Raw genomic sequence first — 224,080 nt, 5'->3', positions numbered from 1 at the left:
AAATTACATTCTAAAAGTGTGAGCATTATTCTTTGCTCCTACAACGAAAAAATTGTGTTCTTTGTTAAAGACATAATTTTTTGCGTGAGATGTGAAAGATATATTTGATTGCTAAAGTCCACCTTCTTCTGTACAATGCTAGAAAAGATTGAAACAAACTCCACCCTTTTAGTGTGGTTGAATTTTTGCCCTAAAATTAAATTACATTCTTAAAGAGTGAGAATTGTTCTTTGCTCCTGCAATGAAAAATATGTTATTTGTTAAAGATATAAATTTTTTGGTGAAATGTGAAAGATATATTTGATTTCAAAAGTTCACCTATGTTTTGTACGATGCTAGAAATTGACAGGCCCCGATCCCGATGTTCAGGGGACATCAGGATGGTCCCGTGCTGGCCGACACTCGAGGGTGACGCAAGCTATTTAATGAATGCATATGCCAAGAACATGTGAAACATGCATATTAATTTTGCGCGTAATACGCAATGTAATATTCAAATACCAACCTTACCAAAATAATATACTAATATTCAAACGTCAAATAAATGATAGTGATAATGCATGACATGTTCAGAGCATACATCTAATTCAGAATACAAGCAGAAGGTGCTATTACAATGATGTCAAAGCAAAGAGGATGGTACGATATCACTGGTAGGGGAATGCCTTGTAGCTCGGATCGTATGCCTCGTTTCTATGTCCTGAGGGGCGCAAAACAAACATGAGTGGACCAAGTTGATATATAAGTAGTACAAACATAGTTATTCAATAACGTACTAACCCCCAAAGTTTATGAAAACTAATAGCATAATATGTGATAGGTTTTCCGAAAACCCTAACATGCCATAAAACCTTTCATAAAACATATATCATATATAGTGTGCTAACTAGTGGTATCATAATCGCCCAAATGCTCTCTTCACGCGCCCGTAGGCAGAACAAATGCCACGTGCCCGTAGGTAGAACTAACGCTCGTAGGCAGGACATACTCTCGTAGGCAAAACAATCACCCGTAGGCAGAACATACACCCATAGGCAAGACAGTGACCACTAGATACGCACAAAAACATTGAATATAATCTTTCCAACATAAGTACATATATCTTAAAACATCTTCATAGTATATAGTCATCCATCATATATACTACAAATAGTGTAAAAACATGTTCATAAATAGTATATAATCATCCATCATATATACTACAAAGAACATAAATTCGATAAAGTATGGTATTCCAAAATATTCTCAGTAAAGCATGATAATCATAAAGTGTATATCTAATTTACTCATAAAATGTTTCATAAAATGTAACCATTAAATAATGCTTTTCATGTATGCATTTCTACTATTAAAACATGCATTTTAGAAGGGGTCCACTCACATATACTCTGTTGTCGAAGAGCCGTGCGAAATAGGAAGGACAGAAGCGCCGCTAATAATCGCACGTAAGTACATAAATGGTCCAATTAATAAAACTTTATCATAATGATTGAATTTCAGAAAACGGATGTCATAAACAAATTCAGGACTTGAAAAACATAAAGGGGGACCTTGGGTACCCTCACACGCCGTCGCAATGTGGCAGCTCCGACGGCTACGCACCGCCGTGGGTCGTGGAAAAGTTGCCAGCGCCGCCGTGGATGGCTGCGCGTGTGCTCCACACGTTGGCACCAGCAACCCTTCATGCTCGCCCACGCACGGCCTGGGTTCCTGGGATCCGACTGGGTTAAGCCGGATCTAGGTCTGGGCTTGGGCTTTTTGGGTTTGGGCCTAATTGTTTTAGGCTTGTAACCCGGCCCAAGGCTTGGGTTTGGGTCTCGACCTGGTTTTGCAAGGGAGAAGGCTGGAGATTTGGCCGGGAATCTTCTCGACTCCGTTTTGGGGTTAACCCTCAACCAAAATTCATCATTCAAAAGCCAAAATGAAGATAAAATAGTAGGGATCCGAGTCATACCAAGATAGGGTGGAGTTGGCATCAGAAACGATCGGAAAATGGTTAGCAAGCCGCGGGATCTCGCTGGAAAACTGGAAATATACTCTCTAAGCTTTATCTGCGTTCAAACCACTCCAAAATTGTCTCAAAATTCACCTAAACACCTTACTTAACCCTATCAAGCAATATTAAGAGGTAAGGTCGACTTACCTTGTTGGAAAAACTCATGCACCATAATTGTGCACAGTGCCAAGAAAGAGAGAGTGCGAGACCGGGAAGGTGAGAGAGAGATAGAAGGGGGTCCATGAGGTGATAATGGTGATGAAGATGATGAGATTGTTGTGGTTATTGTAGGTGTGAGAGTGTGTGTGTGTGTGTGTGTGTGTGTGTGTTGGGTTCACTAGAGAGGAAATAGCACAGAGAGAGAGAGATAGATCTACAAGAGGGAGAAATAGTGTGAGCTGAGAAAGAGCACGGGGGGAAGAGAAGAGAGAATGAGATAGGAGGTGGGGGTGGTGCCATGTGGCAAGCAAAGAGAGAGGGAGAGTTATTAAATAATAACAAAAAAAATCTATAAAGGGAAGGGGAATCCGGATAGGGTAAGGAGATATGGGGATAAAATGGTTATTTCATAACTCCGTTAATATGACAAAATACATAATTCGGTACGGGGTTTCACATAAACAATTGAAACAAACTCCATACCTTTAGTGTGGTTGAATTTCTACTTTAAATTAAATTACATTCTTAAAGAGTGAGAATCGTTCTTTGCTCCTGCAACGAAAAAATTATGTTCTTTGTTAAAGACTTTTTTTTTTTGTGCAAAATGTGAGATATATTAGATTTCAAAACTCCACCCTTCTTTTGTAGGGCCCTTTTAGTGTGGTTGAGTTTTTGCTCTAAAATTAAATTACATTCTTAAAGAATGAGAATTGTTCTTTGCTCATGAGGTGAAAAAATTATGGTCTTCATTAAAGACATAATTGTTTGGGTGAAATGTGAAAGATATATTTGATTTCAAAACTCCACCCTTCTTTTGTATGATGCCAGAAAAAATTGAAACAAACTCCACCATTTAGTGTGGTTGAATTTTTGTTTTAAAATTAAATTACATTCTAAAAGAGTGAGAATTGTTCTTTGCTTCAGCAACGAAAAAATTATGTTCTTTGTAAAGACATAATTTTTTGCACAAAATGTGAAAACATATTTTTGTTTCAAAACTCCACCTTCTTTTGTACAATTAAGAAAAGATTGAAACAAGGGTAAATCTCAGTTTACTACCCTGAAGTTTTTTTAATTTCAACATTTCATACATCAAGTTTTTTTCATCCTAGTCTGGTACCTAAAGTCATAATTCTGGACACTTCCATACATCCGTTAAGTTTTTCGTCAAAATTTCTGTTAATTGATGACGTGGCATCACGTGGACAATGATTAAATGCTACATATCAATATGGGCCCACGTGGATATTAAAATTTTCGTTTTCAATTCTTCATAAAACCCAGCAAATCTGATTTCATAAATTTTCAATATTTCTCAATATCCAGCAAACCCAACTCCACAAATTCGACATTTTTCCATAACCCTGCGAACCCAACTCGACAAAATTGCATATTGAAATTGGCATAAAAATTTGAACATGGATTGAAGGGTAAGAGATGACCTTTGACCCCTGCAATTCCCATGACCTTGCCATTCGACCCCTGCATTCCGAATTGGGAATCTGGGTCGTGCAGTTGACCGTGAACCACCTAGCATTATTCGAGATTGAGCTTTCCGTCGACCAGCCAACCAACTGGATTTTTCGGATTAGGCTGCAACGGCGATGGGTTGTCTTCGGATTTAGAGTTGGTGACGGCGGAGGACGCCGAATAGAAGACCCGGTGCCGTTGCTGCTGCTAATACACCTGCAACTTCTTGAGAAGCAGATGGACGAGATTCTTTCTCATTCCAGTTGGACGGAAGGTAAGAGAAAAGAGTTGGCTACAGATATGAGGAAAGGAAAAAGGGAGTGGATTCATTCTACCGCTGCCCTCATATGCAGTCGGATTTGAGAGCTATGGTTTGGTTTTTTTTTTTTTTTGAATTTTGAATTTCTACACAGATCCCTTAATGGCACGTGGCGCCTAATCATTATCCACATGAGCGTCACATCATCAATTAACGAGAAACTTAACAGCCAGACTAACAAATGTATGAGACTGTCCCAAAATTAACATTTTAGGTATGATTGTGGGACGAAAAAAACTTCATGTACTAAATGTTGAAAACCACGAAACTTGAGGGTAGTAAACTGAGATTTACCCTTGAAACAAACTTCACATCTGGTTGAATTTTTGCTTTAATATTAAATTGCTTTCTTAAAGAGTGAGAATTTTTCTTTGCTTCTGCAATGAAAAAAATTATGTTCTTTAACAAAGGACATAATTTTTGTGGCGAACTGTGAAAGATTTATTTGATTTTAAAGGTCCACCCTTCTTCTGTACAATGCCAAAAAAGATTGAAACGAACAACACCCTTTTAGTGTGGTTGAATTTCTGCTTTAAAATTAAATTACATTCTGAAAGAGAGAGAATTGTTCTTTACTCCTGCAACCAAAAAAATTTATGTTCTTTGTTAAAGACAATTTTTTTGCAAAATGTAAAGGATATATTTGATTTCAAACATCACCCTTTTTCTGTATGATGCCAGAAACGATTGAAACAAAATCCATCATTTTAGTGTAGTTGATTTTTTTCTTTAAAGTTAAATTACATTCTTAAAGAGTGAGAAGTGATTTTTGCTCCTGTAATGAAAAAATTATGTTCTTTGTTAAAGACTTTTTTTTTTTGGTGAAATGTGAAAGATATATTTGAATTCAAAACTCCACCCTTCTTCTATACGATGCTAGAAAAGATGAAACAAACTCCACTCTTTTAGTGTGGTTGAATTTTTGCCTTAAAATTAAATTACATTCTTAAAGAGTGAGAATTGTTCTTTGCTTGTGCAACGAAAAAATTATGTTCTTTGTTAAAAAATTTGGAGGTGTTAAAGGTGCGTATTAGGGCTTCCTTATGGGCAATATATATATGTACAAGGCTTAGGTCTCCATTCTCATACATAATATTCTAGCACAAAACCCTACCCCATATAGGAGTGCATAAGGCGTTTAGAGAGAGAAAGATCTTTGCTTATTTAATTGATGCTCGTGGTTGAATCTTGTTCATATCATGGGCTTCTCAAGGTTAGTATTTTTAGTGTGTGTATTATAAAAGACTTACACTTTGATCTGCTGAATCCTATTCTAATTAACGTCCTACATAATTGCATTTGTTAAATTTTCAAGTGCATGGTTCCTATCCCATTTTATTTCATCGTTCTGCACCCGTGTCAAACTGTGATTATCAGGAATATAAGGTTTGTCTATTTCAAAGTGAATGCGCTAAGTATTATCCTTTTCTGAAAATATGACTTTAGCCCTTGAAACTCAAGTTTCTTCACATAAAACCCGACATAGTATTTTTACTTGAATAAAACCCAATGACTAAGCTTCACATTAGCAAATTCATTAATTTTGTTTGACCTTACACATTTTGCATTTTCTGCCTAAAATACCCCTAATTACAATTTTAATTATACATTTAATTCTATGCAGATTTGAAGGGAGAGATTAATGAAAAAAACAAAATGCATTAATGTTTAAATTCATTGCATATTAATATATCAGAACAAATTGTATGTTAATGCTTCTGGCAAAAAATAAATAAATAAATAAACATTATGTTATACTTTCCTTAAGATTTCGTAATTGTTTTCCAAATTTGCATAAAATTAGACAATTTTAATTTAATCTTGTTATTTTCTTACCAATGGAAACTGAAAGGGAACTATGGAGTAATTTACATAAAAATATAGGTAAATTATTTGGACATATGTGTTAGTAATAAAATAATCTCAGTACATGTAATAATACATGCAAAATAATTTACCTACAAAATAAAAGAATGTTATTTGATTGAAAATTAATTTATCTACATTTTATATGTAATAATGCATGTAAAATAATTTACCTACAAAATAAAGGAATGTAAGTTGATTAAAAATTAATATATCTACTACTTTTTGTTTATGAATTTTAATTTACCTTTTTTTTGTACAAACATAATGTACCTACAATATATAATTCCGACTAAATCTAATATAAATGTGCCCAGTATATGTAATGATGCATTTAAAAAAATTTACCGACAAAATAAAGGAATGTAGTTTGATTGAAAAAATAATTTATCTACTACTTTTTGTTTATGAATTTCAATTTTCCTTTTTTTCTAGAAACATAACATACCTACAATATTGTTTAATTCTTATAAATAAATAATGTACTTATAATTTACCTATTGTTTAATTCTTATAAAAAAATTAATTTACTTATATTTTTCATATAAATATAGATAAATTATTTTTAACAAGCATATATAATAACAAATAAAAAATGGCTAATGTATGTAATAATCTGTGTAAAATAATTTACCTAAAAATAAAAGAATATTAATTGATTTTTTTTATCAAACAATATTATTTTATGCAAAATAACTAATCGTACAAATGATTCTTTTTTTTTCATACGAAAAATATGCCTATAATTGTTTATGAATATGGGTAAATTAATATAATATATATATGTTAATAATATTTATGAAACAAAAAAGGTAAAATTTCCATATGGGGTTAATTGCTAATCATAATTAGGGTGAGTAAGAATAGTTATTAACATAATTAGGGTTTTGTGGCATAAGTTGTAAATATGTTGTAATAATTGGTTATATATTTGTCTATATGGTAGTCTATTTGAAATTTGGGTTTTATTTGAATGTTTAACATTAGGTAGGTTTTTGTTTGGAAAATAGGAGTTTCAATGGTCTTTCTCTAAAGAACCCTATTATTTTTAAAAATTACTTCAGAATTTGTTTCGTTCCAATTTGATTCAGAATTTTTAAAAATATCTACAGTCATGCAAAGTGAGAGAGAAATTAGCGAAGTTGATGATCGTACTGCCATGAAGTCCGTTCCCATAGAGTGTATTGTAGAAGAATTGACAAACAAAATCAAACCAAACCTTCTCAATGACTCGCCAGTGACAGCATCCTGCAGCATCTTCAGAGTTCCCGACCAGATTCGGCGGAAAAAAGTACAAGCATACGAACCTGACGTCATCTCAATCGGACCCTTTCACCGTGGCCAAGGTGGCCGTCGATTCCGACTCATGGAAAATGTGAAGCGCTGGTACTTACAGCGCCTTCTCTTACACGCAAGCATGACTTTGCCAGACTTGATCGAAGGTGTCGTGGATTTGGACAAGCGCGTTCGCGATTGTTACGCAGAGCCATTGGATCTCAACAAGAAAGAATTTGTTGAGATGATGGTACTCGACGGATGCTTCCTAATCGAATTATTTCGAAAAGGACCTTCCGACGAACAACATGACGAGAACGACCCCGTTTACCGTATGTCCGGCATTCGGCTATATCTTTACCATGACCTTCTCCTGCTAGAAAATCAGCTACCATGGTTTGTTCTCGAGCGAATATACAGTTTTAACCGCCGTGAAGAATACTACTTGCGAAGGAAATGCCTCCTTCCTCCCTCACCAACCTTGTCCTCAACTTCTTCATAGAATACCTCGGGGACAATCACATTTTAAACCGGAGTGAGGAACTCCATCCCAAATTCCTGCACATACTTGATCTCATAAGAACCGTGATCGTTGCCCCGTTTGAAAACCAGAGCAAGGGGACACAGATGCCGAGGATTCCAAACGCAACAACTCTGTCCGAAGCTGGCATTAAATTCGAAAAAAGTTCCAAACCTTCGAGTTGCATATTGGACATAAAGTTCGATAAAGGGGTTATTACTATGCCACGACTAGTAATCGACGAGCGGACAGGGCCGCTCTTCAGGAACCTCATCGCCTTCGAGCAATGCTACTACAGCTGCCCTCACATGATAACAAGTTACGCCGTCCTGATGGATAATCTCATCAATTCAAGCAAGGACATCGACCTTCTTTCCGACAAGAAAATACTTGAAAACTGGTTGAGCTCGGAAGATGCTGCGCAGTTCTTCAACGATCTGTACAACGACACGACGGTCATGGGATCCTATTACGGGAATCTCTACCAGAAAGTGAGTGATCATTATAACCGAAGGTGGAACAAGTGGATGGAAAAGCTGAGGCGCGATCATTTTAATTCGCCGTGGGCGATTATTTCTTTGGTTGCGGCGCTTATTCTGCTGGTTCTCACAGTGTTGCAGACAGTGTATACAATTCATCAGTATTATTATCCTCCTAAGTAGTTATATTAATTTGGATGTAAGTTAACAGAAATATTCGGTTTGTTATTGTCATGATCTGTTTCGCTGCCAACGCTTAGGGCTTGGACATGAAATGGGTTTTTGTGTGCGTGTGTTAGAAACTTGAGCTACAAGTTTCGTCATTTGAAGATTTTTTGGACAACCATGTAGTTAGAACTTAGGTGTGACGGCTTGATCAGTTGTCTCGTCCGACCACCAAATAAGATATTGTCATATTGTTATATCTTGTATTAGTTGTTGAAGGTTTTGTTTATTATGATTGTTATCATGGTCAAGGTTAGGTTTTATATATCCCCCTTGACATATTGTATTTTCCTTCTCTTTTTAATAAAACTACATGATTGTCACTTTTCATGATAGCAATGCTGGAGTGGGATTGACTTTGTGGCTTTACCTGAAAAAATAAAATAAAATGCTGTCACATTTTCGTTTACCTTCTACCTAGACTTTTATAGACAAATCGATAACTATGTAATCAAAGTAGGGGAGGCTATATGACCTTCCTAATCAAACCTTCTCATTTTGGCTCTCTTTATCTTTCTTTAATGTTGCTCGATGATCGAAATGTCTAGTTTTCGATTCACCCTATAAAAATCAACCAAAACACAATTGTGCTACATTGTTGTTGAGAAGAAAAGTCGAGAATAACCAAATTAGAAGGTTGATAGCATACCTCATCGGAGTATCGATAATATCAATAATATGAATAACATGCAGATAGTTGATAACATATCGATATATTTGTTTTTTTTTTATTATAAAAATGGAACGTTGCACCCCCGTTGTTTATTTAAGTTTTTCTGGTTAAGCCTTTAAAGAAGGGAAAAAAACAAGCAGCTACTTGTATCAAATACTTAGGGCACTAGTGGATAAAGAAAACAGTTTTAGAAATCTGAATAGAATTGCTACTTCCGTTTATTTTTTGGAGGCAGATTGTTTGCCCTCCTTTTCCTATACTATTCTCATCTCATTCTATTTATGCGATCACGGTTAAGCTACGTCAACATTTTATATTAATTTTTTAATAGAAATAATAAAACAAAAAGTAATAAAAATATAAAATATTAACGTGACTTAACCGTGACCGCACAAATATGAATGAATGGGAAGAGTATGAAAAAGAAAGGGCAAACAATCTGCCTCCTCTTTTTTTCTGGTGGTTGAGGCGGTTTTCGACGGTTGGCCCATCCAAAAAATCTGTTGCTTCGAGAAAGCTTTAAATTAAAGTAAGTCGGTCACTAAATTCCATTTTGTGTAGAAAAACCCAACGACTCTCCTCTCTCATCTGTTTTATGAGATTCCTTTTATAAACAGAAAATTGTTGGAATAATAGGATTAATTTTAGCTGAAAAAGTGGAAATGCTTTCTTGTTATCAATTTATTTCATGATAAATATTTATTAGATGGGATGTGATTAAGAACAATGATATTTAAGATAAAATAAGAATGACCACAATTAAAAATAAGATGAGAAAAAAATAATTAAGATGGTTTGTACATATAAACTGAAAACCTACAAATGATGCGGGTAGAAAATGTGACTATGAGCCGAAGGCACATGACAAAAGAAGTAGAAGAAGACATAAAAAGACTTGGAATGTTGGAAAGAGACTCTAAAAAAAGACATGAGAAATTAGAGCTAATGGAGGACATAGCCTAAAACCGAGTGCAGTGGCGTTGTGGGATTTATACAATCGACCCCAGTAAGTGGAATAAGACTTTAAAGTTGTCCTTTGACACTACTGAGATTGAGCATTTTAGTCCAATAATAATTTACTCTACTGGTAAATCGAAAATATTAATTCAATTCACATAAATGTTGAATTCGATACCTAAATACTAAAGTCGTTATATCAAATAACTTACCTAAAATATTTTTCTTAAATAGAATATTGTTGTACAAAACATAGTCTTGCACACGTATTTACGAAAGTACCCAACACCCAGCATCCCGTCCAGCAAGTTGGTTGGTCAACCACGACACGCGGCATTGTCTCATATCAGTACCACATTAAACCCAGAACCCTACGCTTACCATATACAACAAGAGCAACTTTCGGAAAGAAAAAGAAAAAGGAAAGCTAATGAAAATGAATTGAAAATTTTGAGTTTTAACGATGAAGATAAAATAAAGGGTAAAGTGAATAGTACCAAGATTGATTTTTTAGTGTAAAAATGTGGTTTTTCGTTAAAATAAACAAAGAGTTTTTTGTTAAAGTGCCCAAAAAAAAAAAGGTTTCTAAATAATGGAAAAAGTAGCACAATACGAGCGCGTTTTCAAGCAATTTGATGGCAACGGAGACGGAAAGATATCACCTATGGAGCTGCAACAATGTGTCGGAGCGATAGGCAGCGAGCTCTCGCTAACAGAGGCGGAGGTGGCGGTGGAGTACCTAGACTCAGACGGCGAAGGGCTGCTGGGGTTGGATGATTTTGTCAAGTTTGTCGACGGAGGATGCGACGAAGAGAAGGTGAGTGTTTTGAGGGAGGCTTTTAAGATGCACGTGATGGACGGGAGTGGGTGCATTACGCCCAAGAGTCTTAAGAGGATGCTGAGTCGAATTGGCGAGTCCAAGAGCGTCGACGAGTGCAAGAACATGATTGCGAGGTTTGATCTCAACAGTGATGGGGTGCTCAATTTTGATGAGTTTAAGGTCATGATGTTTTGAATGATGGTGTATGAAGTGTGATTTTGGTTTGTTTTTGCTACTTTTGTAAATTGTTCATTCATTGTTAATTACTTGGCTTTATGGCTTGAGTGCTGGTTTTCAGCCAATCTAACTCGAGAGATAGAGATTGTTACGTTCATTCATTTGCTTCTCTACTGCATATTTGGATTAGGCTGGTTGTTTAGGACATTATTTCCAAGTACAAATCGCTACCTGTAAAGAGTAATTTAGAATATTACATCCCATAAAATAAAAATGCTTTTCAACTAAGTCTACTCCTTTTTCCCTCTTTACAAGGGTTGGTGTTGCTCCATGTTCATGCGGTTTAAGTTAATCACGCATTTTATGTACTTTTAACTTGTTTATGTTACATTTCCTCGTTGGTCTGGGATACGACGATCATGACATCTCATGTGCAAGAGTCTTCCCTCTTGTTCAATGTTCTGAAATATAAAGGCCCCGTTTGTAATAAAATAAATAAATTATAATAGATAATCCTCTACACCGAACGAGGTCTAAAGATAAAAGTCTTTCTTTGGTTTGAATTGACTGATGCTTGACTGAGATAGTCAATGCAGCACATGCTCCTATAAAACAAAGCAATAAGAAATCATGTTTATATAACCAACAACCATTCAAGCTAATCACCGTAGTTCAATAATTGGGGACGTATTTTAAGTCTGTATTATTTGAAGAAACAAAGATATTACATATATATACAAGCAGAAGAACCCTATGACAAGAACCTAAGACAACATTAAAAACATTTGTAACAGCGTCCAGAAGAACATGTCTTCTGTTTCAATGCTTTATTCACTTATTGTTTGCCGGTGCTGCTGCCTTCACCAGCGGCTTACAAGAGCTCTCACTGATAAAAATATTCTCTCCCTCCACGCTTTTCGACTGCTCCACCAATTGCGACAACTTCTCGACAACTTCCCCTGCACTAGGCCTCAAACTAGGGTCTTCGTCGACGCAGGCCCTCGCAAGATTCGCCAATGTGACAGCTGCATCAAACGAATAGTTATCCCCCAACGCGCTGTCCATCCACTCTCTTAGCTCCTCTGCATCGTCTGACTTCAACACAGATTTGATCTTCTCCGACAGGTAAAAGTTTCCTTCTTCCTTGGCGCCCGGCCTGCTTATTGGCGTTTGTCCACACAAGACCTCTAGCAACACCACACCGTATGCAAATATGTCAATGCTCGGAGAAATCACACCCTGTTGAAGATATTCGGGTGCCATGTACCCGAAGCTCTGATCCTCGGCTTCATTTTCAGCGCACTTTGCCATGCCGAAATTCCCAATCTTCGCATTGAATTCTTCATCTAGGAAAATGTTTCGGCTCTTGACATTTCGATGGACATAAGGGGGGTTCATAATGTGGTGCATGTACTGCAATGCCATGGCCACATCAAGACATATCCTCAGCCTTTGGCTCCACGTTAAGAAACAATAGCATGACGCAATGAACTGGTTTTTGATTGCCAATCCGCCGTGGAGCCAGTCCTTCAAAGATCCATTCTTCGCGTACTCGAAAACCAGAAACGATTCTTCCCCCTCCGGCCTCAAGCAAGTTCCCAACAGCCTCATTACGTTGGGGTGATGGTGAATTGCGTCATGAAAAAGGCCAAACTCTATCTTCGGAATGCTGTCCGGCTGCGTGCGCTTTACTGCCAAGTTCTTCCCGCTTAGGCGGCCGTGGTACACAGATCCCTCGATATGGTTGCTCGAACTGAAGTCCTCGGTTGCTCTCGTCAGCTCCTCAATTGTATACATCTCCACCAGCGCCTTTCGTGGTGTGGTGGTCTCGACGATTTGACTGACAAAAGTATCTTGAGATCCTTCAAACGAGACTTTCTTGTCGCTTGTTGTCCTCACACTTAGGCTGAGCTGTTGCAGCTCCACATCACATCCTTTTGGTGAAGTCTTTTTCTTTTTCTTCATCTTAAGTAGCAAGAATGCTGCCGCGATAGCAATGCTGGCTCCAACAGTGACTCCGCTAAGCACGACATACAACTCGATCTGGTCCATCTTCGCCTTCTTCTTGTGTGGACTAATTGCTGGGATGCTAGTTGCCGGAAAGCGCAAATTGGTTTCCCGGGGTTTTGCTAGGGGACCGAGTATAGGCTTTCTTTCAAGCGGAATCAGAAGAGATGTAATAGGTGTCAAACTTTCGGGTCTAAAGCTTTCGAATGATCTGTTATTTGCAGATACGATAGCTTCTTGTGTTGTATTGAACTTAACAGCCAATTCAAAAATTGTTTCGCCTTCACTCACCGGATATGAAATCAAGTCTTGATTGTTTCACACGTTGAGATGATGAAGGACAAGCACATCTCAAGGGGATCACCAACTGAAGCTTATCAGCAAGCCCACCACTGCCGCACTTACAATCAATCGGTATCAACAAAAGCTCGTCTTTAGGAAGAAACTCCGTGTTAGCTGAAAATCCGTTCGCGTCTGCTATCACCAACGGATTGAGGACCAAGTAAGCGCTCAGATTGGAGAGAGAGGAGTAGTACGCGTTAGTGCGAAAAATCGCGAAAGTTGCACACTTGTTCTCTACAGATGATGCGTTTGCAGCGTTGCAGTAGCAGCCGGAAGCGTCAGGAGCGGTAAGAAGTGAGAAGAAAAATAGGAAGGAAAAAGAAGAAGCAGCAGCTGCAGCCATGCCGATGAACCACTAGGCTGACTACTCAGTTCCACATGAGCCTACAAAAAATAAAAACAATTAAAAAACTTACTTTGTGAAAGTGAATATTTTGGATCTATACAAAATAATTTTGAAAATTGAATGGGAGAATTTTGTCAAAGTTGTTCATGAACAAGATTCTTGGGGATGGCGAAGGAGTTGTTTAATTAGTCCTTACCTTGGGCTAATCCATCCATCCTCCATTACCAAATGCTAGCTAATGGGCAGCTACTTATCCCCAAGTTCCAAATGTCGCTTACCATAAACACTTTTTCAATCGGATAGGATGTTTGTTATTTAACAAGACGGATAGTTAATATCGGATTGATAAGTCGTCAATAACATTGGTAGATAATATATCAAAAGAAAAAAATATCGACGTGTTATCGATACATAATTTGTCAGTTACTAGTTTGATATTGATCATAAGCCGTTATTCTCTAGACAAGATGTTATTTAGTCAATTTAAATGGTGTCGATAAATCATGAATACTATTGATAGGTAACATATCAATAACAAAAAATAATAACATGTAATTCAAACGTTATCCTCGTAAATGAAATGAAAAATGGAAGAAAGTTTAAATGGCAAGCAGGCAACATCAGTATGGATAAAAATGATGCAGGATTTGGAGAAATTTGAGGATAAAAATGAATGGAAATACAATCGAAGAGACAGTGATGTAGTTTAAAAGCGAGGCATGAAATAAAGGACTACGTTTTATTGATAGGTCAAGTTGGTTATGAAGATCGTAGGTTGGGAAGCTCCACCACTCACCAATCAATCAAATAGTCAAGTCCCCCCCCCGGCTGATCACATCAATTTTTTTATCTTACGGAATGGCAGAGAATCGAACATAAAACTTGTTTTGGATTTCAAAATGAAAAATAACGGTACAATGATCTCTATATTATATAAATTCTCTCGATAATACTCTTTGAAGAAATTTATATGGCTGACAATAGAACTAGATAAAAAGTTCGACCCACTCACAAAGCAGTCAACCTCTCTACATTTAGGTACCACTTAGATCATAAGTAGGTAAAAACCCTAATATTACAGTTCACTCATTTGTGAGTGGGTGGTCGAACAGTCCACCTAGTCTGACTAGTCTCGAACGCCAAAATTTATCCAATCTTTGACATCTGTACAATGGCTTAAGTCTAACTAAGTTCAGATTCTTTCCAAAAAAAAAAAAAACTAAGATTCAGATTAGTAAAAATATGGTTTTGGAAACTCCCATATTTCTCAAAATTTCAAGCACATCCCAATGAGAGATTTTTCAATACCATCTGGCCAGCGGTATGCCACGTGTCATTATATAAGTATAATAATGTTTTTTTTAAGTGTCTTTTCACTTATATTTCGCATGTGATGTACACCCATGTTTCAAACACACTGAAATTATCTACATCCTAAGATTAAAGTAAAAAAAGATGAATGCACATTCGTTCAAGGCAAAGATTTAAGTTAAGAAATCCGGAACCGGATCCCCTCCGGACCCAAATGAACTAAGCTCAAGGATCAAATGATCTGGACCATTGAAATTTGATCAAACGGCTACAATTATTATAACTTTAGAGATATTTTCTATTTGTAACAGTTGGATCAAATTTCAATTACCCAGATCATTTAATCCTTAGGCTCAGATTTTTTAAGTCCGGATGGGATCCGGTTCCAAGAAATCCAAGTCGCAATGGACGAACGAAAGAGGCCAACAGTGGATGGCACGTGATAACACATGCTGACCACTTCCCTTTTGGTCAACAATAATAACCAAAGTATCAACTTGGGACTTCGGAGCATGCCTAAAGATGTAACCTAATGCCTTTGCCGACATAACAAGTTGGGAGTCGCGATTTTCTCCTCTCCCGCCGCGCATCCACAACAAAGTTACGTTACTGTCCGGCCGCACGAGTACTATACGACAATGCTCAGGTGAGATTAAACTTGTTAATAAAAAAATAGAACTTGATTTCCTCCTTCCTAATAGGTAATAGGTATCGATCCGATCTCTCACTTTTCTGTTTCATTAAATATGTAATTAAGCGTTTCATTATGTTTTTTTTATAGGTCTTTCTAAAGTAATTTCTTCTCTCCCAAAAATGGATAACATAACTTGAGAAATGCTAATGACTCTCTTAAAAGTGAAACTCTTCATAAACTCTCTGCCGCATCATGTTTTTGACGTACTGTTTTATAATATTGGCATGAGAATTGACGTTACATTGTAAGATGACGGAGTCACTTTTACGAAAGTCTCTTAGCATTCCTCCACTTTTACATCTTCCTCGAATAAAAAAAATACTAGTTTTATGTAACAATTCAATAGTGGATGCCAAATGCAAACATTGTGTTCAGATCGCATATGATGTCTGGTACATGTGCTCTATACTCCACAGATCTGGAGAACAATATAATCTCGATATAAAATAAACATGTGCTAACGTCGAATACAGGATTGTCTGGAGAAAATTTGCTGAGAAACGATTTTAACCGAACATTCCCAACGTAAGCAACTGAAGATTTCCCTTGTAGGGAAGAACTTCCATGCACAAAAATGCTACCAAGTCAGTAAACCCAAACCATTCACGTATCGCCATGTGAAAAAAATAAAACGAATGACAGTGAGTGATTGATTTGAGATAATGACTCGGTGGCATCCTTGTTGCATGCAAGTCTCTCTTTACAAGGCGGCCATAGTGAGGCTAAATTCACCTTATAACCTCATTCGAAAACTGACTACTAAGATGAATGATTGAGACAAATCCCTAAAGATAATGAACATATCGTCAGTACGGTTGTATTTATACAGCCTCAAGCAATCCGATGAGCGATAACAAATAAAAAAGATCGACATAAATGTATGCAATGTATCAAGGAATTGCCAGCCGAGGGATGTCATGATATTCAAGTACGACATAAGAAATGTAAGATGTAAAAAGCATCCGCAGACTCATCACATTTTTAAAACTATGTCAATTCGATCATAGAGGTACACACTGTAAATGTATGTTGATAAAATAAAAACAAATTATGATGTCTGCTTGCCCATACCAGTATCAACTTTTCTGTTGAATTCCCTCAACGCTACTTCGCAAAAGGGATATTACTGTCGCAGGCTCAGGGGCTCCAAACACGGAACTGCCTGCAACTATGCAGTTGGCTCCGGCTGAAGCTGCCACGTCAATCGTTGAAGGTCCTAAGCCACCATCTACCTGTGACATGAGAATGAAAGGAACTTTAGTACCTGTCCCCGGAAGAAACAACCCTTAAAATGTGTGTTGAGAGGAAACATATGGGATTATTGACTTACCTCTATATCTAGCGAAGGGTACCTTTGTCTTAGTGTGCGCACCTTCTCCATCATTTCTGGCATGAATTTTTGTCCCCCGAACCCAGGTTCTACCGTCATAACAAGAACCATTTCAACATGATTTTCACCTTCTATCTGTAAATAACAAAACATCATTTGAATATCTTCCGTATTAAAATGTCTCTCCGGATTAGACAGTTACTGAATACCAAACAATGGATACGATGACAAAAGATCAGATTGTCTTTCCTAGGTCACTAAATGTCATGCAAGTAAGCCTGGTCAATCAATACATATACACCAAAACTATATGGGGTGGGGGGTTTAGATACAAAGAAAGAAGCAAGACCAGAGGATAAACTTCTTCAATTGGCGTTCCGGGCTTTAATGCCACACCTGGCGTCATGCCTTTGGACTTAATTCTTTGAACAAGTTCTTGCCAATTGTCTGCATAAACAAGGATAACGAAAGATAATGAAGGAAAAGTAGGGAGTCCCTTTTGTATCAAGAAAATACCACAAGAACAGGTAAAGGAAGTAAAATAGGAACATTCCAATTTCCGACCACAACCAACCTTTAGATACTTCAACATGAAATGTAAAACCTGAAGCACCGGCTTTTCCCATAGGTTCGACATAATCAAGAGGATTTGTGACCATAAGGTGACAATCAAGATACGCCCTGTAGGCGAAAAAAGGAACGAGACCATCATACCAACATCCATTTATACTTGATAAAAATGAACATAAAACAATGTCAAGGTAGTTACTTTGTGTGCTTTCTCAAACTCTGAATGACCGGAGCACCGAGTGTTAAATTCGGGACAAAGTGCCTGTTGGTAAGAAAGATAAATGAATACAAGACCACCCACTATTTACATTTGTGAGAAAAAGCAAACGTTGCGATTAACATAAAACATCAATTAATTACAATGTCTTCAGTAAGCACATACGAAATTTTTCAAAGAAAGCAACTTCATGGATAGATTATGCAAAGATGCCGACTTGAATACGAAAAATCACACATTAATCCAATTATTAACCAGTAGCTAACAGAATTATCATAACAATACCAACAACAACAACAACAAAGCCTTATCCCACTAAATCATGTCGGTCGGGCTGTATGAATCCTAGAATACACGCTCGGTTTTGCTCCAAGTCTTAACAGAATTTTCAAAATCTATCCAATCATTAACTACTCACTGTATCAAAGTTAACCAAGTAAATAAATTTGTTAAAAAAAAAAAGGAATTAGCAAACCCAATTCGTTGGCAGCCACTTGAGAGTCATGAGAAATTGGGAATTACTAAAACAGCAACAACAACAAAAGTCAAACTTACCCATCCTGCAAAACAAATACGAGGTTTTTGTCAAACACTAGACATGGTATTAATGAAAAAACATTGAAATTCATCGGACAACAGAACAGATGGATTGAGGGCGTACCATGATGTCCATGTGGAGCCAATCGGCACCGCATTTGAGCATGCGCTCGGCCTCCGATGCCAAATTGGCGAAGTCCGACGACAGCATCGACGGGGCTATTTTCGCCGTCACACCCATGTTTTCAGAAGCCGCCGGTTTAGTCAACTAACTTTTCAGTTTTTGGTGGGAGACAAAGACGCCACGACAAGTCCGAGAAGACAAAAGTTAGATGCGGGCGGAGGGTCGGTGGTACGAGTAGTTAACATAGCGCGGCTCAGCTTAGGCCCAATAAAAATGGATCAAGAAACCTCTGAGGCCCAATAAGTAAATGGACAAACTTACAATAACAAATAAAATGGATGGTTGACTTGTTGTCGGAGTTGTGCTCAAAAAGTCAGTTTGTGTGCCTCTTTTGGGAAAGAGATACCATCAAGTCTACTCATCTGGATCATTAAAATTTGATCCAACAAACAGATGTCCCTAAAAAGTTATAATAATTTTACTTGTTGAATCAAATTTTAAGAACCTAAATGAGTGGACTTGGTGGCTTTGGTGGGAGAGATCTGAAGAGGATCTCTTCCCCCTCTTTCGTTTATATTTTGTTTCAATTATCTACCCGTTTTGATGACTGCAAATTCAACCGTTCATTGTTCTAGTGCGTAATCAGTTTCAAAACATACAGCAATCCTACCCAAGATTCACCCTATGTAAAGCGGTTGCAAATGAATTGGGTTTGATAATGTATAGAAGAATCAGTTGCAACATTAGCACATGTTTTAATAGGAAAAGTAATAAAAATGATTTGAAAACTTTAAGTTTTAACGATAAAGATAAAATAAAAAGTAAAATGAATAGTATCATAATTAACCTTTTAGTATAAAAATATGATTTTTCGTTAAAATAAACAGCACAAGAAGATTTTCATTAAAATTCCTAATTTCATGAAAAATACCAGTAAAGAGAGTTCCTAATTCCATGGAAAATATCAGGAGAGAGAGAGAGAGAGAGAGAGAGAGAGAGAGGAGGAAAGCCACATGGACGGCGCGTCTCATATGAATTTGTTCTTATATTCAATAATTTGACTGATTGATTGATGATTATTCCAAGTGAAGATATGATCAAAGTATGGTGTGGTGGATACGTTCGAACCACACGATAGGGACAAGGCCAGCCCAAAACAACAATTATGCTTCAATCGCTAATCAATTTCAATCTCTTTTTTATTCGTGTTTTTGGAATTAAGCATTAACTTTATACAGAGTTTTTTGTTGCTCAAAGCTCACACTGAACGAGCAATTATTTGGTATACGAAACACAATCATGAAATGTTATTTATCAATCCGAACGTCTTTATAATGCATAAATAATACATAATGTTAAATTTTTTAGAAATCTCGTTCAATTAAATAAGATAATTTAAAAATAGGACAAAAAATATTACAGTAGGTTTGATAATGGTCAAGTGACATGACTGCTTATTATTTAAACGAGGTAGTCTGATAGATCCTTGTAAGGAAAGTGCAGCAAGTTCTTATTATTCCTTGTCTACAATTATCCAAATTTTGATGTCTAATATCCTGTAGATAGTTCAAAATGCATAGGAACAATAATCAATTTTAGCTCAAATAGTTTGTAGAGGGATTCTACCTTCTCAGATCCATTCAACATGTGCAATTTCTTTTCTGTCGATACACTTTGCAATTTGTACTTGAATCCCTTTTGTACATGCTTGTTCAATTAATTCAATAGTTTTTGTCATTGCTTTGCTAAAATGAAACTCTATTATTTAATTATCCTGCTATAAATTGAGGAGGAGTTGATAGAGCTTCGGATCGAATCTCATTTTTCTTTATATCATACAAAGTTTTAGTTAATTCACATCTTCTAAATGTGCTATGTCGACTTAAATTTAGGAAATGGGGGCCATCGACCCCACTCAACTATCATATATGCCCTAATATTATCGTATGTCATGATCATGTACGTGGCGCACTGCATGACCTGTCTGTGTGTTTTCCCCCTTTAAGTAAAACTTTTTTTTTGGTCGAATCCTTTATCCATCTTTTTGGACAGATTAATTCTTTATTTAGCAGTATTGGAAAGCGAGGAGGAGAGACAAAATCCCTTTGTTATCTTCTTTTGAAGCTCTTAAAACTATTTTATTTCTTTAATGGGGTTTTCTCTAAACATAGTAGTAAACTAATTAAGTATCCACCACCACTCGATGAAAGATTAAAAGTAAAAGTACGTTGTACTAGAGAGAGACAATTTACTTGTAAAACGTAATTTTTTATGATTATATTATTATTTAAATATTATTTAATATGTTATTTTTGTATTAATGACACATTACATAATTTACGAATATGATTGAAAGATTGATTTACCTAGCATTATTCTAAAACAAACAACAATTGTGAGGAACTTAATTTCATCTACCAATCACCATTGTATGAGCAGCGATCCTTGTTAGATATTTTCATTGTCATCATTCATGTCCCGCCCCTTCTCACGCCACACTCATAGCTCACTACATTCGGCGACCTCACACAAGAACCTCTTCTCATTCAAACTTCTCCCTTGCGTTCTGACTCCACTGCATTTTGGTCGAACAGCCATATGGTACCGGCAACAGTTTTTTTTAATCTTTCTGAAGAATACTGAATACCTAAACTGCACTTTTCACGCTTCTCTCTATTACTTTATGAAACCTAAACCTACCTAATACCTGTGCAAAGGATTCTTGGAACACAACTGTTACCATTTTTATGATTTTTTTTTCTCGTCCATGTTTGCACACATATAAATTAAAATCCAAGCGTTTTTCTTTTCTTTGAGTGATGAGGTGCGATTGATCTTGCTGGACTTGTACTACACATTCCCATGAGGAGGCAAATTCTGGAGCAAAGCAGATGAAACTTCAGGTTGAATGGAGTGTTGATTGCTTGCCCACTACAATTACTAACTATGCCTCTCGTGCATGAAAGGGACGTCCTCGACGTGAGACATAGAAAATAAAATAAAAATGTAAATAAGCACAAAAGAAGAAGAACAATCGAGATGGAAACAATACCAAACTCTTACACAAGGCAAACTAAAAGGCATTCATCGCTTTAAAAGGAAAGTATATATGAAGGTTTTTATTTCTGTTACAAGATGAAAGCCTTGTTGATTTGTGGCAGACGATACACACACATCTATATACTTACTTTTCTTAGGTGTAGGACCCTTAATCTTTATCTTCATTAATGCTCCTGCATTAACAAATGTTTAGTGTATGGGTGGACGTTTTAACAGGTTGTATTTATAATAGTTAAGCACGTTAGTGACATATGAATCACTAATTGTCCTGGATTAACTTGGAAAAATTATGAGCATCTGTTTAAGAAAATACTTTGTAAATTCATTAAAAAAGTACATAAAGTTATAAACTTCAATTATATTCATTTCACGTTCTCATCAATTCAATAAATCTGCTTCTTAGCCACGACCTATGCATCAGCAAGAAGCTTGAACACGTGTTTAGAAATATCATTGAAAAATGAAAAAAAAATTGCAACAAAAAAAAAAAACAACATGATACCAAATAGTTCCAGACGTAATATATATTTCATAAATCTTTTAAAATAAAATCTCACACATACAATATTAATATGTGATATATACAATACAAGTATGAGAAAATATTGTGCGGTTAATGATGGGCCACTCTTAGATCTTGAAAAAAATCTCCTTCACAAGTAAATTAGGTTATGGTCAATGTTGAAGCAGCCTTGGCGGGACAAGGATTGTCTGCCCTTCACTTAGTAGTGCTCGTTCAGTGTTCTTCTGTTTATGCGATCACGATTAAATCACATTAATATTTTATATTATTATTTATTTTTATCTTATTATATTTATAAAAAAATAACATAAAATATTGACGTAACTTAACCGTGACCACACAAAATAGAAAGACACGGAAAAGATATCGGAAGTAGAGGGCAGACAATTCTTGTCCGCCTTGGCGTAGGGTGAATTCCATCGTTTTCATCTTGGTCCTTTTTCCAACTGAAGTTCTTATCCACACACGTCTCTCAATTTGTCTCTTTTGATGTGATCATGCAAGATAAGAAAAAAAATTAGATTTAGATTGATTAGTGGGGAGATAATACAAAATTGAAAGGACAAGACGTCGGCCAATAAAAATATGAATTGAATTAATTAAAAAGCAAATTATAGTAATTTTCAAGTCTTCTGTCAATCAAACTCAAACCAAATATAGAGAGGAGGGGTGTCATGCTGATCTAACTAAACTACTAGTTTCAAACTAGGGTTAACTGGCTACGTTCCATCTTGTCAAAAGTATGCCACGCTCTGCAATCTGCATGATTTTATTAGGTTGGTGATATTTACAGGTACTTTTTTACTTTTTATACATTTTTTTAAGAAAATTTTAACGAAAAGCACCTGATACTGTTCACTTTAACGAAAAATCACATTTTTACACTAAAAAGTCAATCCTGGTACTATTCACTTTACCCTTTATTTTGTCCTTATCATTAAAACTCAAAGTTTTCAAGCCTTTTCATTAGTTTTCCTTTTTTTAAAAATTTGTTGTTTAATTATTTTTAATTTATTTGATTTGATAATTAAAAATTAAAAACGGTGTGTATAATGTAAAAAAGGTATGTGATATTGAAGGAATACTGTATCATAATCATTTACCAAAAATTTATTGCTTAAAAATTAAAATACAAGGCACCCCAAAATATACTATAAAATCTCAGTATTTTTGTATTCACTCATTCAAAATTTCATATAGTCTGGTGATATTATTCTTCACTCATTCAAAAAGTGAAAGGTTTTAAGTTCGTATTTCATGGATGAAAAATTCAATAACAAATTAGGTTGTTCATTATGTAATTTAAACCGACATCTCATTCTTCTTAATGTAAAATATATTGTTGTACTAAAAAAAATTAAATGGTATGAGTATTCAATAATAAAAAATAGATGTGGAAAAATCACTCACCCGGCCTGTTCGTTTTGTTCAGGTTTCCAATAGTTGATGGCATGGCAATAAATACCTTCAAAGCCTTGGATCGTCAGCTAATCCTGGTCAACTTTGTTAAATAGAAATTCTCTTCAGATTTTTGTGTTTGAAGCTGATAAATTTAGAGATTTAAATAACTCATTTTAAATTTTATAAATATCATATTAATTCATCTCATTAGCTCATTTCACACAAACTAAAACTCTAAATTTCTTTGTGTTGAACAGCTCAATTCTTTTGACTATCCTGGCCTTGAGATGAGTTTGGTGTGCATGTATATTTGTATGTATTGCATTGCACATAATAATTCATTTAAACGTGATTATTGTAGTAATGACATCTAATTGTGCATTTTTTCACGGACGTAGTTGAAGTCAACTTTTGACCAGTGGCCTTCATTTTTTTAGTATGGCAATTTAAAGTCCTTTTTAATCAACAATTTTTTAAGTATATTTGACTGTAATTAAAGGAAAGAAAAATTCAAGCATAATTCAAGCACTAAATAGTGATTTTATTCCCTCAAATTTTGTGTTGACGATCTTGATACAAAAACAATTTAATCACCTTAAATGTTTCATCTTCGTTTCTCATCAAAAGAATTTATACATAACAAAGATGTTTTTTTATTTATGAAAACTCGATATTTATTGAATTCAAATGCACTACACCAAATCATGACTAAGGAGGTTCTAAATGAGATCATAAGAGTCATCTAACGATACAAATTTATTGTTCATAGAAACGGCAAACTTAGCTAACGGTATTCTGAAGAAAAAAAAATAATAACACTATTACATATTATAACAAATCACCATCTCATATTAGTAAATTAATCAAATGACGATTTGTGATGAACTTTAAGTACAATTACGTTGACGTCCATGTTACAGATAAGTTTTTTCCGGAGTTGAAAAGTTTTTTTAACCCTAGAGCCAAAAATTCAGAGACTCACCGGTCAGCTTTGACTTTTGAGAGAAACAGCAGGCCCCACAAATTTCCACCAAAACAAAAAAGAGGAAAAGCTCAACGGCCCCCAGTGGGGCACCACAACCCTATTAACCCACGATTCCACACAAACAGTAGAATGCACCTCCTCATATGGCCTGAACTTACCTTTCAAGTTCCTGTCTCTTTCTCCTCGCGAGAAAGGCATTTGGGCACTCAGAAGTCCGTAAGCATAACGCCAAAATAACGCCTGCCCTTCCTCTTCCTCTTCCTCTTCCTCTTCCCTCTCTCTCCCTCTGCTTTACTCTCTCTCTGTCTAAAAGGCGTGGTGTTCGGAGTGGCGCTGAGAAAATTCTTGGGTTTCCAGAGTAATATATAGAAACAGATACATATATATATATATACAGAGGGAGAGAGAGAGATGGGTTCATGTGTTTCGGTTCATAAGGACGCAGATTCCGTCATGAAGCTCCGACTTTCAATCGGGTCCAAAACTGATAATAAGCTTGTCATCCCACCATTCCCAGTCAAGGATGATAAACTCACCGCCAATATTGACCGTCAGATCGCCGATCTTCCTCTTAAATCTCAATGGTCGCCCCCTCTCTCAGCCACCGCCGCCACCACCACCACCACCTTCCGGGACTACGGTAAAAAAAACCATCCTTTTTACAAAAAGACTCAGTTTTTTATCTTCTCTGGTCAAACCAATTAAATGTTGCCTTTTGGTTTTTTGGATATTTTCACACAAACTTAGGTAAATTATTTTGAAAGAATAAAACATGTGCTTATGCTTGGTTTTTGATCTTTTGGATTATAAGATGTTTGAAAGGTTTATGCTTTGCGTGCGAAATGATTTTCACATACTCTTTTACTGTATATCTACGAGAATCAAATAACGGAAATATACAGAGATGCGTGCAGAACGAGAAAAAAGATTTTTCGATAATCATCTTCCTTTTTGCTCATCATTTTCTGGTTAATTATTTTTTATTTAATTTTTTTTGGGTTTAGTCTTAGCTTAATTAGATTTCTCCTCCTTATTTGTAGAAGCTATAGAAATTGCTTCCACGTTTATGACACTATCTATCTGCTTGCCTTTTTAAGCATGATTCTATTGCCTTCAAGACAGTGAAGACAACAGCCCTCATTTCTTGTAGGTGGTTGTGGATTTAATTGGTGATGTGATATTTTTTTTAAATAATTTCTAAAAATGTTCACAAAATTGAGTTGTTCTCCAAGTGTTTTGGCCTAAGGAAAGTGATATCTCTCCCTCTTAATTCACTAAATTCGAGGATCCAGATGTTGAAATTTGATTAAACGGTTACAAACAGATCCACTTTAAAAGTTATAGTAACTTTAGCCGTTAAATCAAATTTTAACGGTCAGAATCCCCAAACTTGGTGGATTAGGACGAATGGATCCGGGATCACTTTCCTTGGCCTAAAACTGGGTTGATTTTTGTCGGGAGTGAAACCTTTTAATCCGTCAGGAATTCGGATGCCAGAATAAATGAGAAAGCATTTTAATCCGTCGCGTATTTTACAAATTCGACTAGAAATACGCCAAAACATTTCGATCATGCCCCTGTTTTTTGCAGGAAAAAAAAAAAAACCGAGCTTGAATTTTAATTGTGTGTCACTTGAAAAATGTGAACTTTAGTACTCTAAGTTTGCCCAGATTACAAGGAATCGGTGAAAGTCAATGTTCTCCGATGGAGCTTTCAGTAGGTATGCGGTGGTTGCTGCAAGTAGGATTAGGTTGTCTTTCATATAACTTATTGAGATTGTGGTCCCTCTGCTTTCCCTTCATTTGAAAGTGATGAATATCAATGAGATAATTGACTAGAGCCAGTTTTGGCTTAAAGCATAGTCTCTAAGCGTTGGATGGACCACGTTTGGGAATGTGTAGGGTTTAGAGACCAACTAGCGTTTGGTATAGTGGTAAGCAAAATTATTTCTGCACACTTCTCTTTTCTTACTCCTAGTCTCCGTGCTCATGTTTGTTTGCGTCCCTTGTCTCAAACGTGTAGTGTTTAGAGACCAACTAGCGTTTGGTATAGTGGTAAGCGAAATGACTTTTGCACACTTCTCTTTTCTTACTCCAAGTCTCCACGCTCATGTTTATTTGCGTCCCTTATTCTTTTTTCATTTGTTTAATAAAAGGGATACATAAACAATGTTGTGTCGAGATGTAAAGGGGTATGCGGAAATCACTTTCCTAATGGTAGTTTACTCTACTTGGTTGGAGTATATCTCAAGTCTGACTTGCACGGAAGTGAGAAAGATGTATATTTGTGATTAGTTTGATACCTAGATGTCACTATTGACATGGTGTAAATTCGCGTCTTTCGTACCTCATTGTGTCATCCACGGTTTCGAAACGACTCATGTTGTTACTAAAAGTGGTGTACCTAATTGCTTCGGTTCCAATCTAGTTATATCTAATTAACCTGTGTTTGATTTTCTATTCGTTTGCTGGTGTTAGTCAGATAGATGTTTAGGCAAGCAGTTGGAAGCTTTCTATTAAATTGCTACAGCATTTACCCTAATTCTGTTTCAGCCTAATTTACTTGGGACTGTTTCATGGATAGAATTTTGAAGCTCCTTTTGTTCTTGAGCAGGTAGTAAAGAGGATACCTTTTTTGATACCCGGCCGTGGTTGGACTCGGACTGTGAAGATGATTTTTACAGTGTGAATGGCGGTAAGAATCTAGTCGAATTCTTCGAGCCATTTTGTCCTGCAACATTGTGATTTTCTTTAAGTTTTTCCCTTCAGTGATCGAGATGTAAAAGTTCATGAGAAAATGGATTGTTGGTTTAGCTGTGCCACAATAAACATAAAATGCAGGATTGTTGTTCGCTTTCGTATTGAACTTTTTGTGACTTTGATGGCCTCCGGTGCAGATTTTACTCCATCTCGCGGCAACACTCCCGTCCATCACAACTTACCCGCTGGTTCCCCTCTAATCAACAAAACTCCTTTCGAGAACAGAACTCCTGTTTCCATTCCTGTTCCATCTCCAACACCAATAGAAAAGAAGAAGAAATTACTTGAACTTTTTCAGGAGAGCTCCAAAGATGATGAATATCCGAACAATGAAGTAAAGCCGCCAACTGCACATAACCTCCCTCCAAAGTCAGTCAATGGAACTAATTCCGTGGGTAGTAGCGAGAGGACAATAAATGGAGACGTTCAAACTGAGATTGAGATGGAGAAACCATTTAGGACCTCGCCGTGCTGCCTTCCAAGCTTAGTTTCTTGCCGCAGCTCGAGTCACAGGAAGAAGATGAGCCCTACCATTCCTGTAGGTGATAAAGCTTGATCATTTTTCCTGATATCGTAATACAGTGTAAATTTGAGAAGTTAAAAACTCGCTCGGGTTGCAAACTTCGACCTCAATGTCTTGTAAAGTGCTAGAGATCCTAGCTGCTGCTGTTGAAATTAAGAATTTTGGGGTGGAGAGGCAGCAGCACTGAAATCTATGGGAATCTATCAACGCAACTGAAATCTTAGTAGGGAGCTTGTTACTGCATATTTAATAAAAGAGAGAAAAATCCATGTTCAGTTTTGCCCGTTCATTTTATTTTGATTTATTCAATCTACAAGTCAAAAAATAATTATGGTTTTTGGAAATCACTTTCCTGAAGAAAATAAGCAAGAGAAGCATACATGAGGACGGTTTTTATTTTCGGGCCTTGGGGCCTTACTTGAAAATCAAGGGAGATGATTGAGAACCCATTTTGGACAACATTTTGGGTTGAAGTGTTTTCTCTTGGGGTGTGATATGCACACCCTTTTTTATTTCTCACACCCCTTTAATTTTCGACCGTTGGATCAGATGAATTAAAGAAGATCAACGAACAGAAATTAACAAAAGGTGTGTGAGAAGTAAAATGGGATGTGTGGATAGCACATCCCTTTCTCTTTTGTCCATTACAGCCGGGCACGAAATTTTGTGCCTATATTTGTTTTGGTTCATTTGACTCTCATATGAACGAGAAAAATTTGTACAGAGCAGTTTTATTACATGCAACCCTTTCGCTCATAGATGTCAAGTGGTGAGGAAATTTTGATAGACAAAGCTTTTTTAGATGCAATGAACGAGAAAAACTTACACAAAACAAAACGCCTATATTTTATGTAAGCCCTTTTCTCTCGTAAATATCACGGGATGATTGAGATCGAGAGCAAAATTACATGAATGCGTGGTAGACAAGTTTTTCTCTTAGTAGAGGAGATGGGAAGGAGTCCTTTGTTAAGCCATTGTGACCGGAGGCAGATTGTCTGCCCTCCTCTTTGGGTGCCCTTCCCATCCCCTCCTATTTGTGCGGTCACGGTTAAGCCACGTCAACACTTTATATTCTTATTATTTTTTGTCTTATTATATCTATAAAAAAATTAATATAAAATGCTGATGTGGCTTAACCGTGACTGTACAAAATAAAAGGGGATGAGAAGGACACCCAAAGAGGAGGGCAGACAATCTGCCTCCAAAGTTATAAACTGATTCCTTGGTAGGAGTCCTCAAGACATTTTTTTGTTGCCGCTCTGACAAATAGAAAGTGGAATCTGAAGAAAGTGGCTCAATTTCTGGCTTTGATTCTTATTCACTAAGAGCAATTCCACCCCAGTGGACATTGCCCAGCACCTAGTCCAAAAAACTGCCCAGCCCCTTGTCAATTTGCTCCAGTCCGCAAAAGAGCCTGGCACACAGCCCAAGCCGAGCCACAGGCCAGCCCATTTCGGACAGACCCAGAGGCCGGCCTGTTTAGCAGGCGCGTGTAGCACAAGCGCGCTTGTGCGCGAGTAGCAGACCGGGTTGCAGGGGGGGCCCGCTTGTTAGCCCACTTGTGTTCACCCGGAATAGGGCTATGTGGCCCTCCTCAGTGCCGTTGGATTTCCAAAGGCTATTTTTTGTATACCGTTGGATTTCCAACGGTAAAAAAAATTTAAATTTGACTTTTAAAATGGACCGTCCGATCATAGATCAATGGTCCACGTTTTTTTCACAAAAAGTAAATAAATAAATAAAAAACAGCCCAACGGTCATAAATATGACCGTTGGCCACGTGGCAAGTCCCTAGCTCTTGGATTTGAATATTTTTCAAATCCAACGGTCCAGATTAATTAACTATATTAAAATTCATTAAAATTCATTAAAAATTATTAAAAAATACAGAAAATTAAAAAAAAAATACAGAAAATTTTGAAAAATGTTAATTTGTTTCCTATAAATACCTAACCCTCATCTTCTACCTTTACACCACATTTCAATATTTTCTACACTTTCTATACTATCTACATTTCAATATTTTCTACACTTTAAGAGAAAAAAATGTCTTCGTGGAAGCTTATTGAAGATGTTACGTTGTGTGAATGTTGGGTTCACACTACTCATGACCCGATTACGGGTAATGAGATGGATAAGCGAGAAATGTGGAGTAAAATTACGAAAGCGTTTTGCGATGTACATGGAGAAAACGCCAGAACTAGTCAAGGTCTTCAAGGTCGTTGGAAAAAACTCAACGCATCATTTACTTGTTGGAAAAACGCCATCTCTCATGCTTCCGGTAACCTCCGTAGTGAGACAAGTTTAGCGGATCAGGTAACAATATTTTTATTTATTTATATGCATTCCACCCACATCAATATTTTGATTTATTTAATTTCGTATGTAATTTTTATGTTATTTCTTATGTAATTTTTATATGCATTCCACCCGCATCAAAATTTTAATTTCTTATGTAATTTTTATTTAATTTCTTATGTCATTTTTATGTAATTTATATGCATTCCACCCGTATCAATATTTTGAATTTATTTATTTGTGTTACACCCGCATTTTTTAACACTATGTTATCCCACTTTTTTATAGACACTACAAGCTCAAGCATTCTACAATTCAAAGAACGGGAACAAATCATTCACTAAATGGGAATGTTGGCAAATTGTCAAAGATTGCCCTAAATACAAAATTGTGGCAACTGGTCCAGAAGTTGTCATGCACGGTATGGGTCTACATAGTTCTCCAGAACCAGACATGGCAGAACAAGAAGCCGACACATTTCAAGACACGGAAGGGACGCCTGAACAAGTGCCCGAGACCCAACCGACTCGTCAGTCCCTAAGGCCTCTAGGTAAAAAGGCGTCAAAGAAAAAAGGTAGTTCTTCCAAAAATGACTACACTAAATATATGGAGGAACTTGCTCGCCAAGGTGAACTAAACTTGGCACGAGAAAAGGCTAGAGATGAGGAAAAAGTTGTTGCTATGGCAGCAATATTAGCAGGGTACTGAGGCCCGTGATGCGGCGGCTGAGAGACAAAGAGAAGTAGTTAATCGAGAGAACGAGTTGGCAAATATCACTCATGATTTTGTTGAACAAATTTCGTTGCATTCTAAAACGCCGTCTAAAAATATGATCAGGGAATATGCTATTGGGAATAAAATAATCTTCCAATAGATTTTTACCTCGTTTTTCCCTTTTTCTATCGAGGTTTGCAACACGTCTTGGTTTGGCTATCTGACCCACGGCTTCCATGACACGGCGGGAATGTGAGGCCTTCTGCCTTCTATGGTGATCATCCTCATCCTCCTCCATGAAGAAAGCCTCATCTCCACCTCCACTTCCACCTTCCTCGAGATTGGCCAATTCTGCCTGTTGTGCCAACAACCTTTGTTGTTGCTCCTGCAACTGTTTATACACCATTCTTGAAGAAGACATTGTAATAAAAACTCAAGATTTGAAAACGATGAACAAGGATTCTGAGCTAAAAAGAAGGATTGAGCTTGGTGTGAGGATGGATGTAGGGATGTAGGGTTTATATGGACAAAAAAAGAAAGGATGAGGTTCTGGACAATGTCACGTGGCACTACGTGATTGGTTGAAAATCTTATTGAAATCTTGGCTAAATTATTGTAAAACGGAAGTGACACGTGGCGTGTCAGGATTGGTTGAAAATCTTAACGGAAATCTATTCACAAAATAGTACGTTCAGATAATGACATGTGGCGTGACGAGATTGGTTAAAAATCCTATCTGAAATTAAAACTATTTTATTTTTTTATTCTTTTAGACAAAATTTAAAAATATTTTAAATGGGCTGGGTGTCAGCGCATTTTGTAGGAATGGAGATCGTTTGTGCCAGCGCATTTTTTCACTAGGTGCCAGCGCATTTTTTTAGAGGTGCCTTGGCCTATTACTGTTCATTGGAGTCTGTTACTGTTCATTTGAGTGGATAAATGCGCTGGGTGCTGTCACAAAGTCCTTAGGGGTGGAATTGCTCTAATGAAGGGAAGAACTGTGCGCCAAAAAAAGCCAAAACTCCGCAATGGAAGGCACGAGGTGGAGCAATAATTCAAGTCTTTTTTCAGATGATAAGTTTGTATGGTTGTTGGAGTTTTGTTGAGGCAATGAAGCATGGGCTCATTGGGTGACACGCCCCGATCCCGATATTTCCCCGAATACTAGGATAGGCACGTGCTGGCCGACACCCGAGGGTGACGAAAGCCATTTATTGAGTGTAATTGTTGAAAATAAAGGATAGATAAAACTTATAAATGTAAAAGAATAAGGAATATGCATTTAAGGAACGTGTTCAGAGCATACAACTAACTAGAACACTAAAGAAAATAATATGAAATTAGATGAACAAAGAAATGGGTCCTACATCGAGAGGACTCGAAGATACCGAAGCGGAAGTGCCTGGATGCCGGGATTGTACGCCTCGATTCTAAGTCCTGAAGGGGGCGCAAAACAAACATGACTGGACCAATTTGATATATATATATAATAAAACAGTTATCAACGTACTAACCCCCAGGTTTATGAAAACACATATATAATGATAAACATAGGTTTTCCGAAACCTAGCATGATGTGCAGTATCTCAAATCATAACTCATATATAATAATCACTAGTGAATTGTCCGATAACCCCCAGGCCCCATGCCGGCTCCCCGTCCCTGTGCTAAATAGCCAGAGGAAACACACTCCAGGCCCTATGCCAACACCAAACCGTCGCCCGGGACGGACCGGAATCTATCCCTACGTCCCGTAGCGGAAAGGACCACTAGGTAAGTACAAAACCATTGAACATATATATATTGAAAAACAATTTCATAGTATAAAGTCATCCATCATCTATACTATAAAGAGGTGTTCGAAACATGTTCTAAATATCATATCGTCATCCATCGGATATTCTATAAGAACACGGGTTATAGGAAAAATAGTAATAATTCAAAGTAGCCTCAGTAAGCATGTTATCTCAAAACGTTTCATAAAACGTAATCATTAAATCATGCCTTTCATGTATGCATTTCTACTATTAAAACATGCTTTTGAAGGGGTCCACTCACAGTACTTCGCCGTCGAAAAGTCACGCAGCTAGCGAAGACAGAAACGCCACTATAATTGCCCCTAAGCACATAAAGGGTCCAATTAATAAAACTCTATTTTAACAATTGAATTTGGGAAAACAGACGTTGGAAACGGATTCAGAACGTCGAATTACCCTAAGAAGGGTCCCGGACAAAAACCCGAAAAGTCAACCTTAAAGTCAACGTTGACCGGGGTCAACGGTCAAATTAGGTCTAACGGGTTTTAGGCTTGAAATCTGGATTAAGGTTTAGGTTTAGGTTAAATAGGATTAGGATCTATTGGGTTTTGGAATTCTAAGGTTTTGGGTTAAAAGGGTTTTGGGTGAAGAAATGTGGTTTGGGCCTAAGCCCAAACACATACACACCACAAACACACATACACATGCACGGCATGCACATGCATGCATGGCATGCATATACACACACTTAAACACACACACACAAACTCACACACTCACACAGCACACACACACTAAATATACATACACACACACACGGGTACACACTCACACACCCACACAATCTAAAACACACACACACACATGGCCCAAAGGCCTCACAACCAAAAGGGTTGGGCTCAGCAGAAAGGCCCAAAGGGCTTGGTTTTGGTGGGTCGCCGGACCCAATGGGAGAGAAAGCCGGAATTCGGCCGGAAAATGCACAATCTTTAAACGACCGTAACTTTGTCAAAACTCAACGAAATCAAGCGAGACAAAAACGAAAGTTGTAGCCCTTGAAGAGACGAAGAGAATGGTACCTCACACGACGTCTAAATCGCCGTGGTTTGACCGGAAATTGCCTCGAAAGCCTCGGAGGTCGCCGGAAACTGGGTAAGATTTCAAATGAGTATAACTTCTTCAATACTCAATGAAATTGAGTGAAACAAAAAGGAAAGTTATAGTACTCGACGAGACGAAGAGATTGATATCTTGCACGCCGGCCAACTCGTCGTGGTTTGGCCGGAAATTCTCTCGAAAGTCGTCGGAGATGGGTGTGCCTACACCCGGCTTCGATTTCGTCCTATAACCTCCAAAAATCACACAATAAACTCAATTCAAACTCAACCCACAAGATTCTTGGACGAAATAAGGGAGATTTGAGGCTTACCTCACCGGGAAAATAGGAACTCGCCGGAGTTCCTTTCCGGGTTTCCTGGGGTTGCAGCACGGGACAGAGAGGGAGAAGGACGAGATGGCGACGATGAGGGGTCTTCCTCGCGCAGGGGAGATGGGTGCGTGCGTGCGTTCGCGGTTGAGAAGAGAGATGAGGGAGCTGAGAGAGGTCCGAGAGAAGGGAGAGAAAGACATGACAGACAGAAAAAGAAGAAGAAGGAAGGGGGGGTTCACGGGGGGACAGAGAGAGAAGAAAGAGAAATTGTTTGAGGGGCTGCCACGTGGCAGATTTAGAAAGAAAAGGGATCTAATGCTTTGGATTCTGATTTGGTAGACAAAAAGGATGAAATTGATATATTTAAAACATTTAGGGGTAATTACAAACATAAATCTTTATAATTAGGGGGGCGGGTGTTACATTGGGAGTGGACATGACACGTCACACAAGTATGTTGTTATTAGGACTTGAATGTTACGGTGTGCTGCCGTGCTATGTAAATTACTTTTTTTAATTAAGAAGAGGATTCGAGTAAGGCTGACTCATGCGACGACTCACTTATAAAAATGTGAAATCTATGAGGCGGCTACTCATATCAAAATTTGTATTAATTTCTTGATGTGAGATTTTTATTCTTTAGCAACTACTATATCCCCGACAGTAGAAGTGAGTTCACATGAGATATAACTGTGAGTTGAACATGATAATATTTGATCACCATTATTGTGATGCAATATCAGACAATTATCATGGATTTGAAACAATAAAAAATTTCTTTCAAGAGAAGTCCATGCTCAATGGCGTAGCTAGAAATTATTCGGCAGGTGGGCTAAGTTAAAATTGTTACTACGAAATCAAATTTTTAATCCTATGTTGCCTACATAAAGTTATATAATAGTAAAAACTTGAATGTAGTAATTTGAAGCAAGAATTTTGTGCTATGTTTTCTAGGTTTTTTGCCTTCAAAGCTTTCAAGTGAATAAAATAAGGAACCATTTGTGGTATAGAGGTCTTAATTTATTACTATTAAATATAATATTAGTTAAAGTGATGAGTTTATTTAACATCTATTAGCTCTTATTATTCTTAAAAACAGCCTTACAAATAAAAAAAATTCATCTGTTAAGTGGAATATGACAATTAAAAATCACAAACTAACCCAAAAATTAATATTTTTAAGCTTGAAGAACCAAACTCTCCCTATGCTATAGCCTAGGGGAGCCTTGTACTTGGCTCCATCCTTGTCCATGCTAATAAGATATAGTATAGAGAATGTATAGCCAACATCGCCTAAGAAACGGGTCATGTTTGTCGTTTTTGTGTCATACTCGATTATTTTAATGGGTTATGTCGTGTCAAATCCATTATCTTAACGGGTTTTTAACAGGTGACCCGATAACGACTCAATTTGTTAATGATTCGTTGCGTTTCACGTTTGATTAATGGGTAATGCAATAAATTGGCATGCGTAATGTCTAGATTTGGCAAACGATATCCTTTTGGGTTCTTAACGGTAACCCGATAACGACTCAGCTCGTTAACGGGTTGACTCGAAACCTGTTAAATGCATGTCATTTTGTGTCGAATTAACAAATCGTGCAACAAATTGCCTGATCGAGCCTTATCCTACGGGTGTGCTGAAAACATATAAAATGTTACACAGCCTAGACAACCACAAACAGATTGGTGCTTCTGCGAATCTTCCATTTCTATGACTTATAATATCCTAATTAAGCTAAGTTGTTCGACTCCAATGTGAAATGTACTTGTTCTTGGATACTGCAGTTGATTGAATTATAAAGTTGCCCAAGCCACATGCATTCACATGAATTCCCAAGCCACATGCATTCACATGAATTCCACGACGAGAACTTTGGTTTCAGTTGCAGAACGCCAACTCAAACGTATAAATATAGCCAGTACTTTGTACTTATCATGTTTCTTGACGCACGATTTGATTGAACCTCCTTGAGATTACAGACAAATTAATCTTCCGAACTTGCATGCAGTGTCGATTTCGTCTCGGGAAAACTTTAGGAGGATGGCCTAACCACATAAGTGGTATGGCAACTCTCACAATCAAATGAGACCATTCACATTAGGCTCCATCTAGCTTTACGTTTGTCCTATACTTTTGAGAGTTATGATGTAGTTATTAGACTTCACTTGATCATAGCCAAAAGACCAAGAAAGATATATGTAGTCATTAGATTTCGCTAACATGATCAACTGATCTATAATGAAGTTGTGAATGCAACTTTATTCAGTGTTACGTTCTTTCATCTATTTGTGTTAGAGAAAATCTTCAATGGAGCAGCCTAACCATATTATTTGTATGTCAATTTTACTTGGCCCTACATTATCTCCGCACTCAAAAAAAAAATTGTGAGAACTGCCATTTAAATGTCACGTAACGAAGCTGTCATACTGAATATTTTCCTTGGTCTTAATATTTGCAGTTTTGGATGGGGTCCAATTAGGTACTCACATAATCGTGTAGTGGAGCCCACATTATTGTGTTTCCCAAAGATAAAATCGGAATTGGATCCTCTCCTGAGCTCTGGAGCCCACATTATTGTGTTTCCCAAAGATAAAATCGGAATTGGATCCTCTCCTGAGCTCAAGGGGCTAAGCCTCCTGAGCAAAACATGTGAACTGTTGGATTTTAATTTAACGGTTATGTTGATGCACAAAATCAGTGAGGACTTTGGTACAACAGAAAGTGTTAAGTTTGTGACCTTTGCTAGATTGCTCCGGTCATTAGTGTGGATAAGTATGTAAATTGATAGAGATAAGGAAGCAAACACAAGATGTACGTGGTTTACCCAGATTGGCTACGTCCACAGATTAGAGGAGTTATCATTAATTGTGAAAGGTTTACACAATTACATAGGTTCAAGCTCTCCTTTAGTGAGTACAAGTAAATGATTTAGTACAAATGATATTAGGAAATATTGTGGGAGAATGATTTCCTTTTATAGAAGAGAGTTTCTAGCTTTGTTCTGACATTGACACGTGTCGTGTTGTGATTGGCTTCAAATATTGACACGTGTCACACTATGATTGGCTTCTGATGTCGACATGTGTCGCGCTATGATTGGCCTTCTGGTTGGAGAGAAACTCTTCTGGATCCTTGACGGTATAACGTTGACCGGTACTCAGTAGTTTTGGGATTTGTCAAGTATGGTACAAACAAGTTACAAACAGAAGGCCCTTCTAAAAGTTATAATAATTATAGTTGTTGGATCAAAATCCAACGGCTCACGTGCTTTGTTCAGGAGGCTCAGCCCCTAAGCTCAAGAGAGGATCCAAATCTGATAAAATCCTCCATCCTAATGTCCAGTTCAGAGGTCTTTGTCCTTGAAATAACAACTGAAATAATTCTCTTTGGATCCTTTATACCAAATTCTACAAATCAACAAATCAGCGCCCTTAAAATTTAATCAAATGGTTAAAAACAAGGACCTCTTTAAAAGTTATAATAATTTTAGCTATTTGATCAAATTTCAAGAGTCCAAATTTGTTGATTGATAGGATTTGGTAGAAGGGATCCAGAGAGGATCCCTTTCCCAATATTCCAGCTAAAAATCTTTATTTACTTGGAGGGGTGGCCAATTTCAAGGGAGGCAAATTTTCTGCCCTCCCACTTCCTCTGCCCTCCTGTTTGTGTGGTCAATGTTAAGTTACATCAACATTTTATATTACTATTTATTTTTGTCTTATTATATCTATAAAAAAAATATAAAATGTTGATATGACTTAACCGTAAACACACAAAACAGGAGAGTACGGGAAGCGGAAGGGCATAGAATCCGCCTCCAATTTCATGTCCTATGCATTTTACATGAACAGTTTCTTGATGGTAAGAAATGGAAAGTCCAGATGGGACCTACAATGCCACATCATTGAAAAGGATGTAAACACAACCCGATAAATTCAGTGTAATAACAAAGGCAGTTGGAGATTTTTTTTTTTAAATTTAGTTAATTATATTATGATATTTAATGTACCAGTTATATGCTTTTGGTACATTAAAAATTTTCTCTGCTTCAAGCCAACATCATATCTCACTACTATTCAGTCAAGCTAGAAATTAGGAAAAAAGGAAAAATAATAAAAGGGGTTTGAAAATTTTGAATTTTAACGATAATGATAAAATAAAAAGTACAATAAATAGTATTAAGATTAATTTTTTAATATAAAAATATAATTTTTCGTTAAAATAAACAGTTTTGTGGAAGTTCCCAACAGAAAAAGGTACAACTCGTTTTCCCACTCTGTTATGCTTCCCTTTTTCTTCAGCTATATAATGCCCTGAAAGCAGGCAACTTTCCTTTTAACATTTTTGAGGCGAAGCGAAAGCGATTTTATTAGAATTAGACTCTCATTTTGTTATGGCAGCAGTCTGGGTGAGCTTCTGCCTCCTAGTATCGCTTGCAGCACTTTCACCTCATCGAGCGCACGTCTCCACTTGGGGTTCACTATACGGCAGCAAACACGGTGCTGCGGCCGCCCCGACAGTTGGTATATGCGCGTCGTCGGTGGTTGTGTACGGCTACCCATGCCAGGAGTTTGATGTAAGACTTGAACTAATTAATTAAGCCAATATTGCAGATAATATATATAGTTTAGTGGCTTAACTTTAGTTAATTAATGGTGGCTGCATTTTTGTTCAGGTGACAACCCAAGATGGTTATGTATTGAGTGTGCAAAGGATTCCGGAAGGTCGCGGCAAAGGCAGCAGTGGCGGCAGCGGCGGGGGGATTAAGAAGCCACCGGTCTTAATCCAGCATGGTGTCCTTGTGGTAAGTTTTCTCCATACATCCTCGTTAATTACACATGATTTTCTCCAGTTTACGGGAATTCTTATGTATGATTAAGGTACGATCTCTCGTTAGTATCTTTCTCATCTCGCAATTAGGACGCAAAATTTTGCTCCTGTTTACGTTTAACTATGCTCTGCGTCTTTGATGAAGAATCATTATGGCATATGTTGATTAAAGTTTGCCTTTTCGTTCCACCACCACAATTTCAAATTATGAGAAATGTACCGAAAGTTGCTTTAGGCCGATCGTTACGGGCAAAAGTCAAAAAGGTAAATTAAGGTACAATGTAAGAGTGATTAACGCGTCATGTTATATTGTTATGTATGTAGACATGAGTTAAGTCAGACAATTAGAAATTTTTGTTGGTAATTTTCACACATTTTTGATAAATTTTTTTTTGTCAAATATTATAAATAGATAAGGGAAATATTATTAGTATTTCAAAAATTTCATTCTACACTCCTCGTAAGTATATATATATATTTTTTCTAAATATAGAAAATTTGAAGTATAAAATGAGAAATTTAAAGTGTCGGTAACCATTTTCATAGATAAAGTCCTTTAGGGTGCGTTTGGTACGTGGGACGGGACGGGACGGAACGGGACGAGGCGTTCCGTCCCGCGTTTGGTGCGCCAAAAATGGGTGGAACAGTCTGTTCCACGGGACAGATTTTGGGTGTTTTTGCGTTCCACCTCCCCCCTGGAACGGGTTTGTTCCACGTCTGTGGAACACAATGTTTTACCATTTTAAGACAAATATACCCCATGTCTTTTTCAAAAATTACACCTTCGTTCCGTCCCGTTCCGTCTGCGTTAAACGCACCCTTAAAATATGAAACTTCCACGTAAGTTACAAGAGGACATGTCACGTAAACAAGTTTCAATGCTTGGCAGAACTCATCGTCATATTACAAAAAATCAAATTTAAAGTTTCAAGAAGTGGCTCTGAATCTGATTGGATTCTTATGAGGAGGCAAAAAGGACCATCAGAACAGAAGCTGTCCAAAAAATCATGCACCGCCTCACGCATAAATCCAATGGTGCATAGTTCAAGATTCCTACATTTGTTTCTCTCAATATGGACTCTGTTGAAGTTGGGGTGTAACGTTTGCAGACGTAAGTTAGACAGGTTTTAACTAATAAGTGCACTACTTGTTGTATTGTACTAAGATTTTTTTGCAATAAAACATCAATATTTTCCTAAGTAGGTGAGAAGATGCAAGTTGGGGAAACTTATCAATTTCAACATGATTAAGAATCGTCTATTTGAAGTTTTAGGACATTCGAGTTTGAATCTTTCAGCCCGTTTACAATAGAATATCGTCTTTATCAAATATATCTATATTGGTGGGTTTCTATATTGTGTATGTTAATGCAGGATGGAGTCACCTGGCTCTTGAATTCTCCGGACAGAAATCTGCCATTGATTCTGGCAGACAACGGATTTGATGTGTGGATTGCCAACACCAGAGGGACCAGGTTCAGCAGGCGACATACTTCCATGGATCCCCGCGATCCGGTCCGATCTTATATGCACTTTCTTTTTTAATTCAGGATTAAATATCTGTTTTTTTATTTTTTATTTATTTTTTTATAGCAATTAGCTTAATGAGTTGTGATTTGTGACAATGGCAGAAATTTTGGAATTGGTCTTGGGATGAACTGGTGGCTTTTGATCTACCAGCAGTGTTTGATTTCGTGTATGGCAAGGCTGGACAGAAGATCAATTATGTTGGCCATTCCCTGGTGAGAATCAATATATTTGTTCTGTAAATGCACTTTTGAGAAATATAAAAACTTTTATGGAGATTGCTGGCTTATTTAGAAGTGCTTTTAAAGTGACTAAAAGTGTTTTTAAGAGAACGTGATTTTGGATTCAAATATTACTTGAAGTGTTTTTTTTTTCAGGATTCACATTCATTTTTACTAAAGATTAGTTCTAAAAATATTTGCACCAAAAATGCTTCCAACCATTTAAAAACACTTTCAACCAAGTAAATAGTATTTTAAGTTAACCATTCATTGTCAGATATGTAGGTTAAAACTCATGATAATGCGTAGTTGATTAGTATGTTTGTCACGATGGCATCCCAATAGATTTGAATTGATTTTCGCATACACATTTTCTACCAGTGCACGCTCCTGCAGCCCTGCTTATTTTTAACATTTTTTTTAGAAGAAAAACATGTGTTGATTTATTTGCCAGGGAACTTTATTTGTATTGGCATCGTTATCAGAAGGGAAACTGGTGGACCAGATGAAATCAGCAGCCTTGCTAAGCCCCATTGCTTATTTGAGCCACATGAACACTGCACTTGGTGTGGCTGCTGCCAAAGCCTTTGTTGGTGAGGTACTTCAGTTGTCAATAATTGTGTCAATGATTCCCCATACTAATTTGTAATACAATGTTTATGTCTTAATACATGTCACTAATTTTACTGAAATGCTTGATTTCCTCAACAGATCACTACGCTTTTCGGACTTGCGGAGTTCAACCCGAAAGGGTAAGAAAGACAAATTAACCACCCGTTTGTGTGTTACATTACGGAAGTATTTATGATACTACGTAAAGTGTATGATCGCTGTTCATTTATATTATACTTGTTAACTGATTATATTACGCGAAGGTGTTTGGGTACTATCGACTTGGTATAATTTGAGGTTTGTCCTAATTGCAGGGACCCAGCGGCTCAATTTCTGCAAGCTCTATGTGCTTATCCAGGGGTTTACTGCTATGACTTATTACAAGCTGTTACTGGTATAATTAGTCAGTTCTTATTATCTCTAATTATTATCGTGCATCTATCATAATTATAACACAATTATGCTAATCACCTTCCTAAATTTATCTGATTTAAGGCAAAAACTGCTGTCTCAATTCTTCCACCATTGATCTCTTCTTGGAGAATGAGCCTCAGTCAACATCCACCAAGAACATGGTGCACTTGGCTCAAAGTAAGTTCTTTTACCAAACTTAAAAGAGAGATTCTCGAACAGTAAGAAGTTGTATACAACTACGTATTAATTAGTCACATGATGAAACATTGTATTCAATTGACAATAAGACAATTTAAGTAGTTATCCATTGTGACATAAATTAACTTGCAGTTGTACGAGATGGGAAGTTGGCAAAATACAACTACGGCAGACCAGACTTAAACTTGATGCATTATGGCAGATTTAACCCTCCAGTTTACAACCTCTCCAACATTCCCCATGACCTTCCTCTGTTCCTCAGCTATGGCGGCCAAGACGCGCTCTCCGATTTTCGCGACGTGGCACGCTTACTGGATAGTCTAAAACTTCACGATGTGGGCAAGCTCACTGTTCAGTACATAGAGAATTATGCACATGCAGATTTCATCATGGGGTTGAATGCTAAGGACATTGTGTATAATCAAGTGACTGCATTTTTCAAGCAGCAACACTGATGTTACTAAGACTCAGGCCCAAAGGTTAACTAATGGACATGGGTCATGAGCTCAAGTAAAATGTACCCAGAAATTTTGAATAATTTTAATGCATATTTAGCGGAATTCCGTCAACAACTGTTAATATTAGTAGGAAATACTTCTTCAATCAAACTAAAAAGCAAATCCTTGCCAATCGATTGTTAATGCCAAAGGCAACAATAATTACAGTAATAATTATGTGCAATAACAGTCGAGTACATGAGTTTTGGTTCGTCTAAAGTGATTTTGAATATTTGCCCGATTTTGCTTCTAGAAAGGCTAAAATTGTTTTACGATAGAAGCTTTTGGTGTCATAGAAACGTTTTATAGAGAAATTACGTCATGTGCTTTTCTTGAAGCACTTCCAAATGCTTTCTCAAGAAACAACTGAGTTTCTAATAAAAATTTCCATGTATTTCTAACAAAAGTGCTTTCTTCATTTTGTAGCTGTCAGTTTCTGACATTTGCGTGTAAAACTTTTAGCTCTCACGATCAGCCTTCTAGTGAATATGATGACCAACATATCTTTGTTTAAACTCCAAGCTTCCTTCCTTTGCGGACAAACCAATTAGTTTACCAAACTCTCTGAATTCTTAACCTAATCTCACTTCACAAACTCAGCCTGTTTTCTCTGCAGAATTACACAAAAGCCTTGTCTAGGTTGCAGACTTGCAGTATACTACCTCATGCTTCTTGGGGCAATTTGGTAAATTGGTCTGCCCTTGATCAAATGTTCATCTTGTGAAACTCATCAAACATTACCAAATACAGCATATATATATAGTTGTATATGCATTGGAAAGCTCAGACCGTGAAAAGGAGCTAAGAGCAAATTTAGACTAGAAAGAATTAGAAGAGAATGGGGCGTACGAACACAGTTTTGTTGGTGTTGGTTTTTGCAGCTTTGTTCACAAAGGAAACCTTGGCGGCACAACATGTTGTTGGGGGAAGCCAAGGCTGGGAGGAATCCACAGACTTGAACTCATGGGCGTCCGGCGAGAAATTTAAGGTTGGCGATCAACTTGGTAAGTTACTTTACTTGTCACTTCGTCTCTAGACAAGACATCCGCTTTTTGGTAAATAATGGCTTCTCAATAAAGTATGGTCATGTCATCGATACCATTAGTAGATTGATAATATTGTCAATAACAAAATGTATCGACGTGTTATTGATACAGAATCCGTTCTTTAACAAAACGACGAATGGGATGCACAAAAAATTTACATGTTTGCAATAGTACCTCTCCTTCTAAAACTGGTTTATTATAAATACTTTTACTCATAAAAAGCTATCAAAAGTGTTTCTCCAAATAACACTTATATTACCCAAAAGCACTTTTCTACTAAGCATACAAACACGCTTTTTTTGGTTGTTAGAAAATGCTTATTTCATCCTTCCAACATAAAATTCTAATTACGTTGTGCTTGGTGTTATATTATGATAACCAATATAATTGATCTTTCTTGGCAGTTTTTAAGTACACCTCGGGGCTGCATAGTGTGGTGGAGCTACCAAACGAGAGCGCCTACAAGAGCTGCAACACCGGCAGTGCCCTAGACTCCAAGTCTAGCGGCAATGATGTGGTGAAACTGACCAAGGCCGGCACACGATATTTTGCTTGTGGCACTTTAGGCCACTGCGGCCAAGGCATGAAGATGAAGATCACTACTGTCGCCGGAAACACACCTTCTTCACCGTCGTCGCCGTCGTCTTCTGCAGCAGCTTCTTCTTCTTCTTCTTCCCTGCGTTCTGTCACTTCATTGTTTGGGATTGCTGCATTATCTGTCCCCCTTCTGCTTTCCATGTTTTAAACTTAGTGTTTTGGAGTATTTTGGGCCTGCTTAATACTACGATGGATGTATGATTTTATCTTCGATTTTGGAGATAAATTATGGTCAGTGATGGATTTGTAATTAAGCTATATTTTTGGTTTTGTTTTGTTGTTGATTGGAATTTTAAAGAATAGCATAATAAAGTGGCTGTGATTGGTTTTGTTTTTGGTTTCAAATAACTCAGAATTATTATTTGTTTACGAGAATTGATATATATTTCTTAGTGTAAACATATCGCTCTATAAAATAAATAAAAATATTACAAATTAACGATAATAAAATTATTTTATAAAAACTTAGTAACATGTAAAATGCGAGTTAAGTGATTCAATACAATAAAAGTTGAGACTGAATATCGTTAGATCAAACAGTTATTTGATAATGGATCAATGTATATCATTTATAGTTTGTTAATTATGGATATTCAACTATTGTAGAAGTTGTATATTTGCACGGAGTTAAAAGATTCTATACTTTTCTTCGCCAGAATAGGATGAAATTTATGATCTATCCTTGTTTTGTATCTGGGCGGAGTTGCCATTTAATACTACGGTTTAGTGATATTTCTCTTCACTTGTAAGTGAGAGGTCTTAGGTTTGATTATCACCAAAAGCGAATTTGAACCACATTATTGTTGGCTCATTGTGAGGCTAAGCCCACACGTGTTACTTGAAGAAGTGAAAAGTTTCAAATGCAAAGGTTGCTTGCTACTAGTTATACTTATAAGTTTTAGACTTATAAATTTAGAATCTGACAGTTCTCTTGCCTCTGTTCACCGAAGTTTTAACACCAATGAACTTGAAAGACCAACGTCTAATAGGTCTTCACGGCTAATTTAAGAATTGCTTAGAGTGTAAGTAAGGTTAGAGTTCAGTTAATTGCTATTGCTTGGACCCTAAGTAAAACTAATATTTGGTTGCTTAGGGAACAAAGGCTCCTAATACTTTCCTCGTAGGTAAGAGATTTGGTGAATCAATATTCATACAAAGGCTCCTAATACTTTCCTTGTAGGTAAGAGATTTGGTGAATCAATATTCATGGCTGACGTACACTCTAATTATCTCATAATAGAAAGATTCACTAGGGCTAAGTCTATATAAATACAAGGCTAAAGTCACTGCTCACACCACGCAAAAAGTCAGATGAACGCCTCATTTATGTCGTCATTTACACGTAACACATGAGTACAACACATATTGGGTGATGTATGTATGCACACAAGAGCCGTAGAGCTTAACACGTAGATTAACTTTCTGATATCATTAAAAAGTTAAAAGTTTCACCGTTAAACTTTATAATCATATATAAAGTCTCTTAAACGTGAAATGAGATTCACCATCTAAAAATTTGCACTTTATACCAAAGTCAAGAGGACTTCAACTTACGTAGATTTTTCCCCCCTCTTAAAAAGGTGGACAACTAATCTCGTGACAAGCCACGGTTATCCATTCATTCTGGACCTGGAGGGACTTCAAGGAATTTGAACTCTTAAAAAGGTGGACAACTAATCTCGTGACAAGCCACGGTTATCCATTCATTCTGGACTTGGAGGGACTTCAAGGAATTTGAACTCCGTAATTCAGTTTGATGCTTATTCCATGATTTTCAACTAGTGGAGCACAAATTCAGAATGGAAAACGAATTTAATTTTAACTTTCTTTTTATTTTTATTATAAAAAATAAATAGTGAGAAATGAGAATATGATAATTAACATCTAAAAGAAAAAGACTATCGGCCAAAATACTTCCACCAAATTCACCCAATCAATCAATTTCGGTTCTTGAAATTTGATCCAACGGCTACAAATAAGGAACCCCTTTAAAAGTTATAATAACTTTAGCCGTTGGATCAAATTTCAAGGACCCGAATTAAGTGATTGGATGGATTTGGTGGAATGGAAGGAAGAGGATCTCTTTCCAAAATAAAGCTACCAGGTGCCAATCTAAGATCAGAAAAATAAAAAAAAATGATGCTAGTGAAATTATTTTCCTAAACTATATTTAGTAGAATGTATAATATAGCGGATGATAGTTGAAATTATTTTTTAACTTATTAAAAAAAAGTAGTTCAATCGTAAACGTCACAGCATTTGGATTTGGATCCTCACCGGATCCCCTCCTTGGGGATCCTAGAGACCAATGCACGTGGATCGTTGATAAAAAATTGTGCGGTCACAATTTTTTCCTTTTTTATATTTTTCAGGCAAAACGAGGCCACTTTACTTTTAAAAATATAAAAAACATTTAATTGTGGCCACACGATTTTTGATCAACGGTCCACGTGCATTGATCCCTAGTATCCCTAGGAAGGGGATCCGACGAGGATCCAAATCCACAGCATTTGACTTACAAATATAATTAAAAAATTACCGTAACATTTCCTAATAATAATTATCACAAAATCATAGAATATTTTCTTGGTTTTTTTTAATCAAAATGATCTCTGAGATTGTCATAATTCATCACTTTGATCACTGAGATTTAAATCGGAAAAAATGGATTATGAGATTGTTTAGCGTCAATCATTTTGGTTTTTTTTTTTTTCAAAAACTCTTTGTTAAATTGAAGAAGCTACCAGTTCAAGTAAAGGGAATAATTGTACAAAAATATTCCTAATTTAACATAAAATTTTCACGTAAAAACTAAAATAATTGGTAATGGACAATCAAGAATAGTGAGGAGATATAAATAATTGGCAATTGGGCAATCAAGTAAGAACCACTTGGTGTTTTTTGCTTTAATTTTGTTGTTTGCCTTCGTGTAGGCTTTCTCTGTATCTTTTTGGCATCTTTGCCCTGGTATTGAAGTATCCAGCTCACCAAAAATAAAAAAAATAAAAAAATAAAAAAAGAGAAAAGAAAGAAAGCGTGAATCTTGCGCGCCTGGACTGATGGTGACGAAACGGCAGTCTCTGTCAAGCTGAAACTCTTAACATAATTTTTCACTTAAATTGCAGCGTCGAGTCGTTCTTTACCACATTCACTCCGAAACGCAAAACCAGAGAGCGAGAGAGGGAGTGTGGAAAACCATGTCGGAGAACGCGATGGCGATTGACTACGTGATGGAGAAAGCTTCTGGCCCCCACTTCTCGGGGCTCCGGTTCGACGGCATCCTTTCCTCTCCGCCACCTTCTTCGTCTCCCGGCCCTTCTACCAACCTCGCAGCCGACCCCCACGCCGCCAAACAGCCATTCGTCATCGGTAATCTCACTCTTTCGCTCTTCGTTTTCATTTCAATTCGCATTTCGTTGGCCCGTTGCACCCGATTCGGTCTCAGCTGCAACCGCATTTCAAGTTTAATTCAATTTCGTCAATTTCAATTTCAATCTCGTTGTTGTTACGATGCTTGATTAGGTGTTTCGGGAGGTACGGCTTCCGGTAAGACGACAGTGTGCGACATGATCATCCAGCAGCTTCACGATCATCGTGTCGTACTTGTCAATCAGGTTAGGGCTTTGTGCAGCTCCTTCTCGTTGCTTACCTTGCCTATTTATTTCTCTGCACGTACGATTTTCCGTTGTTAGTTGCTTAAGCTATATAATTAGTATAATTCTTTGATTAGTTTCATTTGGACATTCTCTAGGATTCATTTTATCGGGGTTTGACACCCGAGGAATCGGAACGAGTGCATGAGTATAATTTTGATCATCCTGGTAATCATTTTACCAATAAAGTTCGAATTTTGTTTCGTGTTGTTGATTTTAGCTAAGGAATTAGGCTGTGTGCTGTGCTATAATGTGCATATCTGACAGTTATGTAGTGACAAATCATGTTTTGTTGGGGTTCTTTTGTATGTCCTATAGGAACATTATTCATATAGTTTACTGATTACCAATTGGTTGTGTTTTTTAGACGCTTTTGACACCGAACAACTCTTGGATTGCATTCAAAAGCTAAAGAACGGGCAATCTGTCCAAGTTCCAATTTATGATTTTAAGACACATAGACGAAAATCTGATAGTTTCCGGCAGGTACTCAAATTATTTAGGTGTTTTCCTCCTTTTTCTTCCTTACGAGTAATTAGCTGGTTTTGCATGTAATAGCTTACTGATTACGCTGTACTATTTATTGTTATTATTAATATTCTTCTTCTTATATTACTTCTATTATTGTCTTTATGTTACCTTTACTGCTCATCTCAAGGTCAATTTTGACTTGTAATTGTCGTTTCTCTTCCCTTTTTAGCATCTGGTTTACTGTTTTGTCAGGTGAATGCTTCTGATGTAATAATCTTGGAAGGAATTCTGGTGTTCCATGACCAACATGTCCGCAATCTAATGAACATAAAGATTTTTGTCGATACAGGTCTGATCTCTTTTGTGCAATTCTTGTCGTATCATCATATTTACTGTCCAGTTAGGGTCCTTTGTGGTCATCACATCTTTTAGATTTCCATGGCTTTGTTTTGCATGACATGTTAGTTTGAGCGTTACTTGCGGACTTGATGTGGAAATTTGAGCGTTGTCTTGATATGGAATTTTCCTCTTCTTGGCCAGTCTCTGTATGTGTGTGAAGAGGAGGCCTTAACCTTTTCTTTTGGTTATGCTCTTTCTCTCTCTCTGAATATTTATCTTACTTTTTAACATATGTTAATAGATGCTGATGTGAGGCTTGCTCGTAGAATAAGACGAGACACGGTTGAGAGGGGCAGGGACATTAACTCTGTTCTTGAAATGGTAAGACCCAATTTGAACTTGGCTTATTGTTCTTTTCACAGGAGATGGGTTAGCCGTTATTTTGTTTAGTAGCGTTGGGTAAGACTAGAATGGCTTTTTGTAGTTTGTTTAGTAACTCTGCTGAGATTATATCATTTCCATTCCTGAAATCACACTGAGGCATTATGTATTGTGCAGTATGCCAAGTTCGTCAAACCTGCTTTTGATGATTTTGTTCACCCATCAAAGAAGTATGCTGATGTGATCATTCCCCAGGGAGGTGAGAATCATGTTGCCATTGATTTGATCGTGCAACATATTCGCACAAAGCTTGGTCAGCATGACCTCTGCAAAATATATCCTAATGTGTACATTATTCAGTCCACATTTCAGGTATGCCATATGTGTTCGTGTGATTTGTTGTTATATAGACATACTGTTCACCATCTGTCTTTTGCCGGAATTAGGAATCTGGTATTTGGCGTATTTGGCTTTGATTGTTGATTCCACAACTCGAGTACAAAAGATTTATTGTATGCCAAATTCAGTTATGCGTCTTGACTCTTGTTTTTAGTTTAGTTGCGTATGGGTCTTGTTTTCATAATTGAGAAACTTTCTAAACCGCATTTTCTGAGCACGTTTTGTGTTCTTCTCAAGTATTTTAATTTTCAGCTCTGAAAAGCATTACGAATCAGATTTCTTGTTTGACTGACCCAAGTAATTTAAGCATATAACTTGCAATGTGATGGACTTATGGACTTGTAACCTTAAAGCTTTTCCCAACAGTCTGCAATCAGATGACTATTTGCTCATTTTTCAGATAAGAGGTATGCATACACTGATTCGGGACCGAGAAATATCGAAACATGATTTTATATTTTATTCAGATCGGCTTATACGTCTGGTAATTTATATTCCTTGCCTATTTAATTTTCATAAATCTACCGGAGTTTTGCTTCCATTTTCTGATACTCTGATGTGGCCTCCAGGTTGTGGAGCACGGCCTTGGCCATTTGCCATTCACAGAGAAGCAAATAATAACTCCAACAGGTGTGCTGATTACATGTCTACAATTTCTTCTTACCTCACCCATACTCATTTCATAACTTGATTGCGACCTGTTCTGTTCGGCTTGGGGATAGTTATGAATTTTCCTTTAGATGGAGGGGGTGGGGTGTATTTTGATATATGCTATTTTGAGTAAATGGATAAATCTCGCACAAACATCGATTCATATTTAATTTGCATCATCTGAACTATAGCCTGAAAATGAGGAATATTTTGCAAGTCTTTGAAAATTTTCTTTTCTTATATACCAGGATCAGTATATACTGGGGTGGATTTCTGCAAGAAACTGTGTGGGGTTTCAATCGTTCGAAGGTGAGCGTTAAGTCAGGTATTGAATTTTAGAAGTTTTATTTGTCCGGCAGTCCTTTGTCCATGCCAACAACCTTTCCTTGTTTATTATGTCAGTGGTGAGAGCATGGAAAATGCATTACGTGCATGCTGCAAAGGAATAAAGATTGGAAAGATTCTGATTCACCGCGTTGGAGACAATGGAAAGCAGGTACCGTGGTTTTAAAGGAGAAAATTGACCAATGGCTATCTCATCCCTCTCAAACCTTATAAAAGTTGTGTATAACCGAGCTATTCCAACTTAAACAGCTTATCTACGAGAAACTTCCAAAGGATATTTCAGAACGCCATGTCCTGCTTCTAGATCCAGTCCTTGCTACAGGTAATCCCTTTAATCTCTCATAAGCTTGTTAGTTGATGGTGTTGAAGGAAAATTTTCATCGCTAGTTTTTTCTTCTTCTCATTGTTATACACATCAGTGGTAGGAAGATATCATTTATTTATGTCTTATGCCATTCCCGTTGAAAGACCATGTCGTGAGGCATGGTGTACAGTCTGAAAATTCAGTTGGTGTGGCACGTTAGATTTTGCTACCTTAAAACTGCAGTCCAGTTTTTGTTTTATTTATTTTTTTTTGGGCATAGGAGTCTTTGTTATGTGGTATGGCGAAGAAGTGACGATCAACCTTAACGGCTTGTAGGTAACTCTGCTAACCAGGCGATTGAACTGCTCATACAGAAAGGAGTTCCTGAAGCGCATATTATTTTCCTAAACCTTATCTCTGTGAGTTTTTTCTTGATGCTGGTTGATTACGCGTATTTTGTATGCCAATAACAACACATTGACTTAAATGCCCTACTATTTTCATCTGCCTTAGGCCCCTGAAGGAATCCATTGTGTTTCCCAACGGTTCCCGTCTTTGAAGATTGTCACTTCAGAGATCGATGTTGCGCTGAATGAAGAGTTCCGTGTCATACCAGGAATGGGTGAATTTGGTGATCGGTACTTTGGCACCGATGATTGATCAGAGATAAGTGCATAATTGTAGATTGGGATCCTGTATAATGTAGGGCTACGGCCTTGGAAACCTTCTAGTGTGTATTGGCGTTTATGTCCAAACTCTATAAATGGTTCAGCTTCTTTTTCTTAAATTGTTTCAACTTTCAACCCATGAGCTAACTGATGGTGGAATTTATAAAAATTACTGTGTGATGTTAGTTTCTTGGTCCTCATGCAATTGTAAAATTTGGAAGTGTTTTAAGAAATATAGGAGCTTTTTTGTTGCATTTGATCGCGTCTACTAGTTTCTTTGAACGAAGGGACCTATAAATGAACAATGCTTGAGTGCCTACTCAAGGACGAGGAGGGATTTCTATTCAAAACTCTTCGTGTTTGAATTACAGAGTTTTTGGGTTTATAATCAGAACCGTTCATATTATAAATCACTTTGTAATGATCATCTCTGCAAAAAAAGAATTAAAAATAAGGTCGTTTTAACGACTAAACAACATTAGTTTTAATTGACTTTTCGTAGAGGCGATCTTTATATAGTAATGTGTAATATGAACAGTTCTAATTATAAACACAAGTTCTATAAATCGAGAACGAACAATTTGAGTAGGAACTTCTACTCATCCTTTGAGTAACCAAATATTATTCCTTATTAATTGGATAATTTGGATTTTGTCTGGCTTGAGTATTTTTTTAAGGACTATGAATGCAATTGTAATAGTATCTCAAATTAATCACACGTTAATACGTTTTTTTTTAACCTTTTCTGTATGAGTGCTTGATTGGCTTCGAGTACCATCACATTCTGACATTATTCTTATAGGGTTGCAGGTTGCCTTCATCAAAAGAATTTGTCTTGTTCCCGGTTATGTACAGTAATCTCTCCTTAGTATCCTATTGACTATAATTGCGAATTTCAACTTACAAAGTCATTGTCATTGATCCCACGAAACTTGGAATTCCACGGAATACAAGACTTCCAACGGATTGATACTGTGCCGTAATCATTGACTTGGAAGGGCTGTGTCAAGATTGACCCCATTTGACCCGTTCTCAATGGATTTCCAACGTATGCGATGATCTTCAAATAGTGGTTTTGCATTCTGTTTTGTGCCGATAACACAAAGTCATGTAGACAAAAATTTACACGTGCTTTTAGATATTTGTCACAGAATGAGATAATAATAGCATACTCATGCAATGCGAAGAAAGTTGGGTTTCAGATTCATTCTCAACACGCCCTCTCATGTGTAGCGAAGTTTTGAGCCCAACACGTGGACGTGGACAACACAACTTCGGTGATGTAAAGCACATGTGGCCATTTGGCTTTACACGTGGACAACCTGCTCTGATATCATAAAGAAAATTAGAGTTCTACCATAAAACCAATTGGTAATATGGGAAGTAGCCTAACCCCGTATAAGCTCATGCAAGATCTCTCCTCCCATTAGGACTCATTGTCCACATAATGGAAGTCACGCGACACTAAGAGTCAAGACACTGACTTGGAAGTTTAGCGACTGTGAAGGGCCACCCATACACCATGCGCCTCCCCATTTTCCTTGAAGACTTAGAGAGTTCTTCTTTAAAAAATGACAATGTTTATACTTTTTCGCACTTTAAATATTGCAGATATCTTGAGACCTGCAAATAGTATCTCATTGCTTGCTCACATAAGAAGTATGGTTCACAGAAGTGCTTCCGTCCAACATTCAGGATTTCTGTTCTTTGAAACCACTAAACTTGGTTTCTGCAGTGCTGATCTTAACGTGGGATGCAAGGAAACTGAGAGGAAAGCCCTTCTCGAGCTCAAAGCGGGTCTCACAGATCCTTCAGACGGGCTTTTGTCTTGGGTGGGAGAAGATTGCTGTCAATGGAGCGGCATAGGCTGCAACAACGTAACTGGACGTGTGACTAAGCTCAATCTCCGCAATGAATTTTCAGATGGTGAGGATGGAACAGTGCACGCATTTGGCGGTGAGATCAACCCTTCTTTGCTTGTTTTGAATGATTTGATTCACTTGGATTTGAGCATGAATAACTTCGAAAGTGTTCGAATTCCAAACTTCATCGGATCACTAGAGAAATTAGAATATCTCAATCTCTCTAGTGCATCTTTCGGTGGAGTCATTCCCCACAATCTCGGAAACCTTTCGAGATTGCTTTCTCTAGACCTCAGCTATTATACTTCTGAACCGGTTGTGAATGAAATCCGTTGGCTTGCTCCTCTTTCTTCCTTAAAGTACCTAAACCTCGGAGGAGTAGACCTAAGCAAGGCTAACTCATATTGGCTTCCCACTGTCAATATGCTCCCTTCACTCGTTGAATTGCATTTGCCCTCTTGTGGACTTTCCGTCCTTCCTCTCACTCTTCCTTCCATGAATTTTGCATCCCTTTCGGTTCTTGATCTCTCATACGATGATTTCAACTCCACGTTACCTCCCTGGTTGTTTAGTTTGACTAAACTAGTCACCCTGGAAATGCACTCGACCAATCTCCACGGAGCACTTCCAGGAACATTTGGCAGTTTGACATCTCTTGGGATGCTTGATTTGTCGGAAAACTCAAACATTGAAGGACAGTTTCCAAGATGCTTGGGAACGCTATGCAGTTTGCAGACGGTAAATCTTCATATCAACAAATTTACTGGCGAGATTACTGATTTCGTTGATAGTTTGTCTGCATACACAAACAGCCGCTTAGAGAGGCTGGATTTGGGATATAACAGCCTGAGAGGAAAACCGCCTGATTCTTTGGGAAATCTTAAAAGCTTAAGAATCCTCAAATTGTGGCATAACTCATTTCAGGGTTCGGTCCCAAAATCTATCGGAGACTTGAACTCTTTGGAGGAGTTGTACATTTCACACAATCAAATGAGTGGGATCATCTCCGAAAGTCTTGGGCAGCTGTCGTCGCTGACTACACTAGATATCTCGGAAAACACATGGGAAGGTTCGATTACAGAAGCTCATTTCATGAAACTTGGAAGCCTAAGAGAGGTTGAAATATATAACACTTCCCCAAACATTTCCTTAGTTTTCGACATTAGTTCTGATTGGATAGCTCCCTTTAGACTGAGATACTTGAACATTAGGTCATGCCAACTAGGTCCTAAATTTCCTACATGGCTCAGAAATCAGACTGAGCTGGTCACTCTGGTACTCAACAATGCTAGGATTTCAGATACCATACCGGAGTGGTTTTGGCAGTTGGATTTCCAATTAGATCAACTAGATGTCGCTTATAATCAGCTAAGCGGCAGGGTGCCTAACTCATTACGATTTATTGAACCGGCAATGTTGATTTGAGTTCAAACCGCTTCGAGGGCCCCCTCCCACTCTGGTCATCAAACATTACCATGTTGTATCTTAGAGATAATCTGTTTTCTGGGCCAATTCCTCGTGACATTAGTGAAGTAATGCCCTCTCTGTTGGATCTAGACATTTCTCGGAACTCTTTGAATGGAAGCATTCCCCTGTCCTTGGGTAATCTAAGCCAATTAACAACCATGGTCATCTCAAATAACCAGTTGTCTGGTGAGGTTCCTGACTTTTGGGACAATATGCCATCATTGTACATCGTAGATGTGTCGAATAACAGTCTTCCAGGTTCAATCCCAAGATCCTTAAATTCTCTTACTTCACTCAGATTCTTGATACTCTCTAGCAACAACCTTTCCGGCGAGCTTCCTTCCATGAAAAACTTCACTTACATGAGGAGTCTTGATCTTGGTGAGAACCATTTCTCTGGATCTATTCCGGCTTCCATAGGAGAAAGCATGCCCTCTTTGTTGATTTTCCGTTTGAGGCTCAACTCGTTTAGTGGAAGCATCCCTTCGCAGTTATGTGGCCCTTCAAGTCTCCACATATTGGACCTCTCACACAACTATATTTCCGGAAATGTTCCCTGCTGCATAGGTAACTTAACTGGCTTCGGACCCGAAGTCACAGATAAAGTTACAGAAGATTATCTTTCCCAGGGAAGATTGAAGGTAGTGGCGAAAGGAAGAGTGCTCGAATATGATTCCATCCTCTACCTCTTCAATAGTGTCGATCTTTCGGACAATAACTTGTCAGGAGAGATGCCATTAGGCCTAACAAGCCTTACAAGGCTGGGGACTTTGAACCTGTCCATGAATCAGTTGACAGGAAATATCCCGGAAAAGATCGGAAACTTGGAGTGGATAGAAACTCTCGACCTATCGAGCAACAAACTTACGGGATTATCATGTGGTTCACCATCATGCGCAATGAGCTTTTGTCCAGAAGGAACAGGTGTAGAAATTTGTTTGGCATCCACGAATTTTGTACGTCTGAGCAAATCCAATGCATATTTGGCCTGGTTCAAATGCATTGATTGCCAAAGTACGAACTTCCGAATCCACACCCAAGAGGTAACTGAGAGGACCCAAGTCCTTCATCGAAAACAAAGTCCGCAACTTCTTGATCAAACGAGACATTTGTTGAGGGTTGTTTTTCTAGTCACACCACCATTTAACTCTTGTCAGCCAGAAAATTAGTGAAAGTTTTAATTCTAATTATGTTCGCTTCTGAAAAGACAATAATTGTAAATTTTGCTTTCGAGAAAATGTTCAGACATACCAAGACCGGAAAGTTTGGTGAATTTTCGGCGACGATAAGCCGAAAACAACCGGGGATAAATTTTCATCTTCACAGCACTTAGGGGATATATCTCCGCAGACACAGGACTGGCTGTCATAAAACGAGGAAAATGTAGATGTTATTGGCCTCGGTTTTCAGCAGTGAGGTCTGCATCATTGACTTGCAATTCCTTTGTTTTTGTTTTCTTATCAGAGACTTGGGAACTTTTCGTAACAACAACATTATAGTTGACGACTCCATGTCCAAATCTTTCACCTCTTAATTTTTCCACGACGGCATATAATCTTTCACCTCTTAAGTGTTTTCGTCTCTGCAGCACTGACCATGACGTGGGATGCATGTATTTTGAGAGGAAAGCCTTTCTCGATCTCAAACAAGGCCTCGTGGATCCTTCCGACCGAGTTTCATCTCTGGCAGGAGAAGATTGATGCAAATGAAGTGATTTTCGTTACAAAAGTTGACTGAATAACAGATGATCATTTTTTAAAAGGAATTTCAAAAACTCATCTACTTGTTAAAAACGCCCTTAATATATTAGAATATGACCACTTTTGTCCAAGAATAGGCATTTATGCTAGAAAACGAACAAAATTAACCAAACCCAAATTGGTTGAGTCAATGTCACTACCATCTTCATTAACACGTTAAGGACTAATTTGGGACAAAAAAAGTTAGACGACCGAAATTGAACAACTGCTATAACTCTGGGGAAATTTTGTAATTAGCAGCTTTCTCGTTTTTAACCGTTGAGATATTTCCACCAAAGTCCATCAACATCTGTTTTGTCTATTATCCATTCCCGCCAGAGAGCAACGGCCGCCGGACAACATGCCTCTCTGCTTCCTCTCCGTCCGTCCTCCTCCGCCTCCACTCATCACCTGCCACGTGTCCCCAACCGCAGTGCGTCCCCCGCCGTCTGCTTCAGCACCACCACAAGTACCAGCAGCACTACCTTCTCTCTCACTGAGCCCTAGCTCAACCCCTCCTCCGCCGCCGCTAACCTGCGCCCTTCACTGCCCGCACTTCGAATCGTAACTCTCAGCTCAAATCCCTATTAGTTTATTTTCTCATAATTATTGTTCGTCTTGATTTAAATTTTGTTTTCTGTTCGGTGTATAATTCAGGTGCTCCGGGTGTACGCACGAGTTCAATCTCCACCGTCCGGTCATCGTCGATGAGGCAACGGAGTTCTTCAAGACAGTTGGAGTCTCAGATTTCACTTTTGACAGTTGCAAATTGGTGCTTTACTTAACTTCTTTTTCCCCTTAATTTCGTAAAGTTTAGGCCTTTTCTTAAAATTTAAATAAAATGAAATATCTTTCTGGTATTGGTTAGGGTTTTGATCTTGATACTATCTGGGTTTGGTGTTAGTGGGGATGGCGGTGTCGCGCAAAGTTAGCCGTTCGTGGCTCACCGGAAAACCCCCTGATTGGGCTTTATCAGGAGGGAACTCATAATGTAGTAGATATTCCTCAATGCAAAGGTCCCAATCCTAATGACTTTATATTTGATATTTAATCCTTGGATTAGTGTTAAATTCTATATTTTTAGTTTAATTTATGTTTTCTTTTCTGTTTTTGCAGCTCATCATCCAAGTATAAATGCTGCTGTGGAGCTGCTTAAACAAGGTCCCTTTTCGGTTATTAAAACTCAATGTTACCTGCTTTCATTTCCAGTTTTTGAGTCTTGAATCATTTATTACTTCTTTGTATAACATTCAGGTATTACTGAACTACGCATTGAGCCATATGATGAAGATGAGGGGACAGGTGATTTACGATATGTGCAGGTGACTGATGTGATTCAAAATAATGAAAATGCGCATAGAAAACATGTTAGTAAGTTGTAGTGTTTTGGAATTCAATTAATAGTGGTGCTGTGTGTAGATGGCTGTGACAACACACAATACTTCCCTTCCCGCTTCCGAAAGATATAAGAATGGTTAGCAGCTGAGGTCATCAGAGTTATTCTAGAAAGAGCTTTTATGTGATACACTGATATTGATCTGAAATCTGATTAACATATAAATTACATCTCTTTCTAGGTAAAGTGCAGGTAGCTTTAGTATGGAATTCAAGAAACGAAAATTCGCCGAGTTCGGAGAAACTGCAAGCCTTGGCCAATGTGAGCTAGCTACTTCATTTCATTGCTGTAAATATTTTCTTTTAAAGGATCTATGATCTGTATACTTGTTTCCAGTTTATGTGGAGAAATGGTGGGCCAAGGAGCAAGGTCAATCTGATTCACTCTGTATGGGCTAACTTTCAGACATCATCTAACAATGTGAGTCCAAAGGGTTAATTTTAGGAGATTTTACTAAGTTATTTTGAATTTACGTATGTTTACTCGGTGATGCAGATAATTTTTGGAAATAGATGGAGACATCTTTTAGGGGAAAGAGACTTTTGGGAACATGTTGGAGGAATTGATATTTCCTTGGCTCCGTCCAGTTTTGGCCAAGCAAACACAAGGGTATTTTAAACATATTAGTTATTAACTTATTACCCAACTATTCAAATTTGATTCAAATGCACAATTTCATTTCCAGCAACATCAACTTCCATTCAATTTATGAACGTAGAAATTAAAGCCTTGTCAACCACTTAAAATATTCTTAAAACAAGAAAAAAGAAAAAGAAAACCCTTCTTAGAATGCAGAGATATTACAGTAAGTGTATAGTTAAATCCCAAGGGCATAATAATTTGAAGGATGTAAACAGAATGAACCTTTGGGTTTTTTATCGGACCACCTATTGAACCTGTTTTCTGAAACTTGACTATGGAAATCCCTACATTTTTAGTCTTCCGTTTCTTGAAAAAGTTTCCACTCAATATCTCGTGGCCTAATGCTACTCCATCCCAGGCTTTTGATACCTTGCTTCGGAAGCTACAAAAATATGTCCCTCAGGGAGCATCTGTTGCTGATTTGTATGCAGGAGCTGGTGTAATTGGATTATCATTAGCTGTGACAAGAAAATGCAGGCAAGAATTGGGATAATTGTAAAAGCACTGGTATAAAAACTCAAAATTTCAATCTTTATGTTTAGATATGTTCTAAAATGGAGTCATAATTGTTGTCTAGGTCTGTTCGATGCATTGAGATTAACAAAGAATCAAAAGTATCCTTTGAGAAGACAGTTGACCGCCTGCCAAACTCGGTAGAGAGCAGCATCAGCTGGCATCTTGCAGACACTTCTAAAGTTAGTAACCTTTGGAAAGTTTATGATCATATATTTCTGAAGTGTTAACCCCAGAGTCTCATGCATGTGGAGATCTCAGTTTTTTTTTATCTATATTATAAGGTGTATAAAGCAATTTCTAAAACCGTTGTTATTCCGTTGTGATTGTGGTGGAATAGTTGAGAACTAACTTTATAAATTTCTCACAAATAACCTAGGAACCTCTTTCTTGGATCATGGGATCAGATGTACTTGTTGTCGATCCTCCTAGAAAGGGACTGGATGCATCTCTTGTTGATGCATTGCGGGGTATAGCTTCAGCAAAGCGTAAAGCTAAGTCGTCCTCGGAGAGGTTAGGCCATTTCTGTACTCAAAATATTGAAGTCAAGGACCTCACTGGTGGTCCCTGTGGATAATTAATTCAGCTCGTTTATATGTCAACTCAGTTCAAGCTCAAGGGGTAAGGATGAGAAGAGACCATGGATGCTGCGTGCAAAAGAAGCTTCAGTTCAGATCGGAAGCGAAATTATTTCAGAAGATAGTAAATCATGGCCTCAAACCCTTATTTATATAAGTTGTGGATGGGAAAGCTTCAAAGAGGTATAAAGTGTTGCTATGATATTTCACGAAATTAGATTATTCTCTGCTCTGATTATTCCATCCCGTCTTCATCTACTTTATTGTTACCTTTTCTTCCTCTACCTAATTAGGGATTAATGTTTCAACAGGATTGCAAGGATTTGTTGTCTAGCAAGGCATGGCACTTGGAAAAAGCTCATGGCTATAATTTTTTCCCTGGAACCCAGAGGTATCTATCAGTTTCTTCTCTTTTGGCTCCTTTCTCCTTTCCAATATATGATGCATCTCGTTACATTTCAATTGGATCGAAATTCCGGATAACTGATTTTTGTGATATATTATCAAGATTGCCAACATTTCCTTCAAACACTATTTTCTTTCTGGTTCTTATCAAGGTAGACTTCTCAGAAAATCCAAGCTGTTTGAATGACTAAATTGAATGTAGCATATATTATACTTTTAATTTGATACATATTCTCATTTCCAGATTCTTTTTTACCCAATTGTGCATGATAAATGTTCTTTTGCCATGATTGCAGCATCGAGGTTTTAGCTGTGTTCAAGAGGGGCCAAGGAAGCCCAAAGAAAAAGAGAACAGGAATAAAGCAGAAGAAACGCTTGTAAACAATTCTGAAAGTAGGATTTTGCAGTGAGTTTCAGTGATGACCGTTTGAAGATTTTCTGGGTTATTAACTTATTACAGGAAGACGAGTGGGAGTATCTAGTAGAGAGAATTTAACAAAACCAAATCTTCTATCTTTCTTTCCCTTTTGTAGAAAGGGATTTTGTTCACCATCGGCTGGAACATGTGTAAAATGAATAGTTACAAATGAATGAAATTGCACTATGTTGTATATCTACCTGTCTCCTTGTGAATTGGATGAAAAGAATAAATAATTTAGAAAATTTCAAAAGATGAAGAATGCATTTTCTTCCATCAGGAAAGCTGCTAGTTTCGTTGGCTGAGGAGAAGATGTTTTCAGTTCCCCTTCTCTCTGCCTGCAGATTTTGTGAGATGTGGAAAGGCATTCAAAATGTTGTAGGCTATTAAATCCTGCCTGGTTAAGATCCCAACAAGTGGAGGCACCTACAACAGACACACATCGAGGTTAGTGGTATTGCCATCTTTACCAACTGTGCTCAGTGGACGGAATGAATATGCTCATGGGTAAGTAAGTTTTTACTCTCATTAACAAGTGCATTGTGTTTAGTAAAACGAGAATGATTGCTATACTCACCCCGGATGCTTCATACTTTGGCACAATGAGCAAATGGCGAAGTCCCACTTGCCTGAAAAGAACCATAGCTTTTGCCACAGACATGCCTTCCATAACTGTGTAAGGTGTTCTATTGGTGAGTGGATGCAGATCTACATACATCTCCATTTCGTCCCTTGTCACAGCCACCTCCTCGATCTTTGCTTCCCTCTCGACCAACTCAACTGAGGTAAATTTCTCTCTTACTTCCCACTCCTCTGTTCTTCTTTTCTCTCTTAGGAACCATTTCTTTTTCAGCACCTGAACAAGGTGAGCTCGAAGAATTAGTCCATGTACTTCTGTTGCCCCAACAGCCAATCCCATTGGTGGCACCACTTCTTCTACAACAGGGAAACCATTGTGTGTGGTGTTTCGCAGGACCTCCACAATACGATCCACCTTTTCAATTCCACGGAGGGTGACTACTGGCGGCTTGGCATCAGCGAGCTCACCTACTGTCAGATTTCTCATCCATGGTTCTGGATGTGCCTCCAAGAAAGGCAAACCTTTTAAGTGCAGTATAATCTCATAGATGCTCGGGTTGAAACTGTCTCCAACTGTTTTGGAAATCAGGAGGACAATCATTGTTATGGGCAGCAAGAGGAGGTTGTTGGTGAGCTCAAGAAATATGACACATAGTGAAATGGTCATCCTCATTGACCCTGCCATTAGGGAAGCTGCGCCAAGAACAGCGAAAAGCCCCTGGTCAATGCTCGTATATGATTGCATGGCAATTCCAAGCAGACGGCCATAAGCTGAGCCCATAAGGATGATGGGAAGGAAAAGTCCAGACGGCACAGCAATTCCAAGGGTAAACAATCCTAAGATGCAATATAGTACGAAGAAGATTAGGAGGGATAAAGGACGATACTCAGCGGAAGTGTTTGTCGAAAAGATGTTTCGAACTGCATCATCATTGGTGGCAAGGAGAAGAGTAGCTAGGTCATTGTAGTGGCCATCTGGGCAGTTGAACTTTTTGTAGTTTCCAGATCCTTCATTGGTGGGACAGACGGACTCCGAGAGAGAGGAGTTACAGGGTGTACATTCGACAAGGAAAGGGAGACCATATAGGCATGCAGAAGTAAAGAGTGATACAGTGAGACTGAGGAGCAGCTTGTGAACTTTTCCCTTCCTGCCAGAAGAGTAAACCAAGAAGTAATTAGTATCGAATTGACATCGTGGTGTGTCAGTTTTCATATTTGGTTTAGGGTTGCTTACTGATTTATGAGACTGTATAGTCTGAGGATCTTGTCGAGAAGATAGTTGTACATGCTTCCCCAAACTCCACCAATAATGCCAATTACAGCTACGGGGATGATATCCCACGCATGGTATGTTACAGTAACAGTGCTTACGTCGAACATGATAAGCCCTCCTTTCCCGAAAAGCCCACATTCCCCAGAATTGCATATTTGGATAAAAGCTCTAAGCACCACAACCACAATGGCTGTGCTGAAGAAAGTTCTCCAGAGAAGGGCACTCCTCCACCAAGTTGCCACCTCTTCAAGGGCAAACAGTACACCACCTACAGGAGCTCGGAAAGCTGCACATACCCCAGAGGCAGCACCACAGGTAATGATATCTCGCTGGTCACAGTCATTGTTGAAGTAGCGGAGCCAACCCCATTTAATACGGTAATTGTCAGGTCCCCCTTGACCTAATAAGGAAGCAATGCAGCTTCCAATGTGCACAAGAGGTCCTTCTTTTCCAAGATCTAGGCCTGCAGAGACGGCCCCAATGCTTCCGAATATCTACAAGATGAAAGTTTTTGTGCCACTTAGCTTAATAAATTATGAAATTATATGAAACCAATGTTCAATTGAAAAATGAAAATCGACCTTGACAATCATTATTGTGGCACCAAACATATTCGGTGTGTCAACTCCGTTGAGATATGCTTTGATTTCAGGTATACCGGGTCCAGCTGCAGTCGGAGCAAAACACACACAGAGAACAGAAGCACTAGCGGTCAGTAGAAGATTGACTCCGGCTATAAAGATGAACCCCATCAGGTACCTACACGGTTACACCACACGATTCCCATATTGTTTATGCGATCATAGGCATTTCTACAGACTATAATACGATATCTGGATTGCAACAAACCTTTCTTTCTCAATGAAACTAACCGCGGCAAGAAGCTTGTAGCCGGCAATATTCTCAGTAGCGAGGTTAATGAGGGTGGCAATTATACCAGTTAGGAGTCCAACAAGGAAGGCAAGGATCCATTTCAAAAATACATACTGCAAGACTTGGACTTTGGTTCTGCTTCTCCAGTCATGCATAAACAGATCGTTCTCATTGATCCTGCATCAAACCAACTTCAATTCAATGTGAAGAAGATCAACATAATAAGGATTCAGGTTCTTCTTTTCGATAATGGAAAACTAGAAACGGGTTGTTCAAGTCGTTACTCGTAGTCCAAGCTCTCGATATGGGAGACTTTGGCTCCAACCATAGCCAGTGGAGTGGAAGAAAGTGTCCGGTTTCTCTTGAGGAGGAGTGGTTGGTGGAGAGCAATGCTCTCCGGATCTCTTTCTTCTGCACCAGTTTCTTGCATGGTTTGCGGAACTGCAGCTTCGGCGTATTGGTTCGAGTGTTCCTCCATCGGGCTCATGGAAGCTGCAGAGCGAGAGAAACAGAGAGCTCTCAAACTCTGAGTCTGAAGTGATCCAGCTACACGTATTGACTAGGATATTAGATTGCCTAGAAGCTAAGAACTGCTGGTATCACGCAATCCATATTTTCTGTATAATTAAAGAAACACGTATAGATAGACACTTGTTTGATTTTGTACATACAGGATACATGGCAACAGTGGCACTGCTCTTACATATAATTATATATGCCCATGCATATCACATGTATAGTTAATTATAAAAAATAGACGAAGTCTTTTTGACAAAAAGGGCGATACTAAGTGAAAAAGGCTTTTCGCTTTGCGAGAGTCCAGAAAAAACGTCTATAGTACACGGTTGTATCTTTGCTTTGCAAAAAAACTGTTTTCACGACTTGAACTCGCGATGTTTTGATCGTAAAGAAAAAAAAGAAACAAAAATGGTCTGAATCTTTTTTTTTTTTTTAAATACGATATTTCATTCATTAATAAAAAAAAAACATAAAATCACTTTAAACTTTAAAAGCGTAAAATGTAGTTAGCCCAAATACAGTTACTGGATTGATAATCTGCACAAGGGGCCTCCCTGCAAAAATGTGCACTGTCTGTGAGTTGTGTTTGGATATTCCATATTGACAAAGAAGAATTTACATAAAATGCCTTTAACGTGTGCTCCACTTTAATAATACGATTTTATATTTGAAATTTTTATTATAGCGTGCAATGATTGGATTAAGAGATTAATATAACGTCAAATTCATTTTATACAAGTCATGAAATTTTTATCATAGCGTGCAATAATTGAATTAAGAAACTAATATAACGTCAAATTCATTTTATACAAGTTACTCTCACTGACTTTGTTGATTTTAATCAAATAATAGATACACCTGACACATGATTTGTCCCACAGGCGAAGTGTGATATAATTGTTTTCATCTGTATCATTCATTTGTGATCTGAATCTTCTCTCAAAATTCTGCCGTATCTAGAAAGATAGATTGACCAAAAATGTGACCGCCAGTTAGACAGTGGAGCAGACACACGTGTCAACATCTGATCCTAGGATCATGCAGATCAACGGTGGGCATCAAAAGTGACCTTTGGGGTGATTGAAAAGGCAACTTATCAATTTCAATCATTAGAATCTGAAATTTGGATTTTGTATATTTGTTGTCGAAACTGGAAACCCATCCCCACTAAATGAAAGGATTGTACTATTCACACATCTTTTTAAACTCTTATATATTTTTGGTTATCGAATCGAATAAATTAAAAAAGATTTATAAATAAAAATTAACAAGGATGTTTAATTATCACTACCCTAAATTGTATTAGGACCTATAATTTTGAAATTTTTGTTTTCAAGTTTAAATTCGATCAAATTTGGACCGTCTCATATAAATTATTCATATTAGTACTCCAAAAACTTAATTGTACGTACAATTTATTTGCATTTAGAAAAAAAAATACTCTTATAAAAAGTGCATAATTAAACTTTTAGAGTGCCAATTATAACTCTCAAATTTTAAAACGATTAATCTTTAATTGGTCTAGACCCTAAACGGAGATTTTGACCTTAATTTAAATAAATAAATAAAACTCAAGCCTCTTATTTTCAAAGAAAAACTAATGAAAATAATTTGAAAATTTCGAGTTTTAATCAAAATGATAAAAAAGTGTTGAAGTGAATAGTAACAGGAGTGACTTTTTAGAGTAAAAATATCTTTTTCGTTAAAAGTGAACAGTACCGAAAGTATTTCGTTAAAACCTCATATTTTCAAAGGAAAACTAATGAAAAGGGCTTGAAAACTTTGAGTTTTAATGATAAGGACAAAATAAAAGGTAAAGTGAATAGTACCAGGATTGACTTTTTAGTGTAAAAATGTGGTTTTTCGTTAAAGTGAACAGTACCGGATGTTTTTTGTTAAAGTTCCCTATTTTCAAAGATATATCTATATCCATAAAGTATATTCTACGGTCTTGAAGATATAATATAGATGTGGTCAAATGACAACAACTTGTGGCTGTAGTTTAGTGGTAAGAATTCCACGTTGTGGCCGTGGAGACCTGGGCTCGAATCCCAGCAGCCACACTAACAAGTGGTTAATTTTTTTTCCTGTTCTTGTTTTTGTTTTGTAATCAGGCGAATGCTAGGGATGTTTAACGTATTCTTCTCTTTTACATATAAAACTTGTTTAACAACTTATCTAATTTTATTATTGACTCGACTTATGTCTCCACAAAAATGGAACAAAAATAGATAAATGAGGATATTGTACAAATTTGTAAAAATAATTAAAATCGTGACTTATAGCTTACCTCTTTTATGAAAAGATAAACTTTAAGGGTGCGTTTGTTGCGCCGGACTGTCTCGGACTGGACTAGCTGCAGGGACTAAGCTGGACTGGCTTAGACTAGACTAAGCTGGACTAACTTAGTGAAGCGTTTGGTGTAGTGTCGAACTAAGAAGCAGGATAATAAAAACAGTACTGTTCATCAGATTTGTGTTTGCTTAGAGTAGGACTACAAATTTTTGCCATTGTGTAATAGAGTAATGTTACAAATCTCATGATATGGGTTAATTGGAGCATATTTTTGCCATGTATATTATGAATCTTAAAAAAAGAGGACAATTGGTAGTCCAAAACGATGATTTTGCACTCTTTTTTTAGAAAAAATAAAAACACGAGACATAAAATACATGCCAACCAATAGTGCAAGACGATCTTTTCAGACCGCTAATAACAGTTTGCTCAGACAAACCTAGAACTGTCAAACACATGAACATTATTACTACAAAAACATCAAGCAAAATCACAACATACACAAAATCACAACATCAAGCAAAATCACAACATAAGCACGGGGTTCGTAACATGTATGAGGAGCCTGAAACTGCATTGAAAGACCTCAGATTGGGTTTTCTTTCTTAAGAAAAATAAGACAGCAAAGTAGCAAACGAGGGAGCCGAAGGTAACAAGGCTGAGAAGATGGGGCACCAAAAGATGAAGAACTTTGAGGAAATATGTAATCCACTACTTTCTTACCCTAATTTTACTCTTTCGTCTGAGTAGCAGCAGGGGGTTTTATAGCAAACTTCAAATGTGTACCAAAGTTCTTTCTCATATGTACCATACCAGGCCTTCCTAGTTAACCCAAGCGGTGAAAGGCGGGCCAAAAAATTGGTTTAGGATTAAATTAGTTCAAGAGTTCGTTTTTGTGGTTTCTATATTCCTAGAAAGTTGGAAACAGAATAAGAGACTGCTGACTTGCATCATGTCCAAGTACATAGAGAACCCGGACATTGGCAGCCGATAAGTCAATAAAACTGTTTCTTGGCTATCAAACATTAGTACTGAACTAGTGCATTTAAACTAAAACGAGCCATCGACCAAAAAACAAAAAATTCTAAAACGAGCCAAACATGAACACAATCCACCACGTATACCACGCCAAGATAAATCATCTGATCCCCAATTCCATTTTCTTATAAAAGTACAACACAGTGTTCATAGAAATTAAGAAAGCAAAGTGATGGGCCTCCATCCATGTGACAAAGTGACAAAGCGCCAAAGCATGCTAAAAAATCAGAGAAGAAAAAAAGTACGAGAGTATCCTAAATCACCTTAGAACCACCCGAGTGTATGTGAAACTAAAGGATTCCCGATTACTACAAATGCAAAGCTTCAAGTATAGTCCTAATACCAATTATTCATCTGTATTGAAACTCTACATCAACATGAACGTTCAAATCCTGCACCTGAAACACGATGTAAAGCTTCAGTCTCGCATAACGTCTAATTCGAGGAATAAGATAATCAAATTGTACAACTTAAGTTGGTTCAAACTTACATACAATTCCAAATCAACAATTGACTGGTTAAGAAAAAAATCTAAAAGCTTCAGACCCTAGAAAACCAGAATCAAAAGATATACAAACTTAAAAAGCATGTATCAGCCACCAATCGAAGCCTAGAGCAATAGCAAGCTCTGCCAAGAACTCAGCATACATTTCAGCAGACTCTTTCGTCGACAGCAAAAGACCATTAACTATAGGGTTTTCCGCCCTTACAGCAGCAATTTCATGATGATTATCATCATTTTGGTACTCAAAATGGCCTAAAATGTGAAAACCCCAAATTCTAATCTCAATTTGACCCTAAAAATCAAAACCCTAATTTGTTCAAGTGCAGAGGTCTATAATTCAAAATTTCTCAAACCCAAAACACCTAAATCAAATAAAGCCCAGTAATATCACGATTTGCAAAAAAAAAATTCGAAGAAATAATGTTGGATTCGAAGTTTACCAGATAAGGGCGAGCAGGATGGAGTTGAGGGCGAGCAGGACGCAGAGATGATGATGAGGAGGACGACAATGAGGGAGCAGGGCAAGGAGGGAGCACGTCGAGGATCGAGGTTGAGCGAGGTTCTCTCTCGCAGGAGCGCATGAGCGTAGGAGGTCTTACGAGTTCGGGGGTGATCGGGGTGCTTCGCTTAGAACTCCTAGTGAGGGGTTTAATCCTAGCGAGTCAGACCTAATCCCATTAAACCTAATCCTGGTGCAGACCAAACAAGGGACTGTAGTCTAGTCTAGTCCAGTCCTCCATAATCATGTCAAACAAACGGGGCCTAAGTTGTTACATATCTTTCACGTGTTAGAAATGTAGAAGTTAGAAACGTAGAAGTGATTTATGGAGCTTGCGATGTAATGACCATGTCACACAAATAGATGTTATTATGGTATTGTATAAATTTGCAAACTAATTAAAAATGGTGATTAGCTCCGTTTTCAATTTAGTCTTTGCAAACTTTTTGAAAAAAAAAAAAACATATGATAGCTTTCATTAAACATGAAACTCAAGTAGAATTCGAGTCTTGGATGTACATCAAAGGAGGCCTTCAAACCAAACTAAAGAAGTTTCAATTGATAAACGTGTAAGTTTTTGCGAGGTTTGGAGTGTAAATCGAGGGGCATGTGTATGAGTTCTTTAGCAGCATCCTTACAGTTTATTGAGAATCAATAGCACCATGTCCTGCCCCAAGTGGGCAGGTAGCAAATCACCATGTGTAATAAAAAAGAGAATCAATAGCACCGTTGTTTGATTCCAAAAATTAACAAACCTCTCTTTGTACCAATGAGGTTGATCAACAAAATCAAAATGAAGCAATTACGAGAGCAAATAGCAATTACCCAAAACTTATTAAGCAAAATTCAATATTACTTGGCTTAAAATACAGAAAGTCGATTACAGTTGAAGTCTAAACTCTTCAAATACAATTGACAAGTCCACTCAAACCCTGACTTCTGATACATATAATTATACATATATATATGTAAAATTCCATTCAAATTCAACATTCTCCTTTAATAATTGGAGAATGGCAAACCGAATCATCAAACCCTTAATCTCCCAAATATTGGAGAATAGGGGAAAACAAAATGTTTTAGCCCATTTATTTTATGAATTGGGCATCATATAATAATAATATATATATTAATATAGCTTTGAAATTAAAACACCAAACCTAAGTAGCATGGCATTTTAATTTCATTATATTAGCTGATCACATAATAGTGCACTGGGTGTCCGGATCATAAAATGGATGGACCTGCATTGGAGGAGGCGGCTGCGGAAACCTCAGCGCCGGCGGGGTTGCCCGTGTCTCATGGTAACTAGGGTAGTACTGAGAATGATGGTGATAAGGAATTGTTGTTCCATAGCTTCCATTGTGACCATAATATCCGTAATGATGATTGTTATTGTAATAGTTCCCATAGCCTTGTCCAGTTCTGTAATTAGCAACAGGTTTGGCTTCGTAGAACTGATGCTTGTATCCTGAATCAACTCTGAGCAGCTCTGCATGCTTCCCCGATTTTGCTAATAACTTGAGAAGCATGTCCGCTTCAATTGTTCCCGAAACATAAGCAATTCCGGCTTGTGTATCGATGGTGTAAGACACTCCTTAATTATAATCAAATCAAAATTTAATTAAATTAAACAATAGAGATTCAAGAACAATGAGATTAAGATATAATCTATCGTTTTCCAGTAAAAAAGCATAAACTCAGATCTTCAAAAACAAAAAGACTCATTTTTATATACGTAATTCAAGCAATGCAAGAGATGCAATTCATTTAAGGGGTAAACTGTCTTTTTTTCCTTGAAATTTTCTCCAAACGTCAATTGGGGGCCAAGGTTTTTTTCTCATCCAATTTAATTTATGAAATGATGATTCCATCCAAATTTCCATTGAAATTAAATTTCGGATGTCTTTAGGGCAATTTTTGCGGTTTGTGGAGATAATAATAATAAATCATAAGAACTATATGATATATCTTACCCTTGATTTTGCTCAAAACTTTGGTCATGGTCTTATGCCATCCGGGGGCACCCGTATCCAGTTTCAACTCACAACTCTGCGAAATCATAAAATATAAGCAACCCATCTAGGCAAAGTTAATAAAGAAAATGAAATCACATGGAAAATAAAAAAGAGGGAGATAACTAGGGTTTGCTAAACGTCACTAACCATGAAACCAGTATCGGTTGTTTCAGCCATGATCAGAAATGGAACAGTTGCTAGGTTTCTGCAGAAAACTTGAAAGATTGTGCTGTGTTCTGTCTCGGATCTGCTTCTCGGTCAAAAATGGATTATCCGTAAACTGTATGTTACTTGGTACTCAAGGAAGTTCTTGAAACACAAAAGCTATGGTACTGTCGGGTGGTTTATATAGAGGACGTGTAGGTAAGGTTGTCTAGCAATTAAGGGTTAAGATTTGTTTGGTATTTTTGAAAATAATAATATGGGTTACTAATAACCAATCAAACAGATTTCAACCTAGTAAGGTAAGTTTTTAGGGTATATTCTTTCACACCATTCAAGCAGAGTATCTCTCAGAATACAATTTTCTATTTGAGGACCATTTTTTTCATGAACGGTAAAATATATCTAGGAGATTTCATGGCCAAAATTCTGTGGACTGTGACAAATTCACCAATCCATTTTGCTCGTGATTAATGTAGTGTTCTTGCACCTTATTCATAATTTTGTAATTACTTAAAATTACAATGAAATAAATTTCTTTAGTTCTTTACCAAAAAAAAAAAAGTTATTGAAAATTATATTGAACTGTTACATAGCTTATTATTGTGTTTTTATAATCTTTTATTTCTGTTAAAAAAAAACTTTTATTAGATAGCTATAAAATGAATTTAAACATTGAGAGATTTTAGTAGGAAAATAAATTATTATTTGGTTAAATATAGCAATAAAAAATAATCAATAATATGTGGTTGAATGTTTTTTTCTTTTAAAGTATCGAAGAAATGCACAGCAAAAAAGAGGAACAAAAGTATTCTAAAAGAATTCAAGATTTTGATATGGAAATTGCTTTAAATGCTTTACTATATTTAATTTAAAATAATTCTAATCCAAACATTCGAAAACGCTTTCTAATTAATCCAAATATCCCTCCAAATTCAAATTTGAATCCCTATTCCTTGATCATTGAGAAATATGAAGGATTTGACGTTAATAAATTAATAATAACGCTTGTATGCCAAAAACTAAGTAAATTATGTAGACTTTACATAGCAATTTTTTTTCTTTCACTTATTTCCTATTATTTACTGTTTGTTGAGCACATGGCAATAGAGTGTGGAAGACCACATCTTGTATCACATACTTGACAAATTATGTGTACATGTTAGGACATGAATTTTTATGAAAAATGATTAATTATAAATTTGGAATGCAAATAAATTTCTTGACCACACATCACATTTCGGTGGAGGTTTCAGCCAAGACGAACAGTGGCGGATAAATTTTTTAATGTATCAATCTATGTCCTCATCAGACTAAAAAATTTCTCACAATAGTGAAGCTTTGCCATGCAATGCTAGCAAACTGCGGTGTTGTATAGAAGTAAGGTACATGCATGCATGAATCATATGATCTCAAACTTGTCGTAGATGATTGGAGCACATTAAACCGTTGAACAGTAGTTGATGAAAATAAATTGAAATTACTGATCAACCATAAAACTTCTATTATTTTGGTGAAAATATAAAAATAACTTGAAAATGAAACCTTTTTTTTATAAGATCGGCTAAATACATTTTAAATCACTTTAACTTATTGGTAATAAAATTCAAACTAGAATTTAAGGGCAGTAATCATACAATCTTGGATATTTTAAACCTATATCTGCAAAAGTGAGATCTTAATATTCATCAAAATTATAGCATTCAAATTTGAACGTACAATATATAAAAGATACAACTTTGAATTGATTTTGAACTAGGGTGGTGCTATCCAGTGTCCACACACCAAATCCTTACCTCTCAATACTCTCTCAATTTTTGACATTTGGATCAATGAATTGAAGAAAATAAAATACCAAAAATTAACAAAGAGTGCGTGCGAGGTACCCTTAAACTATTATAGTTCTATACATATCTTCCTCACTTGATGATTTATAATTGGTGAGTACTTGAGATAAAGTGATTAATATGAAATATGAATTTCCTAAACTAAAAAGAAAAAGAAATATGATTAGAAGAAAGAAAAGGTAGCCAAAAGGTAAAGACAGAAATCGAAATTCAAATATAAATTTCCAGTAAAGTCTGCAAGATTAAATATATATGTAGAACTCAACGAAATTCCATTCAAAATTCTACATACTCTCCTCTAATAATCGGAGAAATTGCAAACACAAACTCCCTGCTAACATCCTTTGTTTTTTTTTCTAGACAAAAGCTAACATCCCATTAAAAATTGGGAAGAAGGGAAAAGCAAATATCCCAAACTCAAATAATTGTAGCTACTAGGCACCATATATGTGTTAGGGATTAGGACATGATGTTTTTATTATTCAGTGTCATCAGCTACGTGTGATCACATAATGGAGCACTGGTCGGAGTCTCCTCCCACTGGTGGCGCCAATGGCGGCAGTCGGTGGTATTGATGTGTTTTTGTTACAAGGCTTCGATCCTGTTCGCATTGGTTAGACTTTGACACATAACCAGAACCAGAACTGCCGTCTACAAGTCTGTATTGGTTAGACTTAGTCCCATAACCATAACCGGAACCGCCATCGCCAAGTCTGTATTGATTGTCCTGTGGAGGTGGTTTCACACTCCTGTTCACATTACCAGTACTACTATTACCGACGGAGTTGGAGAAGTGAGAACGGTGGTGTCCCGAATCAGAATGCACCCTGAGCAGCTGTGCATGCTTCCCTGCTTTTGCGAAACTCGTCAGAAGGATGTTGGGATCCACACTGTCCCCGCCACATAGGCCATTCCGGCTTCTGCATCAATGCTGTATGATACTCCTTCATTCATTCATTCAAGTCATAAAAATATAAACAATAGTAGTAACTTAATTAGGTAATAAAAATGAGTCTGCATAAGGAGCAAAAGAGTGCAAAAAATATTTATAATATATTTGAAAATTATAAGCATTTACATACATACATACATACATACATACATATATATATATATATATACATATATATATATATATATATATATATATATATATACAGGTACCCCGGATGCTATTCAAAATTTTGATCATGGTCTTGTGCCATCCAGACGAACGAGTATCCAGTTTAATTCACAAGTCTACAAATGAACACATACATAATTCAAACAAGTTAATAAAGATGAAATATATATGATTGATTAAGCAACCATTACAGATAATCAATTTGGTTTAAGGAGACTAACCACGAACCCAGCATTATTATTATTGGTATTGGACTCCGCCATGATCCTAATACTTGAATGAATGATTGCTCCCTTTCTGCTTCTGCTTTTGCTTCTTTAGCCGAAAATCAAAGTGTGTTTAGTTTGTAATCACTTTTCTGGTTTATATAGAAAACGAGCAGGTCGGTCTTCTAACTATGAAATCATTCCTAACTGAATTTGAATCCTCTCCGGACTTTACTATCCGGAGCCTAAGGATCAGGAAATCGGGCTCTCGGTTTGAGTGAAAGAGAGATCAGAGCTCTTGATTTGTGTGAGATGAGTCAGTGAAATGAGTTAATGAGGATTGTCAGATTCAATCTGAGTGATGTGAATTGAATGATTTTTGGGTTTCGAACAGTGAAATCTGAAAAGAATCAGTATCCTTACTAATTAACCTGCTAATCCTTCACGTGATTCAAGAAAGGATCTCTGAGAATACAGTTCTGAAGTTTCCATTTGGAGGGCCATTTCATTTCTTCGTTAGTTATATAATCTCAAGGATTAAGAGATATCATCTCATTGTCATTTCAAGGATAGAAAGAAGGTAACATTGATTTATAAGAATTAAGGATCTCAAAATTTGAAATTGTTACATTTATTTATTTAGTTGATAAACCTTATCCATGATCCGCTATATAGAATTATATCTACCTTGAAATCAGCTGCAATCATATTTTTTTATTGAATTTTGTAAGAGCTTGTGGATCATGCGGTTAATCAGTTGTTATATCTTTGACAAAAGTCTTGTATTCGATCCTTCCATGTATAATATCGCCTGTATATTATATTAGAATATCATACTCTAATTGATTTGGCTAGAGTAATGTATTTTTTCTTTCTACACGCATATTTGAATCTCCCCATCATAATTTAAATTATATAAGAATATTGTTCAAATAAAAAATCAATTTGTATAGAAAAATAAAGATAGAAAGTCAAATTTTGTGTTGAACAGTGTACCTAAACCCTCTATTCTTAGACCAAGATTTGCAAGGGATTATATGTAATCTTCCACGTCACTAACATGATTTACCCTCCATCTAATTATTTTCCAATAATCCCATTACAAATTCGAAAACCGAGTCATTTCATCGAGAGAGATGAAAAAAATATATTCCTCTAATAGCTTCTTCACCGGTGCTCCTCCTATGCTTTTGAATTTGGATCTTCTCTAGATCTTATTGTCCGGAGCATAAAGGCTAAGAATTTGAGCTGTTGATTTGTGTTAAAGAAAGATTAGAACTTTTGGTTTGTGTGAAGCTAGTCAGCGGAGTGAGTTAATGAGAATTGTCGAATTCAATTTGAATGATCCAGATTGTCTGGTGCTTAGGCTTCGGACATCTGTCCTATGCGTTTGTCTACACAATAGTTTTAAGATTGCAATTGGTACATAAAGCAAAAATGCTACTCTTACTATATTTTCTATGCTACATTTGTATTATCGTTCTAATAGAGATGAGATCCACATGTGTTGACATACCCTATCTCTTTTAGAGACGTGACACAAATGTAGTATGAAAAATATGATAAGTGTATCATTATTGTACCTAACTGGGGTAAAGCAACACAATTATGTCGGTAAAAGCATTGGAATTCACATCAGGTATCCTCACACAGAAGCAAGAAAGAAAATTTTCAATTTAATTAAATTAAGATATAGGATCGGTTTTGCTTGGAGTCGATCAAAGAATAACTGAACTGAATGTAACTCTTTGACCAAAAAAAAACCTGAATGTAACTCTTATACAACTTACATGGACCAAAGCCTCTCTAAAGGGTAGATATTCCTACAAATCAAAGGCCGGGCAGAATGTGGTCAGTAGGGTATGTCTCCTTGAGGAAGATTCCAGTTATCTCCATCGTCATCGCTCTTCTTGGTTTCGGGGACTTCCGGCTTCTGCTGAAAGGGTCTTGAAAAGGGACGCCGGCTGATAAAGGACACGAGCACCATTTTCAAGGGGGGTAACTAACCAAAAGAAATGAAAAGCAGGACACAATGTCACAAGCAGAAATTGGAACACAGACCTTCTCTTGTTTCGCTTTGTGGCGTCGCGAGTCCGGCGCTTCTTCTCGTCCTGCTTGTTCTCAAAGTACCTCCTCCTCTTAACCTCCTGAATAACGCCGGCCCTCATGACCTCCCGCCGGAACCTGCCGAGCAGCCGCTCCTCGGGCTCGTTGTCGTCCACAATCACCTGAACATTGTACGCCGACTTGAAGAAGAGGACGCTGGCGTGAGCCAGAGAGGGGCATATCACAGACTCTATCGACGAAGCAGCAGCAGCAGAGTGGGCCCCTTGGGCAGGCAGTGGGACCAACTCAATCTCTGGGCTTCTGAGTCTGTAAAATAGAGAGCTGGGTTGGTGGGATTTTGGTTTGCGATGGCTTTGTGAGGCTGAGGAAGGAGAACAAGTTGCAGAGAGCGGATGAGGCAGCCATGGATGATGACTTTAGTGAGACTTGTCGACCTTCTTATTTTGCTGTTTATCTCTGTCTAACTTTTCCGGAGCGAAGATAGGACTGGACCCACTAAGATACAATCTGTGCGATGGACTTCAAAATTGGGCCGTTGGATCTAGACAGTCATGACCTGAGAGTGAGAGCCCTGGCTAGAAACAGTGGTTCCGCATCAACTGGATCGGACCATGTTTGGGGACTTACGTGGATATTAACCATTTATAACCCGTCATGAGTACGGGTTTTATGCAATTAGACAAATAGAGACAGATTCGTGACATTTTTTTTTTGTAGAGTTCATATTGTAATGTATTTCAACGATCCGTACGAATCATTTTAATATGATTCTTATTCAAATTTCTCATATTTCAAGTAAATAATATGCTTTAAACATCAAGTGTTCAATACTTGGGGCTCTCAGTGCACCAAAATATTAATGAGGTAGATAAAGTAGTAAAAGTATATGATATATTTCTTTAAATCTCACTCATTCATTCCGAGTTACAATAAATACAACATGATATTGTAATATTTTATAAAAGGTGATGCTAAAGATATCAAAATTTTAAATCATCTTTTGTAGATTATATGTTGTAACGGTTGATGGTTGGACACATTCTTTAGATCATTAAAAAAGAGCTAAACTATCAACTGCCACATCAAATTATTTACAAAAAAATATCTAATAATGTGCCTTTTCATTTTATAACATATCAATTACGTTATCCACTTTCTGCATAATGTGACTCAAACAATGCTTTATCATCATGTTTGAAGCCATTCATGCCACGTGCTGACGTGCATACCCAATTCTTGGTAAATCCAAATTCTCCTTTATTGTTTCCTTTGATTCATGCCTTGTGTACTGGAAGATACATTTGGTGCTAAATATATATAGTTATTAGTTAAACCAATTTTCGACCAAAATAAATAAGTAAATATAATTAAACCAATTAAAAGATGAATGAGTGTGTCTGTCGAAACTGGTTTGCTTTATAGTACTAAATTGAGGGGCGGAAAACTGATTAATTAACCTCCCTCTGCTGCAGCCAATGCCATACTTTGCTTTTCTCATATTTTATTTGGAACAAAAATGCTACACGACTCTGAAACCTGATTAGAATACTAATTAGAAAATATTTTAGTGACGAAAGTGCAAATCCATGATGCTAATCACTAATCAGTGGACAGGCAGCACAAATCCTTTGATTAAAGAATGGATTAGCAGTTTACTGATGGCCATTAAACTATTCAGATAGGAATTGTTAATTAGCTTTATCGATGCTCTTGATCAGTGCAATCCAACTTGGACCGTCGTAGTTGTCCTAGAAAAATAGGTATACTATATTAACCCAAAACAATATTTATCAAATCTTAAATATTATTTGGTTTGAGAAAATAGAGAAATTTTTCAATATGCCGATGTACTAGACCATGTTCCGGCACATTAAAAATTTTCTCTAGAAGATGTGGTTGTAGCTACATTGATTAGAACGTATATGTACTCCCTCTTATGTATAATACATGAGTTAAAATCCCAATTTTGATTACCCTAATTGTAATTACGTATTATAGATGCGCATGCTAGTTACATAAGTATATTTAAACATACATATCTTATCACTTGTTGCAATCGTGAAGAAATGTATCTTCTTTGTGTTAGTTGATCTAACCCGCACCATTTTCCCGGGGCAAGATAGCATTTTTAGTGTGATTGTCACAACACTTCACTCGATAATACTCATCTACTAATGTTATAACACGCGTAGTTTACATGAAACGACTCCGGCTGCCATTCATACTCACCCAGTATACAAAAGAACCATACAATACAGTAAATACTGATCTCTCTCTCTCTCTCTCTCTCTCTAAAAATGTTGGTGATGGTGTTGTGGTGGTGATGATAACTAAAATAATATTGTTGGTGTATTATAATCCCTGCACCAAGCAAATGGGGAGTCATATTCAACTCCAAGTTGAATTCTCTCCCTTGCTGCCATCACACTGCTTCTACTTCATTTCCTCTTCCACTCTTACCATCCATTTTTTTCTCTGTGCCTTGATGGCCTCCCTCCTTCCATCCTTTCTCTCTCCTCTGATCCTTCTCTCTCCTCCTTCGCTGCTGCTTCAATCACTTGGTTTTCTTCTCGCCCGCACAAAGTTTGATCCTTAGAGATTAATTGGGCTGAGAGACCACACACCACCACTTTTCATTTTTTTCATTTCTTTCATTTTCTTTGCTTTGACTTTGAAGGTTGATTCCCTGGTATTACTTCTCTTTCTTCCCTACTTTTTTTTTTTTTTTTAATTTTCATTGGTATCATCTCTCTGCAATATTTATCTTCTGTTTATCTGCAGTCTGCTCAATTTAAGGTACTTTTCTGTATATATATGTTGCTTTCTGTTTACTGATATTGATCAAAACTTCTATTTGGGTAAATTAAATATTTGTAATATTATTTGAGGCATCTCTAGTTGTCTTCTTATATTTGTGGGTAATTTTCATATTACTTCCATTCTCTATCATTTTTTTCCGAGTATCCATGGACAAAAACAAAGAAAGGAGTGCGGAAGAAGAAAATGAGTGGGAAAATCGCAACCTGTAATTTATATGTTTGAAAGGCAGCTTTGTTTCAAGTAAAATTTTCAGCTTTTTGCCCTCGGAGAATAAGATTCTTCTTAAGAAAATGAAATTACTGCCCAGACTATTGTTTCTTCTAATCATTAATTTGAGTCGTATTGCTTTCTTATTTATTTATTTGTTTAATTATGATATGATTAGTGCACATAGTGATCTAATTTATGATCATCATTTCTTGGATTTTGTTCTCCAGTTCTCTGAAATCGCCAAGAATTCAAAGGTTTGAGGGTTTGAGGGTTTGAGGGTTTGAGGGTTTGAAGGAGTCAATGTCCAGAGAAAAAGAAATGGAGGGTACTGCAGCAGAAGAAGGAGGAGGAGAAGAAAGCAGGGGGTTGTGTAGAGATGAATGCAATAATAATGTTCTCAGTTGTAAGAAATGGGTGTTTGCTAGTAATAATGCCGGAGAAAAGCTTGGAGATCAAAGCCTGAGCCACCGTGAATTTAAATATCCACGACAGCTTAGGCTCGAAGTTGTTGGTTCCGGTTCCTTAGGAACTGTGCCACGTAAACCGCAGGATGCAGATTATACAATTCCTCCCCTCATTGATGAGGTGGAGGCTTTGATCTTAGCCAGGGTGCCGAGATCAGAGTACCGGAAGTTTTGTACCATAAACAAGCGCTTTTTCGCGCTGTTGAAGAGCGGTGAGCTATACAAGATCAGGGCCGAACTTGGGATTAAGGAGCCCTCTGTGTTTGTGTCGCAACACGGGGAAAATACGTGGTGGGAATTTGACAGGCAGTTCAGGTTTTGCAGGAAGCTCCCAATCCTACCATCGGATTCGTGCTTCACGTCAAGCGACAGGGAGTCCCTTTGTGCAGGGACTCATCTCCTGGTGTCCGGCAGAGAGATAGAGGGTGTTGTTGTTTGGAGGTATGACATGGAAGCAAACCAATGGGGCAAGGGTCCTAGCATGATCAGTCCGAGGTGTATGTTTGCTTCTGCAACATGTGGTTCCTACGCATATGTGGCCGGCGGGATGGGATTGGCAAGTGATTGGAAAGCCATGGATTCTGCTGAGAGATACAATCCTGGGACTAAATCATGGGAGCCCCTTCCAAACATGGAGCGAGAGAGGAGGAGCTGCTCCGGCTGTTTCTTGGACAACAAGTTTTTTGTGATTGGAGGGAAAGATCGGCATGGAAGCGATCTATTCTGTGCAGAAGCCTTTGATATTGAGAAACACACATGGGAACTCATCCCGGACATGCTAGAAGCTGACTGGACAACTCTAAGCAACCCATCTCCACCACTTATTGCGGTGGTGGCCAACCAGCTCTACTCTCTGGAAACTTCCACAAATGAGCTCAAGGTGTATTTGAAGCAAAGCAAGGCATGGAAGAAGTTGGGAGTCGTTCCAGTAAGAGCTGACGCTACTTCCGGATGGGGTGTAGCCTTTAAGTCGCTCAGGGACGAGCTACTTGTCATCCAATCCTCATTAGATTCATATGCAGGAGGCCCTGCCCTCATATACACTTGCCGCCCTGATCCAACTGCTGATGAATTGCAGTGGCAAGCTCTTGAGCACGGCCACAGCCGCCCTACCCGCTTCATAGTTAATTGTTCCGTCATGGCTGCTTGAATGCGGTTAACTTAAACCCTAGAAGGTGTGATTTCTGCCTAGGTAGCCGTTTGACGTGGTGCATTTAAATTCCACCCTTCTTTGGTGTCATGGTAATAACTATAATAGTCATCAACTCCCCAGAAACGGTAAAGGAATAAGAACTATCATGTTAATGGACATACATAATGCAGTGCAGGCAGATGATCAATACGCTTCAACCGGGTTATTCTATTCCACCTCTTAGAAGGCTTTCCACGAGTACAAACTAGTGTTCAATTTTCCACATGTTTTTCGGTGTTTGTTGTATTATTATTAATGTGCGCGTCTCCCTCCCAAGTCCAAACCTTGTTATCTAATGGAGCTTTCTGAGTTTTTCTTTACTTCTATCTCCTGCATAACTTGTGCACGTGTGTGTTCAACCACAGAAAACAGAGGATGTAACCTTGAACTCGTCCGTCCTTAGTTTTTTTTTTTTTCCACAGAAAACACTGTTGTCAGTTTCGACAAAACGTTGACAAATCTAGCTTTACAGAGATGCACGACTACTCTGAAAACCGAGATGGGAAACAAAATTTCCAAATAAACGAAAACCAAATTTACTCGTGACTATTATGGAAAAAAAATGAAAAAGAACACATGATTTGAGAGGAAGAGAGCGAGATGAAGACGGACAAAAGTGGGGGACAAACCCAAACTAAAAGGTAAAACGAAGAAGACGAAATCGAAGCATAGAGATAAACGATGATCGACGGGTGGCGAGCATGGGCAAAACCGCCGTTTAACTGTACAAAGCAGGCAACCAAGAAGAAATGAAGGCCATTTCAGCCACATTACACTGTTAACGAACAGTGCCGGAAAACTGAGTTTTAGTATATGTTTTTATTTTATTTTTTTGTAGGTTGAAAGAGTTTTAGTATATGTATAATATACGTTTGGCTAAATTGGATTAATGGTTCCCGTGATGAGAGGGTAATTGGAAGATAACCCACGTGGTGAAAAAAATCGGATTCAAACTCTTGTGGTGAACTCCGTTAGGATTTAAGCTCAAAATTAACATCTTCCTCATATGTCTGTTAACCCATTCAACCTTTATAACCAAAAGAGAAAAAAACTCATTCATCCAAGGCTATGAATTCGTTGATCTATGCTTCGATTTCATTCAAAGATCTTTTGTCCATTAATCAATGAATTCCCTAAATATGCCCATTTGAGAAAGAAAAAAAGATTTCAAAGAAGATCCTTCAGCTGTCAGATTACAGAAGGATTGTGATTTTCTGCTCACTAAAAGCAAAACGAAAATGAATATTACAATTATAAACAATAGGAGGAGAAAATTGGTGATGAAAATCCAAAATACCTACTGGTATTCATTTACAAGAAACGGGTTTCTTCTGTTGGATGCGTCTATGGAGATTGAAGAAACATGAAAATGGGTTTCTCTTTTGGATGGGAGATGGATTTGGATTTTTTGGTGTCATTTATTTGATGGTAAGAATGTTGCTTCTTTGGCACTCTCTATCTCAACGCTCACACAATTTTTCTTTCTTCTTTTGCTCTTCTGATCAAAAGATTGAGGTTGCAGCTATTTAAATATGATGCAGGGAGAAAAATGCAGGACAAATTGAGATTAAACGCAGCAGACTTCGTGGTTTTAAAATCCAATGAAATCTTTGGGGGAATGGTGAGATTGTTAATTTTGGATTAACGGAGAGTTCACATACATGTTAATTTTGGGCTTAAATCCTAACGGAGTTCACCACGAGGGTTTAAATTCAAATTTTTTTCACCGCTGAGGCTATCTTGCAATTACCCTCTCACCACGGGAACCATTAATCCAATTTAGCCTATATGTTTTGAGAGATAGCTTTCGTTTTGACAGTCACCCTCCTACTATAGTCTTATCATTTCACCAGAGAGTTGTTTATCTCATGTATGAACAACTAGGTATCATTCTGATATGTTTCTCATTCAAACTTCTCATACTTCAAGTTAATAATATGCTTTAAACATCAAATGTACAATAAGTGCACCAAAATATTAATAAGGTCTATAAAAGTAATAAAAGTATATGATATATTTCTTTGAATTTCATTTGTTCATTTCAAGCTACAATAAATACAATGATATTATAATATTTTATAAAGGGTGATGCTAGAAAAATCAAATTTATAAAATCATCTTTTGTATATTACATGATGTGGCGGTTCATGGTTAAACTCATTTAAATCATTAAAAAGAAGCTCAACTATCAACTGCTATACGAGATGATTTACAAAAAATGGTCTAATAATTTAGCATGCGTCGCATTTTCTTTTTATAAGATATCAACCACGTCATTCACCTTTTGCATAACTCTCACAATGCTTTATCATCATATTTGAAGCCACGTGCTGACGTGCGTCCCCAATTCTTGGTAAATGTAGGAAGAGGATCCTCTATGGATCCACTTTCCGAGAAGAGATCCTCTCCGGATCTCTCCCACCAAATTCTAGGGATTCAAGCTCTTGAAATTTGATCCAATTGTTATAAACAGGGGGCCCCTCTAAAAGTTATAATAATTGTAGCCGTTAGATCAAATTTCAAGAGTCCGGATCTCCGGATCCCTAGGACTTGGTGGGAGAGATCCGGAGGGGATCTCTTCCCCCACTTTCCTAGCCGTTCATCGTACATCGTGCGCGGCTAGTTTTCGTCAGGTACTATTTGTGTTTAATTTTAAATTAAAAAAAAAGTCAAATGATTTCTGACTACACAATGCACGATGAATGACTAATATGTGAGGATCCCTAGGATCCCCACAATTTGAATCTGGATGGGATCCAAATCCGTAAATGCAAATCCTCTTTTACTGTTTCATTTGATTAATGTCATGTGTACTAAAGATACATTTGATGCTAAATATGATAAATATTAAGCAGACTCTCTTAAAAGTGTGATTCTTTACCGACTTTCTGTCCTCTTCTATTTTTCGCACAATATTTTAGAATATTAGCATATTAATTAATTTTAAATTGTGAGGTGACATAAAGATTATAGAAAGCTGCTCAGTATATAACTGTAAACCAATTTTGGACTAAAATAAATAAATATATATAATTAAACCAATTAAAAGATGAATGAGTGTGTCTGTCGAAATTTGTTTGCTTTTTAGTACTAAATCAAGGGCCGAAAGCTGATTAATTAAGCTCCCACTACTGCAGCCAACGCCATGCTTTGCTTTTCTCATAGTTTATTTGGAACAAAAATTATATATGACTCTGAAACGTGTTTAGAATACTAATTAGAAAATATTTTGGTGACGAAAGGCAAATCCATGATACTAATCAGTGGACAGGCAGCACAAACCCTTGATTAAAGAATGGATTAGCAGAAAAAAGAATACTTAAAAAAGAGAAAAACATTGATGGTTAATTACTGATGGCCATTAAACAACTCAGATGGGAAATTATTAACTAGCTTTATCGATACTCTAGATCAGTGCAATCCGAATAGGACCGATGTCGTGGTCCTAGAAGAATCTAGATCCTTGACGGATTCTCTTTGTGAGAATCTTGGAGATCCGTAAATCAATTCATTCATCGTACATTTTGAGGTCAAAAATTATTTTAAATACAAACAGTATCTGACAAAAACTGACTACGATAAACAAACACGATTTACGGATCCCCAAGATCCTCAGCAAAAGGATCCAGAGAGGATCTTGTTGGGTCCTAGAAATATAGCTATACTATATTAATCCAAAAAAATATTTATCAAATCTTAAATATTATTTGGTTTGAGAAGATTGAGAGATTTTTCAATGTGTTGGTAACACCACCCGATACATCAAATTTCATAATACAAATGATTGAATACTTGAAAAAAAAATTCCAACCATTTCTATTATTACGCTTGATGTATTGTGCCATATTCCCGGCACATTGAATATTTTTTTGAGAGATGTGATTGTAGCTACATTGATTAGAACGTTTATGTACTCTCTCCTATGTATGGGCTCGTTTGGAAGTACTTTTAAATTACTAAAAGCACTTTTATAGAAAATATTTTTGGATTTCATAAACACTTAAAGTACTTCTTGTAATAAGCATAAGTTGTAAGAAGTACTTCAAGTTTTTTATTTATTTATAGGATTCACTTGCGTTTTTTTTACTAAAGATTAGTTTCAAAGACATTTAAAAAAAAAAAAACGTTTTCAACTATTTCAAAAGCACTTCCAAACGAGTTCAAATCACAATTATGCTTACCTTAATTGTGATAATGTAACTTTGTTGTGGGTGCCTACATTGGCGAAGCCAGGATTTGCCGAGGGAATGGGCGAAATTCAAAAGAGTGTAATGTTCAATCGAAGCGGTTGCTTTCACATTGAAGAGTGCAAAGTTTTAAATCAATATTCATAACAGAAAATAGTCTCTTTACCAATGCGGTTGTAAGCGGTAATATCAAAGCCATGTAACAAGCTTAAATTGGTTAGGATTAGATTCTTAAAGACGTTAGGCGCTAGTTAGGCAGCGGACTGGAGCCTAGCAGCTAGGCGCCTAGGCAAGATTTAGGCAGAAGTCTAGATGGATTTAAATGAATTTCTTTTATCGTAAAATAAGCATTGAACAATATTTACATTATTTTAAAAAAATTAATACAATATTTATAATAATGTGAAAGTTTATAATAAATAAGCTAGGAGTCTTAAAAAGAGGGGAAAAAAATACATACAAGAATAATAAATAAATAAAAGAGAGAAATGGGTTAACAAACCACAAAAAAAGATGGGTCAGAAGAGAAAAAAAAATAGTGGGGAAAATATAATACTTGAGTAGTCACTGGGAAGTACTCAATTTAGGACAAGGATTGTCTGCCCTCCACTTCTGGTGCCCTTCCCGTGCCCTCCTATTTTGTGTGGTCACGGTTAAGCCACGTTAACATTTTATATTTTTTTTATAGATATAATAAGACAAAAATGAATTGTAATATAAAATATTGACGTGGCTTAACCGTGACCACACAAATAGAATGGCACGAGGAGGGTACCGGAAGTTGAGGGCAGACAATCTTTATCCCTCAATTTACTGACCAAATGATATGGGCCAATAAAGTCAGCACAGCTGTCCCTTTAATTCTTTGTTACACTTTCGCTATGTTAAGAACCAAACATATCGACCAGCCTTTATCCTGTTTTCCAAACATATGCTATCATGCTATCCAAACAGGTCTTCTCCCTCACTGAAATACTACTAGCCTTCATCCCATTATCCCAAGCCATTATCCTCTCCCACCAGGGCCACCACCCAGAAGGACGACGAGGTTGGTGACTGGTCTCTGTGCGAGGAAGTAGAAAATGGACAGCTGTGAAGTTCGTGAACAGAAAACCCAGAAAAACAGAGGGCGCCGTGAAGTTCGTGAACCATTATTTTCCGGCGAGGCGCGCGAGGGGAGTGGCGAAGACCTGGGGTTCAGTGGTGTTTCCCGGCGAGGGGAGTGGCGGCCGCCACTCCTCGCTCCCACGTGGCTTCGCCACTGGGTGCCTAGACTAGTTACAAAAGTACATTTATACATGCATATCGTATCACTTGTTGCAATCGTGTAGCTAAATGTGTTAGTTGACCTAATTCACACCATTTTGCTATGATAAAATTGGTTTTTTTAGTGTGATTGTCACAACACCTCACTTAATAATACTGATCTACTAATATTATAACACACATAGCTATTTATTAAGGAAGTTTTAACGAAAAACTTACGGTACTGTTCACTTTAATGAAAAACCATATTCAATCCTGATATTATTTACTTTACCCTTTATTTTGTCCTTATCGTTAAAACTCAAAATTTTCAAACATTTTTCATTAGTTTTCCTATTTATTAATCGGTACATCAAAGGACACCGGCTGCCACTCCTACTCACCCAGTATACAAAAGAACCATACAATACAGTAAATACTCTCTCTCTCTCTCTCTCTCTCTCTCTCTCTCTCTCTCTCTCTCTCTATCTAAAAATGTTGGTGGTGGTGATGATAACTAAAATAATATTGTTGGTGTATTATAATCCCTGCAACAGGCAAGTGTGGAGCCACATTCAACTCCAAGTTGAACTGTTTCTCCATTGCTGCCATCACACTGCTTGTACTATTTCATTTCCTCCATCCTTTCTCTCTCCTCTGATCCTTTTCTCTCCTCCTTCGCTGCTGCTGATACTGCTTCAATGTCTTGGTTTTCTTCTCCCCGCACAAAGTTTGATCTTTAGAGAATAACTGAGCTGAGAGACCACACCACCCACCACCACCTTTCATTTCTTTCGTTTTCGTAGCTTTGACTTGAAGGTTGATTCCCTGGTAGGCTGGTATTACTACTCTTTCTTCCCTACTATTTTATTTGTTTATTTTTAATTAATTTTCATTGGTTATCATCTCTCTGCAATATTTATCTTCCGTTTATATGCAACTGCCCATTTTAAGGTACTTTTCTGTGTATATATATATTGCTTTCTGTTTACTGGATATTGATCAAAACTTTTATCTGTGTAAATTATATTATTTGAGGCATCCTAGTTATCTTCTTATATATGTGGGTAATTTTCATTAACCTCTGCACAAGTGTTTGATATAATTTCCTCATGTGGGTAAATATATACCCCCATTTTCTCTTCTGCCCTCTGCCGGCTTTTTTTTTCCAGTTGTACGGTTGAATAATGAAAAGAGAATCAAGGGACAAACACACAGAAATGAGTGCGAAATGAGAAAATGAGAGTGAGAAAATTACAACCCATAATTTATATGTTTGTAAGGCAGCTTTGTTTCAAGTAATATTTTGAGCTTTTTGCCCTGCCGAAGGAGAAAATGAGAGTGGAAAAATCACAACCCGTAATCTATATGTTTGTAAGGCAGCTTTGTTTCAAGTAAAATTTTAGCTTTTTGCCCTCGCAGAATCCGATTCTTCTTAAGAAAATGAAATTACTGCCAAGCTATTGTTTCTTCTAATCATTAACTTGAGTCGTATTGCTTTCCTTTTATTTATTTATTCATGATATGATTAGTGCACATAGTGACCTAATTTCTAATGATCATTTTTTGGATTTTATTCTCCAGTCTCTGAAATCGCCAAGAATTCAAAGGTTTGAGGGTTTGAAGGAATCAATGTCCAGGGAAAAAGAAATGGAGGGTACTGCAGAAGAAGAAGGAGGACGAGGAGGAGGAGAAGAAAGCAGGGAGTTGTTTAGAGATGAATGCAATAATAATGTTCTCAGTTGTAAGAAATTGGTGTTTGCTAGTAATGCCGGAGAAAAGGCTGGAAATCAAGGCCTGAGCTGCCGTGGATTTCAATATTCGCGGCAGCTTAGGCTCGAAGTTGATGGTTCCGGTTCCTTAGGAACTATGCCACGTAAACCGCAGGATGCAGACTATACAATTCCTCCCCTCACTGATGAGGTGGAGGCTTTGATCTTAGCCAGGGTGCCGAGATCAGAGTACCCGAAGTTTTGTACCATAAACAAGCGATTTTATGCGCTGTTGAAGAGCGGTGAGCTATACAAGATCAGGGCCAAACTTGGGATAAAGGAGCCCTCTGTGTTTGTGTCGCAACATGGGGAGAATACATGGTGGGAATGCTACAGGCAGTCCAGGTTTTGCAGGAAGCTCCCAATCCTACCGTCGGATTTGTGCTTCGCGTCAAGCGACAGGGAGTCCCTTTGTGCAGGGACTCATCTCCTGGTGTCCGGCAGAGAGGTAGAGGGTGTTGTTGTTTGGAGGTATGACATGGAAGCAAACCAATGGGGCAAGGGTCCTAGCATGATCAGTCCGAGGTGTATGTTTGCTTCTGCAACATGTGGTTCCTACGCATATGTGGCCGGCGGGATGGGACTGGCAAGTGATTGGAAAGCCATGGATTCTGCTGAGAGATACGATCCTGGGACTAAATCATGGGAGCCCCTTCCGAATATGAAGCAAGAGAGGAGGGGCTGCTCCGGCTGTTTCTTGGACAACAAGTTTTATGTAATTGGAGGGCAAGATCGTCATGGAAGCGATCTATTCTGTGCTGAAGCCTTTGATATTGAGAAACACACATGGGAACTCATCCCGGACATGCTAGAAGCTGACTGGACAACTGTAAGCAACCCGTCTCCGCCTCTTATTGCCGTGGTGGCCAACCAGCTCTACTCTCTTAAAACTTCCACAAATGAGCTCAAGGTGTATTTGAAGCAAAGCAAGGCATGGAAGAAGTTGGGAGTCGTTCCGGTAAGAGCTGATGCTACTTCCGGATGGGGTATAGGGTTTAAGTCGCTCGGTGACGAGCTACTTGTCGGCCAATCTTCATCAGATGGAAATGCAGGAGGCCCTGCCCTCGAGTACACTTGCTGCCCTGATCCAACCGCTGATGATTTGCAGTGGCAAGCTATTGAGCAGGGCCACAGCCACACTACCCGCTTCATCATTAATTGTTCCGTCATGGCTGCTTGAATAAGGTTAACTTCAACCCTAAAAGGTGTATTTTCTGCCTGTCTAGCCGTTTGATGTGGAGCTTTGGGTCGAACTATTCTTTGGTGTCATGGTAATAGCTATGCATAATCGACTCCTGAAAAATGGTAAAATGGAATCATAGACATACAATGCATCACAGACGGATGATCAATACGCTTCAGCCGGTTATTTTCTATTCCACCTCTTATAAGGCTTGCCACGAGTACAGCCTAGTGTGTCTGATTTTCCACTTGTTTTTCCATTGTTTGTTGTATTACTATTAATTTGCGTGTTCCTCCCACGTCCAAACCTCGTGACATAGAACTTGGGAGTATCCAATGAAGCTTTCTGGGTTTTTCTTTTCTTCTCTCTCTTGCATAACATGTGCACGCGTGTCCAACCACAGAAAACAGAGGATGTAACCTTGAACTCGTCTGTCCTCAATTTTTCCACTAAGGACGAGTCCAGGATGACTATTTTGTAGTGTCGGTAACACTTTTTGTATGGGATGATGAACTATAAGCTTGGAATTTGCCCTTTATCAATTAACAGAGTTTAAAAAATGAACCAACTTTCCTACATTAATACCATTAAGGTTCTAAAAAAATACTAAGCGTTAGTCGGACAATAAGCAAGAATCTTGTGCCGAGATGTCCAGGCAAGGCCTAGGCTTTTTTTTTAACATTTTAATTAATTTATTATATAACATATAAATAACTATCTACTTATAAAAAAATACATAATTTGTATTAAAATACATAAATTGCAAAATCGAATAACATAACATATAAATTATAAGATATTAAAATATATTGAAAACATGAAGTATAAACATATAATAAATGTTCGTTCAAGTATTCAACAAACTCTAATAATTTATTAAAAATATAAAATGCAAATATTTTTTTTTTTTTTGCCGTAAGAGTTGCGACAAAAGCGGACACCTAGGCAGATCTAAATACTATTTCTTAATTTTTAAATCCTAGGTATTAAACGGGACAATGAGGTACGTAACAAAAAAGAATAGTAACATGGAATCACTACGTCATAAAGTATTAGTAGAGATGAACTGCTTTGGACTAGTACATGCTAATTAGCTTCAAAATATGGAATCACCACAAATTTCCACTTGCAATTAGTTCACTTAGAAAGCAAAAACGCTTAAAAACTCGTCCAGACATTGAAAAGTAAAATTGCCGAACAAACATTCAGCGACACAATTCTCAACTACAAATAACAGATACCGTAAACTGAGATATTCTGGGAAAGATAATGGAGTGGATAGTCTAGGAATACGAATGACGACCACAAACTCTTTGAAGTGCACATCTCAAGAAGAAGCACCGCTCTGCAGTGCTTGACCTTTCCTCGATTTCCTGGGAGCCAACTGAGTTTCGGCCTGCAAAATAAGCACAACGAGCTGAATTCGTATTTGAAAAACAATTCAGTAGCATAATCCAACAACTATGACAAAATAGCCTATTGGAACTCGTTTGGAAACAATAACAAACTGTGAGTAACAAGATGACTTCAGTCAACCAGCTCAAAGTTTGCAGCGTCGGCTGCATGCCTTGCTAGTTAATACCAGCACAGATGAAATGAAAAAAAGTTGGGCTCCAGTACATTTGTTCTATCGTTGACTAGCAGAGGGCTTTATTGTTGATGCACAACGGTAGAGATCCACACCAGCTTTGATATGTTTAAAATGTGAAAAGGTTTCAACCAATGACCTACTGTTTCTTTTCAGAGCTATGGTGTCCATATTTTGTGCCACCAATTTATGAGTTCAAATTCAGTATGCTAACAAACATGATAAGATCTCATTCACATAAGTATTATCGCAGCACATTAATGATATAAACCTCAGCTTAAATACTTGTTGAATAAAAACAGCTTTAAGAAACTGAATGCCATACAATGCATATGTTCGATTTATAGGCTGGATTGCACTAATCTCAAATTTGGTTTTCCTTTCAAAATTCACACTTAAGTAATTTGAGAATAAGGCTGTAGATTACCTCTTTCTTTACTGCCTCTTCTTTCTCAGACAAAATCAACTCGATATGGCAGGGAGATGACATATAAGCTGCAAAAAGATAAAACTATGTTCAACCACATGAAAAAAGTAATTCCTTCCCACCACTCAAAATGGAAGGAAAAAAAAGAGAGATATAAAAGCAAACTCACGATTTATTCTCCCATGAGCACGATATGTGCGGCGTCTCTGTTTCTGAGCCTGGTTGACCTGGATGTGAGAGACGTAGAGCGAATCCACATCAAGCCCTTTTACCTACATAATACGAAAACAGCTCAGTTTGCGTTCAATGCTAATAAAAAACATCAAGCATAGCGGCGAAAGCCAGGCCAACAAACGAGAAGCATTTACCTCAGCATTGCTCTCAGCATTCTTGAGCAAATCAAGAATGAAATTAGCAGACTTAACCGGCCAACGTCCCTGACCATTGGACTGGCGGTTCTTCGCCTGAGCAGTTCGACCAACACCGCGGCAAAAGCGGCGAAAGGGAATGGCTTGCTTGTGGGCTAAAACATCTTCCAAGTACCTTTTGGCCTTTACCAAATGCATCTTCCTGATGGCATGGGCAGTCTCTCTCGTGTTCTAAAACAGATTAACAAATCCAAATTATACCAATCGAATCCAACCAGTCCAAGCATAACACTAGCAATCCAAGATAAACAGATTTTCAACCATAAATTAAAACAAAAAAACATCAAATTTGTAAAAAAAAACAAAATTTAAAAAGTACCTTGAAATGAACTCTTAGACCCTCGCCCTGGGCCTTGCAGGCTGAGGTAAAATGCATAAATTAATTATTAATAAACAAAAAAACTATTACGAAGGAGATTCAATTCGAATTTAGAACATACAATTGAGTAAATTAAAGCAAAAAATTGCTTACACTTGGTGGGATTATCGGGCTCCCTCGAGTACTTCACCTAAGCAAATCAAGTTTGAAAATTGATCAGAATTAATTAACAAAGACGCATTTTTACAACAAAAACGAGTGTTTCTGAGAGAGATCTACCATCGCTGTTGATCGGCGGCGGAAGGAGGAGTCTGGGCGGTCAGAGGTGAATTGGGGCGAAAATGGAAGACACTTTAGGGTTTTAGCACTATAAAGCGCAAACTAGTTAAAACGCGTGGGCTGGGCTTTTGGGATGTTGGGCTAAGTCCCATCTATGTCCTTTTATATTTTTCGTTTTTTTTTTAACTTCGATGATACAAAATTTTTTTATTAACATAACTGATAAAAGTTACACCTAGAAAAGTGGGAATGGAGATCCCCGAGCAAATGGTGAGGATCCTTATGACCACACAACACGTTGTTGGATTTTGATCCAAAGGTTACAAATAGGAGGATCTTTCTAAAAGTTATAATAATTATAACCGTTGGATTTTGATCCAACGGTCGTGTTATGAGGATCCCACCATTTGCACAGGAGGGTATCCAATTCCAGTAAAGTGAAACGAAAACTTTAACCATCTATATCTATTTGCTCACCTTTATGGCGTGTTTACCAAACAGGAATGTAATGGAAAAAAACGAAATCGCATTCCTTCTGAAGCATTCCAGCATTTACTAACATATAAGGAATGAAAAGGTAAGTGGGGCCCACATAAAATCCATAATCGAATTCCCCAAAATGGAGGAATCGAACTCCTTAGATGTGTGTTGTATTTGAGTTTTGGAAGAGGGAGGGAATGTGAATGCATTTTTTCTACCTATTATGCCCTCTTAAGATTTTTAAAATTTCAACTTTGCACACAACAAACCCACTGCTTTACAATTTTGGAATAAGGGTAGTATAGTAAGCACACAACAAACCCACTATTTATATTTCGATTCCAGAACATTTAAGTAAACAGCTTCAACAAGAATCTAATCCTAACTTCTTTTTCCAACTCCTTCTCAATTTAATTCCTCATATTTTCATTACGGTTACGTAAACGCGCCATTAGTTTAACTTGAAAAGAAGAGTAAAACACAGTGATTGATTGTCTTCAATCCACTCCGTTCCAAATTTGGTTTTATTTTCAATTAATTTTGTTCTGAGTTTTAATTCTCTTTTTTTGCTAGTTTAGTTTAAAGTAGTAATATCGTTTGTAAATGAGTAGATTATGTAGTAAAGTGTAAGAACTCGTAACTGAATAGTAGTAAAGTGTAAAATACCAATCATAGAGTGGTGCAAAGTGCAATTACTCAAAAGAAGAAAAAACTATTTTTCGGTAACAGCGTGCCGAAGGGAAAATAGAAGGAAAAAGAGCGAAATCAATCAAAAGCGCATAGCGTCAGTGTTGCTGCAGCAGCTCACACTCGTCAGGTGTCATCGTTGTCAGGTGGAGGAAAGCAAACCAGCTTTTGCTCTACTATAAAAGCTCGGGACTGCTTCTGCTTCTGCTTCTCTGTAAGTGCTTCTCAATCCCTTCGTTTCCTTAGGTCTCTCTTGATCTCCTCCTGAATTTCACACTATTCTCAACTGGCAATTCTCTTTCAGAGTCTCCAAATTGCTGTCGTCTTGATCTGTTTATGTCAAATTCTGTATCTTTTATTTGATATTTGCTCCTTTGGTTGTGGATTTTGTACCATATGTCAACTTTTGGGTCTGATTGCCGTTTCTTGAATTAGGGTTTTGTGAAACCAAAAGTTTACCTCCTGCGAAATTTGTGCATTTCGTGGATTTGGGTCATCTGTCTTTTGGTGTGTTGCTCGGAAATGGTTCTAGAAGGTTCGAATTTGAGCGGGTTTCGGTTTCGGTTTCGCGCATTTTCTTTTGCTGGGTTTTAAGATCTTGGTGTAAATGCTTATGCATTCATCGTTTTCTTTGTGGGTTTTTTATGTTGGGATGGATTGTTAAGGTTAGGCGTCTGGAGAAGTAATATTTTTGCTGGTTTTTTTAATCTTTATCTGGTTAGAGTCAGCTATGTCTATGAACAATAATAACCCACCTAAGAGTCTTGGAGCCCCTTCGTCGCCCTTTGGCAATGTCGGTATGGTAGGGCAATCGATGTCTGCAAACCCTGCATTTCAACAATCGCAAGCCCAAACACAGATTGGGGCTGGTTACCAAGGTCAGTTTCAGCTCTCCCAAGCCCAGGCTATTGCCCAGGCTCAGTCAAAAGCTCATGCCCAATTCCAAGCTCAGTTGCAAGCTCAGGCGATGGCCCTTAACCAGAACCAATCAGTTGGCATGGCGAATTTGGGGTCATCTTCACCTTCCTTTTCCACACCTGGGAATGCAAGTGCCAAGCGCTACCCCCAAAAACCACCAATGCGCCCTTCTGGTGTTTCTCCTATGCACACGATGTCACCTCTGAGAACCATGGAACTCAACCCTGCTGCTCGTAAAAAGAAGCAGAAGCTTCCCGATAAACAGCTACAGGACAAAGTAGCCACCATTCTGCCTGAATCTGCTCTCTACACCCAGCTTCTCGAGTTTGAGGCTCGTGTTGATTCTGCCCTTGCAAGAAAGAAGGTTGACATCCAAGAGGCCCTTAAAAGCCCGCCTTGCATTCAGAAAACGCTGCGGATTTATGTTTTTAACACTTTTGCTAATCAGGTTCGCTCGATTCCACAGAAGCCAAATGCTGATCCCCCTTCTTGGACACTTAAAATAGTTGGGAGGATCTTGGAAGATGGGGTTGATCCTGACCAGCCTGGAATGGTCCAGAAATCAAATCCCTTTTATCCAAAGTTCTCATCTTTCTTCAAAAGAGTAACAATTTCTTTGGATCAGAGACTATATCCTGAGAATCATATCATTTTGTGGGAAAATGCTAGATCGCCGGCACCTCATGAGGGCTTCGAGGTGAAGAGAAAAGGGGACAAAGAATTTACTGTGAACATACGCTTGGAAATGAATTATGCGCCTGAGAAGTATAAGCTTTCTCAACCGTTGATGGAAGTTCTTGGTATTGAGGTTGAAACCCGCCCCAGGATCATAGCTTCAATCTGGCACTATGTGAAAGCTAGGAAATTGCAGAACCAGCATGACCCCTCTTTCTTTAACTGTGATCCACCACTTCAGAAAGTATTTGGGGAAGAAAAGATGAAATTCACCATGGTATCGCAGAAGATATCTCAGCATTTGTTCCCCCCGCAACCTATACATTTGGAGCATAAGATAAAGCTTTCAGGAAATAGTCCAGCTGGAACTGCATGTTATGATGTGTTGGTTGATGTTCCTTTCCCAATCCAAAGGGAACTGTCTGCTCTTTTGGCCAACTCCGAGAAGAACAAAGAGATTGATACCTGTGATGAAGCAATATGTGCAGCTATCAAAAAAATCCATGAGCATCGTCGCAGGCGAGCTTTTTTCCTTGGGTTTAGTCAATCTCCTGTAGAATTTATCAATGCACTGATTGAATCTCAAAACAAAGATTTAAAACTTGTAGCTGGAGTAGCAAGCCGTAGTGCTGAAAAACAGAGGCGATCAGATTTCTTCCACCAGCCATGGTAAGCACATCACTTAGCGTAATTGATTTTTCCACTTTTACCTGCACTTCACAGCTTTGTTGTCGCTATTTTTAGGTGCACACATTCATCCAGATGAATAATGTCTGCTGACCATTATTTACTTACTGTTTCAATATCCACTGCTTGATTGTTCCAGATGGAATTTCATTTTGGTTAAATGATGCATTAGTTGATTCGCGTCAACATTTAGTTACATATAGGGTTTAGGACGATGAAGAACTAGTTATTGAATCTTGTGGTTGGTGATTGCAACAGGGTTGAAGATGCTGTTATCCGGTATCTGAATCGTAAGCCAGGTGCAGGAAGTGATGCTGCTCCTGGAAGCATATGATATGAGGGGACTATTGAGCTCTTGCCGGCGGTGCCACTGCCAGCCACCTTTGTATTCTTAAGCAGATGTAGGAGAGGTTGTAGGAGGAGGATATAGGATTGCCTTTTCTAGTGTAGGACGAGGAGGGAGGACGGACACTGCTCGCAGATTGTTGAACCAAGGAAAAAAATATAGATCCTGTTCTGTTTGTAACCATTAAATTTTACCATGTACTTGCTGTGCTGCTGAAATTGCTGATTTATGGTTGATGTACAAACATGTAGACAGTTTTATTTATCATCTGTGCTGGAGTTTTGTGAATTATCTGTGTGATTCCATTTCAATGCGCTCGCTCAGACGGGCCTAGAAGACCGCCATCGCTATCACCACCGCCGCATTCGCCAACTCAGCCCCAATCCTTGGGTTCAAATCGACAAATTCCTGATCCACCACCTCTCCTCCGTTCATATCTTCGGAGTTTCATCTCGGATTTCTTGACTCCCACTTTCACTCTCCGGTTGACCATGCCGTCATCCATTCCATTTGCCGTGATACCACGAATCGAAACTTGAAGACCTTAGCACTTGGCGTTTCTTGTGTGCGTACGTTTCTAGTTTTTCATATTATTTCTTCGAGAATCGAAATTTGGTAGCTGTAGTCTAAATACATTTTCAATCCATAAACATTTTAAATTTTTTATACCAAACGTTTATCAAAAGCGTTTTTAGTTATTTTATACGTTCAAGAAATTGGCAAATACCTCAATCATAAAATCTGATCCGATTTGCAAACATCTTTCACATACGACGACAGCATAGCCAGGGAAAATTTTGCGAATTCGAAAAATATAAAAAGTCATTTCTACCCTCTCGATGGCATGATAAGTAAGGGCATCTTTGACCTTGCAGGCTCTATCGATTCCTGCGCTCTAAATCATCGTCACTCTGTCACAGTTGAGCAAAGTAAAAGGAAAAGGGAAAATGGCGGGAAAGGAGGAAGGGAAGGGGCGGCGAGGAGCGACCGGCGCCGGCGGCGAAGAGGTCTGCTGGAGAAAGCAAGTGGACGATAACCTAAACAGGCTCCATTCTCTTTCCTTCGGAGCCGAGCTCGCCCTCGAGAGGCACGACTTCTCCTCCGCTCAGATTCTCGGCCTTCGTCTCCTTGGCTTCCTCGACTCCCAATCTCAGTCTTCGCTCGACCACGCCTTCATCCGCCCCATTCGTCGAGAAACCGAAGCCAAACTCCACGCCGCCCGCCGTGAGCTCATTCCTCTTTCCGATCGGTACGCCTCTCTCTCTCTTTCGCTGTCTGAGCTTGATTTTTCATTGAATCGAAGCTTTGATAACCCTAGCACTTCGCATTTCTTGTGTGCGTTTTCAGTTTCCTATTATTGTACTTTTTATTGGTCGAGACCGTGTGAAATTGCTAGAAATTAAACATTAAGTGAATTTCTTGAAGATTTTTGGAGAAGTTAAATTTTGAATTGTGACTCAAATGAATGTGTAATTTTTGCTAGATACGAAGTACGGTTTGAATTGATGAACCCTAAATCTGAATTTGATCGATTTATTCGAGTGCTGGTAAACCGGCACTGAATTTGTTAGTGGTCTTAGTGTAGATTAACTCTAATTTTGTTTTCCACAACTAGATTCAGATTTTTTGTCGTATGCTGTACAGCAAAGTCTTTGAGCAAGCAAAGAAGGCGCCGGGCTGTGTTTTTGGCACAAATGGAGATATTGACATTGAGAAGATTAAGCAGTCAAAGTACTTTCAGGCTCTTCTTCAGCAATCTAGTAGCGGAAGGGCTGTGAATGATCTGGTATCGTTTGCCTCTGATCTCACTTGTTGAAATCATTTCCTTAACTTTAACTTTGTGATTTATTACGATTGGTTGTGCTTACCGAAAATTCTGTCTGCCCTAGGGAGATCGATTGGAGAGGCAGGACAAGTTGACTAGCAAGTTTTCGAAACCTATGACACAAACAAAGTTGACATCGTTGTATAAACAGAACTCGATGGTGGAAAGTAATGGAAAATCCAAGGGTTCTTTGGCCTCTAGAAGTAACAGCTCTGAGGACTGCGTTGTTGTAGAAAAGCTTCACACTCTCCACAACCATAATGGTGGTCATAGTGCCTCTTCTTTTCAAAAAGTTGAAGAGGAAGGAGCTTATGGGAATACCTTTAGGGCTAAACGTGCACACAAGGAATTTACTAGCCCCATCATTGATATAGCTAAGTCCCCATCAGCCAACGAAGATGCTAAAGCTGATGGTTCTGGAAATAGCTTTGTTACTGCCAAAGCCAAATTGGTATCTATCTTATTTCTGACAACACTTCCTCTTATTACTGCTTTTTACCATAAGGTTTTGTAACCTGTAGTAAATAATTTTGTACTTAACCTGCTCTTACTGGAGCTCATATCTTCATTCTTTTAAGTTCGTCCTCCTTTTGTTTACACTTTTTGCACATGTGGAAATGTTGATGGGTTTGTTCCTTTGTTGTCTAGGAAATGGATGTGAGGCAAAGAAGAGGGTTAGCGCCAGCAGGATCACCAAATTCTTGTGTCTCTCCTCAAAGTGATAACAATGCTACTAATAGGGGTTATGGTATGAGATCATATGGTTATTCACGTCGGGGAGCCCGTGGTAATTTTGTCCCCCCTATTAAATCTAATGAGGGAAACGTTGGGAATGTGACTTCACGAGTCGCTGGAAAGTCAGACGATGCATTAGGTGACTCAACTAAGAGATGGTGAGCAGTATAGCTTTTATAGATTGTGTGAAATATGTATGCATGTCCTAATGTCTTCAATGTTTTCATTCAAGTTTGGAACTGCTCTGCGGTCCTGATGGAGAGCTTCCAGAAAAACTAAGGAACTTGGAACCTCGTCTTCTTGAGCATGTTAGTAATGAGATTATGGACAAGGATCCTAATGTTCGATGGAATGATATAGGTAATATGTGATGCTTTAAACTCGCTACATGTACAGTTTTCTGCAATATATCTGAAGCTGTTCTGATTTTTTCTGTTGCATGTCAATGTTTTAGCTGGTTTGGAGCATGCTAAAAAATGTGTAACCGAGATGGTCATATGGCCTCTACTACGTCCTGACATTTTTAAGGGCTGTCGTTCTCCTGGGAAAGGCCTTCTTCTCTTTGGTCCACCAGTAAGTGTTGAATCCTTTTTAAGTAGAGGGAGTAAAAGCATTTCTGATCAATAAGCTATCTTAATCCTTTACCTGGTTTAGGGAACAGGAAAAACAATGATTGGGAAAGCCATAGCTGGAGAGGCAAAAGCAACCTTTTTCTACATATCTGCCAGTTCATTAACAAGCAAATGGGTATGCAATGCATTATTTCTGTTTGCTTAGGTTCTGTGATAGTTCACTGGCATATGTTTTCTGATGTCTTTTTTCTTCTGCCTTTTCTAAAATGTCAACTTACGTGGAAACTTTTAGGATATATGATAAAAGATAATTATAATCAGTATACTTAGTAATTTTGATTCCTGCATATTTTCCCATTCTTCAGAAAATCAGTGTTTAAATTCCTTGCCCTGATTTTTACCCCTTGTTCTCGTTATATATGCTTGAAACGTACTTATATTTGAACCATTTAACTGGTGACTGTAGATTGGCGAGGGTGAAAAGCTAGTGCGAGCACTGTTTGGAGTCGCAAGTTGTCGCCAGCCAGCTGTTATTTTTGTTGATGAAATTGATTCACTTCTCTCACAGGTAAGGTTTTCTCTAGTAACTAAACTTTGAAATGGTATGATAAGCTGTTTTTATGTATGCCATACATTTCTCTCAGGGTGTTGCACTTTGCTAATACTGAATGAGCAATTCTAGCTCTTATCGTATCAGTCACTGTACATTCTTTCTGGATGTACTCAGCTGATACTAATTTTTGTTTGACTGCAGCGTAAGTCAGAAGGTGAGCACGAATCAAGTAGACGACTCAAAACGCAGTTCCTTATTGAGATGGAAGGCTTTGACAGTGGGAGTGAGCAAATTCTTCTTATAGGTGATTGTTGAACCGCCTGAATCTCAATCATCTCTAACTAGAATGCTGTTAATGAGTTTTAACACGTTGAGTTTAGACTTGATCCTTAGTTTCACTAGTTAAATGGCGAAAATTTCACAAATTGGATACAATCTTCTAGGAGCAACGAACCGACCCCAAGAACTTGATGAAGCAGCACGGAGGCGACTTACCAAGAGGCTTTACATTCCCCTCCCTTCATTAGGTATCAACTTACAAGTCACAAGTTACAACATGTTTAATTTAACTAACATTCTTAATACTCGATTCATGGTTAACCAGCTATTATTGTTTTGAAGAAGCGAGAGCCTGGATCATACGGAATCTCTTAGAAAAGGATGGACTGTTCAAACTTTCAAGGGAGGACATTGATAGCATATGCAATTTAACCCAAGGTATCCACTCCATACATTCGAGACCCTTATCCATCGTCTTCTCTATCATACTTCCACTGTCTGAAGCTTCTCGTTTTCTTTCACAGGTTACTCAGGATCGGACATGAAAAACTTGGTGAAGGATGCCTCAATGGGTCCACTGAGGGAAGCTCTGAAACAAGGCATCGAAATAACAAAGCTCAAAAAAGAGGATATGCGTCCAGTAACTGTTCAGGTTAAAATTTCAAACTCCTCACACCTCAGTATATTTGTTGTATTACTTGACATTTTTTTACCTACATAGGGTAAAACTGCATACGATAGAAGTTTCCCCCGCCCCCGCCTGGACGTTGTTGGATTTGGGTTGCCATTTTATAGTAATTAAAAACTAGTTTTTGTTTATTTGACACAGGACTTTGAGAGTGCATTGCAAGAAGTGAGGCCTTCTGTTTCCTTGAACGAGCTCGGTACGTACGAGGAATGGAACAAGCAATTTGGAAGCTTGTCACAGTAAGAATCTGTCTGTATATTTTCTGAAACAAAACACAACGGAAAAAACAAAAGCATCAACATACTATTCTATCAATGACACGTGTACGGTGGTTGCTGATTGTTTTCATGCTATTTGCTCGATCGACTATTGTTTTTTAATGGGACAAGGATTGTCTGCCCTCCCATTTCCGGTATCTTTCCGTGCCCTCCTGTTTTGTGTGGTCATGGTTAAGCCACGTCAACATTTTATATTGTTTTTTTTTATAGAGATAATAAGATAAAAATGAATAGTAATATAAAATGTTGACGTTGTTTAACCGTGACCATACAAACAGGAGGGCATCAGAAGTAGGAGGGTAGACAATCCTTGTCCTTTTTAATGAGCTGCTCGATTGACATGTGAATTTCTATCCTGAGTTTTCTATATAAACTTAATCCTCTTTTTTTCTTTTTTTTTTTTAATTCTTATTTTCTATTTGAACAGCACATGATTTTTGCACTTAATAGTTTCCTTAGGTTATTCGCATTGTCGTTTTCGTGCTTGTAGATTTTTCTTGGTAGCTTTGGTTTGCACTTTTAGGTCAATTCGTCAACTGAGTTTCACCCACATTTGTGAGCATTTCTAAAATTCATCTTCTTAGGAGTTTTGCGTACTAAAAGAATCAAACAATGACGAAAATGCAAGAAACAGAGCCTATATGGACGAACGAGAGAGGATATGCATAAGAATGAGAATATCCACGGTAAAGTAGAAGCGACCGCAATTGAAGATAAGATGAGAGAAAATTGGTTAAGGTGGTTTGAACACGTGGACGAAGACCTACAAATACTCTGCTTAGAAAATACGACTAAGGGATGGAGGTTTACGGTAAAAAATGGTAGAGGAAGACTTGGGAGAGACTAAAGTAATATATGAAGTACATGGAGCTAATTGAAGAGTTTGTGCAAAACCGAGCGCAGCGGCAGTTTAGAATTCATACAGCTCCCCTACTTAGTGAAAGAATGTTTGCTGTTTGTTGTTGAATAGGGAAGATTAGTGAAAGGAAATTGCTATTAACGCTCAAAAAATCTTATTTTGCACTTCTCATAAATGTATTTTTTTATAAATATAGAAAGTTTGGTGTGTAAAATGAAAATTCTGGCTACCAATAACAATTCGCATGGTAAAATTATAGAGTTTATACATATGCTTTATGTACATAAATAATATCCTTGTGCTACATTTGAGGCATAATGGCATGTTACACTGTCCAACAAACCTTAAATATTAAAAACCATTGACTCCTACTAATTTAAATGAATATATTCTAGGTTTTATCTGGGTCATCACTTCTCTTGCGGATTAGAACTTTCAACCCGCCGGCCATGTGAGCCGTCAGCCGCGGCACGAAAACCGGCTCACCGGAATCAACCGGTCGGATCTCGAACCGCCTGAGAATCGAAGCCACCACATATTTCATCTGAATAAAAGCCATGCCCTTCCCCAAACAAACCCTTGGACCTGCCTGGAAAATAGGCAACCTGTAAGGGCATACCTTTTTCAGAGCTGTTCTCTCCTTGTCCGGTTCAAGAAACCACCGGTCCGGCTTGAATTCCAACCGGTCCTTCCCCCACAGTGCTTCCATTCTACCCATTCCATAGGGAAAATACGTCACTCTATCTCCGGCCCGAACTCGAGTCCCGTCAGGCAACAAGTCATCAACTACGGCATGCTTCGAGTCCCAAGCAACGGGCGGATAAAGCCTCATGGACTCGTAAAGGCATGCCTTCAACAAGCTCAACTCCAACAACTCGAAATCCGACATCTTTGCTCCGGCGGATCCAATCTCCTTCACCACATCTTCCTCCACACCTGGTTGGCGGGAAAGCAACCAGAAGAGCCATGTCATTGCCGCTGAAGTTGTGTCCCGCCCCGCCATGATAAAGCTTATCACCATGTCCCTCGTCACCTCCTCCTCGTGCCCTGCCGTTATTAGCCGCGTTAGGAGGTCTTCGCGAGCTCCACTATCCGTCTCAGCTTCTTCAAGCTCGCTCTTCCTCCTCTCGATTATATCCATCACATAGGCATGAACTTCTTCAATCGCAGCTCTAAGTTTTTGCTCCGAACCGACTCCAAGCCACCTCTTAATCTTCCAAATTATGAACATGGGAGCTGCTCCACGCCTTGCGCAAATCTCCGACGCCGTGTCAAAAGCCCTTGCAAGCGGCGGATGTGGCAGAGAGGGATCCAAGCAGCACCGCTCAACTCCCAAAAACACCTTACAAATCACATTGAAAGTGAATCTCCTTAGCAACTCCTGCAAGTCCACCACTTGCGCCGTCTCCGCCAGCGACTCCATCAGTGGCAATAGACTCTTTTCCACTTCTTCCTCCAATGTCTTCGTCATGCATTCACGCAGAAACTTGGTGCCGAACTCATGACTTGCTAACTTGCGCTGGGTGCGCCAAACCTCGCCATCCACATTGAATATACCACATCCCAAAAAGTCCCCAAGAATTTCGGTGAAGGGTTTGCCTTTTGGGAAGTTGTTGAAGTTGGTTTTGAGCATGTACTCGACATTTTCCGGGTTGGCCGTGACTACTGTCCGCCGTGCGCCGAAGCGGTCCACAACGATGGTGTTGGTGGTTGATTTTGCAAGGAGGTCAGTGTACCAGTCCAGGAGGCGGTTGCGGTTGTTGTAGAAGGAAATGAAGCACCCGATGACGGGATACCTCGGCGGGCCTTGGTAGGAAAACTCATAGACTCGCCGGAATCTCGAAAAAAGCACATGCAAAACATAGAGAATGATTGCTAAGAAAACAATGAATGTAGGATGTGTGAAGAGCGACATGGATATTTCCATCTCAGACATGAACGCAATGAACTCTGACTGAGCAAAAACCAGCTTTCAGCAACCGCAATGTTTTATAGGGGCCTGATTAGTTAATTATTTATTAATTATCATTGTTTAATTTTGTTTTCCTCCGTTACAGTGTGAAATGCACATATTTATATTCAATTTTTATGCATATTATTAATAATAAAGTGCACAGTCGTCGGTGCATGTGTGTAAGCGTGAGTAGAGAAATGCTTTGGGGAATTTGACAGGCTTCGAGTGACTTCATGTTTTTGACACATGTTTAATAACGTTAGCTTGAAAATTAACGTTAAATTTTTAAATGATAAACAGTTTATGAAGAGTTTCACTTTTAAAATAATATACTAAGCATTTCTTGCGTGAGTAACTCTTTATGCATTCTTGAAAAAAGACTTACATGCATTCTTGATGAGAGATATCATGAGATGCTGATGTGAAGTCCCAAACTAATAATAATGTGTTTATAAAAATAAAATATATAATATAGTCGTATTTGACAAAAGTGATACGAAAGGTGTATGTAAGTCAAGATATAAGGGTGTATTTTTGTTTACCACCCTCAAGTTGTGGTTTCACCACCATAATTACTATCACTTGATAAGGTTTTTTTTTTTTTTAACAAACGATAGTATATATACTAAGAGAGTGGAGGAGTCAGCTAAACCTTACAATGGACTTACCATTAATAATGTGGTTAAACTTCACCTTTGACGAGAATTGAACCTAAGACGTAAGAATACCACTAGAACGTAATACCAAGTAAAAAAGAATGTTATTGAATAAGTTTAAAATTTAAAATTAATGTCTATACACTACACAAATTAACTAACGGTAAACCATCACAATCACTTAAGGGCGTGTTTACGTGTCAGTAATCAGAATCAATTTAAGGAATTGTATTCCGATTATGAAGTACTCCTTCGTTTACTTAACTTTGGGGAATTAAATTGTATGTGGGGTCCACACTAATTTGGAAATCCTGCTCCTTATTTTGGAGGAATTGGACTCCCTACATGATGGAGGTATTTCAATTCCTGGACACTTGAGGAATCCAGAGTGGATTTCTTCCACCAATTTTGCCCTCACCTGTTTCTGATTATCCTAACATTGCCCTTCATTTGACACTCATCCAACGCAACTCATTCTCCATCTCTGTCAACACCACACCCTCCGCTGTGCAGGGCTTCATCACATACCTTGCCTAATCTCCATTCGTTTCACCGAATCGCTAGACTCTTACCTGAATCTGATGGTTGCACTCTTAACCGACGTAGTGGACCAGGATTGAGATGGCAACGAGACCGCTCCGCTGGACCATGAATGGCCTAGCTATGGGGCAGTGGCTATGGAGGCGTAAGGGGGTGGAAGATAGAGAAAGGCAGTGGTGGGTGGAGGGCAGTGCAACTAGACCTTCACGATGAAATAGAGGCGTGAGAAAGATGGAGATATGGGGGATGGATGGAAATAACCATCTTTTAATAAATAAATAAATAAAACCTACTTATATATTTTTATATGGATGAATTTATTTTATAAATTTAATTTAAAATTTTAATTTAATTAATTAGTATGAAAATAATTTATTTATGTAAGGGCAATTTAGTAATCAACTTAGTTTTAATTCTGATTGAAGTGAATTAGTAAACAACTTATATGGACTCAACATCATTCCTACTCTTATTCCAGATATTTTTAGTAAATAACTTCAACAGGAATATAATTTTGATTCCTTCTTATCTAATTACTCCTCAATTTAATCGGATTAGTAAACGCGTCATAAAAGTGATGAGAAAATATTCTCCTAATATAATCGCATCCGTTTCGTTTGTGTTCGACGGTTCACCAAATATGTGCACGTTTTTGTGCATTGAAAAATCTGATTAGCTACTTAATTAACGCTGTCGACAAAGTACAAATATATACAGCGAAACCAGCTGCATGTCTGCACCTCGCACTCAAATCTACACCTCCCTCCTCCCCGATAAGACGTGTGCTATTGTTGGGGGTGTATGTATGCAGATTCACACACGTGGATTCGGACATGGACGATTCGGATCATGTGCTCTCATCCTCTACACAGTAGGTACAGAAATCCATTTGTTTGTTTCTCTTGCAGCCGGCAAGACTTTTAAGAGCTCTGGCTGCCTATCCATGCTTACACAAACGTGATCAATTTCACGAATCCAGATTCTCTTTGTGAGAATCCGTGAATTATATTCGTTCATCGTATATTATACGATCATAAATTATTTCAATTATTTTTATTTAAAATTAAATACAAACAGTACCTGACAAAAATTGATCACACGATGCATGACAAGCAATACGATTTACAGATCCTCACTAAAAGGATCTAGAGAGGATCCTGTTGGCAATTTCACTTCGTATGCACATATGCATACTAGTTTTGGTAACCTATGGCCTATACGGTCTATGGATGGTGAGTCACTAATAAAAAATGGGTTGACGTCACATAGTTTTTTGATTCAATCTGTGGATACTTACACATGATAGTGCATTATTATTTATGGACATTACATCATGATGGTGGACATTTTTCACGTAAGTTTTTCGAGCAAAATCTGGAGTCACTATGACATATCCCGTCATTAGTGTTTCTTTCATCCCGACATGGCGACTAGTTAAGGCTTATGATCGAGTAAAATTTGGAGTGTAACTAGGATATACACTCTTATCACGTGACAAAACGAAATAGGAGAATACTAATGAGGAGGTACATCCAGTGGCGGATCCACAGTGGGGTCGTCGGGGTCGCACGACCCCTTGGAAACCATGGAAACAACCTTGAAGCTCCCATATGCGACCTCTTGGAGCTGGGGTTGTCGGGGTCGGACTCGCACGCCAACTGTTCGACAAAAAGCCTGAACGAAGACTCGGCAGGAAGAGGAAGATATCACTTCGGTATCTTTCTATTTGGCATTGTGGTAATCTAACCTCTTTGCCACGTGATATGAGTTATCTTGCTACATTACACACTCTATTGATATGGAATTGTGAGCAGATTGATTTGGAGAACGGAAACTATCAACTAATTCCATTGAGGCTCCGAAGATTTTCTATTGCGGCAGCACCAAGGATGGTGGCATTGCCCGAATGGTTGCAGGGAGCTGCTAACACCCTACGAGTCTTGTGTATTTGGGATTGTGAAAACTTGGATGCATTACCTTAGTGGTTGACAAGTTTCACATCCCTTAGAATACTTCACCTTAGTGAGTGTCCAAAATTGGTTTCTCTACCAGAAGGGATGCATCCACTCGAAGTTAAAATAGAGCATTGTCCTCAATTGAAGAGGGGAATCTAGTGCGAAATCGACGAAGATTGGCAAAAGATTTCTCATGTTCAAGGGGGCTGGGTCTGCTGTCTTTCCCCATCTATCTCCAAGTTTCTTTTTTGGCAGCACATATACTTGTCTTGGGACTGCCTTGTTTTGATTGTATCATGCTTTCATTCGTTTTATGTAGTTTCGACTGCTTGTATCTCTTAACCTTTGGGTTTGTTGTATTTACCAAAAATAATAAAAACCAAAAAAAAAAAAAAAAAAACACCCTTTTGGGTGTGTAAATACCAATGTGTAATTTATTTTTTCTTTAATTTACATTTTTCAATTATGAATCTATATCGGTCAAAACTCAAAAACTCTCATGCTCTAGCTAATGCTGCACAATCGAATTCTGAAGAATCAAATCATGGCTGTTTCTATTTGTAGTATATACCACCCAAAATTATAGTTTGCATTAACACGTTAATCAGCAGTTAATCTACTATTGAGTGTTCAGCACTGAAACTACTAGTTCTTACTATAATACCATATACACTCCACTTTTATATTGAGAGAGATAGTTTGCTTGTTTATATTGAGAGAGATATTTTTGCTTGTATTGAAAATGAAGCTATAATGCTTCGTTTTCAAAATATGAAACCTCGTCGTGGACAATTATAGTTTGTAATATTGTTTCCATTATGAATTATGAATGAAAGTACTATGATTTCATTTTCAATATGTTTTTCCATCCTAAATTTTTATTTGAACTTTTACACTGCGACCCCTTGGGGTAAGATTCCTGGATCCGCCACTGGGTACATCTCACGTTATATCCAAGAAAATATTCAAAATCTCGTTTTTGTTCACTCGTTTTAAAATAGAGTAAAGCAGACATGTCATTGTATTATTAAAACAAGTATTCACGATATAGCCAAACCATGTCCTTGAGACACCATCCATTAAAGTCCAAAATAGCTCAAGCATTTTATATATTAATTGGTTCATTTCAAAGCATGTGCAATTTTACTGGTTGTTAATATGGCAGACAGACCTCGTGGATCGTGCCACGGAAGAAAGTGAAGGAACAAAAGCAGAATGCTGACAAAGAGAGAATAGGACAGGCTACACAACTGAAAGTGCGCTGGGATTGGAACCTCTTGGAAAATTTAGAGTTTTGATGGTTCGATGGAGAAAGGAACCACTAGGGGCATTATTAATGATTAATGATTTGATTAATCAAAAGGGTTAGTTATAAACTCATGATAATCTCCCTTCATCTTCAATCATTAAGATAGATTCCACGCTTGTTCACACTCGTGGCTGCAGGGGCGGATAGAAGTAGGGACCAAAGTAGTTATAGGTCATCCGAGTTTGAAAAATATACATCTAAAGATTCTGCGGATCTTTCGAATATTTGGTATGAGTTCTTTTTGTGCCTTTTAATTGTCTGATGTAGTGCATGTTGGATATATTTCGACATGTTGCGTTAATAGCACTTGACAAGTTCTCTCTATGTCACTTATCAGATTGCTTCGTCATATAACGGTATCTGTTGACATGTGCATAACAAGCCTACAAAGTGAATAAACTGATTTTTTTTTTTTTTTACACATTTATCGCTCTGTTCCTATTTAAAAACTTGTGTGTAACACTAGAACTCTCACAATTAAAATCATGAATCCGCCATTGCGTAGCTGTTGCTGTGTCGTCTATCTTTCCCACTATCATGTGTACGTACATGTGATAATATAAGACCTTAAAATTGAGACTGTGTCAAAGATTATCTTCAAACTAAGTAACTTTACGATTAGTCGAACCAGATTCGAGGATCAATGCACCACAACGCATGGACGAAACTCAGAGACAACCAACATCTAAGTGTTGAAGGCAAACCCCGCAAAGTCTAAACATCAAAGGCACGCTACACGCATTTTATCACTTCACACGTTGAAAGCCCAGATGAAGGCAAACCCCGATTCATTCAGTTACTTTCTACAGTTTTTTGTGGCTGGTTTATATACTTGAGGGAGTGACCAACCTGTAAGGACTGACATACCTTTTCCAGAGCCGATCTCTTCTTGTCCGGTTCAAGAAACGACCGGTGCGGCTTGAATTCCAACCGGTCCTTCCCCCACAGTGCTTCCCTCAACGATGGCATGCTTCGAGTCCCAAGCAAATAAAGCCTCATGGACTCGTAAAGGCGTGCCTTCAACAACTCGAAATCGAACATATTTTCTTCGGCGGATTCAATCTCTTTCACCACATTTTCCTCCACACCTGGTTGGTGGGAAAGCAGCCAGAAGAGCCATGTCATTGCCGCTGAAGTTTGTGTCCCGCCCCGCCATGATAAAGCTTCCACCTCCTCGTTCCCAGCCGTTATTAGCCGAGATAGAAGGTCCTTGTGAGCTCCACTATCCGTCCTTCTCAAGCTCTTTCTTCCTCCTCTTGATTATATCCTTTACATAGGCATGAACTTCTATAGCAGCTCTAAGTTTTTGTTCCGAACCGACTCCAAGCCACCTCTTAATCTTCCAAATTATGAACATGGGAGCTGCTCCGCGCCTTGCGCAAATCTCCAATGTAGTGTCAAAAGCCCTTGCAAGCGGTCGATTTGGCAGAGAGGGATCCAAGCAGCACCACTCAACCCCCAAAAACACCTTACAAATCACATTGAAAGCGAATCTCCTTAGCTGCAGCTGCTTGGGACAACGAATCTCCTTAAAGAAATGCCGATGGATTCTCTCAAAAGTTTTACAAAGATGCACGAAAATTAACGTTAAACTATGAGGTGACAGTGAGTTTATTAAGAGTCTCATTTTTTAAAGAATCCTCTTTATATTTCTCGCGTGAGTAAACCTTTATAATTTTTGAAAATAAGCTTACATGCATTCTCAATGAGAGATATTATGAGATACTTTCGTGATATTTCAGACTAATAATATTAATATGTTTTGTAAGCATTAAAATCACTTGAGCGGCAAAATACTCCAAAATTTGAAATCGCATGAAAGATCTGATTAGCTACGCAATCAACGGTGGCGACAAGGTACAAATATATACAGCGAAACCAGCTGCATGTCTGCATCGTGCAATCAAATCTACCCCTGCCTTTCCCCAATAAGACGTGTGCTGTTGTTGGGGGTGTATAGAGATTCACACACATGGATTTGGATATGGACGATTAGGATTGTGTGCTCTCATCCTCGACACAGTAGGAACAGAAATCCTTTTGTTTGTTTCTCTTGTGGCCGGCAAGACTTTAACAGCTCTGGCTGGCCCTCCATGCTTGCACAAAAACGTGTTCAATTTCACTTCATCCGTACGCACACATGATGTATACTAGTTTTGGTACGCTATGGCCTATGGCCTATGGTCAATGGTCTTTGGTCTATGGATGGAGAGCTACTCGCATAAAATGGGTTCCATCACCGTAGTGTTCTGGTTCAATATGTGAATATTTACATTTAACAATGCATTATTATATCTGGACGTGTTCCATGTAAGTCTTTTTAGCAAAATTTGGGATGTCACAATGATATATCCCTTCATCACGACTGGTTATGGTATGGTATAGCTTATGGCTTATGTAACCAAGATATATACTTTCCCATTACGGGACAGAACGAGATGAAAGAAATACTAATGAGGAGGTACATCTCACGTTATATCCAAGAAGAGACTTCAAATCTCGTCTTTATCCACTTCTTTTAGAGGAGAGCAACTAATATGACACACATGTCATATTTAGAACAAGCCACTACGATAACAATGTACCCACAATCCTTATAAATTCAGACCCTAACCATTTTAAAGTCCAAGAGCTCAGGCATATTATATATCAATTGGATCGTTTGAGAGCATGCGGACTTTTAGTGGTTATTAATATGGCAGACAAACCGTCGTGTCATGGAAGAAAATAAAAGACCCAAAGCAGACTGCTGACGAGAGAGAATAGGACAGACTTGACGATTGAAAGTGTGGAATTTTATGGTTTGATGGAGAAGGGAACCACTTGGGGAGTGGGGAATGATTAATTATTAATGATTTGATTAATCAAAAGGGATTAGTGATAAACTCTTGATAATCTCCCTTCATCTTCAATCATTAACGTTGATTCCACACTTTGTTCACACTCGTGGCTGTCGCTGTTGTCGTCTCTCTTTCCCACTAAGCATGTGTGCGTAGACTTTTAAATTTAGACTTAGTCAATGTAATACTTTAAAAAAACACACACAGCGAGAGAGAGTTTCAAATCCGAAATGCGTGAGTAAAAAACAACATATTATCCACTAAGATGCTGGACCGCATTGCTTTGATTAATCAAGCAATTATCTTCAAAACAAAGTAAGTTTACGATTCGTATTTCTGTCTTATGTGCCCGGATTCAACAGATTAGTCGAACCAGATTTGAGGATCGATCCATGACAACGCATGGCCGAAACTCAGAGACGAACAACAACTAAGTGTTCAAGGCAAACCCCGTAAAAGTCTAAACAACAAGAGCACGCTACACACATTTTATTACTTCACACGTCGAAATCCCTGATCGAGGTAAAACCAGATTCAGTCAGCTACTTTCTTCAGTTTCTTGAACCTGGTTTATAAACTTGAGTGACCAACTCGAACCTGTACCCGATGCCATGAAGTGTTCAGTATCCCTCTCAAGTTCCAGATGTCTTCCACTTTTTCTGGTTGGACGTTCGCAGCTGAATCCACCTGCCAAACAACGGCACGGAAGATCATGACAAGTGAAAATTGTAGGCAAGGCAACGATACAAACATAATACAGTTCCCAGAAGAGTAACGCTCTATACACAATTTTTGTTCACAGAAAAATTAGAGAAGTAATCTATTTCGCTACATCATTCATTTGATTCGGTAAAAAAGCACTATTGAGTCCAGACATGTGAACAAATAATTCTATGTTCAAATGCGTGAACAGAACTTAAGTCATGAACTCCTGAAAGTCTACCAAAAGGTCATGTTCACAGAGTATTTTAGAAACGCAGCCAAGAAGAAAATAAGGGCATGTTTGGTATCCTATAGTATTTCTGTGAGTAATGGTAGGTAGACTAACTGTTTAGACCAATTTGCAAACTATGTGATGTGTCATCAATAAAAAATAAGCACATAAATCAACACTTAAAGTAATAATCCAATCATCAACAATCACGTCATATGGTTTACAAAATATGGTTTAAATAGATGGTCTCCCTAGTATTACCCTACCGGAGACCAATGCAAAGTCATATATACCAACTTTGAAACATGTGATTGATATATGTTTATAATAAGCTTTAGATCCATATAAATTATGTAGCTTTACCGCCCATGTGATTTCTAATGTTATTCTTGTTTATATAAACATCTAAGAAACTTGTCATAAAGGACAGCTTGCTGTTGGTCTTTATAAAAAAGATTATATATGATCCTGTAGCTAGCATTCTGCTAATTATTTAAAAGAGAGTTCATTGACCTCTGAGAATTTCTCCACCAGAAACTTTATGTTCATACGTTTTAGTTGGCAATAAGGGCGATGTGGATGGATGATTTTGGAGATGACTGTCCAACCAGTGATCAAACCCATTGGCAGATTATGGTTTCCAGAAATGGGCTAGTATAAACGTCGAGACCAAAACTTAGCCAGCCTTTTAATTCATTTATGTCATTTATGATATGGGCTATTTTAGATTGTATGCATCCTATTCACAGAAAATGATTTTCAGGACTAGATATCAATGATGCATATGAGCTTTCTAGTTGAGAAAATTTCATCACGGTAAATAAAGTAATCATACTGCTTTTGCAACAATCTCGGTGTTCTGTTGGACATCAGCCATGGCCTCGAAAAGCACCCATGCCCATTTATCACTGCTTGTGTGCTCTGAAATGTATGGGATGCCCGTTCTCTGATATCGAGAAGCTTCTATCCAGGTTTTGCCACCATCAACAGACACATCTACTCTCTCAATGCCACGGCCACCTCCTGATGCCGCATACCCAGTAATTTTTACCTGTACAATACATGTTTTAAAATGATTAAAAATGTGATAAACCATTAATGGATAAAGCCCCACGATGTCAGTTATTGTGGCAGCATCTCCATGGTCGAGCTTTAGAATATGATAAAAAATAAAGAGGGAGGAATCATATCTTAATAAAAATTCACATCATTTGACAAGGTCGGAGGAAAGGAGTGCAATGCCTTAAATGGTGGAAATGAACCACATAATCATTGTGGTCACTTCATGGTGAGACAGAACAACATCCAAATCAGAACATATTTTTAATGATTGAGTGCTAGTGAACTGATTTAAATGTGGCCAACACTACAATGATGGAGATGAACGCACATACCATAATCCAAGTAAAGGGTAAAAAAGACATATTCAAATGCATCGAAGAGAAAGAAAAAAAATGAAATTAGCATATGAACTAACCTTTCCAGGCTTTATCGCATTCACATCCTCTAGAGAACAAATTGCACACTGCCAATCAGCATAGTCATAAGTTAGTAAAATAGGAATACATAGAAAAACTGTAAGACAAACTGAGTATGAATGTTGCACCTATGATATTCTAAAGGGTTATGACAATTTGTATATACACAATATAGCACAATAAGCGCATACTCCAAGTACTCTAGCAGGAGTAGCAAATGTCCCTACCTGGACGGGAAAATCCATTTGCGGCCTTCTGGTTGACCAATCAATGTTATCCCAGTTCACCGAGGGAGGAAACATTTTGTAATCTTTTTGCATAAAGAAACCCTACAAGATTGTGATGCATTCGAATCATATAAAACTGTGTGAAAGGAAGAAAGAAAAAATGAATGATCGATAAGAATTAATTGAAGAATCTATTTCTAACCTGACACTCCTCGGCAATTACATTAATAGAGTCAAGCCATTTAACCGATCGGGCACCAATGACACCAGGGACAATCACACGCAATGGATAGCCATGATCCCTGTTAAGGGTCTTTGACATGATCAAAGAATATGAACCCAACATGAGCTTTTATGAATATCATGTGCCAAAACCTGAATAGCATAACGTTAGGAAAGACGAGCAAAACATCCACTTTGCTAAACTTACGTCTCCATTCATCTCATAAGCAAGTAAAACATCTGCTTCTGGGTTTGTGGCTTGAATTAGAGGGATTGAAGCCTTGTAGGGGCCTCCATTTTCCTCCTACAATTTAAGGTCATTACTACAGCAAACAGAATGAGCATACAACAGAAAAGTCTCAGATGAAAAGTAAATAACCATGTCCGCACCTTACACTTATCAACGCTTACAAATTCGACATGTTTTCCACCTGATTTTGTGGCACCTGTCAACTTAGGTATTCCAACGAGTTCAAGAACATCAGCCAGTTTTGCACCACCCCAGACAGCTGTAATAATTTGAAAGAGTTATACCAAAAGCATATACTTTAGCTTGGTTATCTCTGACACTATATCATAGAAAAATATATGAGTTGTTATCGCTGAAGTTTATGATACTTCGTACTCAACGAGAGAGATTGAAGCTGAAATTTATACACACAAAAAAGAGCAACAAACCATTTCCTATAGCAGAAACATCCCAACCTACTCCCTTGACGGTCCGGGTTTTGCTCATAGCTGTCCTTCTATTACCTGCACACTGCAGCCAATATATACACCAATCAAACCCCATCACACCATCACATTCGATTCGAATAACAGCATAATTGCTCCAAATCCAAATGCACAAGCACGCACAACGTACCTGTAACGTGGCAGTCACAAGATACTTGGGAAGCGCCCTGCAAAATTCAATTTCTTTGTAACAAGCAAATACTGATAGGAAAACACATGTACGGGATTATATGTATCATTCCAAAGTGCCATGAACTCACCTGATATCTTTCATAAAGAGCTGTTTGGGATTTTCTACTAATCCGGTGAAGGAAACTGAGTAACTGCTTGGCAAACAGGTTGCAGAATGAGTTAGAATCACTGTTCTAAAAATCCCCGCCCCTAAGCGGCTGGCCACCGTCCCGATTTGAGGGGTTGTTTGGTGGTTAGGATTGGATTGAATATGATAACTCATAAGGTGAATGAAGAAACTTATCCCTTCTAATCCTAACACGGGATTGGAAGGGATAAGTTTCCTAGGCGAGTAATCCGTTTCTTCCTTCAACATAGTTTAAGTACAGTACGTTATCCAATCCAATCCTAGGCACCAAACAAGGTCGAAAGATATGCGATTGTGAAGGACCTGTGGATGTCGTCGATGACGGGAATAGGACCGTGATTTCGCTTGTAGAAGAAATCGACGGGAGTGACGTACGACGAAGCCAGAGCGGAACGCGGCGGCTCCGCATTGAAAGGTTCCTGCAACTCATTTTTCCACTGATTTTTTTAGTTTTCCGATCAATTAATTTTCGTAAAAAATCAAGGAAATGAAATTAAACTGGCCTTGGAATTGATTTGGAGGCTGGGATGTCGAGGTGGCTCCAGCGAGTAATCCGACGGCCCTCGAACGCCAGGCATTCTTCTTCTTCTTCTACCTATTGCTTACAGAGGAGAGGGAGACGGACACAGAAAATTCTGAATATGATTCCACTGAGCTTCTTGGGAATGGTGACGTTGTTGCCGAGGGAATAGAATTCTCCCCTCTTTTTTTTCACGGGAGATTTTTAGTGTAGCCGTAGGTAATACATCACTTGTCACTATACATTATAGTATGTTAAAAAATTAATTAACTAAAAATATAAAAAATTTACAACTTACATAAAAACAACTGATGTACTACTTATATCCTCGTCACAATAAAAAAATTTCTTCATATTTACATCTCCTCGCTTTTTTGTATTATTGTCTCAATAAAAAAAATAATATAAAATATTAACATGCTTAAACCGTAACCGTTCAAATAGAATAAAAGAAAATGAAAGAGATATTAGGAGAGAAAATTATCCTTCTCCGTTGTTGAGAGTGAGTGAGTGAGAGAGAGAGAGCATTTGTTTGGACTTGGTGGCGTTTGCTGTGTTTGGGCCCGGAGGTCCAAAATTGGACTTGTAAAACAAGGTCCGAAACCGGTTTTTTATCATTCATTTGACGTGGACCCGCCTCTAAAACCGTTGGCGCCTTTTGTTTCCCAAAAGCAATATTTGTTGGGTGATAACTTAAATCTAAAACTACAGAGTTCTGATGGTGAACCAAAAAATTAAGAAAATTATTATTATACCCCTTCAAGCATAATAATTAAAAAATAATTAAAAAAGGGGTCATTAAAGTAATTTAACACAAATAAGTTTTTGTTATGTTTTTTTCTTCTAAACTTCACAGCCATATCACCCCATCAATACTAACTCACTCTCTCTCACAAATTTGCACCCCACGTCTACTTTTCTTTCCACTTTTTCAAACTTCTCCGATCCACTAATTTTTATTCCATAATTTGACATTAATTAAGCTTTATTCTTTACTTTAAATCACACAGTGTGTGTGTACTGCATCTGGTGTTAATAAAGAGAAGGAATTAATTTGATTAAAAGGGGTGATCCTACCATTTTTGTATGTGTAGGAAATGTTCGGAATATCCTAAATTAATTTTAGGAAACATGTGGTGCGACAAGAATGACTCGAGTTTTGGATTATAATGAATATTTCAAAACTTCTCAGGATCAATTTGAAATCGTGGATTATATATATAACCCATGTTTTCAAATTGATTTTGAGAATGTTTACAAGATTCATTATAAGTCAAAATTTGAGTCATTCTCGTCATACCACTTGTTTCCTAAAATTAAGTTAGGACATTTTGGCTTATAGTGAATCTAGTAAAAATTCTCAAAATAGATTTGAAAACGTGAGTTATAACTCATAGTTTTTGTGAAAAAAAAAAAGTTTTGGAAAATATCTTGCATGCAAGCAAAGAGTAATGTTAAAAATGGGTGATTAATGGGTTGACCCGTTAATCACCAGACTGGGTTGACCCGTTAATCACCAGACCCGTTTATCACCCACCCGAATACTAATTTTAACGAGTTGGGTGAAAAATGCCAGCTCTAATGTTGCAAGACATTTGGATGTACCCCTACCATGTTTTAGTTTCCAAAACTATTTTTTATTGATTTTTAAAGTTGGAAAAGTGGGAAAATTAATATAACTAATAGTGGGCCCCCAAAAATTTTATGTGGGTCAAAAATCTTTGAAATGTCCTAAATTAATTTTAGGAAACATGTTGTGGGACGAGAATGGTTCGAATTTAAGTTTATAATTAAATTTGAAAAAAAAAATCCTCAAATTGATTTGAAAACGTGAGTTATAAGTTATAACTCACAGTTTTAATGAAAAAAAATTAAAAGTTTTAATTTTAGAAAATATTTTGTGCATGAGCTTAGGAAAATGTTGCAAAACATTTAGATATGATCCTACCATTTATTAGGTCACAAATTTTTTTATAAAGTTAAAAAAAATAGAAAAAATAATACAAACTAAAACTAGGCCTCGAAATATTTTCTTTATGTGTCAAAAATCTTTGGAATGTCCATAATTAATTTTGGTAAACAAGTGGTGCAACATAAATGACTCGAATCTTGGCTTATAATTAATCTTTCAAAAATTCTACAACCTGGCTTGAAAACGCGAGTTATAAATCATAGTTTTTATGAAGAGAAAAAATGAAATCTTTAGTTTTAGGAAATATTTTTCTTGGGAGCTTAGGAAAATGTTGCAAGACCTTTGGATGTGATCCTACTATTTATTAGGTCCCAAAACTATTTTAAACTACTAAAACTAAAAATAGAAAAAAATCATATAAACTACAATTGGGCCCCCAATTTTTTTTTAATATGTTGAAAATATTCGGAAAGTCCTAAATTAATTTTAGTTAACATATGGTGCGACATGAATGACTTGAGTTTAGGTTTATTATTAATCTTGCAAAAATTCTACAAATCGATTATAAAACTTGGGTTATAACTCACAGTTTTTGTGAAATTTTTTTATATTTTAGTTTTAGGAAATTTTTTTCGTGAGAGCTTAGGAAAATGTCGCATGACCTTTTACATGTGATCCGACCATTTATTAGGTCCCAAAACTATTTTTTATTGATTTTTAAATTTTTTTTAAGTGTCGAAAATCTTCGGAATATCCCAAATTAATTTTAAGAAATATGTGGTGCGCCAAGAATGACTTGAAATTTTAGCTTATAATTAATCTTGCAAAAATTCCCAAAAACGATCCAAGTTCAATTTTATTGCCAAAACGCTTTGAAGAAACAACTTGGGCATGGAAATGTGTATGATTTCAAGTTTTCAGCATCCAACTGCTTATTAGCTATCGAAATACAAGTCGATCAAAGTCGATTATTTAGTCGGTATTATTATTCATAGTATTAAACGGCATAAGTTCATCATTCATCTTCCATGTTAAAGTTAAACCCCAAGCTTCCGAGACGTTGGCTGTTGTTGAATAGGTGCCTCCTCGTCGCACAGAACAGGAGTCGGCGGTGTTCCCGTCAGAGGAATTCTGGCATCCGGAGCCGAGGCAGAACGCGGTGGCGGCTTAGGAGGGACGACGTGCGATGGTTGATGAGCTGAAGCACAATCAAGAGGAATGAAGGCGTTCAGAAGGAGAAGGAGAACTAGAGCAGAGTAAAATGCTGGGAAGTGGGAAATGGTGGAAGCCATGCTTGCTAAGGAAACTAACGGGAAATTTGTGTGTGTGTTTTAGTTAACTGAAAGGGCAAGGTATTTATAGGGAAGAAGCTAACTTCATGCGAATCATGCTCCCGAAATTTCGGCTTGAAACAGTGCTAGCAAACAACAAACTTTTCAAACTCTCACTCTTTTCTTGTTTTCCCCTTTCTTCAACACAAAAGTTTCAGTACATAAAAATGTTAGGAGCACATAACGGTCAAAACTGCAGCAGGTTCGACAGAGCGTGCTGAAGAGGCATGTCAAGTAATTCTACAAGTAAAAATTTGTGATACAACAAAGAAAGGAGTAGACGATGTATATACAGTTTATTTATCCGAAACAAGAAGAATCAGCGAGCCTGACTCCGTCCAGTGATTACCAAATAAAATGTTTATGATTTATAAACAACCTAACTGTATGACTTGAGAACCTATATGTATATGACTTTTGCACAAGATGGACAGGCGAAAGTACTCAGCTTACGAGTTATCGTGCATCTTCAGTCTCTAGAATTTAGTTGCAGCAAGACTTTTAAAGCAGATGAAGTCTTAGCACATCCCTGAGTTCTTTGACATGAGAAGCACACAGAGGGCTACAAAAATGAAACGGAAAGGAGAAACTTAACATATATAACAAACAAAGACGTCTTACAAAACGAAAGTAGAACACAACGTGCATGCCAAAGTTGATTGGTCGTGTCCTAAATTCCATGGTTAATTTGTAATCTGAAACTAGAAACCTAAATTTTTTTTCCCCTTTTGGACGTGTCCTAAATTCTCCGTGAGACTATATATTCAAAAGACAAGTACAGCGGAAATGAAACAGAGAAAAGAAGCGACACCTTTTCATGGTACTATGGATTTTGACTTTATCTTTCCAGGTGTTGTTAACCCTTTCTTTGCACCAGCAACTCGTGTTGCCTGGTTCAGAAGGGTTTTGTAATCTTGACTTCTTGACCATTCATCAATTTCACGAGCACGTAGAACCGGCAGAGGATGTGAAAGTTGCCTCGTTTGAGCATTTCTGGACAGCATGAGAGCTTGAGTTAAAACAGGCAAATCTAACATGTACCTAACCTAACAAAGGGTGATAAACGTATGCTGTCACTGACCTTATATACCACCCCACAGGGTTTGAAGAAGCTTTGTCGTAGGAGCGAGCTTGTTCCAAAAATGCATCCACATTTAGTTGATCAGCCAGAGATGGGCAGCCCCCAGCTAATTTCATTAGAACAGAGACGACCACCTCTTGTGGGCACATCAAAATGGATATCAGGTATCAAGATAACCAATATGAAACAACTAGTTTATTCGAAAACATGTAGCTTCCAGAGGTTGTATACCTTTGGGTCTTGTGCAACAAGAAGAGCTGCACGATCACAAGTTAGCTCGGCTGCTCGAAGCCAACGAAATAACTGTTCTTCTAACCTCTGAGCAATCATCCCACCAAGCCCTATGAATAACACAAGTATTCAAACGTATCAAACACAATGAATGAATGAAACGTAACACAAGTAACCTAAAAACGTTAACTGAGGATATTAAGTATCAAACCAGGTATTGTATAAGCTCCGAGGGTAAGAATATTTGCAAACGTAAGCCACACACCATGGTCGCATTTCAAATGACCCAACTCATGAGCCAAAACAGCCTAATTTCAAGTTAAACAGCAGAAGTTAACTGAGAACCGAGAAATGATAAGGGTAACACTTTAAAACACAAAGTAAACAATTAAAATCCAAGAGATAACTAATCACCTGCAGCTCTTCTCGTGTCAAAAGCTCCACGAGGCTAGTATGAACAACAACAAACGGCTTTTTACCACTTATTGCTAAAGTATACGCATTTGGTACAGGACTTTGACGAACATATAAATCAGGAGCATCTATGTTGAGAATCTCCGCGGCCTCCACCATCAACTGATGTAGGCCAGAAAGCTGATAAAAAGAAAGGAAATTCATAAGCTGATGACATTAACTTTAATGCAGAACCTGGACTTGCAAAAGAAGAACAAGTTTTCCGCTTATATTTTCCGCAACTGGACAACCTGATCTTTCGAAACAAGAAGGGACGTTCCGATGTTCTCAAGAAGCATGACTTGCTCTGCAACAGATCCTGCAATGCTCATAAAATAATATATGCACAAATTAGTAAACAAACACCATTTTACACAAGTTTAATCCTACCCAAATTGGATGGATATTACCTAGCAGAATCTTTCCAAACTCATTCAATCCCGGAATCGCTCTCAAAATCAGCGTGTTCTGCAGAAAAAGTTGATAAATTTACACTCAGATGCTAATCATAATATAATTAACCACCAAAAACAATCTTTTGTGCATAGCTTGCGTCCTTTCTTTTAATCTGAAGATACAAATGCAAGTATAAAAATGAACATACAATATACATGCATGTTTTTGACATCTTCTGAAAGAGAGTGTTTTTGCACAACCAAAAGCACTTTTGACTACGATTGGATGATAACTTAAAAGAGCATTAGTTCGTAGAAGCACTTTCGAGAAAAGAACCTCCAACACAATACTGTTTGGAGAAGCACTTGCAACGTTATGCTTCTTCAAAAAGAACTCCCAAGTACTTTTCCAGAAAGCACTTAAATTTTGAATGAAATTTCTACATGTTCATAGTAAAAAAGCACTTTCCAGTAAAATCGCACCTGTTTATCCAGAGGGTGCCGAAAATCATCGGCATCGAGGTTGCTAAACACAACGGAGGCAGCTCTGCACACAGGACCTCTAATTCCAACTCTCCGGTACTTCTTGACGGCGGCGAATTCGACGGTGGGCGAACCGAACCGCAAATGATCCGAAGCCACGGAGCTAAAACTAAGAGAACTAGGGTTCTGCGTCAGGCAGAGGGAAGAGATCCAGGGCGCGGCGGCGGAAGCCATGGAAGCGCAGAGACGGAGCCTCAGGAAAGCAACTGCGGAGGAGAATATTAAAATCTAAACTCCATGTTTGCTGATTAGGGAGGTCTAATTGGAGGGATTGGGCATGCGTTGTACAGACCTCCACCGATTGTACGATTGTGTCCACAGCCGTTCTTATGGTGGTCCTTCGGCGCCATTTCGCTTTCGTTGACCGGTGTTCGTGATTTTTTATCCCGGGTAGGGTTAAAGACGGTAAAAAGTCACTAAAAAAGGGGTAGAAAACCAGGCCGAAAAAGAAGAAGAGGGATGATTAACCCACCCCACTGTTTTATATTTCTCCACCCATCTTTTAATAAAAAAATTTAATACCAAATTTACTCTTTTGTAAAATGACATCTAAGACCAAAGAAAAGAAAAATCCCTACCATGTAGGTTGATAGGTTCGTTCTTCTCCATCTTCTAGAACAACCCACCTCTCTAAATCTTTAAAAAAATCAAGTCCCCAATACCTTTGGCCATTTTAATTTGATATGTTTGTTTTTGTTGTCAGTACCAACAAACAGCCTTGAAAACTGGGATAAAGGCTTGTTTGTCCACAATCCACATATCGATCGTTGTGGTAGGCGCAAATGAAGTGGAACAAGGTGTTTTTGGGGTGGGTGGCATGCTGGAGGATGGAGAAGACGTCAAGAATTGTGTAAAATGTATTGTATAGATGCGATCCTCGTTGTGCATCTTGATCAATTGAATCGTGTATTTGTAGATTTTGTTTTACTCAATAAAAATCAAAATAAAAAGAATTTCAATATAAAGTTATTTTAGGAATAATCGTTGATGGGAATATAACACTTCAAGTTTTTAACTTTTTGTGATGAATGAGATTATAAAGTGGGTGAGGAAATAAGACACTAGAGTGGGTCTAGTAGTATTCAAGAAGAAATAAATTGTGATCAGAGCCCAGCCCAATATAATTCGATAAGAAAGGGCCCATGGGCCCAATATTAAACCTGCATCACAGTTTGACTGTAGGAGACGAAATCGTTAATTTGCAGTTTAACCAGTCTGAGATGTTCGTTCGTTAACCATCATCAATAATCCTGATCAATCAATCAATCTACTTTCCTCCTTCAAGTCGCAGAGTGTTCGACGGCCGAGATTTACTTGGTCTCCGATTCCTAAGACCATGTCAGTCCCCTACCCTGAGCTCAGCTAACTAGGGCTTTTAATGCTTTCGTGGAAAAAACTTTCCCGGGAAAAAAATTAATGAATTAAAATTTTAGCAAATTTTGTGGGTTTTATACGATTTTATTATTTGTGGGGTTTTTTTTTTAATTTGTATTTTGCAATTTTTGTGTGAAAAAGAACGGATTTTTAGTGTAATTTTCTTCATATTTTGTTGGAAAATTAAGGAGGAAATCTGTGAATCGTCCACCGACGCCGGATGTTGCAGAAAATCAAGAAAAAGAGCCCACTCGTCAAGAGCTTATCAACATCGAGGTGCGGTGTTTTATTTTAATTTAATTAATTGTTATAGTTATTTATTTCTTTTTTGGAACTGGGGGGTTGATTTTAGATTATTCCGGTTTCTGGTTCGAATTTACTGCCTGGTTTTTACAGTTGATTGAGAGCGGGGAAAAGGAGAGGTTAATGGAGCTTCTGAGGGAAAGGCTGATAGAGTGCGGGTGGAAGGATGAAATGAAAGCTCTTTGCAGGTATTTCTTTGATCCATTCATAAATTACTGTATGGAAATTCAGTAAACATCAATGTTTTGTTGTTTGATTAGTAATTTCGAGGTTGATGTGGGTTAGGCGAGTTGACCTGGATAGTGTTCCCGCCCTCCTGCACCCAAGTTCGAATCACCCTCCCCCCAAACCAGTGTAGTTTAGAATATATATCGTCTTGTCATATGAACCTGAAGGTGCTGGACAATTGGAAATCTTTTAAAATGCGCCCTCACTGGATTTGTGATGCATCAAAAGTATGACATTTGTTAGAAATTCAACAAACCCGGTTACAATGTTGGTCAATTTAGGCAACACTCGTAAATTTACCCAGGCTTCATTGCCATGCACTCAGACAAGATTGTTTTGAGGTCATGGTGGTATTTACTCTACAAGGCAACCGATTTTGACTGAGTTCCGCATTCTTCCCTTTGGAGGTTGCGGCATGGTCCTAGGGGCTCGATGGTTGTGTAAGCTGAATCTTGTCTTTGGGTTTACGGCAACCTCGATATTATAATTGTATGCAAAAGCCAACTGTTCTAGCCTTGATGTCTGCAAATGGAATCGGATGCTAAGATAGCTTCGGTCATGAACTATTTGATAACTCGTACATCGAATCATCCATTACTTTCTATGTTGCAAAATCGTTTCTGTATATATACCATAATGTTTTTCAGGCACTCAACCAAGTGTTCACATATCAAGGTTGCTAATTGAGCATCTTTTAATATCTTTTTATCGTTAGGGCGTTTATAAAGAAAAAGGGGAGGAACAATGTTACAGTTGATGATCTTGTACATGTAATGACCCCAAAGGGCAGAGGTAACCCTTTCTTTCATTCATCATATTCTTCTGATTGTCTCAGACTCACAATGATTTGCATAAAAGGCCTTGTTTGTCTACATAATTTGCTAAAAATATCATCTTCGTGGAAAACTTCCACGTCTTATTTTACCAATTCTCCTATGGCATACTGTGTTTGGTGTGCGTAATGCAAAGGTAGTATTGAGAGTATAATAGATGATGGTGTCTTCATGGGAGTAGGTAGCATGATGGATGGTGTGGGAGTAGTTGGACGTCTCTGTAAAAATGGGCTGGTGGTGTTCGTGAGGGAGTATGGATTGTCTAGATGATGGTGTTTTTGAGCATTTGTAATGAAGTCGGGTGGGTGGTGCAGGTCAGAGTGGTAGTCTCGTATTCTGTAGAATAGGTGGGTTAGGAAGCTACAAGCCCGCAGTTGTGGGTTTTGTCAGAGCCAGGGAAGGTGGTTTTCTGGACCTTGTGGTCATGGTGTGGCTGTTTTCTTGTGATGCTGATCATCAGGGTCATTAAAACCCCTTCACTGTAGCTCGAGCGAGGTTTCTGTTTAGGCATTACTAATACTACACTTATCCTCCGTAGTCAAAATTAATCGGTTCCTTCATAATGTTATCCTCTCTATAAGTGAGACTGAGCTTCATCTGGGAAAATGAAATGAAACAGACCGTACGTATATTGACAATCAAGGAAAGTAGTCTTGGAATTAAAAGAGATTCAAGTTACCTGGATCTCATTGGACCTTGACATACTTTCATCCAGCTTCATGTGAACCAGATGTTAATCCCCCGTTTGCCAATTAGTACTCACTTCTTTGTACCTTCGAATCGGTTGATCTCACTGTTTAAATTTGCCATATATTTCTTTTTCCATTGTGTTGCTCTAACAATTGTAAGTTTGTCTCGGCTCTTTTCCACACAGCCTCCGTCCCCGATTCCGTGAAGGCGGAGCTTTTGCAAAGAATTCGTACATTTCTCGTGTCAGCAGCTCTTTGATGCACCGTGTGGTTCCTGATTGTGACAATCGAGGGATATGGTGATGATGGTGGTGGTGATGGAGAAGCTTTTTCTGAATGAAACTCACTAGTGAATAGCTTGGAGGGCGGCGGGAGTCAACTTTTTTTTTTTTTTTTTTTTTCCTGGGAGAATTGTATAATTAATTGATGTTATGCAAAAGCAGCTTAAACTAACATTTATATTTTCTATTAAGTTTCTACATTTATCAAGTTTATCATGGAAAATCCATCCATGGAGATGCCTCAAACTTCTAATTTGTTTGATAAACACATAAACTCTAAATTGAGCGTTCAAAAACGAAATTTGGACGTACAAAAAACCTCTTTAAATTCACAAGAGTATTTTTGACCGTTATATGGTGATTGTAAATTGAGTGTTCAGAAACGAAATTTAGGTTTACAAAAAATCTCTTTACATATGTTCACAAGAATATTTTTGATGGTCGTATGGTGATTGTATTAGATAAATGTAATAAATATTGTAGTCAACTCCTTAATTAATGGTGGATGTTAGAATAAGAAAGAATGAAGATTTGGTATCTCGAAGAATTTTTTTTGGTGATTAATCAATGATTAATGTATCAGTAAAGAAAGTAAAACAATAAAAATCAATCAGAAAGATTTTGTTACCTTTTTTTGTGATAAAAGGAAATCTCAAATCTCTTATATAAACAACCATGACCTAAAGAACCCTAAAACTCCATTTTTCTGCATCGGTTCAAAAAATAACACTAACATGGGTCGAAGCAAATCAAAGTTACCTTTGGAGTTAATTCCGAACGAACGTTCGCGTAAGGTTACTTTTCGAAAGAGAAGGAACGGATTGTTGAAGAAGGCGGTTGAATTACACACACTTTGTGATGTGAAGGTGTGTACGATCGTTTACGAGAAGAAATCCAAGGGTAAAGTGAGCAGAGCAGCAACGTTCCCTGCGGAATTTAAAGATGTCAAGGAAATAATTGATATGTACAAATCAAATTCATCAAAGGTCAAGAAGGTCCAAAGTTTGGGTGACTTCTATGCCACGCGAACGGTTCAAGTGAAGGAGGAGTTTGGGAAGCTACGCAGCAAGAGCTGTGAAGAGAAGTATCCTGCATGGGAAGATCGTCTCGATGCGTTTTCAGTAGAACAAATGCTCGACCTTTTGAAAAATTTGGAGAACAAAATTGTAGATACTCATAAGATGCATGGCATGATGAAGGAATCAAAGCAAATTGTTGTGCAAGAGACAATACCACCAAAGGTGAGTGCCTTTAATTACCAAATCTTTGTCGAATTTTTGTTTTGTAGTTTTTAGGGCCTCCTTTGACATCTAGGATTATAATTGATCAGATAACTAACCAAATTTGATGTATGTTGAAGGAGGAAATTGTTGTTAACATTCAAATTTTGTTGAAGGTATGGTATATAATTAAGATGGATTAGCCATGAACGAAATTTTTCCGTCATAACAATTTCGTGAAGATTGGACTGGTTTTGGAAGTCGGCATCTGTTTTTTAATTTAGCATGCATGACTTTAGAGAGTTATCAAATCCAATCCAATGCTTAAGACCAAGGTCTAAGCGTTATTAATTAATCAAAGCTGGCAAAACTCGAAATTAACAATAATCTACTTTTTAAAATAATGTGCAGGCCACGTTTAAAAGCAACCGAGAGTATTCTCAGATGCAATCTGCAGGCACATCCTGGGCTAATAACAACAACATTCAGTACATTTGTTCTTCAGCTACTATTTCCAACTCCAACATCAGAACATCTACGTGGGACATTCCTGCGCCATATGGAAATATGGATGGGAACGCAACTTTCTGTAATCCCATGCAGCAGCAGCCATGCATGTACGACTCAATATTTTCAAGTGCTGCATCTCAACAACAAGAGGCAGCAGTCGTTCCAAGTGTTGAAAACCCTAACCCTATTGGCATTGTTCCGTTGAGCGTTTCGTACGATCAGCCAATGCTTTCGCTAACCATGCAGCCGAGTTATCTGGAGTGTCCGATTTCAGCAAGTGCTTTTGGTTTGTCATCCGAATACGATCAACAGTTTGGTGCATTTCAATCACAGCACATGTTTTACGACAACGTATTCTTCGACAACATGGCGCATTTCGAATAAAACAACATTTGGAGGGCTCAGGATTCTCGATCGATGCATGTTTGAGGGTTTTAAAAGTAGATTAAATATTTAAACACTACCATATATCGGCCGGATTTGGTGTTCTGGTTATCTCTTATATATGCAAGTGGTTTAATGGATACTAAAATTATGGGTATTATATATCTGTTAATATATTTTGCATCTTATATATGTTGTGCATATAGAAGGCTAACTTGGTAGCAATTTTTTAAGAGGCGTTTTGATATAAGCGCCTCGTTTTTCAATTTCGTTGAAGAAAATGTAGGAGATTCTAATTACTCTGTTTTTTAATTCCTTGTTAGTGAAAGGAACAAAACTTGGATGACATCTATCGAAGTAGTACAAAAGTTAGCATATACATGATTAACGAACGTTTGATTAGGGTTTAGGGTTCAGGCAATGCTACCGTTACAGTTATTATGTGCATCCGCTTCACAAATGATTGAGCCGAAAGAAAAACTAATGAAAAATCTAAAAAAAATTTAGTTTTAATGAAAAATGATAAATAAAAATGTAATGAATAGTACCAAAAAAAGGTAAAAGTAAGATTTTTCGTTAAACATGAACAATGCTGAAAGTATTTCGTTAAAACTCCCCTGAAAGGAATCACAAAGGCAAGCAAGCATTGAACTAGCAGAAGCTACATTAGTAAACAACATGGTAGATGCTCTTTATTTTTACCAAAAACCAACACTAGGAACAAGAGATGGGCATCCCAAACTCCAGTTTATGGGTACAAATTAGAGGCACACCATCGACTAAGGACTTGACCTTAAGGATGTTTTATCATTACATTACACAGCGACAGCGCAGTCGGTTCTCTTTTACATCTTCCGACTGTTTTTCATCGTTATCAAAGCTATCAAGTGTTGTACAACTTAAAACAAGCAACTTCACGAGACGAGATCACTTATTCAGCAGCGCTCACTCACAAGAACACTATATAACTCCAGACGATAAAGGAAAAAAAGAAAAAAACCACCAGACTTAACCCCCCAAGCTTGCGCTCCATGGAAAATCTGTTGAAAGCACACAGCTGACATTGACATATTGCTGCCAACATTTAGCTTATGCTGCAGAGCCCGCTTGTTCGCATAGGTCCAATAGCTCCAGGGTCTGCAAAATCATTAAACATCAAATGAGTTTATACGAGGTAATTACAATTAAACCAAAAAAGGCAATGCAGACATTGACTTAGCCGTCATACCTCAGGAACTGACAGCTCAAGACGGAACTTGGGACCATCATAGTGGTGCAAAACTGGCCTGAAGGCATCTTCTTCCAAAGCCTTGCAGATTTTTCTAACACAGATCCTTACCTAGTAATCAATTATAACAAAGGGAGACGGTGTCCATCGATAAATTGGATACGTGCAAAAAATCAAAAGAAACAGAACTTTCCACTTTACCATTTCAAATTTACCTGAGCAGGAAATCTAGATTCGCCTTTACACTTCTTGTCTTCCCAAGCAGTTGGATCAATGTTTGAACCACCAAAGCTTGCTGCCTGCACAAAACCAATTGAAAAAGGAGGAACAATAAGCTAATAATATCACAACTACCTTACTTGAATAAGCTAATATCATAGTCCAATCTGTATACTTTCTATACTGCAAAGAATATTGGAGACAAAAGTTTGACATAAGAATATTACTATATGGTAAGTTTGAGAACAAACCTCGAAAATGCCATGCAGCTGGTGTGTCGTATAATTGTAGAGAAACAGCGGCAGGCCTGGTGTTATTGCCCGAACAGAATCCCTATACCTTGGAGGTAAACCTACCATATACATATAATGATTAATACACATGAGAATTACTTGGGAGTGTCAAAGAAGGAATATAAAATATATAATTCAAAAGCATAATCTGCATTTATTGTTAACTCAGTAATTAAGTTGCATGGCTAGAGGAATACATACTAAAATCATAAATCATTTCGTCTGATATTTCATAATCCTACTTATAACTTTTAAGAATTCAGATCCCTATGGAAATCCCTAATAAGCACTGGCATAAACTCAAGGACCCTGTACATGAACTAGCATCTCAGTAAAGATTGCAAATGCATCATGCAGGGAATGCCAGCTAGATGTCAGTCATTTATACCTGGACCTTCAGTTGTAGACTGAAATTTAAGCTTATAAAAAAAGTTTAAAACGCGAAAACAGATTCTTAAGTGAGCTAAGAATTAGTCAAACTTACCAAATAGTTGTCGCTTCAAATCTTCCTGCATTGTGTCATTGTTACATACAAAGATGTAACCTCCAAGCACCTCATTTCTTGGGAGCGTCTCAGTTGCCGGCAAGGTCTTGAACCTTTTCTCAACTGTATTTGCAGATTCGTTGTTGTTATTGTTGCTGTTGTTGATTTCTTTGTTGCTGTACTTGTTTCCAGTCATGTTTCCCACAATGCTTGCATTGTTCTTCTGGTAAACTGCATTCATGTTATAAATACCATTCCTGAAGGAACTTTTGCTCACATTTTCATTTACTTTAGAATCCAAGCTCAGCATGTTAAAGTATTGGCCTTCAAATTTGTTATCTTCCTGGAACCCAAATTTATCCCTTGCCCTTTGTTCAGCTGGGCCCTTTGAAAGATCAAGGTTATTCATACGCTCGCCCTTTACCCTTGTCTGCTCAGCCAATTTTGAAGCAGCCATTAACCATTTGTGATCTTCTGCGACTTTTGACTGCCCTCGGAGCTCATCACCCAATTGCCAAAAGCTGTTCAAGCTCTCCATCTTGCAAACTCTACTCAGATCGACAGATCCTGTAAAACAGTGTTCAAAGAAAAAGAAATGAATAGATGAGTTAGAAAACTTAAAAATGGGGTTGAGAATAGGAAACCAGTTAAACTTAAAATGTTAAAACATATAGCAAATATGTATCATAGGACAAGCTTATCTAATAAAAAAATTGCACAAAGGCAGTAATAACTATACAAATGCCAAAAGGAACTTTTATTAACGAGCACTGATGGCAGATTCAACAAATTAAGCAAGACCAAAAGAGAACATTCACAATTGGATCGCAGGCATACCGAAACATGAAATCGATTACTTTTTCTTTTTCTTGAAAAGAAACAAGAATGCTGCATTCAATTAATGCACTTAAATTGAGAAAAGAATTCAACCCACCCCTCCCCAAAACCCTAAAAAGAAAGTAAAGAGGATAAGGGAATCAATAAAACAGCTAATCTATTCACACGAGAGAGTTGTGGCACCATCATATACATGAGCAAGAGAAACAAGCTTGAAAAACTTTGAGAAGTGGATGAAAATAAGATATACGCGATAAATTGGCAGATAAGATAATAATAACCTGCACGTTGGAATCAGCATGCTATATTACCATTTATAAATGCAGACTGTTAATCAATAGAAAAAAACAAATCTTTAAACAAATTTATTTCGGTGGCTGTTTATCGCAGACACTCAATATTCAAAGTCTAACAAGATAATTTTGAGATATTGCTATCAATATACCGAAAATAACCATATACAAATCTCTGAAGCTGAGTCTGCATAACCACAGAATTGGGAAAGACTGCACACGTTTAAATGAAAATAATTTTACGAAAGGACATTTATGCCTTTAAAATTAGGAAAACAACCCAGTAACTAAGTTTAGAATTTACCCAAATTTTTGCAAGGATAGTTTTAAAAATGGTAGGTTAAAATATTAAATCTTAAAATCACATAAATAAGTTTGAAACTCTAAAATTCATTTAACAATTTCGCTTCCTAAAATATTACCAATTGGGTTTGCAGAAACACACATCCACTACAAAATCTGGCATGGGAAGCTATTTCTCAGCGTTTTCCAATTTAAAAAAAAAAAATAAAAAAATAAAAAGGGTTCTTCTCAAAATTTGAAGTATTTGAAAATAAACAGAAGCTCAAAAAACGAAGCTTTCGAATTTTGCCTTACAGACTTCTCGTGATAGAAAATTAACCTAAAAGACCCAGAAACACCATTTTCCAGCCAACCAAACAAGCAGGGAACAACAATTGCAGCTACAAAGTCAACCAAAATACATAAATATAAATAAAATTATTCCAAATCGTGAAAAAAAAATAAGCTAATCAGTTAACAAAAACCTAAATCCATACAATCAACATATAAACTCCATAATCAAAGATCCAGAACGCGCATTTGATATTAAAACAAGAAAAAGAGCAGAGCAAGAGAAATTAAAGAGAACGAGATGCAATTAGCAAAATGTAGCAAATAATTACCAACTAAACTGCGATTAAGCAAATAAAGCTTCAATTTTTAGGTTTAAAGAGGAAGCGGAGGGCTCGAGGACTTTGATTTTGTGGAGTGATGGTGAATTTTCGACTGGTCAGAAGAACCCTAGATTTGGGGATCAGAGGGGAAGGCTTTACCTTTTTTATCTGCCGTGCGATGTGAAACCGGAAGATGCGACAGAAGACAGCGCAGCAGCTGGACTTTTAATGTTGCATATATGCTGCACTTTACCGATAATGCCCTCGAGTGTTTGCTGAATTACATTTGTTGCCAATTGGGGTTTTGAATCTTTTTTTGTGGTCATGAGTGTCACGACGCATGACTCATGAGTGTCACGATCCGTGGGATGTATCGGTTACATGGAAAGGTTCACATGATTTTTCATACGATTCATAGTTTATTTTAGAAGATTAACTAGTGATTTTGTTACGGTAGTTTATTATTTTGAAGTTCGGAAAGATTTATATAGATATTTTAACCTCATTCTAAACATCATCGTGTAACTCACCAACATGAGAAATTGAATAACATGAAGAAAAAAATGTTTGAATTAATTACTTAAATTATCGAAAACTTAAATTTATATATATTTTTTATGATAAAGTTATAAAATTTCAACTATAAGTCGAATGAGGATCCTCTCCGTATCCTTTTTGTGAGGATCTTGGAAATCCTCAAATCATATCCGTTCATTGTATATTGTGCGGCCAGAAATTTTTTAAAATACTTTTATTAAAAATTAAATATTAACAGTATCTGACGAAAACTGACCATATAATATACGATAAACGGACAAAATTCTCAAGATCCTTGCAAAGAGGATCCTCGTTCGTATAAGTCAACGTGGGTTGCATGATATTTTCTTGTTTGTCTGACATAAGCAATGAACGTGTTTGGAAATAATTTTTTGAGACAAAACGATAGCAGAATTAGCATACATACATAGTGAAAGATACGGAAACAGTGAATTAGGACTGTAATACGAGGGTTTAACTCAATCTAAATGTACCAAGAAAGAAACTAGATGGGTAGACTATAAGGTATCGTTTAATATGCAAACGAGATGGGACGGAACGGAATGGAACGGGACGGGACAGAACAAGATGGGACGGAACGGAGAGGGAGCAAAGATGCCCTCGGATGGAAATAAGGAGGAAGAAGGAGACGGAGATGGAGATGTTATAATTTTATGTTTCACAGATGTGGAACGAGTCGTTTCAAGAGGTGAGGCGGAACGACAATTCACCCAAAATTCATCCCGTGAAACAACGTGTTCCACCCGTTTTAGGCGCACCAAACGTGGGACAGAACGTCTCGTCCCATTCCGTTTCGTCCCGTCCCACGTACCAAACGGTACCTAAACGATAGTGTAACGGAATGGTTTGACAATTATACCTAATCACACGTATTTGATGGATTAAAATTCAATGGGTAGACTATAAAACATGGTGTAACGAAATAGGTAAACTATAAACAAGGGTTATAATAACTTTAGCTGTTGGATTAAATTTCAATGGTTCGGATGAATGAATTTGATGGATTTGGTTCCTTTCCAACAAACAAGTCGGTGTGCTTGACAAATGGCACGGGATGAGTCCAATGGGGAAAAAGGTGACAAAAGCAGGCGGGGCCTGTGCCGGGCCGGAGTCCTTTGTCAGCAACTCCCCTGCTTCCACCTTTCATGTCTTTTACCCAACATGCTCATCCAATTGACATGACTTCTAATTTTTATTTATTTATTTATTTATTGTTTTATTTCTGGGTCAGATGAGTTCGAAATTAGATTCCACCGGTTGTTGGAATGTTCTGGCTTTTGTATCGGCAAAGACTTTCGTCATACTTGATGACAAGTATTATGAATTTGTCAAGTATTATGAATTTGTCGTCTAAGTGATTAAGTTTGTTTGTCATTATATGTGAGGTTTTGCGTTTGAATCTTCAACTTCTAAGAACGTTTGTATCAAAGAAGAATCATGTGCTATGTAATCGTTGGCGTATGGTTTGTAAATTGTAATCCAGATAATATATGTCTTTCTAGCAAATAGAATTACAATAATATTGATTTGAAATTATGAACAAGAAATCCCCCTGTTATGTCTGTTGAGCTGCAGACCAAGCCGGCTTAAATATCATCAACTTGTTACGATACTTTATATGAACAATATTCTATGTTTCAGTGTCTATTTTATAACATGGTTTGTGGGGTTGGCTGCCACGTAACGTGTGAGGTCTCGCAAATATTAAAAGAGTTTTATTTTAAAAAAATACATTGCTTTTTGCCAAAAATTAAATAAATACATTGTTCCTCAGGAAAACTAATTTTGTTAAAAAATGAGGGAATGTTTCATTAAAATTCCCTTGTTCCTAAGTGTCATATTAAAAAAAAAAAATCCTTCAAGTTTTGGGCCTTTTCAAGGTTCACGAGCATTGTAATGGACCAGCCCTTCAAATAGTTGATTTTGGGCCGAGCTTCAAAATTGGCTTGGGCTCTGGTGCCTCATTTGCACGGATGTGCCACGGTCATATTTTTCTTTGAGAAATATCAAGGAGACACTTTCAGAAGAACTATATAAGACTATTTGACATCTCATGTTTTTTCATATTATTTTATAATATTGGACGAAAATTAATGTTAAACTGTAAATTGCCAAAGAGTCCCCTTAACATTTCTCTCTTTCTTTTGAAATCGGCAATAAATATTACAAGGAGAGTGACAAACAATACGATGCTTTTGTAGCAAACTTAGCACTAACGTTTATATTTGGATTTTTTTTTACTTTCTCAAACGTTACACAAAACATAAGACATTTAATGCCTTTGAAATTTTATTTTATACTTTTCATCTTTAATCTCTAGCTAAAAGAATTAAAAGTTCTTGCCTTTTGTGTACAAAATGACCTGTGGTATTTGATAAGTGAAAATGTCTAAATGCAAAGGTTGTTGGCACTGCCCTTTTACTTTATATTTAGTAAACAATTATCAATGTCACAAATTTATAATATTATAAGTTTATTTTTAAAAGCCCCTTAGTCTATTAAAACGAGTCAAATGTAACCCTTTATTTTTTTTTTCTACTGGAGTGTGTATGATACAAAAGGGTCAAATTTATCACGTTTTTCATTAATTTTTCTTACTTAAGAACATCTACTCAAGTACACTAAAATAATCCTTAATGCAACGACATAACTATCAAATTGAAGGTAATAGACTAATGAACGCGTTTCAAATGCTTATGGAGCTTCATAACCAAATTCAAATTCGAGATAGGCGAGTGGAGAGAAGATATTAAGTTCAAGAGAAAAATTGGATATAACTTGAGTCACGTGATTAGCTAGATGATCTAACAGTTTTACAAAAGTACAAGCACAACTCTAGTTGTTTTTATTTTTAAGAAAAAGCATATTGTAATCATAATTTGTTAACACGTAGAGCTAAAAAGCTAGAAAAATATGAAGAAAAAAAAAAGAGTAAAAAGAGAAGATATGGCTTAAACCTTTTTAATCAAGCTGTAATAGGCAGTCCAATCCAATCCTATTCTCATATTGCGACTTGGTTTTATGATCGAGGTCAAAACCTTAATTTCATCATCCTTCGCTTAAAAAACGAGTGACCTCATTTCGTTTAAAAGAAAGAAAAAAAAAGAAAAAAAAAAGAGAGAAATGGCGTCACTCTCACTCTAAGCATCTCCTAAAACCCTACCATCCGTATAGAGCACGCAAAACCCCTGGCAAAATTCCAGTGCCATGGATTTGCAGCACAACGACTTCGATCGCATTCTTTTCTTCGAACACGCCCGCAAGATCTCCGAAGCCACCTACATTAAGAACCCTCTCGATGCCGATGTTCGTATATATCTCTATCTTCCTAATTTGTCACTCCCCTTTTTCTTTTTTTTCAATCTTTTCTAAGCTAATAAATTTGCTATCTTTCGAGTTTTATTTTTATTTTTAAAGAAGTTGAATTTTGATCTGGGTTTTTTGTATTTTGTAATTTGCAGAACTTGACGAGGTGGGCTGGAGCTCTGCTGGAGCTTTCCCAGTTTCAGAATGTTTTGGAATCAAAGAAGATGACTCAAGGTGCTATCTTTAAATTTCCCCAATATATCTGTGTTTATTTTGGGTTTAATTATTTTAGATGTTGGAATTCTCCATGTATTTATCTGGTAGCCTTGAAAATTTGAAATTTGGGACTTTTTCATATGGTTATTTGAGAGTTTGGAATTTGCAAATGCGGGTTTGTGTTTGTTTGCCCAGATGCTATTTCGAAGCTGGAGGAGGCACTGAAGATTAATCCTAGGAAACATGATGCTCTGTGGTGCCTGGGAAATGCTCAAACTGCTCGCGGATTTTTTACTCCGGACCAGAAAGAGGCAAGGGTTTATTTCCAAAAGGCGTCTCAGTGTTTCCAGAAGGCTCTCGATGAGGTACTTCCCCTGAAAAATCTCAAAACATACCGCATTGTTTTCAACTTTCGATGTGCAGTAAGTATCTTTTCTTCTTTTTACAGGAGCCGGGAAATGATCTGTATCGGAAGTCTTTGGAAGTGGCTGCTAAGGTGCACTGCTTTCTAACCTGATCTCTTGACAATGCTTGGTTTTGTTGTTGAAATCGTGTGTTGGCATCCATTTTGCGGTAGCAAGACGTGCATAGAAATTTCAAATTGTATCGTGTTTAATGTAGCGTCGGTTGGTTTTGTTGAGATGTCAGTTGTTCTTGATTACAATATTTCTAGAACTGTATTCTCTTATACTCTTTTATGTGCTCTACTAGTTTATGTTATGCATGTTAGACCTAAATTGCAAAGTTACTAATTACTGTGTTTATAGGCCCCGCAACTGCACTTGGATCTACACAAGCATGGTTTGGGTCAACTGGGGATGGAGGCTGCTGCTGGAGCAGGAACTGGACCTTCTACTTCAATTGGTGGAAAGGTACTTTTTTCGTCTCACAGTTCCTTTTTCCGATACCTTTGTTCTTTTATGTTCGTGTTTTCCTTGCCAAAAGTTATTACGTTTTGCCAGTTTAATTTCTTATGCATGCTTCTGTTGAGTTATCGAATTTGAACTTATGGTCCAAAACGAATGTTATTACGAAAAATAGGTCCCGGACTCTTAAATTTTGAACATTAGGCAATGAGACAGATGATGCAGTACTATTTCATCAGTGCAAGTAAAACAAGTTTCACTTGAAACAACATCACTTGGTATCCAACATTTGGGATTTATTTTCATCCATCTAGTATCTTGATATTTTTACATGTTCAATGATTTACAGCGGAGTCCTAGTATCTTTTATGATGGTTGCTTTTTATTTCTACTTGATCTGTCGACGGTTTGTTACTTTGTCTTCCTCCCCTTGCTCTGCAGACTACAAAGAAAAACAAGAACAGCGATCTCAAGTATGACATATTTGGTTGGATAATCCTTGGTGTCGGAATTTTTGCTTGGCTCAGATATGCGAAGTCCCATATGCCTCCTCCTCCGCTTCCGCAGTGAGCATAGCAGTAACTGGTCATAACTTTTGGTACTCCGGAAGGCAGTTTGGAGATCAAGTAAACTTTTACAGTAGCGATGACAACGTGACTGATATAATAGATTAACGATGTTGAATATTTTATCGAGTGAGATATAAATGATGATTTTGCAGCTAGTTTTTGTGGATGTTGGTTTGTGTTTGCAGATTCAATTCCTTGGTTTCAAATGCCGATCATGACTAAGTTTTTATGTCTTATTGTGATCGTGTATTCTCCTGAGCTCTGAATGTCAATTGGTTGTGTATGTGATGTTGTTGTTTTGGCTCTTAATACGAATTTTTTATTCCTAGCGGCCGGGATAACGCGATTAATTAAGCTAAAGTACTACATTAAGCTCATCTTAATCTGAAAATTAGTTAATTAAGCCCAAAGTCTGGGGTTGGATGTATACTTTGGGAGGTTAAACTCATAAGTTTTCCTTTTTCTAAGCTATGGAGTAATTTTCCAATATGGCAGTCACGCCTAGATTACGATCATTAATGACTACTAGAAGAGATAAAAGTCCGTTCGGACAAACAAAATAGCTTATAACTCGTTTGATAGATAAATTTTAAAAGTGTTTTTGAATCATATTAGCTCATTCAACAAGCATTTTAATTTTTCACAGAGAATGGCAAATCAAACGAATCCAATAATATGTGAATTAGTAACACCACATTAGAGGCTTGCATAAACGGATAAAGAGACTAAAGTGAAGACTTCAAAAAAAAACTAAGAATAAAGGAAAACTAATAAAAATGGCTTAAAAACTTTGAGTTTTAACGAAAGTGAAAAAATAAAAAATAAAGTAAATAGTATCATGATTGACTTTTTAGTATAAAAATATGATTTTTCGTTAAAGTAAGCCGTTCTTGAAGCTTTTAGTTAAAGTTTCTGAGAAAAACTCAGCAGAGCAGCCCACTAGCCCACTACGCATTGAGGCGAGTCGTCATCAGGTTGTCCACGTGCTATGCCACTGAGACGACGGCGTTTTCCTCTTGTGAACCTGGAAGTTTCTATACGGCGGCTGATTGTACGTAACCATTGGCGGACGTTTTCCGACCGTCGTTTCGGTGCGAGAGAAGCTCCAAAATTTGAGATAATGGCCGCGTACTGTTACGGTTGCCAGACGAAAGTGTATAACGGCGGCCACCTAGCTTCCTCCTCCAGCTTCCCGCGGTCTTCGGCGGCGCCTGCAACTTTCGGCCGCGTATACTTCGACTCTCCGAAACCCCGCCGTTTCCAAGTCTTAGCTCTCTCCGTTAAGCGCAGCCCCAAGCGCCTCAAATACGCCGCTCCTCGCTTCACCAAGGTCCTCTCTCTCTCTCTCTCTGTTGAAATGTAAATTAAACAAAACTTTGGGGTGAATTTGCGAAGATTATGAAATTGATTGAGTGATGATATGATCAGGAGGATGAGATGCTTTACGTTGAAGTTGATCCGTCGCAATCGGGAGCTGACAGCTGGAAATTGGAACCAGTTGTTGATCTTCTGAAACAAGGAGCTGTTGGTGTTGTTCCTACTGATACTGTGTAAGTTTGTAAATTTAGCATAGTTCGAATGCCCGCGGTTTAAATTAGATTAGAATATCGCTCGAATTGAAAGAAAAGTTAGTAACTTTTAACAGCAATTGCATTGTAGGTATGCATTAGTCTGTGATTTGAGAAACAACTCGGCAATTGAACGTCTTCGCCGGTAAAACCCTCTCATTTTTTTAGCTCCATTGTTCGAATTCGTTCAAAAGTATCAATTTGTTGTTAAAGATGCAGTCTTTGTTTCGTTGCAGAATCAAGAACATCGACCCTCTAAAGGTTAAGCATCATGGGTTTTATTTTGTTTTTGTTCTTTCGGATTTCGATATTTAGTTTTTAACTAGTGTGTCTTCGTGACTGAGTTGCTGGCGCAGCCCCTTGGCATCTTATGCCACTCCTTCCACGACATTGATACATATACGACAGGGTTTCCCCGCGGTGATGGCCAAGGTCACGCAAATTTGTTCCGATATGTTAAGCAATGCATACCCGGCCCTGTAAGTTTCTTCTTTGCTTCTCTTACAATCATTGTTGCCTGTAACTGTAGGAACTAGGAACAAATTTTGGACAATGTTACATTGTAAAGCATATGATATTTGTGGTCCAGTATTTTCCTCAAATTTGCCCTATGACAGAGCTTTTCATGTAACAGTATACTTTCATCTTAACTGCAACCAAACAACTACCTAAAAATTGTATAAGGTATGGGATGGCAGATGCCAAATACAAATCAAGGAAAGATGTGGGTGTTCGTATGCCTGATGATCCCATATGTCAAGCGATTCTGGAGAAGATGGGCTCACCATTGATATCCACAAGGTAACTCTAACTTGATTTGAATACGTTTGCATACTTATTCCGTTGTTAGTGAGGGTGATGGTTCGAAATAGATATGATTTATACCTACTTTTCATTAATGATTTGAATACACTGTAAGAAGATGAGAAGCTCTTTGCATACTTGCATTACAAGCGGCAACAAGAGCTTCTTCTAGAGGTTCTTCTGTTCTACTCCAAATGATGTTATACTGAATTTTTTTCCATGTTGTCAGTGTCAAGTGCCCGAAAGAGAATGAGTGGTTGTTAGATCCAGTCATTATAGCTGATACATATGGACCAGAGGTATGCTTTTGTCACTCTCATGAAGGTTGTTTAGTTTGTATTAATTCTTTCTTATTATAGCCCGTAAATTGCTTGTTCAAATTCATTACAGGGCCTTGATTTTATCGTTGATGGCGGGGTAAGAGTGGCTGAACCATCAACTGTAGTTGACATGAAAGTGATCCCTCCCAAAATCATACGACAAGGAAAGGTATTGGGCCGTCCATTAATTAAGGTTTCAGTATGCATGACTCCTTTCTCCTAATAATATGAACCTAGCACTCCTCGAATGTGATGATGTTGGGTTTTTTCCATGTTACCATCGGTTAACCTTATGTTGTAATGTTGATGCGACTAGAGAGAGCTGTTCATTTGCAATTTTGTAGCCTCTGAAATATTGTTGACTTCTAAAGTAGTGAGACTCAGCATATCTTTGTATGTATGTATGTATGTATGTATTCAGGGACCTAAATTACACTGGATGGTGACAGAAGATGACAATGAATCTGCTCAGTCGTAGGAAAGCTCCTCTCCTCTATCAGTCCGAAGATAATCATTCATCTCGATAAGTCCTTTGGAGAACCTGGATGTGGACATGTCGAATGTTGCACCGGTTTTGCCCACTTTTTCTGCTCAGTCGAGGATTTGGGCTATAAATTTACCTCCATGTGCAAGAGGAAACAAAAGAAATTTGTATGTTCTATATAGTTTTAAGAAGTGCTTCAGTAGAAAGTTTAACAGTGTGAAAGTGAAACCCAAAAGGAGAGCTAAGAGTGCATCCTATGGTCAGCACTAGCTTTCCTTTAGCAATGTGGTTTGTAAGTAGACTGCAGAACCTTTTTCACAGCAACTGCAATGAAAACAATTTGGTTCAAGCTCGATTAGGGCCAGTTTGGAAATGTTTATTTTCTAAAAGTGCTTTTATCAGAAGCATGTGAAATTTTATAACTCATACTTGGTCCTTGGTAGTGCTTTTATAATTCATGAGCATTTTTAAAGTTTCTGCCAAACACTCGAACTTGTTTGGAAGTGCTTTTCTAATGGCTAAAAGCGCTTTTGGTGAAAATATTTTTGAAACCAATATTTAGTAAAAAAAATACAAGTAAATCCTGGAAAAACATTTAAAGTGCTTTCTGGAAGAAGCACATAACTGATATTTCTTGCATAAAGCACTTGAAGTGTTTTTGCGTCTAAAATATTTTCTCAAAACCGCTTTCAGTTATTTTAAAAGCACTTTCAAACTAGTCAATTGTTTTGGTTATCTAAAAGCACTTTTAAATACTTCCAAACAAATGCCTAGTTAGTAGATTTTGACATGTTTCGAATGAAATAACTTCTAGTAAAAAATGGGTGTGAAGAAATCATTGTGTTTCGAAAATGGTTAGACTTGGGACTTTTGAAAAAAATCCACCAAAGTGGAGGCCTCTTACCTCAAAAGCAAAGGGTTGGTTGAGAGTTAGTTAATGTGAACAACATTAAAGGAGCAGTTATGAGACTGTCAAGATGGACACTGGTGTGGTTGCCCTGCCCTTTTCTGCACGTTCCCCTTCAATTTAAAGCTGTGAAATAATCAACACAATTACTCTCTCAACATTTACTTTCCCCTGCAATTAGTACCACACCCTTCTCTTAATTTTTTTCTTTTCCTCCTTCAAGATTTGAGAGCTTTAATGCGATTTACATGGCCGTCCTTGGAGGTGGTTTCCTCATGTTTCCTCAGTATGCCTTTATTGTGCTTAGTTTGCTGTATCTACAAGATGCAGCCGAGTCCACGGTCCCCGTTCGTTTCGACAGAGCTCCGCCGGCACGGTCGAGGTATTCTTCCGCTGTTTTCCGCTACTCTGTCGTCACGCCGGACGGTTCCAATGCATGCAAGCACAATGTGTGTTCCATTTTCTGTCAGGTATGTAGTTCTACGATGTTGCGTTTTCAGTTCGCTTAATTAGTTGGCTAGTTGGCTAGAACATCGTGCGCCTCTGCATTCAAGTTACAATCTCGCTTCCTGTAATTTAGATTAGATTTTATTCGAATACTGCTCAAATAAAATAAAAAAATTAGTCCATTTGTGGTGATTAAATCTGTTTAAGAACAGCTTGATGGCCAAATTTTGAGTCCATGTCCAGCTCGTGCCATTGTATTAAAAAACTTGACCGTTAACTGCCATCACGAATTTCGTCTCAACGTCACAACTCGGGATGGACGGAGAAACTCATCGGCTTATTCTTGGTTCATTGGTGAGTATCTTCCGGCAATGCCAGCCCTGAAATTTGTTTCCTTTTTCTAAATTTTTGAGCAGGAGGACTCTAAGCTGTTTTCGTCGTTTTTATGACAGATACAATACCACCAACTGCAACAATTTTCAGTGAACGGAATTACACAAGTGCTGCAAAAATAGCCATTGATGTCACATTTAGTGAAGCTTGCACCGGAAGGGGCGGCTTCACGTGTTTGAACTCATCAAGCTGTGATGTAAGTGGATTTGTTACTTCTTTTTATCATCCTTGTATGATGTTGTTCAAGAATATTCATAGTATTACCATGGAAAGTGATCGAGAAGGTAAATTTCGTGCTTCAACGATTGTCAAGGGTTAAAATTCGAAAACTTAATTGCGTTTTGTGCTTTTGTAGGTCATAGTAAATGGTCCTGGCCATGTACAAGCATCTTCGTTACGCATGATTAAACCTAGTATCAGTTACAGCCTTGATGTAATTCTCTCCAAGAAAAGTTTATACGGGCGTGTTGCCATCAGAATGGCAGATTGTTTTTGTACAGATCAGGCAGGAAACGGATTTACAAGGACAAATGGTTCCACAATCATCGTTCGCTTTGGTAATACATAAACCAAAAATTTACTTCAATTAGCCGCTTGCTGCATAAGCTTGGGGAGAATGTACTGATCACATTTGTAATGCATGTCTTAGATAGAAGGCCAGTTCTCGCAGATTTGTGGACCTCCGTTCCAGCCTATGAGTTGGCGATTAATGGGGTTCCACGAACTGTCCGTGCTACTAACAAAATGGAGGACATGGAAATATTTTTGGACTTCAGCATTCCCGTTATGAACACAACAGAGCAGGTCCAGAATGCATTGGTTGTAAATTCAGGTATCTTAGTACCTAGTCATGGTAGAAATCAAGGAAACCGCGGGTTTAAATTCCAAGTAAGCAACTATGTCTTTCACATAACTATTTTGGTGAGTATGGTGTGTTAGCATAGCGCATTTATGTTTAAACCTTTCATGTTGTAGCTCAGAAATACATCTACAACTGAAATCATCATGGTTAAATTACGAGCTGGATTTATACTCGGGAGGACAGGCACTCCTGTCACATCGGTTCCCTCGGTTACTTTTCTTTATGGTAATATATTCCACAGCTCAATACGTTCCAAAGATAGTTATGGGAGTACTTTAGTAGCCTTGTGGAGCTAACTATTTACTTTCTTTCAGATTCTGTGGAGACTGGTGTAGGGTTGAGTACTGGTTCTCAAAATTTTACAGAGGACCGCGTCATCAGTGTGGTAGTTGAGTTTACAAAGCCGGTCTTTGGCTTTCAGGCCTCCATGGTAAATGTGTTCGGGGGTAGAATAACAAGGCAGGTGCATATGGTGACTCTAAAACTTCTGATATCATAATACTATTTGTCCAATTAGTAGCTTGCTGCATACACGTATGTTTGATTAAATGTTTCTTTTAATTTTAGGTTTAGGGAACTCTCGAGAGCTCTGTACTCGTTGAAAGTTTTGGCAGCCACGGAGAATGTAGTGTCAGTTGCGATTCCAGCAGGGAAAGTATATGATATATCAGGCAATCCAAACATGGCATCCAACCAACTCGAAGTGAAATACTGTATGTATCATTCTTCGCACATCTTTTTTCCTAGATTTATCCGTGATGGTTCATATATTTTACTCTGTAGCCAGAGACTTGGAGAAAAAACTATATTAAAACAAAAAAACAGACACCTTTTCACATGGCTACTTCCCTGCTTGACCCTCTAAATCTGTGCAGACTCAACCCCTGCAATATCAATCGCATTGCACTCTTTTGTTACTGTGGGTATATTAGCGACATCATTAGCAGCTGCTATTTTCTCCGTTTCTTCTGCAAATCTTGGAGCAGTGGGAACTCTTGCTTCTGAGAGTTCCAACGCCGTTGCTTCTGACTCAATGAACCTTCATGTAAGTAAAGATTTAAACTGTCCAGCAGGTACAATATCCAAGTGGACAGATTTTGATATCTGTAATTTTGCATTTCTTCAGTTATAATATCTGTTTGTTTTTAACATAGGGTATGGTCGGACACCTTCAAGTTTTTGTTCTCTCAGACTGGCTCCCAGTCAATCAGCCAATTGAATATTTGGAGACAACGAAAGGCCTTAGGTGGCTCATACCTCGCCAAAAGCTTCCATGGAAAAGGGACAACTCTTCAGATTGGCCACACCAAGAGAAGCTTGAGACAACGACTTCAACTGAAATTGACATATGTTTTACCAACTCATCTTATATGTGGTATGATATACCAGTGCCAATTGAGGTGTACCCCAAGTCGGGTTGGCTTCATGGACAGTATAGTATGCGTATGCCACCTTATGGACAACCTCTTAATTCGAATGAATACTTCACATATTTCTTGGTGAGTACATATTTCAGCATTCAACATTTATGTTCCTCACTGATGAAAACCACTCGACTGCTAATCATTTATGTTACAGAGAGGAGAGCCGTTGTCTGCTAGCAATGTCATCAAGGGAATGGAGAATTACAGAGGGTAAGCTCCGCGTTTTACCTTTATTTTGGTGCTTTTACACTAAAATCTGAAGACTGGTTGAAAGATTATACAAAACGCGATATCTAACTAAATTGTAACAGGTGGGAAGACTTGCAGATGAACCTTTTTTGGCTTGGCATTGGAGGAGGTAGTTTAGTCGTAATCCACGTGTTGGTATTACTTTTCCTAAGGTGGAGACTAGGGACACCAGTTCACGGAATACTCTTGGTGCCCAGATTCGAGCTCTTTCTTTTGATTCTCATGCTGCCTTGTATCTCTCAGTCCTCTGCGTTTGTTATTAAAGGTAAGCAGCCAATTTTGTTCTCTCAAAACCCAATTGTTTCGATTGCCACTCAAGCGTGTTTTGAACTCAAGACTACTCTAATTTACAGGTGGTACGACAGGGGGAATAATTATTGGGGCTTTATTGCTAGCTATCCCCGCAGCCCTTATCTTATCGGTGTGTCTTTTTCAAATCATTGCAATCTTCTCCAGCAATTTTGTTCAGTACAAGGAAGTCAAGCATGTAGCTGGAAAAGATCCGTGGTATGCAAGGCTCTGGTATTTATTCACAGGGAGACCCAGAGCCGGAAAATGGTTTCATAAGGAAGGGCTTCCTTCATCTTTCCTTCCACGATTTGGGATTCTCTTCATAAGTTTGCAGGGTCCTCCATTGATCATCTCTGCTGATCAAAATGAACCAAACAGCGTATCCAAATGCACTGGAGGTGGCCATAGTGGTAATGGGAGAATGCGAACGGTCAGCTTGGATGAAAGCACAGCAGAAACAACAATTCCTATATCCAAAAGGCTCTTGGGTTGTGCTAGATCCTCCTACATTATTCTCGATCTTTTAAGACGGGTCTGTTTGGGCATCATATCCGGAGCTTACTCATCAACGAAATCAAGCCAAAGCATATTAGCATTGGCCATTACCCTGGTACAGTTCATCTATCTGTTTACCCTGAAACCCTACATCAAGAGGGCAGTCCATCTGGTGGAAAGTGTTTCTCTACTGTGTGAGGTGGGCATATTTTCGCTATTTATCGTTATTAATGGCTCAAATCCTGTTAAATCAAGAAGCTTCGGATTTATAATGCTAGCTCTCCTATTCGTTACCTTCGTTGCCCACATGATAAACGAATGGTATACTTTGGTAAAATCCACACTCAGACTCTCACAGCCTCAAAAAAATTCATTCAAGCTCGGATTGAAGTTTGTCGCTAAGGGTCTTATCCTCCCGTTCCTTCCAAGGAAACAATGGTCAAGACTCATGGCTGCATCCTCTCAGCCTAAAACAGGCCTAGCTCCACTCCTTACAAGAGCACCGCATGCTGACCCTATTAGCGCTATGACTGCAACCGTAGTCCCTGTGCTCAGTCCGGGATCACCTGGCCCTAATGTTGTTCAAATCACAGGTTCCACTAATGTGGAGACGGCCCTCAGCACGCAGACAGCAGCAGAAGCAAAACGGCAAAAGGGTCTTAAACTAGAGCCGAAAAGTGATCTGAAGAAACTGAGGGAGTTGGCAATGGCAAGCTTTTCGGGAGATTCAAATCTTGAGGAAGCCAGTACTCGCTACGGTACTAGGATGCAAACTGCTCGAGCCTCTACTTCTAGAACAAAACAGTAGTATAAAAAGTTACTAGCATCAAATTTTCTGATCTATTAATGTAGCTCCTGTGGTTTACATTCTGATAGACATTTTTATGTTGAATTAGTAGACAATTAACAGAAATAATTAACATATTCGAAACCCGAAAATTTTACTGAAGATTCAACAGAAAATAGTTTCTTCATTACAACAAAACAAGTTCATCAACCTAAGGATTACACCAAAACAAGTTCATCAACGTAACAATTACATCAAAACTTTCGAAATTTTAAGACGAAAACATACAATCAGAGAAGGAAATTAACAGTGGTTTCTTCACTGAGGTGAAAACTATTTACCCAATTCTTGATGTGAAAGGGAAACAGCACAGTAAAACAGTAAAAGGAACTGCAAAGAGCCTCCAAGAAATCTTGCTTCAGTGGTAGTCACCATAATCATGAGGCATACCCTGAGCAACATTGGCAACATACCCATCAGTGAAAACATCTTCAACCGGTTCTTGCTTCACGGCAGGTGCCGTCAGCAGCCTGTTCAGGCCGTGCACGGCCAGCCACCGGTTCAGAAACAAATCTTGAGCCTCCACCGGAACTTCATTAAGCGCGGGAACATCTCCAAACTTGACCACATTGATCATAAACCCTTCTTCAAAAGTGGGCAGCATTGTTCCATCTTCAAGCGCCACCAAATCTTGCCACATAAGCAATCTCGGAAGAGCATGCTGCCGAAATATCAGCGAGTAGTCGGTGCTGTTCCTCTGGTAATCATCAATCGCATCGTCGATGGGAGCGAAAACTGTGAGCCGGGTCTTCCGATTGAACCCCACCAGCTGCGCATCAAGAAATGCGGCGAAGATTGAGTACCCTTTGGACCTCAGCAAATCAGCTACGAAACCGAAAGATTCGGGACCAGGCCGGCGAGGTTCAGCCTCCATCACAGTCGCACTCGGAGCAGGGCTCGGCGGTTGAACACCGGAAACAGAGATCATCAATGGAGGATCTGCCGCCAGTTCTTGAGGGGCGTCGGCGGCCAAGACAGACGAATTGAAAAACTCGTCGATTGCGTAAACGATCACCGACCCATCATCCAGAACGGCGTTAGGATTAATACCCAGATCGTTGATCGACAAATAGCCCTGGAAATTTGGGGAGGCAGTGACGGTGAGGGAGTAATTGGTAAGCAAAGTCGGGATCTTTGTATTGGGGCGGAGGTACTTGAGGGTGTTGACGGAGATTCTTCTCGGGGAGATGTGGTAGAGGAGGAGGGGGAGTGAGGGTTGGCCCAGGCGCATGAAGGCGGCGTCCGGCGGAGCGAAGATGGTGGCAGTGGGGGATTCGAATTCGATGGAGTTGGAGACGAGTTGGAGGGTGAGGGACATGGAGAGGAAGCCGGAGTTCGAGAGAACCTTGGCGGCGTTCAAGAGGGTCACGGAGGTTGCGAGGGCGGAGGAAACGGAGAGCGAAAGGATGGTGAGGAAGATCAGGGGAGTAGCTGCGGAGGTCGCCATTGCAGAGTCGCAAAAACCTTTCGGTTTCGGAATCTTGAGTTTTCACAGAGAGAGAGAGAGAGAGAGAGAGAGAGAGAGTCTGGTTGTTGGAGATTTGAGCAGAGAGGAGATGAAGTGAGTGCTGAAGTATTCAGTTAAAAAGGGGCGGGAAATTTAGAACGGAGGTGGTTAGTTTGTTCAGGTGGTTAGAACTTTGACCGAACAAGAGGAATGGTTTGACTCTTCCTTCTCGAGGCTTCAACCGTCGATGATATAATCGAGTGACTAAACGCACCGTCTTGGAGTTTGTAGTAAATCCGAATTAAAGCCCACCAGCATCTTTGTCCCATGGGGCAAAAGCCCAAAATCAAAACTTGAAAGGAATACGTCAGTTAGGAAACCAAAACGGTAAACCAATTGCAAAATATCAAACAAATACTGGGAAGAATCCAGTACGGGCGATTTATAAGAGCTTGGATTGCGCCAAGATGCTTTCAATTTGGGATTGAGGTGATTAAAAAAAAAGCTTGTATGAAAAAAAACTGGGAGTTTTTTTGTGTTTGGTAAACATTCAGCTTCAGCTTTTTATCACAGTTTTTGGTGAAAAAAAGCCAAAAACAAGAAGCTGCAAAATCCAGCTTTGAAAAATTGATTTTTTTTCACATCTGTTTTACATAAAAGTTTACCAAACACTATAATACTGTTTTTTTTTTCAAAAGCATTTTTACATAAAAGTTTACCAAACATAAAAGTTTACCAAACACTATAATACTGTTTTTTTTTTTCAAAAGCATTTTTACAAAAAAATTTACCAAACACTCTACAGCTTTATTTTACAGCCGCTTATTCTCACAGCACAGCAAAAACAGTTTTATTTCAAATCACAGCAATGCCAAACCAGCTTAGGAAGATAGAAGCGGCGATCGGGTGTGTGAGTAACTAGGTAAGCCGCCAGCCATTCACTGCGGGAAATGTGGTGAGAAGTGATGGAATAAGGTGCAATTCGTTGAAGCCGGTTCTACGTGAGCTCGTCTTTCAAAGATTTTTCTGGAAAGATGACTGTTCGGATCTCCTCCTCCCGAATTGTGGGTTTGGGCAGCGGACATAGAAATTTGATCAAACGGCTACAAACAGGAATCCAGTATAAAAGTTATAATAATTAAAATCGTTGAATCAAATTTCAATGGTCAGGATTCATTAATCCCTAAGATTAGGACAATTGGATCCAGAGATGATCCATGTCCTTTTCCACATAACATTGACAATGACTAACTAGTTCCACGTGGACAACCCTAATATGTTTCTTTCCACGTGGACAACTCAAAATCTCTCTCTACTTCGAGCTAGGTACAAAGGCGGTTAGGTCATCTTCAACCGAAGGCTGGCCAGAGGACTTGTTTTAGCCTTCTGACCCTCCAAGATATTAATATTTTAATGAACAATACATGGCCATATTTGCCTCCATCTCCAATCAAGGGCCATAAGCCTCGTTTTAGCTCAGTCACAAAAAATCGTCTCTAACCGAGAGCCAAAGGATCAAACATAATTTATTATTTAAATTTAAAAACTATAACAACTTAAATTTAAAAATAACAACTTAAATTTAAAAACTACAACTTATATTTAAAAACTACAACTTAAATTTAAAAACTACAAATTAAATTTAAAATCTACATTAACTTAAAATTTTTAAATTCATAAAAACAAAATTTGGCCCAAAATAAAAAAATAAAAAGAATCCAACGGTAACTAGCCGTTGCATTTGAAAATTTGGCCTAGCATTTCTGACGAATATAACCGACAGGAATATATTAAATATAAATATATTCCTGTTGGCTATATCCCACCTAAATACTCAAATTTCTGGCCTAGTCCGGGGTTGGCTGGCTGAATTGGGCCAGCCGGTTAGCCTTTTCAGATTCCGTGGGGCCCACGAGCCCTCTGACCTTCCACTAAAAATGTCGGATTTCATTAGTTTTTCCAGTAAGAAAAACCCAGTAAAAAAATGAGTTTCGAATTCTTGAAATCCGATTCAACTAAACAAACACGCCTGTGTTTACATTACTATCAAATACAACGCCGGAAGAATTATTTTAGACGTCCCCGACGTGACCAACTTACGCATAACTTCGAAACAGATACTAGAATACAGAGTTGCAACAAGTAGAACAGTGTCAGTGGCAATACCGGAAACATTTTAGTTTTCGTTAAACACCGACTGAGGGCTTTAGTTCAATAAGTGATTTCTTAGTTCTCTCCACAGCTGCCTGTAGGGTGGGAAGGGATGCTGCATAGGAGATTCGTATGCACGTATCATCTCCAAACGCATCTCCTGGTACTAGTGCAACCTGAGGTGAACTATATGCCATATTACACTGGGATTAGCTGTGTGTCAAACTGCAAAAACAAAAACATATATGCATATGTGCATATATATTGACCTCTAAAAGCTTATTCAAGTAATTAGGGATGTCCAAATATAAACCTCCAATGTAGGTGAAATCATATTATCCCTGATTTCTTTCAACGACCTCTTTCCTACAACAATGATAACAATTATTCGTCCATCACCTTAACTTGGGTTGGAACTTGGAAACAAGAACCCTGTCCCACGAGTAATAAACTGTAAAGACTTTGGACATTTTTCAGCACAATGTCCATAATGATCAGTGGTTTTTTCAGATAAAAGAACTTTTATTGACTATACCACCCCTGAAACAGAGAAAAAGAAATTGTTGGGCTGGAAGTTGAAAAGAAAGTCCCGATGACAAGAATTATTACCATAGCAGCGATGAGCACCCACAATGTCAACCACATCAAACATGAAATCAGTTCGAAAAATTATCATTACCCTCAATATTTTTTCTGAATGTATAGCTCAGATATTATCAATTTTTCTGTGTGTGGAAAGGATCATAGATTTTTCCCCCCTTTCAGTGTGTATTCAAAGTGTTTTACGATTTATCCAACCCCATGACTGATAATGAATGCGAAATGAGGTGTCTCGTACGTTTTTTAAAATTAAAAATTGGGCCCCAAATTTTGGCTATGGTTTGAATTTTCCGCCTGGAAAAATGTGAAATTTTAGTATTTATAATTTTCATGCACATTTTATGCATGTCCCATGCACAATACATATGAGTTTTCCATGCATGTACCATGCACATAAAATGCACGTCCTAGGCACATAATATGTACATGGTATGCACATTACATGTAGATTGTCCGCGTAGAATTTCGTATATTTTCTTAAGTTCCTTAGTTTTTGTCAAAAATTTCTTAACTTTTTTAAGGATAGCTAAAAGCATGGTACACTAAATGAAGAAAAACAGAAGTGGAAGTAGTCATTAATCACATTTCACTACAACCAAGGAAGAAAATATCGGTAATATCAGAAATATCGGTAGTTTGAAAACACGGAAATATCGATGGAAATATCGGGATAATATCGATATCGATAAAAATTACATAGAAACCACGGAAATTGTAAGAAAAACTTGGAAATTTTTAATGAAACTTTGCAGGATGTTTATTTAGTCAATTATCTATTAGTTTATCACAAAAAATTGGAAGGAAATGCATTGCATGATGGATTTAACTGATTTAAGTTGATTATATAGCGAGCTGGCAAACATTGTGAGTGTAGAAAATATGTAGTAATTAATGAAAGAAGTTTAAACACACCATAATCATTTATATATAATTAATTAGTACAATATTGGGAGGTTTTATTTAGGATATTAAAAAAAAAAAAAAGGGAAGTGAATAAAGTGATGAAGAATAATGTGCCGAATTTGACACTTTAAATTTCTTACACATAAGCATGCGTCTAGGCGTTGAAGTTCCAAATTATAGTATATCAATTAACGATTGAAAATCAATACATTGAATAAGACTAAACTTTAATTTGGATGCTGATTATGTTTTTTCAAGTTTATATAAAGTAAAAGAATTGAATTTTGTAAGCCATGAGTGTGTCAATTGTTTTATAATTCGTCCGAATACATATATCAGGTTGCTACTCAACATAATTTGAAAGTATATCTAGTGCAAGCACTTGTCTTTTTTTGTTGATAAGCAAAGGGTTTGTAGTTTTTTTTGCTAATCAGTAGAACATATTATGTTTGTTTAATCTTTAGCATTTGATGGTTGTCCACAAATATAGGATAGAAGGCCCCAAATTAATTGTGGCTCTTACCTAGTTGGAGTCACAAGTTCACATGTACCAGCCATTGAGGCAAAACGTTTTGGTTTTCCGGCCAAACTACGTCGAGTTGGCCGGCGTGCAAGGTATCAATCTCTTCGTCTCGTCGAGTAGTACAACTTTCCTTTTTGTTTCACTCAATTTCGTTGAGTATTGAAAAAGTTATACTCATTTGAATCTTACCCAGTTTCCGGCGACCTCAGTGGCTTTCGAGGAAATGTCCGGCCAAACCACGACGAGTCAGATGTCGTGTGAGGTACCATTCTCTTCGCCTCTTCGAGGGCTACAACTTTCCTTTTTATTTCACTCAATTTCGTTGCGTATTGAAAACGTTATACTCATTTGAATCTTACCCAGTTTCCGGCGACCTCAGTATCTTTCGAGGCAATTTCCGGCCAAACCACGACGATTCAGACATCTTGTGAGGTACCATTCTCTTCTTCTCTTCGAGGGCTACAACGTTCCATTTTGTTTCACTCAATTTTGTTGCGTATTGAAAAAGTTATACTCATTTGAATCTTACCCAGTTTCCGGCGACCTCAGTGGCTTTCGAGGAAATTTCCGGCCACACCACGACGTTTCAGATGTCGTGTGAGGTACCATTCTCTTCGTCTCTTCGAGGGCTACAACTTTTGTTTTTTTCTTGCTTGATTTTGTTGAGTTTTGACAAAGTTATGGCCGTTTAAAGTGGGTGTGAATTTCCGGCCGAAATTCTGATTTTCTCTCCCATTGAGTCCCACATCGCCCACGCGAGGGCAGTGAGCAAGCAAGAAGCCTATAAAACCCACATTCCCCAGCTGCAGACAGCATGACTTGCTTGGCCTTTGGGCTATGATCAAGTGTAGTATGTGTCGAGATTTCTCAGCATTTTTAAGTATTTTTTGGTATTATATTGTGATATTATTGATAATTTTGAAAATATTGCGATATTATCGATAATATTACGATATATTGATGAAAACTATTTGAATAGTTAAAAAAATATCGCACCTCCAATAAAACAATAATATAGGCGAAATATTGCCTATATTATCGATTTTTTCTTCCTTGACTACAACAAGCCTTGGTTGGGGTTTGAGATTTACGTGTTCTTGATTTCTCCATCTCTCTCAATTCTCAACAGACAAGAGGAACCCAGTGATTGAGGAGGAGAAGAAAAGTTTCTTTCATTTTTTTTTTCTAGTACATTGTACAACTGCACTCCTTAATTTTTAGTTGGGTATGTGATTTCTGGAGAGGAGAGTGCTAATTTTTCTTTCGATTGCCTTTTTTCTTTCTTTATTTTCTTCTTTGATATGGAAGGCGGTGAGAAGGAATTTGACCCTCAATCCGAAGAAACGCTTCCTAAAGTTGAAGAAATGGTGAGGCCCCGTGTCTGGTAGGACTTCCTCACTTGCTTATTTACTATTATATGTGTATAAATTCAGGTTCTTGATTTCGAGAAATAACTTGACATATTTATGGGATTTTAAACCCTTTAAATTTAATTTTGCTCGCTACAACTCCATCTGTTTCCCAATCGAAGCATTATTTTGTGTGGTTTCTCAGATGCTTGATTCTGGGCTCTTGACCAAAAACTATGGCAGGAACAGTCAAAGATTTCAAAATCAATTCATGTGAAAACATTGGGTAGTACTACAATCAGAATTACAAAATAATAATAATAATAATAACAATTAAAAACAAGTAGTCGTGATTTAGTAACCCGAATGTTCCTGCCATAGTTTTTGATCAGGAGCCCAGAACCAAACATCAGAGCAACCACACAAAATAATGCTTCGATTGGGAAACAGATGAAGTTATAGCCTGCCAAATTAAAATTTAAAGGGTTTAAAATCCCATAAATATGTTGAGAAGAACCTGAATTTATACACATATAATAGTAAATAAGCAAGTGAGGGAGTCCTACCAGACACGGGGCCTTGCCATTTCTTCATCATTAGGAATTTCTTCCGATTGAGCGTCAAATTGCTTCAGCTCATTGCCTTCCATATCAAAGAAGAAAAGAAAGAAAGAAAAAAGGCATTTGAAAGAAAAATTAGCACTCTCCTCTCTATAAAAGGCAATCGAAAGAAAAATTAGCACTCTCCTCTCCAAAAATCACATACCCAACTAAAAATTTAGGAGTGCAATTGTACAATGTACTAGAAAAGAAAATGAAAGAAACCTTTCTTCTTCTCCTCAGTTGCTGGGTTCCTCTTGTCTGTTGAGAATTTAGAGAGATAGAGAAGTCAAGAACACGTAAATCTCAAACCCCAACCCTCTGAATTCTAAAAATTGTTGAGGCAAATTTGGAAAACAATATAACGGCTGGCTTCGTAGTCATCATCTTTTTTTACCACTTTTTGTTTTTCTTGTTCTGTTTTTGAAAAGATTTTTCAGTGTGACCAGTATATGAGGTGGTACACCACGTGTTATTATACAAATGATGAGATATGTGTGCTAAAAAGTTAATAAATTAAAAAATAAAAATTTCCACCACTTCTATTAAAACACGTGGTATATCACTTGTGTTCCCGTCACAATTAAAATTTTATCCTGTTTTTGTCCTTTTCAGTCTTGTTATTGATCTCAGTTGTTTTCGTTTGAATTTGAATCGGTTTTTTTTTTTTTTTTCTAGTCTGTAAACAATTATGTGGAATCGCAAAACCTGTTGCTTTAATAGTAGAGCACTTTTTTATCCTCACACGCACAGGGAGAGTTTCGCTGGATCTTCGACAATTGAAGGCATCCGAATGGAAATAATTTATAACAACAGACTAAAATCTTGAATGTAGCAACTATTTGGCAAATTTTGGAGTGGACCTTATTGGTGGGACTCTTTTCCTTCTTATGCTATTGCCGCGTATGATCAAAATCTTTTTCTTTGCCCCAATTTTTGTATGAGAATGTAGAGCATAGTAAAGTTGGATCTGTTATTATCCATTTAGTATTATAATTAACGTGGCAATATATAACGACATAAGATATTTCTTACCAATTCCAATAGCAAGCAGTTCCACAGAGAGAGAGAGGAGACTTATGCCATCTCCAACTGATCCCGCCAAAGGGTCATAGGGCTAAAAATAGCTCGCAATGTCACGAAAACCATCTCCAACCGAGGGTTACGCCAAATGGCTCGTGGGCCCCACAAGGCCAAAAATATGAAATCGGGCCAACCAACTGGCCTTCCCCAACCAGCCCTGGGCCGCCCCAAAATTTCAAACCCAATGGCTACTGGTGTCAGCCAGCTAGTAACAGCTAGCTGACACCAGGTAGCCGTTGGATTTGAATTTATTATTTTTTTTTTTTGGACAATTTTTTTTTATTTTTAAATTTCTAATTTTTTTTCCTATAAATACCTAAACTATTCTCACATCATCTTCACCATTCCATAAAGAGTACAACGTCAATGTCCGAAAACTTTATTTTAATATGGTAGCTTAATTAAGTAACCATATTAATTCAAGGGACACTTTAAATGTGGTCCCTAAATATTAATATTCTTTGACTGAAATCTTGTTGGTTTTTAATTTTTAATCGAAATCCTTGAAATTAATGTGATAATATGTTTCTATGTGGGTTACTATATTTTTTAAATTAAAAATTGAAATTTGTAGTTGTTTGTATTATTGAGATTTTAAATAAAAAAAACCCATAATTTGTGGATTAAAATTATTAAAATATAAATTATACTCTCCAATATATTGTGTGTGTATATATATATGTATATAAACATGGATACATTCATCAAAATTAACAAAAAAAAATTATTGTACCAAAATATGGGTACATTCTTCAAAACCACACAAAAAATAATAGATATTAGGCTTAATAACATTAGTACATTTCTTTGATTAAAATTGACATGAATACATTCTTAAATCAAGAAAAAGAACATACATGTATAAGTTTAAAAATGGATTAGAAAAAAAATTGAATAGATATTATAAAAAAAAGGGGGTACATTTTACATACAACAAATTGATACATTTTATGATTAAAAATTTGAAAAATTACATGAATGGGTACATATAAGATTAAAAAAAATGGAAACCTTTTTATAAAAAATTAAGGGATACAAACTTATTCTATTATTTTTTAAATGTGAAAATTAATAAGATTTCAGTTAATGAACATTAGTAACTAGGGACTGGATACTAATTTTTCCATAATTCTATTAAAATAATAAATTATGTTTGGTCTATGACCCTTTGACCCCCTTTGTTGGAAATGATATGAAACATGACATGACACAGTTCATTAAAATATAATTTCTTAAAGCTAAAAGGAGCCCTCTGTCCGTTCCGTTGGAGATGGCTTTACTTCCTCCTTGAAAAAGCATATACAACTTTTACTCATGATGAAGCCCGGGATGCTTGGTCTTTCACCTAGATTGTACAAACACGAGCATGGATAAAGCAACACACGATATATGTTTATACTGTATTTGGGTAGTGTCCAAATCGTCTTGACCATATTCAAAACGTTGACCATGTCCAAACCGTATTCAGGATGGATATGAGCAATGACTAAAATATCCATAATATTGGCAATATTTCGCCGATATTATCGTTTTTGTGAGAGTCCGATATTTCCACACATATCCACTTGATTATCGTCAATATATCGAGATAATATCGATAATATCGATATTATCTCGATATATTGGGTTGGGAGCCGGAGACTCCTCGGAGGCGCCACCCTGAGCGCAGATCCGAAGGCCAGAGCGACGACGGCGGCGGCGACGAGGGTGGATACGAACGAAGGGGAGATGGATGCGGCGAGGGAGGTTGGGATGGGAGCCGGAGACTCCTAGGAGGCGCTGATGGCGGAGAGGACGGCGAAGAGGATCGCCATGAGAGCGACGACGGAGGATGCCTTTGAGACTGCCATTGTTGATAGGGTTTGGACCTCTCTGTTCGGGAATCTAAAAGGGCAAGGAAAGTTGTTCGTTCAGGAATCTAGGGTTCTTGAAGACTCAGAGAGACTGAAAGCACAAAGTGGCGCAAGTTGGATTTGAGATCCAATTTTGAGGTTCTGAAAGTGAAAGGGCGAAGAAGAACGAAGATGAGGGAAGAGAGAGAGAGAGAGAGAGAGAGAGAGAGAGAGAGAGAGAGAGTAAAAGATTCAATTTTGAGTTTCTAAAAGGGCAATGAAAGAAAAAGAAACGAAGTTTTCTTCTTGGGTTTCTGAAAGGTCAAAAGTTGGTGATGGGGGTAAGGTGGACATCTATTTTCATCAGATGGGTTATTATGAAAACCACCCACTTGCATGGGCGTGGGTTTTTTATATTTTAAAAGTTTGGGAGGTATATTATATTATTATATGTATATAAATGTTATATAAATTATAAATTATTAGATATTTTTTTTCTTAGGCAAGCATATTAGATATGTACATAAAACATTCACATATGTATGTTCTTTTATAAGAAATAACATATTATTCAATAATTATTTACATATGATATAGTAAATTTAATTCATTCATATAATATATAAGAAATTTACCTAAATCCGCCTAGACCGCCTAGGCGCTAGCCCACCGCTCAACTAGCGCCTAACGTTTTTTAGAATCTTGGTATTTATAGCTGGGGTTATTTGTGGGGAGTGGCGAGCAGGTCGGGCAACTGCCCGTTAGAAAATAGGTTGGCCAATTGTTATTGGTTCGGCTCAACAGCTCATATTGCTTAATCCCTTGCTTAAATGAGTGTAAAATATTGTACTAATTCATTATATATAAATGATTATGGTGTGTTTAAACTTATTTCATTAATTACTACATATTTTCTACACTCACAATGTTTGCCAGCTCGCTATATAATCAACTTAAATCAGTTAAATCCATCATGCAATGCATTTCCTTCCAATTTTTTATGATAAACTAATAGATAATTGACTAAATAAACATCCTGCAAAGTTTCAATAAAAATTTCCAAGTTTTTCTTACAATTTCCGTAGTTTCCATATTATTTTTATCGATATCGATAATATCTCGATATTTCCATTGATATTTCCTTGTTTTTGGACTACCGATATTTCCGATATCATCTATATTTTATACCTTGGATATGAGACATGTCGAACCCTCCGATATTTCGAGATTTTGGAATGTCCTTTCAACCTAAGTCTTCACAGGCTTTGGAATTTGGAAAATAAACTAGCTTGTCAAATGCATACCAGCTTAACTGCCACCTCCTCCCCAGTTTGTACTTTACACCTAACACCAGAGGAGGTAGATTCTCTGTCCTCCTACTTTCCGTGCCCTCCTCGTTTATGTGGTCACGGTTAAGCCACGTTAATATTTTATATTATTTTTTTTAGAAATAATAAGACAAAAAGGAATAGTAATATAAAATGTTGACGTGGATTAACCGTGACCATATAAACAGAAATGCACGAGAAGTGGGAGGGCAGAGAATCTGCCTCCAACACGAGAATACCAATTTCATTACACCTGAACAATAGTTGCTCCCCAGCTTAAACTTCCTAGCAATCACATGCTCCATGATGCAGCAATGTCAAATACGATTCGACCCACAATATTATACTCTATAATAATCCTAATCTAATATATGAAGAAGGTATACAAATCTAATAAATTAAGAAGTTATGCTAATCTAATATGTGAAGAAGGTACTCGTCTTATATGAAGGCGAGCGTTGACGTAACGGAAATGTTGTTTTTTTGTGACAAAAAAATCACAGAGTTCAAGTCGTGAAAACAACATTTTTACAAAGCATGAGTAAGACTGCGTACGATAGACGTTCAAATCTACTACAATCATAAAATATGTATTAGTGTTGCATAGTGTTTGACCAAAAACAAAATTGCGTTGCATTGTGTGCTCTCCACACACAATTGCATGCAAGGCCATATTGGAGCGTGTGTGCAGATTATATGTGCCAGTCTTCAAGCGTGTGTTTGCACAATTGGTCACGTGTTTCTCTGTAACATCCCACATCGCGCAGGGAAGTGATCCTTAAATGTATATTCTCATCCCTACCTAGCATGAGGCCTTTTGGGAGCTCACTAGCTTCGGGTTCCGTAGGAACTCCGAAGTTAAGCGAGAATGGGGCCAGAGCACTCCCAGGATGGGTGACCCATTGGGAATAGGGCTGGGTTCGGTTCTTATCGGTTCGGTTTTTTGCCAAAACCGAAACTGAACTGAAATTTCGGTTCGGTTCGGTTCGGCCCAAATTTTTTTCGGTTTTTTTCGGTTCGGTTATTTTTTCGGTTCGGTTTCGGTTTTTTTCGGTTTTTTTTTTTCCTCCAAAAAATGCAAAACAACCAACCACAACATAAGATAGAAATAGAAAATATGATATGTTTCCATCTCTCCAGGACGGTTTTTCCATATTTGTTCCTCCGGATTTCTTTGACCATGAAAAACAAAAATCGAGTACAAACGTGGAGAGGGGTTTAAATTTAATAAATTTTGGGTATCACCCACCCCACTCATTCAACTTATTTTTTATATTATTTTAAAAAAAATGGTGACAAATTCTCTGACCTCCCTCCGCGTTATATAAAAATGGAGAAGAACTTACCAAAAACTGAAACGGACAAAGGGGTTGATGAGAACAGCAGCAGTGAATCAATCAACGAAAAAACAAAACAAAAATCAAAACTTTTTGCATCCGAGCATCGATGCAAAGACCAACTTACTACTCCTACTAGATCCCAAAGCAGAGAAGACGAACAGAATTTAGAAACCATGCAACCAATGGAAGCAAATTTGAAGGAAAGGAAGAGAGGAATGAGAGTTGGCAGGTTGGAGAAAGGAAGAGAGGAAGGAGAGTTGAAGGGAGGAAGAGAGGAAGGAGGGAGAGATCGACTGAGGAAGCAGAGAGGAAAAGCAGCGGATGGGAGAGAGAGAGAGAGTGTGTTTGAGAATGAAAAGGTGAAGGAGTGACGGCTGCTAGGGTTTGTAAGCTTTATAAATTTTATAAAACATTAAAGATTAAAATACCTATAAATATTATGCTGGTACAATTATAGCAATACAAAGCCCACTGTCAAGTTGGCTTGAAAGAGCTATCCTCAACCTGGACGGAAGGGGTTCGAATCTTCATTCCAGCAGGTTTTGAGTATTTTTATTTGATTTTCATATTTCGGTTCGGTTCGGTCCGGTCCGGTTTTCATACCTCAAAAACCGAAACCGAACCAATTAAATTCGGTTCGGTTCGGTTCATCAGATTCGGTTCGGTTTTTTTTTCGGTTCGGTTTTTTTCGGTCTCGGTTCGGTTCGGTTGTCGGTTTTTTTCGGTTTTCGATTTTTCCAACCCACCCCTAATTGGGAAGTTGCTCGTGAGTTCCCAGAAACAAAACCGTGAGGGCGTGGTCGATGCCCAAAGCGGACAATATCGTGCTACGGTGGTGGAGCGGGGCCGGGAAGTGATCCGCCCCGGGCCGAGATATGACGAATGGTATCAGAGCCAATCCTTGGCCGGAAGTGTGCCGACGAGGACGTCGGGCTCCTAAGGGGGGTGGATTGTAACATTCCACATCGCCTAGGGAAGTGATCCTTAAATGTATATTCTCATCCCTACCTAGCACGAGGCCTTTTGGGAGCTCACTGGCTTCGGGTTCCGTAAGAACTCTGAAGTTAAGCGAGAAGGGGGCCAGAGCACTCCCATGATGGGTGACTCATTGGGAAGTTGCTCGTGAGTTCCCAGAAACAAAACCGTGAGGGCGTGGTCGAGGCCCAAGGCGGACAATATTGTGCTACGGTGGTGGAACGGGTCCGGGAAGTGATCCGCCCTAGGCCGGGATGTGACATTCTCACTCTGACTTTAATTGACTCAATTACCATCCGAAAATTGTTAGTTAATATAAAATATAAATACAAGGTTAAGAAAAGTTAATTGGTAATCAATTATTGGCGCCGGTGGCCAAAATTTCTCACTCTCAGGCCTAGCATATTTTGGGTTTGTTTTTGGCACTGGTGACCAAAGAAATGTTGAAATGTTTCTATGGATCTTCCCGACTTCTAGAATGATTGTTGTGGCAAATCCACCTATCTGTTCTTTGGTCTTAAAAAAAAAAAAAAAAAAAAGTATGAATTTACTTTTTGTTTTATTCGTGGGGACCATGTTACTTGATAAGGACTACACATGGTATAAAAGTTTGGAAGCAATATATAGATTTAGGAGCCAAATGTTTATTGAAGCTTTTCACTTCCAAATTCCAAAACTGGCGCCAAAAAGGATTCCCGCTACAATATTAAAACTTTGAAAAATGTCCAGCCAAGGCTTCCCTCGCAACCTTCTTTCCCTTAAAACCTTCTTTCCATAAACGTCCTTCTTCATTTACCATAAAGCCCTTCACCAAACCCAAACTTCGAACCACCACTGGTCCAACACTCACCAAAAGGGTATTTTACCAACAGATATTTTCAAATGACCGTTACGCCCCTCTTCACAGTCCACACCATCCTCATCCCAAACGCAGAAATCGGATCCCCTCATGAGCATAAGATCTGGACCATTGAAATTTGATCCAACGGTTGTAATTATTATAATTTTAGAGAGGTTGCTTGTTTATAGGCGTTGTATCAAATTTTAACGGCCTAGATCCTTTACTTAGGAGGGAATTAGGTTTCCGCAAACGCAAACCACAGAAATCGGATTGCGCGCCTATTCACCCTCCTGAATTTCCCAAAGTACCCTCGTATTCGGTTCATTCTCCCGCAAGCTTCTAATAAATTTGAAATCACCCGCTCCCGAAACCCCAATTCAAAAAATTCAAAAAACCTCCGCCCTCTCTATATATATTCAGTCCAATCCCACCGTAAATAATCAACCCCAAAATACAAAATTCGATAGATCTCAAAATTCCCCATTTGATTTCGTTTCTGAAAAATCCCGAATCGAGTTTCATCACAAAAATGCCTGCCTTCCCAGAAGAGCCGCTGCTAGCTCCGAACCCGGACCGCTTCTGCATGTTCCCGATCCAGTACCCTGAAATCTGGGAAATGTACAAGAAGGCGGAAGCCTCCTTCTGGACCGCCGAGGAGGTCGACCTTTGCCAGGACGTCCGCCACTGGGAAGCTCTATCCGACGGCGAGAGGCACTTCGTCTCGCACATCCTCGCCTTCTTCGCCGCTTCCGATGGAATTGTCCTGGAGAATCTCGCCGGAAGGTTCATGAAGGAGGTCCAGGTCGCCGAGGCCCGCGCCTTCTACGGGTTCCAGATCGCAATCGAGAACATCCACTCCGAGATGTACAGCCTCCTTCTCGAGACGTACATCAAGGATTCTGACGAGAAGCACCGCCTCTTCCACGCGATCGACACCATCCCCTGCGTCGCGAAGAAGGCCCAGTGGGCCCTGAGATGGATCGACGGCTCTGAGTCTTTCGCGGAGCGAATCGTGGCCTTTGCCTGCGTGGAAGGGATTTTCTTCTCTGGGAGTTTTTGCGCGATATTTTGGCTAAAAAAGCGCGGTTTAATGCCGGGACTGACTTTCTCGAACGAGCTGATCTCACGAGACGAGGGCTTGCACTGCGACTTCGCGTGTTTGCTGTACTCGCTACTGAGGCAGAAGCTGAGCGAGGATCGGATAAAGTCGATAGTTCGGAACGCGGTGGAGATCGAGAAGGAGTTCGTGTGCGACGCGCTGCCTTGCGCCCTGGTGGGGATGAACGGTGATCTGATGAGCACCTACATCGAGTTCGTCGCAGATCGGCTGCTGGGCGCGTTGGGATACGGGAAAATGTACAACGTCCAGAACCCTTTCGATTGGATGGAGCTGATCAGCCTCCAGGGGAAGACCAACTTCTTCGAGAAACGCGTCGGCGAGTACCAGAAGGCGTCGGTGATGAACAGCATCAACGGAAACGGTGGGTCCCATGAGTTTAAGATGGACGAGGATTTCTGAGTCTGATTGAGTGATGGAAATCGCTTTTGTAATATCTTTGTTTCTTTATATAATTTTAAAATTAGGTTGTTTTTTTTGTTTGTTAAAAAAAAAAAAAGGTTTGTTTTTTTGTTGATTTCTTAGTGTCATGTTCGAAATTATAAATGGAAGATGCTTTATTCCCATAATCTTAGTTTATTTTTTCCCTAATTTAATTTTTGAATTGTGTATTTGTGTGAATAGAAAATTATTATTATTATTTTTCTTTTGTCAAAGGTAAACTTTATTAGATTTTAATTGAAATGTTTATATCTTAAGTAAAAATATTAAATAAAAACTTTGGATCAATCGCATTTTCACGGAAAATATCTTCATATGAGTTACATATGAAGCAAGACATGCGTAACGGTATTTTCACTTAGCTTAACAAATTCAAACCTCACTCTTTTTAATTGAGCACATATTCTGATTCAAAATAAAGCATTTCAAAATAGCATCGATCACATATTCCGATTCAAGCTCCACATCCGCACAACCCAACTCGATACAAACCCTCATATCTCATCCTTTTTTTTTTTATTTGTTACTTTTTGAGTGGGAAAATAATTAAGAACAAAAAAGAAATGGCTTAGGAAAAGCCAGGGTGTCTTTTTATCGACCTCATCCTTTGCGGCCATAGCCAATGCTTGACAACTGAGTTCGAAGTTGCAGAGCTCCTCCGAAATGCTGTCGAGGGAACAGCTGCTTCATCTTTTCGATCGATTCTCCTTCCTCACATCTCAGCCTGGTACATTTTTCCCCTATTGTTCTCGCGCGCACTTTCCCTTTTTTTTGGGTGAATTTTTTTCTTCCATTTCTTTATTTCGATTTTCAGAGGTGAAGAAAAGAATCGCAGATGGTGTTGAGGACAAGCAGGTGAGTGTGCCACCATTGTGTTATGAATTAGTGAACCGGGTTCTGTAATTTTGGTATAAATTTTATACATTTGTGGTTGTTTGAAATTCTTTGTGGTGCAATTGTTTTTGGTCCCAGTAACCAGTTCTTCTGGGGACCAAATCGAGGGGAATGCCGGGTTTCTTCCCCTCGCCGCGGAAACCCAACCAGCATATTGTTCCGGCAGAGCTTTTGTCAAATGGTGTTTTTGTCTTAGTTGTTGAATGTGATTATTAAGTACTGTGCAGGAAGCTGTAGCTGTAACTACTGCGATCCAGGAGGAGATATTTTTGGAGATGGGGATTGGTAAGTTTTATCTTCAAATGCCAAGCATATCTTTCATCCAAATGATGAACTGCAAGTACTCGTTTTCGTTAACTTACTTTGGTAGTAGTTTGTGATCTAAAATTGCTGCGATATTGGTATCTCTAAGCCCTATGCTGAATTTACTTACCCGTCTCTTGATACTGATACCGGTTAATTTTTAGGATATCTCTAAACCAAGAGGATCCTTCACTTGGATCTCTCTTCCTCAGTTCATCGTTGCTACGTTCAATAGTAAAAGCCTTATACCATAGTGATTCTTTAAGCGATTACTCAATACTCACTTTGGTTCACTAGTGGATTGTGTTGATGTATGTTTGGTTAAATTTCTTCTTTATGTCGATTTGAGATCCAGATCCTGTTGTACATGTGCCTGCTACTTACCGGAAAACATCGATCCAGCAATGGGGGTTTTTAAATGGATTTATGCCACTTATAAGCTTCAGACCACAATCAAGGTGCAATCTTACTGAACTTTGAAGTAAATGTTTTCTCTACCGCAGATCCAAGATTTGGCCTATCGTGCTTGGGAAAGGTGAATGTTGAATACGAGAATGATCAGGATGTGATGATTCAGTTTTATAAATTCATTGCAAGGTAACCTCTTCTGCCCATTTATGAATTTAAACTTGTAAATGGAAATAGCATTCAAATTGCCTGCTCGGATAAGTAGTTGTTTCCTTTTTAAAGTTTATATGAGGATTCAACCAAGTGATGAAGTTGTACAAGGCCAAAGTTTTTATGGCAACCTAAACCTTGTGCTTGTGTTTTTGTTTCTTGCATTTCGTTCATCGCGACTACATTTTGTTCTTAAGCAAGTAAATCTCTGTGCCATTTTTAGTATATATATAAGGTGCTGTTTTTTTTTACTCTGTAACTTCTGTTATCGATTTGAAAGTTGTCTGAGTTTAGCCGGTGAAGGATTCTAGAGTCTAGTGAGTTGTAATTTAGTAAACCTTGTGGTAGTATGCGTTACCTTAGATATTGGGTTGAAAGAGGAAATCTTGCCTTTAAAATGTGGGGAAGGACAAAAACAAGGGTTCTGATATTTATATAGTATGTTGCTGTAAGTACTCGTCTACAAAATGGCAGGGAGGAGATGGCCTGCGACGAAGCTGAGCTTGGAGCAGAGGAATTTGCTGAAAAGATGCATAGTCAAGAACAATTACAGGAACAGGTAATATCTGTCCAAATATGACAATTGTAACGTTAAAGGTTTATGTTTCTAAAGCACCAGAAGTAAATTTTCTTTTTTCAGCAACTGGAGATGCTAAAGCACATGCGTAAATTTCCCATGGATGATCAATCTGCAATCCTCGAGAAGGTATGTTGGCTGTATATAATCTCTTAGCTTCCGCTGGATAAAAAATTTGGAACGTAAATGACCGAAAGATTGGTTTCATCTGACTAAATTAGAGATTAGGAAGGCGAATGCAAACGTCTTGTCGAAATTCTAATAGCTATTTGGCATGTGATTTACAAAGAACAAAGCCAATGTATGTTGTTTTGTTATCACAGTTGCATCAGCAGATGGAAAACGCCAACTTTGATGGTGCTGCATCTGTTTTGTCGCCGGAGCAGATTCAGGAGATTGTTCGAAGGAGGGTGTCTCCTTTGTTTAACCCGAGATAGATTGGGATGTGTATCGGTGATGCAATGTAGTTTGTACTTTGTATTTCAGACTCCAGTTTAATTATCAATGCATTTTGGTTATTGAGTAACTTGGAAACCAAATTCGAGTTACGAGCTGCGGCCTTAGAGAAAGTATCTAATTCCTTTGGGATCGAAATTGAGGATGTGGTGCGTTGGATTTATGAAAAGCCTGAAAAAAGTTACCAGAGGTGTTTCTGGACAACTGCGTTTGAATACAAATGTAAAAGACCTTCCCGAGTGAAAAATAATGGGAAGAAAAAGGGAAAATGAACCCAAAAAAAGGTCCCACCGAGATTTGAACTCGGGTTACTGGATTCAGAGTCCAATGTCCTGACCACTAGACCATGGGACCAATTTGGTGAAAACTGGACTTCTTATTTATATAAACGCAGAAGTGGTAAAATAAAAGTATAAATTTTGGTAAAGTTATTGTTGAATATTTTTCTCCTGGTGTTAATCTGATCCATTTCATCATCAAACACATATACAGAGTGACTAAGTTGCATGTCGCGGATTATCTTATTTTATTTTTATTTTTTTAACAAATAATAAGATAATTTATACTAAATCATCTAGAAGAAAATTCGAACACAGAAACTCAGATGCATGAGCGAATTCTCTTGACTAATTGAGTTACAAGGCATTTACGATTATGTTGCTTATTTGAGTCATGCGAAAGAGATGTGCCTTCACATCTTGAATGAATCTCCTTCAAAATATTCCGAGTTAGTTAAGAGAGGGATATGCATGGCCTTGTTATAGGCTCCTTTCATACTCATACTATGATGAATTGCATGTGAAATAAGTGACGAAGCTATAATTTTAGCGGACGACAATCACATGATTTATGTACTAATTAATTTGTACTAGGAAAGGGAAGGAGTAAACTAAGGAGAAATTGGTGTGGAGAAAAGTTTAATTAGTTGGCCTAAGTGCAAAATGATCAATCAATCTTCACACTAATGATTTAAAAATGAAAAATGATCAATCAAATCTTTATCGTACTAACATTTTAGAATTCGTAAAAGAAAAAAATTTAGAATTCATGGAAGAAAACAACTTAGAATTCAATCAATCTTATCATACTAACAATTTAAGAAAACAAAAGACTATATAAATAATAAGTTTATTTCAACTTTGCGCATATATTACGCTTTTTGCTTGTTAATTAAGTTGAATTACATAAGCAACCAATAAGTGTTGGCACTACTAATTTACTATACTTGTGGTTACGAAGAAAGAAGGAAGCATCTGGTGGTAGAGATATGAATATGTGGCACGGTATCTGGGCTCTTACGGTGCCAAATAAGTCAAGTTCTTGACGTGGAGAGCTATTAATTAGTAACCTTTTTATTTTTTTGAGAAGGAAAATAAAATTAAGAGAGGGAAAAATCCCGGGAACATCTAAGCCCTCTAGAGTCAAACAAGGCATTGGTAGCAGCCGGAGGCGCAAAACCAACCCAAACATGAAGGCTATTTAAATCATGCCCATATGAGGTGACGACATCAGCTACAAAATTTGCTTCCCTAAAAACAGGGGTGTGCTATCCACACACCCATTTTTACTTCTCCCACACCCCTTGTTAATTTATGTCCTTTAATCTTCTTCAATTCATTCGATTCGACGATCGAAAATTAAAAGGGTATGTGAGAAGTAAAAAGGAGTGTGGATATCACATCCCCTAAAAATATGCTTCCAACTAATAGAATCAAAAGAAGAGGCCATCCATTTGATATCTTCAACAATAGCATAGATACGCCAAGGAGTGCTCATGCTTATGTATTAATTAGTAACTTTGTTCCTTGCAACATGGTTTTTTTTTTTTTTTTAAATTGAAAAAATAAAAATAAAAAATCTCAGCACCGGTGTGTTATCAGTGTTGTATGGCAATGGAGACAATGTTGCATGCCATATGGGAATGCGAGGACCTTGTTATATTTCAGGTGGCGAACCAACACGTACAATGCATCAAGGAGCAGACGTCCTGTGGAGGAGTTGATATGGAAGCATCCCCCAGAGGGGATATTCAAACTCAATGTTGATGAAGCAACCTCCTTGAAAGGTTTGTAGAGGCGTTAGGATTGTTGTTCGAGATGAAAATGGAGTGCTCATGGTAGGGTGTTCGAAACAGTTTCATGGTCGTTTCGATGCTTTAACAACAGAATTGCTGGCAGCAAAGGAGGGATAAGTTTTCACATATGATGCTGGGTTTCATGCCATCATTTGCAACTTGACGCTATAGGGACTGTGGATTTGATCAATGCAGCTGGTGTTCGTTTTGATAGGGATGACAGTGTTTTAGAAGAGATTGTCGATTTGAAAAGTCAGTTCAGTCTTTTTTCTTGTCAGTGGCAGGGAAGCGATGGCAAAATAGTGGCTCAAGAATTGGCAAAATATGGACTTAGCAATAGAGGATTAACATGGATGGAAGATGAACCACTTTGACAAAAAAAAAAAAAAAAAAATCAATTGTTAAACGGTGCGGTTTGATTTAGCTAAAAGGAGGCACTTTAGCTATTTATATCGCCGCTTGTGCAATAGGAAACTTTGTACCTTAAGTTCTTAAATCTTAATTTGATACAGAGAAAAACTTGAGTAGGGCAGCCTAATCAGTTGTATAATAAATTTTTTTTACAATTGAACAGACTTATATGTGAGTATTATCCGGCCGAAAGTAGCTACAACTTCCAACTCACACGGACCCAACCCTTATGAGTTGGCAAAGACATCTCTACTCAAATTTATCTACTTTATCAGAATGGCTAATTATAATCACTTGAACAATTATAAAAGAGAAAGCCAAAAAGGTCTTCAAATCAAATTATTCAAAGCCCAACTATAGCACACCGAAAACCTTCTCGTGGTTGAAGGCTTGTAGTTCAAGCCCAGTGGACTAGTATAAGCGGCCCAAATAAAAATTAGAACCTCCTGAGAAAAATTTTTTAGTTGGGACAGGAATACGAGTGGTACACCACTTGTTTTTACGTAAGTATTGAGAAATTTTATTTTTTAAGTTATTAACTTTTTAACACATTTATCCCACCATTTATATAACGATACATAATGTACTACTATGTGTAATGATTGAAAAATCTCTCCGGCGGGGATACCCAATCAGCAGCCTCCAGATAAGGCTGTCAAGTGTCAACAAATTCACATTCTTCTGTTTATGAAAGCTTAATAATTTCTCAGAAATGGCGGTTGCGTCCATGGCTTTCAACGTCGTCGGAGCTTTCAGAGGGCTGTCTCTCCGCCCAACCTCCACCTCCGCCTCCTGCTCGTCCTCCTCGTCCTTCCTCAGAGGCGACTTGGGTTCTCTGCAAGTGGGTCCCAAGCTATCGTTAGTGTCGTCGGGCCCTCAGCGACTGCCATTGACGATTCAAAACGCGCACAAGAAAGGAGCCGGGAGTACAAAGAACGGCCGCGATTCCAAAGGGCAGAGGCTCGGCGTCAAGATTTACGGCGACCAGGTCGCCAAGGCTGGCTCCATCATTGTCCGCCAGCGCGGCACCAAGGTAACTTCAAAACAACTTGACAAGGAAATGAACTGTGTCGAACTCGAATTTGGGTACTTGTGGCAAATGGTCGTGTTCGGATTTACTAATTTATGTGCGTGTTCATTTCGTTTAGACGCATGTTTATTTTCGGCATTTGAATTTCATAAGGCAATTTTTTCATTAAGTAGGATCGGTTATATAAATCTTAGAATGTTATTGCGTTCGGTTCTATATCGATAAATTAAAAGAGAATCAATAAACAAAAATAAAAGCGAAATCATTTTAAATGTGGTATTGTAGCTTTGTCACATGTAGAAATAGAAATATAGAATGATGTTGTGACTTGTATGTTTTCTTTGGCATCAAAATTATCAGTTCCATGCAGGGAAGAATGTGGGGCTTGGCAAGGACCACACCATCTTCTCTTTGATCGACGGCATGGTGAAGTTCGAGAAGTTTGGACCCGACAAGAAGAAGGTACGATCCGGAGTTCCGAAACCCGTCGTAGCTGGTGGTTTGATAGGCTGCGTGCTGCATACTAACACGAATCGTTGATTTGTACTATCTGCAGATTAGTGTTTACCCGCGAGAAGTACAGCCGGAGAACCCCAACAGCTACCGGGTTAAAAAGAGGGAGAACTTCAGGCTGCAGCGCGAACGTAAGAAAGCAAGGAAGGAAGGCTACATCCTTCAGAACAAACCCGAGCTAATACTTGCGTCTGCCGATGCTGCAGATGCTGATCCAGTCTGTTGATTCATGCTCATCTTTTGGTAAAAGAACTTAGAAGCGTTTCTGCATCATATAAGCACTTTCAAAAGAAGCATGTGTCAAAGAAGCGCTTTGACAACTTTTCTACCAAGTGCTTGGATTTCAGTGTACTTCAAATAAAAGCACTTATGAACACGAATGTTTCTACGTACGCAATCTCAAACGATGAAAATGAAAAGAAAAGAAAATTTTAGCGATAGCTGCTGAGTTTCAACAACACTTTCAAAAGAAGAATGTTTCTACGTAAGCTGTTTGACTCCTAACTGGTCAACTTTGGATGGATACACGGAAAATTTCTAGAGAACGATTAATAATCATCACCTACAACATTCAAAATCTTCCAAACATCCTTCCCTGAGTTCCAACTTATGTGGAGTCCGGTTTTTTCTCACGTTGAACAGCTCTTGGGACGAATGTCATGCCACGAGTGGGTCTACGACCAAAGCTGATGGCTGAAGGGGTCGAGTCTGATGTGCTTAATTTGGAGACGCCAGAAACAAGGCCATCCATGGTTTCGTTATCTACTTGCATACTAGATGACTCTGCCTTCTTCGAAGTAGCTTGTCTGCGTTGGTTCTTCTGCCTCTGTTTTTTAGAAGGAAGAGCCTTCTTGAAAAACTCAAATGAAGTGGGGAATTTATGCTTGTCCACCAGATGTTGCTGCCGACTTTTGTAGTTCTTGAACTTCAAACCACAGCCTTCCACAAGGCATTCATACTGTTAAACACAGACATCCAAACAAAATTAAAACAGCTAAACCAGTGTGTGCTCAAACACAAGATAGAGAAATCTTTCATCTTTGAACTAAGATGATCACTTCAGGATGCAAATAACAAAGCATGGGTAATTAGGTATAGACAACCATATCATCTAGCAAAAACCACGAGCATTAGTCACGGTGTAATACGAGGAATTCAAGGGAAAAAGAAAAGTATAAATTGTATTCTATGACAATGCCTGTATTTTGTGTTTGCTTCACACAGAACTCGAATATTTTAAAAAATAAAAAACATTCATAGAAACGTAAAAGCAAAACATTCTTTCAGTAATAAACCTGGAAGCGTCCCTATAGACAAGATTGTATGTTAACAAAGATATTATCTAGAAAAATCCATGAGCTTTGACAAATAGCGGATCAATTCTTCATCCTTAAGTACAATCCAAACCTGAACTTAAAGAGTTCTTTGAAACTTTGAAGGATAATGATATGCAGTTTAGGGTAAGGATTCAAGTTATTAGCCAATTCACTATCAGTAAAAATAAAACCATGAAATGACTTCTACCGTCATGTTTGTCTTCTGTTTTTGGTTCTCAGTAGTTAAAAATCAACGACATTTTGGTAAAAATGAGAGAGGAACTGTCAATATGCCATTACTTCCTCAAATTCAAAAGACAAGACAGATGTCATACAATCGTACTCAATCAGACAGTTCCAACACGGATCAAGGAGGAAGATAAAGAGTAACTACCATGAGATAGCCGCGTGCCACTTTCGCCTGAAAGAAAGAATCGTGTGCTTCAGATACATGTATGCTGAGCAACCGCGACGTTGGGTAGGCTCTATAGCACACAGAACACGACGCAGTGTGCCGTGCATTGTAGTGATCTTCAAAGTCCTCCAAGGAACTCAAGCGAGCACCGCAACCAACAATCGGACAGAAACACCCCCTGCAAAATCAAACCACACACTTCACGTTCAGGAAAAAAGCAACAGAAAACAATAGTGTCTTACAGTAGTACACAAATTTCTTATAACCAGGAAACATGAAATACCTGCCTTCCTCATCTACCATTTCTCGAAGCTGATGCTTTTCGTCTTCGGTTAAATCCAACGCAATCTACGCAATATTACAGTAAATCATTAAGCAAAAAGCAACCAAATTTAAAAATTCAAATTCATTTCAGCCGAATGTGCAAGTAAAATTTTGAAATGCTAATTCCTAATTGCGTTCGATGATTAAAAACCCCAGTTCAAATTCGGACCGAGCGACGCAAATCAAAATTCATAAAATTTACACCAAATTACAGAGAAATGTAAACCTGTTTGGCGAGCAGTTCCCTCTCGATGTTTCCAGATGCGAAGAAAGGAGATTCGGGAGCGAACTTCCGACGGAGGGGTTTCCAGTGCGGAAACCCTAATTTTGCTTCTTCTACATCCATCGACGCCATGGCCGTTGTGCTAGACCGACTGTTGGTCTTCTACTGTGAGCCCTGAGCGAAGAGACTGGTTTGAATTTTGATCGCGTATCGCCAGATTGCAATGCTTCAACCGAACGGAACGTTGAGCGGCTTCTAAGTTCTAACTGCGTACTCCTTTCGGGCTTCGTCCTCGTCAGTCCACGTCATGAGATATTTGGGCTCGATGGTTGACTATATGAACCAAAAGATAAGCCCATATATTTATGGGCCTATTTGGTTGCGTCGTCTTTGATTTTCGGCCCTCTAAATCAGGCATATTTTTAATAATTTCACTCAAAATTCACATAGAGTTCATGAAAGGCCATTAAATTTTATGGATTTATATTTATTTAAAAAAAAAAACAATGCTTGAGAGATTAAAATTTTAAATTACATGATGTGTTATGATTTTTAATTTTTTTTTTACGAAATGAGATGCTACAGAGTTAGTACCGTGTTTTAAAATATATTTTATTTTTCATATGACATTGTACGATTGATTTGGGATAAAGTCACACTTCACGTCTCAGTTACATGTAATTATTCTCCATAAAACAATTGTACTATAATTACTAGTTGGTCAGGATGTAATTCAAATTTTTTATCATACCTACTCGCTGAATGAAAAAATGCTAAGCAAACTCTCTCTAAAATAAGAATCATGATAGACTCTCTGTCACCGATTTCCACTCGTTAACTTAGTCAAAGATCCAAAATACTTAATCTTAGTTGATACAATACGCTAGCAAACAGAAACATGCCGACTTTGTTGCTAAATACTTAAGAATGACTAGCAATAATCGACTATAATTTAACCCATGCACTAACAATCTTCCTTTTCCTTTTCTTTTTTCTTTTTTTTTTGGAAACCTAACAATCTTCCTTAGAATTATAGCTCGACGATTAGTTTTTATATTAAAGGTCGGCTGCAAATCCCACTCTCCACATTTACAATGTTTTAATTTATTATTATTATTATTATTGGGTTTGTTTTGTAAAGATTCCATCATTGAAAATTACAGTTTGAATTTTGATAAAATTATTGTTGAATCTGATTTTTCTCCTGGTGTTAATGTGATCCATTTCATATACAAAGTGATTAAAGTTGCATCTTACGGATAATTAACACTAAATTATGTGGGGAAGAGAATTCGGACACGAACCTCAAGTGTACGGACGAATATTGTTTTTAATAACTAAGCTACAAGACACTTGCGATTATCTAGCTTATTTGAGTCATGAGAAAGAGATATGCCTATACATCTTGAATGAATCTCCTCCAAAATATTCCGAGTTTGTTAGAAAGGGATAGGCATTGCCTTGTTATAGGCTCTATTCATACTTATTTTATGATGAATTGCATGCATGTGGAAATAGCGACGAAGCCATAATTCTAGCATACGACAATCACATGACTTATACACTAATTAATTTGTACTAGGAAAGGGAAGGAAACAAAGGAGAAATAGGTTGAGTTGGCATGGCCTAGGTAGAAGATGATCAATCAATCTTATCTACTAACAATTTAAAATTAGAAAATGATCAATCAATCTTACATACTAACAATTAAAATATGAAAATGGTTAATCAATCTTATCATACTAACAATTTAAAATTCATAGAAGAAAAAGAAAGACTACATAAGTAATAAGTTCATTTCAACTTGCATATATATTACACCTTTTGCTTGTTAAGTTGAATTACATAAGCAACCAATAAGTGTTGGGACTACTAATTAACAAATTGGGGGTTATGGAGAAAGATGGGGCATTGAGGCCGAAAGGATACCGGTATCATATAAATTACACTCTTAACTCATAATTTTTTTTTCATGCAATTAAGATGCTATGGAGACAGTATATTAAGCATGTCTTGCATTTCAAAATATTTTTAATTTTTTTACATGACTTCTCGTGATTAATTTAGGATAACGCCACACTTCACGTCTAAGTTACATGTAATAATTCACCATGCTATGGCTACTCCTACTCATTGAATAATCCAAAGATCCTTAGCATCAAACTATCAGTTCCATGCAGGGAAGAATGTGGGGCTTGGCAAGGACCACACCATATTCTCTTTAGTTGACCGCATGGTTAATTAAGTTTGAGAAGTTTGGACCCGACAAGAAGAAGGTATGATCCGGAGTTCCACAACTCGTCATGGTTGGTGGTTTGATAGGCTGTGTGTTGTAGGCTAACACGAATTGTTAGTGTTTACCCTCAAGAAGTGCAGCCAGAGAACCCTAACAGGGGTTAAAATGAGGGGAGAACTTCGGGCTACAGCGTAAACGTAAGAAAGCCAAAAAGGAAGGCTACATCCTTCAAAACAAACCCGAGCTACTACTTGCGTCTGCCGATGCTGCAGATGCCAATCCAGTTTGTTGATTCTTTGCTGATCTTTAGAGAATGAGGTTGTCCTCGATGCTAATTTACTCAACATTGTGAGCAACCTTTGCAGATGATTCGCCTTTGCTTTTTGTTTAGCAGGCATGAGTAAAAGAACTAACAAGCGTTATCTGCATCATATAAGTACTTTCAAAAGAAACATGTGTCAAAGAAGCGCTTTGACAACTCTTTTACGAATGCTTGGATTTCAGTATACTTCAAATAAACGCACTTATGAAAATATGAAAAAAAATAATTTCAACCAATTGTATTATTACACTTAGTGTAATAGGTCGTGTTCACGGTACATAATTGAGGATCCAGTACAAAATGCAAGTTGATAGCTTGTGAGTGCTATCACAAGAGAAATTTGGGTCAAATTGCTTGACTAGCTGACTAGATTAGCCACCTAGTAAATAATGTCACGTCATTAGTTACTGCCACAAAAAATTCCACTAACAAATATATTATCATTTATGACATGTTTGTCGATAGAGTGTCAGTATACTTGTCGATTTTAAATGATCGAATTAACTAGTTGATCAGGTGACCATGGCGCCACATAATTTGGCTCCATCTAAAACATTCTCAACCTCTGCTTACATTTCAATTTGATGGGTGCAAATAATCCACAAAAGCATTAGGGTTCCTATCATTTCTTTGATTTTAAGTCATTAATCACTTTTGGAAATAATTAAAATTAGGGTAAATAAGAGTTGGTAGAGAGATAATGTCATTTACAAAAAACTCCACATAGTATTGCATAAGACTTATTTAACACATTTGCTAAGAAAATACACTTGTTTAATATGGATGAATTTGATTTCTACACGACTTTTAAAATTTGAAAATAAGAACTTAATTAATATGAAAGTCACCTTCCTATTGTCATTTTCATTTCAAGCTAGCAAGTAATGACTAAGGGAGCAAGTAGCGATTAAGAGGAGTTGTTGCCTTCCAAAATAACTATTGCCAACGAGACCCAATTCAACCAAATGGTCAAAGACATACACATGACGTTAAATAAATAAATAAATAAATAAATAAATATATATATATATATAGAGGAAACTTTTAAGGGAAGAGATTTCTATTTTTTTTTATTTTATAAAAATGGGGATTAGTTGTGGAGTTCACACCACATCGAACTTTAACGATCCGAATCGTCTATTTTTCAAGTTGTACCTCATAGATTATCCTTACAAAATATTAGCCAAATCGGAAATATTTAAGACATCTAATTGGGTTTAAAGAAATGAACGAATACTTTGTTATATAAGAAACAATGAAATTTGATTTTGATAATTAACTAGGCAAATAACTTCAGATTGAATTAAATTTTTGCAAGGAAGATCTATGAATCAAGACTAACAAAATAGACGTTTGGATCATTGAAATTCGATGGGGAGTGGGCCCCACACCTAATCCCTTTTTTTTCTTCAAAAAATGGGGATCCCATTGCATAAAGGGCATGTGTGTGTGTGTGTGTATTTATATTTATGACTTACATGGTTCAACAAAAAGGGAGAAAGCCTTTAGTACTGAAAGTCGCATGGTCACGTTATGTTACTAATTCACGTATTATGATCCACAAAAGACAACATGATTTCAATTTTATGGATATGCAACTTAAATAGTTAAACAACGTTTTATCCATACACATGAGAGCACGTGTCCAAATTCGTGTAACCATGCAAGAGTCATAGTAATTGAAATATTCACAACCAAAAAGTTTGACATCCAATGTTACTTGGATGCATAGATGGCTCTACAAGACAATGACCAATAACCAAACACTAGAAACATTAATCAAAGTGGTGGAATTTGGAGGCTTTAGAATTTTCTGACAAAATAGGTTTGAAGGGCTGTCATTGTCTCTCTCAACTCCCCTCCATCTTTTGTAACTATAAAATAAGAATCCTAAATCAATGGAGATTACACGCAGAGAGAGAGAGAGAGAGAGAGAGAGAGAGAGAGAGAGAGAGAAGAAAATGAAGTTATGGAGGAGAGGCTTGCTTTTGGTGTTGGTTATGATGTTTTCGCAGGGGAAGGAATCAGAGGGACAGTTAGTAGAAAACTTCTACAGCGCTAGATGTCCAAATGTTGAATCCATAGTGAACCAGGCAGTCTCTCGGAAAAGAGATCAAACGATTATCACACTCGCAGCGACTCTGCGATTATTTCTCCATGACTGCTTTGTTGAGGTAATGTTGCAAACTTGCATCCCAAGCATTGTGTTTAAAATGTTCCAGACAGTGATTTAAGTTCCCAACATCGTTTGATCAATTTAGGGATGCGATGCGTCGATCATTATTGCTTCGCCAAACGGGGACGCAGAGAAGAATTTTGCCGATAATCTTTCATTAGCAGGAGACGGGTTTGACACCGTGATCAAGGCAAAGCAAGCAGTGGAAGCACAATGCCCTGGCGTCGTGTCTTGCGCTGACATTCTGGCTGTCGCCGCCCGTGACTGTGTAGTCCTTGTAAGTCTTGTCATTAGACTCAATGACTAATGTTCCACAACACAGTGTACTACTTATCTCTTGTTCTGCATTCAAATTCTCTGCAGGCAGGAGGCCCTTCATTCCCCGTGGAATTGGGACGCCGCGATGGACTCATCTCGAAAGCTTCTCGTGTGGCTGGGAACTTGCCAGAACCGACCTTTAATCTCAACCAACTAACCACCATGTTTGCCAAACACAATCTTTCCCTAACCGATGTCATTGCGTTGTCCGGAGCACATACTCTTGGCTTTTCACACTGCAATCGCTTCTCAGACCGCCTCTACAACTTCTCGCCATCCTCTACTGTCGACCCTTCCCTGAATCCTGACTACGCCAAGCAGTTGATGGCAACCTGCCCCATAGCGGTAGACCCCAACATTGTCATGACCTTGGACCCTGACACTCCCTTCACATTTGACAACGCTTATTACAGAAACTTGGTTGCCGGGAAAGGGTTGTTGAGTTCAGACCAGGTTCTATTCTCTGACTCTGCATCTCGGTCTACTGTCCTCAATTTCGCTAACAACGCAGATAACTTCAACGGAGCGTTTGTCACCGCCATGAGGAAGCTCGGAAGGGTCGGCGTCAAGACTGGTAATCAAGGGGAGATCAGGAGAGACTGCACCACCTTCAATTCATGAGATAGCAGGATTCCATGTTGTACGTAGAGCTGTCAATAGATCAGATTTTGGTTCAATCCAATACGAACCCAATAATCCGATTAATAACAAGCTACATCGGTTCAATCTAAATCTAATTGTTAATGTTTATGGATTGAGAAGTTGAATTTGATAATCCGAAAACGATAGCAACCCAATAATACAATTAATAATAAATTAGATATGAGACGATACAAATTTGATTCTGTTACGTGTCTAATTGTACGCTCCAGAACGAAAAATAAAATGTTACGCTTACGCATGTAAAAAGGGTCTACCCTGAAAGGGCCGCCACGGGTTCTACCTTATTTCTGTGGGATGTTCCGAATTCAGATTCAGGCTTTATTGGACCCGTTTTGACAAGGTTTGGTTCTTGCAAAACTGCAATTTACGCTCTGAACCGGCTCAAGACTCGGTCCAAACCCAAAACCTAGCCCTTATTAAGGCCAGCCAACTCCGATCCTTTTATGTTATCTGTTGTAAGGAACCTTTAGTTCAAGTGGTTAAATAGAATTTACCCATGCATGCATTTGTAATCCTAGCTTCGATTCACCCTCCACGGTCCACACTATCTTAAAAAAACAAAAACAAAAAAAAAGAAAAAGAAAGAAGAGTATCACTTTTGAAATGATTAAAAATTAAAATTAGGGTAAATAATTAAGAGTTGTTAGAAAAATTATGGTCTTTTACAGAGCATGCTTATACACTATGCCAGACAGGGCACGACAGTAACATGCTATTGCTAATATTTAAATTAACACATTTACTAAAAAAAAAAAAAATACTTTTTTAAAACGGCAGAGTGTCCATTCCACACGACATTTAAATTTTCAAAACATGAATTATAAATGATTTATGTACTAAAAATGAATATCACCTAATTCAATCAAATCATCAAATAAATGTATAAACATATGACTTCAAGTGTGAAACACAAAGTTCGAACTTCTTAGCGTGAAAGTCATATTAAGAGTGTGCTGAATTAACATGTTATGATATAACAATAATAATAATTAAGTCTTATCTTATTAAGTGGAGTCAGCTGGATGAATCGTAGGACGCGCTTGGTTTTGTTACATATTTTTTTTCTTTCTTAAAGTTTCTGTCCAAGTCTTCCTCTACTCATTTTGTCTTGAGCATTCGTTCCATAGTCACATCTTCTAATGGACCATCAGTAGGTTATTTGCATCTTCAAATAATTATGTTATCAAGTCTTCTTTGATCTTCCTCTACCCATTTTTCCAAGATGCGTCGTGATAGGGATAGATAAATGTCATTGTCTTTCCTTGTCATCTCCCTTAAATCTTCTGTCACTATAAAATGATTCACAAGTGAATGGAGATTAGGCAGAGAGAGACAGAGACAGAAAAATAAGAACTAGAGAGAGAAAATGGAGGTATCGAGAGGGTTGCTTTTAGGCCTGACATTTTGGACCCAATTCGTTAACTTGACTCGACCCAACCCGTTAATATTTGTATTTGAGTGGATGCTTAACGGGTCGAGTCGCTAACGGATGAATCCGTTAAATAACGGGTCATTTTGGATCAACCCGTTAGCACCCGTTAGTTGAGAATATTTTAGTAATTTTAGTAACGTCTTAATAACAAAAAATAAACTTTATGCAAAAAAAATAATAATAATAATTGTTAACATGTGATCAGTTAGCTTAACGGGTCGGGTTCGGATGATCCGTTAGCTTAACGGATTGGGTTCGGATGATCCGTTAACTTAACGGGTCGGGTTCAATCCGACCCAAACCCAATAAACCTACCCGTTTACAGGTCTAGTTGCTTTTGGTCCTTGTTTTGATGATTCTGCAGGGGAGGGAATCAGAGGGACAACTAGCAGAGAACTTCTACAGCTCTAGTTGTCCAAATGTTGAATCCATCGTGAAGCAGGCAGTCGATATAAAGAGACGCCAAGCGCCTCCCACAATCGCGGGCACTCTGCGATTATTTTTCCATGACTGCAGTGGAAGCACAATGCCTTGGTATCGTCTCTTGTGCTGACATCTTGGCTATGGCTGCCCGGGATTGTGTATTCTTTGTAAGTGTTGTCTTGAGACTCCTGAGTTGTCACATCCACTGGACAATGTACTACTTCTCTGATGTTCCACATTCAAATTTTCTGCAGGCAGGAGGCCCTTCGTTCCCAGTAGAATTGGGACGCCATGAGGGACTCATCTCGAAAGCATCACGGGTTGCTGGGAACTTGCCAGAACCGTTCTTTGATCTGTTGCAACTCAATACCATGTTTGCCAAACATAATCTTTCCCTAACTGATGTCATTGCGTTGTCCGGAGCTCATACTCTAGGCGTTTCACACTGCAATCGCTTCTCAGACCGCCTCTACAACTTCTCATCGTCCTCTCCTGTCGACCCTTCTCTGAATCCCGACTATGCCAAGCGGTTGATGGTAACCTGCTCCAAAGAGGCAGACCCCGGCGCAATCAGCAACTTGGACCCTGACACCCCATTCACATTTGACAATGTTTATTACAAAAACTTGGTTGGCGGGAAAGGGTTGTTGAGCTCAGATCAGGTTCTTTTATCCGACTCTGCATCACAGCCCACTGTCCTTGATTTTGCTAAGAACCCAGGTAACTTCGATGGAGCCTTCGTCGCTGCCATGAGGAAGCTTGGAAGAGTCGGTGTTAAGACTGGTATTCAAGGGGAGGTCAGGAGAGACTGCACCACCTTCAATTCATGATCATCGAAAGCCAAGAAATATTCATCATGGTATAACCTACTGGTTCTAATTAGTAGGATTAATAAGCACCCGATAATCTCTGGAGAAGAATTTATTTCTCAGGAATTTAAGTTTTTCATTGTTAATTGTAATTGTTCCTTATTTCGACGAAAATCTGCTATCTTTTTCAATCTCTGGAAATACATATGATCCTTGCAAAACAAGTAAGTATTTGAAGCTAACGAAATAAGAAAGAGCTAGGTAGTTCCTGGGATTGATAGGAATGATATGGCTGAATATTTTGTCTATTTAGAACAGAGGGTAAGGAGCCCATATATACAAATACAAAATGAAAAAGACAAAAAAACTGATTCTAATCCTATAAAGTGTGATCCATAATTCATGGAATAGCCTTTCCTAGGTTAGACAAGAGATCCACAATTCATGGAATAGCCTTTCCTAGATTAGACAAATACAATATTATACATTAATTATAATATATTCTTAATACTCCCCCTCAAGTTGGAGAGTGAAGATTACGAACGCCCAACTTGTCTCGCAGCTTCACAAATTGATCCTTCCCTAAAGCCTTCGTAAAAATATCAGCTAACTGGAGGAATGTAGGCACATACATAGGACGAATTATACCAGCTTGTAATTTTTCTCGAACAATATGGCAATCTATCTCAATATGCTTGGTACGTTCGTGAAAAACAGGATTTGCTGCGATGTACAAAGCTGCCTGATTATCACAAAATAATGAAGCGGGAGTTTTCTGGAGAACTCGTAAATCTTGTAATATGTATCGCAACCAAGTTATTTCTAGGCAAGTATTTGCCATAGCACGGTATTCTGCCTCAGCTGATGACCTGGACACATTATCTTGCTTCTTAGACTTCCAAGAAATAAGTGAATTGCCAAGAAAAATACAATATCCCGTAACTGATCTTCTCGTGGCACGACATCTTCCCCAATCAGAATCACAAAAAGCTTTCAAGTCTAGATTATTGTTGGCTGAAAATAGTAGACCTTGACCTGGAGTGCCTTTGATATATCTAAGGATTCGCATAGCTGCATCCCAATGCGGTTTTCGTGGCTCGTGCATAAATTGGCTCAAAGTACGAACGGGATAAACGATGTCCGGTCTAGTAACAGTGAGATATATCAATCTCCCAACTAACCTTCTGTATTTAGTTGGATCATTTAACAATGCTCCATCTGTGGGTGTAAGTGCTAAGTTTTGTTCCATTGGAAAAGGATCTGGTCGTACACCAAGTAACCCTGAGTCTTGAAGAATGTCGAGTGCATATTTTCGCTGTGACATAAAAATTCCCTTTTCTGAGCGTGCGAACTCAATACCCAGAAAATACTTTAGATCGCCAAGGTCTTTGATGCGGAAGCGTTTGAGAAGAAAGGCTTTGAGTTGTTCCATCTCTTGGATATTATTTCCTGTGATAAGTATGTCATCAACATAAATAAGAACAACAGTGATTGAAGTACCTCGAACCTTGGTGAACAAGGAATAATCCGCTTTTGATTGATGATATCCGGCGTTTTGAATAGCGTCTGAGAAGGTGGTGAACCAAGTTCGAGATGCCTGTTTGAGTCCGTAAAGGGACTTTTTGAGCCGACATACAAGATTCTCCCCCTGTCGGCGAAGACCTGGAGGGGGTTCCATGTAGACCTCTTCATGAAGAGTGCCATGAAGAAAGGCATTTTGAACATCTAACTGGTGAATGAACCAAGTACGGGCAGCAGCAACGGTAATGAGACAACGCAGAGTAGTAAGTTTGGCAGTGGGTGAGAAAGTTTCCTGGTAATCAACTCCCTCAACCTGTGTGTATCCTTTTGCAACAACACGAGCCTTGTAACGATCAAGAGAACCGTCAGACTTGTACTTCCTTTTGAAAACCCATTTGGAGCCGATAGGCTTATGACCAGCAGGAAGGGGAACCAAGTCCCAAGTTTGATTACGTTGTAACGCATCTAATTCGGTATGCATAGCTTGTTGCCAGTGTGGATCAAGGATAGCTTCAGCATATGTGGTGGGCTCAGATGGACCTGTAATGTTAGCTAAAAAAGAGCAATGGGCAGAAGAGAAACGAGAGTTGGAAAGAAAATGAGAAATGGGATAACGGGTACCTGGTGCAGGACGTAGTGCCAGAGAAGAATGATTGACTTGGTGAGACATGTGGTAGTCTTTAGTCCATGTCGGTGGCTGTTTAGGACGAGTGGAATGTCGGAGAGAAGGGAGAAGAGGTGGGGAAGAGATGGGAATATCAAGGTCGGGAGGGGAGGCATGAGAGGGGGCAGAAGAAGGGGGTACGTGTAGTAATGGAGGAGAGGTGGTCACGGGTTGGGGAGGGATGTCGGTGGAGGAGGGACCATGTGAGATATGGGGAGTGGGAGTGTCGGCAAGGGATGAGTCATCGCCAGGTGTGGTTAAGGGAGGAGGTTGATCAAAGGTGGTAGGTGCATGAAGCGGTGGAGGGAAATGGGAAAGGGGAGAAAAAGAGGTGGGGTCCTGAGGGATAGGATTAAGGGCAGTGGTATGAGAATCAGGAGGGGAAAGATTAGAAAATGGGAATGAAGTCTCATGAAATATTACATCACGGCTGATCAAAAATTTTTTTAGTGTCCAAGTTGTAAAGTTTATACCCTTTGTGACCTGTGGGATAGCCAACGAAAACACACCGGTGTGCTCTAGGTTCAAATTTGTGGGTAGGGTGTACAACGGTAGCATAACTGAGACAACCAAACACGCGTAGATGCTCAAGGGATGGTGGACGTTTGTATAATAGTTCAAAGGGTGATTTGTGGGAAAGTAACGGAGAAGGTAAACGATTGATGAGGTAGACGGCAGTGAGTACGCAATCACTCCAAAATATGAGGGGGATGTTGGATTGAATGCGTAAAGCACGGGCCACTGTAAGAATATGGCGATGTTTGCGTTCAACAACCCCATTTTGTTGGGGTGTGTAAACGCAAGTGCGTTGAAGTTCGATCCCATTAGATTGAAAATAATCCTTCATAGATAAGAATTCAGACCCATTGTCTACTCTGATGGTTTTAACTGTGGCATGGAATTGAGTGTGAGCAAAGGTGAGAAAGGACTTTAAAAGATGTTGGGTCTCAGATTTGTGAGACATGAAAAACACCCAAGTGCATCGACTAAAATCGTCCACAATTGTAAGAAAGAAACGAGCCCCAGAGTGAGTGGGAATTTTGTAAGGACCCCATATGTCACAATGTAATAAAACAAATGGTGCATGAGTCGATATTGAACTTAAAGAAAACGGAAGTCGTGTTTGTTTGGCCAAAGGACAGACACTACAAGTATTGTCAATGGAAATAGCATGAGAAAGTAATAAAGACGAAGCTAATTTGAGACGAGAAGGGGATGGATGCCCAAGTCGTTGGTGCCATAAATAGGAAGGATGGGAAACTTGATGAGAGGCAGGTGTTCGGTGTATAGGTGACATGTAGTAAAGACCATCACGCATCTTACCCGAACCAATCATCTTCCCTGAAGCCAAGTCCTGCAAAACACAAAAGGTGGGAAACAAAATGGCACAACAATTGAGAGAGTTAGTGACTTTGCTAGCGGACATGAGATTGAGATTAAAAGACGGAACACACAAGACATCGGCTAAAGTGATATCAGAATTAAATGGTACTGTGCCAGTACAAGTGATTGGGATTGAAGAACCAGTGGGCAAATTAACAACGGGTATAGATGAAGGTTTGGTGGTAGTAAATAAGGTGGAATCAGAAACGATATGGTCTGTAGCTCCACTATCCAAGATCCATGGCTTACTAAACACAGAATTAATGGAAGTAACAGAAAGAGAATTCGGACCTGCGGCATTTGCATAAGCGTTCCCATTACCAGAAGAAAGCAAGGAGAGAGCATGAGTCAACTGTTGAATTTGATCCGCAGAGAGTGCACTCAACGGATTGGTACTGGTGGATGCAGAAGGATATGTTGGTTGCGGCATGAATGGCCCTTGAAGACTTGACGTGGTTTCCGTTGCATGGGCGGCATGCAAAGGACGTGAAGAAGAATTGCCTCTTTGCTTGCGACCTTTTGTATTGCCATTTCCTCCAGTGGGATGAGGCACCCACGTGCCATTCTTGATTTTGCACCTGTCCTCTGTATGTCCTCTTTTGTCACAAAAATTGCAATGGTATTTTAGAGTGCGGCAATTATCGATGGTGTGTCCCTCTCGGTTGCAATGATCACAGCGTTGATCAGAACGGGTTTGTGCTGCGGCAGCAAGGGAAAAATTATCTGATGGCAATGGTTGGCGTTGTTCCGACGTCAACTGGCGTTGTTGCTCGTGATTGCTGACAAAGGAATAAGCTTGATGAATATTAGGCAATGGCGTCATCATGAGAATGCTGGTGCGAACGGTGTCATGAACATCGTTAAGGCCCATAAGAAATTGCATAAGTCGGTATTTTTCTCGTTGCTCATGATGCTTATCCATCAGGTTGCAGATGATGGGGTCTTCATATGCATCGAGTTGAGTCCAGAGATGCTTAAGTTCTGTAAAGTACGTTGAGACGGTGAGGGAGCCTTGTGATAGAGAAGCAATCTGTTTCTGGATTTGGTAAATGGTTGGTGTGTTTTGCTGGGAAAATTGATGCTTGAAATCCTCCCAAATCGTGTATGCAGATTCGGCATGGACAACTCCGGTCGAGAGATGAGACTCTACCGAATTCGAAATCCATGATAGGATCATGCTGTTGCAGCGTGCCCATAGGGCATAATCACCTGGTTTGTCATCTTCGGGAGGGGGTGTAATGGATCCATCAATGAATCCAATTTTATTTTTGGCTCGTAAGGCATGAAGCATAGACTTGCTCCAGGAGGAATAATTGGTGCCATTCAATTTTTCAGAAACAAGTACATGGCCAGGGTGATCTGAAGGATGAACATAGTATGGATGTGATAAATCCATACTAGGGTTGTTGGCGTTGGGTGTTGGATTGTCTGTCATGGTGTTTGTAATTTTGTTAGGGTTTGATGAAGTGGATCGAAGAGCCTGTGGTGATACCAAAATAAGAAAGAGCTAGGTAGTTCCTGGGATTGATAGGAATGATATGGCTGAATATTTTGTCTATTTAGAACAGAGGGTAAGGAGCCCATATATACAAATACAAAATGAAAAAGACAAAAAAACTGATTCTAATCCTATAAAGTGTGATCCATAATTCATGGAATAGCCTTTCCTAGGTTAGACAAGAGATCCACAATTCATGGAATAGCCTTTCCTAGATTAGACAAATACAATATTATACATTAATTATAATATATTCTTAATATAACGAAACAAAACACCGGCAACGACGAAATAAGAGACAATCTTACTATCAATTAATGGGAAACTTGTGGACACAACTGATCATGAAACAAAATTTTTCAATGTCAATTGACAGGCAAAATTCAACACAACGTTCTGATACTCGAAAAGACAATCTTACACGACCAAACATAACATAACACTGAATTGGGACACTGATCCTCGAGAGTTCTGAAAAGCCGTGCACTTGCCTCCATCATCCTTGAAATGTGGTTACAGAAACACACGAAGAATCTACACAACCTCAGACAAAGTATAGAAACATCAAACAATTTGGAAGAAAAAAAATGTCGTTCGAAAAGGGCAAATCAGAAAAAAATACAGGATGTATTGAACGGAAGCCTCAGCTCATGAAATCCCAGCTGGACGTGATTTTCCATACAGGTGGGCGTATACAATCTTAGTCCGATGTACCAGAATCATGCTTAAAACAAAGGCAACAATGCATAATCCGGACATGATTAACGAAGTTAAGAAGAAGCATATAGAACCGTCACACTTTGGTGCGTCCATTCGAAGCATGCCTTGGAAAACTGATGTTCCTGGACTCATATGCGGGTGATGGTGCTGATGAGCTTGCTTCTCAGCTTCAAAGTCGTATATACTGCTAGCAATCAGGCCAGAAAAGAGCAACGAACCAGCAGGGTTTGCAATTGTGAGGAAATTGTATAAAGCCCCGAACTTTTTCAAGCCAAACAATTCAGAAGCAGCAGCTGGCACGATAGCCCAATGAGCCCCATAGCCTAGCCCAACCAAGATGGTGGCAATGTGCATTGCCCCAGGCCATCCGAAAGCAATGAAGATATGCCCAACTGCCATAAGGAGTTGTGCCACAGCCATTGCTACCGGTCTTGGATAAGCAAAGTCCCTATCGAATGCAAAGCGATGTATGAGAATTGAGAAGTCACAAAGCCAAGTTTAAATAATTTCTACAGAAACTCTAGATGAGAATGTAATCAGTTCATACCTCACGATGATCTCAGAGAAGTAACCGCCACCAACCCGACCCAGAAAGTTCCAGATGCTGATCATGGACACAAATATATGCGTATTGTCATACCCGAGAGACTGGCTCATCTGACCGAGGTTATCAATCACCGTTAAACCAGATCCAGAACCCAAGAGAAGTGAGAAAAAAATAAGCCAAAAGTCGGCTTTGATCAAAGCTTGTGTCAATGTGAAGTCCTCCCCTCTATGCGGACCTCTCCTCCTCTTAATCCTAACTGCTCCTTCGGCAGCTGCTTGGAATAGTTTCGACTGCAATTGCGCAATTCGTTTTTGCCTTTCGGATGCTGGAAGTAAGTCCATTTCCTTAGGCTTCTCGTCTTCCACCTCACTAAATATTACCTCATTTGCATCGTGCCCAGATTTCCCACGGTCTTGTGTCTGTGGCTCGGGTAGGAGTACCTCTTCTTCTAGAGATCTTGCCTCGGAGGAAATGCTCAACGAAATGGGAATCACAATGGGAATCAACAGGAGCACAAACAAAACCGATGTAAATATAACCATCACGGTGTGGCTCAAATCAATTAGATCTTCAACTAGCATGACCCCCATCAAATAAGCAGCTAATAGGAGGCACAGGCTATAAATAAACGTGAAGCTCATGGCATCGGTTGGCCGGACTTGTCTGTGACCTCCAACCGGTCTGACTATAAACATTAATGCAATAACCACCATTGCTGGACCAACCGCAACCATGAAAATCAAAGATGCATGATCTGGGGAATGGATCATCACATATATCTGTGTCAGAATTGCGCCGCTCAACCCAGCAAAGCCCTTGAGTATTCCAACCACGGGACCCCGACTTTTTGGGAAGTTTTGCACACAAGAGACCAGAGCAACTGTGTTGAAGAAGGTCTCGCCGTTTGTTCCCACAAATATAAGAATGCACATCTGCAAAATTGAAAAATGTAATTGTTAAAGATTAAACCAAGGCAAGATGATAGAAAGTAACAGGTTTAAGGCAAAAGATTACTCCTTTTTTTATGGAAAAATTAACGTTAAACTCCGTCTTATCAACTCAACGTCTCAAACCATTTATACCAAAAAACACTATCCATTTCCAGAGTTTCAATCAGTATATCCGCAAAGTGAACGAAAAGAAGTGATTTCCGCACTCCCCTCTTCTCCACCCACCCTCCTCCCTCTCTTTTAGCCTTTGGATTGGATTACCAAGGGAAATAAAGAGACATAAATAAGGTGAAGAGTGCCGAACAAGAAAACGGGAGTGCGAAAATCACCAAAAACCATCCACAATGGCAAAGCACACGATCAAGAAATAGAAAAAGTTGCTAAAGTAAAAGAAATACAAGAAAAGCAAAGTAACTTTGGTTAGATATGATACTCACAGCCCACAAGTTCAACGAAGGAGCTCGACCAGTAACAACAAGCCACACCCAACCGTACCCAACAAAATTCATCAGAGCGCCAACGAGCAGCGCCGCCCACAGAGGCAGCACCTCGCACAAACTCCCCGCCAAAAACCCAACGCTGTCCCCGAGATCTTTAGCCACGCCCAACCGCGCAATCTCCCGCTGATTGTAGTCCATGGAGCTCTTGATCACCGGTGATATGCTCCCGAACAAGTAGCCGATTCCCGCACAGGACTGCACCCACATTGCCGCCACGAAAACCAGCCATCGGTTGCTGAAGAAGGACCGCAGCTTCTCCTGCACCCGACCCATCACAGAAAAGTGATATTTTCGACGATTTTCAGTTAAAGAGATGATTTTTTTTGTTGGGTTTTTATTTATTCATAATTTATGAGAAGATTAGGAGGAAGATGAAGAAGAAGATACGTATTCGAGTGAGGAGTGCAGGTTTGGGACACCCAGTGGCAGGTTTTTATATTCTTTTTTTTTTCAATTTTAATTTAAATTCGTCCATGTGACTGAAAATTTGTCCATTTTTCATTGGTCCGTGGATATCCGTACCAGCGAATTTTGAGAAAATTAAGAAGAACGATATACAAAAAAGCCGCCTTTTGTGATGAAGTAAGTTGTCGTTTGAGCATTTATTGCATAAAGAAGTGGTGCGTAACATGCGGTCGGTGGACTAGCTTATATAAAACTGGAAAAGGAAAACGACATGGACCATGTGGTCTGCTCTTTGTTCTTCCACTTGATGAATCATGTCGTTTACTCAATAATTATGTAAGGGATGTGGGTCCTCTCCGTACCAAATTTATGTATTCGGACCATTGAAATTTGATTCAACCGTTAAAGTTATTATAACTTTTAAAGTGAGCCTCTGCTTGTAGCCGTTTAATCAAATTTCAATGAACCAGATACATGAATTCAGTGAATTAGGATACATGGATCCGAAGAGGACCCATGTCCTTATGTAAGGACCCCAGTTAATTTTGATTGATCATGACTGGTAATATACCAATATACCAATCCTGAAATAATTAGAAAATAATTTTTTCGATATCTTCTTATTAAGGAGTTGTCTTTCTCCTTGGCATCAATCCAAAATGAACGAGGAGAGTCGCATCTTCGAATAATGATCACATGACTATGTGTCTCATTACATTCAACCATCATGAACTCCTTTGTTCAAGCTTAGCTTGATGGTTTGCTTTAAAGTTTATGCGGAGTTCCGATGTATATGGGTGTAAGGAATCACTTAGATACAATGTTATAGTGGCTGAAAGGTAGTTCTCTTTTATGACAGTATTTCATATGAGCAAATAACGTTAGAAGTAAGAGAGTGAACAAGATTCTAAAATCTTCATTGATAATATTAATTTTGGGTATGAGAATCATTTTTTTTTTTTTTTTGAATTGGAAGCGATGTATTCATTAATCAAACTCATAAAGAGTTACACATGTCTTGGAATAGAAGCTTTTGAATAAGAAAGAGTTACACATGTCTTGGAATAGAAGCTCCTGAACAAGAATAGGAGGCTCCTCAAACCAAACTAAATTGTTGCTACTGGACAAAGCAAACTTCGCAAGCAGGTGTGCAACACCATTACATAAGCGAGAGACATGAATAAACCTCACCATAGGGAAAGTGGATGCCAGTTGCAGTACATCGTCCGCTATCGTACCAATCGCCGATGAGTCTGAATGAGTCCAATTAAGAGTTGCAATGGCCTTCAAGCAGTCACTCTCTACCACGACCTGTTGGAAACCTTGTTGCTGAGCCATCTGCAAGCCATACCTCGCTGAATATAGCTCCAAAATTGGTACCGATATAACGCCTGGGAATTGTTGTACCCCTTGCCACCAAGTGACCTCCCCTCCAGTCCCGTATCACCACCCCCACACCACTCAGCTTGTCTTGAACATTCAGCGCCCCATCGATATTAATTTTAACCCATCTGTGAGTGGGGGAGACCACCATGGGGTAGGGAGACCCACCATGGGTATGAGATTCTCTTAATCAATGATATTCAACGTGTGAATTTTTATTTTGAACATTTATGTTTTCATTATATTTTTTGTGAAACTAACTTTATAGCGGATATTATAAAAGTAAAAAATAATCTAAATTAATTCAAAATTTAATTGTGGCTTGTGCGTGCTCATGGATTTTTTTACTTTGTAATTTTTATAAACAAATAAAACTATCAAAAAACCAAAAAAGATGTTTAATACAAGATAAAGGAATTAAAAATACATCTATGCACTTCATAACAGGAAAGTCGATATGTCCGAGTGGTTAAGGAGACAGACTTGAAATCTGTTGGGCTTCGCCCGCGCAGGTTCGAACCCTGCTGTCGACGATTTCTTTTTCATTAATGCATATTTTAGTATTTGGGCTCGGCCCACATCCATTTGTTCAGTTGGGTTTGGATCTTTGGGCTCGGTTGAGCTAATAGTCTATTTTTTCAGTTTATTAATAGGAAATAAAAGAGAGCTAATAATCTCAGACAACGGAGTACATGGTATTTACATGTAAATATTTTGGTCTTTGTTGGGTAATATTTGGATGCAAGCGATATAGTCACGAAAATCAAACTCAAGATCTCGGGGGTGGGAAGGGAATTGGAACTTAGATTCACTTGATAAACTAGAGGTGGTCATTTTAACTCCTCCAGTTGATCTATGTCACCGAAAATTTGAACTCAGGTTACTTCGGTTGAAGCATATTGATCTTTGCCGGTATTCCGATTGTATATCCGTATGTGACCGGCCGGTAAAACCCGGCCACAAGGCAACAAAGGTCTTTTTGTTAAATACCAAAATGATTTCTTAAGCAATTGAAAAGTTTCTTTAAAATCCAAATGCTCCACCAGAATCAATATTAATTTGATTGAAAGAAAGGGAGCTAATACTTAATAGGATTTCAGAAAAGGAATAGGAAAACAACTACTTATATACATAATGCCTCAGTGACAAGAAAGCTCCCTACCATCAATCTTAGTATCTCAATTTCTAATGGTTCCTAAAAAACACTGATATTAGAAGTCAGGTTAAACTAATGAGAGATTCTTAGATGTTATTGACTGTATAATTAAGAATCTATCATTCTAATCGGGTGACACAAGAGGTATAAATACATAATAGTAAGATATGTATTTTCTGTAAATTGTTCTCGTAGGGTTTTGTTGTCATGCGGGAAGCTTCCTTTAATTAGGATGCATGTGATGTGAGGTGTAAACTACCAAAGTACTAGAAAATGTGAATGTGCAATTTTTTTTTTTTGAGGCCGGAAAATCAAACCCAGAACGTATCGCGTAAAATTCGGTTCAGGAATTCATTTCCAACCACTAAGCCACCGATGGTTGTTGTGAATGTGGAAATTGGAATAGCTTGATACTCTAACCTTACACTTAACTTTTTTTTTCTTTCTCCATAGTCATCTTAACTTTTTTTTTCTTTCTCCATAGTCATCAATCCCTTGTCTCTTCCTCCCAAATGCTCAACTTTATAATCATGCACACCTTTCATCTTTCTTTCCCTCATACCATTACCAAACAATCCTTATCCCACTCATTATACTAGCAAATCACAATCAGATCACAGCTAACACACATTTCTTAAGTTTTGGGAGAGGTCAAGAGATCAAGCGCGTAACATACCGAAGGAAGAAGATGTCGGATTGGGGCCCGGTTTTCATAGCAGTGCTTTTGTTTGTACTGCTGACACCAGGACTGCTGATTCAGATGCCGGGAAAGAGCCGGTTCGTGGAGTTCGGAAACTTTCAGACGAGTGGAGTGTCCATACTGGTTCATTCCATAATCTACTTTGCTCTCATTTGCATCTTCTTATTAGCTATTGGTGTCCACATGTATGTTGGCTCTTAATTATCACTCGGTTAAAATACCACCAGCGTATGATCCCTTAATTAGCTTGTTTGTCTCTGCATCTGGATTTGATCTTGTACTAATGTTTGGATTTTCCCTCCTTTGTTTCGGAGATTTAAATTGCTCGTTAGGATCGTTGTTCATTGTTAAATGATAGTCAAGTTGTGAAGGTTGCCGTTGATTTTTAGCTTTGCTGGGTGCTGGATCTTGACAAGAAACATCAGTACAGATGGTCAAATAATTCGTATAATTTTCAGTTTTACAACCATTTAACCACATGTGATTCAGAATCTGTGGATAGGTAATCAAAACACGCAAGCTTAATCAGTAGCTGAGCCGAGAATTATGCGAATATTTAGCGTAGAATTAACCTAAGTGGCTAAGAATTAAAGCACACAAGCTTAGTTAATTAGCCTCCATGTTCCTACTAGGTGAGTTTCTAGCTAAAGCTTTAACTGGGGAACTTCTAAATTGATTAACCAACTAAACAAAATTAATTAAACGGAAAAAATGTGAAATAATCTGCTGATCTCTCCGTTACATGTCAAGATCGTGTGTTACTGCTGCTGAGCGAGATCCTTGTTAGCGATATTTCGTCGTGAAAGAATTACATTTATGCAGATTATGGAAGGTAAATGAAAGCATAAAGATCCTTGCAAAGTAGAAAGATTGCTGTAAGTTCATTTGCTATGAGTTCTTCATTTCACATAGCAGAATTCAGGAAGGTAAAAAGGTAAATAGCAAATAGTAAATAAAAGCAAGTAAAACTACAGAATTAACTCCACCTTTCAGCTGGTGTGCCAAAACCACAGCATTTCTTGGATCCTAAGCATAGACGTGAATGTCAAGAATAACAAGAAACAGAATGATGAGCAAACCATAGATCACGGCGTGCAACAATATCGATGCGATGCTCGTTTTCATGTTCATGAGTTCGAAGGGACGTTCCCTGCCGGGCATCTGAAACACCAATCCTGGCGACAGAAACGCAAATAGCGCGGATGCTATCAGCGGAGCTGCCCAATTTTTCATTGTCAAAACAAGATGTCACAGCAGAAGAATAAGGGAGAGGAGGGGAAGAATGTAGCAAAAGTATATATAAAAAAAGGAGCTTTAGATGCTTTATAATTTGGATTTATGCCCTTGAAAGAGGGGAATAAGAATCCCTTAAAGCTAGAAAGAGCATATTTATTCCACTTTAATTAGCCTTTTTCTAATGCTTTGGCGTTGCAGTTGTTAAATTGTTTGAGTAGGAATGAGATGTTTGATTAGAGGAAATTTTAGAATGGAACGGATCATCTTATCTTTATGATTATTATTAACACAAAAATATTTCATCGAAACCATCTCCCTACATTCCAATCTCATCCACCATCCTCTCGATCCCACTTCTTAAGTTTTTAGTGAACAATTACGTAGTCTAAACTGTGTTCTCGACGCACTAAAATTTTTATCGTCCAAAAAGCTTAAAGTTTTACAACCACATTTCAATGTCCGCTAAGGATTAGTCAAAGATGTAAAGAATAATTAAAAAAAAATAAAAGCTTTGAACTAGTGGATGGTGGGTCCAGATTGCACAAATCTACTCTGTAACCCAAAGCAGAGAATCGAACCTTCATCAGTAGCCAGTGGGCTAGTAGCTTCCTTATCTCCTCCACCGCTCGCCGTGGTTGCTTAAAAATTACAATCACAAAATTACAAAATCGTTTCCCGAATTCCGAATCCCAAGTGTCACTCTCACTCACTCAAAAACCCTAATAAAATACGCAAAGCAATTCATCCCCAATTCCTCCATTTCGTCACAGCAACCGAAAGCTCGCAACTTTAACCCCCAGCTCAAAAACCCAAATCCGAAAATCCATCATTTGATCTGAAAACTGATTTTTTTTAGGACGCAACAATGGCGGACTGGGGCCCAATATTGATAGGGGTGGTGCTGTTCATCCTGCTGCAACCGGGGCTGCTCTTCGCCTTACCGGGAAACAGCAAGCAGATGGAGTTTGGGCACATGAAGACCAACGGCAAGGCCATAGCTGTCCACACTCTCATCTTCTTCGGTCTGTACGCCATTCTCATCCTGGCCGTCCACGTCCACATCTATACCGGTTGATCCGGTACCGCTACCCTCCACCGCTCTGGATCTCATATGTATGTTGATCTGTCTCTCTTCCGGGCTGGCTTGTTGTAACTTAGTACTTGTTCTGTTTGCTTTTGAGCTCCATATAAATATAAAGCACGAATCTTTTTTCTGACTCGAAGAAGAAGATGCAGCTGCTTGCTTATGAATTATGCTCTGGTTTGAGATATGAGAAACCCCATTTTTTTTAATTAAATTCTGTTTACCAACTAATTAAGGTGCAATTTAATTACTGTTCCTTTATTTGTTAAATGTTGTAGAATAGTAGTCTGAACTTGTTTACTTGATTGTTGCCAAGTTGGATTAGAATCTTTCTGCCAGTGGATTAGGTTAATTAGATTAGATTAGAATATCGCGCGAACTTTGAATGAGACATCTAAAGTGGTGTTCGGAATTTTGAATAGCTACTCGTTTAGAAGGCTATGAATGTCTAGGCTTATTGGTGTCAAAAATCCGTTTGCTAGTTGTTGATATGCAAAATTCCAGCGTCGGATCTGTTGACTCTTAGGGGATTCATTTTGTTAAGCTTCACATTGCGCGGATAGAAACGGTAGGTTTTTATCTAGAACTTTCCCCCTTAGGACGTTTAAGCGTGCTTGGATGACAATGATACTCATTAAAATTGTAAGTCAATTCCATAAAACTAGGCTTATTACAATGTTCGTGATCCTATAAAACTTAAACATAATGGACCGAAAACTTAGCATCACTACGAGCAAATTCATTGAGATGCTCCTCCTTTACAATGTCAGTGTCAAGTGTGAATGTGAACCAAACCAATCATGTAGCACTACACCGTTAAACTAGGAACACAGTATAAGCCATAAGGGAAGAAGAAAAGCCGAATAAGGAGTTCGTTTACAAAAAGATGAAAATATATCGCAATATAAGAAGAAAAGAAGGAACTACTCCAATTGTGCGTGGTGGCTGAAAACAATATGGATTAGTTGAAATGTATGTGAATACCAATTGCAATGATCAAGATGGTGATTATGCAGAAGTATATGATGGCATGAACAAGAATAGCAATCCCGCTTGTGGACATGTTTCCGAACTCCATCACCCTATGTCTTGCCGGTAATTGGAATAGCAGCCCGGGCGACAGGAGGATGAACAAAACAACTGCAACAACAACCGGCCCCCAATCAGCACTCATCTTTCTATCTCTCCTCTCTCTCTCTAGGTAAGTTGGAATGAAGAGGTATGAAAACTTTGAGGCTTCTTTCTATCGAAATAGATAAACAGAGCGTTGTGCTGTTTCCGAATATGTAGAAGGACGGAGCCTAATGTCTTAGCGAAGAAGGAGAGATGGATGCTAAACTTAGTGAGAAAGAGAGGGGGATTAAAAGAGGAGAAAGGTATTAGGAGAAGGTGATGGATTGCTTTATGGACAGCAAAACAAAGATGTTTGCTTTCATAAGCTTCCAATAATTGTTCGAATCGTGGAAGCGGGCGTTTGATTTCCTTTGGACCACGTAAGAATTCTTCGTCCGATTGAACCTATGTTTGGAATGCTTTTCTTGTTTGGTCTAACTTTCTACACGAAAAGAAAAGACATTGATTTTAGCCGGTTTCTACAGGAAAAAGCTAGAATGCATACATCAAGGAATTATCGTGCAGAAGCATGTCCGCTACTTGAGTTGACTGCGGTCAATAAAGAAAATAGACGGAATTGCATAAATTGTCCCCGTGTTGTCTCATGTTGACCCATATGTGGTAAAAATAGTGTTATCTCACGTGGATCAACCTCAATCAAAATCGATATTTTCATCCCAAAGTGCACACGTGTTTCACAATGGTAAAAAATTTCATTTCTTAATTTTGACCGAGATTGGTAACCGGCTCTACTGTATGGGTTTGATTTAACGGTTTTTGTTACCACATGGGGCTCACTTCTATGAGCATGTATTCATTAGAGTTGTCTGAATAGGGCAACTCTCAAACAAATTAAGGATTGTGAGTCGTCATGTTTTGTAAGAGGGCCACAAATTACGCGATTGAAGCATCCTTACACGAAATTTTCTTCACATCTGTAAGAGTAATGCTATTCATACAATATTTTTGTACCACATTTTCACACCACTTTAGGTGGCATTTGATGTGGACAGCTACATCATTTGAATTAATCAGATTTTTAAATTTAGTTCATTATTTAATAAATTAATAATTAAGAAAAATTAGTTAATTAAATGATGATTGTGGTATACAAAGAGTCTTTCTCCTTCATTTCCTTGGGTTTTGCAAATTTTTCAAATAATGTGGTTGTCCACATCAAATGCCACCTAAGGTGGTATAGAAATATGATATAAAAATATGGTATGAATAACATTACTCCATTTGTAATTTAGCCAAGGCAGAAGTTTTTTGGCTACAGATTAATACGATGATGTTCGAGTACTTGGTTATGTTGGCAACAAATTGGACCCACAAAGGTTAACTTATTGGGCCTACGTTTGGGCCCAAGAATAAGTGGATTTGGGCCAGAAACAAGAGCCCAAAATCAAATCACCGTAGCCCATATTTTCCAAAAGTCCAAACAAAAGTGCCACGTAATGCCATCCAATGAGTAAAACGAGGAAGCCGTCTTCGTCCGGAAGCCGTCTTTGTCCGAAGGAAAGATACCATCGGCTGTTTTCTAACTCTTTGCTTCGTCGTGGAGGCCGGAGTATTCTACCTCTTTTTGTCTCGTTGAATTCCCGTTTTGTCCCTTTCCCGCCCGGACTCACCCTTTTTATGCTCCTTCCTTCTCGTTGCCCTTTCATTTCCACTTCCACCGTACCAGTCATCGTGTTCTTTATTATTCTATCCATCGACGTTGCTCCGAGCCTCGACCTTACTGCGAAACTAGTTTGTTGAAAGCATGGCGGATTGGGGGCCAGTTGTGATAGCGGTGGTGCTGTTTGTGTTGTTGACGCCGGGGCTGCTGTTTCAGCTGCCCGGGAACAGCCGGGTGGCGGAGTTCAACAACATGCAGACCAGCGGGGTTTCCATCTTGGTTCACACCATCATTTACTTTGGCCTCGTCACCATTTTCCTCATCGCCATCGGCGTTCACATCTCCACTGGCTAGCTTATATGCACGCTATCCATCTGCAACATTTACATTTTTCCGATCCGCGCGCATGCATGCAGGGGGATGCATGAATGAATTGTTTTGTGATCTTAGTAAGAGTTGAGTGTGTTCGATTAAATTTATCAGCACCTGTTGTCTATGAATGTTATATGTTTGATCAAGCTACTTGGATCAGTCTCACTAATTAAGTGCGTGTTTGGTTCACTCGCGGAACTGGTTCTTCAAAAATGAATTAATATTAGCCAAAGCAAGATGAATAAAACGCTAACACATATTTTGTGCACCAAATGAAAAATTCAACATGATATAACCTTTTGCTGCTTGTAATATTCTCTGCAATTGTTGACTCGATTAGAGTGATGCGGTCAATTGACCAAAAAAACGAGTGATGTGGTCTCGTCAATCAACGATGGCTTTGTCATAGTCTCGATTTTTGATAATAACATTGTACGCATCTTTGTACACTTGTTGATTAATAAAATATCGTTATTCCTCTTGTCATAAAAAATCAATTCAATATGGGGAGGGCTCGGCTAGATCTTGATCTGGGCCCACATGTAGAAGATTCCATGTCTGAATTATGTTGGGCCATACAAGTCTCATCAATTTTGCCTTTAATTGTTAGCAATCCAACAGCCCAACACGGGAGAGGGGTGTATTTTGTTCCCCTTTTTTTATTGGACCGACAGTGAAGAGGTTTTATTTTCCAAGGACCAGGATCCTCTCCTGAGCAGATGGAGAGGATCCTCCTGACCAGACACATCGGACCATTCATTTTTTATCCAACGGCTACAAACAGGGAGCCCCTCTAAAAGTTATAATAATTATAGCCGTTAGATAAAAAATGAACGGTCCGATGGGCCTGGTCAGGAGGATCCTCTCCATCTACCGAGGAGAGGATCTCTTGTTGGGTTGATTTCGTATGTTTTGAACAAATGTGTAGGGTCTGATATTGTGGTCACGTTTGTTTTTGAGTGGCAAAGCAACTCCACCAACATGATGTGATCGATTTCTTAGTGGTTCATTTTCAGTCCTTATTGGTTCATTTTCAGACCATACAATGTGATGATTGATGATTAAATTCTTTCTTTAAAATCAGTAAATAAGATTTAATTACCAACCATCACATAATATAGTTACAAAATACATACCCTTTAAGGGAAGTGATCCTCATTTTATTCAAAAAATGAGAATTATGTGTGGGACACATTCTGCAACGAACTTCAACGATCTGAACTCTCTATTTTGTAAGTCTCAATTCATAGATCATACTTGCACAAGACATACTTGCTAAGATCGACATATTTCGTCCATATTTCTGACATATCAGTTAAATAGAAAAAATTGTTATATTTCATCTAAATCAGTGTTTGACATTTCCTAAATTTTCATTTTAAATTCATATCATTTACATCAAAAGCAACCGATATCAATATATCCGTCAATATTTCACAAATTTACAGATATCTTCACAGCCATCAATATTTTAAACACTACGTGTACACACGTACCCAAATACATAAATATTAAAATATAATAATAATAATAATAATAATAATAATAATAAAACATAGTGTCCTTACATTACAAAGTCAAGTGGAGCTAATACAAGTCATACACGATATCACACGACACATAATCTCAAACACAGAGCGGCGGGGTCCACTCGGCGGGACGTCTCAGTCTCGACAGATGTCACCGCAGTTGGTGGACAGGGCAACCTGAGTTATTGCCACATGTACAATATAGTACATAAGTTGCCTACACCCCTGGAAAAGTAGTTAAAACAACTGTAGTATGGTGGCCGGAACATAGTCTTCGCTGCTGCGGCTGTTGTTGGTGGTGGTGGTGGTGTTATTAGCGGCGGAAGTGCTCTGCCGATCCGCTTCCTCATCGGCAGCTCGGTCCTTGCTCTGCTGCTCCTTCAGCTTCAGTGCTGCAATCTGAAAAATTAAAGCCATCAAGTGACTGAGTACTAGGTATATATTTAACTTGCTTTTCTGTCACAATTTCTACCTTAATTTCTTCAACAACTCCACAAATATATAATTATATTTATATACCTCATTTTCCAAGCGAACCTTCTCTTCTTTCATCTGTTTTTCCTGTTCAGATTTAGAGCCATGCATAAATATTTACACCAACATATCAATTGCACCAATTACAATTCAGTGACGTAGAAAATATGGATATAAATATGGCACCAGCAGAAATTCAGTGATCAAACAACTGAGAATATAAGAAAAATATTAAGTGAACCAACATAGTCGATCTTAATGTACACACAACAAAAAAATGAAGCAACAAAAATGAGGCAGGGGAGAAAGATTAGAACCCCTTTCCCCGTTACACATAAAAGTACAGTGCCATGGATAAAACTGGCTGTGTTGGGGCCGGAAAAGTGAACTGGGGCAGGGGAGAAAGATGAGGAAGAATTGTACGTTAGCCATAAGATTGAACAGGGAGGATCGACTAGGGTGTCTGATGAGAGAGAGCCTAAATCTAAGCTGATACTGTGAAGAAAAAGGACTTTTATTTTTCATTCATTCACAAATTTACAACATACAGTGAACCTAATCTAGAAGATTACGGAGAGATTTTGGAGAGAGACAATCTCGCTAATATGGATGAATCATATATTTTGTAGTTCAAACTTTACTCAAAACCTGAAGAAACACCTGGATATCATGGAAACAACAGAACTTACTACCATCACAATTGTCCAGAAATTAATACTCTTCACAGGATTTACCACTTCCAAAACTCAAGGACAATAGCATATAACAAAAGAGAAGAGACATTTCAAACATTATTGATCATCGACGAAATCCCAGCAAGAAAAAGAAACTATATATGCAGGTTTGTATTCGAAAATAGGTACTTGAGCCATTGAAACCAGTCTGAGTGAAACCATAATGCTATTTTTAGGTTCTTTTTCCATGTTCTGTCTCAGTAAACCAGAATACGAACTAGTTAACAAACCTTTATTGATCTTGTTTGTCGTAGAACTGCATCCAATTCCTTCTCAAGCTGGGTGAGCTCTGGAACATCTAGATTATCAATGTCTTGTGTTTCCATATCGCTGCAAGAACATAATCAGATATAAGTCATCAGATATAAGTCACGTGGGTGCAATGTAATGAAGCTTCTGTACATGATACTTACCGTTTAAATATTTTCAGAGATCGGTTAGCGCCTGTGCGGAGACCACTGCTTTCTGAATTATGGTTCTGCAGCCGAGATTAGCAGGATGTGAGAAGAGACGATGTGGTAAATGATAAACCTCCATTCTTATCCAGAGAACATAGGCTGAAAGTATTGCTACTGGCTTTTGTAATTATTTTGACAGTGATACAAAACTTTAAGTCCTAACAAATACAGTAAATTGGTTGTCCGGATCTGATACAAATGTTAAGAGTGACTTCTGTTAAAAAGAATGGAAAATGATATTTTTCATATTTATTGAGGTGCAAAGTATCGCATTTAGAGTGACAAGACATACTAGAAATTAAATCAAGGAAAAAATCATGCATGATGTAGGTTAAGAAGACTAGTAGAGTTGGTTGAGACTTGACAGAGTTTACCACATTGGCTTGGCAGAGTTTAACACATTGGTGGAGTGAAATTAGGCATGATTGGGAAGCAATTGGTACTCCCCATCTAACACAAGGGCAAGGGCTTGAGAGCATCTGGAGACTAAGAAGCGACCGCAATGACGGGCCTTGAGATTCTATCAGGAAACCTAATGGCAGGGGGTAAGTAGGCCAACCTCTTATAAGCTTATGCAAGGTTTCTTAACTCTACAAAGTTTCACATCTTCACATCTTCACATGCTCCTCACCTGTAGCAAGGTTCGCACAACACATAAGAACAGTATCTGATTTGGAGCACATGTGGCCATATGGCTTCAAATGTTGGATAACTTATTCTATACTATGATGGAAGTTGAGATTACGGGAGAAGTAGTCTAACTCATTATAAGGATGTTTAGGATTTCTAAACTTTTCAATATGAGACACCTTTCTATATCTTCACATGTGCTTCACGTGTGACGACGATCAAGTAAAACATAGGAGCATCACATATTGAAATCGAAGGACTCGCTTGAGCACGTGTGGCTGGGTAAGGTCAAAAGTGGGCTAAGTTGCACTTATATCATGGAAGAAGTTGAGCTTCACCCTTAACTTTCTAAGAAATAGCTTTCGCATATCCTCACATGCCTCCAATGTCTAGAGGCAGTCAAGCTAATCATGTGGACAACACATATGAAGTAACTTGGAGCACATGTGATCATAGAGTTTTACATGTGAGCCAAGTTGGACTCCCGAAATAAGGCTACAACGACAAAGACTTTGTCTATTCCTAAATAGGTTGTGACTAGAAGGAACTCGTCTCATCCTCACACACCTTCTAACATTGATGAAACTTAAAGCACAACGCATGGACAAATTAACCGGGTGACCTAGAACAGGTATGGCCTTTGGGCTTCACATATAGACTAACCAACTCCGATACCATGAAGGAAGTGGAAGTTTAATCCTGAGATCAATTGGAAATAAGGGCAGAGGCCCCAACTTCTAATAAGCTCTGGGGAACAAATCTTCCGATTCTCACAGTTATGGAGTGAAACTACACATAATTGGGAAGCAATGGACAAGCTTACTTTTTCACCTGCACCTTACAAACAAACAGTGAAGTTGGGGAGGGGAGCTAATACAGGACACTTGCAAGGTGGGCTGTGTTACCATGTAGACAGTGACCACAAAAGCTTAAATGGATAAAAATTTGACCAACAACGTACATCAAACTTAGTTTTTCACCGAGCTCGATAACTTGGTAGATTAACATATAGGTGAATCCAATTTATGATTTCAAATTCACACACTGTTGATAAGTATGCTTATTAATCCAATCTTGCTCAGATGGTGATTGCGTGTTTGATTCCTGGCAGGTTTCTCATATACTAAGGTTTCAAAGAAGATTACATCTTACAAGTGAAAATAACAAGAATTGTTAACTACAAGGATATAATCCTGTTCATTTTACGCAGGGTTAAACGTTTGACTAACCTTGTCAGTACCATCAGCAGTCTTGGCAGCAGCAATCTCCTCATCATTATGTACCTGGTAACGCTCCAGAAGCTTTTCAAAACTGTAGATAAGGGTCACAAGAAAAAATATATATATCAGAAGCAAGATTATTTTATGCACTGATTAACATGACAGAAACAAATAATCCATGATATACTTACACGACAAAAGATGCCATTTGAACGAATATAATTCATCTAAAAGGTAGGATTAAATTGAAATAAAACATCTAGGGCTAGTGATTAACAGTGAATTAAGAAATGTGGAATTTCGTAAATAAGTCTAATTGTCAAGAAGCATGCACAAACAGACACGCCCCAACTCCAAAACCCTAGAAGAAGTTGAGGTTTCACTATAAATCCAATTAGTGATATGATGGGTAGACCAATTACTTATTAACACATGCAAGGTTTCAACTTTTTTCGATGTGGGATTGTTACTCTCAACACGCTCCATCGGGTGTTGCGGGTTTTTCAAATAGGGTGACATCAAGAGCGTGTGGCCGCTGAGCTTCACACATGAGACAACCTACTTTGATACCATGAAGAAGTTGAGGTTACACCACAAACCAATTGGTAATATGAGAGTAGGTCAATTACTTATAAGCACATGCAAAACATCTCATTTTCTGGATTTAAAATTGTTACTCTCAACACACACCCGTATAGAAAAGGAGGCCTAGGGCTGGCTATGTAATGCAAATATATGAAGCCTCAAAAGGGGTCCACTCCTTACTCATGTCAAACATTTCAATGATCTTTTAATAAATAAAAAAAAACGAAATCGGCTTACTATTCCTAATAGTGGAGTCCATGCATGTGAGATATCAAGGGATTTAGAACAAAAAAAAGAAAAAAATGTACTACGTACTATTAGTATGAGGAATTTGAAATACAGTATATGATCATTATAACGATAAACAAAGTATTAAGAAATGACTCATATGAAGTAACCATTTGTACATCTCTTTTAGTCATTACAAAAGCATGTATCGTATGCTAATGATCATTCCAAAAGTGATTTGAAAATCCTTCTCACATATATTTGTAATACCAATGAATTATATTTCTAAACCCCTACCTCTCCCATTTTGTAGTCTTTCTCTTACAATTCGGCCTCAATCCCTTAGAACTTGCAAGTTCCTCACACAAACATAACCTTAACGCATTGTATCTAACTCATTCAAAATCCTTCGTCTACTATGTTGTAGAGCATTTCTAACTTATATAACCTAAATTGCTTGACACTTGCAAATTCCTAATCCAAGCATAGCCTAAGTCACAATCTTCACATGGCGAGCTTGGAGCTATCCCAATTCAAAATGTCATTATTCGCAATTTAAATGCTAGCTCCTTCGTGGTCCAAAAGCATTAAACTCCAAAATCTAATTGCCCTCAAGTGAGTCCGGATCTCAAGCGTTGTCTTTTTGCTACGATTCCATTTGTTGCGAGCAAGCTAGTGAATGAGTTCGACCACCAATATTCACAAACTTGTGGAAAACCGAATGGACACAAGAGGTAGGTCAAAGCTTCCTTTTCTATTGTATAAAATTTCAAAACACGGACCCTTTCATGTGGGAATTAAGAATAGCAACACGGACCCTTTCAAAACACCGAATGGAAAAATGTAATGAGTGATGATTGGACTTAAGAATAGCAACTTTGATACTATATTAGATTGTGAGTATCCAACCTAAATCAATTGTCAAGAGCAAAAAGGTACAAGATAAATAAGCAATGAAGATAAAGCTTCTTTTTTTCACGGTGGGTCAACTCTCCAACACATGTCCATATTCCCTTCTAGTTTAGCCATGTTCCAAATAGATATGAAATTCTAACCTATGAACCTCGACTTTTGTGTGTGTCCTTGAGAGTATCTCACATTAGAGATGAAAGTTTGGCATTAGATATTAAAAGGTCCTTTGGACCTCGTCGCGATTGCCAATTGTATTTTAGATACTTACACTATAATATATATAGTAGGTTAAGCACATCTTAGGACAAACAAAAACACTTGCTCCTAGGTAAGTGAGAGTTGTGGCATGCTGGGAGTATCTTTTGCATTAAGTACTTAAAAGAACTTGACGTTTCCACGTATTTCCAATTGATTGTGCATTGAGCGTTTATAATCTAACTTGGTATCAGAGCTAAAATTAATAGATATCCTTGAATTGAAACATGATAGGAAACAATAGGGACCAAAACAGAATAAAATTGAAACAATAGGGATAGAAGTAGAATTTTGTTCTACAAAGAATGACATTTGGTGGATGTTAACCCATATGAGTTGGAAGAATCTCTAAAGATCGATTCTCTTTGGAAAAAGAGGAAATGAGTTTCATGACAATGTGTTTTTGTCTTTTTCATTACTTTCTCAATCCCTTATTAACTAACTAGTCTTTTCATCCATTTTCTTTATTTTTTATGGGAGCTCTTTCTTGTATCCTTGTTGTAGGTTTAAAGTTGTCCGACTAATTTATGCGACTAGTGTTTTCATAAAACCTCATGTACCCACTTAGTATTACAAGTCTAGTAATATTCCTCTTCCCTTGTAAGTGTTTTCATATTATTACTAGCCCATTGTGAGGCTAAGCACACTCCCTCTCTCTAGTATAGATAATATCATTTATTAAAAGAAAAAAGATATTAAAAACTCATGAGGGCTGCTCTCTCTCTCTCTCTCTCTCCATTATGAGACCTATATATTAGACATTTCCCTTAGTAGTATCGAAGTAAGACGGTGCCTACAAAGCCTATACATGTAACTATTAGAAGAATACGAATTTTAGGTGTTCACCATTGCATGCATTATGAGACAGATGCTCAAGGTAAAAGGGATAGAGAAAGATCTAGGAAGATTTAGAAAGAGACTTTAAGAAAAGACATGAAGTATTTGGAGCTAACCGACGACTTGGTGTAAAACCGAGCCCACTGACGTTGTAGAATTCATACAACCATCCCCGCTTAGTAGAATAAGACTTTGTTGTTGGTATTTCACCATTCCATGCATATGGTAAATCCCCCAAGAAGGTTATAAACATTACGGCAGTATAGGAATAAGACTTTGTTGTTGGTATTTCACCATTCAATGTAATGTGAATGCCATGACCATTACGGCAACACTTCAAGATAAACGGGCCAAGGATGAAAACTTGATTCAAGGGAGAACTGATGGATCAAATAGTTGGGCCTTATCCCTATACTGCTCCACTGGAGATAAACATTAAATCTAAACTTCACATTGCAGTTTAATGCATATCTTGAAAGTGTTTTAGGAATATCTAAAATCGCTTTCAGATGATAAGTGAAGTTTTAATAATGTGTGACATGAAAAGCTAATGCTTTTACATTTTAAAAGCACTTATGAAAGCCTTTATGAAAAAAACACCTACCAAGTGCTTCTTCAAGAGTTCCAACTGCATTTTTAAGAAGCACTTGAATTTGTTTGAACTTTTTAATTGCTTCTAATAAAAGTGTTTATGAGCAAAAGTATTTTCTGAAGGAATATTTTTAAACGGGCTCTAAGTTTGGGGCAAAAATAATGTAAATAGTAGACCAAGGGACGTTCACGACGTGGTATGCAATCGAGTACTTGGTTTGGAGAATATTGTCTCACATCATAAAGTTAATAAACCTTGTAAGGGCTTTAGAAGGAGTTGGACTATTCTTCAAATTTTCTTAATTGTATCGTAATACTTTGGCTCACGTGTGAAAACGGTCACACATACTATATATTACCTAATATGTGTTGTCAACAGTCACATGTGCTCATTCATTTGATGTGTTCCCACGTATTTGGTTTGAGTGTAGTCACATGTTACGGTATGTGTGACTTTGTGAACAATTATACCACATAAGGATATGTAAAAACCTTCTTGTCATGCAAAGGTTTATAAGGAGCTAAGTTGATCCCTCTAATCAGTTGTTTTAAGGTGGAACGTCAAACTTCTTTCGTAGTATTAAAGCAAGTTGACCATGTGTGAATCCTCACTATCCTCTATGCTCTATGTCATTAATTACATTGTCTATGTTTTAAGCTTGAAAATTTACGAACACATCAATAAGTGTGTGAGGAGTTGAATTATTCCTCAATTACTATTTGGTTTGGCTTTACTCTACGCCAGATGGCAGACTATGAGGTATGAGGTCAAGCTAGGACGCTAACTATGTCAGTGGATTATCATCATACACATTATTTAGATGCATGCATAACTTATCTACATATATATTGTATTTTATGAAGTATACGCTTAAAGTTCTTTCCTATAAATACTAGTTAATTTCACATTTATAGTCAGATCATATGTAATAGACGATTTTTTTTTTTTTTAAAAGGATTGGTTTTCAAAAAAAAAAAAATTAAAAGGATTTATAAAAGCATATTTTTTTATAGAAAATTAATTAGATTGTCATCTTTATAGTAGATTTTATTTTCTTGTTTTTTTTAATGATGATGCCATATCCAACATAAAAAACAAAGAAAAGAGATCCTCTCCGGATCTCTTCTACCAAGGTTACCAAATCAAGTGATCTGAACCTTTCAAATTTCATCCTACGGCCCACCTGTTTTGACCACTTAAAAGCTACAATAATTTTTTACCGTTTGATGAAGTTTGAAAGGTCCGGATCACTTGATCCGGTGGCCTTGGTGAAAGAGATTCGGAGATAATCTCTTCTCAAAAACAATGATGCCATAGATTTTGATCCTTTCTTTTAGGTATGTTGTTAATGCAAAAAATCAAATTGATTTTGGAACAACGTATAATCAATGTATATGATCTTCGAAAGGTTACTTCGGTCGCCAAGTGTTAAGTATTTTGTAAATAGAGATAGGAAAACAAACACCAAATATATGTAGTTAATCCTAAGTTGGGCTATATGTCCATGAGGGTAGAGGAGTTGTCATTAATATTCAAGCACAATCACCATTAGTGAGTTCTAATAATGAATTAAGTAGAATAATAGCATTAGGGATTAATTTATTGGACAATATTCTCCTTTCATAGCTGAGGAGAGTCACGTGTCCGCTGTTGATGTGACTCTTAAGATTTTTATTCTGATGTTGACACGTGTTGCGTTGTGGTTAGCCTTTTGGTTAGAGAGAACCTCTTGTGCTTCGGCAACAATGCTCAACACGAATCCTTCAGTGGGTCTCTGAAGGTATATAGTTGATGGATGCCGGTAATTTCGAGAGTATTGTTTGTATCATACTTCACCAATCTCGAAACTACCGAGCACCGGTCAACTTTATACATTCAGAGATCCACTGAAGGATTCATGTTGAGGGGGTGTCACCGAAGTACAAGAGTTTTTCTCCAACCAGGAGACTAATTACAATGCTTAACGTGTTAACATCAGAATAAAACTCCTAGAGTCCACACTGACCGCGGACGGAAGCATGCAACTCTCCTCAACTATAAAAGGAGATCATTATCTTACAATTAATTATAATGCTATTATTGTACTTAATTCATTATTAGAACTCACGAATGATGATTGTACTTGAACCTTGGTATCATGTAAATTCTATATTACTAGTGAAAACTGCTCTACCCTCATGGATGTAGCCCAACTTAGGGTGCACCACGTATATCTTGTGTTTGCTTCCCTATCTATCTCTTTACACACTTGGTGACCGAAGCAACCTTGCAAATATCATACCCTGATACTTTACACTGTTCCAAAGTCAACTCGATTTTGTGCATCAACATATATTATAAGAATATACAAGTAGATTTTGATCTTCGTCCTTTGTCTTAGGTATATTAGTTAGTTATATTAGTACGATATATAGAAGTAGATTTTGATCTTGGTCCTTTCTTTCCTAGGTATATATTTATAACACTACGTAAGATTTTATTGAACTTTATAAACTTATGTACCTTCGCCCTTCATAGAATTGACTACATCTTTCTTCTTTCTGCAGAAAGAGTTGATGTTTAAATTCTCGTAGTTAACATCATTATACAAATATACTTACTACAGGGCAACTTTAATATTTTTTTAAATTTTTTTATTTTTAAGTTCAAGATGGTTAACAAACCCGAGCAAGCTAATTAATTACTTCTTAGACGCAAAAGTCACCAATAATCGTGCAAATCGAACGAATAGACGGAGACCTTCACCTCCTATTAACCCTATAATACGATATCAGATATGCTTAAAAGTAGACATTGACTGCTCTGATGATCCATTCTACTACGTGCTTCGCCAACTCACGTCATGCCGCGAAACAAACTTCAACTCAGACATGCCCACGACGTGCATGCATGGCAATTTACTCTAACTTTACCATAGCACTCCTTATGCATGGAAACTTATCCTTATCATCTCAACATATCGTCCTACACTATTTCAGTGAATTATCGAATGAATTCTTTCATGCAATGAAAATACCACTTGACATGTTGACGTGGTATTATAAATTCACTCACAAACTAATTTGACTTACAGTACATACAACAATTAATACATGAGTGCGTACTATAATCTCAACATACAAAAAAATTATCACACACAACGTCCTATCGGATCAAATGTTGATTATATTGAATATTCGCTATTTTAGATACCTATGAGAGCTAGTATTACTTCCCCTTCCACACTTTGGATTCCATATCACATCGTGTTCACAAATTAGATGTGATTAGACAATCTATGAAAGGTTGAGGTACGTGATAAGTAGTCGATGATAAGATGAGGTATGTGATTGTTTTTCAAGTCAGAGAGCAATGTTCTATTGTCCTACTGGAGTCAATAATCAAAGTGTAAATTTGAATCACACATTATTTAGGTAAGAACTAGATACAAAGAAAAGGATAATATTAGCTAGATATGTATAGTACGAGTCTTCACTATCTTATTAACTATATCTATAGTACTCATATAACAGCAACTCGGGTCCTCCACAGGACAGGCCCCTTGAAGAGAGTGAAGCTATGCCCTACTCTAAGGACACCACTGTCGGTAGTATAGTGACATGCAAACATATTATAGAGAAGTGGCGGTTCTGCTAACCCATATTTTAATACTTACTTTAATTACTTTAATGATGACCATCTTTCGATCGCTTCAATCTTAATATATATATTACGTAGCTATAAAGATGTTCACGTTATCAACGGTTGACGATGGATGCTCCAGTTATTCTGTTGTATACTACATACACCATAGTGTTGTACATGCATGCATGGGATGAGGTAAGAAGATGATGATGATGATGATAATAATAATAATAATAATACAGAAAGCTAAGTCAGTGGGATATTTGGTCCAATGGCGACCATGGGAAGCGTAGGATAGGAGAAGGCTGGAAATTCAGAATCCGAAACTCTCACTTGTAACCAAAGGACAAAGCATATCTGTAAGCAAGGACAAAGAATATCGAAAGCTAAAGATATACGGGAACGATATTTGTTCTTTCAAATTTCCATCCATATCCCCAAAGGGACGAGGATATACACAAACTAAAATTATACAGAAGTTGTGAAAAGATGACACACACAACAACAGAAAATAAAAAATAAAATTAATAAATAAAAAATAAAAATAAAAAACTAAAATAAATGGATCCATTGATTGGTAAATTTTTTAATTACATAGCAGCCTAGCACTACAGAGGGATACATACAGAAGAAGGAAGAAAAGATCATTCGAGAGCCAGCTGGCCCGTTCCTATTTGCTAAAGAATTATTCGCGGTGGAAACTTGGAAGGAAGAAGAAATTAAAGGGGGCGTACCTCTCGGCGCTACAGAACTCGTAGAGCCTCCCCTTGGCGGAGAAGATGACGAGGCCGACCTCCACGCTGCAGAGCACGGACAGCTCACGTGCCTTCTTGATAAGTCCGCTCCTCCGCTTGGAAAACGTCACTTGCCGCCTGATCTTGTCGGCGATTGGCTTCAGCTGCACCTTCCCTCGCCCCATTAATTACTTGCTCTTCGCTTGATCTCAATTTCTGTCTGTCTGTCTGTCTGTCTCTCTCTTGTTTCTCTCTATGTAAAACCCTAACCCTAGAAGTAGCAGCGGATTCGAAAGAAAAGAAAAGGAAAGAGGGGTTTCTTCTAATTACACAGAAATTAGAATCCCCACCGGCTTGCTCTATCTCTGATAGTTTAGTCAGTCAGTCGGTAACTCCTCCCAGCCGTTGCTTGTTGCTTCTTTGTTGTACTTGTGTTGTTGGATACCATTTCCATTCAAGGAATTTACCGTTTTAACATGAAAACTGACCGACCCTGTCTCTCTTCTCCTTTCTGTAGCTTATTCAACTCGGGTGTGTCGACTCGGTTCGACTCGGTGAAGATATTTTGAATGGAGGATAGTACTCAAAAGAAAGAAAGAGAGAGAGTGAGAGAGTGAGAGAGTGAGAGAGATATTATATATATAGAGGGAGAAGCAGAGGATAGATACTCTTGGAGATATTGGAAGTCGTACTATATAACGTGTTTTTATTTGAAACACCAACTACAGCTGAATTAATGTAAATATTACTATTTTGGTTTCTAGGACAAAATTGGAAATGTACCCGAGCAAAATAGGAAAGTGATGTTTTTGGTGTTTGAGCGGATATTTAAAGTTGGACTTGGTGAGAGTGAAGGCCCAAGAATACAAAATCCAAAGGGAGAATTGGGCTCGGATAAGGTAACAGCCCAAGAAGAATTAAAAATTATTTTTGCCAAGAAATAGGCAACAAGCCTATGTTAGAAGTGATGTGCGACAGAGGGCAGCTCACCCCAGCAAAAAGTACTTTTCAAGGGTGTGGATGGGTAAATAAAAATGGTGACTCACCACGTTCCGGAGGACATCACTAAAAGGCAAAGCTTGGACAGTTGGGCTAAAATGTCTATAAAAGCAGCAAGAGACCTCAGAGACAAAAACACTAAACCAATCAATCAAAAGACATCGCACTTTACCCTCAGACAAGCAAGAAAACAGAAAGCTTTAGTTTGTCCAAACTTTGTTCTTTTAGTCATAGAAAGCCATCTTTTGTCAAGTTTTAGAAGCTCAGCTACTTTTCCTAACATTGTAGTATCGAATCCCTTTTTTGTAAACTCGCTTTACCTTTTATTCCCCAAATATTACAACCCTTGTAAAACACAATGAGAAGTGGCTGCAAGAGGATGAACCTTGCCTGACAATGTTATAATCATGGCCGAGTCTCTTTTGTTTGTACTTACGTAAAGTAGATCTGTTGTTTAATGCATTTGTCTTTGTGTTGTAAACCATTTTCAACTGCTTTTCCAAACTCATTTGTGATTAATCTAGCTAAACTAATTAACCTTACGTCTTTAGTGTTAACTGTAATCAAATAAATAGTTGGAAGGGCCTTAAACTCCTTTTATCTGGACATATAATATCATGAGTAAAAGTCTTTGTTTACAAGGCAAGAAAAAGAATTTTATACAGACTTAACTCATATGTAACAACCTTGTAAGATCAAGAAGTTTAAGTAACTTGTGGCACAAGTAATCAACCCAGTTAAAAAACAAAAAAGAACAATTTGTTATACAAAAGATAATAGTGGCACGCTCATATTTATATTAGTTTTGATTGTGAGTCTCAAGGCCTAACAAATGCCCCACAAGGGCACCATTCAAACTAATAGCAAACTCATATTGCATCACATCAAATAGTAAACCTTGCCCGACAGGCAAGGCCCTAGGGAGTTGTGCAAAGGACAGATCTAGCCCGAACATCACCAAGGGAACTGGCAGGTGCGAGTTGAGGAAGCCATTTTTCGGCAATTTTTAGAACAAACTAAAGTTATTTTAGGATGAGGACCCTCTCTGGATCCTCTTTATGGGGATTCTATGAATCCTCACATCCTAGACATTTATCGTATATACTATATCGTACGGTCAGTTTTCGTTAGGTACTATTTGTGTTTAATTTTAAATAATAAAATTCAAATGATTTTTACTGCTCGATGTATGATGAATGACTCAGATATAAAGATCCTTAGGATCCCTATAAATTTGGATCCGGATGGGATCCAAATCCGTTATTTTATTAAAAGGTAAACTTTCTATTTGGTTTCAGCATTGTGCAATAGAAATAAAGGTAGTTTGATCACGTGATTAGTTAAGTAGTTTTTTTTTTTTTTTTTTGAATTAAGTAGTATTTGATAATGTACAATTCTTTATGTACAATGTGGATGCAAGCCGGGCGCCTTCTTCCACCTCGAGGTTTGTTGGAGCGGTTGTAAGGGATTCTGATGGTATGTTTGTGACAACAGGAAGGTATAGTCTCCATGCTTCTTTTGTGGCAGTTGCAAAGGCAATGGCTATTCTAAAGGGGTGCGAGGCTATGAGTTAGGCGTTCCCTTGGGCTTAAATTCGGTGATTATTGAGTCTGACTCACTAGAATCTATCTCTTGCCTAAGGAATGTTCTGACAAATGGTAGTTGGGAGGCCTTTCATGCTTTGATCAAGAGCAAGAAGCTTGGAGAGTCCTTTCAAGACTGTCGCTGGTCTTGGATCCCAAGATCAGCTAATATGGCGTCAAACCATCTGGCGTCGCGACAATGTTGGGAGATGTGTGATTACACCTGGGTCGATTGGCCCCCATCTTCCCTTGTTCATGTACTTAACAACGATAGGCTTCCATGCCCTCCTTAAACTTTTGTATTAGCATAGGTTGTAGCGTACTTTCAATCTGCATCCCCTTGCGTTGCCCGACTTTATTTTTCAGCTAGTAGTTGCTTGCCTCTATGTACGCCTCGTTTGTAAATTTTTGGCATCTTTACCTTGGTAATGTGATTTCCAGTTCACCAAAAAAATTTCAATCTTATGTGACTGTTGATCAATTACATGTTTAATCGGTTCTAAAAATTTATAAATATACTACTAGGATTACACCGAAGTATAAAATGTATATGCGTTTGAATAGTTAGATTATAGAATTCACAAACATCATTTGTGCATATCTAGCCGTCTAGTAAACCTTTTATATTGTGCCTTGATAAGCTCACATGACATAAAGAAATGTGTAATTTTAGTTTATTCAGGTGTTTTTTAACTCTATGTTTGATATTGGTTAAAATTAATATTTTTATAGAATGAGATGATTATGTTAAACCGGTGAGAAAATAGATTATTTGTGAACTCATTATTCTCGAAATTCATTCTAAAATCTTATACTAAATCCGATAAGTTAATATACTACATATTGCAAATTTTTATAATTTTAATCTAAAGTAACTGATATAAATATATTCATAAATTTACATATTTGTATTTTCATTTATTCGATATTTTAAACAAGCTTTTGTCGCATCAACCACGTCCTCATCCTTTTCCATATTTACGTACATCAAATTTTATCCTGTTTTGGTATTGGCCGTCGGTTTTCGTGGTGGGGGATGGGGAGTCCAGATCTGCTGTGCCCAAAGAGCCTCTGCCCACCTTGGTGTGCTCTTTCCACGACATCTTCTCTCCTTACTCTCTCTCAACTCGATCTGCACAGTGCACACCAAATTTGTTTTGCTGCTGTCCTAGTCCATCCTTAACAGAGTGGAACCCCACTTAAAATTGGCCTTGAATTCCTGAGCTTAGATTTTTTTCTATTTAGGTGGTCAAACGAGATATATTCTCACTTTCTTTAACTATTTGTAACGGATATAATATGGTGTTCGATTGACAAAATTGAGAGTATAAAATCTAATTATTTAAAATTTATCGTCTAATACAGATGTGTAAAAGTTTCAATTATAAAATTTACTTATGTAAAATTTATCGTCTGATACAGATGTGTAAAACTTTCAAAGCCTAAAATCCAATTATGTTATGGTTGTCACAGTTCATAAGTTATTTGTAAAAATATTCTTTCGCACGTCAATCGTATTACTGCGTTACTTATTTGCATAAAATACAGATAAAAATCCCCTGTACATGAGTTTTTCCATGGTGTTTCAGATAGCCAAAATATATACCGATATATAGAATATAATCCAGTTTGTGGTACGTACACTTGGCATTCGACTGGGGGTATATGTGGCATGCGTTCTTGGAATGAATCGATAAGGAAGAAAGAGAAAGGGGAAACGTATTCCTGAAGTTATCTCAAGAGAGAAGGCGGTAGGACAAAATTCCATGACGGCGGTTTTTGTTGAATTGGACTGACACCAGTGATGTCAACAGTTGCTGGTATAGTCGGCGTACGTTAGGGTTAGCCCAACATTTCGCACCGGCATACACCAAGGCATGATTGTTTTTTGGACCCCATGGCCATTTTGGGCCTATTGCCGCCGTCCATCTCAGTGGCCGGATTCACAACCCAATAGGTCATACGGGAAAAAATGTTAGGTTTAATAGAAGTTGTATCATTTTTTGCATGCAGTCTAATTGGCTGTGTGATGATTCGGATGTTATTGTGAACTTTGAGACTCTTACATGGGATATTATGTTAGTTACGTGTTGCATTGTATTGATAGAAAAACTCATCAATTTGATGATGATTAAACGTTTAAAGAGAGCAAATGTATAAATCGTATAATTTTAAAATCTTACGGTATATTTTGTGAAAATTGAAATCTCTATCACCCATTTTAAAAGCTACTTCAAACCATGTCGGAAAAGAAGTAGGTCGGACTAGGAGCCCATCCAACTCCAAGGTTGTTGCACTACTGACTCTAAGAATGTAGGGGCTTCAATTTGCTTTATCGTGCTCATATGTGTGTAATTTGTGAGGATATGAAGAGTTATCTTTCACCAAAGATTAAGGAATTTTGCAAAACTTTACACAAGAATATTGCGTTCCTTTCCATTGCTAATTAGTTTTGATGATTGTGGCTTTATTCCCTTTTAAATTAAAGGAAAACTAATGAAAAGAGCTTGAAAATTTTAAATTTTAACGATAAAGACAAAATAAAGGGTAAAGTGAATAGTATCATTAACTTTTTAGTGTAAAAATATGATTTTTGTTAAAATGAACAGTACCGAGAGCTTTTTGATAAAATTTCCTTTAATTAATCCATCCTTGGGCTAGTATAGTATGTTTGACACGAATATATGCTTTCACAGAAACGGTAAGAGAGGTAGCGCCTAGTATTTGGAAAGTGAACCAATAAGGCAATAATTTAACATCAACTTTGAGTATCAACATAGCTGCAAATTACAATAGCTTGAATCTTAATAAGTTGCATTTGACTGATAAGTATATGTTGCATGTTCTAGCAGCTTATTCGCCCACCGCGATTTTTGTGGTTCGATCGAATTTTTAACTTGAAAAATTGTCAATTTAATCCTTATGTTTTAGTGTACATATTTATGTTTTGATCGTTTGTTCAAATTCAGTAATATTAATGTGCTCATGAGCCGCACATAAATGAGCACACATTGGAATAAATAAGGTCAACTTAGGGAAAAACAATCATTATTACCAATGGAAGGTACACAATGACCAAATTAATATAAAAAATTAACCTGAAGAACAAACTGAAAACCATGTAGTACCGAAATGATTTTTTACCTAAAATTGTAAGGTAGGACCGTAAGATCCACAGCCTAAAGAGTAAAAGGAGAGGACAAAGTAGGATTCTTAATTCCACTTTAGAAAGAAAAAGCAACAGTAAACAAAATAAATCATTACGATGTTTCATTTTCACCTATTAAGTTTTCAACTAAGAATTTAAAAACTTTAATAGAAATTCTTTTGTCGAGCTCCAGATTATCACGAAATTGAATTCAAAGTTGTCCTAAATTCCAAATGGACTTGGATTGTCTGCCCTCCTCATCTCATGCCCCTCTCATCCCCTCATATTTTTTGTGGTCACGGTTAAACCACGTCAACATTTTATATTGATTTTTTTTATAAAAATAATAAGACAAAAAGTAATGGAAATATAAAATGTTGACGTGGTTTAACCGTGATCACAAAAATAAGAGGGGATGGAAAAAGCATGGGATGGGGAGAACAGACAATCCAAGTCCATTCCAAATAAGCTTTTTTTTTTTTTTTTTTTTGGTTTGAAAAAGGGGGCTAACTCCGCCTATGTCTTACATGGCCGGTCCCAAGCCCGGATAAAGGAGGAGGGGGAGGGCGTCAGGTAGTCGACAGCCGGCACTCCATGATCACGTCGAATCCTTATGAAAATGAATCCAGAACAAAATCGCGCTAAAGCTAGGGCGTCACCCGTAAGTGGCGCGCTGTGTGGCCCGAGCACAGTGATAAGTGAGCAAGGGTCGCTGTATCTCCATCGGCACCCGGATGCAGTGTTAAATGAGCAAGGGGGCCATAGAAACTTCTTTTCGAACGACTCCACTCAAAGTTGTTTGGGAGCATATGCTCCTATCAACTTTACTCGGGACACACAAAAGAAGTACTTTGATCCTATTAGACGGGGGAGGGTGAAGAAGCTAGGACAAAAGGGTAGAGTTCAAGAGAGCAAAATGCGTTTAGGAACGTGGAATATAGGAACCTTAACGGGAAAATCTATGGAAGTAGTGGAAGTTATGGTGAGGAGAAGGATAAATATTATGTGCCTACAAGAAACTAAGTGGGTTGGTAGTAAGGCAAAGGATCTAGAAAACTCAGGGTTTAAACTTTGGTATTCGGGCACAAATAGAACGAGAAACGGTGTTGGCATCATCGTGGACAAGACCTTGGTACAAGATGTTGTAGATGTCAAGAGGGTAGGAGATAGAATCATGGCAATCAAGATTGTAATAGGACAAGAACTTATCAATGTGATTAGTGCGTACGCACCTCAAGTAGGGTTGGATACGAGTTCGAAGGAGAAATTTTGGGAAGATCTTGGAGACTTGGTGCAAGGAATTGCTCAGACGGAGAAGTTATTTATAGGAGGAGATTTAAATGGACACGTGGGCAGGGAGACAGGCAACTATGGAGGTTTTCATGGTGGCCATGGTTTTGGGGAGAGAAACGAGGATGGGGAAGCTATCTTGGATTTTGCAATGGCATATGATCTCTTCTTAGCCAACACCTTCTTTAAGAAGAGAGAAGAACATGTGATCACCTACAAGAGTGGGTCGTCAAAAACACAAATAGATTTTCTTCTAATGAGGAAAGGGGATCGTATAACTTGTAAGGATTGCAAAGTTATACCAGGAGAGAGCGTGGCTAATCAACATCGCTTGTTGGTGATGGATGTACATATCAAAAGAGTAAGACAAAAGAACAAGACTTGGAAGTGCCCAAGGACTAGATGGTGGAATCTAAAAGAAGAAAAACAAGTCATTTTCAAAGAGAAGGTAATCACCCAATGTGTGTGGGATAGAGAGGGGGAAGCTAGCCAAATGTGGGATTCCATGGCTAGTTGTATCTGAAAAGTAGCAAAAGAGGTATTAGGAGAGTCCAAGGGCTTTGCCCCACACCAAAAGGAATCTTGGTGGTGGAATGAGGAGGTACAAACAAAGGTGAAGGCTAAGAAGGAATGTTGTAAAGCCTTATATAAGGAGAGGACCGATGAAAATGGTGAAAGGTATAGAAAAGCGAAGCAAGAGGCGAAGAAAGCTGTCAGAGAAGCTAAGTTAGCGGCTTACGACGATATGTATAAACGACTAGATACCAAAGAAGGAGAGTTGGATATCTATAAACTATCTAGAGCAAGGGAAAAGAAGACAAGAGACCTAAACCAAGTGAGGTGCATCAAGGATGAGGATGGAAAGGTTCTTGCTACAGAGAACGCGGTTAAAGACAGATGGAGAGGTTATTTTCATAATCTTTTCAATGAAGGACATGAAATGAGTGCTTCTTTAGGGGAGTTGAGTAACTCAGAAGAGTGTAGAAACTACTCCTTTTATCGTCGAATCCGGAAGGAAGAAGTGGTTGTAGCTTTGAAGAAGATGAAGCATAAAAAAGCAATAGGCCCAGACAATATACCAATCGAAGTGTGGAAACTTTTGGGAGAGACAGGTATAACATGGCTCACTGACCTTTTCAACAGGATTTTGAAAACGAAGAAGATGCCAAATGAGTGGCGAACGAGCACTTTGGTGCCTATCTACAAGAATAAGGGTGACGTACAAAATTGCATGAACTATAGGGGTATTAAGCTAATGAGTCATACAATGAAGCTCTGGGAGAGAGTCATTAAGCATAGATTGAGGCAAGAGACACGGGTTTCAGACAACCAATTCGGGTTCATGCCAGGGCGCTCAACCATGGAGGCAATCTATCTCTTACGAAGATTGATGGAAAGATATAGAGATGGGAAAAAGGATTTACACATGGTCTTTATAGATTTGGAAAAAGCGTATGATAGGGTCCCAAGAGACATTCTTTGGAGGATTTTAGAGAAGAAAGGAGTACGAGTAGCATATATCCAAGCTATAAAGGATATGTATGAAGGAGCAAAGACTGCCGTAAGAACTCATGAAGGACAAACCGAAAGCTTTCCCATAACTGTAGGATTACATCAAGGCTCATCCTTAAGTCCTTACCTTTTTGCGTTGGTAATGGATGAGTTAACAGGACATATTCAAGATGATATTCCTTGGTGTATGCTTTTCGCAGACGATATAGTGTTGATAGATGAAACTCAGAAAGGGGTAAATGCAAAGCTTAACCTTTGGAGAGAAGTGTTGGAATCTAAAGGTCTTCGCCTAAGCCGATCAAAGACAGAATATATGGAGTGCAAGTTCAGTGCAAATGGAGGCCAAAACGAGTTAGGGGTGAGGATCGGAGATCAAGAAATACCAAAGAGCGACCGTTTTCGTTACCTAGGATCTATCTTGCAAAAGAACGGAGAATTAGATGGAGATCTCAACCATAGAATACAAGCTGGATGGATGAAGTGGAAGAGTGCATCCGGCGTGTTGTGTGACCGTCGTATGCCACTGAAGCTCAAGGGAAAATTTTATAGGACGGCAATAAGGCCGGCGATGCTGTATGGCACAGAATGTTGGGCGGTGAAACATCAACACGTACACAAAATGGGGGTAGCGGAGATGAGGATGCTTCGTTGGATGTGTGGGCACACGAGAAAGGATAAGATTAGGAATGAGGATATCCGGGGTAAAGTAGGAGTAGCCGAAATTGAAGGAAATATGAGAGAAAATCGGTTACGGTGGTTTGGACATGTGCAAAGAAGGCCTACTGACGCTCCGATTAGAAGATGCGACTATGGGACAGAGGTTCAGGGCCGAAGGGGTAGAGGAAGACCTAGGAAAACTTTGGAAGAGACTCTAAGAAAAGACTTAGAGTACTTGGATCTAACGAAGGACATGACACAGGATCGAGCACAATGGCGTTCTAAGATTCATATAGCCGATCCTACTCAGTGACTTGGATTTTCCAAGTCTCCAACCGAGAAGTTTTCCTCACTCGGGAAATTAAGGGAACACTACCCCAACCTACATGCTCCACTCAGAAAGCTTCAACATACAAGCTTCAACAAAAGAAAATTCAAAGAACTTAGCGAAGAAGGCTTTGGTGTATTTAACACAATACGTTGAAATGAAGGAAAGCTTATTTATTGATATCCCCGATAAGCTACAAATATGTACATATACATGAGTCAAAATAAACACACAAGAGGGAGCCTTCACAAAGGTTGCTTAGGAGAAGTCTCAGCAGTCGGTAGAGCCCCAGAAAGAGAAGGCACCGGAGGGGGATCATTTGGAGCCTCAGTACTGGACAGAACCCTAGAAGGAGGAGGCATCAGAGGTTGATCATTCGGAGCTTCATTACGCGGTACAGCCCCAGAAGACGAAGGCAATAAATGCCTTTGGAACAAACCCACAAATCTCTGATGATCAAGTAAAACCTGACCATCAGTTTCCTTCATCTGGTCAAGCTTCCTCTTCATGTTTGTAGCATAGTCATGTGCGAGCCGGTGCAACTGTTTATTCTCATGCTTGAGTCCTCTAATCTCCTGTTTGAGACTCATCACTTCAGCCGCCAATGATTCAACTTAGCGGGTTAAAGCAAATAGGCGTTGGGCCATATTAGACACAGAACCTGCACACTGAACACTGAGAGCCAGCGAATCCTTAACAGCTAACTCATCAGACCGTTTGGAAAGTAGTCTGTTATCTTTGGGAGTGAGAAGGTTCCTGGCCACCACCGCAGCGGTCATATCATTCTTCATCACGGAATCCCCAACGGTAAGAGGACCAGTAGGGGAGACGAAGGATGGGCGCCATATGTTGTCTGGAGAAGGCGGGGCTGCCTCTTCAACAAGGTTCAAGTCAAAACGACGGTCGGAGGGGCCAGACATTTTCAAAGGTGTTGAAGAGAGAAGAGGTCGGACAAATCAAGATCTTAGAAGTGCAAGAATGAAGCTTCTACTGGTGGAGATTCAAGTGTGCTTTGGAACTTAATGCCAGCCCCTATAAAAATCTGCACTCGACGGAGCTTCAGAAATCGAAGAGGCGCCTGCTCAGAAATCGAAGAGGCGTTTGCTTTCTCAAAAGTTGGGCTGCTCAAAGACCACGAAGGCCGATCTCAGAAATCGAAGAGGCGCTCGCTTTCTCAAAAGCTGGGCTCCCCAGAGACCACGAGGGCCGATCTCAGAAATCGAAGAGGCACCTACTTTTCCAGCCTTGTCAGCACCTGTCACACGCACACTCAGCTTTGCGGAAATTATGGGCATTCTGTCGAAGACTTCTGGGGAAGTAGAAAACACATGAATCTTACTGTTCAATCACCCACTTCCCACACGCAACAATAGCTCATGGGTACCACAGATAACTTTGCCAAAGTTCTCTGCCAAAGTTGAGCACGTGAAGCTTGCAGCTCCCACTACATCACTCTGACCAAGAAGGGTAAAAGAATAGCAAAGAAACAGCACTAACAAAGTTCAGACCCATAAATTTTGAAGGTCTAGCTACCATATTATTACCCACAAGGGTAAAGAAACAGTACCACTGCTGGATAATTGGAAAGTCCCTGTGTGTCAACCTCTGTGCTTCGTGGCAAGGTAGACTAGCAAACATGCCCAACCTTTACTCACATTCGAGAAAACACTCCCAATAAGATTGCTTGCTCCAAAATCGAAGAGGCACCGTCCTCCGAATCTCGAGAGCCAGACTCCTAACATGACTACTTTCTTAAAAATCAAAGAGAGGGTAAAGGAACAGTACCATTGCTGGATAATTGGAAAGTCCCTGTGTATCAACCTCTGTGCTTTGTGGCAAGGTAGACTAGCAAACATGCCCAACCTTTACTCACATTCGAGAAAACACTCCCAACAAGATTGTTTGCTCCAAAATCGAAGAGGCACCGCCCTCCGAATCTCGAGAGCCAGACTCCCAACATGATTACTTTCCCAAAAATCGAAGAGACACTGCTCCCCGAATCTTCGAGAGCCAGACCCCCAGCATGATTGCTTTCTCAAAAATCGATGAGGCATCGTTCTCCGAATCAATCGAAGAGGCGCTCGCTTTCTCAAAAGCTGGGCTGCTCAGAGACCACGAGGGCCGATCTCAGAAATCGAAGAGGCACCTACTTTTCTAGCCTTGTCAGCACCTGTCACACGCACACTCAGCTTTGCAGAAATTATGGGCATTCTGTCGAAGACTTCTGGTGAAGTAGAAAGCACATGAATCTTACTGTTCAATCACCCACTTCCCACACGCAACAATAGCTCATGGGTACCACAGATAACTTTGCCAAAGTTCTCTGCCAAAGTTGAGCACGTGAAGCTTGCAGCTCCCACTACATCGCTCTGACCAAGAAAGGTAAAAGAATAGCAAAGAAACAGCACTAACAAAGTTTAGACACATAAATTTTGAAGGTCTAGCTACCATATTATTACCCACAAGGGTAAAGGAACAGTACCACTGCTGGATAATTGGAAAGTCCCTGTGTGTCAACCTCTGTGCTTCGTGGCAAGGTAGACTAGCAAACATGCCCAACCTTTACTCACATTCGAGAAAACACTCCCAACAAGATTGCTTGCTCCAAAATCGAAGAGGCACCGTCCTCCGAATCTCGAGAGCCAGACTCCCAACATGACTACTTTCTCAAAAGCGAAGAGAGGGTAAAGGAACAGTACCATTGCTGGATAATTGGAAAGTCCCTGTGTGTCAACCTTTGTGCTTCGTGGCAAGGTAGACTAGCAAACATGCCCAACCTTTACTCACATTCGAGACAACACTCCCAACAGGATTGCTTGCTCCAAAATCGAAGAGGCACCGCCCTCCGTATCTCGAGAGCCAGACTCCCAACATGATTACTTCCTCAAAAATCGAAGATACACTGCTCTCCGAATCTCGAGAGCCAGACCCCCAGCATGATTGCTTTCTCAAAAATCGAAGAGGCATCGTTCTCCGAATCTCGAGAGCCAGATACCACAGACCACTTTTTCAAAGTGCTCTGACAGAGTTAAAACATGTGAAACTGGCAGTTCCCACTACCGTGCTATGACCAAGCAGGGTAAAGGAATAGCATTACTACTTGTTGTTAGGGAGACTCCTATATATGTCGACCTCCATCCCCAACGGACAGGCAGACCTGAAAAAATGCTCAACCCTTCATCATATCTGAGAGGGCACTCCCAACGAATCCTTTCGAAATATTCAGCTTTCTTTCCCCCCGATAATACCTCTGCAAACAAGCTATACTAGAGCAAGAATATCTCATATCATCAGGGTTAAAAGCAAGAGTATCCCATATCATGCTTTTTCCCTGTCTTTTCCTTTGGCCTTGTTTTTACCTGCAAGACAAGGAGAAAGAGAGCAATCAGTCAGCACTTGGAATCAAGCTTTCAGCCAGGAACTGACTGCCTGGAACCCCTTACCTGATTACTTACCTGGCATTGCTCTCGAGTACTCATCTTCAACATCTTATGTTTCCAGGGAAGATTCCGCATCTGCTTGAGGAACAGATAGGGCAAGTGCGAAGGATACAAGGAAGCATGTGGAGACAAGCGTAACAGCACACGTGCCGATACATCCATTACTCTGTCAAAAGCAAAAGTATCCCATATCAGCAGGGTGGAACGTACTCTAGATTTGATGGACTTGTTTTGACCCTCAAATTCTTCAGTCGGCCTTATACTCTGGAGGAAACCAGAAAACCCTCCAGCTCAGTTCAAGAATAAGCCTGTGGAAAGTTACTTCTTCAAAAGCAAAAGTATCTCATATCATCTCTTCTCATTTTTCTTCTCTTTATCCTTCATGCTGCTGCAAGATGGGGAGAAGGTGAACAATCAATCGGAGCTCTGATTGCTTACCTTGTCTGTCACCTCTTTCAGCAGACCCCTTAGCTCGGCGACTTGGGGGACTCCTACTACATGGTTTGTATCGCGCTTGACCAAGCCTGAAACTACAAGTAAGCTTCAAGTGAAATTGATACATTACCTTGTGCATCTCCACCAGTTAAAGATATCACCCCTGGATGGAGGAAGAGTACTTCCAGAGAAGATGCCACATCTACCTATGAGACAGATAAGGCAAGTCAAGACGACACCACACTCCGATACTTAGAAGTTTCGTGATTACGAGATCATTCTCCCACAATATTTCCTAATGTCATTTGTACTAAATCATTCACTTGTACTCACTAAAGGAGAGCTTGAACCTATGTACTTGTGTAAACCCTTCACAATTAATGAGAACTCTTCTATTCCGTGGACGTAGCCAATCTGGGTGAACCACGTACATCTTGTGTTTGCTTTCCTATCTCTATCCATTTATATACTTATCCACACTAATGACCGGAGCAATCTAGCGAAGATTACAAAAAGCGACCGTTTTCGCTACCTAGGATCTATCTTGCAAGAGAACGGAGAATTAGATGGAGATCTCAACCATAGAATACGAGCTGGATGGATGAAGTGTAAGAGTGCATCCGACGTGTTGTGTGACCGTCGTAGGCCACTGAAGCTCAAGGGAAAATTTTATAGGATGGCAATAAGGCCAGCGATGTTGTATGGCACAAAATGTTGGGCGGTGAAGCATCAACACATACACAAAATGGGTGTAGCGAAGATGAGGATGCTTCGTGGGATGTGTGGGCACACGAGAAAGGATAAGATTGGGAATGAGGATATCCGAGGTAAAGTAGGAGTAGCCGAAATTGTAGGAAAGATGAGAGAAATTCAGCTCCGGTGATTTGGACATGTGCAAAGAAGGCCGACTGACGCTCCGGTTCGAAGATGTGACTACGGGACAGAGGTTCAGGGCCGAAGGGGTAGAGGAAGACCTAGGAAAACTTTGGAAGAGACTCTAAGAAAAGACTTAGAGTACTTGGATCTAACGGAGGACATGACACAAAACCGAGCGCAATGGCGTTCTAGGATTCATATAGCCGACCCCACTTAGTGGGAAAAGGCTTTGTTGTTGTTGTTGTTGTTGGTTTGAAAAAAGGGGCTAAATGATAATAGCTCAAACAAAGCTATTTAATAGTTAACAAAATCCCTCTCTCTTCGAGTGAGTCTTTCTCTCAGTGGTAAGAGTTCTTCTCATTTTAGTGTGAGGTTTTTAATCTGCAGAAATTCACGGTGGCGCAGACCCTAGCTTCGGCTCAGATTGGTCGCCTTACCCCCGTTTCTTTCTTTCTATTCTTTTTCTTGGTTTCTACTGTGTTGTTCCTCCTATTGCTTTACTAATATCTTCCGTTCCTCTACCTTTGTGGGCATCCCTTTTCCTAAATCATTCATATTCTGAACTTTTGCCATGCATAATGTTGAGTTCGTGTGTAGAGTTCCAATATTTACACCGGCTCGGGTGTTTCCAACACCACCACTTTCTCTATGTTGTCTGCTTTTACCGGCAGTGTCATTCGTGAGTTTCCACGGATTTATGGCAGTGCTCGAGGAGCGTATAGGAGTTGGAAGGTGCATCCAATGAGGCAATGCTTGGTGGTGGGAAAGGTATTGGATGGATCTTGTAGAGCAAGGGAGGCGGGGAATATAATAGAAGTTTCCAGACTCTGTTGTGTAGCTTTGGTTTGGGCCTATCTGTTGATTGGCTCCTGTTGTGTTTTATTTTGTTTCTGGCCCATCTTTTGTTGTTTATACGTGTACTTGGGGCTGCCTTTGTTTCTGCCTTTTGTTGTTTATATGTGTACTTTGTTTCGGTTGGTTGGTACTTGGTAATAAAGTGAAACTTTTACAAAAAAGAAAAGAATAAAAGAAT

At 38.3% G+C, this 224,080-nt stretch overlaps 38 protein-coding genes, 3 long non-coding RNA genes, 3 other non-coding genes and 2 pseudogenes across 58 annotated transcripts; 27 read left to right on the top strand and 19 right to left on the bottom strand.

Annotated features, from left to right (window-relative positions):
- Positions 1–456: 456 nt before the first annotated feature.
- On the bottom strand, positions 457–2,455 carry LOC139198510 (uncharacterized). The gene is made up of 3 exons (XR_011584051.1): positions 2,144–2,455; positions 1,955–2,051; positions 457–700 (listed from the first exon to the last, which is right to left on the bottom strand). It is a non-coding gene; the product is annotated as an uncharacterized lncRNA (long non-coding RNA).
- A 7,984-nt stretch (positions 2,456–10,439) lies between these two features.
- On the top strand, positions 10,440–11,224 carry LOC139198509 (putative calcium-binding protein CML19). The gene has a single exon (XM_070827361.1). It carries the CDS (start codon positions 10,532–10,534, stop codon positions 10,952–10,954), a length of 423 nt encoding a protein of 140 aa, XP_070683462.1. The 5' UTR covers positions 10,440–10,531; the 3' UTR covers positions 10,955–11,224.
- A 448-nt stretch (positions 11,225–11,672) lies between these two features.
- On the bottom strand, positions 11,673–13,628 carry LOC103424331 (protein LYK2). The gene is given in 2 exon segments (XM_029107554.2): positions 11,673–13,250; positions 13,252–13,628. Coding segments are annotated over 2 exon segments (1,860 nt in total). The 3' UTR covers positions 11,673–11,767.
- Positions 13,629–16,581: 2,953 nt separating this feature from the next.
- Positions 16,582–18,684, bottom strand: LOC103442148 (ribulose-phosphate 3-epimerase, cytoplasmic isoform). Its single transcript, XM_008380905.4, has 7 exons — positions 18,415–18,684; positions 18,309–18,313; positions 17,736–17,798; positions 17,541–17,647; positions 17,316–17,413; positions 16,967–17,101; positions 16,582–16,868 (listed from the first exon to the last, which is right to left on the bottom strand). Exons 1-7 carry the CDS (start codon positions 18,529–18,531, stop codon positions 16,713–16,715), a joined length of 681 nt encoding a protein of 226 aa, XP_008379127.2. The 5' UTR covers positions 18,532–18,684; the 3' UTR covers positions 16,582–16,712.
- Positions 18,685–24,510: 5,826 nt separating this feature from the next.
- LOC103442149 (uncharacterized protein At3g27210) lies at positions 24,511–27,940 on the top strand. Its single transcript, XM_008380906.4, has 3 exons — positions 24,511–25,023; positions 26,997–27,077; positions 27,280–27,940. Exons 1-3 carry the CDS (start codon positions 24,795–24,797, stop codon positions 27,696–27,698), a joined length of 729 nt encoding a protein of 242 aa, XP_008379128.3. The 5' UTR covers positions 24,511–24,794; the 3' UTR covers positions 27,699–27,940.
- A 3,995-nt stretch (positions 27,941–31,935) lies between these two features.
- Positions 31,936–34,078, bottom strand: LOC139188205 (uncharacterized). Of its 2 annotated transcripts, XR_011571493.1 has the most exons (5): positions 33,864–34,078; positions 33,661–33,776; positions 33,514–33,582; positions 32,736–32,796; positions 31,936–32,114 (listed from the first exon to the last, which is right to left on the bottom strand). It is a non-coding gene; the product is annotated as an uncharacterized lncRNA (long non-coding RNA). The 2 variants fall into 2 exon arrangements; XR_011571492.1 differs by lacking the exon at positions 31,936–32,114 and having other exon boundaries at positions 32,595–32,796.
- Positions 34,079–38,150: 4,072 nt separating this feature from the next.
- LOC103421585 (triacylglycerol lipase 2-like) lies at positions 38,151–42,240 on the top strand. Its single transcript, XM_029107645.2, has 9 exons — positions 38,151–38,443; positions 38,543–38,671; positions 40,071–40,211; positions 40,328–40,438; positions 40,899–41,042; positions 41,156–41,196; positions 41,371–41,450; positions 41,552–41,647; positions 41,801–42,240. Exons 1-9 carry the CDS (start codon positions 38,261–38,263, stop codon positions 42,121–42,123), a joined length of 1,248 nt encoding a protein of 415 aa, XP_028963478.2. The 5' UTR covers positions 38,151–38,260; the 3' UTR covers positions 42,124–42,240.
- Positions 42,241–42,602: 362 nt separating this feature from the next.
- On the top strand, positions 42,603–44,138 carry LOC103442141 (basic blue protein). The gene is made up of 2 exons (XM_070827359.1): positions 42,603–43,169; positions 43,616–44,138. The coding sequence occupies exons 1-2, from the start codon at positions 43,004–43,006 to the stop codon at positions 43,954–43,956; spliced, it is 507 nt and encodes a 168-aa protein (XP_070683460.1). The 5' UTR covers positions 42,603–43,003; the 3' UTR covers positions 43,957–44,138.
- Positions 44,139–46,853: 2,715 nt separating this feature from the next.
- Positions 46,854–51,763, top strand: LOC103442142 (uridine/cytidine kinase UKL1, chloroplastic). 4 transcript variants are annotated; one of them, XM_070827357.1, is made up of 15 exons: positions 46,879–47,177; positions 47,331–47,422; positions 47,560–47,629; positions 47,829–47,947; positions 48,185–48,281; positions 48,573–48,652; positions 48,830–49,024; positions 49,452–49,535; positions 49,621–49,681; positions 49,951–50,011; positions 50,105–50,198; positions 50,297–50,369; positions 50,688–50,770; positions 50,865–51,021; positions 51,258–51,763. In XM_070827357.1, exons 1-14 carry the CDS (start codon positions 47,006–47,008, stop codon positions 51,009–51,011), a joined length of 1,428 nt encoding a protein of 475 aa, XP_070683458.1. In that variant the 5' UTR covers positions 46,879–47,005; the 3' UTR covers positions 51,012–51,021; positions 51,258–51,763. The 4 variants fall into 4 exon arrangements, with proteins under 4 accessions (XP_017190172.1, XP_070683459.1, XP_070683458.1 ...); XM_008380899.4 differs by lacking the exon at positions 51,258–51,763 and having other exon boundaries at positions 46,880–47,177; positions 50,865–51,204; XM_070827358.1 differs by lacking the exons at positions 47,331–47,422; positions 47,560–47,629 and having other exon boundaries at positions 46,876–47,177.
- A 917-nt stretch (positions 51,764–52,680) lies between these two features.
- LOC139188071 (receptor-like protein EIX1) lies at positions 52,681–53,723 on the top strand. The gene is made up of 2 exons (XM_070805103.1): positions 52,681–53,619; positions 53,694–53,723. Exons 1-2 carry the CDS (start codon positions 52,681–52,683, stop codon positions 53,721–53,723), a joined length of 969 nt encoding a protein of 322 aa, XP_070661204.1.
- A 116-nt stretch (positions 53,724–53,839) lies between these two features.
- LOC103442720 (receptor-like protein EIX2) lies at positions 53,840–55,517 on the top strand (annotated as a pseudogene).
- An 867-nt stretch (positions 55,518–56,384) lies between these two features.
- Positions 56,385–60,234, top strand: LOC103442143 (uncharacterized). The gene is made up of 15 exons (XM_008380900.4): positions 56,385–56,651; positions 56,745–56,859; positions 56,992–57,103; positions 57,204–57,248; positions 57,342–57,409; positions 57,507–57,561; positions 57,665–57,744; positions 57,820–57,903; positions 57,979–58,092; positions 58,484–58,602; positions 58,703–58,820; positions 59,018–59,151; positions 59,246–59,399; positions 59,528–59,607; positions 59,918–60,234. Exons 1-15 carry the CDS (start codon positions 56,449–56,451, stop codon positions 60,000–60,002), a joined length of 1,566 nt encoding a protein of 521 aa, XP_008379122.3. The 5' UTR covers positions 56,385–56,448; the 3' UTR covers positions 60,003–60,234.
- LOC103442144 (chloride channel protein CLC-b) lies at positions 60,113–63,451 on the bottom strand. 3 transcript variants are annotated; one of them, XM_008380902.4, is made up of 6 exons: positions 63,049–63,451; positions 62,741–62,941; positions 62,473–62,650; positions 61,853–62,385; positions 60,617–61,766; positions 60,113–60,465 (listed from the first exon to the last, which is right to left on the bottom strand). In XM_008380902.4, the coding sequence occupies exons 1-6, from the start codon at positions 63,249–63,251 to the stop codon at positions 60,358–60,360; spliced, it is 2,373 nt and encodes a 790-aa protein (XP_008379124.3). In that variant the 5' UTR covers positions 63,252–63,451; the 3' UTR covers positions 60,113–60,357. The 3 variants fall into 3 exon arrangements, with proteins under 3 accessions (XP_008379124.3, XP_070683456.1, XP_070683457.1); XM_070827355.1 differs by having other exon boundaries at positions 60,286–61,766; XM_070827356.1 differs by lacking the exon at positions 63,049–63,451 and having other exon boundaries at positions 60,286–61,766; positions 62,764–62,903.
- A 1,823-nt stretch (positions 63,452–65,274) lies between these two features.
- On the top strand, positions 65,275–65,346 carry TRNAH-GUG (transfer RNA histidin (anticodon GUG)). Its single transcript has one exon. It is a non-coding gene; the product is annotated as a tRNA-His (tRNA).
- Positions 65,347–68,550: 3,204 nt separating this feature from the next.
- LOC139187961 (heavy metal-associated isoprenylated plant protein 32-like) lies at positions 68,551–69,909 on the bottom strand. The gene is made up of 3 exons (XM_070804643.1): positions 69,786–69,909; positions 69,597–69,672; positions 68,551–69,217 (listed from the first exon to the last, which is right to left on the bottom strand). The coding sequence occupies exons 1-3, from the start codon at positions 69,813–69,815 to the stop codon at positions 68,820–68,822; spliced, it is 504 nt and encodes a 167-aa protein (XP_070660744.1). The 5' UTR covers positions 69,816–69,909; the 3' UTR covers positions 68,551–68,819.
- Positions 69,910–74,633: 4,724 nt separating this feature from the next.
- LOC103442719 (small ribosomal subunit protein bS21c) lies at positions 74,634–75,685 on the bottom strand. Its single transcript, XM_070805100.1, has 3 exons — positions 75,600–75,685; positions 75,038–75,457; positions 74,634–74,940 (listed from the first exon to the last, which is right to left on the bottom strand). The coding sequence occupies exons 1-3, from the start codon at positions 75,683–75,685 to the stop codon at positions 74,829–74,831; spliced, it is 618 nt and encodes a 205-aa protein (XP_070661201.1). The 3' UTR covers positions 74,634–74,828.
- Positions 75,686–77,325: 1,640 nt separating this feature from the next.
- On the top strand, positions 77,326–80,049 carry LOC103442139 (F-box/kelch-repeat protein At3g27150-like). Of its 2 annotated transcripts, none has more exons than XM_008380895.4 (2): positions 77,326–77,732; positions 78,301–80,049. In XM_008380895.4, the coding sequence occupies exon 2, from the start codon at positions 78,374–78,376 to the stop codon at positions 79,685–79,687; it is 1,314 nt and encodes a 437-aa protein (XP_008379117.3). In that variant the 5' UTR covers positions 77,326–77,732; positions 78,301–78,373; the 3' UTR covers positions 79,688–80,049. The 2 variants fall into 2 exon arrangements, with proteins under 2 accessions (XP_008379117.3, XP_028963473.2); XM_029107640.2 differs by having other exon boundaries at positions 77,326–77,839.
- Positions 80,050–85,720: 5,671 nt separating this feature from the next.
- On the top strand, positions 85,721–88,476 carry LOC103442138 (F-box/kelch-repeat protein At3g27150-like). Of its 4 annotated transcripts, none has more exons than XM_070827354.1 (2): positions 85,721–85,992; positions 86,763–88,476. In XM_070827354.1, exon 2 carries the CDS (start codon positions 86,794–86,796, stop codon positions 88,111–88,113), a length of 1,320 nt encoding a protein of 439 aa, XP_070683455.1. In that variant the 5' UTR covers positions 85,721–85,992; positions 86,763–86,793; the 3' UTR covers positions 88,114–88,476. The 4 variants fall into 4 exon arrangements, with proteins under 4 accessions (XP_070683455.1, XP_070683454.1, XP_070683452.1 ...); XM_070827353.1 differs by having other exon boundaries at positions 86,746–88,476; XM_070827351.1 differs by having other exon boundaries at positions 85,721–86,000.
- Positions 88,477–89,206: 730 nt separating this feature from the next.
- LOC103442136 (large ribosomal subunit protein uL22y-like) lies at positions 89,207–91,292 on the bottom strand. The gene is made up of 7 exons (XM_008380892.4): positions 91,158–91,292; positions 91,032–91,068; positions 90,879–90,919; positions 90,500–90,730; positions 90,301–90,403; positions 90,132–90,199; positions 89,207–89,512 (listed from the first exon to the last, which is right to left on the bottom strand). Exons 1-7 carry the CDS (start codon positions 91,158–91,160, stop codon positions 89,444–89,446), a joined length of 552 nt encoding a protein of 183 aa, XP_008379114.3. The 5' UTR covers positions 91,161–91,292; the 3' UTR covers positions 89,207–89,443.
- A 1,080-nt stretch (positions 91,293–92,372) lies between these two features.
- On the top strand, positions 92,373–95,238 carry LOC103421445 (SWI/SNF complex component SNF12 homolog). 2 transcript variants are annotated; one of them, XM_008359483.4, is made up of 3 exons: positions 92,373–92,538; positions 92,760–94,586; positions 94,863–95,238. In XM_008359483.4, the coding sequence occupies exons 2-3, from the start codon at positions 93,055–93,057 to the stop codon at positions 94,936–94,938; spliced, it is 1,608 nt and encodes a 535-aa protein (XP_008357705.3). In that variant the 5' UTR covers positions 92,373–92,538; positions 92,760–93,054; the 3' UTR covers positions 94,939–95,238. The 2 variants fall into 2 exon arrangements, with proteins under 2 accessions (XP_008357705.3, XP_070683451.1); XM_070827350.1 differs by having other exon boundaries at positions 92,383–94,436; positions 94,526–94,586.
- A 590-nt stretch (positions 95,239–95,828) lies between these two features.
- On the top strand, positions 95,829–100,670 carry LOC103421447 (ATPase family AAA domain-containing protein FIGL1). Of its 2 annotated transcripts, XM_029107638.2 has the most exons (14): positions 95,831–96,199; positions 96,595–96,736; positions 96,840–97,226; positions 97,424–97,668; positions 97,743–97,870; positions 97,965–98,083; positions 98,165–98,257; positions 98,549–98,650; positions 98,837–98,939; positions 99,079–99,162; positions 99,257–99,352; positions 99,439–99,566; positions 99,744–99,841; positions 100,465–100,670. In XM_029107638.2, the coding sequence occupies exons 1-14, from the start codon at positions 95,898–95,900 to the stop codon at positions 100,478–100,480; spliced, it is 2,043 nt and encodes a 680-aa protein (XP_028963471.2). In that variant the 5' UTR covers positions 95,831–95,897; the 3' UTR covers positions 100,481–100,670. The 2 variants fall into 2 exon arrangements, with proteins under 2 accessions (XP_008357706.3, XP_028963471.2); XM_008359484.4 differs by lacking the exon at positions 100,465–100,670 and having other exon boundaries at positions 95,829–96,199; positions 99,744–99,950.
- A 308-nt stretch (positions 100,671–100,978) lies between these two features.
- On the bottom strand, positions 100,979–102,903 carry LOC114826857 (cytochrome P450 94B3-like). Its single transcript, XM_029107639.2, has one exon. It carries the CDS (start codon positions 102,673–102,675, stop codon positions 101,131–101,133), a length of 1,545 nt encoding a protein of 514 aa, XP_028963472.2. The 5' UTR covers positions 102,676–102,903; the 3' UTR covers positions 100,979–101,130.
- Positions 102,904–110,246: 7,343 nt separating this feature from the next.
- On the bottom strand, positions 110,247–115,011 carry LOC114826856 (sulfite oxidase). The gene is made up of 12 exons (XM_029107637.2): positions 114,412–115,011; positions 114,212–114,327; positions 113,850–113,912; positions 113,720–113,756; positions 113,533–113,614; positions 113,245–113,363; positions 113,063–113,158; positions 112,835–112,945; positions 112,633–112,734; positions 112,405–112,452; positions 111,763–111,978; positions 110,247–110,680 (listed from the first exon to the last, which is right to left on the bottom strand). The coding sequence occupies exons 1-12, from the start codon at positions 114,484–114,486 to the stop codon at positions 110,564–110,566; spliced, it is 1,182 nt and encodes a 393-aa protein (XP_028963470.2). The 5' UTR covers positions 114,487–115,011; the 3' UTR covers positions 110,247–110,563.
- A 2,890-nt stretch (positions 115,012–117,901) lies between these two features.
- On the bottom strand, positions 117,902–120,831 carry LOC103411296 (plastoglobule-localized metallopeptidase 48, chloroplastic). 2 transcript variants are annotated; one of them, XR_011584048.1, is made up of 9 exons: positions 120,315–120,831; positions 119,847–119,904; positions 119,688–119,755; positions 119,398–119,577; positions 119,195–119,291; positions 118,984–119,093; positions 118,753–118,886; positions 118,381–118,664; positions 117,902–118,341 (listed from the first exon to the last, which is right to left on the bottom strand). XR_011584048.1 is itself a non-coding variant. In XM_029107636.2 (9 exons), exons 1-8 carry the CDS (start codon positions 120,546–120,548, stop codon positions 118,487–118,489), a joined length of 1,059 nt encoding a protein of 352 aa, XP_028963469.2. In that variant the 5' UTR covers positions 120,549–120,831; the 3' UTR covers positions 117,902–118,233; positions 118,483–118,486. The 2 variants fall into 2 exon arrangements, 1 of the variants encoding a protein (XP_028963469.2); XM_029107636.2 differs by having other exon boundaries at positions 117,902–118,233; positions 118,483–118,664.
- A 703-nt stretch (positions 120,832–121,534) lies between these two features.
- On the top strand, positions 121,535–124,290 carry LOC103428992 (transcription and mRNA export factor ENY2). Its single transcript, XM_008367134.4, has 5 exons — positions 121,535–121,712; positions 121,937–122,024; positions 122,145–122,239; positions 122,995–123,071; positions 123,987–124,290. Coding segments are annotated over exons 1-5 (336 nt in total). The 5' UTR covers positions 121,535–121,710; the 3' UTR covers positions 124,061–124,290.
- Positions 124,291–124,777: 487 nt separating this feature from the next.
- On the top strand, positions 124,778–126,196 carry LOC103429101 (agamous-like MADS-box protein AGL19). The gene is made up of 2 exons (XM_070805088.1): positions 124,778–125,323; positions 125,714–126,196. The coding sequence occupies exons 1-2, from the start codon at positions 124,817–124,819 to the stop codon at positions 126,194–126,196; spliced, it is 990 nt and encodes a 329-aa protein (XP_070661189.1). The 5' UTR covers positions 124,778–124,816.
- Positions 126,197–126,862: 666 nt separating this feature from the next.
- LOC103428991 (B2 protein) lies at positions 126,863–130,831 on the bottom strand. 2 transcript variants are annotated; one of them, XM_008367132.4, is made up of 6 exons: positions 130,606–130,831; positions 128,421–128,987; positions 127,895–127,995; positions 127,640–127,723; positions 127,425–127,535; positions 126,863–127,333 (listed from the first exon to the last, which is right to left on the bottom strand). In XM_008367132.4, the coding sequence occupies exons 2-6, from the start codon at positions 128,956–128,958 to the stop codon at positions 127,286–127,288; spliced, it is 882 nt and encodes a 293-aa protein (XP_008365354.3). In that variant the 5' UTR covers positions 128,959–128,987; positions 130,606–130,831; the 3' UTR covers positions 126,863–127,285. The 2 variants fall into 2 exon arrangements, with proteins under 2 accessions (XP_008365354.3, XP_008365355.1); XM_008367133.3 differs by having other exon boundaries at positions 130,456–130,669.
- Positions 130,832–134,081: 3,250 nt separating this feature from the next.
- On the top strand, positions 134,082–136,112 carry LOC103442133 (mitochondrial import receptor subunit TOM20-like). Its single transcript, XM_008380888.4, has 6 exons — positions 134,082–134,310; positions 134,466–134,544; positions 134,722–134,891; positions 134,975–135,022; positions 135,294–135,398; positions 135,834–136,112. Exons 1-6 carry the CDS (start codon positions 134,212–134,214, stop codon positions 135,960–135,962), a joined length of 630 nt encoding a protein of 209 aa, XP_008379110.1. The 5' UTR covers positions 134,082–134,211; the 3' UTR covers positions 135,963–136,112.
- A 735-nt stretch (positions 136,113–136,847) lies between these two features.
- On the top strand, positions 136,848–139,486 carry LOC103442132 (uncharacterized). Its single transcript, XM_008380887.4, has 9 exons — positions 136,848–137,291; positions 137,390–137,511; positions 137,621–137,674; positions 137,766–137,790; positions 137,886–138,008; positions 138,164–138,330; positions 138,563–138,632; positions 138,724–138,822; positions 139,075–139,486. The coding sequence occupies exons 1-9, from the start codon at positions 136,950–136,952 to the stop codon at positions 139,129–139,131; spliced, it is 1,059 nt and encodes a 352-aa protein (XP_008379109.3). The 5' UTR covers positions 136,848–136,949; the 3' UTR covers positions 139,132–139,486.
- Positions 139,487–140,162: 676 nt separating this feature from the next.
- Positions 140,163–145,097, top strand: LOC103442715 (uncharacterized). Its single transcript, XM_008381529.4, has 13 exons — positions 140,163–140,514; positions 140,704–140,845; positions 140,944–141,080; positions 141,240–141,441; positions 141,534–141,772; positions 141,860–141,971; positions 142,061–142,205; positions 142,314–142,459; positions 142,622–142,791; positions 142,901–143,245; positions 143,325–143,380; positions 143,482–143,684; positions 143,773–145,097. Exons 1-13 carry the CDS (start codon positions 140,293–140,295, stop codon positions 145,011–145,013), a joined length of 3,360 nt encoding a protein of 1,119 aa, XP_008379751.3. The 5' UTR covers positions 140,163–140,292; the 3' UTR covers positions 145,014–145,097.
- A 313-nt stretch (positions 145,098–145,410) lies between these two features.
- LOC103442713 (putative fasciclin-like arabinogalactan protein 20) lies at positions 145,411–146,499 on the bottom strand. Its single transcript, XM_008381528.3, has one exon. The coding sequence runs from the start codon at positions 146,497–146,499 to the stop codon at positions 145,411–145,413; it is 1,089 nt and encodes a 362-aa protein (XP_008379750.3).
- A 13,654-nt stretch (positions 146,500–160,153) lies between these two features.
- On the top strand, positions 160,154–161,709 carry LOC103442123 (ribonucleoside-diphosphate reductase small chain). Its single transcript, XM_008380879.4, has one exon. It carries the CDS (start codon positions 160,553–160,555, stop codon positions 161,540–161,542), a length of 990 nt encoding a protein of 329 aa, XP_008379101.3. The 5' UTR covers positions 160,154–160,552; the 3' UTR covers positions 161,543–161,709.
- Positions 161,710–161,924: 215 nt separating this feature from the next.
- LOC103442124 (uncharacterized) lies at positions 161,925–164,499 on the top strand. The gene is made up of 7 exons (XM_008380880.4): positions 161,925–162,308; positions 162,396–162,436; positions 162,703–162,760; positions 163,282–163,375; positions 163,871–163,955; positions 164,037–164,102; positions 164,297–164,499. Exons 1-7 carry the CDS (start codon positions 162,245–162,247, stop codon positions 164,408–164,410), a joined length of 522 nt encoding a protein of 173 aa, XP_008379102.1. The 5' UTR covers positions 161,925–162,244; the 3' UTR covers positions 164,411–164,499.
- A 212-nt stretch (positions 164,500–164,711) lies between these two features.
- On the bottom strand, positions 164,712–164,783 carry TRNAQ-CUG (transfer RNA glutamine (anticodon CUG)). The gene has a single exon. It is a non-coding gene; the product is annotated as a tRNA-Gln (tRNA).
- Positions 164,784–167,512: 2,729 nt separating this feature from the next.
- On the top strand, positions 167,513–168,897 carry LOC103442125 (large ribosomal subunit protein bL27c-like). The gene is made up of 3 exons (XM_008380881.4): positions 167,513–167,947; positions 168,305–168,406; positions 168,501–168,897. Exons 1-3 carry the CDS (start codon positions 167,627–167,629, stop codon positions 168,681–168,683), a joined length of 606 nt encoding a protein of 201 aa, XP_008379103.3. The 5' UTR covers positions 167,513–167,626; the 3' UTR covers positions 168,684–168,897.
- Positions 168,871–171,038, bottom strand: LOC103442128 (uncharacterized). The gene is made up of 4 exons (XM_008380882.4): positions 170,739–171,038; positions 170,472–170,536; positions 170,168–170,366; positions 168,871–169,415 (listed from the first exon to the last, which is right to left on the bottom strand). Exons 1-4 carry the CDS (start codon positions 170,865–170,867, stop codon positions 169,065–169,067), a joined length of 744 nt encoding a protein of 247 aa, XP_008379104.3. The 5' UTR covers positions 170,868–171,038; the 3' UTR covers positions 168,871–169,064.
- A 4,162-nt stretch (positions 171,039–175,200) lies between these two features.
- Positions 175,201–176,519, top strand: LOC103442129 (peroxidase 55-like). Its single transcript, XM_008380883.4, has 3 exons — positions 175,201–175,467; positions 175,555–175,746; positions 175,833–176,519. The coding sequence occupies exons 1-3, from the start codon at positions 175,255–175,257 to the stop codon at positions 176,406–176,408; spliced, it is 981 nt and encodes a 326-aa protein (XP_008379105.3). The 5' UTR covers positions 175,201–175,254; the 3' UTR covers positions 176,409–176,519.
- A 1,297-nt stretch (positions 176,520–177,816) lies between these two features.
- Positions 177,817–179,338, top strand: LOC103442712 (peroxidase 55-like; annotated as a pseudogene).
- A 5,134-nt stretch (positions 179,339–184,472) lies between these two features.
- On the bottom strand, positions 184,473–187,320 carry LOC103442130 (protein NUCLEAR FUSION DEFECTIVE 4-like). Its single transcript, XM_008380884.4, has 3 exons — positions 186,835–187,320; positions 185,448–186,379; positions 184,473–185,348 (listed from the first exon to the last, which is right to left on the bottom strand). Exons 1-3 carry the CDS (start codon positions 187,168–187,170, stop codon positions 184,829–184,831), a joined length of 1,788 nt encoding a protein of 595 aa, XP_008379106.3. The 5' UTR covers positions 187,171–187,320; the 3' UTR covers positions 184,473–184,828.
- Positions 187,321–189,136: 1,816 nt separating this feature from the next.
- TRNAS-UGA (transfer RNA serine (anticodon UGA)) lies at positions 189,137–189,218 on the top strand. The gene has a single exon. It is a non-coding gene; the product is annotated as a tRNA-Ser (tRNA).
- Positions 189,219–190,385: 1,167 nt separating this feature from the next.
- LOC103442131 (uncharacterized) lies at positions 190,386–193,092 on the top strand. Its single transcript, XM_008380886.4, has 3 exons — positions 190,386–190,716; positions 191,348–191,373; positions 192,634–193,092. The coding sequence occupies exons 1-3, from the start codon at positions 190,530–190,532 to the stop codon at positions 192,850–192,852; spliced, it is 432 nt and encodes a 143-aa protein (XP_008379108.3). The 5' UTR covers positions 190,386–190,529; the 3' UTR covers positions 192,853–193,092.
- On the bottom strand, positions 191,404–191,853 carry LOC103411120 (uncharacterized). The gene has a single exon (XM_008349775.4). It carries the CDS (start codon positions 191,772–191,774, stop codon positions 191,568–191,570), a length of 207 nt encoding a protein of 68 aa, XP_008347997.1. The 5' UTR covers positions 191,775–191,853; the 3' UTR covers positions 191,404–191,567.
- A 644-nt stretch (positions 193,093–193,736) lies between the features above and the next one.
- On the bottom strand, positions 193,737–194,178 carry LOC103411119 (uncharacterized). The gene has a single exon (XM_070804592.1). The coding sequence runs from the start codon at positions 194,033–194,035 to the stop codon at positions 193,823–193,825; it is 213 nt and encodes a 70-aa protein (XP_070660693.1). The 5' UTR covers positions 194,036–194,178; the 3' UTR covers positions 193,737–193,822.
- Positions 194,179–195,640: 1,462 nt separating this feature from the next.
- On the top strand, positions 195,641–196,045 carry LOC103442121 (uncharacterized). The gene has a single exon (XM_008380877.3). The coding sequence runs from the start codon at positions 195,740–195,742 to the stop codon at positions 195,947–195,949; it is 210 nt and encodes a 69-aa protein (XP_008379099.3). The 5' UTR covers positions 195,641–195,739; the 3' UTR covers positions 195,950–196,045.
- A 1,314-nt stretch (positions 196,046–197,359) lies between these two features.
- LOC114826851 (protein VERNALIZATION 1) lies at positions 197,360–209,441 on the bottom strand. Its single transcript, XM_029107633.2, has 6 exons — positions 208,780–209,441; positions 201,022–201,103; positions 199,118–199,182; positions 198,935–199,034; positions 198,016–198,057; positions 197,360–197,895 (listed from the first exon to the last, which is right to left on the bottom strand). Exons 1-6 carry the CDS (start codon positions 208,962–208,964, stop codon positions 197,734–197,736), a joined length of 636 nt encoding a protein of 211 aa, XP_028963466.1. The 5' UTR covers positions 208,965–209,441; the 3' UTR covers positions 197,360–197,733.
- LOC114826852 (uncharacterized) lies at positions 199,042–201,150 on the top strand. Its single transcript, XR_003775860.2, has 3 exons — positions 199,042–199,222; positions 199,553–199,707; positions 200,904–201,150. It is a non-coding gene; the product is annotated as an uncharacterized lncRNA (long non-coding RNA).
- Positions 209,442–224,080: the final 14,639 nt, after the last annotated feature.

The sequence above is a fragment of the Malus domestica genome, chromosome 09 (genome assembly GCF_042453785.1).
Source record: "Malus domestica chromosome 09, GDT2T_hap1".
In the NCBI taxonomy this organism is placed as follows: domain Eukaryota; kingdom Viridiplantae; phylum Streptophyta; class Magnoliopsida; order Rosales; family Rosaceae; genus Malus; species Malus domestica.
Note: the sequence above shows the minus strand (reverse complement) of the source record. Positions and strands in the feature narration are given on the sequence as shown.

Coding starts and splice junctions, on each gene's coding strand:
- LOC103442141 (XM_070827359.1), top strand. CDS start 43,004: ATGGGGCGTACGAACACAGTTTTGTTGGTGTTGGTTTTTGCAGCTTTG. Junction 43,170..43,615: donor TAAGGTTGGCGATCAACTTG/GTAAGTTACTTT, acceptor CTTTCTTGGCAG/TTTTTAAGTACACCTCGGGG.
- LOC103442142 (XM_070827357.1), top strand. CDS start 47,006: ATGTCGGAGAACGCGATGGCGATTGACTACGTGATGGAGAAAGCTTCT. Junction 47,423..47,559: donor GTGTCGTACTTGTCAATCAG/GTTAGGGCTTTG, acceptor GACATTCTCTAG/GATTCATTTTATCGGGGTTT. Junction 49,536..49,620: donor CAGATCGGCTTATACGTCTG/GTAATTTATATT, acceptor TGTGGCCTCCAG/GTTGTGGAGCACGGCCTTGG.
- LOC103442149 (XM_008380906.4), top strand. CDS start 24,795: ATGGGTTCATGTGTTTCGGTTCATAAGGACGCAGATTCCGTCATGAAG. Junction 25,024..26,996: donor CACCACCTTCCGGGACTACG/GTAAAAAAAACC, acceptor GTTCTTGAGCAG/GTAGTAAAGAGGATACCTTT. Junction 27,078..27,279: donor TTTTTACAGTGTGAATGGCG/GTAAGAATCTAG, acceptor CCTCCGGTGCAG/ATTTTACTCCATCTCGCGGC.
- LOC139198509 (XM_070827361.1), top strand. CDS start 10,532: ATGGAAAAAGTAGCACAATACGAGCGCGTTTTCAAGCAATTTGATGGC.
- LOC103429101 (XM_070805088.1), top strand. CDS start 124,817: ATGGGTCGAAGCAAATCAAAGTTACCTTTGGAGTTAATTCCGAACGAA. Junction 125,324..125,713: donor AAGAGACAATACCACCAAAG/GTGAGTGCCTTT, acceptor AATAATGTGCAG/GCCACGTTTAAAAGCAACCG.
- LOC103442136 (XM_008380892.4), bottom strand. Junction 90,404..90,499: donor ATGCTGAGAGCAATGCTGAG/GTAAATGCTTCT, acceptor CGTATTATGTAG/GTAAAAGGGCTTGATGTGGA. Junction 90,200..90,300: donor TGCTCATGGGAGAATAAATC/GTGAGTTTGCTT, acceptor ATCTTTTTGCAG/CTTATATGTCATCTCCCTGC.
- LOC103428992 (XM_008367134.4), top strand. Junction 122,025..122,144: donor AAGAGCTTATCAACATCGAG/GTGCGGTGTTTT, acceptor TGGTTTTTACAG/TTGATTGAGAGCGGGGAAAA. Junction 122,240..122,994: donor GAAATGAAAGCTCTTTGCAG/GTATTTCTTTGA, acceptor TTTTATCGTTAG/GGCGTTTATAAAGAAAAAGG.
- LOC114826857 (XM_029107639.2), bottom strand. CDS start 102,675: ATGTCTGAGATGGAAATATCCATGTCGCTCTTCACACATCCTACATTC.
- LOC103442132 (XM_008380887.4), top strand. CDS start 136,950: ATGCCACTGAGACGACGGCGTTTTCCTCTTGTGAACCTGGAAGTTTCT. Junction 137,512..137,620: donor GTTGTTCCTACTGATACTGT/GTAAGTTTGTAA, acceptor ATTGCATTGTAG/GTATGCATTAGTCTGTGATT. Junction 137,675..137,765: donor GCAATTGAACGTCTTCGCCG/GTAAAACCCTCT, acceptor GTTTCGTTGCAG/AATCAAGAACATCGACCCTC.
- LOC139187961 (XM_070804643.1), bottom strand. CDS start 69,815: ATGGCTGAAACAACCGATACTGGTTTCATG. Junction 69,673..69,785: donor CAACCGATACTGGTTTCATG/GTTAGTGACGTT, acceptor ATGATTTCGCAG/AGTTGTGAGTTGAAACTGGA. Junction 69,218..69,596: donor AGTTTTGAGCAAAATCAAGG/GTAAGATATATC, acceptor ATTATAATTAAG/GAGTGTCTTACACCATCGAT.
- LOC103442715 (XM_008381529.4), top strand. CDS start 140,293: ATGGCCGTCCTTGGAGGTGGTTTCCTCATGTTTCCTCAGTATGCCTTT. Junction 141,773..141,859: donor ACCGCGGGTTTAAATTCCAA/GTAAGCAACTAT, acceptor TTCATGTTGTAG/CTCAGAAATACATCTACAAC. Junction 143,685..143,772: donor CTCTGCGTTTGTTATTAAAG/GTAAGCAGCCAA, acceptor TCTAATTTACAG/GTGGTACGACAGGGGGAATA.
- LOC103442133 (XM_008380888.4), top strand. CDS start 134,212: ATGGATTTGCAGCACAACGACTTCGATCGCATTCTTTTCTTCGAACAC. Junction 134,892..134,974: donor TCCAGAAGGCTCTCGATGAG/GTACTTCCCCTG, acceptor TTCTTTTTACAG/GAGCCGGGAAATGATCTGTA. Junction 135,023..135,293: donor CTTTGGAAGTGGCTGCTAAG/GTGCACTGCTTT, acceptor CTGTGTTTATAG/GCCCCGCAACTGCACTTGGA.
- LOC103442129 (XM_008380883.4), top strand. CDS start 175,255: ATGAAGTTATGGAGGAGAGGCTTGCTTTTGGTGTTGGTTATGATGTTT. Junction 175,468..175,554: donor TCCATGACTGCTTTGTTGAG/GTAATGTTGCAA, acceptor TGATCAATTTAG/GGATGCGATGCGTCGATCAT. Junction 175,747..175,832: donor CCCGTGACTGTGTAGTCCTT/GTAAGTCTTGTC, acceptor AATTCTCTGCAG/GCAGGAGGCCCTTCATTCCC.
- LOC103442123 (XM_008380879.4), top strand. CDS start 160,553: ATGCCTGCCTTCCCAGAAGAGCCGCTGCTAGCTCCGAACCCGGACCGC.
- LOC103442121 (XM_008380877.3), top strand. CDS start 195,740: ATGGCGGATTGGGGGCCAGTTGTGATAGCGGTGGTGCTGTTTGTGTTG.
- LOC103442148 (XM_008380905.4), bottom strand. CDS start 18,531: ATGGGTGTGACGGCGAAAATAGCCCCGTCGATGCTGTCGTCGGACTTC. Junction 17,414..17,540: donor TCATGTTGAAGTATCTAAAG/GTTGGTTGTGGT, acceptor TTGTTTATGCAG/ACAATTGGCAAGAACTTGTT. Junction 16,869..16,966: donor ACCCTTCGCTAGATATAGAG/GTAAGTCAATAA, acceptor CTCATGTCACAG/GTAGATGGTGGCTTAGGACC.
- LOC139188071 (XM_070805103.1), top strand. CDS start 52,681: ATGGTTCACAGAAGTGCTTCCGTCCAACATTCAGGATTTCTGTTCTTT. Junction 53,620..53,693: donor CGCTATGCAGTTTGCAGACG/GTAAATCTTCAT, acceptor ATACACAAACAG/CCGCTTAGAGAGGCTGGATT.
- LOC103421585 (XM_029107645.2), top strand. CDS start 38,261: ATGGCAGCAGTCTGGGTGAGCTTCTGCCTCCTAGTATCGCTTGCAGCA. Junction 40,439..40,898: donor ATTATGTTGGCCATTCCCTG/GTGAGAATCAAT, acceptor TTTATTTGCCAG/GGAACTTTATTTGTATTGGC. Junction 41,043..41,155: donor CCAAAGCCTTTGTTGGTGAG/GTACTTCAGTTG, acceptor TTTCCTCAACAG/ATCACTACGCTTTTCGGACT.
- LOC103411120 (XM_008349775.4), bottom strand. CDS start 191,774: ATGAAAAATTGGGCAGCTCCGCTGATAGCATCCGCGCTATTTGCGTTT.
- LOC103442719 (XM_070805100.1), bottom strand. CDS start 75,685: ATGGTTAATATCCACGTAAGTCCCCAAACATGGTCCGATCCAGTTGAT. Junction 75,458..75,599: donor GCCAGGGCTCTCACTCTCAG/GTCATGACTGTC, acceptor GTCTCACTAAAG/TCATCATCCATGGCTGCCTC. Junction 74,941..75,037: donor ACAAAGCGAAACAAGAGAAG/GTCTGTGTTCCA, acceptor GTCCTTTATCAG/CCGGCGTCCCTTTTCAAGAC.
- LOC103442143 (XM_008380900.4), top strand. CDS start 56,449: ATGCCTCTCTGCTTCCTCTCCGTCCGTCCTCCTCCGCCTCCACTCATC. Junction 58,821..59,017: donor ATCTTGCAGACACTTCTAAA/GTTAGTAACCTT, acceptor CAAATAACCTAG/GAACCTCTTTCTTGGATCAT. Junction 59,400..59,527: donor GATGGGAAAGCTTCAAAGAG/GTATAAAGTGTT, acceptor ATGTTTCAACAG/GATTGCAAGGATTTGTTGTC.
- LOC103428991 (XM_008367132.4), bottom strand. CDS start 128,958: ATGGAGAGCTTGAACAGCTTTTGGCAATTGGGTGATGAGCTCCGAGGG. Junction 127,996..128,420: donor TTTGAAGCGACAACTATTTG/GTAAGTTTGACT, acceptor TGTATATGGTAG/GTTTACCTCCAAGGTATAGG. Junction 127,536..127,639: donor AATCTAGATTTCCTGCTCAG/GTAAATTTGAAA, acceptor ATTGATTACTAG/GTAAGGATCTGTGTTAGAAA.
- LOC103421447 (XM_029107638.2), top strand. CDS start 95,898: ATGGCGGGAAAGGAGGAAGGGAAGGGGCGGCGAGGAGCGACCGGCGCC. Junction 97,227..97,423: donor TTACTGCCAAAGCCAAATTG/GTATCTATCTTA, acceptor TTTGTTGTCTAG/GAAATGGATGTGAGGCAAAG. Junction 98,084..98,164: donor TTCTTCTCTTTGGTCCACCA/GTAAGTGTTGAA, acceptor TACCTGGTTTAG/GGAACAGGAAAAACAATGAT.
- LOC103442124 (XM_008380880.4), top strand. CDS start 162,245: ATGCTGTCGAGGGAACAGCTGCTTCATCTTTTCGATCGATTCTCCTTC. Junction 163,956..164,036: donor AAGAACAATTACAGGAACAG/GTAATATCTGTC, acceptor TTCTTTTTTCAG/CAACTGGAGATGCTAAAGCA. Junction 164,103..164,296: donor AATCTGCAATCCTCGAGAAG/GTATGTTGGCTG, acceptor TTGTTATCACAG/TTGCATCAGCAGATGGAAAA.
- LOC103442131 (XM_008380886.4), top strand. CDS start 190,530: ATGTCGGATTGGGGCCCGGTTTTCATAGCAGTGCTTTTGTTTGTACTG. Junction 190,717..191,347: donor CATCTTCTTATTAGCTATTG/GTGTCCACATGT, acceptor TCGTCGTGAAAG/AATTACATTTATGCAGATTA. Junction 191,374..192,633: donor ATTTATGCAGATTATGGAAG/GTAAATGAAAGC, acceptor GATTTTTTTTAG/GACGCAACAATGGCGGACTG.
- LOC114826856 (XM_029107637.2), bottom strand. CDS start 114,486: ATGCCTGGCGTTCGAGGGCCGTCGGATTACTCGCTGGAGCCACCTCGA. Junction 114,328..114,411: donor GCCTCCAAATCAATTCCAAG/GCCAGTTTAATT, acceptor AATGAGTTGCAG/GAACCTTTCAATGCGGAGCC. Junction 113,364..113,532: donor TGTTTCTGCTATAGGAAATG/GTTTGTTGCTCT, acceptor AAATTATTACAG/CTGTCTGGGGTGGTGCAAAA.
- LOC103442144 (XM_070827355.1), bottom strand. CDS start 63,251: ATGAGCCCGATGGAGGAACACTCGAACCAATACGCCGAAGCTGCAGTT. Junction 62,386..62,472: donor CCACAATAATGATTGTCAAG/GTCGATTTTCAT, acceptor TTCATCTTGTAG/ATATTCGGAAGCATTGGGGC. Junction 61,767..61,852: donor CTATACAGTCTCATAAATCA/GTAAGCAACCCT, acceptor CTCTTCTGGCAG/GAAGGGAAAAGTTCACAAGC.
- LOC103442130 (XM_008380884.4), bottom strand. CDS start 187,170: ATGGGTCGGGTGCAGGAGAAGCTGCGGTCCTTCTTCAGCAACCGATGG. Junction 186,380..186,834: donor CTTCGTTGAACTTGTGGGCT/GTGAGTATCATA, acceptor TCAATTTTGCAG/ATGTGCATTCTTATATTTGT. Junction 185,349..185,447: donor TTCTCTGAGATCATCGTGAG/GTATGAACTGAT, acceptor TGCATTCGATAG/GGACTTTGCTTATCCAAGAC.
- LOC103442125 (XM_008380881.4), top strand. CDS start 167,627: ATGGCGGTTGCGTCCATGGCTTTCAACGTCGTCGGAGCTTTCAGAGGG. Junction 167,948..168,304: donor TCCGCCAGCGCGGCACCAAG/GTAACTTCAAAA, acceptor CAAAATTATCAG/TTCCATGCAGGGAAGAATGT. Junction 168,407..168,500: donor TTGGACCCGACAAGAAGAAG/GTACGATCCGGA, acceptor TACTATCTGCAG/ATTAGTGTTTACCCGCGAGA.
- LOC114826851 (XM_029107633.2), bottom strand. CDS start 208,964: ATGGGGCGAGGGAAGGTGCAGCTGAAGCCAATCGCCGACAAGATCAGG. Junction 199,183..201,021: donor CTGCTGATGGTACTGACAAG/GTTAGTCAAACG, acceptor TCTCGGCTGCAG/AACCATAATTCAGAAAGCAG. Junction 199,035..199,117: donor TCTCTGAAAATATTTAAACG/GTAAGTATCATG, acceptor ATGTTCTTGCAG/CGATATGGAAACACAAGACA.
- LOC103442139 (XM_008380895.4), top strand. CDS start 78,374: ATGTCCAGAGAAAAAGAAATGGAGGGTACTGCAGCAGAAGAAGGAGGA.
- LOC103442128 (XM_008380882.4), bottom strand. CDS start 170,867: ATGGCGTCGATGGATGTAGAAGAAGCAAAATTAGGGTTTCCGCACTGG. Junction 170,537..170,738: donor GGGAACTGCTCGCCAAACAG/GTTTACATTTCT, acceptor AATATTGCGTAG/ATTGCGTTGGATTTAACCGA. Junction 170,367..170,471: donor ATGGTAGATGAGGAAGGCAG/GTATTTCATGTT, acceptor TTGATTTTGCAG/GGGGTGTTTCTGTCCGATTG.
- LOC103411119 (XM_070804592.1), bottom strand. CDS start 194,035: ATGAGTGCTGATTGGGGGCCGGTTGTTGTTGCAGTTGTTTTGTTCATC.
- LOC103442713 (XM_008381528.3), bottom strand. CDS start 146,499: ATGGCGACCTCCGCAGCTACTCCCCTGATCTTCCTCACCATCCTTTCG.
- LOC103442138 (XM_070827354.1), top strand. CDS start 86,794: ATGTCCAGGGAAAAAGAAATGGAGGGTACTGCAGAAGAAGAAGGAGGA.
- LOC103421445 (XM_008359483.4), top strand. CDS start 93,055: ATGTCTATGAACAATAATAACCCACCTAAGAGTCTTGGAGCCCCTTCG. Junction 94,587..94,862: donor GATTTCTTCCACCAGCCATG/GTAAGCACATCA, acceptor TGATTGCAACAG/GGTTGAAGATGCTGTTATCC.
- LOC103411296 (XM_029107636.2), bottom strand. CDS start 120,548: ATGGCTTCCGCCGCCGCGCCCTGGATCTCTTCCCTCTGCCTGACGCAG. Junction 119,905..120,314: donor GGCACCCTCTGGATAAACAG/GTGCGATTTTAC, acceptor CTTTTTCTGCAG/AACACGCTGATTTTGAGAGC. Junction 119,094..119,194: donor CGGAGCTTATACAATACCTG/GTTTGATACTTA, acceptor TGTTATTCATAG/GGCTTGGTGGGATGATTGCT.